Raw genomic sequence first — 288,358 nt, 5'->3', positions numbered from 1 at the left:
TTTAATTCTATAAATGCTTTCTTTTTGTCACTTATTGCGCCCCTTACAGCTCTATTTAGCCATAGTGCTTTCCTCCTATTTCTAGTATGTTTATTCCCATACTGTATATACTGTGCACAAGTCCTATTCAGAATGCTAATAAACATATCCCATTTTGCTCTGGTCACACTCAGCTCTTTCACACTTGCTAAGCAGAAGATTTAAAGAATTTTTTTTTTCTCAGCAGCAATCCACCCTGCTGTGCAATGCACTTGTTCATGGCATTGACCATGTGATCTCTAGGTGGAGACCAGTTCCTGGAAAATAGCCATAGAGGAAAGAATGGAGGTCTATGCCCTTTATTAATTCCCACTTTTATTTTTGATTCAATACCTAGTCTGGAGACTGCATTAGCAATGCTATGAAGAGGACTTCATGAAGGAATGTCACACCAGTCCTACTCCTAGAATTAGGTTATAGGGTGGCATATTGTAGTCTGTCCATTCCAGTATTCATTCCAGGTATACTAGCAGCTTAATGATACATTGATTTGGTGAAACTAGTGACATCAGTAACAATTAGGTTAGATTCACATCGCGGTAGGGCGATCCGTTTAACGGATCCATTTCTAAATGGCACTAATTATTATTATTTATTATTATTTATTTATTGTTATAGCGCCATTTATTCCATGGCGCTTTACAAGTGAGGAGGGGTATACATAATAAAAACAAGTACAATAATCTTGAACAATACAAGTCATAACTGGTACAGTAGGAGAGAGGACCCTGCCCGCGAAGGCTCACAATCTACAAGGGATGGGTGAGAATACAGTAGGTGAGGGTAGAGCTGGTCATGCAGCGGTTTGGTCGATCGGTGGTTACTGCAGGTTGTAGGCTTGTCGGAAGAGGTGATGCAATGTTACGATTCTGTTAACGTGTCCTGTTGTGGATTCTGTTTGTGGGCTCCCTCTGGTGGTTACTGCTGGTACTGGGTGACTTTGGTGGGTTGCGGCCTTTGGTTTCCACCTGTCCATCAGTGGCTGGGTGTTTCCTATTTTACCTGGCCTTTCTGTCATTGCCCTTGCCGGCTATCAATGTATTCAGATGTGCTCTGTTTGGTTCCTGCCTACCTGCTCCCAGATCTTTCAGGATAAGCTAAGTGCTGATTTTCAGTTGTTTGGTTTTTTGTCCAGCTTGCTTATTATGTCTCTATGCTAGCTGGTAGCTCTAGTGGACTGAGGTTCTCCCCAGGTGCCATGAGTTGGCACATGGGTTCTTGTAATCTCAGGATGGTTTTTTTGATTAGGGTTTTTTGCTGACCGCTCAGTCCCCTTTTGTATCGTTCTGCTTTCTAGTTTACAGCGGGCCTCAATTTGCTAAAACTATATATATCATCTCTATGTGTGTGCCTTCCTCTCATTTCACCGTCAATACATGTGGGGGGCAACTATATCTTTTGGGGTTCATTCCGCTGGAGGCAAGTGAGGTCTTTATTTTCTCTGCAGTGCTAGTTAGCTCTTAGGCTGGTGCGTGGCGTCTAGAACCAACGTAGGCACGCTTCCTGGCTATCTCTAGTTGTGTTTGTCAGGCGTAGGGCAGCGGTCAGCCCAGGTTCCATCACCCTAGAGCTCGTCCGTAATATATTTGTACTTTGCTTGTCCTGTGCTATCCCTAGCCATTGGGATTCATGACAGTATAGCCGGCCCACAAAGTGTTAATTGTTTGGGCTGAAGCAGGAGAAAGAGAAGTGTTTAAGGGACATTTTTTTTTTTTTTTTTCCCTTCAGAGTTTTGCTGCCTAGCCCTTAATTGCTGTCTAGCTGCTTCTTACCTCCTCTTAACCCTTGAATGGCTCTGATCTTAGCTGTTTAACATGGATGTCCAGAGTTTGGCTTCCAGCCTGAGTAATCTCGCGGCAAAAGTTCAAAACATACAGGATTTTGTTGTTCACACTCCCATGTCTGAACCTAGAATTCCTATTCCAGAGTTCTTTTCTGGAGATAGATCTACCTTCCTGAATTTCAGGAACAATTGTAAATTGTTTCTTTCTTTAAAATCTCGCTTCTCTGGAGACCCTACTCAACAGGTCAAGATTGTAATATCTTTCCTGCGGGGCGACCCTCAGAATTGGGCATTTGCATTGGCACCAGGGGATCCTGCATTGCTCAGTGTGGATGCGTTTTTTCTGGCATTGGGATTGCTCTATGAGGAACCTAACCTGGAGATTCAGGCTGAAAAGGCTTTATTAGCCCTCTCTCAGGGGCATGATGAAGCGGAGATATATTGTCAGAAGTTTCGGAAATGGTCGGTGCTTACTCAGTGGAATGAGTGCGCCCTGGCTGCAAACTTCAGAAATGGTCTTTCTGAGGCCATTAAGGATATTATGGTGGGGTTCCCTACGCCTACAGGTCTGAATGAGTCTATGGCTATGGCCATTCAGATTGATCGGCGTTTACGGGAGCGCAAACCCGTGCACCAGTTGGCGGTGTCTTCTGAACAGGCACCTGAGACTATGCAATGTGATAGAATTCAGTCCAGAAGTGAACGGCAAAATTATAGGCGGAAAAATGGATTGTGTTTCTATTGTGGTGATTCAGCTCATGTTATATCAGCATGCTCTAAACGCACAAAAAGGGTTGATAAATCTTTTGCCATTGGTACTCTGCAGCCTAAGTTCATTTTGTCTGTGACTCTGATTTTTTCACTGTCTTCCATTTCCGTCGATGCCTATGTGGATTCGGGCGCTGCCCTGAGTCTTATGGATTAGTCATTTGCTAAATGCTGCGGTTTTAGTCTGGAACCTCTGGAAGTTCCTATTCCTCTGAAGGGAATTGACTCTACACCATTGGCTATGAATAAACCGCAGTATTGGACACAAGTGACCATGCGCATGACTCCCGTTCATCAGGAGGTGATTCGCTTCCTTGTACTTTATAATTTACATGATGTACTAGTGCTTGGTCTGCCATGGTTACAAACTCATAATCCTGTCCTGGACTGGAAAACAATGTCTGTGTTAAGCTGGGGATGTCAGGGGGTTCATGATGATGCACCTCCGATTTCTATCGCTTCATCTACTCCTTCTGAGATCCCTGCGTTTTTGTCTGACTATAGGGATGTTTTTGAGGAGCCTAAGCTCAATTCGCTCCCTCCGCATAGAGATTGTGACTGTGCTATAGAATTGATTCCTGGCAGTAAGTTCCCTAAGGGTCGTTTATTTAATCTGTCACTGCCAGAGCATACTGCTATGCGGAATTATATTAAGGAGTCCTTGGAAAAGGGACATATTCGTCCATCTTTGTCCCCTCTGGGAGCAGGTTTTTTTTTTTGTGGCAAAAAAAGATGGTTCCCTGAGGCCTTGTATAGATTATCGCCTTCTGAATAAGATTACAGTCAAGTATCAGTATCCATTGCCATTATTGACTGATTTGTTTACTCGCATTAAGGGGGCTAGGTGGTTCACTAAGATAGATCTTCGCGGTGCGTATAATCTGGTGCGGATAAAACAGGGTGATGAGTGGAAAACCGCATTTAATACGCCTGAGGGCCATTTTGAGTATTTGGTAATGCCTTTTGGACTCTCCAATGCTCCGTCAGTCTTTCAGTCCTTTATGCACAATATTTTCCGTGAATATCTGGATAAGTTTATGATTGTGTATTTGGATGATATTTTGGTGTTTTCTGATGACTGGGAGTCTCATGTTCTACAGGTCAGGAAGGTGTTTCAGGTTCTGCGGGCCAATTCTCTGTTTGTGAAGGGCTCAAAGTGTCTCTTCGGAGTCCAGAAGATTTCTTTTTTGGGGTACATTTTTTCTCCTTCTACTATTGAGATGGATCCCGTCAAGGTTCAGGCGATTTGTGACTGGACACAACCTACATCTGTTAAGAGCCTTCAGAAGTTCTTGGGGTTTGCTAATTTTTATCGTCGGTTCATTGCTAATTTTTCCAGTATTGTTAAACCTTTGACTGATTTGACTAAAAAGGGTGCTGATGTTGCTGATTGGTCTCCTGCGGCCATGGAGGCCTTTCAGGAACTTAAGCGCCGGTTTTCTTCTGCTCCTGTGTTGTGTCAACCAGATGTTTCACTTCCTTTTCAGGTTGAGGTTGATGCTTCCGAGATTGGAGCGGGGGCGGTTTTGTCACAGAGAAGTTCTAATGGCTCGGTGATGAAGCCATGTGCTTTCTTCTCTAGAAAACTCTCGCCCGCCGAGCGCAATTATGATGTGGGTAATCGGGAGCTTTTGGCCATGAAGTGGGCATTTGAGGAGTGGCGTCATTGGCTTGAGGGTGCTAAACATCGTGTGGTGGTCTTGACTGATCACAAGAATCTCATTTACCTTGAGTCTGCCAGGCGTTTGAATCCTAGACAGGCTCGTTGGTCGTTGTTTTTTTTCTCGTTTCAATTTCGTGGTTTCATACCTGCCAGGTTCAAAGAATGTGAAGGCAGATGCTCTTTCCAGGAGTTTTGTGCCTGACTCTCCTGGAGACTCTGGGCCTACTGGTATCCTTAGGGATGGGGTAATATTGTCCGCCGTATCCCCAGACTTGCGACGTGCATTGCAGGAGTTTCAGGTGGATAAACCGGATCGTTGTCCACCAGAAAGACTGTTTGTTCCGGATGATTGGACCAGTAGAGTAATCTCCGAGGTCCATTCTTCTGTGTTGGCTGGTCATCCTGGAATATTTGGTACTAGAGACTTGGTGGCCAGGTCTTTTTGGTGGCCTTCCTTGTCTAGGGATGTGCGTACCTTTGTGCAGTCTTGTGAAGTGTGTGCTCGAGCTAAGCCTTGCTGTTCTCGGGCCAGTGGGTTGTTGTTATCCTTGCCCATCCCGAAGAGGCCTTGGACGCACATTTCCATGGATTTTATTTCTGATCTCCCGGTTTCACAGAAAATGTCCGTTATCTGGGTTGTGTGTGACCGCTTTTCTAAGATGGTTCATTTGGTGCCCTTGCCTAAGTTGCCTTCCTCCTCTGAGTTGGTCCCTTTGTTTTTTCAGAACGTGGTTCGTTTGCATGGGATTCCGGAGAATATCGTTTCTGACAGGGGATCCCAGTTTGTGTCTAGATTTTGGCGGACGTTTTGTGCCAAGATGGGCATTGATTTGTCTTTCTCGTCTGCATTCCATCCTCAGACGAATGGCCAGACGGAGCGAACTAATCAGACCTTGGAAACTTATTTGAGGTGTTTTGTTTCTGCTGATCAAGATGACTGGGTTGCTTTTTTGCCACTGGCCGAATTTGCTCTTAATAATCGGGCTAGTTCGGCCACGTTGGTCTCTCCTTTTTTTTGTAATTCGGGGTTTCATCCTCGTTTTTCCTCTGGTCAGGTGGAGCCTTCGGATTGTCCTGGAGTGGATGTGGTGGTGGACAGGCTACATCAGATTTGGAATCAGGTGGTGGACAATTTGAAGTTATCTCAGGAGAAGACTCAGCAGTTTGCTAATCGCCGTCGCCGCGTGGGTCCCCGACTTCTTGTTGGGGATTTGGTGTGGTTGTCTTCTCGTTTTGTCCCTATGAAGGTCTCTTCTCCTAAGTTCAAGCCTTGGTTCATCGGTCCTTATAGGATCTCGGAGATTCTTAACCCTGTATCTTTTCGTTTGGATCTCCCAGCATCGTTTGCTATTCATAATGTGTTCCATCGGTCGTTGTTGCGGAGGTATGAGGTGCCTGTTGTTCCTTCGGTTGAGCCTCCTGCTCCGGTGCTGGTGGAGGGAGAATTGGAGTATGTTGTTGAGAAGATCTTGGATTCTCGTGTTTCCAGACGCAAACTCCAGTATTTCGTTAAGTGGAAGGGTTATGGTCAGGAGGATAATTCCTGGGTGGTTGCCTCCGATGTTCATGCGACTGATTTGGTCCGCGCCTTCTATAGAGCTCACCCTGATCGCCCTGGGGGTTCTCGTGAGGGTTCGGTGACCCCTCCTCAAGGGGGGGGTACTGTTGTGGATTCTGTTTGTGGGCTCCCTCTGGTGGTTACTGCTGGTACTGGGTGACTTTGGTGGGTTGCGGCCTTTGGTTTCCACCTGTCCATCAGTGGCTGGGTGTTTCCTATTTTACCTGGCCTTTCTGTCATTGCCCTTGCCGGCTATCAATGTATTCAGATGTGCTCTGTTTGGTTCCTGCCTACCTGCTCCCAGATCTTTCAGGATAAGCTAAGTGCTGATTTTCAGTTGTTTGGTTTTTTGTCCAGCTTGTTTATTATGTCTCTATGCTAGCTGGTAGCTCTAGTGGACTGAGGTTCTCCCCAGGTGTCATGAGTTGGCACATGGGTTCTTGTAATCTCAGGATGGTTTTTTTGATTAGGGTTTTTTGCTGACCGCTCAGTCCCCTTTTGTATCGTTCTGCTTTCTAGTTTACAGCGGGCCTCAATTTGCTAAAACTATATATATCATCTCTATGTGTGTGCCTTCCTCTCATTTCACCGTCAATACATGTGGGGGGCAACTATATCTTTTGGGGTTCATTCCGCTGGAGGCAAGTGAGGTCTTTATTTTCTCTGCAGTGCTAGTTAGCTCTTAGGCTGGTGCGTGGCGTCTAGAACCAACGTAGGCACGCTCCCTGGCTATCTCTAGTTGCGTTTGTCAGGCGTAGGGCAGCGGTCAGCCCAGGTTCCATCACCCTAGAGCTCGTCCGTAATATATTTGTACTTTGCTTGTCCTGTGCTATCCCTAGCCATTGGGATTCATGACAGTGTCCATAGACTTTCATTAGTGTAACGGATCCTAACACATGTCAAAATCGTCATGCATTAGCGATAGTCCCTTATTTTGTGACGCACCTTCGAACGCGGACTTCCACATTTTTGAGACCGTTATGACGAACGCACAGCGAATGGAAGCGTTCACTGTGCATAGAACTCTATTACTAATGCAGGCCAATGCAATGCAACCATGTGTTAATGTATGCATTATCGCAATCACAAAAATACAGGCAATTTGGGGGTCATCGTTAGCGCATCCATTTAACGGATTGCACTAACTCGATGTGAACCTAGCCTTACTCTTAAGCAACCCTGCCAGCTGTTTTTTTTACCCAACAGTACTAGGATGTGAGCTGCTTGTGCTAATGTTAATAGCATGCATGGAGTTAACATACAACCATGGCTTGCATCATCTCCAGACTTGTGTCCCATCATGCACATCTAGGAGATCATTGTTCAGCAATTGCAAATCGAGCTACCAACAGTGGACGTTTCTGATTTGCATTCCCAAGTGAATTCAGTGTGGCAGAATAGTCCCAAGACAACCATTAATAAGTTCATTAACAGCATGGTGAGGCATGTAAGCTCAAGTTTTGAAAATGTTGTTTCCATTTTTTTATCATTTGCATATCAATAACATGCCTATCCACCTTTTATGGTGATGAGGATTGTGTATGTATAGTACTATCTAAAAGTTATAGGCAGGTGTGGAAAAATGAAGTACTGTGTGAAAGATTTAGGCAGACATGGAAAAAAGCAGCTCTGTGCAAAAGTCTTAGGTGTGGGAAAAAATGTTGCAAATTAAGAATGCTTCAAAAATAGAAATGTTAATAGTTAATTTCTATCAATTAACAAAATGGCTGTAAAGGCACAGATGATTGGCCTCGGAGAGACCAAAACATCCAACACCACGGAGACACCATCACGTGTTTCTCAACGCAGTGATCCAGAACACTGCCCCCATCCCTTATGGGAAATATGCAAATGCATGTAGAATAGCTGCGGAGACACCATCACGTGTTTCTCAACGCAAGCAGTGAATAGCCAGGCCTTTCCCCGGGAAGGAACAACCATGGGAAGGGCAGCATCCAATAAAGGAAAACATCCAATACAGGAAAACCACCTATGCCAAGCATGGTATCCATCCACAGACAGCTGTTTCAGGGTTTTTGCCCCTCATCAGTGTGGAGTAGGAATCTGGCTATTAGGAGCAGTGCCTAGTTAAAAGGCTGAAAAGGCACAGATGATTGGCCTCGGGGAGACCAAAACATCCAAAACCACGGAGACACCATCACGTGTTTCTCAACGAAGTGATCCAGAACACTGCCCCATCCCTTATGAGAAATATGCAAATGCATGTAGAATAGCTGCGGAGACACCATCACGTGTTTCTCAATGCAAGCAAGATCTAAATCAAATCAATATTTGATGTGACCACACAAAACAGCATCAATTCTTTAGGGCATATGTACTGACAGATTTTTAAGCAACTCAGCTGGAAAGGCGTTCCAAATATTTTGAAGAATTTTCAATGGACTTTCTGTGGATGTAGGCTTGAATAAATCCTTATGTCTCTCCCTGTTACCCTAATGTAAGGATGTCACATTATTTCTTTGTACCAGAATGCAGTAAATTACTGTCTGTCATCCAATCTAAAGCTGTGGCATACTGAGCTGTCAGTATAGATGGACAGCTCAGTTGCTCAGTTGGATGACATGGCATGCTGAGCTATCAGTGTCTTGATTGACAGTTTAGCTATTCAATCAGAGTTTGGGTATTGCTTGAGCTTTATCCATGAGTCTCCTGTTGAGATAATTACCTGGCTATTTAGCCAGCTATCTGCCCTAGACTAGTGCCAATTGTTGCTTCTTGCTCATTGGTAAATGTTTGCCTTATGGTCTATGCTCCATGCTCTGATTTACTGTTGCCTGACCTTGGACCTCATTCTAACCATCCATTTGCTTTGACCCTTTGTTAAATCCATTGTCTTCTTGGTATTTAGACACCTGGACCATTACCTGACTATTCATTTGTCTCATCCCTCTGTCTGTGACGTACCCTCCTGACTTCTGACCTCGGACCTTTTGATTACCCAGTCTCTCGGTTTGTCCGTCATTAGTGACTAGTGTCACACCTGGACAGACTGGGTAATGTTGAGATCAGGGCTCTGTAGGAGTCAAATATATTAGGATTCCTTATTCTTCTGAATACAGTGCTTAATGACTTACACTGTATGTTGACCATCTTTGTCCTGCTACTGAATAAATTAGGAAATTTGGAGCCAATCCGAAGTGCTTTCACACTCCCGGAGAACTTAAGCCTCATTTGCTTATGAATGAAAACTGCAATTTTTCTTTAAGGGCTCAAGAGATTGCATAAATGTATGGATGGCATCATCATACAGAGAACAACAAGACTATATAAAAAGTTTGAGGTCAGGGTGGAGCATTCCTTTTAAACCTCTTACAATACATTTTCAAATGTTAACAATAATGGTTTTCTTTTTGTTTGAATAAATGGAAGAAGTCTGGTATAGGGTCTGAAATTATTGCTGGGGATCTTAATAAATTTAGTCATACATTGATTTGTAGCTACACCACTTACAAAGATCACTCATTATTTCCAATCTCACATTGCCTGAATATAACCTTAAAAAGGACTTTACCAGTTGAGTAAGGAAATTAGCATTATATTTTGTGTCAAAATAGTATTCATTAGCTTTTACATATGTCAGACCCCTACAAAAGGTAGTTAAGCTTATCAACTCCTATGGGACCTTCCACCTATAAAAATATATGATATCTTCACATAAAAATATAACATAATTTAGTAAGAAATATATAGCTCTAGCATTATAAACATGTGCAAAAGTATAGTCATTCTGCTATTTTTATATAGTTTAGAAAAAATTGTTTATTTCCTATATTGCTGAAAAAAATTGAAAAAAATAAAACTTTCAATCTGATTTGTTCCTAATAATCATATTATCACAATAAAACATACATTTTAAAAAGTCAAATGTATCAGCAATGTGGGATTTGCGATACAGATAAAGGCTTCAGCTTAGCTTCCAAATATCTGATTGAAAATTTTAATCAAAAGGCTTTTCAAATGAAAAAATAGTGTTCGGACAAGAATGGGAAGTTAAAAAGAATATGTCATGGGAAACAGCCTTCTCATAGTTCTACAGCGGGCTACTCAATAACCCATACATTTTAATAATGATCCCATATATTTACTGCTTGTTGGACAATATCTGCGACAAAGGTACAAGTTCTAGTTTTTGCCCTATTATTCCCACAACCCTTCTTCAACAAAACATTTTTTTTTCATTATTATAGCTACGTAACCATACTAAGGCTATGTTCACACGCTGCGGGTTTTGCTGCGGACCCGCAGCTGTTTTGCAGCTGCGGGTCCGCATCCTTTTTCCATGTAGGTTACAGTACAATGTAACCTAATGGAAAACAAAACCCGCTGTGCCGACGATCCTTTTTTTCTGTGGAAAATCCGCGTGGATTTTTTGCAGAAAAAAAGAAGGACCATGTCACTTCTTGGTGCAGAATCGCAGCGATTCTGCACCCATAGAAATGCATTGAACCGCTAACTTCCCGCATGGGGCTGTGCCCACGTTGTGGGAAGTTAAGCGGATAATGTGCGGGTGGTACCCGGGGTGGAGGAGAGGAGACTCTCCTCCAGGCCCTGGGAACCATATTTGGGTGTAAAAAAAAAGAATTAAAATAAAAAATCATGCTATACTCACCTCTCTGCGCTGCCCGTGGCGTCCGGTCTCAGTTGCTGTGCCGAACAGGACCTGTGGTGATGTCGCGGTCACATGACCGTGATGACGCCGCGGTCACATGACCGTGACGTCACAAAGGTCCTTGTTGGCACAGCCGCTTGCAGCGCCGGGGAGATTGCGACGTCAGAGGGTGAGTATAGCCAATTTTTATTATTTTTTACATTACTATTGATGCTGCATATTGCTGCATATGCAGCATCAATAGTACAGCAGTAATCCCGCAGCGGAAACCGCGGAACAAACCGCGATAAATCTGCAGGGATAACCGCAGCGGTTTTGCCCTGCAGATTTTCAATTCCGCTGCGGGATTAACCCGCAGAGGAACCCGCAGCGTGTGAACGTGGCCTAAGGCTTAATTTTTGGGACACAAGCTTTAGTTGAAGTTTTAGGTTTAGTTGAAATATACCATTCTCTTTGACATATAATATACTGAAAAACAAGAAAATTATTTCAAAGAGGGTGAAATAATGAAGAAAAATCCCTCCATGGTGTTTTGGGCTTTATTTTTGTGGTATCCATTGTGAGGTAAAATGACTCAAAAACGTGATTCTTCAGGTCAGTTCAATTATGGCGATAACAATTTTGTTTTATATATATATATTTTAGTAACTAAAAATTATGATTTTTATAAAAATAATTGATAAATTATTCTGTATAGCCATTTTCTGAGACATAATATTTGATATCTTATCATTAGTGGAACTGTATGAGGTGCATGTTAAGTAGGGATGAGCCAATGTGCTTGGTGACACTACGATATAGCTCGAGTATCTTGGTGCTCGTATGTGCTCAGCCCTTGGTGAGCATTAGCTGGTGCTTGATTTCAAATTCAAATCCCCTACCCGCATGTTTGGCACCTGTTAGACAGCCAATGAGTATGCGGGGAATCTGTGCAAGTCACTTTAATTCTGTAGCCATCTTGGTATTGGTATTACTGTGATTGGCTGGTCATGTGACATCATCAGGCATTATAAAAAAGGACAGCCGCTGCCAGGTTTGACACACTGATGCCATTGCACATTTCTGTGACAGTTCATATTAACCCCTTAAGCCCGTATGACGTACTATACCGTCGAGGTGGGGTGGGCCTTAATTCCCGGTGACGGGATAGTACGTCATACGCGATCGGCCGCGCTCACGGGGGGAGCGCGGCCGATCGCGGCCGGGTGTCGGCTGCATATCGCAGCTGACATCCGGCACTATGTGCCAGGAGCGGTCACGGACCGCCCCCGGCACATTAACCCCCGGCACACCGCGATCAAACATGATCGCGGTGTACCGGCGGTACAGGGAAGCATCGCGCAGGGAGGGGGCTCCCTGCGTGCTTCCCTGAGACGATCGGTACAAGGTGATGTACTCACCTCGTACCGAACGTCTTCTCCCTGCAGGCCCCGGATCCAAAATGGCCGAGGGGCTGTATCCGGGTCCTGCAGGGAGCACTTCCGGGTCGGAGCAGGCTGCAGATTAAAGCTGCAGCCTGCTCCGATGAAAGTATGATCACGGATCTGATAGAGTGCTGTGCACACTATCAGATCTGCGATCTGTCATGTCCCCCCCTGGGACAAAGTAAAAAAGTAAAAAAAAAAATGTCCACATGTGTAAAAAAAAAAATAATAATTCCTAAATAAATAATAATAAAAAAAAAAATATTATTCCCATAAATACATTTCTTTATCTAAAAAAACCAAACAAAAACAATAAAAGTACACATATTTAGTATTGCCGCGTCCGTAACGACCCAACCTATAAAACTGGCCCACTAGTTAACCCCTTCAGTAAACACCGTAAGGAAAAAAAAAAAAAAACGAGGCAAAAAACAACGCTTTATTACCATACCACCGAACAAAAAGTGGAATAACACGCGATCAAAAAGACGGATATAAATAACCATGTTACCGCTGAAAACGTCATCTTGTCCCGCAAAAAACGAGCCGCCATACAGCATCATCAGCAAAAAAATAAAAAAGTTATAGTCCTCAGAATAAAGCGATGCCAAAATAATTATTTTTTCTATAAAATAGTTTTTATCGTATAAAAGCGTCAAAACATAAAAAAATGATATAAATGAGGTATCACTGTAATCGTACTGACTCGACGAATAAAACTGCTTTATCAATTTTACCAAGCGCAGAACGGTATAAACGCCTCTCCCAAAAGAAATTCATGAATAGCTGGTTTTTGGTTATTCTGCCTCACAAAAATCGGAATAAAAAGTGATAAAAAATGGTCACGTGTCCGAAAATGTTACCAATAAAAACGTCAACTCGTCCCGCAAAAAACAAGACCTCACATGACTCTGTGGACCAAAATGTGGAAAAATTATAGGTCTCAAAATGTGGAGACGCCAAAACTTTTTTGCTATAAAAAGCATCTTTTAGTCTGGTTTCACACTTGCGTTTTTATCTGCATGCGTTTTTTAAAAAAACCGCATGTGTGAAAAAATGCATGTAAACGCGGTAAAACGCATGCGTTTTTATAGAAAAACACAAGAAAACAAGAAAAAAACAAAAAACCCTAACCCTACCCCTAACCCTACCCCTAACCTGAAATACGTGGCACTGAAATACGTGGCACTGAAATATACGTTTATATACGTATATACGTATATAAGTGCCACGATATTTCAGTGGCCACGTATTTAAGTGCCACGTATTTAAGTGCCACGTATTTAAGTGCCACGTATTTAAGTGCCACATATTTAAGTGCCACGTATTTACGTGCCACGTATTTACGTGCCACGTATTTTTCAGTGCCTGAAATACGTGGCACTGAAATATCGTGGCACTGAAATATCGTGGCACTGAAATATCGTGGCACTGAAATATCGTGGCACTGAAGTATTTACGTGCCACGTATTTTTCAGTGCCTGAAATACGTGGCACTGAAATACGTGGCACTGAAATACGTGGCACTGAAATATCGTGGCACTTAAATACGTGGCACTTAAATACGTGGCACTTAAATGCGTGGCACTTAAATACGTGGCTCTTAAATACGTGGCACTTATATACGTGGCACTTATATACGTGGCACTTATGACTGTCAGAAAATGTTCAGTAAACGGTTAGGGGTGAGGTTAGGGGTAGGGTTTCAGGTAGAATTGGGGAGTTTCCACTGTTCAGGCACATCAGGGGCTCTCCAAACGCGACATGGCGTCCAATCTCAATTCCAGCCAATTCTGCGTTGAAAAAGTAAAACAGTGCTCTTTCCCTTCCGAGCTCTCCCGTGCGCCCAAACAGGGGTTTACCCCAACATATGGGGTATCAGCGTACTAGGGACAAATTGAACAACAACTTCTGGGGTCCAAGTTCTCTTGTTATCCTTGGGAAAATAAAAATTTGGGGGGCTAAAAATAATTTTTGTGGGAAAAAAAATATGTTTTATTTTCACGGCTCTGCGTTGTAAACTGTAGTGAAACACTTGGGGGTTCAAAGTTCTCACAACACATCTAGATAAGTTCCTTGGGAGGTCTAGTTTCCAATATGGGGTCACTTGTGGGGGGTTTGTACTGTTTGGGTACATCAGGGGCTCTGCAAATGCAACGTGACGCCTGCAGACCAATCCATTTAAGTCTGCATTCCAAATGGCGCTCCTTCCCTTCCGAGCTCTGTCATGCGCCCAAACAGTGGTTCCCCCCCCCATACGGGGTATCAGCGTACTCAGGACAAATTGGACAACAACTTTTAGGGTCCAATTTATCCTGATACCCTTGTGAAAATACAAAACTGGGGGCTAAATTTCATTTTTGTGAAAAAAAAAAAAATTATTTTCACGGCTCTGCGTTATAAACTGTAGTGAAACACTTGGGGGTTCAAAGTTCTCACAACACATCTAGATAAGTTCCTTGGGGGGTCTAGTTTCCAATATGGGGTCACTTGTGGGGGGTTTGTACTGTTTGGGTACATCAGGGGCTCTGCAAATGCAACGTGACGCCTGCAGACCAATCCATTTAAGTCTGCATTCCAAATGGCGCTCCTTCCCTTCCGAGCTCTGTCATGCGCCCAAACAGTGGTCCCCCCCCACAAATGGGGTATCAGCGTACTCCAGACAAATTGGACAACAACTTTTGGGGTCCAATTTATCCTGATACCCTTGTGAAAATACAAAACTGGGGGCTAAAAAATCATTTTTGTGAAAAAAAAAAAAAAAAATTATTTTCACGGCTCTGCGTTATAAACTGTAGTGAAACACTTGGGGGTTCAAAGCTCTCAAAACACATCTAGATAAGTTCCTTAGGGGGTCTACTTTCCAAAATGGTGTCACTTGTGGGGGGGTTTAATGTTTAGGCACATCAGGGGCTCTCCAAACGCAACATGGCATCCCATCTTAATTCCAGTCAATTTTGCATTGAAAAGTAAAATAGCGCTTCTTCCCTTCTGAGCTCTGCTATGCGCCCAAACAATGGTTTACACCCACATATGGGGTATCGTCGTACTCAGGACAAATTGCACAACAACTTTTGTGGTCAAATTTCTTCTCTTACCCTTGGGGAAATAAAAAAATGGGGGTGAAAAGATCATTTTTGTGAAAAAATATGATTTTTTATTTTTACGGCTCTGCATTATAAACTTCTGTGAAGCACTTGTTGGGTCAAAGTGCTCAACACACATCTAGATAAGTTCCTTAAGGGGTCTACTTTCCAAAATGGTGTCACTCGTGGGGGGTTTCAATGTTTAGGCACATTAGGGGCTCTCCAAACGCAACATGGCGTCCCATCTCAATTCCAGTCAATTTTGCATTGAAAAGTCAAATGGCGCTCCTTCCCTTCTGAGCTCTGCCCTGCGCCCAAACAATGGTTTACACCCACATATGAGGTATCAGTGTACTCAGGACAAATTGCACAACAATTTTTGGGGTCCAATTTCTTCTCTCACCCTTGGGAAAATAAAAAATTGGGGGTGAAAAGATCATTTTTGTGAAAAAATATTATTTTTTATTTTTACGGCTCTGCATTATAAACTTCTGTAAAGCACTTGTTGGGTCAAAGTGCTCACCACACATCTAGATAAGTTCCTTAGGGGGTCTACTTTCCAAAATGGTGTCACTTGTTAGGGGTTTCAATGTTTAGGCACATCAGGGGCTCTCCAAATGCAACATGGCGTCCCATCTCAATTCCAGTCAATTTTGCATTGAAAAGTCAAATGGCGCTCCTTTGCTTCCAAGCTCTGCCATGCGCCCAAACTGTGGTTTACCCCCACATATGGGGTATCAGCGTACTCAGGACAAATTGTTCAACAACTTTTGGGGTCTATTTTTTCCTGTTACCCTTGGTAAAATAAAACAAATTGGAGCTGAAATAAATTTTGTGTGAAAAAAAGTTAAATGTTCATTTTTATTTAAACATTCCAAAAATTCCTGTGAAACACCTGAAGGGTTAATAAACTTCTTGAAAGTGGTTTTGAGTACCTTGAGGGGTGCAGTTTTTAGAATGGTGTCACACTTGGGTATTTTCTATCATATAGACCAGTCAAAATGACTTCAAATGAGATGTGGTCCCTAAAAAAAAATGGTGTTGTAAAAATGAGAAATTGCTGGTCAACTTTTAACACTTATAACTCCGTCACAAAAAAAAATTTTGGTTCCAAAATTGTGCTGATGTAAAGTAGACATGTGGAAAATGTTATTTATTAAGTGTTTTGTGTGACATATGTCTGTGATTTAAGGGCATAAAAATTCAAAGTTGGAAAATTGCGAAATTTTCCAAATTTTTGCCAAATATTCGTTTTTTTCACAAATAAACGCAAGTTATATCGAAGAAATTTTACCACTACCATGAAGTACAATATGTCACGAGAAAACAAAGTCAGAATCGCCAAGATCCGTTGAAGCGTTCCAGAGTTATAACCTCATAAAGGGACAGTGGTCAGAATTGTAAAAATTGGCCTGGTCATTAACGTGCAAACCACCCTCGGGGCTTAAGGGGTTAAAAGGAGAGTGCTTCTGTGCATGCACAGTTTAACAAATGAGTCCTGTAGTGTTGAATCTGGTGCTGAAGCTGAACCATCATAGTTAAAGTCCTTGTAAGGGCTAATTTTGTGCTTTACGGCTTGCATTAGACACATTCTGAATTTAGCCTAGGGAGGGAGGGAGAGTTGCAGAAGCAGGGAGAGTGGTGGACTACAGTATCTAAGCAGGGATTAGGGCTTGCAGTCTGTTGTCAAAGTAGCTTAATCCACTGATTTGGATAGTGGTAACGTCAGCGACCGCTGTCCTCACCAGCCAGAACACATTGAAAAAGGAATATAATCACTCATGCAGTGTGTAGCAGTGAGCTGTCATGAGAAAGTTCACCCGAGTTCAAACCTGATGAACCACGGTGATTTCACTTTCGACACCACTCGCTGTGTGAGAAAGCTATCACAAAGAGCTGTGCTGTAATTATGGTCACTGAGGTTTATTAGCTTTGAACTCTGGTGAACTTTTTCACTGCATTTCAATGCTAGACACTGCAGGAGTGATTATGCTGTGGACAAGGTGAGCCAACTGATGTGGAGAGCAATCACTGATGTGACAACTGTTCAAATCTTCAGGATCTTCATGTGACAGCATGGATTATATTCACATTGGATAGGTGAGGGATATGGTTGTTTATTATTTTTCTTTTTTTTCAAGGGTCATGGGTATCAGTGGATTAAGCATAAAGGTGAGTATTACGGTCTAAATTATCTAAATATGGGGTTACTAATGGGGCGTCATACAGAAGACTCTAAATTACTAACCCATGGGCTTAATGTCAGCAACTATAAAACACCTGTTATCAATCCCATAAATAATACCCCACTTGCCACCGGACCAGAGCAAGTGGGAAAAGCCAGGCAAAGTGCCCGAATTGGTGCCTTTTCTGGGGAGGCTGGGGGCAGCCATTTTAAGACTGGGGGGCCAATAAACATGGCCCCTTGCCATGCTGTTTGCATTAGCTTGTCTGGTTGTCAAAAGTGGGATGGACCCTGGGACATTTTTTTAAATTATTTATTTTAATAAATAAAAAAAATGGTAAGGGATTCCTTTATTCTTAATAACCAGCCATGATAAAGCTGACAGGTGAGGGTTGCAGCCCACTTTTGTCAGCTTTTCCTGCATTGGTTAATAAAAATTAAAGATACCTCATGTCATTTAAAAAATCTATTTATAGCAGAGATGCCAGGTGATGAATACTCACATCAACAGCACTTGCTCTTGCTGTTATCAGTGACAATGAGTACCAGCAATAAACAAGCAACCAAAAATCCCTTATAAACAGACAAACACTCTCAAGTAAATCAGAAAACCAACATCAGGATACCGAGTGCAAAACAGGTCTTATAAAACATGACATTTTATTTAAAAATTAAAAAAAAAAAAAAAATGAAGTATGCACCATGTTCCAAATTATTATGCAAAGGATATTTTTCTTGGATTTTCCCAAATGGTCGGTGCAAATGACAGTCAGTCTAATAAAAGTCATCACAAGTTAGAGTATACATCAAATTTTATTAAAGAAACCTCCCAATGATAACAGTATAATCTCCAAAATGAGTACAAACTCAAAATGTACTGTTCCAAATTATTAGGCACAGTAGAATTTCTAAACATTTGATATGTTTTAAAGATCTGAAAATGCTCATTTGTGGAATTTGCAGCAATAGGAGGTCACATTCACTGAAAAAAAGCTATTTAGCTCCAAAACATCCTAACAGGCCAAGTTACATATTAACATAGGACCCCTTCTTTGATATCACCTTCACAATTCTTGCATTCATTGAACTTGTGAGTTTTTGGAGAGTTTCTGCTTGTATTTCTTTGCATGAAGTCAGAATAGCCTCCCAGAGCTGCTGTTTTGATGTGAACTGCCTCCCACCCTCATAGATCTTTTGCTTGATGATGCTCCAAAGGTTCTCTATAGGGTTATGGTCAGGGGGAGATGGTGGCCACACCATGAGTGTATCTCTTTTTATGCCCATAGCATGACTCAGAGGTATTCTTTGCTGCATGAGATGGTACATTGTCAAGCATGAAGATGATTTTGCTCTGGAAGGCACGTTTCTGCTTATTATACCATGGAAGAAAGTTGTCAGTCAGAAACTACATATTTTTTTGGCAGAGGTCATTTTCATACCTTCAGAAACCTTAAAGGGCCCTACCAGCTGTTTCCCCATGATTCCGGCCCAAAACATGACTCCTCCACCTCCTTGCTGACATCGCATCCTTGTTGGGACATTGTGGCCATCCATCAACCATCCACTACATTCATCTGGATCATCCAGGGTTACTCGACACTCATCAGTAAACAAGACTGTTTGAAAATTAGTCTTCATATATGTCTGGGTCCACTGCAAATGTGTCTGCTTGTGAACACTGTTTTGGGGTTGACCGAATAGTAGGTTTTTGAACCAAAGAAAGCCTTTTAAGGATCATACACCTTGAGGTTTGAGGGACTCCAGAGGCACCAGCAACTTCAAATATCTGTTTGCTGGTTTGTAATGGCTTTTCAGCAGCTGATCTCTTAATCTGATGAAGTTGCCTGGCAAAAACCTTCCTCATTATGCCTTTATCAGCATGAACACATCTGTGCTCAGATTCAGCCACAAATCTCTTAACAGTACGATGATCATGCTTAAGTTTTTCGGGAAATATCTAATGTTTCCATCCCTTGACCAAGGCATTGCACTATTTGATGCTTTTTGGCAGCAGAGAGATCCTTTTACTTTCCCATGTTACTTGAAAACTGTGGCTTGCTTAATAATGTGGAACATCATTTTTAAGTAGTTTTCCTTTAATTAGAATCACCTGGAAAACTAATTATCACATGTGTTTAAGATTGATTTCAGTGATCCATTGAGCCCTTAGATGCAATACCATCCATGAGTTTATTTGAAAAACAAAACAATTAAATCTTTGTGACACTTAAATCCAATTTGCATAATAATTTGGAACACAGTGTATATAATCAGATATAAACTCACTACTTTCGGTCTAACATGACTGACAGCCGAAACGAAGAGATCCAGGATGAGATTAAAAATAAGGCTTTATTATGGAACAGAAAATAATATCCAGTGCCATGGTGCACAAGCACCTTAATGAGAAATGGGAGGCCAAGCAGTATATATTGCTAAAAGCATATAGTGCAAAGTAGTAAATACAGAATCGCCCATTAATCCAGTACTAATCCACTTCAGCTGCCTAAGCATGCATGCTGACCCAGCGTCCCACCTCACCCCAATGCGCGTTTCGCAACAGGCTTCTTCCGGGGGCGCGTGGGGGTGAGGTGGGACGCTGGGTCAGCTGCAGGTAGATATTGCACTGTTTTCTAGTTTGATATATACTTGTAATTATTACACTATATGGATGCTTAGGCAGCTGAAGTGGATTAGTACAGGATTAATGTGTGATTCTGTATTTACTACTTTGCACTATATGCTTTTAGCAATATATACTGCTTGGCCTCCCATTTCTCGTTAAGGTGCTTGTGCACTATGGCACTGGATATTATTTTCTGTTCCATAATAAAGCCTTATTTTTAATCTCATCCTGGATCTCTTCGTTTCGGCTGTCAGTCATGTTAGACCGAAAGTAGTGAGTATGTATTAGGAAGTGCCAGCTTTAGGATATGGACATTGGTGGTTAAAATAATCAGATATAAGTAAGATGCATACCGAGTATTCCTCCTTTTCTCTGAGTGGATCTGATTGCAGGTCCTGCATGTATGCTCCTTCACTCTGCATGTGCCGACCATGTGGTTGTGTTTGGCACACACCCCTTTCTCTCTCATTGGTCCTGATTTGAAAGTCCTTTAACCTTTCATTTGCAGAGGATACACACCTCCTTTTCTCTGATTGGATCTGATTGCAGGTCATGTAGCTTTGCTCCTTCACTTTAAGGGTATGTGCACACGTTGCGGATTTCTTGCAGAAATTTCCTGAAGAAAACCGGAAATTTTCTGCAAGAAATCCGCATTTTTTTTTTGCGTTTTTTTTCCGTTTTTTTCGCGTTTTTTTAGCATTCTGCAAGCGTAATTAGCTTGCAGAATGCTAAAGTTTTCCAAGCGATCTGTAGCATCGCTTGGAAAACTGACTGACAAGTTGGTCACACTTGTCAAACAATACTGTTTGACAAGTGTGACCAAATTTTACTATAGATGCAGCTTATGCAGCATCTATAGTAAAAGATAGAATGTTTAAAAATAATTAAAAAAATAAAAAATGGTTATACTCACCCAGACATCTCATCAGCGGCGTCCGTTCGTCTTCCTATAGCTGGTCTGTGCGCACAGGACCTTCCGTGACGTCACGGTCACGTGAGCGGTCACATGACCGCTCACGACCAATCACAGGACAGTGACGTCATCGGCAAGGTCCTTCGCCGCACATCAGCTACAGGAACCGAAGCGACAGCATGCAGTGGAGGCGGGAAGACATCGAGGGTGAGTATATCGCTATTTTTTATTTTAATTCTTATTTTTTTATTTATTTTTTGACCACTTATATGGTGCCCAGTGCGTGGAGGAGAGTCTCCTCTCCTCCACCCTGGGTACCAACCGCACATAATCTGCTTACTTCTCGCATGGTGTGCACAGCCCCGTGCGGGAAGTAAGCAGATCAATGGACCCCTAGGTGTGCGGAATCCCCTGCAATTCCGCATTTTAATGAACATGTTGCTTTTTTTTCCGCGATGCGATTTTTTCGCTGAAAAAAAGGCTACATTTGCACAAAAAATGCGGAATACACTTAAAATAATGGGAGGCATATGTAAGTGTTTTTTTCGCGTTTTTATCACGTTTTTATAGCGAGAAAACGCGAAAAAAACGCGAAAAATACTTAACGTGTGCACATGGCCTAAGATCCTTAAGCTCTTTTTGCTATTTGCTTTCTGCTCTGATTGGTTAGTGCTTTTCCTTCATCTCAGTTACACAAGAACCAATTCGCCTGTCTAGTAATAGATCTTTACAATGATATCATTGGCTTTCATCAAAACTGGCTTTTCAGCCCTCATTGGCTATTTCTTGATGATTCTCCCTATTAAAATCAACACCATGCTTGTAGTTTAATCATGCCCCCTGACAAAGCCTTGGGCAAAACATCCATTGGGGCTGGTGGGCCAGCACATATGTACTTTACCCCTCCATATCTACATACCAGCTTGATGTAAGTACTTTACTTGATCTTTTTCTTTGCGAAAATGGATTTCGCAATAGTCATAGCAATTGTCCTTGGCTAGGGGTATATTTTTAGGCCTAGCTATTCATAAATTGTCATAAATATTTGTGTTTGTAAACAATTTTTTGGGTATGCATGTACTGGCGTCACCCTTTTTTAGGAATAATCTATTTGCATCTTACTTATATCAGATTATATATTTTTCATTTTTAAGAAAATATTGAAATAAAATTTGATGTTTTATGAGACCTGTTGTTAGGGGTCGAGTTCCCTCCTCTGCACAGGGGAATCTCAGTCCATCTCCGCTGCGGTCTCCCATTCTTCTCCTGCTGCAATGGAGCCTGCTCAGCGGAGGCGTCGGTCCCAGCATCTCGCTCAGTCTGACTCTATGCTAAGAGTAACTGATGCCTTTCCTGCTTCTACCATTGAAGTCGGTGCTGGGCAGCGGCGAGCAGACGCTTCTGGGTCTAAGCTGCTTTGCTCGTTCTGAGCATGCCAAGAGTAAGATCTCTCAGTGGAGATCAAGGGTCACATGATCTGATACTGCAGCTAAGGTCATTGGCTCCTTCAGGAAGGTCCTGTAGGTGCTCACGCTCTGGTGTAGCTTCTCATTGGTCCTTCTAGGAAGGTCCTGTACGTGCTGCAGCTATTTAAGGTTCGCATGACCGCACGGCCATGCGCTAGTATTGTTCTTTGTTAAGTGCTTTGCGCCAATGTGGTCACGAGAGTATGTGTTCAGGGACCCGGCTGAAATAAGCCCCTAGAATGCTGGCACCTCCGGCGAGGAGTTTGTGTTTGAATGTGTTCAGGGACCCGGCTGAAATAAGTCCCTAGAATGCTAGAACTTTCGGCGAGGAGTTTTATGTGCATGCGTGACCACTGACTGCTCTCTGTGTGGGCAGTTAGCCTGTGCCTCTGTGAAGCCTAACAGGGCACAGTGCTTTTCTTTCACGACTACTCGGTGAAGTAACTGAGTTAGTCCATACCGCCATATCGTGCCGCCGTTGCTAGCAGCAGGTACTCCTGCACCAATATCAATAAAAACAACTCTATTTGTTCGGTGCGTTCCGCTAGCCGTAACATAATACTAGCGCCAGGGTCTGGCTAGTAAATGGCGGACATTCAGCAAACTTTGCGATATGTCCAGCAGCTGGAGGGTAGGTTGGCGGCTCTCGAGAGCTTAACCCCAGCTGTGGATGTTACCGCAGTTGCTGTACAGGCTGCTAGCGTGGCTGCAGCTACCTTGTCCACTGCCACCCCTGTTCCGACATTATCTCGCCTCCCGCTGCCAGAAAAATTTTCTGGAGACAGCAAATCTTGTAGGGGTTTCGTGAGTCAGTGCTCTATTCATCTCGAGCTCCTGGCTGCACATTTCCCTACTGAGCGGGCTAAGGTGGGATTTATTCTGTCTCTCTTGTTGGACAGGGCGTTGGAGTGGGCTACGCCGCTGTGGGAGCGTGGCGATCATGTGGTGCAGAGTGCTCCACAGTTCCTGAGCACTCTGAAACAGGTCTTTTTAGGACCTCAAGTCACCCATGACACGGCGCTCCAACTGCTGGCATTAACTCAGGGTGAGTCCATGGTCAGCCATTTTGCCATCCGATTTCGGACTCTGGCTTCTGAGCTGGAGTGGTCGGATAAAGCCCTTATCCCCATATTTTGGAGGGGCCTGGCTGATCACGTTAAGGACGCTCTGGCCACTAGGGAGATTCCTGCCACACTGGAGGAGTTAATATCGGTCTCTACTTGAATTAACCTCCGTTTTAACAAGCAGAGGTTAGAGCGAGCCCAGTGTAGGCAGAGGTTTCGGCTGGCTCCCACCTTCGCCAAACCTCTGGAATCTCCGGTCCTGGTTCCTGAGTCACATGAGGCCATGGAAGTGTCATGAGCGGGATCTAAGTCCTGGACTGCTCGTGCACTCCAGGTTTGTCATGTTTGCCAGCAGTCAGGATATCTTGCCACCAGATGTTCTCAGCGGTCGAGGAAACGTCAGCGTCCAGTGGTAGTAGGTGGAGGTACACTAGACACGGCGACGTTTGCCTCCAAATTGTCCTTTAAGAGGACAATTATTATTGGCTCATCCTGCCACTCGGTAGAGCTCTGCATGGATTCTGGGGTGGAGGGCAATTTTATGTCTTCTGCCTTCGCCCAAAAAACGCAATACCCCTGGTTATGCTTGCTCAACCAGTGACGGTACGAGTGGTGAATGGGTTGACACTGCCCTCACAGATAACACACCAGACCATCCCTTTTACTCTGTCCATGTTGTCATCCCATCAGGAGATTATATCTCTGCTCGTCATTCCTGAGGGAATTGATGAAGTCCTGTTGGGGATACCTTGGTTACGGTACCACTCTCCTCATATCGAGTGGTCCTCAGGCAGAATTTTGGGATGGGGTGAATCTTGTGGGGGTAGGTGTCAGAGGGAGTGGGTTCAGGTTGCTACTACAGAGGTACCCGCAGATCTATCCTCTGTCCCCAAGCAGTATTGGTCTTATGCGGACGTGTTCTCCAAAAAGGCAGTGGAGACCCTTCTGCCCCATCGCTCCTATGACTGTCCAATTGATCTCTTGCCTGGTGCTGAGCCTCCTCGGGGTCGAGTTTATCCATTATCTCTCCCGGAGACGGAGGCAATGTCTCAGTACATTCAAGAGAATCTGGCAAGAGGTTTCATCAGGAAGTCAGTGTCACCTGCTGGGGCTGGGTTCTTCTTTGTGCAGAAGAAGAATGGGGAACTGCGTCCATGCATAGACTACAGGGGTCTTAACGCCATCACCGTTAAGAATAAGTACCCTTTACCCTTGATATCTGAGCTCTTCGATAGGCTTCGGGGAGCAAGGGTGCTTACTAAACTAGATCTGCGGGGTGCTTACAACCTTATTCGCATCCGTGAGGGGACGAATGGAAGATGGCTTTTAACACCAGGGATGGGCACTATGAATATCTGGTGATGCCCTTCGGGCTCTGCAATGCCCCAGCCATTTTCCAAGACTTTGTGAACGACATCTTCCGGGATATGCTCACCACCTCGGTCGTAGTCTATCTGGATGATATTCTCATCTACTCTCCAGATATTGACTCCCACCAGAGAGATGTTTGCAAAGCCTTCGACCTCCTACGGGCAAACTTCCTCTATGCCAAGTTGGAGAAGTGTGTGTTTGAGCAGGAGTCCTTACCTTTCCTGGGCTATATCATTTCTGCCCAGGGATTGGCCATGGATCCTGCCAAACTACAGGCTGTGATGGACTGGCAGGAACCCCATTCTCTTAAAGCGGTGCAGCTCTTTATGGGGTTCATAAATTATTATCATCAGTTTATTCCGCACTTCTTGACTTTGGTAGCTCCCTTGGTTGCCCTCACCAAGAAGGGAGCAAATCCCAAATTCTGGTCTGTGGAGGTCTCAAAGGACTTTAACTCCATAAAGTCTCACTTCGCTAGTGCTCCCATCCTACATCGCCCCGATGTAGATAGGCCATTTATGAAGGAGGTGGATGCCTCATCTGTTGGTGCTGGAGAAGTCCTCTTCCAAAAGGATGCTCAAGGTCGGAAGCATCCTTGCTTCTTCTTTTCTAAAACCTTCTCACCAGCAGAGAGGAATTATTCCATCGGGGACAGGGAGTTGCTAGCCATGAAGTTGGCATTCTCGGAGTGGAGACATCTCTTGGAGGGAGCTCGTTTTCCCTTTCAAGTCTACACAGATCACAAAAATTTGGTGTACCTGCAGACAGCCCAGCGGTTAAATTCTTGCCAGGCCAGATGGTCCTTGTTCTTCTCCCGGTTTCATTTCACCCTCCATTTCCTTTCTGGGGAGAAGAACATTCGTGCCGACGCTCTCTCTCGCTCCGTTGTGTCATCTGTGGAGGAGGAAGAGGAGCCTCGGCTTATTGTCCCCACCGAGAGCCTGAGAACTGTGGCCCCGGTTTCGCTAGAGTTTGTGCCTCCGGGCAAGACTTTTGTAGCGTCCGGTTTGCGACTGGAGGTTCTCTCTTGGGCACACTCGTCCAGGGTGGGTGGACATTTTGGTTCCAAAAGGACATCTGAGTTACTGGCGAGGACATACTGGTGGCCGCATATGGCTCGTGATGTCGCAGACTATGTTCGGGCATGTGTCTCCTGCGCCAAAAATAAGTCTCTTCGACAACGGCCAGCTGGGTTATTATATCCTCTGCAGGTGGCAGATAGGCCCTGGTAGATGGTCGGGATGGACTTTGTGGTGGGTTTGCCTAAGTCTCGTGGCTGTAACGGCATTTGGGTTATCACCGATCATTTTTCTAAAATGGTGCACTTGGTGCCGCTTCCACGACTACCTTCTGCACGGGCCTTGGCAGCGTTGTTTATTAAACACATCTTCCGCCTACACGGTATGCCAGACAATATTGTCAGTGACCGGGGTCCCCAGTTTGCGTCACGGTTCTGGAGAGAGCTTTGTCATCTTCTCAGTAGGGTTGAGCGAAACGGATCGTTCATTTTCATAAGTTGCCGACTTTTGGCAAAGTCGGCGTCTCATGAAACCGACCCGATCCGATGTGTGGGGTCGGCCATGCGGTACGCGACTTTCGCTCCAAAGTCGCGTTTCAATGACGCTAAAAGCGCCATTTCTCAGCCAATGAAGGTGGATGCAGAGTGTGGGCAGCGTGATGACATAGATCTCAGTCCCCACCATCTTAGAGAAGGGCATTGCAGTGATTGGCTTGCTTTCTGCCGCGTCACAGGGGCTATAAAAAGGCGTTCCCGCCGACCGCCATCTTACTGCTGCTGATCTGAGCGTAGGGAGAGGTTGCTGCCGCTTCTTCAGAAGCAGGGATAGTGATAGGCAGGGTACATAAAGCCACAAACCGCTTGTGCTGTAGCGATTTCCACTGTCCAACACCACCTTTTGTTTGCAGGGACAGTGGAAGCTACATTTTTTTTCCTCAGCGCTGTAGCTCATTGGGCTGCCCTAGAAGGCTCCCTGATAGCTGCGTTGCTGTGTGTGTACGCCGCTGTGCAAACCAACTGCTTTTTTCAAAGCACAAATCCTGTTGTTCCTTCCTTTCTGCACAGCTATCTTGTGTGTTTGTCCCCACTTTTGTGTGCAGCAGTCCTTTTTATAGCTGCCTGCCATACTTTCCTGAGATTACTGCAGGGAGATAAAGATTGGCAAGTCTGCCTCTGTGCCAGTCCTGTGTGTGGCATCTGTCTCTCATTGTGTGCCACCGAAAACCACTGTGTAATACTTGGCCATTTATTTTTTGGGGGTAAATTCTCCCTGTAAAAAAAAAAATAATTAGTGGGAGATAAAGATTGGCAAGTCTGCCTCTGTGCCAGTCCTGTGTGTGGCATCTGTCTCTCATTGTGTGCCACCGAAAACCACTGTGTACTACTTGGCCATTTATTTTTTTGGGGTAAATTCTCCCTGTAAAAAAAAAAATAATTAGTGGGAGATAAAGATTGGCAAGTCTGCCTCTGTGCCAGTCCTGTGTGTGGCATCTGTTTCTCATTGTGTGCCACCGAAAACCACTGTGTAATACTTGGCCATTTTTGGGGGGGGGTAAATCCTCCCTGTAAAAAAAAAATAATTAGTGGGAGATAAAGATTGGCAAGTCTGCCTCTGTGCCAGTCCTTTGTGTGGCATCTGTCTCTCATTGTGTGCCACCGAAAACCACTGTGTAATACTTGGCCATGTATTTTTTTGGGTAAATTCTCCCTGAAAAAAAAAATAATTAGTGGGAGATAAAGATTGGCAAGTCTGCCTCTGTGCCAGTCCTGTGTGTGGCATCTGTCTCTCATTGTGTGCCACCGAAAACCACTGTGTAATACTTGGCCATTTAATTTTTTGGGATAAATTCTCCCTTTTAAAAAAAAAAATAATTAGTGGGAGATAAAGATTGGCAAGTCTGCCTCTGTGCCAGTCCTGTGTGTGGCATCTGTCTCTCATTGTGTGCCACCGAAAACCACTGTGTAATACTTGGCCATTTATTTTTTTTGGGTAAATTCTCCCTGCAAAAAAAATAATAATTAGTGGGAGATAAAGATTGGCAAGTCTGCCTCTGTGCCAGTCCTGTGTGTGGCATCTGTCTCTCATTGTGTGCCACCGAAAACCACTGTGTAATACTTGGCCATTTTTTTGGGGGGGTAAATCCTCCCTGTAAAAAAAAAATAATTAGTGGGAGATAAAGATTGGCAAGTCTGCCTCTGTGCCAGTCCTGTGTGTGGCATCTGTCTCTCATTGTGTGCCACCGAAAACCACTGTGTAATACTTGGCCATGTATTTTTTTGGGTAAATTCTCCCTGAAAAAAAAAATAATTAGTGGGAGATAAAGATTGGTAAGTCTGCCTCTGTGCCAGTCCTGTGTGTGGCATCTGTCTCTCATTGTGTGCCACCGAAAACCACTGTGTAATACTTGGCCATTTAATTTTTTGGGATAAATTCTCCCTTTTAAAAAAAAAATAATTAGTGGGAGATAAAGATTGGCAAGTCTGCCTCTGTGCCAGTCCTGTGTGTGGCATCTGTCTCTCATTGTGTGCCACCGAAAACCACTGTGTAATACTTGGCCATTTATTTTTTTTGGGTAAATTCTCCCTGCAAAAAAAATAATAATTAGTGGGAGATAAAGATTGGCAAGTCTGCCTCTGTGCCAGTCCTGTGTGTGGCATCTGTCTCTCATTGTGTGCCACCGAAAACCACTGTGTAATACTTGGCCATTTATTTTTTTGGGTAAATTCTCCCTGAAAAAAAAATTATAATTAGTGGGAGATAAAGATTGGCAAGTCTGCCTCTGTGCCAGTCCTGTGTGTGGCATCTGTCTCTCATTGTGTGCCACCGAAAACCACTGTGTAATACTTGGCCATTTATTTTTTTTGGGTAAATTCTCCCTGTAAAAAAATAAATAATTAGTGGGAGATAAAGATTGGCAAGTCTGCCTCTGTGCCAGTCCTGTGTGTGGCATCTGTCTGTCATTGTGTGCCACCGAAAATCACTGTGTAATACTGGGCCTTTTTTTTTTTTCTAAATTCTCGCTTTAAAAAAAAAATAATAATTAGTGGGAGATAAAGATTGGCAAGTCTGCCTCTGTGCCAGTCCTGTGTGTGGCATCTGTCTCTCATTGTGTGCCACCGAAAACCACTGTGTAATACTTGGCCATTTATATTTTGGGGGTAAATTCTCCCTGTAAAAAAAAAAATAATTAGTGGGAGATAAATATTGGCAAGTCTGCCTCTGTGCCAGTCCTGTGTGTGGCATCTGTCTCTGATTGTGTGCCACCGAAAACCACTGTGTAATACTTGGCCATTTATTTTTTTGGGGTAAATTCTCCCTGTAAAAAAAAAAAAAATTAGTGGGAGATAAAGATTGGCAAGTCTGCCTCTGTGCCAGTCCTGTGTGTGGCATCTGTCTCTCATTGTGTGCCACAGAAAACCTAGTGTGTAATATTGTTTTTTTTTGTTTTTTTTTAATTCTCCCAGAAAAATAAAATAGCGGGAGATTAAGATTGGCATTTCTGCTTAGTGCTGGTCCTGTGTGTGCCATCTGTCTCAAATTATTGGGGCACAGAAAACCTAGAGTGTAACATTGGGCCTGATTTTCCTTTCAGTGTCAGGCACCTATAAAGGTATATATAAATCCTACAGATGTTTGAGTTCACCTTATAAGTTGTTTTACTGTAACCAATACCGTTACTTTGGTTACGTTTTGCAAACAATGAGGAAATCTAGTGGAAGAGGTCGTGGCCGTGGGCGGTCATTGTCAGCTGGTAATGATGGTAGTGGTGGTGGAGCATCAGGTGGTCGTGGTGAAAGCTGTACAGCACCTAAGTCTTGAGTTGTTGAGCCAGGTTCGTTGTCTGGCTACACAAGGCCTCGAACGCTCTCTTTTCTGGGAGTAGGAAAACCACTTTTGAAGCCGGAGCAGGAGGAACAAGTATTGGCTTTCATTGCTGACTCTGCCTCTAGCTCTTTCGCCTCCTCCTCAGAAAGTGCCAAATGTCAGAGCAGTGCATCGTCAGTGGATGCTCCCGGTCAGGAACAAGTCGCTTCCTTGTGTCCTTCACCCAGAACAACAGAGAAGGATGCGTCAGTCGACACAACAGGTTACTCCATGGAGCTCTTTACACATACCGTTCCTGGGTTACACAGTGGAACAGTTAACAGGCCATGCCCATTAGAAGTTGAATAGGACATGGAGTGCACAGATGCACAGCCACAGCTAGATTACTATGCTGTTCCTTTGACTCAGACCAGAACATTGCCCTCGCAGTGTACTGAGGCAGAATCAAACCCAGCGGAGACTATGGTGCGCCGTCACGAACGCTATACCACCGGCTTACACGGTGACACAGACGAAGTTGCACACGACATAGAAGAGGAGGTCATAGATGACCCAGTTGTTGACCCCGATTGGCAGCCATTGGGGGAACAGGGTGCAGGCGGCAGTAGTTCTGAAGCGGAGGAGGAGGAGCCGCAGCAGGCATCAACATCACAACAGGTTCCATCTGCCGGGCCCGTATCTGGCCAAAAACGCATGGCAAAACCAAAACCAGTTGGAGGACAGCGTGGCCATCCGGTTAAAGAAGCTCAGTCTGCAATGCCTGAAAAGGTATCCGATAGTAGAAAGAGTGCAGTCTGGCATTTTTTTAAACAACATCCAAATGATCAGCGCAAAGTCAGCTGTCAAAAATGTTCAACTACCTTAAGCAGAGGTCAGAATCTTAAAATTCTAAATACAAGTTGCATGCATAGACATTTATCCACCATGCATTTGCAAGCCTGGACTAACTACCAAACGTCCCTAAAGGTTGCAGCACCCTCGGCCAATGAAGCTAGTCAGCAACGCTACATCCCTTCCCTCCCTGTAAGCCCACCATTTCCCGCGCCACCTGCAGTATCTGTGCAGCTTTCGTCGCCAGGCCAAAGCAGTCAGGGAATCACCAGGTTAGTAGTAGGAAACACTGCATGTAGGGCACCGGCAAGAATACCATCTCCAACCCTCTCTCAGTCACCCATGTCCACCGGCACCACCGCTAGTTCCACGATCTCCAGCTCTCCAGTCCAGCTCACCCTACATGAGACTCTTGTTAGGAAAAGGAAGTACTCATCCTCGCATCCGCGTACACAGGTTTTGAACGCGCACATTGCTAGACTAATCTCATTAGAGATGATGCCCTACCGGTTAGTTGAAAGCGAAGCTTTCAAAGCGCTGATGGACTATGCTGTACCACGCTACGAGCTACCCAGTCGGCACTTCTTTTCTAGAAAAGCCATCCCAGCCCTCCAACAGCAAGTTAAAGACCGCATCGTCCATGCACTCAGGCAGTCTGTGACTACAAAGGTGCACCTGACAACAGATGCATGGACCAGTAGGCATGGCCAGGGACGTTACGTGTCCATCACGGCACACTGGGTGAATGTGGTGGATGCAGGGTCCACAGGGGACAGCAATATTGGGACAGTTCTGCCTAGCCCACGGTCAAGGAAAGAGTTGGCTGTAGGCGTTCTCCCCCCCTCCTCCTCTTCCTCCTCCTCCTGCAGAAGTGAGAGCTCGTCCACAGACCGCAGTCGCACATCCACTCCATCCGCAGATGCCACTGTTGCACACCAGGTGTGCCATTATGGGACAGCTAGTGGCAAGCGTCAGCAGGCTGTATTGGCAATGAAGTGTTTGGGCGACAACAGACACACCGCGGAAGTTCTGTCCGAGTTCTTGCAGAAAGAAACTCAGTCATGGCTGGGCACTGTACATCTTGAGGCAGGCAAGGTAGTGAGTGATAACGGAAGGAATTTCATGGCTGCCATAGCCCTTTCCCAACTGAAACACATTCCTTGCCTGGCTCACACCTTAAACCTGGTGGTGCAGTGCTTCCTGAAAAGTTATCCGGGGTTACCCAACCTGCTCCTCAAAGTGCGCAGACTTTGCTCGCATATCCGCCATTCGCCCGTACACTCCAGCCGTATGCAAAACTATCAGCATTCTTTGAACCTTCCTCAGCATCGCCTAATCATCGACGTTGCAACAAGGTGGAACTCCACACTGCACATGCTTCAGAGAGTGTGCGAACAGAGGCGTGCTGTTATGTATTTGTGGGAGGATACACGGGCAGGCAGTTGGATGGCAGACATGGAGTTGTCAGGTGTGCAGTGGTCGAAGCTACAAGACCTGTGTCAAGTCCTTCAGTGTTTTGAGGAATGCACATGGCTGGTTAGTGCAGACAATGCCATAATAAGCATGAGCATCCCCCTAATGCGTCTGCTGATGCAAAGTTTGACGCACATAAAGGAGCAGGCGTCTGCAGCCGAGGAAGAGGAAAGCCTTGATGACAGTCAGCCATTGTCTGGTCAGGGCCGTGTAGAGGACGCGGTAGCGGGCGAAGAGGAGGAGGAGGAGGACGAGGAGGATGATGGGGATGAGTACTTTTTTAATGAGGAAGCTTCTCCTGGGCCAACAGAAATTAGTGGCATTGCAAGGCCGGGTTCTGTTTTTTTAAGGGAGACAAGTGACGTAGATTTGCCTGTAACTGCCCCTCAAACCAGCACAACCGCAGATTTGACAACTGGAACTTTGGCCCACATGGCGGATTATGCCTTACGTATCCTCAAAAGGGACCCACGCATTATTAAAATGATGAGCGATGACGATTACTGGTTGGCCTGCATCCTTGACCCTCGCTATAAAGGCAAATTGCAAAATATTATGCCACATGAGAACCTCGAACAAATATTAGCAACCAAACAAGCTACTCTTGTAGACCGTTTGATTCAGGCATTCCCAGCACACAGCGCCGGTGATGGTTCTCACACAAGCTGCAGGAAGCTACAGGGCAGAGGAGTTACAGGTGCACAGATCAGAAGTGGCGTTGGACAGAGGGGTTTTCTGACCAGGTTGTGGAGTGATTTCGCAATGACCGCAGACAGGACAGGTACTGCAGCATCTATTCAAAGTGACAGGAGACAACATTTGTCCAGTATGGTTACTAACTATTTTTCATCCCTTATCAATGTTCTCCCTCAACCATCATTCCCATTTGATTACTGGGCATCCAAATTAGACACCTGGCCTGAATTGGCAGAATATGCATTGCAGGAGCTTGCTTGCCCAGCAGCTATTGTGCTATCAGAAAGAGTATTCAGTGCTGCTGGTTCAATATTAACCGAAAAAAGGACTCGTCTGGCTACCCAAAATGTGGATGATCTCACCTTCATTAAAATGAACCACTCCTGGATTTCAAATTATTTTGCCCCACCTTTCCCGGCTGACACCTAGCTTTCCTATAAAAAGGTCTTGCTTGTGGACTGGTCTTACTGAGTGTTCCAATCTCTTAATTTGCAGCAGCTGTTTGTCCAGCATACGACATGTTTACACCTCCCTCAATGGGAAAATTCCCCCCACGGGGCCGTGGTCTCGCCACTTGGCGCAAGCACCCGTTACAGTGCTGTTTGTCTGAAGAGGTGGGTGTGCCCGCTTTTGGTCGACGGCAATGCCACTGGGTCCCTCATAGTACAATGAAGTGTCTCTGGCGGTGGTGGTGCGCACCCAATGTCAGACACACCGTTGTAACATGAGGGGCCCTGGGACGGTACCGCCGGCCATAAGAGAGTTCCCCCCCAGCTCAAACTGTGCTCTACCACGTGCAAAATTATCTCGCAAAGCTCCACCGATGTTTAGTCTATGCGCTGACATCATTCAATGCCTGGCACTGACAATACCAATTTGTTGACATCTATGATGCTAGTTAAAGTAGTCTGGGTCAGTGTCCTATATTGACACCAGTAAATACTTACTGCCAAATTACTTTGTCAGAAACTCAGCAGATGAGCCCACCCCTGTACCTAAGTATGCCACACTTTTTTTGTTGTTGTTTTGCGAGACATTAACATCTATTTATTTTTTGTGAGTATTAACTGTGTCAGACACTCCTTGCAATCCTCCTCCACTCACCACAATGCTGCCTGTGTATCCATGTAACCGATTTAAAACTGCCTTGAGCCTATTTTTATTTATTTTAGGCCTTCATTAGCCTGTCTGCGGTCCCTCCTTGCAATACTCCTCCACTGACCACAATGCTGCCTGTGTATCCATGTAACCGATTTAAAACTGCCTTGAGCCTATTTTTTGTTATTTTAGGCCTTCGTTAGCCTGTCTGCGGTCCCTCCTTGCAATACTCCTCCACTGACCACAATGCTGCCTGTGTATCCATGTAACCGATTTAAAACTGCCTTGAGCCTATTTTTTGTTATTTTAGGCCTTCATTAGCCTGTCTGCGGGCCTTCATTAGCCTGTCTGCATTCCCTCCTTGTAATACTCCTCCACTGACCACAATGCTGCCTGTGTATCCATGTAACTGATTTAAAACTGCCTTGAGCCTATTTTTTGTTATTTTAGGCCTTCATTAGCCTCATTAGCCTGTCTGCGGGCCTTCATTAGCCTGTCTGCAGTCCCTCCTTGCAAAACTCCTCCACTGACCCCAATGCTGCCTGTGTATCCATGTAACCTATTTAAAACTGCCTTGAGCCTATTTTTTGTTATTTTAGGCCTTCATTAGCCTGTCTGCGGGCCTTCATTAGCCTGGCTGCGGTCCCTCTGGCAATACTCCTCCACTGACCACAATGCTGCCTGTGTATCCATGTAACCAATTTAAAACTGCCTTGAGCCTATTTTTTGTTATTTTAGGCCGTCATTAGCCTGTCTGCGGTCCCTCCTTGCAATACTCCTCCACTGACCACAATGCTGCCTGTGTATCCATGTAACCGATTTAAAACTGCCTTGAGCCTATTTTTATTTATTTTAGGCCTTCATTAGCCTGTCTGCGGTCCCTCCTTGCAATACTCCTCCACTGACCACAATACTGCCTGTGTATCCATGTAACCGATTTAAAACTGCCTTGAGCCTATTTTTTGTTATTTTAGGCCTTCGTTAGCCTGTCTGCGGTCCCTCCTTGCAATACTCCTCCACTGACCACAATGCTGCCTGTGTATCCATGTAACCTGTTTAAAACTGCCTTGAGCCTATTTTTTGTTATTTTAGGCCTTCATTAGCCTGTCTGCGGGCCTTCATTAGCCTGTCTGCGGTCCCTCCTTGCAATACTCCTCCACTGACCACAATGCTGCCTGTGTATCCATGTAACCGACTTAAAACTGCCTTGAGCCTATTTTTTGTTATTTTAGGCCTTCATTAGCCTGTCTGCGGGCCTTCCTTAGCCTGTCTGCGGTCCCTCCTTGCAATACTCCTCCACTGACCACAATGCTGCCTGTGTATCCATGTAACCGATTTAAAACTGCCTTGAGCCTATTTTTTGTTATTTTAGGACTTCGTTAGCCTGTCTGCGGTCCCTCCTTGCAATACTCCTCCACTGACCCCAATGCTGCCTGTGTATCCATGTAACCGATTTAAAACTGCCTTGAGCCTATTTTTTGTTATTTTAGGCCTTCGTTAGCCTGTCTGCGGTCCCTCCTTGCAATACTCCTCCACTGACCACAATGCTGCCTGTGTATCCATGTAACCGATTTAAAACTGCCTTGAGCCTATTTTTATTTATTTTAGGCCTTCATTAGCCTATCTGCGGTCCCTCCTTGCAATACTCCTCCACTGACCACAATGCTGCCTGTGTATCCATGTAACCGATTTAAAACTGCCTTGAGCCTATTTTTATTTATTTTAGGCCTTCATTAGCCTGTCTGCGGGCCTTCATTAGCCTGTCTGCAGTCCCTCCTTGCAATACTCCTCCACTGACCACAATGCTGCCTGTGTATCCATGTAACCTATTTAAAACTGCCTTGAGCCTATTTTTTGTTATTTTAGGCCTTCATTAGCCTGTCTGCAGGCCTTCATTAGCCTGTCTGCAGTCCCTCCTTGCAATACTCCTCCACTGACCACAATGCTGCCTGTGTATCCATGTAACCAATTTAAAACTGCCTTGGGCCTATTTTTTGTTATTTTAGGCCTTCGTTAGCCTGTCTGCGGGCCTTCCTTAGCCTGTCTGCGGTCCCTCCTTGCAATACTCCTCCACTGACCACAATGCTGCCTGTGTATCCATGTAACCGATTTAAAACTGCCTTGAGCCTTTTTTTATTTATTTTAGGCCTTCATTAGCCTGTCTGCGGGCCTTCATTAGCCTGTCTGCAGTCCCTCCTTGCAATACTCCTCCACTGACCACAATGCTGCCTGTGTATCCATGTAACCTATTTAAAACTGCCTTGAGCCTATTTTTTGTTATTTTAGGCCTTCATTAGCCTGTCTGCGGGCCTTCATTAGCCTGTCTGCGGTCCCTCCTTGCAATACTCCTCCACTGACCACAATGCTGCCTGTGTATCCATGTAACCGACTTAAAACTGCCTTGAGCCTATTTTTTGTTATTTTAGGCCTTCATTAGCCTGTCTGCGGGCCTTCCTTAGCCTGTCTGCGGTCCCTCCTTGCAATACTCCTCCACTGACCACAATGCTGCCTTTGTATCCATGTAACCGATTTAAAACTGCCTTGGGCCTATTTTTTGTTATTTTAGGCCTTCGTTAGCCTGTCTGCGGGCCTTCCTTAGCCTGTCTGCGGTCCCTCCTTGCAATACTCCTCCACTGACCACAATGCTGCCTGTGTATCCATGTAACCGATTTAAAACTGCCTTGGGCCTATTTTTTGTTATTTTAGGCCTTCGTTAGCCTGTCTGCGGGCCTTCCTTAGCCTGTCTGCGGTCCCTCCTTGCAATACTCCTCCACTGACCACAATGCTGCCTGTGTATCCATGTAACCGATTTAAAACTGCCTTGAGCCTATTTTTATTTATTTTAGGCCTTCATTAGCCTGTCTGCGGGCCTTCATTAGCCTGTCTGCAGTCCCTCCTTGCAATACTCCTCCACTGACCACAATGCTGCCTGTGTATCCATGTAACCTATTTAAAACTGCCTTGAGCCTATTTTTTGTTATTTTAGGCCTTCATTAGCCTGTCTGCGGGCCTTCATTAGCCTGTCTGCGGTCCCTCCTTGCAATACTCCTCCACTGACCACAATGCTGCCTGTGTATCCATGTAACCGACTTAAAACTGCCTTGAGCCTATTTTTTGTTATTTTAGGCCTTCATTAGCCTGTCTGCGGGCCTTCCTTAGCCTGTCTGCGGTCCCTCCTTGCAATACTCCTCCACTGACCACAATGCTGCCTGTGTATCCATGTAACCGATTTAAAACTGCCTTGAGCCTATTTTTATTTATTTTAGGCCTTCATTAGCCTGTCTGCGGTCCCTCCTTGCAATACTCCTCCACTGACCACAATGCTGCCTGTGTATCCATGTAACCGATTTAAAACTGCCTTGAGCCTATTTTTTGTTATTTTAGGACTTTGTTAGCCTGTCTGCGGTCCCTCCTTGCAATACTCCTCCACTGACCCCAATGCTGCCTGTGTATCCATGTAACCGATTTAAAACTGCCTTGAGCCTATTTTTTGTTATTTTAGGCCTTCGTTAGCCTGTCTGCGGTCCCTCCTTGCAATACTCCTCCACTGACCACAATGCTGCCTGTGTATCCATGTAACCGATTTAAAACTGCCTCGAGCCTATTTTTATTTATTTTAGGCCTTCATTAGCCTATCTGCGGTCCCTCCTTGCAATACTCCTCCACTGACCACAATGCTGCCTGTGTATCCATGTAACCGATTTAAAACTGCCTTGAGCCTATTTTTATTTATTTTAGGCCTTCATTAGCCTGTCTGCGGGCCTTCATTAGCCTGTCTGCAGTCCCTCCTTGCAATACTCCTCCACTGACCACAATGCTGCCTGTGTATCCATGTAACCTATTTAAAACTGCCTTGAGCCTATTTTTTGTTATTTTAGGCCTTCATTAGCCTGTCTGCAGGCCTTCATTAGCCTGTCTGCAGTCCCTCCTTGCAATACTCCTCCACTGACCACAATGCTGCCTGTGTATCCATGTAACCGATTTAAAACTGCCTTGAGCCTATTTTTATTTATTTTAGGCCTTCATTAGCCTGTCTGCGGTCCATCCTTGCAATACTCCTCCACTGACCACAATGCTGCCTGTGTATCCATGTAACCGATTTAAAACTGCCTTGAGCCTATTTTTATTTATTTTAGGCCTTCATTAGCCTGTCTGCGGTCCCTCCTTGCAATACTCCTCCACTGACCACAATACTGCCTGTGTATCCATGTAACCGATTTAAAACTGCCTTGAGCCAATTTTTTGTTATTTTAGGCCTTCGTTAGCCTGTCTGCGGTCCCTCCTTGCAATACTCCTCCACTGACCACAATGCTGCCTGTGTATCCATGTAACCGATTTAAAACTGCCTTGAGCCTATTTTTATTTATTTTAGGCCTTCATTAGCCTGTCTGCGGTCCATCCTTGCAATACTCCTCCACTGACCACAATGCTGCCTGTGTATCCATGTAACCGATTTAAAACTGCCTTGAGCCTATTTTTATTTATTTTAGGCCTTCATTAGCCTGTCTGCGGTCCCTCCTTGCAATACTCCTCCACTGACCACAATACTGCCTGTGTATCCATGTAACCGATTTAAAACTGCCTTGAGCCTATTTTTTGTTATTTTAGGCCTTCGTTAGCCTGTCTGCGGTCCCTCCTTGCAATACTCCTCCACTGACCACAATGCTGCCTGTGTATCCATGTAACCTGTTTAAAACTGCCTTGAGCCTATTTTTTGTTATTTTAGGCCTTCATTAGCCTGTCTGCGGGCCTTCATTAGCCTGTCTGCGGTCCCTCCTTGCAATACTCCTCCACTGACCACAATGCTGCCTGTGTATCCATGTAACCGACTTAAAACTGCCTTGAGCCTATTTTTTGTTATTTTAGGCCTTCATTAGCCTGTCTGCGGGCCTTCCTTAGCCTGTCTGCGGTCCCTCCTTGCAATACTCCTCCACTGACCACAATGCTGCCTGTGTATCCATGTAACCGATTTAAAACTGCCTTGAGCCTATTTTTTGTTATTTTAGGACTTCGTTAGCCTGTCTGCGGTCCCTCCTTGCAATACTCCTCCACTGACCCCAATGCTGCCTGTGTATCCATGTAACCGATTTAAAACTGCCTTGAGCCTATTTTTTGTTATTTTAGGCCTTCGTTAGCCTGTCTGCGGTCCCTCCTTGCAATACTCCTCCACTGACCACAATGCTGCCTGTTTATCCATGTAACCGATTTAAAACTGCCTTGAGCCTATTTTTATTTATTTTAGGCCTTCATTAGCCTATCTGCGGTCCCTCCTTGCAATACTCCTCCACTGACCACAATGCTGCCTGTGTATCCATGTAACCGATTTAAAACTGCCTTGAGCCTATTTTTATTTATTTTAGGCCTTCATTAGCCTGTCTGCGGGCCTTCATTAGCCTGTCTGCAGTCCCTCCTTGCAATACTCCTCCACTGACCACAATGCTGCCTGTGTATCCATGTAACCTATTTAAAACTGCCTTGAGCCTATTTTTTGTTATTTTAGGCCTTCATTAGCCTGTCTGCAGGCCTTCATTAGCCTGTCTGCAGTCCCTCCTTGCAATACTCCTCCACTGACCACAATGCTGCCTGTGTATCCATGTAACCAATTTAAAACTGCCTTGGGCCTATTTTTTGTTATTTTAGGCCTTCGTTAGCCTGTCTGCGGGCCTTCCTTAGCCTGTCTGCGGTCCCTCCTTGCAATACTCCTCCACTGACCACAATGCTGCCTGTGTATCCATGTAACCGATTTAAAACTGCCTTGAGCCTATTTTTATTTATTTTAGGCCTTCATTAGCCTGTCTGCGGGCCTTCATTAGCCTGTCTGCAGTCCCTCCTTGCAATACTCCTCCACTGACCACAATGCTGCCTGTGTATCCATGTAACCTATTTAAAACTGCCTTGAGCCTATTTTTTGTTATTTTAGGCCTTCATTAGCCTGTCTGCGGGCCTTCATTAGCCTGTCTGCGGTCCCTCCTTGCAATACTCCTCCACTGACCACAATGCTGCCTGTGTATCCATGTAACCGACTTAAAACTGCCTTGAGCCTATTTTTTGTTATTTTAGGCCTTCATTAGCCTGTCTGCGGGCCTTCCTTAGCCTGTCTGCGGTCCCTCCTTGCAATACTCCTCCACTGACCACAATGCTGCCTGTGTATCCATGTAACCGATTTAAAACTGCCTTGGGCCTATTTTTTGTTATTTTAGGCCTTCGTTAGCCTGTCTGCGGGCCTTCCTTAGCCTGTCTGCGGTCCCTCCTTGCAATACTCCTCCACTGACCACAATGCTGCCTGTGTATCCATGTAACCGATTTAAAACTGCCTTGGGCCTATTTTTTGTTATTTTAGGCCTTCGTTAGCCTGTCTGCGGGCCTTCCTTAGCCTGTCTGCGGTCCCTCCTTGCAATACTCCTCCACTGACCACAATGCTGCCTGTGTATCCATGTAACCGATTTAAAACTGCCTTGAGCCTATTTTTATTTATTTTAGGCCTTCATTAGCCTGTCTGCGGGCCTTCATTAGCCTGTCTGCAGTCCCTCCTTGCAATACTCCTCCACTGACCACAATGCTGCCTGTGTATCCATGTAACCTATTTAAAACTGCCTTGAGCCTATTTTTTGTTATTTTAGGCCTTCATTAGCCTGTCTGCGGGCCTTCATTAGCCTGTCTGCGGTCCCTCCTTGCAATACTCCTCCACTGACCACAATGCTGCCTGTGTATCCATGTAACCGACTTAAAACTGCCTTGAGCCTATTTTTTGTTATTTTAGGCCTTCATTAGCCTGTCTGCGGGCCTTCCTTAGCCTGTCTGCGGTCCCTCCTTGCAACACTCCTCCACTGACCACAATGCTGCCTGTGTATCCATGTAACCGATTTAAAACTGCCTTGAGCCTATTTTTATTTATTTTAGGCCTTCATTAGCCTGTCTGCGGTCCCTCCTTGCAATACTCCTCCACTGACCACAATGCTGCCTGTGTATCCATGTAACCGATTTAAAACTGCCTTGAGCCTATTTTTTGTTATTTTAGGACTTCGTTAGCCTGTCTGCGGTCCCTCCTTGCAATACTCCTCCACTGACCCCAATGCTGCCTGTGTATCCATGTAACCGATTTAAAACTGCCTTGAGCCTATTTTTTGTTATTTTAGGCCTTCGTTAGCCTGTCTGCAGTCCCTCCTTGCAATACTCCTCCACTGACCACAATGCTGCCTGTGTATCCATGTAACCGATTTAAAACTGCCTTGAGCCTATTTTTATTTATTTTAGGCCTTCATTAGCCTATCTGCGGTCCCTCCTTGCAATACTCCTCCACTGACCACAATGCTGCCTGTGTATCCATGTAACCGATTTAAAACTGCCTTGAGCCTATTTTTATTTATTTTAGGCCTTCATTAGCCTGTCTGCGGGCCTTCATTAGCCTGTCTGCAGTCCCTCCTTGCAATACTCCTCCACTGACCACAATGCTGCCTGTGTATCCATGTAACCTATTTAAAACTGCCTTGAGCCTATTTTTTGTTATTTTAGGCGTTCGTTAGCCTGTCTGCAGGCCTTCATTAGCCTGTCTGCAGTCCCTCCTTGCAATACTCCTCCACTGACCACAATGCTGCCTGTGTATCCATGTAACCGATTTAAAACTGCCTTGGGCCTATTTTTTATTATTTTAGGCCTTCGTTAGCCTGTCTGCGGTCCCTCCTTGCAATACTACTCCACTGACCACAATGCTGCCTGTGTATCCATGTAACCGATTTAAAACTGCCTTGAGCCTATTTTTTGTTATTTTAGGCCTTCATTAGCCTGTCTGCGGGCCTTCATTAGCCTGTCTGCGGTCCCTCCTTGCAATACTCCTCCACTGACCACAATGCTGCCTGTGTATCCATGTAACCGATCTAAAACTGCCTTGAGCCTATTTTTATTTATTTTAGGCCTTCATTAGCCTGTCTGCGGGCCTTCATTAGCCTGTCTGCAGTCCCTCCTTGCAATACTCCTCCACTGACCACAATGCTGCCTGTGTATCCATGTAACCTATTTAAAACTGCCTTGAGCCTATTTTTTGTTATTTTAGGCCTTCATTAGCCTGTCTGCGGGCCTTCATTAGCCTGTCTGCGGTCCCTCCTTGCAATACTCCTCCACTAACCACAATGCTGCCTGTGTATCCATGTAACCGATTTAAAACTGCCTTGAGCCTATTTTTTGTTATTTTAGGCCTTCATTAGCCTGTCTGCGGGCCTTCATTAGCCTGTCTGCGGTCCCTCCTTGCAATACTCCTCCACTGACCACAATGCTGCCTGTGTATCCATGTAACCGATTTAAAACTGCCTTGAGCCTATTTTTTGTTATTTTAGGCCTTCGTTAGCCTGTCTGCGGTCCCTCCTTGCAATACTCCTCCATTGACCACAATGCTGCCTGTGTATCCATGTAACCGATTTAAAACTGCCTTGAGCCTATTTTTATTTATTTTAGGCCTTCATTAGCCTATCTGCGGTCCCTCCTTGCAATACTCCCCCACTGACCACAATGCTGCCTGTGTATCCATGTAACCGATTTAAAACTGCCTTGAGCCTATTTTTATTTATTTTAGGCCTTCATTAGCCTGTCTGTGGGCCTTCATTAGCCTGTCTGCAGTCCCTCCTTGCAATACTCCTCCACTGACCACAATGCTGCCTGTGTATCCATGTAACCTATTTAAAACTGCCTTGAGCCTATTTTTTGTTATTTTAGGCCTTCATTAGCCTGTCTGCGGGCCTTCATTAGCCTGTCTGCAGACCCTCCTTGCAATACTCCTCCACTGACCACAATGCTGCCTGTGTATCCATGTAACCGATTTAAAACTGCCTTGAGCCTATTTTTTGTTATTTTAGGCCTTCGTTAGCCTGTCTGCGGTCCCTCCTTGCAATACTACTCCACTGACCACAATGCTGCCTCTGTATCCATGTAACCGATTTAAAACTGCCTTGAGCCTATTTTTTGTTATTTTAGGCCTTCATTAGCCTGTCTGCGGGCCTTCATTAGCCTGTCTGCAGTCCCTCCTTGCAATACTCCTCCACTGACCACAATGCTGCCTTTGTATCCATGTAACCTATTTAAAACTGCCTTGAGCCTATTTTTTGTTATTTTAGGCCTTCATTAGCCTGTCTGCGGTCCCTCCTTGCAATACTCCTCCACTGACCACAATGCTGCCTGTGTATCCATGTAACCGATTTAAAACTGCCTTGAGCCTATTTTTATTTATTTTAGGCCTTCATTAGCCTGTCTGCGGGCCTTCATTAGCCTGTCTGCGGTCCCTCCTTGCAATACTCCTCCACTAACCACAATGCTGCCTGTGTATCCATGTAACCGATTTAAAACTGCCTTGAGCCTATTTTTTGTTATTTTAGGCCTTCATTAGCCTGTCTGCGGGCCTTCATTAGCCTGTCTGCGGTCCCTCCTTGCAATACTCTTCCACTGACCACAATGCTGCCTGTGTATCCATGTAACCGATTTAAAACTGCCTTGAGCCTATTTTTATTTATTTTAGGCCTTCATTAGCCTGTCTGCGGTCCCTCCTTGCAATACTCCTCCACTGACCACAATGCTGCCTGTGTATCCATGTAACCGATTTAAAACTGCCTTGAGCATATTTTTTGTTATTTTAGGCCTTCATTAGCCTGTCTGCGGGCCTTCATTAGCCTGTCTGCGGTACCTTCTTGCAATACTCCTCCACTGACCACAATGCTGCCTGTGTATCCATGTAACCGATTTAAAACTGCCTTGAGCCTATTTTTTGTTATTTTAGGCCTTCATTAGCCTGTCTGCGGGTCTTCATTAGCCTGTCTGCAGTCCCTCCTTGCAATACTCCTCCACTGACCACAATGCTGCCTGTGTATCCATGTAACCTATTTAAAACTGCCATGAGCCTATTTTTTTGTTATTTTAGGCCTTCGTTAGCCTGTCTGCGGTCCCTCCTTGCAATCCTCCTCCGCTGACCACACCAATGCTGCCCGTGTACCCCTGGAACCTATTTAAAAGTTCATAGAGCCTATTTATATATTTTATTTAATATTATTAAAGCCATGATGGACTACGCTGTACCACGCTACAAGCTAACCAGTCGACACTTCTTTTGCGAGAAAAGCCATCCCAACCCTCCACCAGCATGTAAAAGACTGCGTTGTCCATGCACTCTGGCAATCTGTGAGTACAAAGGTGCACCTGACAACAGCCGCATGGACCTGTAGGCATGGCCACGGAAGGTTACGTGTCCATTACGGCGCAATGGGTTAATGTGGTGGATGCATGGTCCACAGGGGACAGCCTACTAAGTCTGTCTGCAGTCCTTAATTCAAATTGTCCTCCACTGTCAAAATCTGAGCTTCAACCTTCTGGCTCTCCTTAAGTGCTTTTTTTAAAAAAAATTGGTGTTTGGGGCCTAATACCTCTGTTTGCCGCTCCCTGTTGTTTGTCCTCAACTGTATAAAGCTGAGCTTCAACCTTCTGGCTTTCGGCCTATAGTATCAGATATTAAACAGCATTTGGCCTTCAACTTTGGTTGCGGCCTACTAACGGTGTCTGCCGCTCCCTGGTGTTTGTCCTCAACTGTATAAAGCTGAGCTTCAACCTTCTGGCTCTCATTAAGTGTTTTTTTTAAAAAAAAAATTGGTGTTTGGGGCCTAATACCTCTGTTTGCCGCTCACTGGTGTTCTCCTCAACTGAATAAATCTGAGCTTCAACCTTCTGGCTCTCATTTATTTTTATTTTTTTTAAAAATTGGTGTTTGGGGCCTAATACCTCTGTTTGCCGCTCCCTGTTGTTTGTCCTCAACTTTATAAAGCTGAGCTTCAACCTTCTGGTTTTCGGCCTATAGTATCAGATATTAAACAGCATTTGGCCTTCAACTTTGGTGGCGGCCTACTAACGGTTTCTGCCGCTCCCTGGTGTTTGTCCTCAACTGTATAAAGCTGAGCTTCAACCTTCTGGCTCTCATTAAGTGCTGTTTTTTAAAAAATTGGTGGTCAGGGCCTACTAACGGTGTCTGCCGCTCCCTGGTGTTTGTCCTCAACTGTATAAAGCTGAGCTTCAACCTTCTGGCTCTCATTAAGTGCTGTTTTTTTAAAAATTGGTGGTCAGGGCCTACTAACGGTGTCTGACGCTCCCTGGTGTTTGTCCTCAACTGTATAAAGCTGAGCTTCAACCTTATGGCTCTCATTAAGTGCTGTTTTTAAAAAAATTGGTGGTTAGGGCCTACTAACGGTGTCTGGCGCTCCCTAGTGTTTGTCCTCAACTGTATAAAGCTGAGCTTCAACCTTCTGGCTCTCATTAAGTGCTGTTTTTAAAAAATTGGTGGTTAGGGCCTACTAACGGTGTCTGCCGCTCCCTGGTGTTGTCCTCCTCCTGAGTGTTCTCCTCCTCCTTGGTGTTCTCCTCCAGGTTGCCTTGTCTGAGCTTAAACCTTCTGGCTCTCATTAAGTGCTTTTTTAACAAAAAATTGGTGGTTAGGGCCTACTAACAGTGTCTGCCGCTCCATGGTGTTGTCCTCCACTGTATAAAGCTGAGCTTCAGTCTTTAGGCTTTTGGCCTATAGTAGCAGATATTAAACTGCATTTGGCCTACTAGTGTGGTTGGGCCCTTAAAACAGTGTCTGCTGCTCCTGGGTTTGCTACTCCACTGAACAAAGCAATGCCGCCTGTTTAGTCCTGTTACCAATTTTGAACTGCATTTAGCCTACTTAATTCTTTGGCCCTATATCTGTGTTTCCTCCTCATCCTGCCCATTGCCCAGCCACTGCTAGATGAGTCTGCTGGTACATTGACCTAGACCACTACATTCCCCTTGCACTCTACACAGCCAGAATCTGACCCTGCTGAAAGTAAGGTTCCCCTTACCGCATGTTATACCACCTTACACAGGGACAAAGAGGAAGGTGCAGATGAAAGTGCAGGTTCCTTCATCAGGTGGGGGGGCATACTGGTTGGCGACGTCACTGGCACAGGGCCCCTCAGAGTACGCAAAAGTGTTGTGGGCCCCCCCTGCTTGCTTAGGATCACAGCACTTGCAAACTTGACATACTTACCTCTCACTGCTCCACCGCCGTGACGTAGTCCACGTTTCCTGGGCCCACTAAAACCTTGAACCAGCCCTACCCCCCACAACTTTTGCCAAATGTCCCTTAATTTCCAATGCCCAACTATTATTATAAATTTAATTAAGATTGACAAGCTTCAGAAACAAGAATGGATGTTTTTGGCATTAAAATGTGCACTGTAGGTGTTTTCCTGGCCTCCACTCACTGTCGACTATGCTTCCCCATTGACTTGCATTGGGTTTCGTGTTTCGGTCGATCCCTGAATTTTAGCGATAATCGGCCGACTGCACTCGACTCGACTCTGGACAAAGTCGGGTTTCGCAAAACCCGACTCGATCTTAAAAAAATGAAAGTCGCTTAACCCTACTTCTCAGTATTGAGTTAAATCTCTCTTCTACTTATCATCCCGAGACGAATGGGTTGGTAGAGAGGGCCAACCAGACCTTGGTCACATATCTGCGACATTTTGTCTCAGCCAGGCAGGATGACTGGGCATCCTTGCTATCATGGGCAGAGTTTGCACTGAACAACGCTGTAGCCGACTCCACTGGACAGACGCCATTCCTCCTTAATTATGGTCAGCATCCGTGGGTACCTGTGCCCATGCCCGTGTCTTCTGCCGACTCCAGGGTGGCAGACTGGGCTGTGGAGGCATTGGACATTTGGGACCACACTCAGGATGCCATTTGGGCCTCCAAGGAGATAATGAGGTCTTCCACCGATGCACATCGGCGCCCCGCTCTGACCTTTGCTCCTGGCGATTTAGTGTGGCTCTCCGCCCGTAACATCTGGCTGCGTGTTGAGTCCACTAAGTTTGCTCCTCGCTACTTGGGTCCCTTCAAGGTCCTCGAACAGGTTAATCCTGTGGTCTACCATCTAGCTCTTCCTCCACGCCTAGGTATAACCGACAACTTTCATGTGTCCCTCCTTAAGCCAGTATACATGTCCCGGTTTTCTGAGTCATCTGCTGGGACATCGGGTTCTTCTACGGACGATTACGAGGTGAACGCTATTTTGGGGTTCAAGGTGGTTTGTGGCAAAACATTTTATTTGGTGGACTGGAAGGGTTACGGTCCTGAGGATAGGTCCTGGGAGCCTGCTGAGCGCATTCGGGCTCAGCAGCTCATTGCTGCCTTCGAGCGTAGCGAGGCCCAAGGAGGGGGGGCCATGTTACGGGTCGAGTTCCCTCCTCTGCACAGGGGGAATCTCAGTCCATCTCCGCTGTGGTCTCCCATTCTCCTCCTGCCGCAGTGGAGCCTGCTCAGTGGAGATGTCGGTCCCAGCGTCTCGCTCAGTCTGACTCTGTGCTAAGAGTTACTGCTCCCTTTTCTGCTTCTGCCATTGAAGTCGGTGCTGGGCAGCGGCGAGCAGACGCTTCTGGGTCTAAGTCCTGCTTTGCTCGTTCTGAGCATGCCCAGAGTAAGATCTCTCAGTGGAGATCAAGGGTCACATGATCTGATACTGCAGCTAAGGTCATTGGCTCCTTCAGGAAGGTCCTGTAGGTGCTCACGCTCTGGTGTAGCTTCTCATTGGTCCTTCTAGGAAGGTCCTGTACGTGCTGCAGCTATTTAAGGTTCGCATGACCGCACGGCCATGAGCTAGTATTGTTCTTTGTTAAGTGCTTTGCGCCAGTGTGGTCACGAGAGTATGTGTTCAGGGACCCGGCTGAAATAAGCCCCTAGAATGCTGGCACCTCCGGCGAGGAGTTTTGTGTGCATGCGTGACCACTGACTGCTCTCTGTGTGGGCAGTTAGCCTGTGCCTCTGTGAAGCCTAACAAGGCACAATGCTTTTCTTTCATGACTACTCGGTGAAGTAACTGAGTTACTCCATACCGCCATATCGTGCCGCCGTTGCTAGCAGCAAGTACTCCTGCACGGTGGACCCCGGGCTCCGAACGCACCAATATCAATAAAAACATCTCTATTTATTCGGTGTGTTCCGCTAGCCGTAACACCTGTTTTGCACTCTGTGTTCTCATGTTAGTTTTCTGTTATCAGTGACAGCAGGCATAGGCTGATGGAAGTAATACTCTCTCATCATGCATCTCCGGAGACTGGAGGTAACCAGTTACAGCTGCTGACTGATGCTGTCATCTGATGGTGCGGGAACCACTGCTCTCTGATTCGTGCCTATCAGAGCATGTGTTTGCCACATTGGTATGCAGATGACAGCATGGCAAACAATGGATCTTCAAACCACCCATTCATCTGAATAGGGTTTGAGTGTGGGTTTGGTTACCGTTCTGGTACCCCAACCAAACATTTTTTAGATGTTCAGCCAAACCCGCTGGAACCAAACTTACACGGGTTCGCCATGAGTAACCATGAAATCCGAAGATTACAAAAAGGTTTTCAGTCACAATGTAGTGCCTAGTGACAGAAAGCTTGATTTGAGTCCAAGGTCAAGGGTCTTTCAGCAGGACTATGAACCCAAACATACTACAACAATAACCCTGAAATGGAAAGAAAGTTCTGAAGTGGTTAGAAATGAGTCTGGGTCTAAATCCTATTGAACACCGGTGGAGACATCTTGAAATTGCTGTTGGGAGAAGGCACCCTATAAAAATGAGGGATCAGTAGGAGTTTGTAATACAGGAGTGGTCCAAAATTCTAGTTGAGTGGTGTTAGAAGATTTTTGATGGTTATAGATGATGCTGTAAAATGTAATGTAAAAAAACATGGGAAATGTCATTTACAAACATACTGGGGTGCCTATGAGCAGCAAAATGGCACCCCAATAAGACTTTTTCATAGCTAAACTGTAAAATAACTTTTTAGCACCGTGTTCCATGAAACCCTTGGCCTATTTTAGTTAACCCCTTAAGCCCCAAGGGTGGTTTGCACGTTACTGACAGGGCCAATTTTTACAATTCTGATCACTGTCCCTTTATGAGGTTATAACTCTGGAACGCTTCAACAGATCTTGGCGATTCTGAGATAGTTTTCTCGCAAAATATTGTACTTCATGATAGTGGTAAAATTCCTTTGATATAACTTGCATTTATTTGTGTAAAAAATGGAAATTTGGCGAAAATTTGGAAAATTTTGCAATTTTCAAACTTTGAATGTTTGTGCCCTTAAAACAGAGAAATATGTCACACAATATAGTTAATAAGTGACATTTTCCACAAGTCTACTTTCCATCAGAACAATTTTGGAAACAAATTTTTTTTTTGTTAGGGAGTTATAAGTGTTAAAATTTGACCAGCGAATTCTCATTTTTACAACAAAATTTACAAAACCATTTTTTTTAGGGACCACCTCACATTCGAAGTCACATTAAGGAGTCTATATAGCAAAAAATACCCAAAAGTGACACCATTCTAAACCCCTCAAGCTTATCAAAACCACATTCAAGAAGTTTATTAACCCTTCAGGTGCTTCACAGGAGCAGAAGCAATGTGGAAGGAAAAAATTAAAAAAATATATTTTTAGTCACGAAAATGAACTTTTAGCAACAATTTTTTTATTTTCCTAAAGGTAAAAGGAGAAATTGGACTGCGAAAGTTGTTGTCCAATTTGTCCTGAGTACGCTGATTCCCTGTATGTGAGGAAGAACCACTGTTTGGGCGCACAGCAGGGCTCGGAAGGAAAGGAGTGCTGTTTGATTTTTATTCAACCTAAAATTGGCTGGAATTGCAATCGGATCCCATGTCGTTTGACGAGCCCCAGATGTGCCTAAACAGTAGAAACCCCCCACAAGTGACCCCATTTTGGAAACCAGACCCCCTAAGGAACTTATCTTGATGTATGATGAGCACTTTGAACCCCCTGGGGCTTCACAGAAGTTTATAACGCCCGGGCATGAAACTAAAAAATCATATTTTTTCCCACAAACATGATAGTTTAGTCCCCAATTTTTTATTTTCCCAAAGGTAACAGGAGAAATTAGACCACGAAAATTGTTGTCCAATTTGTCCTGAGTACGCTGATGCCCCATATGTGGGGGGGAACCACTGTTTGGGCGCACAGCAGGGCTTGGGAGGGAAGGAGCGCCATTTGATTTTTTCAACCTAAGATTGGCTGAAATTGTGACCGGACGCCATGTTGTGTTTGATGAGCCCCTGATGTGCCTAAACAGTGGAAACCCCCCACAAGTGACCCCATTTTGGAAACTAGACCCCCGCTTAGGAACTTATCTAGATGTGTGATGAGCTCTTATAACGCCCGGGCGTGAAAATAAAAAATCATATTTTTCCCACAAACATGAATGTTTAGTCCCCAATTTTGTATTTTCCCAAAGGTAACAGGAGAAATTGAACTGCGAAAGTTGCTGTCCAATTTGTCCTGAGTACGCTGATACCCTATATGTGGGGGGAACCACTGTTTGGGCGCACAGCAGGGCATGGAAGGGAAGGAGCGCCGTTTGATTTTTTTCAACCTAAAATTGGCTGAAATTGCGATCGGACGCCATGTTGTGTTTAATGAGCCCCTGATGTGCCTAAACAGTGGAAATCCCCCACAAGTAACCCCATTTTGGAAACTAGACCCACCTGAGGAACTTATTTAGATGTGTAATTAACTGTTATTACGCCCGGGCGTGAAAATAAAAAATCATATTTTTTCCCACAAACATGATTGTTTAGTCCCCAATTTTTTATTTTCCCAAAGGCAACAGGAGAAATTGGACAGCGAATATTGTTGTCCAATTTGTCCTGAGTACGCTGATACCCCATATGTGGCAGGGAACCACTGTTTGGGTGCACGGCAGGGCTTGGAAGTGAAGGAGCGCCGTTTGATTTTTTTCAACCTAAAATTGGCTGGAATTGTGATCGGATGCCATGTTGTGTTTGACGAGCCCCTGATGTGCCTAAACAGTGGAAACCCCCCACAAGTAACCCCATTTTGGAAACTAGACCCCCTAAGGAATTTATCTAGATGTGTGATGAGAACTTTGAACTCCCAGGGGCTTCACAGAAGTTAAAAACTTCACAGAAGTTAAAAACACCCGGGCATGAAAATAAAAAAATCATATTTTTTCCACAAACATGATAGTTTAGTCCCCATTTTGTTATTTTTGCAAATGAACCAGGAGAAATTGGACCACCAAAGTTGTTGTACAATTTGTCCTGAGTACGCTGATACTCCATATGTTGGGAGAAACCACTATTTGGGCGCACGGCTGGGCTTGGAAGGGAAGGAGCGCCGTTCGATTTTTTTCAACCTAAAATTGGCTGGAATTGCGATCGGATGCCATGTTGTGTTTGACGAGCCCCTGATGTGCCTAAACAGTGGAAACACCCCACAAGTGACCCCATTTTGGAAACTAGACCCCCCCTTAGGAACTTATCTAGATGTGTGATGAGCTCTTATAACGCCCGGGCGTGAAAATAAAAAATCATATTTTTCCCACAAACATGATTGTTTAGTCCCCAATTTTTTATTTTCTCAAAGGTAACAGGAGAAATTGGATCACCAAATTTGTTGTCCAATTTGTCTTGAGTATGCTGATACCCCATATGTGGCAGGGAACCACTGTTTGGGTGCACGGCAGGGCTTGGAAGTGAAGGAGCGCCGTTTGATTTTTTTCAACCTAAAATTGGCTGGAATTGTGATCGGATGCCATGTTGTGTTTGACGAACCCCTGATGTGCCTAAACATTGGAAACCCCCCACAAGTGACTCCTTTTGGAAACTAGACCCCCCTAAGGAACTTATCTAAATGTGTCATGAGCACTTTGAACCCCCAGGGGCTTCACAGAAGTTTATAATGCCCAGGCGTGAAAATAAAAAATCATTTTTCCCATAAACATGATCGTTTAGTCCCAAATTTTTTATTTTCACAAAAGTAACAGGAGAAATTGGACAGCGAACGTTGTTGTACAATTTGTCCTGAGTACGCTGATACCCCATATGTGGGGGGGAACCACTGTTTGGGCTCATGGCAGGGCTCAGAATTGAAGGAGCGCCGTTTGATTTTTTCAACCTAAAATTGGCAGGAATTGCGATCGGACGCCATGTTGCGTTTGACGAGCCCCTGATGTGCCTAAACAGTGGAAACCCCCCACAAGTGACCCCATTTTGGAAACTAGACCCCCTAAGGAACGTTTCTAGATGTGTTGTGAGATCTTTGAACCCCCAAGTATTTCACTAAAGTTTATATTGCCCGGGTGTGAAAATAAAAAATCCTATTTTTTGCCCACAAAATGATATTTTAGTCCCCAATTTTTTTATTTTCCCAAGGGTAACAGGAAAAATTGGACCTCAAGTGTTATTGTCCAATTTGTCCTGAGTACGCTTGTACCCCATATGTGGGAAAAAACTGTTTGGGCACACGTTGGGGCTCGAAAGGGAAGTACTGACGTTTTGGAATGCAGACTTTGATGGAATCGTCTGTGGGCTTCATGTTCCATTTGCAGAGCCCCTGATGTGCCTAAAGAGGAAAAAACCCACAAGTGGCAACATTTTGGCAAGTAGACCCCCAAAGAACTTACATAGATGTGCCTCCTTTGGAATTAATCTGTTTCCTGTAAAGTAAATTAGTAGTGCATGGAGGTGTGGTACAATTTTTATGCCATCCTTCATACACAGGCCAGGTTTTTCGGGGCAGGTGTCGCATTGATAGATGGTGTCCTTGTGTATTCCTCTTTTTAGCACACTCAGCACCTTTTTTGCGGCTTACTTTTTTCCAGTTGGTGGGACCACCCCAGGAAAATGCTGACCTGGTACGATATGTGCACCTTCAGTTCTAGAAGTACTGGGGCCCGCTCCTTCCCTCGTGCCAAACATCAGGGCCTTAACCACTACCTCCTGGAACTGAAGGTACAACGTATCGGAGTTGCGTGCACATTGAGACAGCAGGAAAGCATTGAACACTAACATTTGTACAATGTGCACAGACAGCTTTTTGTACCACACCCTGGCCTTTCTCAAAGCACTGTACGGTTGGAGGAGTTGATCAGAGAGATCAACGCCCCCATGTTTTTGTTGTACACCACTGCACAGGTTGGTTTGCTTACCTCTGTAGAGGTCCCCCGGACAGTGCTGAGGGCACTGCTATCACCGTGTATGGTGGTCAATAAAAGGACATCCCTTTTGTCCTTGTACTTGACCACCAGCAGGTGGTTGCTACATTGGGCTTTGCTCTCACCTTTTCTGAAAATCTGCCCAAGAACCGTCTTCGGGAGGCCTCTATGACTTTTGCGGACAGTACCACAGGCTGCGGTGCCTCGCGCAGAGAGATTTGTAGAGTAGGATGCTGGTGTAAAAGTTATCGGTATAGAGGTGATAACCTTTATCCAGCAGTGGGTGCACCAAATCCCACACAATTTTCCCACTCACTCCCAGGATGGAAGGAAACTCAGGCGGTTCAATCCTGCTGTTCTTCCCTTCGTACACTCTAAGGCCGGCGTCACACTAGTGAGCTTTACGGACATATGAGCACAGAAAATATGTCCAGAAAATACGCATTGCACACGGCCCAATGATTCTCTATGGGGCAGCTCCTATCTGCCATATATTACGCATCCGTAATATACGGTATGTTACGGGCATAGAAAATCGCAGCATGCTGCGTTTGTCAGCGTATTGCGCAAAAAATCCGCCAATGAAAGTCTATGGGGGTGAGAAAATTATGGATTACACACGGACCATGCGTGTGACTTGCGAGAAATACACAGCGGTGTTCTATAGAAAATCACACTGACAGGTTAGAATAGAATAGGTAGAATAAATGTGTACACATAGAATAGGTATATATATATATATATATATATATATATATATATATACACACACTCACCGGCCACTTTATTAGGTACACCATGCTAGTAACGGGTTGGACCCCCTTTTGCCTTCAGAACTGCCTCAATTCTTCGTGGCATAGATTCAACAAGGTGCTGGAAGCATTCCTCAGAGATTTTGGTCCATATTGACATGATGGCATCACACAGTTGCCGCAGATTTGTCGGCTGCACATCCCAAAGATGCTCCATACAAGGCAGGATGGATCCATGCTTTCATGTTGTTTACGCCAAATTCTGACCCTACCATCCGAATGTCGCAGCAGAAATCGAGACTCATCAGACCAAGCAACGTTTTTCCAATCTTCTACTGTCCAATTTCGATGAGCTTGTACAAATTGTAGCCTCAGTTTCCTGTTCTTAGCTGAAAGGAGTGGTACCCGGTGTGGTCTTCTGCTGCTGTAGCCCATCTGCCTCAAAGTTCGACGCACTGTGCGTTCAGAGATGCTCTTAGGCCTACCTTGGTTGTAACGGGTGGCGATTTGAGTCACTGTTGCCTTTCTATCAGCTCGAACCAGTCTGCCCATTCTCATCTGACCTCTGGCATCAACAAGGCATTTCCGCCCACAGAACTGCCGCTCACTGGATTTTTTTTCTTTTTCGGACCATTCTCTGTAAACCCTAGAGATGGTTGTGCGTGAAAATCCCAGTAGATCAGCAGTTTCTGAAATACTCAGACCAGCCCTTCTGGCACCAACAACCATGCCACGTTCAAAGGCACTCAAATCACCTTTCTTCCCCATACTGATGCTCGGTTTGAACTGCAGGAGATTGTCTTGACCATGTTTACATGCCTAAATGCACTGAGTTGCCGCCATGTGATTGGCTGATTAGAAATTAAGTGTTAACAAGAAGTTGGACAGGTGTACCTAATAAAGTGGCCGGTGAGTGTATATGTCAGTGAGAAACATTATTTAATTCAGCGCTAGATAGCAGAAAAGCCAGTAATTCAATTGCCGGCTTTTCCTATCTCCTTCACAAACCCGACAGGATATGAGACATAGTTTACATACAGTAAACCATCTCATATCCCTTCTTTTATTACATATTCCTCTTTACTAATGTCAGAAGTGTCTCTGTGTAAAATTTGGGGGCTCTAGCTATTAAATTAAAGGGTTAAATCCCGGAAAAAATTGGCGTGGGCTCCCGCGCAATTTTCTCTGCCAGAGTGGGAAAGCCAGTGACTGAGGGCAGATATTAATAGCCTAGAGAGGGACCATGGTTATAGGACCCCCTGGCTAAAAACATCTGCCCTCAGCCACCCCAGAAAAGGCACATCTGTAAGATGTGCCTATTCTGGCACTTAGCCTCTCTCTTCCCACTCCCGTGTAGCGGTGGGATATGGGGTAATGAAAGGTTAATGTCACCTTGCTATTGTAAGGTGACATTAAGCCAGGTTAATAATGGAGAGGCGTCAATTATGACACCTATCCATTATTAATCCAATAGTACGAAATGGTTAATGAAACACTCACACATTGTTAAAAAGTATTTAAATGAAATAAAGACACATGGTGTTTTACTATTTTATTATACTCTTAATCCACCTGAAGACCCTTGTCACCTGAAATAAAGTTAAAAAAACAAACAACAATATCCCATACCTTCCGTCGTTCAGTCTTGTCCCACGCTGTAAATCTATCTGAAGGGGTTAAATCATTTTACACCCAGAAGCTCTGCTAATGCAGCTGTGCTCCTTACTGTAAAACTTGGTGAATGAATGGAATGCAGGGGAATGTACAATAGTTACCTCGAGTCGCGGTGATGCACCCTCTGCTGGATGAACTCATATGAACTCGAGCATGAGAAAATATTCTGAAAAGTTCCCAGGCTTGAGTTCATATGAGTTCATCCAGCAGAGGGCGCAGCACCGTGACTCGAGGTAACTACAGTACATTCCCCTGCATTCCATTCATTCACCAAGTTTTACAGTCAGGAGCACAGCTGCATTAGCAGAGCTCCTGGGTGTAAAATGATTTAACCCCTTCAGATGGATTTACAGCGTGGGACAAGACTGAACGATGGAAGGTATGGGATATTGTTGTTTGCTTTTTTAACTTTATTTCAGGTGACAAGGGTCTTCAGGTGGATTAAGAGTATAATAAAATATTAAAACACCATGAGTCTTTATTTCATTAAAATACTTTTTAATAATGTGTGTGTGTTTTATTAACTATTTCGTACTATTGGATTAATAATGGATAGGTGTCATAATTGATGCCTCTCCATTATTAACCTGGCTTAATGTCACCTTACAATAGCAAGGTGACATTAACCCTTCATTACCCCATATCCCACCGCTACACGGGAGTGGGAAGAGAGAGGCTAGGTGCCAGAATAGGCACATCTTACAGATGTGCCTTTTCTGGGGTGGCTGGGGGCAGATGTTTTTAGCCAGGGGGGTCCTATAACCATGGTCCCTCTCTAGGCTATTAATATCTGCCCTCAGTCACTGGCTTTCCCACTCTGGCGGAGAAAATTGCGCGGGAGCCCACGCCAATTTTTTTCTGGGATTTAACCCTTTATTTTAATAGCTAGAGACCCCAAATTGTACACAGAGACACTTCATACATTAGTAAAGAGGAATATGCAATAAAAGAAGGGATATGAGATGGTTTACTGTATGTAAACCATGTCTCATATCCTGTCGGGCTTGTGAAGGAGATAGGAAAAGCCGGCAATTGAATTACCTGCTTTTCTGCTATCTAGCGCTGAATTATATACAGTGCCTACAAGTAGTATTCAACCCCCTGCAGATTTAGCAGGTTTACACATTTGGAATTAACTTGGCATTGTGACATTTGGACTGTAGATCAGTCTGGAAGTGTGAAATGCACTGCAGCAAAAAAGAATGTTATTTCTTTGTTTATTTTTTTTTTAAATTGTGAAAAGTTTTTTCAGAGGGTCATTTATTATTCAACCCCTCAACCCACCAGAATTCTGTTTGGTTCCCCTAAAGTATTAAGAAGTAGTTCAGGCACAAAGAACAATGAGCTTCACATGTTTGGATTAATTATCTCTTTTTCCAGCCTTTTCTGACTATTTAAGACCCTCCCCAAACTTGTGAACAGCACTCAAACATGGTCAACATGGGAAAGACAAAGGAGCATTCCAAGGCCATCAGAGACAAGATCGTGGAGGGTCACAAGGCTGGCAAGGGGTACAAAACCCTTTCCAAGGAGTTGGGCCTACCTGTCTCCACTGTTGGGAGCATCATCCGGAAGTGGAAGGCTTATGGAACTACTGTTAGCCTTCCACGGCCTGGACAGCCTTTGAAAGTTTCCTCCCGTGCCGAGGCCAGGCTTGTCCGAAGAGTCAAGGCTAACCCAAGGACAACAAGGAAGGAGCTCCGGGAAGATCTCATGGCAGTGGGGACATTGGTTTCAGTCAATACCATAAGTAACGTACTCCACCGCAATGGTCTCCGTTCCAGACGAGCCCGTAAGGTACCTTTACTTTCAAAGCGTCATGTCAAGGCTCGTCTACAGTTTGCTCATGATCACTTGGAGGACTCTGAGACTGACTGGTTCAAGGTTCTCTGGTCTGATGAGACCAAGATCGAGATCTTTGGTGCCAACCACACACGTGACGTTTGGAGACTGGTTGGCACTGCATACGACCCCAAGAATAGCATCCCTACAGTCAAGCATGGTGGTGGCAGCATCATGCTGTGGGGCTGTTTCTCAGCCAAGGGGCCTGGCCATCTGGTCCGCATCCATGGGAAGATGGATAGCACGGCCTACCTGGAGATTTTGGCCAAGAACCTCCGCTCCTCCATCAAGGATCTTAAGATGGGTCGTCATTTCATCTTCCAACAAGACAACAACCCAAAGCACACAGCCAAGAAAACCAAGGCCTGGTTCAAGAGGCAAAAAATCAAGGTGTTGCAGTGGCCTAGTCAGTCTCCTGACCTTAACCCAATTGAAAACTTGTGGAAGGAGCTCAAGAATAAAGTCCACATGAGACACCCAAAGAACCTAGATAGAGAAGAACCTAGGAGAAGATCTGCATGGAGGAGTGGGCCAAGATAACTCCAGAGACCTGTGCCGGCCTGATCAGGTCTTATAAAAGACGATTATTAGCTGTAATTGCAAACAAAGGTTATTCCACAAAATATTAAACCTAGGGGTTGAATAATAATTGACCCACACTTTTATGTTTAAAATTTATAAAAATTTAACTGAGCAACAAAACTTTTTGGTTTGTAAGATTTATGCATCTGCTAATAAATCCTGCTCTTGTTTGAAGTTTGAAGGCTCTAACTTATTTGCATCTTATTAAACCTGCTAAATCTGCAGGGGGTTGAATACTACTTGTAGGCACTGTATATATATATATATATATATATATATATATATATATATATATATATATATATATATGTGTGTGTCTCACTGACACACATATATATATATATATATATATATATATATATATATATATATATATAGACTGTATATATGTTTTTAGGAATATTTGAGCCGATGGATCCATGATATGTCCATTTTGCAAGCCTGCGAGAAAAAATCGCCGTACGGAAGCCATACGGATAAATTTGTGGTTAAAAAATTGCATCCTCGCATTGAATACAGAACAGTGTTTTGGGACAATTACTGCTTATTACGGTCGTAAAAAACGGACCGTTTTTTCATACGCCTAGTGTGACGCCGGCCTAAAGCTGTAGGTGTACCCTGAGGTACTCTCACACAGCTTGTAGAGTTTGATTCCGTACCTGGCCCTCTTGCTGGGCAGGTATTGACGGAATCTGAGCCGCCCCTTAAAATGAATTAAGGACTCATCCACGCAGATGTCCCTTTGAGGCACGTACACTTCAGCAAACTTTTTGTTGAAGTGTTCGATGACCGGCCGAACTTTGAACAGATGGTTAAAGTTGGGGTCATCTCGTGTGGGACACCGTGCATTATCGTTGTAATGCAGGAACTTATGGATGGCCTCAAAAAGCGTCCGGGTCATGACCAAGACTGGAGTGTTATATAAAATATCAACACTCCAATATTGCCGAAGTTCAGGCTTCTTCAGGATCCCCATATGAAGGACCAGGCCCCCAAACTGCATCATTTCAACTGCATCTACAGGAGACCAGTTAGAAAATGATGTACCGGGGTTTTGCTCCAAAAATTGCTGAGCATACAAATTAGTTTGCTCCACCATGAGGTTAATGAAAGCCTCTGAGAAAAAGACTTTGAAAAAGTCTAGTTCTGTGAGGCCGGTGGTGTCAAACTTGATTCCTGATTCTGCCACAAAATCAGGAATCAGTGGCTCATAATTTTTTTGGGGCGAGGTCCATACGGGGTTCGAAGATGGGCTCGCTGGTTCATCTTCAGGAGTCAGCACTACTTCATCTTCATCTTCATGAACAGTGGGCACTGCTTCTGTCCAGCAAAGTCTGCGTTGCGGTTCCGCAGGACCTGAGGAGGAAGATGAGGAGGAGGAAGAGGATGAAGAATCTGAAGATTAAAGGAATGTGGGATCCTCGCCCTCGCTATCAGTGTCAGAGGCAAGGAAATAATATGCCTCCTCCGCTGAATAGCGCTGCTGGGACGAATGGGACGAGCGGGACATTTTTTTTTTTTTGAGTATGGTGCTTGGGTGTACTTTATTGGTAACTGTGTACGTGTGGGGGGATCATGTTTGGTGTAAACTATTCTGAATAGAAAAAGCTAAAGGAAAAAAAAGCAAATAGGGAGAAAAAAATAGCTGTGAAAGGAAAAAACAGCAGGCCCTAGCTCTCATAAGTGAACCGCGTCACATATCAAAGTTCGGCGGCTGCTGGTCGTGCGCACAGGGATGTGGAGGGAAAAAAAAAGCAACAAAAGGAGCGGGTTTAGACGTGGTGGCTGGGTGCGCGGACGGGGATGTGGAAAAAATAAGAAAATGAAAAGCATGGGTTTAGACTCGGCAGCTGAGTGCGAGGACGGGGATGTGGAAAAAAAAAGAAACGAAAGGCACGGGTTTAGACATGGCGGCTGGGTGCGCACACGGGGATGTGGAAAAAAATGAAAGAAACAAAAGGCACGGGTTTAGATGCGGCAGCTGGGTGCGAGGACGGAGATGTGGAAAAATAAATAAACAAAAGGCATGGGTTTAGACGCGGCAGCTGGGTGCGCACGGGGATGTGGAAAAAAAAAGAAACGAAAGGCACAGGTTTAGACACGGCAACTGGGTGCGCACGGGGATGTGGGAAAGAAAAGTGAGCACGAGTGATGATCAGTGAACTCCGTCACCAATCAATGCTCGGCGGCGCTAAGGGGGGTGAAAAAGAAAAGCGAGCACGAGTGTTGATCGGTGAACTGCGTCACTAATCAACGCTCGGCGGCTGCTAAATTTGGGCATGGAGGTGGCGAAAAGTGGGGGTGGAGGAGGAAAGGGAAGGGGGGATGGGGGGTGAAGAGAGATCGGGCCGGGATCGGGGATGAACTCTTACATTTGTAGTCTAACTTCTTTCTTCTGACTTCTTCTTTCTTTTTTTTTTTTTTCTTCAGCAAGAAATGTCGTGTCACAGGCTACTGTGGCACCACAAGTCTCAGCACAGGAGGGGATCTGTCAGCGTGACCGCACTGCAGGAATCCGCAACAAGTGTGCGGATTTCTGCAGAGCAGTCAGACAGGTCAGGGAGAGGTGAGACAGGTCACAGAGCGGTCATACCACTGCTGTGGCCTGTTATTGGTGGGATCAACGATTACATCGATCCCACCAATCAGATGAGGCCCTGGTGATGCTGGTGTTGCTAGGCACCAGCCCATGATTGGCGCTCACAGCTCTGATCATAGGCAGGTCACCAGCAGGTGACCGGCAGGTGACTGGTAGGTCACCGGCCGGTCACCATCAGGGCACAGCACGGTCATACCGCTGCTGTGGCATGTGATGACATCGATCACGCCAATCAGTACTGCAGACTCTGGGGTAGGATCGGTGCTATTACAGCACCGATGCAGGAAGTTACAGGCAGGGCACAGCACGGTAACACCGCCGCTGCACCCTGCAATTGGCGTGATCGATGTGATTGTTGATCGCGCCAATCTGAGGGATTTTAGCCCATGCCTGGCATTGCCAGGCACCGGCCCTACGATCGAGTACATCAGTATGTAGTATCAGTATTGAATCAATGATTGGCTGAAGCAATGAGAAAGGCTGTGATTGGCTGTTCAGAATTGAACAGCCAATCACAGCGATTGGGATGGCAGGGGGGCGGCGCCATACCTCAGGATGCCGAGGCCATGTTCCGTAAGGTAAGTTGGTGTTGGAATTTTAATGCGATCACCGCGACTTAAGGTGTTTCGCGGTGTTTCATTAAAAGGCATGACATACTATCCCGTCGGTGGTCATGGGGGCCCATCCCACCACGACGGGATAGTACGTCATATGGGATTAAGGGGTTAATAATCTAGACTGAGTCTGAACAAGAACGTCTAAAATTCCATGACAAATTCAATAAATTTCCACCATAAACTTAATATTGGACCACTCAAAAATGGAAATCAAATTTCTAGAAATCACCACAAAAATTAAAAATGGTTCAATCCGGACATTTGTGTATCTGAAATCAATTGATGATCCCACATACCTCTCATGGGACATGTTGCATCCGAAACACATTAAAAAATTCATTGTCTATATCAAGGTCATATCTGTTCCAGCCTAACAGACAGGGATGAATACTTAACCCCTCTTAAGAAGACATTTTTAAACCAAGGTTACCACCCTACCTCCAGTGATGATCAGATGATTAGAGCTGTTAAGGATATGGAATCATATTTAGTTAAGAAGATATACAAAATACATATATACATAAATGCACAGATGCTATACCTGAATCATGAACACTCGCATACAAAATGGACGCTTCTTAGTATATATACATACTAGACTGTGGCCCGATTCTAATGCATCGGGTATTCTAGAATATGCATGTCCCCGTAGTATATGGACAATGATGATTCCAGAATTCACAGCAGACTGTGCCCGTCGCTGATTGGTCGAGGCAACCTTTATGACATCATCGTTTCCATGGCAACCATTATGACATCTATGTCGATACTGTGCCCGTCGCTGATTGGTTGAGGCCTGGCGGCCTCGACCAATCAGAGACGCGAGATTTCCATTATGACATCATCGTCACCATGCTGTGCCCATCGCTGATTGGTCGAGGCCTGCCGGCCTCGACCAATCAGAGACGCGGGATTTCTACGTCGATACTGTGCCCGTCGCTGATTGGTCGAGGCCCAGGCGGCCTCGACCAATCAGCGAATGAATAAACGGGACAGACAGACGGAAAAACCCTTAGACAATTATATATATAGATACTGTGTATATATATATATATATATATATATATATATATATATATATATATATATTGAAGTAGAATTCTGATGTGGATCTTAGAACTATGACTGCTAACATATTATGGCTCAGTAACTTTTGGTGTATTGTTCGCTATGCTTGCTAATATCTTGACCTGTGGTAAATGTTGACATAACCAGCCTCAGACGATGAAGAACAAAAGAAGAATGTTCTTGTGTCTGGGAGTTAATGCTCCTATATTGGTCCTTTATCTGGGAGTGGGTAATATCGCCATGAGGTAATGCATTGGTAAGCACCTCGCTTTTTCTCAATAAAAAAACCTGTATTCCCTGTAATAAACAGAAATCATTTTAGACACGAACACGCTGTCTGGTATATTTCTTCATTCATGATTCACATATAATTTGGCCGCAGACAATTAAGACGGGTCTCACCCTAGTGGGACAACCTCAACAGTTAGCGCCCAATGTGGGGCCAGGACAAACTGCGGGCCTTGACAGAAGCATGTAAAATGTCTGCCCAATGCAAAGCTACAATATACTATGACTCACGCTATGCTCATGGTGTATGTCATGACTATGGACCAATCTGGAAGGAAAGAGACTTCATCACGGCAAACGGAACGCCAGTCAGATACCACAAGGCCATACAAGAGCTGATGGAGTCCTTATTGATGCCAGAGAAAGTTGCAGTGGTAAAGGTAAAGGCACACACTGGAGGAACATCAAAGGAGGCAGTAGGCAACCGATTCGCCGATGTAACAGCAAAAGAAGCAGCAATGCTGCCACTTGACACAAAACATATCATCTGTACTCTCTCATGGATCTGGACACAGAGGAAAAGGAACAATCCTGGGAGAGGTTGCTCTCCACACTCAAGAAGCAGGCACCCAAGGAGGACAAGGACCAATGGACCCAAGATGGAGCCACACGGGATGCAAGACATTTAATGAGGAAGAAAGGAAGACCCTGCCTCCCAAAGGTCCTCTACCCTATGGCGGCCAGATGGGCCCATGGCACAACCCACTAGTCCAAGATCAAAGTTCACAATCTCATCCGCCAGTATTACTATGCACCAGGCTTCTCCACGGTAGCCGCAAATTTCACAAAGGTATATCTTGTCTGTGCCGCTGCAATCCAGGAAAAACAGAGAGGATAACTCGAAAATGCACACCCGGACCCCTATACCCATTTCAGCACATACAGATAGACCACATACAGATGCCGCACTCGGGGGGGGTTGAATATGTTCTGGTGGTGATAGACATATTCTCAGGGTGGCCAGAGGCATTCCCAGTGAGAAATCAGTCAGCAAAAACCGCGGCCAAGAAATTTCTCTCTGAGATAGTGTGCAGGTATGGGCTCCCAGAGAACATAGAAAGTGACCAAGGGCCAGCATTCACAGCCAAACTCATAAAGGAGATATGGGAAGCCTTGGGGACTGAGTTTGCACTGCACACTCCATATCACCCGCAGAGCAGCAGTAAGGTTGAGAGGTTAATTGGAACATTAAAGAGTTAAATGCTCAAAGAAGCACAAGAGACAGGGAAGCCATGGCATGAGAGTCTTCCTTTTGCACTATATAGTGTCAGACACACACCAGCTGGTCCAGCCAAACTTAGAGACCAGTAGTGGCTGCCCTTCTTCATCCATCTAATACTTATCCCTTACATAGCCCCAGGGGTGGCTAGTACTCAGAGGGCAGTCACTCATGAGGGTCTAGTAACTTTTTGGTACAATGTCTCCACCCCAAGGGTAACATATCAATTTGATTATTGCCTCATAGTAGAATGCCCAGGCCCTATGGCATAGTTTGACATCTGGCTAGGTACACAATTCATCTGTGTCACCACTGCTGAAACGGGGGAAGGTTCGAACTGTGAGGATTGGTCACTTGTTGGGTGGCACACTGGTGAAAGTGACTGGGGATATCAACCGGTCCAGGCCCTGCAATGAAGGGACAAATGGGGAGCCAGCCTATTAGCTCGTATGACCCTGACCAAAGCCCTGTTCAAAGGCTGGAGGGGTTTTCAAGGATCAATGCTCCCCATCCCTGCCACCCATTGCCACAAGGAGGGATGTACAGTTTTGTACCTCACCATTGATAACCCCTCAAAGAATGATCAAGGGCTATATGTACTCGGCTCAAGTACCAAACTCGGGAGATTGGAAGAAGGTGCTGGCATCACTGCATGGCCTCCCATCCCCCACCTGCATTACACTCAAACTCACTTACTTCTCTGGGCCATTTTGTGACTTCTCTCTACTGCCAGCTCCTTGCTGTGTGCCTCATGTCTGCTGCTTGCTCTGTGCATGCTCTGTCTGTGTGCATGGGGGGTGGTGCCGGCCACTCCTGTATTTTATTGAGACTGTGCACCTTGCTAAGGTGTCCCTGGCCAATTGCCATGAGGCTTCCTGTATTTAAGACACCCCCACCCATTGGCCTGTGCAACTTACTTCCTCAGTCAGTTCTTAGCTGCTGAGGTGCCAGGCCCTGTCTCTGTGACTCTTGTGTCCACCACCCAGGGGGGCATTATACCCTGGTCTGTGTCCTGTTAGCCACCCAGTGGGGCTTAGTACCCTGGCCTGTGTCCTTGTATAGCCACCCAGTGGTCTAGTCCTGTTCCTGTGTTCGTTTATATCCCTGTCTTGGTTTGCTTTCTCCTGTGCGTACTCTGTGTCTTGCTTTGCTCTGCTTCCAGCTCTGCTCTCTGCGACCTTGCTTTGCTCCTTGCTCTGCACTCTGTGGCATTGCTCTGCTTTCAGCTCTGCACTCTGTGTCTTGCTTTGTTCTGCTTTTGGCTCTGCTCTCTGCGACCTTGCTTCACTCCTTGCTCTGCATTCTGTGACCTTGCTCTGCACTATGTGGTTTTTGCACTCAGCTCTGCACTCTGACTTTGCTCTGCTCTCAGCTCTGCACTCTGTGGCTTTGCTCTTGGCTCTGCTCTCTGTAGCTTTGCTCTGCACTCTGACTTTGCTCTGCTCTCAGCCCTTCCCTCTGTGGCTTTGCTCTGTGGCTCCGCTCCTTGCCGTTCTACTTTGTTCCACTTCTTGTGGTTCTTCCCTGCTCTGCCTCCTGCGTTTCTGCACTTGGCTCTGCCTCCTGCGTCTCTGCTCTTGGCTCCGCCTTCTGCTCTTGGCTCTGCCTCCTACATGTCCACACGTGACTCTGCCTCCTTTGTGTCTGCACTTGGCTCCGCCTCCTCCTTTTCTGCACTTGGCTCCGCCTCCTGCTCTTGGCTCTGCCTCCTGCATTTCTGTTCTTGGCTGTAGCTCCTGTGCTTCTGCTTTGCATCCGCTCTTGCGGTCTTTCTCTACCTATTCATAAGTCATCCTGTCTGAACAGGTTCTTACCTGTTTTACATACCTGCCTGCACACCGGTCCCTACAGGTTCCTCCAGTGTACCAGCCTTGTCTACCTGTCCTGCCCTGAGATCCAGCCGTGCCCGCCTGCCAGAGAGCCAGCCATGTCCGCCTGCCTGCCAGTGACTCTGTTGTACCCGTCTGTCTGCCTGTGTCCCAGCCGTGCCCGCCTGTCTGCCAGAGTGAAAGCTGTGCCTGCTTGCTTATGTTCTGTGTCCTCCAGTGGAATCAGCAGCCACAGCCAGACACCACCCTGGAGTGGTACCTGGTAGCTTCCTGCTGCACAAGTCTGACCTCACTATGAGAGGCTCCAGCGAATACCAAGGAAGCTACCTAGTTACGCCCCTTCCAGGATAGTCTGGTCTGTGGTCCAGTGGGGCCACACCCCCGCACTCCCATGCCAACGAGTCGGGGCGCGAGCATGACAGAAGGTGACAGAATGGGTAAATTTTGGTTAAGGAATATTGATTCAAGCCCATTGCAGACACACAAGCTATAGATAACCCAGTACCAGAAGCCAAATTCCTATTAGATTTTACTTATGAGGATAAGCTCACAATAGAGACAGGATTCTCTGACTCTAATGTTTGGTTTGAATGGGTAAAGTACACTGCCACTAATGCAAACTGCTCCACATGCATAGCCTGTACCACTGCCTGACCTCATTTAGGCACAGTACCCTTCCCGATAGATCCAAGGGTAGATGAGGAGTTATTCACATGCGCCCTGTCACTGTACAAAGACAACCATGCGGGTAGTTCACAAAAATGACAAACTGTATCTCACTTATACCCACCTTACAGAATCAAGAAACCAACTGGTCACGGGATCACCCCCTACCCAGGGAACTACACTTGTTTTGTAGTTAGATGGCCCCGGAAGGCATGTTGGTAAGTTGCCATCTAACTACTGTAACTATGTCATTCAGGTCCAGGAAGGAAGCCCATACAATGATTCCTTGCTGGTAGGTCAAATCTACCAGTTGCCTGACGTGTATTGGCTATGTGGGGACCTGAAAATTAGGCCCAGATTGCACATCCCTTGGAAAGGACAGTGCACTATCGTAAAACCCTTCATGCCCTTTCATATATTTGATCTGCCCAGTTGGGATCAGGTCCTCCAACAAGGCCAACTACCCCAGAGGATAAAGAGAGAACTACATGGTTCCTTCGACCCTCATATCTATATAGACACCCTCGGGATTCCACAGGGAGTACCTAATGAATTCAAAGCCAGAAATGAGGTAGCAGCTGGATTTGAATCAATTATTCCCATGATTGGGATAATAAAAAATGTAAAATGGATAAACTACATATACTATAATCAACAGAAGTTTGCTAACTGCACTAGAACTTCTGTAAAGGGACTTGCTGAGCAACTAGGCTCTACATCCATTATGGCTTTCCAAAACAGGATGGCCCTAGACATGATCCTGGCAGAAAAAGGTGGAGTCTGTAAAATGATAGGTACCAGCTGTTGCACTTATATAGCTAACATCACCGCTCCAGATGGAAGCATATCTAGAGCACTAAAAGGCCTTACTGATCTGTCTGAGGAACTAGCCCAAAACTCAGGGGTTGAAGATACCTGGGCCACCTGGCTTGGGTGGTTGGATGAGTGGAAAGGAACACTCACAAAATTTGGAATAGCTATTCTATGCATTCTAATTGTATTAGCCTTAATTTTATGCTGCATAATTCCTTGCCTTAAGAAGATGACGATGGACACCATGACCACAGCAAAAGCTGTACATGCTGATGTCAATGACCTACTTGGTGATACCTTTGAAGAAATACCATATCCACCTCCCTCGCCAGAATATGCTGGACTGAAGCACATCGTACCCTTCCAACGCTAACATTTTATGATTTTATGATATTCAAAAATTATAGTTAGTCCAAAGGTGGGCAACTAGATTATTACAATGGGCGAAGATGTCTCATATGAGGAGAGGTTGTAAAAGTTGGGCTTGTTTAGCTTAGAAAAAGACGACTCAGATGGGGTCTTATTTACATGTATAAATACATGTGTGTTCAGTACAAAGTACTGACACATGACTTATTCCTTCCAAGGACCATACTTAAGACAACGGGGGAACTCAATGCGAGTGGAAGAAAGGTGATTCTTACAACTAAATAGGAAAGGGTTCTTTACAGTTAGAGCACTCAGAATCTGAAATGCCCTACAACAAGAATTTGGAAATATAGGCACTATAACCGCTTTTAAAAAAAGGGGCTGGATGATTTATTCAATACACATAACATTGCGAGTTATAGTTAATTTAGAGAGAAAATGCACAATTGGTGGAGAAAGGATGAACTAGGTTTTTTGTTCAACCTATATAACTATGGAAACACTAAAAACTGCAACTAATCCTGCCAGGTTCTGTACAGAGTAGAGATTCTGACCCTGCAGCCCCTATTAGTTCCTGTGTGAGCTTAGAAAGCCCTAACGACAGACTAGATGATGGCATCTTGGACCTATACTGCCTGAAGAGCCATCAAGCACTTAACTTGCCTCCTAAAGAATCAGAGGCAGAGCAGAGAGCAAATTACCTATGGAAGGGAAGTGTGCTCAAATGGAAAGAGATCACAGAGTGAATAAAACAAATCAAGAAATACAAAATAAAGGATTAAAGGGTAACTATCACCAGGTTTGCCCCATATGACTAAAGGCAAACACCTTTTAGCCCTGACAAACAGCATTCAAATATGCTGTATATCTGCCACAATCCGTCCTGCAAGACAAGAAAAAGACCTTTTATAATACTTACCGTCGGGGCAGTCCGGTCCGATGGGTGTCCCTGTCTTGGTCTGGTGCTGTATATCAGGGCTGAAAGGTACTGGCCTTACTTTCTCAAAAACCGGCCTCATACTTCCTAAAGATAAAAATTGGTGCAGGGTAAAGACCAAAAACAGCAGAGAGATAAACCCTAACTGGTCTTTGCTAACTGGTACTTCACCAGTGTGGCTGGGCATCCGAATGAGACTATCACCAGCTGGAAATACCAGCAGGGGGAAAGTGTATAAAGATGATAGGGCATAAATAGGAGTAAATGAAAATACCTGTTACTCTAAAAGATTAAAGGAAGGATAACAGAAATGCAAGGAGAAAAGTTGTATCTGCTGTGACTCGGCAGTCAGAGAAGCCAACCACAAAGCACAAGCTCCAGAGTTCGAATCCAGACCCCTGACAATATATTGATGAACTGAAACACATTTGCCGGAGAAAGTGGTCCACAATTACTCCATAACATTTTTCAAGTCTTATGGCATTTTCACAGATCTGAGTCAAACTGATCATTCTCAGAGAACCAGTCCAACAGTCGGGTCATCCGTCCTGAGCTAACTGCTATTTCAGGTTGGGAAGCCAGGCAATCAGGTTCTTCAAAGGCAAGAACAGTCTGTGTTTCATGTATTTATGAAAGAAAACATTGATGTTTATAATTATAATGAAGATAACAATCAGACTACAACTGTTGTTTTCATCTAAATCTTGGACAGTAATAGTATATCTCCCCAAAACAGTTTTGTTGACAATAGATACACTAGCAAAGGGTGCTAGTAGTGAAACTTGATTTGCATGCCCAAGTGTATCCAGAGTGGTAGAACATTTCACAGACGAACATTAATAACTTCATTGATTGCATGCCAAGGTGTGTGAGTGCACATATTTCTGCACATGATGCCCATACATAATAATGAATAAATCAAGATGTTTTGAAAATGTTTCCATTTTTTCATAATTTGCATATTTTTAACATATCAGTTGATCTTGTAATTTCCAACATTTCTTTTCTAGTGGTGCAATTTTATTACTTATGTCATAGTTTCTCTATTGCAGACCTAGCAGTTCTCTGACTGCTGAGCCCTATTTAACCCCACCCACACCATTGATTGTAAGGTTCCTATGTACACTGGCAGAAAGCTGCTAATCAGTGATGACGGTGAGGTTACCCAGAGCAGGAGGACTTCATGGGTAGAGATAATTTGCCCTCTAGCAATAATCTCTTGCTTATAAACATAAGATATTAACACTGATTTTATTGAAATTACAACAATCAGCCTAGAAAGTTACACATCATGATTCATTCAAATAAAATATCAAAAATCTTCTAACAGATTCCCTTTATAACAGAATATGACAGACAAATAAATGTAAACAAAAATCTTGATTTATTTCTGACACTGACACATATGTTAAATAAAACAATTGCAAACTAAAATGTTACCTTGATTCTAATAATTTACATTTCTGCTTAAAAAGCAGATTAGTTGCTTTATAGACGTGTTTCTGTTTTAAGTAAATAAAGCTTAAAATATAGTTATTTCAAAATTCCCGAAATTTTCATTTGGGTTGCTTAACCCCTTCATGACCCAGCCTATTTTGGCCTTAATGACCTTGCCGTTTTTTGCAATTCTGACCAGTGTCCCTTTATGAGGTAATAACTCAGGAACGCTTCAACGGATCCTAGCGATTCTGAGATTGTTTTTTCGTGACATATTGGGCTTCATGTTAGTGGTAAATTTAGGTCGATAATTTCTGAGTTTATTTGTGAAAAAAATGGAAATTTGGCAAAAATTTTGAAAATTTCGCAATTTTCACATTTTGAATTTTTATTCTGTTAAACCAGAGAGTTATGTGACACAAAATAGTTAATAAATAACGTTTCCCACATGTCTACTTTACATCAGCACAATTTTGGAAACAATTTTTTTTTTTGCTAGGAAGTTATAAGGGTTAAAATTTGACCAGTGATTTCTCATTTTTACAACAAAATTTACAAAACCATTTTTTTTAGGGACCACCTCACATTTGAAGTCAGTTTGAGGGTTCTATATGGCTGAAAATACCCAAAAGTGACACCATTCTAAAAACTGCACCCCTCAAGGTGCTCAAAACCACATTCAAGAAGTTTATTAACCCTTCGGGTGTTTCACAGCAGCAGAAGCAACATGGAAGGAAAAAATGAACATTTAACTTTTTAGTCACAAAAATGATCTTTTAGCGAAATTTTTTTTATTTTCCCAAGGGTAAAAGGAGAAACTGGACCACGAACGTTGTTGTCCAAATTGTCCTGAGTACGCTGATACCTCATATGTGGGGGTAAACCACTGTTTGGGTGCACGGCAGGGCTCGGAAGGGAAGGAGCACCATTTGACTTTTTGAATGGAAAATTAGCTCCAATCGTTAGCGGACACCATGTCACGTTTGGAGAGCCCCCTGTGTGCCTAAACATTGGAGCTCCCCCACAAGTGACCCCATTTTGGAAACTAGACCCCCCAAGGAACTTATCTAGAAGCATAGTGAGCACTTTAAACCCCCAGGTGCTTCACAAATTGATCCGTAAAAATGAAACAGTACTTTTTTTTCACAAAAAAATTATTTTAGCCTCAATTTTTTCATTTTCACATGGGCAACAGGATAAAATGGATCCTAAAATTTGTTGGACAATTTCTCCTGAGTACACCGATACCTCACATGTGGGGGTAAACCACTGTTTGGGCACATGGTAAGGCTCGGAAGGGAAGGAGCGCCATTTGACTTTTTGAATGAAAAATTATCTCCATCGCTAGCAGACACCATGTCACGTTTGGAGAGCCCCTGTGTGCCTAAACATTGGAGCGCTCCCACAAGTGACCCCATTTTGGAAACTAGACCCCCAAAGGAACTTATCTAGATGCATAGTGAGCACTTATAACCCCCAGGTGCTTCACAGAAGTTTATAACGCAGAGCCGTGAAAATAAAAAATAATTTTTCTTTCCTCAAAAATGATTTTTAGCCCAGAATTTTTTATTTTCCCAAGGGTAATAGGAGAAATTCGACCCCAAATGTTGTTGTCCAGTTTGTCCTGAGTACGATGATACCCCATATGTGGGGGTAAACCACTGTTTGGGCGCACGGCAGGGCTCGGAAGGGAAGGCACGCCATTTGGCTTTTTGAATGGAAAATTAGCTCCAATCATTAGCGGACACCATGTCGCGTTTGGAGAGCCCCTGTGTGCCTAAACATTGGAGCTCCCGCACAAGTGACCCCATTTTGGAAACTAGACCTCCCAAGGAACTAATCTAGATGTGTGGTGAGCACTTTGAACCCCCAAGTGCTTCGCAGAAGTTTATAACGCAGAGCCGTGAAAAAAAAAATAATTTTTCTTTTCTCAAAAATGATTTTTTAGCCCACAATTTTTTATTTTCCCAAAGGTAACAGGAGAAATTGGACCCCAAAAGTTGTTGTCCAGTTTCTCCTGAGTACGCTGATACCCCATATGTGGGGGTAAACCACTGTTTTGGCACACGTCGGGGTTCGGAAGGGAAGTAGTGACGTTTTGAAATGCAGACTTTGATGGAATGCTCTGCGGGCGTCAGGTTGCGTTTGCAGAGCCCCTGATGTGCCTAAACAGTAGGAACTCCCCACAAGTGACTCCATTTTGGAAACTAGACCCCCAAGGGAACTTATCTAGATGTGTGGTGAGCACTTTGAACCCCCAAGTGCTTCACAGAAGTTTATAACGCAGAGCCGTGAAAATAATAAATGTGTTTCCTTTCCTCAAAAATATTTTTTTAGCCCAGAATTTTTTATTTTTGCAAGGGTAACAGGAGAAATTGGACCCCAAAAGTTGTTGTCCAGTTTCTCCTGAGTACGCTGATACCCCATATGTGGGGGTAAACCACTGTTTGGGCACATGCCGGGGCTCGGAAGGGAAGTAGTGACGTTTTGGAATGCAGACTTTGATGGAATGGTCTGCGGGCATCATGTTACGTTTGCAGAGCCCCTGATATGCCTAAACAGTAGAAACCCCCCACAAGTGACCCCATTTTGGAAACTAGACCCCCAAGGAACTTATCTAAATGTGTGGTGAGCACGTTCAACCCCCAAATGCTTCACAGAAGTTTACAACGCAGAGCCGTGAAAATAAAAAATCATTTTTCTTTCCTCAAAAAAGATGTTTTAGCAAGCAATTTTTTATTTTCTCAAGGGTAACAGGAGAAATTGGACCCCAATATTTGTTGCCCAGTTTGTTGTGAGTACGCTGATACCCCATATGTGGGGGTAAACCACTGTTTGGGCACACGTCAGGGCTCGGAAGGGAAGTAGTGACATTTGAAATGCAGACTTTGATGGAATGGTCTGCGGGCGTCACATTGCATTTGCAGAGCCCCTGATGTGCCTAAACAGTAGAAACACCCCACAAGTGACCCCATTTTGGAAACTAGACCCCCCAAGGAACTTATCTAGATGTGTGATGAGCACGTTCAACCCCAAAGTGCTTCACAGAAGTTTACAACGCAGAGCCGTGAAAATAAAAAATCATTTTTCTTTCCTCAAAAAAGATGTTTTAGCAAGCAATTTTTTATTTTCACAAGGGTGACAGGAGAAATTGGGCCCCAATGTTTGTTGCCCAGTTTGTTGTGAGTACAGTGATACCCCATATGTGGGGGTAAACCACTGTTTGGGCGCACGTCAGGGCTCGGAAGGGAAGTAGTGACATTTGAAATGCAGACTTTGATGGAATGGTCTGCGGGCGTCACGTTGCATTTGCAGAGCCCCTGATGTGCCTAAACAGTAGAAACACCCCACAAGTGACCCCATTTTGGAAACTAGACCCCCGAAGGAACTTATCTAGATGTGTGGTGAGCACTTTCAACCCCCAAGTGCTTCACAGAAGTTTATAACGCAGAGCCATGAAAATAAAAAATAATTGTTCTTTCCTCAAAAATTATGTCTTAGCAAGTAATTTTTTATTTTTGCAAGGGTAACAGGAGAAATTGGACCCCAACAGTTGTTGCCCAGTTTGTCCTGAGTACGCTGGTACCCCAAATGTGGGGGTAAACCACTGTTTGGGCGCATGTCGGGGCTTGGAAGGGAGGGAGCACCATTTGACTTTTTGAATGCAAGATTGGCTGGAATCAATGGTGGCGCCATGTTGCGTTTGCAGAGCCCCTGATGTGCCTAAACAGTGGAAACCCCTCAATTCTAACTTCAACACTAACCCCAACACACCCCTAATCCTAATCCCAACTGTAGCCATAACCCTAATCCCAACCCTAACCCCAACACACCCGTAACCCTAATTCCAACCCTAATCCTAACCCTAATCCCAACCCTAACCACAACTGTAACCCCAACACACCCCTAACCCTATCTGTAACCCTAACCACAAGCCTATTCTTAACCCTATTTCCAACCCTAGCCCTAATTCCAACCCTAACCCTAAGGGTATGTGCCCACGTTGCGGATTCGTGTAAGATTTTTCCGCACGATTTTTGAAAAATCTGCAGGTAAAAGGCACTGCGTTTTACCTGCGGATTTACAGCAGATTTCCAGTGTTTTTTTGTGCGGATTTCACCTGCGGATTCCTATTGAGGAACAGGTGTAAAACGCTGCGGAATCCGCACAAAGAATTGACATGCTGCGGAAAATACAACGCAGCGTTTCTGCACGGAATTTTCCGCACCATGGGCACAGCGGATTTGGTTTTCCATATGTGTACATGGTACTGTAAACCTGATGGAAAACTGCTACGAATTCACAGCAGCCAATCCGCTGCGGATCCGCGGCCAATCCGCTACGGATCCGCGGCAAATCCGCTGCGGATCCGCGGCCAATCCGCTGCGGATCCGCGGCCAATCCGCTGCGGATCCGCGGCCAATCCGCTGCGGATCCGCGGCCAATCCGCTGCGGATCCGCGGCCAATCCGCTGCGGATCCGCAGCCAAATCCGCACATGCCATAACCCTAACCCTACCCCTAACCCTAACCCTACCCGTAACCCTAACCCTAGTTCTAACCCTAACCCTAGTGGAAAAAGAAAAAAAAAATAAATAAATATTTTCTTTATTTTATTATTGTCCCTACCTATGGGGTGATAAAGGGGGGGGGTTTATTTATTATTTTTTTTATTTTGATCGCTGTGATAGAACCTGTCACAGCGATCAAAATGTACTTTTAACGAATCTGCCGACTGGCAGATTCGGTGGGCGCACTGAGCATGCGCCCGCCATTTTGGAAGATGGCGGCGCCCAGCGAGGAGGCGGACGGACACCGGGAGCCTCGGTGAGTATAAGGGGGGGGAGATCGGGGCACGGGGGGGGCGTCGGAGCACAGGGGGGGGCACAGCAGCACGGGGGGAGCGGGCAGGAGCACGGGGCAGCGGAGCACAGCACCGAGGGGACCGGACCCCATAACGGTGCGGTGGGGGGGCGATCGGTGGGGTGGGGGGGTTACATTAGTGTTTCCAGCCATGGCTGATGATATTGCAGCATCGGCCATGGCTGGATTGTAATATTTCACCAGTTTTTCAGGTGAAATATTACAAATCGCTCTGATTGGCAGTTTCACTTTCAACAGCCAATCAGAGCGATCGTAGCCACGGGGGGGTGAAGCCACCCCCCCTGGGCTGAAGCACCACTCCCCCTGTCTCTGCAGATCGGGTGAAATCGGAGTTAACCCCTTCACCCGATCTGCAGGGACGCGATCATTCCATGACGCCACATAGGCTTCATGGGTCGGATTGGCACGGGTTTTCATGACGCCTATGTGGCGTCATGGGTCGGGAAGGGGTTAATAACAATTTTCAGGGATTTTGAGATAGTGCAGATTTCAGTTGATTTCCACCCTTTTTCTTAAAAAAAAAAATCAGTGTCAAAAAGGTGTATTGCAGAAACTTAATTAGAGATGTTATTCTGGACTTTCATTTTTTGCTATAAGGCTAAGAACTTACAGGCTAACCATCTGCCTTTTCTACCAAGTGAAGATCTCTGCCGAATCAGAGTGGTCATGGACATCTAAATATGAGTCAAGCTAATTTTTTCATGGGTTTGGGAAGTTCGAAAAAACAACTATAAAACTTTCTTATGCTCTATACAGAACTACGTCTTCTAATTTATAGGATTTGTTTAAACTGTTCAATGTAAGTATTTAATAAATGATAGTCCATGCTGATTATTCCTATAGTTTTGCAAACTTGTTTTGAACATATGCAAGTAAGTAAGTAAAAAGATTACTTTGATAAGGTTTCCATAGCTACATTTCATCTTGCCCTTCTTCTCCAGTCATCTCTAAAAGCTGCTGAGAATTGATCTTTCTACTCGTCGTTCCTCTTATAGTAATGTCATTTGTGTGGTAAACTACCCATCTGATAAATGTTGAAGAGCTGCAAAGCAGTATGATAGGTGAGAAATGAAAAAGCAGTAAAACCCAAAGTAAAAGGTCAGTAATCTTTAAACTGAACTTTCTTGTTTTTGATATAATTTAGCTTTCCAAATGCCACATATTTCTTAAGATATCATTTTCTCACTGAAAAATCCAAGCAAGAAACAAGTCTGGAACTGAGAAACTTATTTTCGTAAGTAAACTTTTAGATATTACTTTAGCAATTTTTTTTAGCACAATCAATGCTATGCTGTTTAGGAACCGTGATCCAAAATTGAATGTTCTAATATATAATGAATTTTGAAAATAAATCATGTTTGAAAAGATATTACAAAAAGAGTAATGTAGTGGAAAAGCAGACTTTTATTGTTTTGAATGGGGTGTGACTTAACATTATTAGTGGGTGTTGTCATGTGATCCAAAAGAAGAAAATGTCCAGCTTCACCGAATCCGTGAAAAAAAGTTTTCTTTATTCACAAACTTGGACATGGAGGATACAAACTTCAGCACAAACCATATGGGTAAGAATCTCAACGCGTTTCTGGAGACTAAGCGCTTGGACACAGCGGGTCCCTGCTCCCGAAGTTTGGCTTATGCATCACGGGTGAGCTGGTTTACATTCCTTCTTTCAAAGTTGTCATGTGATGCACAGTATCTACAGGATAGCATGTTGGCATCATTATAACCCACCAATGAATTGTATTGACTGGCTCAACATTTCCAATAGCTCCAACAGACTCTCCAAAGCTGACTACTCAGATACCAGATACTCAGATAACACAGTGAGACAATATCTGACATAGGCTTACGTCCTCTGCGAGCAGACATTGTAAAACATGCTGCAGATCCCGCTCAACAAAGCAACCATACTTTTATTTTAATCTATGACTTTATAAGAATAATAATAATTTTATTTCTATAGCACCAGCACTGGTAGCGTAGTAAACTGAGAAGAGATGGTAGTGGACCGTGGAGCTCTTTGTGGGTAAGAGTGATAAGTTTATGATGAACTCTGTAGCAGATAGACAACCAGTGCAACAGGGTAGAGGCATTAGTGTAGCTGTTTCTAAAGGAATATGATCTTGGCTGCTGCATTCAGGATGGATTAGAGAGTGGAAAGTTTACTTAGAGGGAGACCAATTAGTAGAGAGTTTTAATAGTCCAGACGAGAATGAATAACAGCAATATTAAGAGTTCTTGTAGAGTCAAACGTAAGAAAAAGTTTACTTACTTGAGATGTTTTGAGGTGTAGATGGCATGAGCAAGCAAGTGATCGGATATGAAGAGTAAAGGAAAGATCTGAGTGAATTATGACCTCAAAACAGCGGGCATGTTGCTTGCAAATACTGACTTAATAATGTCCATTTGATCTCAAATAAAGGTAACAATTAATAAACAGTTTAGCAATACACAGCACTGACAGACTATTTTGTCTCTTTAACTTTTGATAATTGTCCAAAATGTATTCCTTTTTGTTGCTTTGTATCACTAAGTGTTGAAGAAAATCACCCTGTCTTTTGAGTATTAAGAATTTCTCTCTTTGCTAAATGAAGAAGCTGCAGTTTTTTCATAAGCTGTCAAAAATTATCCCTGCACTGTTTTGAATGTGAAGAAGTTATTACTTCTTAACTAAGATTGAAAAATGATTTTTTTTTGTGGTCCTCAATAGTGTTGAGCGATACCATCTGATACTTGAAAGTATCGGTATCGGATAGTATCGGCCGATACCCGAAAAGTATCGGATATCGCCGATACCGATACCCGATACCAATACAAGTCAATGGGACACCAAGTATCGGACGGTATCCCTGATGGTTCCCAGGGTCTGAAGGAGAGGAAACTCCCCTTCAGGCCCTGGGATCCATATTAATGTGTAAAATAAAGAATAAAAAAAAAAAATATTGATATACTCACCCTTTGACGCACCCTGGTTGTAACCACCAGCCTCCGTTCATATAGTCCATGAGCCAAGAACCAAATTTGACGATATCGGTACCAAGCGGAGTGACTAATTCTCTTTGGTATTTTTAGGTAGATGCATGTCTGTAGTTTATTTTTTGATATGATAGCCCTTACATATACGTAGCTTATTAACCCCTTCAGCCCTAGGCCTATTTGTACCCAAGTGCCTAAGCCAATCTGACCTGTGCCACTTCATGGGCTAATAACTTTGGAACGCTTTCACCTATCCAAGCCATTCTGAGATTGTTTTCTCATGACATATTGTACTTCACGTCAGTGCTAAATGGGAGTCAATATATTTTACCTTTCTATATAAAAAAATGCTAAATATTCGGAAATTTTGGAAAAATCGGCAATTTTTTAACTTTGAAATTCTCTGCTTTTTACAAAAATACTGATACCCCCCATAATAGTTATTAATTTACACTCCCCACATGTTTACTTCATATTGGCATCATTTTGAAAATGAAACCTTATTGTTTTACGACGTAATAGGGCTTATAGTTTTATGCGCAATTTTTCACATTTACAGCAAAACCCACTTTTCAAAGGACCAAGTCACTTCTGAAGTCACTTTAAGGGGCTTACATAACAGAAACCACCCATAAATTACCCCATTTTGCAAACTACACCCCTCAAGCTGTTCAAAACTCATTTTTAAAAACTGTTAACCCTTTAGGTGTTCCACAGGAATTTTAGCAGAATGAAGGCGAAATTTCAAAATTTCATTTTTTTTCCAGATATTACATTGTAATCCAATTTTACCTGCAACCTAGCAAGGGTTAACGGCAAACCCAAACTTGGTTACCCTAATTCTGCAGTTTATAGAAACACCCCACATGTACTCGTAAACTAAAGTATGGGCACACAGCACAGCTCAACACGGAAGGAGCGCTATGTGGTTTTTGGGTGGCGGATTCACTGGAAGAAATCTAGGGGGCCATGTCACATTTGAAGGCTGCCTGAGGTACCCCCACAGTGGAAACCCCAAAAAGTGACCCTATTTTGGAAACTACACCCCCAAGGAATCTTTTAGGGGGTATAGTGACCACTTTGACCCAACCAGTGTTTCACAGTAGTTGGAAACACTTGGTTGAGAAAATGGAAAAAGTGCATTTTTTACATGAAGGTGTCATTTTAGGCTCATTTTTTTATTTTTAAGAGGTGTACCAGCAAAAAATGCACCCCACTATTTGTTCACCAATCTCTCCCGAACACAACAACACCCGATATGTTGTCGTACACTGCAGTATTGGGGAACGGCAGGCCTCGGAAGGGAAGGAGCGCCAAATGACTTTTGGAGTGCAAATTTTACTGGAAGAAATCTAGGGGGCTATGTCACATTTGAAGACACCCTGAGGTGCCCCAACACACGCACACACACTGACACATACACGTTCTGTGTACACCAAAGCACGTACTGCTATCCTTTGCAGTTAAGTCTTTGACCGGCAATACAGAACTGATTCGAACTCTGAATCGTCTTGGCCACTGTGTGTCATATTCAATGGCTGAGGAGATCGATACAGCCCTTTGTATCCAGAAGTTGGAATGTTCAAAGGATGACATCCCAATGCCAGCAAGTATCTACCCAGGTGTGTTCACAACCCTGGCCTGGGATAACATTGACAGACTTGAGGAGACACTAAGTGGAGCAGGTACATCTCATAGAGTCAATGGCATTGCTGTTCAGTCCAATGTTGCATGCTCTGTGACAAAGAAAGTCCTGCCAGATGTAACCAAGTCGAAGAAAAGAAGCATAACTCTGACAGAATTAATGCTACCGATATACAATGTTGGGCAGCGGGGAGAGCCACCCAGGATTGAGACTTCGAATGTTAACACTACCAAGGAGGTCCAGGATTCAAAAACCAAAAACCATATCTGGCTTCTGGCTAGAATGTCAGACCATGAGGATCAGACCACCAGCAGTTGGACTGGGTTCAACATAAAAATCCGCAGCGACATTGTAGTGGCCCAGGACACTGTAAGCTACCTGCCCACTATCAATGCTCCTGCAACAGCCATGTCCACTGTGAATGAAGTCTTGGAGCAAACACATGCCATCATGCAGACCCTGAAGCTTAACAGAATTGTGTGTGTGTTTGATCAAGCACTCTATGCCAAAGCTGCCGAGGTTATCTGGAAACAGGAGAAGTTCAAGAACATTATAATTAGAATGGGTGTCTTCCACACAATCTGTAATCTCCTCTCTATCATAGGGAACAGATTTCAGGATGCAGGCCTTAGAGATCTGTGTGTTGAATCCGGTGTAATCGCTGAAGGATCAGTGTCTGGAGTGATGGACGGCCGGAGGTACAACAGAGCAGTGAGACTACACAAGCTGGTCTATGAAGCACTTATGAGGCTTGCATGGAAAAACTTCCTTCCATGGCTAGAAGAAAACCATGCAAGGGACCTTCACCATCTGGATGAAACACTGAAGAACATCACAAACTTTCGCATCAGTGTGTCGCAGGGATCCTTCGAAAAGCTCTTGGATAATGAATCTTGCACACTTACCCTGAAGCTCTTTCAAGTTTATCTTGAGACCCTCAGAAATGAACAACTCTCAGCATTCTGGATGTCATACTTGGACATGGTCGAGACCATGCTGGCCCTGGTTCGAGCTTCAAGAGAAGGCAACTGGATGCTTCACCTAGGAGCAATCCGACAGATGATACCATGGTGTTTTGCCTATGACAAGGTCAACTATGCCCGATACCTAACCTATTACTATGCCACAATGTCTCGGCTGCCCATAGAACACCCAGAGGTCCATGAATACTTCATGCAAGGTGGCTTTTCGGTCCAGATCGGTAGCAAGAATCCTTTTGGACGAATTCCTGTGGACCAGACCATTGAAGAGACAATCAACAAAGACACCCAGACACCAGGGGGCACAAAAGGCTTCAGCCTCAAAGTTGGAGCTGTTTCCAGGTTCTACCTGACATCAGAGTACCGCAGTATGTACTTGAGGCAGCTGAGGGCCCTGGTAGGCCAACAATATACTGACTTCAGCCATTCAGACCTACAGGTGTCTAGGATTAGAAGAGATGAAGCCGATGTCCAATCTTTCGTTCAACTGCTGGAGACAGGTTGGGTGAACCCCTTCAACAAAGAGCATAATGGTGAACTTATCAGTTTGTCAACAGCGACTGTAGCACCACCAGATGTAGCCAAAGACCTTCAAGGGGCATACAGTATAGGAGAGGATGCATATCAAACATTCAAGGATGAGCGTTTGGGTACCGATAAGCCAACTACATTGTTTCATGACAAGATGACGAAGAACAAACTTAAAACGTTCTCTAACATCCAAATGAAGACACGCAGACAAGGTCTTGGCAAGGAGGTAATTTTGAAGGCTGACAGAAACCTATTTGGCCAGATGATACTTGTAGCTGAGAACAGAAAGCTACAAATGAGTGATGTCTTGACTCATCCCCTGGGTCCATTGCCATGGGCACTTGCCAATGGTGATGGGTCTATCCGCAAGACCAACAAGGCTGCCCTCGCAAGGGAGTTGGAGAGGAATGCTCGTCCTGCAGAAGTGATCCCCGAGCCCTCTGCAACCATCATTGATGGGATGAGCCTGGTTCAGAAACTGAAGGGAAACAATGCAACATTTGGCCAGCTAGCAGGCACAGCAATGAGTCGCGCTATCCATGAGGGTGCTAAGAGCAAGCGCATTGATATTGTCTTTGACGTCTACAAGGAGACATCCATCAAAGATACAGAAAGAGTCAACAGATATGAAGGCACAGGGATCCATTTCAAGAACATTCAACATGGGCACAACATCCAGCAGTGGAAAAAGCTTCTAAGTAGTTCCTCCAACAAGGCAAGTCTCATAAAGTTTCTGGTAGAAGAATGGAAGGCGAAACACCACAGGGAGAAGCTTGAGGAGAAGGAGCTGTATGTCACATGTGAGCAGCTCTGCTTTAAGATCACCAAAGAACAGTGGGAAGAGGCTGCTGACCTTAAGTCAAATCAAGAAGAAGCAGACACACGCCTCCTTCTCCATGCTCTTCATGCAGCAGAATCTGGTTACAAGTCGGTCATCATCACTTCGGAGGATACTGATGTCATGGTCCTGTGTCCGAACTTTTTGAGAAGTTACAGGAAATCACCTGCCACATGTACCTGCCAACTACCCAAACAACTGAGGTAAACAGGCTCCGTTATCAGCTGTTCTGTGCCAGACGTGGAGTGGTAGAGTCAAGTCAACTCCCTCCTTGCCAGGACTGCCTTTTCATGCATGCACTGCGTGCAAACTACCAGGCTGCGATCTGGAGGAGAAGTCTGCAGAGCCAGCCATGGGTTGCAAACCCAACAGACTGCGGTTGGATGATAGATAACGACGGAAAGCTTGTTGTCAAGTGGATGCAAGGGGCACCAGCACCAGAAGCTATTATACAGCTACTGTCCTGCAAGTGTGTGCGGTCATGTGAACTTCCTCAGTGTACTTGCCTCAGCAATGGCCTGAAGTGCACAGACATGTGCAGATTACAGACATGCCAGAACAAGGGTACTGAAGACGAGCCAGTAGAACAACAGTCAGATTCAGAGTCCGATGTTGAAGATATTATGGAGTAACATATATATATATATATATATATATATATATATATATATATATATATATATATATATGCACATGACATGTTCAGTGTGTATTTACATAACTTGGATTAAATTTTGTTACAAATACTACATCTAGTCACTCCGGGTGGTACCGATATCGTCATATTTGGTTCTTGGCTCATGCTAAAATTCCTGTGGAACACCTAAAGGGTTAACAGTTTTTAAAAATGAGTTTTGAACAGCTTGAGGGGTGTAGTTTGCAAAATGGGGTAATTTATGGGTGGTTTCTGTTATGTAAGCCCCTTAAAGTGACTTCAGAAGTGACTTGGTCCTTTGAAAAGTGGGTTTTGCTGTAAATGTGAAAAATTGCGCATAAAACTATAAGCCCTATTACGTCGTAAAACAATAAGGTTTCATTTTCAAAATGATGCCAATATGAAGTAAACATGTGGGGAGTGTAAATTAATAACTATTATGGGGGGTATCAGTATTTTTGTAAAAAGCAGAGAATTTCAAAGTTAAAAAATTGCCGATTTTTCCAAAATTTCCGAATATTTAGCATTTTTTTATATAGAAAGGTAAAATATATTGACTCCCATTTAGCACTGACGTGAAGTACAATATGTCACGAGAAAACAATCTCAGAATGGCTTGGATAGGTGAAAGCGTTCCAAAGTTATTAGCCCATGAAGTGGCACAGGTCAGATTGGCTTAGGCACTTGGGTACAAATAGGCCTAGGGCTGAAGGGGTTAATAAGCTACGTATATGTAAGGGCTATCATATCAAAAAATAAACTACAGACATGCATCTACCTAAAAATACCAAAGAAAATTAGTCACTCCGGGTGGTACCGATATCTGGCCCGGCTCATGGACTAATAAGAATGAGCGCTTGAAAGTCCTTAGATGACGTTGCGGCCTGTGATTGGTCGTGGAGTGGCACGTGACCTCAATGAGGTCTCCGCTGCTCACTGATGCTGCACTCGCAGCAGCTCATTCATCAGTGGTTCACAGCCTGGATAGTCACATCTTGGCACCATCCAGGTTGAAAACTATTAATCCCCTGACATGGATTAGGCATGGGACAGATCGATGGACAGGTGAGAGATATGGTTGTTTTTTTATTTTTGTTCTATTACAAAAGACAAGGGATTCAATGGAATGTGCATTAGGTGAGTATGACTGTGCTTGTTATTTTTAAATAAAAATGGAAAAGTGTGTTATATTTTTATTTCAAATAAAAGACTTTATACCCTGGTGTGTCTTTATTTAAATATAACTGTAGGATCAGTAATGAATAAGAATCTTAGAGATGCCTCTTCTTTACTAACCTGTGGGCTTGATGGTAACTGAACAATATAAAGGTGACATCAACCACGCAAATATGAACCCCACTTGCCACCACTACCTTGCAAGTGGGAAGAGCCAGGCAAAGTGCCAGAATTGATGCATCTAATTGATGTGCCATCTCTGGGAGGCTGCAGGATGCTATTTTTTGGCTGGGGGGGTCAATATCTATGGCACCTTACCAGCCTGCAAATACCAACCCCCAGCTCTCTACTTTAGCAAGGCTGGTTGCTAAAAATGAGGAGGAACCCCTAACCATTTTTTTAAACTATTTATTTAAATAATTTTAAAAAAGCAGGGGACCCCCCTATTCTTGATAACCAGCCTTGCTATCTCTGACAGCTGAGGGTTGCAGGGGGACCAATGCCATTTTTTAATTAATTTATTTATAGTGCAAGATACAGGTGATGAATACTCCTGTCAGCCAACGCCTGCTCTCACTGTTATTAGTGGCAGCAGATGTAGGCTGAAGGGAGTAATAGTCCCATCAGCTGCTGCATGCTGTTGCTGTTATCACTTGAATATAATGCTCATCATGATGCGAGTTGTCTTCAGCATCTGGCACCGAGGAACAGTAACTGTAACTCTGCTTCTCAGGCGCTGGTATGTGTCACACCGTTGACATCCCTGTGTGTCATCCATGTGCACTTGTGCAAGATGTTTTTTGGCCTGTGCTGCTGTTAAAAAATGAACATGTCAGCGTATTTTGCCTGCAGACACATGGACACTTGAATGGGTCTACATGTGTAAGTGTCTCTGGTATGTGTGAAAACTGGCACTCACCACACATACCAGACACACTAACATCTGAAAGAGGCCTAGGAGTGCAAATCCAAGATTGAAGTGACATACAGTGAAATGTTTTAGCTTTTTTTGTCTCATTATCATCACCACTCAGTGTATGACTGTAAATTAATACATCTGTAATATACTGCAGAAACAACACCTTAATAACTGTTTTTTTAGTGCCATCATTCAAGGGTGATATTATGCTACTCATTAGAGATTTTGCAACTAAATCTAATTTCTGAATTCATGTCTTTTATCTGTTTATAAATTAAATTGTTATCTATGTATTTTGAGATGTGCCATTTTTTTTTTAAAAAGAGGAAATTTATTCATTATGAAGCTTAAATTAGTGTTTATCTACCAATGTATGTGCATTATTTAAAATACTTTTTGAGCCATTGCTCCAATTGTCTAATAATAGAATGCAATATAATAGAACATATGTCACTGATTGCATAGATGAGTTGCAGGTTCTTAGTACTGGGATATCATTATACTTAGAAATTTTGGACCCATAATATTTTGTAAAAGCATATGACGTTTTTATAATTTCTTTATTTCTTGAGATAAGTCTGCATAATCCTCAAACTTGAACCTGCTAAAAGTGTGTGCATTGCTTAAAATTCATTTAGAGTCATCTCTATTATTCAAATAGTCTAATGTTAGATGCAGAAACATCCCCCTGAGTAGACTGGCCAGTTGTAGGTGTTTGCTTGCCCCATCCTAATTCTTTATCATGCTGCTCTGGCACAGGTGTGTCCAGAATTTTATACCAATGGACAGTGAAGAAAACTTAATTATATTTTTACAATAAAAATTTAGTTTTAGCCCAGGATCATAGATTATCACATAGGAAAATTATTCATATTCCTATTCCAATATATGACAGCAATTCAGACTGGAACGTATCGCTCCTAGACACTCTGACTACCAAATATTTAATCAGCACAGCATAGCCAGCCACTAATTATAAAACTTAACATTTAATATGTATACCTAAAATAACACTTGTTTAAAAACATATATAAATTTAGTGCTCATGGTTAACAGTGCACATAGAAAAATGGCACGATCTCACCCAGTTGTCGCCTCTCGATCTGCTGAGGATTGTTGTGATCTCACAATCTGTGAGATTTTTTTCTCTGGGGAGTTAAGAGAAACATGGGGGGGGGAGGATACCACTAGGGTCTAATTTCCCTGTCGTGCCCAGTGCAGAATACTCCCGCACTTACAAGGGCAGTACCCAAGTTTGAGCCTGTTATCATGATGCCCTTGACACATATATAGCCACCCTGGAAAGTGTATCTCCCTTCTTCCCACGCGTTTCCTCCCCTGTTCAGGGGGTTCATCAGGGGAAGTTGTCCAGGTTCAAGTTAAAGGGGTTATTCTGCAGTGGCAGACATAACCTCAGTCAGTGTTCCGTTTCTCAATGTGAGGGTAAATCAGTCTCTCCATTTTTAGTCATAGTTGCCAGTTATATAGAGGAGTGGGCGGAGCCTTAGTTCGGCGTCTGTCATCACTTCCTGGATCTCCCAGTAACGGTTTACCTAATTGCATTTAGGGCCGGCGGCCGGGGCCACTTTTTAATATATTATGGACACCATCTGTTACTGTAGTCCGAACTGCGCACGCTCATCACTCACTTTTTAACCTTTTAACCTGATCATCGTCGTCGCAGGACGGCCATCAGGTTCCAGCTCCTTTGGTCACATGATTTCATGTCACATGGTTTCAGGTCCTGGTTGGCAACAGATTCCTGTTACCAACCACGTGTGTGCCTCTTACTCTAGGTCCTGCCCGACAGATAGCGCTCGCCATCATGTGCGCGTGCGCTTACAGTCCAGCACTCGATCAGTCATTGCGCATGCATCCGTCCTCTATTATGTCTAGCGGCTTTCTGGACGCCTCCTTAAAAGGAGCTAGAGTTCCTGCTGATGCTTTTCGCCCACAGACAGTGTACGTCTGTGTTCTGCATCAGACTTATCATTTACTCAAATGCATGCAGCAGCCATGAGAATCTAGATAGTCAGTCGGCCATCCTTGTATGCCACCATTAGATTGCAGTGTTACAATTGTACGCCATATAAAATCACCTCCAGGGATGAAGAGGTAAATTAGTTCTTTCTGTACCCACCCATTCTACGATGCAGCAGCCATTATGATTTCAATAGTCAGTCGGCCATTTTTATATATCACCATTGGGTTACAATATTATAATTATATACCATATTAAATCACCTCCAGGAGTGAAGAGGTCATTTTTTCTTTCTGTACCCACTCACTCCGCGGTACACACATACTTGACTTACTGTTGGGCAATGTTATCCACTCACATATGCCCACCGTTGTTCTCAGTGTAATCAAATGCCCCCTAATTCTGTAGATACAGCCAGGGCTCGAGTTCAAAGGTATTGGTTTAACCTCTCTAGGGGTTGTCTTCCCTGACCAGGTTTTATATCTCTCCCAAAAGATCCGGACCCTTGTGTTTAAGACACTTAGAGATAGAAGGGGTAGGGAGAACTATAAAAAGCAGCTATAGTTAAGCTGTTCATTAAGGCCTAGGGGATATTGGGTATCCAGCCGGTATATCCATCGGCATTCCCTTTGTAGAACCTTTTTGTCATAATTGCCACCTCTAATGGGTGCTTTGACCTGATCGATACCCATGAATTTTAAAACTCCACTATTTCCTCCATGGCAGCTATTTACATGTTTTGCCAATGGTGTATCTCTGTCATTGCGAATGTCCCCTAGGTGCTCTCCCACCCTCCGCCTCAGTTCCCTAGTTGTTTTTCCCACGTAGGATTTACCACATATACATGAAGCCTTGTAAATGACCCCTGTTGTTTTACAATTGATGAAATGTTTAATAAAGAATTTTTCTCGGGTTATGTCATTAAAAAACTCTTTTCCTATTTGTATCAACGCACAAACAACACACCGCCCGCATTTATAGCATCCCTTAGGTTTTTCGGGTAGCCATGTTCCCCCTACCTCTGGTTTGTCTAGATGACTGTGTACCAGTCTGTCTCTAAGGGATCTGCTTTTTTATATGTAATTTGAGGTGTCCCCCCAATTACTTTAGCCAGATCCTGGTCCATCAGGAGGACATTCCAATGCCTATTGAGGACATCTCGTACATTTGACGCACCATTGTTAAATGTGGTGACTAAACGAATAATTCCTTGATTCTCTTCGTTTATAATCTTGTTTTTAAGTAAGTCCTCTCTAGGCCTAGATTGTGCAAACTGGAATGATTCCCTGAGGACCCTATCTGGATACCCCCTCTTTTGGAATCTCTCTCTCAGATCATTTGCCCAGTATCTGAAATCCTTCTTCTCTGAGCAATTGCGTTTCATTCTCAAATATTGTCCTTTAGGTATTCCTTTTTTCTGTGCAGTTGGATGGTGGCTATCCCACCTCAACAAAGAATTTGTTGCGGTGGGTTTACGAAAAATAGAGGTGGTTAATACCCCTTTTTCCGTTTCTTTGCCAATATATATATCCAAAAAAGGTAGTCTATGTGTCTCAATGACCGAGGTAAACCGAAGGCCGATTTCATTTATGTTTAAAACACCCACAAATGATTCAAACATGTCCTTCGTGCCACTCCACAAGATAAAAACATCATCAATGAACCTTACCCATAGATCTATAAACCTGGTGAACTCATTCAATACCTCTGAGAAGACTATTGTATCTTCCCACCAGCCCAGGAACAAATTTGCGTAACTTGGCGCTGCTGGATTGCCCATTGCAGTGCCCCTGAGCTGGTGGTAGGTTCTTCTATCAAAGGTAAAGAAATTGTTTCTAAGAGAGAATTCCAAAAGTTCTATGACAAACCGGTTATGATTCTCAAATTGGCACCCTCTTGAACCAAGGAAGTGCTTCACCCCTTGTATTCCATGTTCATGAGGGATGGAGGAGTATAATGTCTCCACATCAATACTCGCCAACATTGTTCCTTCCTCAATGGGTATTCCCTCCAATTTCTGGAGGAGGTCAGTTGTATCCCGGATATATGAGGGCAGTGTGCTAAAAAATGGTTTCAGGATGTGATCAACATATGTTCCCACATTATTACAGATACTCCCTATACCTGATACAATTGGCCTTCCTCTTAGGGGGGTGCAGCCTTTATGTACTTTCGGAAGACTATAAAAAGTGGCCATAACCGGGTATTGAGGAAGAAGAAAAGAGAATTCATCGTGCGTAATCAATTGACTGGTTTTTGCTCTCAGTAGTATTTCTGTGAGTGTATTGATACAGGTTTCTGTTGGATTATCTCTGATTACCTTATATGTTAAGGAATCACGAAGCAGGGAAAGGCACATGTCCTTGTATTGATCCACATCCATGATGACAATATTTCCCCCTTTGTCTGAGGGTTTTATTATTATGGAGGGGTCTCTTTCCAGATCACATAATGCCTCCATCTGATCTTTTGATAGGTTATGCGGTGCATGTGCCTTCCCTAACCTCCTAATATCCTTTGTGACCAGATTGAGGAAAACATCTATCACTGATACATCTCCTCCACCTGGTGGCATTTTTGTACTTGAATTTTTTAGAGGAGTAAACGGACCCAGACCCACTGATGCCGGTATCGTTTCATCTAGGTTGGCTAGACACTGTACATCAGATAGTATATCCAAAGGGATGTTATATTCCCGACATGTTTTTAGATCCTTATCTTTGAAGAATTTGTGCCATCTTAGTTTCCTCACAAAGAGATTAACATCCTTGATGATGTCAAAGCTTACCATGTCGGTTGTGGGCACAAAAGATAGCCCTTTGCTTAGGACCGACATTTCTATATCTGTAACTGGTCTTTTTGACAGATTAATAATTTGTAGATCTAATCCTTGTGCCCTAGGTTGTTCCTGTTCCTTAGGGGGTAAACCCGGTCTAAAAATCCCCTCTCGGTGATGAGGCCGTATATCGCCCCAAGGATCCCCTTTGTCTGCTTCTCTGACGCCCTCTGCTATTTTTCTGTCTGGCGTCAGTATCAGAATACTCGGTATCAGTGGATGAGATGTCCGTCTCTCTCTCTCGTTCCTGTCTACCCCCCAGATATTGGTAGACTTTATTGTCTTTAAAGTCCTGTAAATCTCTGCAGAACTGATTGTGTTTCCTCTCTTTTAGATGGTACTGGAATTTTTCTATTGTGTTCTGTAGAGCTGTTTCTTTCACACTGAAGTCACTCTCCGATTTAAATTTTTTTGTTATATCTATTTGTTCTTTCAGTTTTTCATTTAGAACCTCAAAATTACACTTTTCTTCACTCACAAGAATCTGCATTAATCTTAGAGAGCTAGCTGTTGCCTCTTTTTCCCATTTACTCATCAATAGTGTTGAGCGATACCGTCCGATACTTGAAAGTATCGGTATCGGAAAGTATCGGCCGATACCGGCAAAGTATCGGATCCAATCCGATACCGATACCCGATACCAATACAAGTCAATGGGACTCAAGTATCGGACGGTATTCCTGATGGTTCCCAGGGTCTGAAGGAGAGGAAACTCTCCTTCAGACCCTGGGAACCATATTAATGTGTAAAATAAAGAATAAAAATAAAAAATATCGCTATACTCACCTGTCCGACGCAGCCTGGACCTCAGCGAGGGAACCGGCAGCGTTGTTTGTTTAAAATTTGCGCTTTTACTTGGTTACGTGAAGTCCCGGCTTGTGATTGGTCAGGGCGGCCATGTTGCCGGGACGCGGACCAATCACAGCAAGCCGTGACGAAATTACGTCACGGCTTGCTGTGATTGGTCCGCGTCCCGGCAACATGGCCGCCATTAACCAATCACAAGCCGTGACGTCACGGGAGGCTGGACACGCGCGCTTTTTAAAATGGGCGCGTGTCCAGCCTCCCGTGACGTCCCGGCTTGTGATTGGTTGCGCCGCGGTCAACCAATCACAAGCCGGGAGGCTGGACACGCGCGCATTTTAAAATTTTAAAATGCGCGCGTGTCCAGCCTCCCGGCTTGTGATTGGTTGATCGCGGCGCAACCAATCACAAGCCGGGACGTCACGGGAGGCTGGACACGCGCCCATTTTAAAATGCGCGCGTGTCCAGCCTCTCGTGACGTCACGGCTTGTGATTGGTTGCGTCTCCCATGTGACTGCGACGCAACCAATCACAAAGCCGGGACGTAATTTTAAAATCCTTAAGGACCTGAAATTACGTCACGGCTTGCTGTGATTGGTTGCGTCGCCCATGTGACTGCGACGCAACCAATCACAACGCCGGAACGTAATTTTAAAATCCTAAAGGACCTGAAATTACGTCACGGCTTGCTGTGATTGGTTGCGTCCCGGTCACATGGGCGGCACGCAACCAATCACAAGCCGGGACTCACGTAAAGGAAAGAAAAGCGCGAATTTTAAACAAAGAACGCTGCCGCTTCCCTCGGTAAGGTGCAGGCTGCGTCGGAGAGGTGAGTATAGCAATATTTTTTATTTTAATTCTCTCTTTTACACATTTTTACATTAATGTTGTTTCGATACCGATACCCGATATCACAAAAATATCGGATCTCGGTATCGGAATTCCGATACAGCAAGTATCGGCCGATACCCGATACTTGCAGTATCGGAATGCTCAACACTACTCATCAATTGCGGGGACCTACAGCGTTGTGCTGGCAAGAGATTTATACGTAGGCCTCTCGGTACTATATTGTTTTTTATGTAGTTGTCCAAACTTTGTATCTCCCACCATGAAGAGATCTGCTCTTTATAGACCCTGGTAAGGTCATTAAAGGCCGCTGCATATGTGGGGGTGTACTTTTTTTGACAAAAAGCTTTTTCAGAAAAGACGTCCTTGGCTTCATTTAGCCAAGCTTCTGTGTCCGGACAAGAGGATAAAAAACCGGCCATAACAACCAAAAAACAGTATATATATGACAGCAATTCAGACTGGAACGTATCGCTCCTAGACACTCTGACTACCAAATATTTAATCAGCACAGCATAGCCAGCCACTAATTATAAAACTTAACATTTAATATGTATACCTAAAATAACACTTGTTTAAAAACATATATAAATTTAGTGCTCATGGTTAACAGTGCACATAGAAAAATGGCACGATCTCACCCAGTTGTCGCCTCTCGATCTGCTGAGGATTGTTGTGTTCTCACAATCTGTGAGATTTTTTTCTCTGGGGAGTTAAGAGAAACATGGGGGGGGGAGGATACCACTAGGGTCTAATTTCCCTGTCGTGCCCAGTGCAGAATACTCCCGCCCTTACAAGGGCAGTACCCAAGTTTGAGCCTGTTATCGTGATGCCCTTGACACATATATAGCCACCCTGGAAAGTGTATCTGGTAAGAAGGGAGAAATGTCATCTGATTCAACATCAGAGATACTTAGTTATTTGACTATATAACCCCCTTTATTCCAAATTGGGTTATTTTAGCTTTGTGTTTAGGGTCATTGTCTTGTTGGAAGTTGTTCAAACCTTTGGCCAATTCTGAGATCCTGAGCACTCTGGAAGAGGTTTTCATCCAGGATATCTCTGTACTTGGCTGCATCCATGTTTTTTTCAATAACATCCAGTCCTGTGCCTGCAGCTGAAAAACACCCCCATAGCATAATGCTGCCACCACCAAGTTTCACTGTTGGAAATGTATTGGGCAGGTGATGAACAGTGCCTGTTTTTCTCCACATAAACTGCTTAAAATTATCACCAAAAAGGTCTATAGTCATCTCATCAAACCAGAGAATCTTATTATTCATAGTCTGGGAGTCCTTCATGAGTTTTTTGGCAAACACTATGCAGGCTTTCACATGTCTTGCACTGAGAAGAGGCTTCCGTCAGGCCACTCTGCCATACTGCTGCAGTCATAGTTGACTTTGTGGAACTTTCTCCCATCTACCTACTGCATCTCTGGAGCTCAGCCACAGTGATCTTGGGGTTCCTCTTTGCCTCTGTCACCAAGGTTCTTCTCCCACGATTGCTCAGTTTGGCTGGATGGCCAGGTCAAGGAAGATTTCTGGTGGCCCCAAACATCTTCCATTTAAGGATTATGGAGGTCACTGTGCTCTTGGGAACCTGGAGTACTGCATAAATTATGTTGTAACCTGCCTTGCCAAAATCCTGTCTTTGAGGTCCTTGACCAGTTCCTTTGACCTCATGATTCTCATTTGGTCTGACATGCACTGTGAGCTGTGAGGTCTTATACAGACAGGTGCTTGCTTTTCCAAATCAAGTCCTATCAGTTTAATTAAACAAAACTGGCCTCCAATGAAGGAGTAGAACCATCTCAAGGAGGATCACAAGAAAATTGACAGCATGTGACTTAAATATGAGTGCCCGAGCAAAGGGTCTGCATACTTATGACCATGTGATATTTCAGTTTTTATTTTTCATTAAATTTGCAAAAATTTCTAGATTTCAGTTTTTGTCAGTCAAGATGGGGTGCAGAGTGTACATTAATAATAAAAAATGAACTTTTTGAATTTACCAAATGGCTGCAATTAAACAAAGAGTGAACAATTTAAAGGTGTCTGAATACTTTCTGCACCCACTGTATAGTGATGGTCCAGAGGATTTGGACAAACATCTAAAAAAAAACTTTGATTCGGGTACCAAAATGGTACCCAGAATGGTACCCAAACCTGTACACTATTCAGGTGAATGAGATCCCTGAAAATCCATTGTTTGCCATGCTGTCATTTGCATGACAGTGTGAGAAGCAGGGGCTCTGATCGCAATAGGATCTTTACCACTTATAAGAAAGCTGTGGTTCCCACACTGTCATCTGATCAGCAGTAAAAAGTTTACCTCTTGTCACGGGTATCTGCTGGTTAGAGATAACTACTTCCATCAGCCTATGCCTGCTGTCACTGAAAACAGCTAGAGTAGGCACCTCTGATGCGAGTATTCATTAGCCAGTATCTGTGATATAAATAAATAATAATACAAAAATGTCATGCAGTCTCTTCTATTTTTGGTTGCCAGTGCAGGCAATACTGACAGCTTTATCAAGAATAGAGAAATTTCTCCTTCAACAGTACTGTAAGTGATGTCACCCGGGTTCAGCTATAAACTCTGAAGAAGTTTCTCATGAGAGCTCAGTGCTGGACACTGACAGGAACTATTATACTCCTGTCAGTGTGTGACAGCTGGCAGAGATAGCGATCGCATTATTGATGTGAAACGCTACCCTGATCATCTGGATTTTCATGGGACAGTATGGGTTAGCTTAAAGGGAACCTGTCACCTGAATTTGGCGGGACCAGTTTTGGGTCATATGGGTGGGGTTTTTGGGTGTTTGATTCCCCCTTTCCTTACCCGCTGGCTGCATGCTGGCCGCAATATTGGATTGAAGTTCATTCTCTGTCCTCCGGAGTACATGCCTGCGAATCAAACACCCAAAAATCCCACCCATATGACCCAAAACTGGTCCCGCCAAATTCAGGTGACAGGTTCCCTTTAACATTGGACAGGTGAGTGATTTTTTTTTGTTACTTTTCTTTTTTACATGGACATGGGCATCATTGGATTAGATTTAAGGAGAGTATTTTTGTTTATTGCTTTCTGCTTTTTTACAAGGGACAAGGACTTCAATGGAATAGGTGTAAGGTGAGTATAGCTATGTTTTTTGTTTTAAAATAAATGTGTAAAACAATGCGTTGATTTTTTTTCAAATAAATTATTTTATTCTGGCTGTGTGTTTATTTCCAAACTTACTATGGGGTGAGTAATAGGGGCGTTTTACAGAATCCTCTCCATTACTGACCCCTGGGTTTGATGTCACCTGACAAACAAAAGTTACATCAACCTCAGAAATATTAACCACTGAAAAACTTTTGCCTGAGTGGGGATGATGAAATGTACTCCTGTTGTTGTGGTGTTCACCTCTTGGTCCCAATGTCGGCACAAACCAATAGTTTCTGATGAGAATCTATGGAAGTTATGGAGATGAAGGTGAAATTCTCTGCAAGAGGTTACCCGGATTCCATTTTTCAGGAGACAGAACATATATCTAATCAGACCATATCTACCAAGAAGAATACTCGCATCCCCTTTGTTCACCCATTCCACCCATTTGCATACAATCTACATAAAAACATCCGCCGCCATTGGCATCTCCTTACCACAGCTCACCCCTACATACCAGAGTTTCGGGAACCCTTCCTTCCATGCTTTAGGAGAGCCCGCAATCTCAGAAAGTATGTGCCGACATTGGGACCGAAAGGCGAACACCACAACAACGTTTTTTACAACAACCTCGGTCCGGTACATTCCCATGCCTACACTGTATCTAATGTAGTAACGTACAAAAGGGAGTACATTTCATCATCTCCACTCGGGCAAAATTTTTTCTTTTAAGGACTATTTCACATGTGAGTCTTCATATGTGGTCTACCTCATAAAATGCCCTTGCGGCATGCTATACATCGGGGAGACAACGCAGGCCATACGGGATCGCATATCTAAACACAAATTGACCATCAGGTGCAAAGATATGCTTTTACCAATCCTTCACCATTTCATCACCAAAGGTCACAACATTTCCCAGCTAAAATACAAAGTCATTGAACAGATACGGGCCCCTAGACAAGGAGGTAACAGACTGGCCACATTGAAACGCCGTGAGGCGTACTGAATCCACACCCTCGATACTCTAAGCCCCATGGGATTGAACAGGGATTATGATTTACTCTCGTTTATGTAAACTACAGATGTATAAATTCATACTAACTAACATTATATTGAATAATATCTGTCTGTAACCAACACACATATGTGTGTACAGGGTATAGGAAGTCTACATTATAATTCTGTAATTAGGGATGATGTATATGGAATGAGAACTACATTATTATCCGAGGGTTATTTCTTTCAGCATAGTCATTATAGAATTAATATGACTCTGTGTTAATTGCATGTGTTTCTAATACATTTATCCATTTTTTTAGAGCCACCTATAATGAGGATCTTGTGATCACACATACAACTTAAATGGATCCTGCACCTCTGGTCTTTATCCCACCCACTGTCTAGCCACTTGCTCCCCTCTCTTTGTGCACCATTTGAGATTGTAAACAATACGGCCATATGCACCGCACCTCTGAGACTCCATTACCATGATTACCATGATTACAGGGGCACCACCTCCTGTGATCTCACCATTGGAACGCTACAAGCCCATTCACTGGAACGCAAGACGCACTTCTGGAACGTCACTTCCGGTCTGGCGAACAGAGAGGGTTACCGCACTATTTCACATGCGGCTGCATGCACTAGGTCACATACTTCTCACCTGACCGACAAGTGGTGGATTCCACGTCATTAACAGGACCCACAGCAAGCCACGGTAATAGCTCCCGGATCCATGCCTATGGACAGGGGATCACTTTATACCAATATCTTGGGGATAATATTCAATCTTGATTTTTCAGCCACTTACGATCTTCCATTCCTTACCATCAGTCCAAAAGGTAATACTTACCTAAAAACCACCTAAGATATTCTTATCTCATTAGTGAGCAGATCCCACACTCACCGGTCTCCTTGTAATGGCACAGAACAGGTGCTGTATGGCACACTGTGACCAAGGAGCAGTATTCCCGCCTCTAACTTTAAGTACGGTATGCTACCCTCTTTATTTCACTCACAAATATGTTACTAAAGAATATTTGGTGGTTCCTATCGCAAATATGAGACATTCACTCATAACATGTGACCAAATATTTTTCTATTTCTTTGTATATACTTTTTTTCATTTTCCCTGTTTATTTCTGTTCTTCCTTTTTGAATTGGACAGTCTTGTCTGTACACCATGGTAATCTGTGAATCATGTTATTTTATTTTATTTTTTATTTTCTACAATATTGTTTTTATCATTGTAGCAACTGAGGAAGGTCTCTCAGACCGAAACATTTTTGTACTACAATAAAAATACGGAGTTGTTCACACTTAAGTTTAGTGCCAGGTTCTTTTTGTATTACACATGGTGTGGGAAGCTACCTGTGCACCCTTAAAGTAGTGCTCATGTCTGTTTCTTCTTTCTATAAATACTCGGAGGTCACCCGAGCATGCTTGGGATAACCCGAGCAACGAGTACAGTCGCTGATCACTATTAAAGAGAACCTGTCAGCAGGATTGTGTACAGTAAAATACACACAGTATCAGGCTGGCACCGTTATACTGAGTACAATGACACTTGGTTGATGAAATCCGTCTTTTGGTTGTTGTTTAATCTTTAATTTCAGTTTTGAGCTAATGGTATGCTCGTGCCCCTGGGTGGCCTGTGGTTGGGTGCTCTGATTAGGTATTCATAATGCAAACTGCTGACAGATCACTGATCCCCAAGGGACCTGCACCCTAGTTTGTTTAATGAATATCTGTACATACTGAAGAAAAAAAAAGAGATAGCCGAGAGCTGCTACTGCACAGGCGCAGGTGGCGCCATCTTGGAGGAGGACATTCTTTTTTCTTCTCCTTTAATATGGCACCTCTGCAGCAGCAGCTATGAGATCAAGTCTATATACATTGATGGCTGCTACTGTGCAGATGCGGCGGGTACCATTTTTAAATTTACATTAATCACAGTTATTATTAGGACAGTAAACATGCAATTATGCTTCAGCGCATTTGCCATGGCTGGCACCTGCCTGCAGAAGTTTTTTTTATTCTTCAGTGACCTGTCAGCAGCCTGCATTATGAATACCTAATCAGAGCACCACATGAAGCCCCCCTACAGGATGCCTATTAACATTAATTTAAAACTGAAAATAAAGATTAAACAACAATCTCAAGATGGATTTCATCAACCAAGGTATCATTATTATTAGTATAGCGGCGCCGACCTGACAAACTGTAGAGGTTACTGTGCACAATCCTACTGACAGGTTCCCTTTAAAATCTATGTAATGTAATAATACATGTTAGCTAAAAAAACATTCACGCAACAATAGCGTTAATTGTACTTTTCAGTAGCTATATTTCCTCAGTATTTTCATTCTCATTACAATATTGATCTGTTTTCTGAAAATAAGCAATGGCAATTTTCATTGAGTATGGAATTTCAGAGAAAGTACAAAAACCATTTCAATTAATTCTCTAATTAAATTTTGACTTTTTTGTTCTAACCAGAGTGATTCAGCAGCTGTCCCAGTTTATTGTTTTTTCTCCTCACAGATAGTTATGTACAATTTGGAAGTAATATCTAAAATGCATTGGAATCATTCGTTATTGACTGTACAATTTTGCCTACTTCATTCAAGGATAACAACACTCTTTTTTCTCTCTAGTCGACTTGCCATTTGAACATTCTATGTTTTTTTTCTGAATACTACTCCACTTAATTAAAAAATACAACAAAAAACAAAAAAAAATCAACAAACTAATCCATGTGATATTATTTTGGGTAATAATCAAATGGTTGTAAAAAATATTTATTTTCATGCACATTGATACCAAATTCATAATAATTTTTTATCAATACTTGTATATGGAATGTAGAATAAGCAGCATTAAAGGGAATCTTCAACATGATTTTACCCCCTAATAATTTACAGTACACTGAAAAAGTATTCATGCTCATATACCTTTTCCACATTTTTTATGTTACACCCACAAACTTAAATTTTTTTTATTTGGATTTTATGTAATATACCAACACAAAAAGGCAAATATTTGTAAATGAAGCAATACATGTTTTCTAATTATTTAAAAAATATAAATGTGAAAATTGTGATGTGCATTTATATTCACACCTTTGAGTCATTACTTTCACGGCAATTACTGCTGCAAGTGTTCTGGGGAATGTCTCTATCAGCTTTGCACATCCAGAAGCTTAAAATGTTGCCCATTCATTTTTAAAAACTAGCTCAAGCTTCGTGAGATTGGATGGAAAGCCTCTGCGAACAGCAATTTTCTAGTCTTGGCACAGATTCTTTATGGGAAATAGGTCTGAAATTTGATTGGGCCTTTGTCTAATCCAGGGGTAAGGAACCTCAGGCCTGCGGGACATTTATGGCCCTAAATAACCTTTCTACAGCTATGCAATTCTTGGGCCGGCATTTGTGTTTGACTTCTACCAGTTTTATTTTTGCCTTGCTCTATGAGCACAGGCGTGCAACATTCTCCACTGAATGCTGAGGTGCATGCAGTGAAAGATTATGTCCTGTCACCAGTGCCAGAGTCAGGACGTACTCTGTGGGAGAAGTTAGAGCACCATTTGTACTGCCCTCGAAGGACAGTATAAATATCCAAAAGGCCCTTGGCAGAAAAAGGGTTCCTGAACCCTTATCTAATCCATTCCATTGCAGCTCTGGCATTATGTCTAGGGTTGTTGTACTGCTGCAAGTTGAACCTATGCCCAAGTCTCAACATTTGCAGTATCTAATAAGTTTTCCTCTAAGATTGACCTGTATTTACTAGACATGAGTGAGAACTAAAATGCTCGGGTACTCATTGCTGTAACCGAGTATTTCCTAATGCACGAATGCTCGTTTTGATTAGCCAGCACAATGGGAGTTAATGGGGAACCAAGCATTTTTCTGGCAGACTATACACATTCTGTACAAATTGTCTTGTCATTGGTACTCCTAGACTCATGTAGGCTATGCACTGTTGAAGATTATATACCAAGGAAATGCATTCCTGACCACAGAATAGTCTATGGGTCAGCAATATAATACCGATAAAGGTATGTGCAAACGTTGAGTAAAATTTCTGCACTATTTCTGCATTTCTGCATCTCTTGGCAGAAAAAAATGCAGTTGCAAAAGCGTGGATTTTTAGCGTGTTTTTGACTCATTTTGGGTACTTTTTTGCAGTGCGTTCTTGGTTGATTTCAGTGAAGTCAATTGGGCAAAGTGCAGGGCAAAAACCTACAGAGAATTTAAATGCTGCAGATTATTTTATGCACCAAATCTGCAAGTCAAAAATGCTTAACGTGTTCATGAAGCTTTAAATTTCTCATTCACTTTGCTGTCATCAGATTTTGTGACAAATCCACAAAGAAAAAACATGACAAACATGCACAATATCTGCAAAATGCACACCCTGCCTAAAATTTTGAACAATATTTTGAGGCTTATATAGCAACAAAATGTACCTAAGAAGATGAAATCCTCTAGGAATGAGCAATATAATGCGGATAAATTTTGATCAAGTCTTTTGAAGCTTATACTGTATACAATGGAATATACCCAAAAAGATGTAATACCATAAAGATGAGCTAAATAACACTGATAAGATTTTGATCAAGTTTTTGAGGGTGAAATACCAACAAAATGTACTCCAGACCACGGAATAGTCTATGGATGAGAAATATAATACTAATGAGGGTATGTGCACATGTTGAGTACAATTTCTACACCATTTCTGAATGTCTTAGTGTCATAGAATTATTCTGATATTCTATGGAGACCGGTGACGTGGATCAGAGTGAAGACAAAAACACGGTATATCAAGAGTCAATAGGGTATATTGTAAGAAAACAGGCTTCAGTTAACAGGTGGAAAGCAAACAGAGGCTCTAAGAATCAAGCAGCAGACATATGCAGACTCAGGAATATAAGGGTGTTGTCAGTGCAGACTGATGATGAGAGTTCAAGCATGGGAATGCAGGATCCAGAGGTCCAGAGCCCAGACTGGGCTCGTAGCGGAGAGCAGGCTGCAGTGGAGGTGGGTGCACAGTAGATCCGGAGAAGTAGAGTCTTTCAGATGGGGGGCAGACCGGTAGTAAATGGGGTATCCCGATGAACAGAAGAGACAGGCAAGATACAAGTCCTTTTAGCTTGGAGGCAGGTGAAGTATGAGATACACAAGCAAGGAATAGTGTGCAGAGTCCCTTCATGCAGCAGACAGGAAACAAGGAATATCAGACAGGAAACAAGACGGCCCCCGTGAAGCCACTAACTCCATCTTAGATAAGGGCAAGATCTGGTAGAACTAAGGGCAAGACCAGGCAAAACAGGTACACAATTCAGATCCTTACACTTAGCAGGAAAAATGCAGCTGTAAAAATGTGCGTTTTTGCAGCATTTTTGATTGACTTGAGGCAAGATTAATGGTTAAAAACATAGGGCTTAATGCACAGAGTTGACATACTGCAGATTATTTTCTGCAACAAATCTGAAAGTCAAAAATACTCAACAAGTGCATGACACTTTCGGTTTTTCATTCACTTTTCTGGCATCAGGTTTTGCATCAGGTTTTGTCACAAAAGCGTTCCAACAAATTGCTATAAAAACGTACCAAATGTGCAACATGTGCCCATAGCCTAACATTTTGAAAACATTTTTGAGGGTTATGTACCAACAAAATGTACCCAATGGATGAGCAATATAATACCGATACATTTTTAAACAAGTTTTATGGTTCTACACCAAGGAAATGCACTCCAGACCATAGAATAGTTTATGGATGAGCAATATAATAACAAAAAAATGTTAAACAAGTTGTTTGAGGGTTATATACAAGTAAAATGTACTCCAGAAAATGACATAGTCTATTAATGAGCATTATAATAACCATACAATTTATGTATCAACAACACGTACCCAAGAAGATGTAATATCCTATGGACAAGTAATATAATAATAAGTTATAAGTATTATAATACATTTTCAACAAGTCTGGGAGAACCGCACAAATTGCAGAGCCAAATGTGGTTTATCCACACTGCTGGTAGGCTATGAAGATCAAATATGATAAAGGATTTTTCATTCCAGATTTTTCAGTCAATGCATTTCAAAGTTATTCCAGACTTCTTCTTCAGAACAGAAACCATTATATAGTGTCTGTGTTATGAGGAAAAAGTCTGGAATGAATTTGAAATGTGTTAACTGAAAAACTTTAAATAAAAAATCCATTATTATACTTTGAAGAGATGGGTTAGGGTTGGGTTGAAGAATGTGGTGTGGTTTGGGATGAAGCGGGGAGGGATCGGGTAAAGTGCATAGGTGGTGAGATCTGATTTCGAGAGTAGGGCAGAAAGTTGGTCTTCTATAATGGTGGAAAAGCTATTTTTGGTGGAGGAGGGCTGAGTAGTTAGGAGGAGGGACTCTGGGGGTTGTAAGCCAAAAGCTTTCTCTTCTGTATGAAGAATGAGGCAAAGTCTTCAGCTGAGTTAAGTGGAGAGGGATGAGGTGCTGGGGATGGAGGAGAGAATTGAAGGTGTTGAATAGCTATTTAGGGTTGTTAGACAGGGAGGATATGAGACAAGATTTGTTTTGCTGAATAAGATGAAGTACTCATTGGAGTGTGATCTTTTCCATCTCTGCTCAGCAACCCTGGAAACCCGCCTCAGTTCTTTGGTCAGGTTGGTGTGCCAAGGTTGTCTGTTGATTTTGCGAGCTTTGGTATGTGTGAGAGGGGCGACCGATTCAAGAGCTGCAGATATTGTGTTGTTATATAAAGTGGCAGCAGCATCTGCATTTTGAAGAGAACTTATATCTTTAAGATGGAGAAGAGATTCAGAGAGTGAGTGTAGATCGAGGTGTTTGAGATTTCTATGAGGGTGTTCAAGTTTGTGGTGTGGGGATTGTGGACCTGGAAAGGAAAGAGAAGGGAATGTGAGTACGTTGTTGTCAGAAAGAGGTAGAGGTAAGTTAGGTTAGATAGGGAGCAGAGGTGAGTGAATATGAGGTCCATTGTGTGGCTATTTTTGTTAGTGGCTACAGAAGACCATTGAACGAGGCCGAAGGAGGAAGTGACAGATAGAAGTTTAGTGACAGCTGAGGATGTGTCAATGGATATGCTGAAGTCACCCATGATGATAGTGGGGTGACAAGCAAAACAAGTTGTCATTTTTTATTCGGTATTATATTGCTCATCCATACAGTATTACATGTTCTTGGGAACATTTCTGTGGTATATATAACAATACAAAAAAGCAGTGGTTTGTGAAAAACTACAGTGGGTTAAGATTTTTGAAAAACACTTGGCCTGATACTGTTCACAAAATATTTTTCATAAAATTGAATATTGCCATATACACTGTAGAACCTGCTTTGTGTGAAATTTTGTTGGTTTGAAATGAAAATGAAAATTGACCTTCTACAGGTGTACACTTAATACTTTAAGGAGGCAATCAAGTTGTTGCCATTAAAGGTGTATAGATGACCCTGCTTATAATTTTTGGAAGGCTTTGCACTCTGAATAACTTTTAGAAGAGTAGGAGTACTACAACTATACTTTGCTCACAATATTTGAATAAGGCACTAATGTTTGTGCTTTGAAGGGTGTATGGATGACCCTGCTTGTAATTTTGGAAGGCTTTGCACTTAGTGCATAGCCTTTATGAGTCTAGGAGTATTTTAAACAGAGGGCTGCTATTTTTAAGCTGGGGGGGCAATATCCATGGCTTCTTACCAGATGGTGCACCACCACATTATGGGTGTCAGGTCCGAGCATTCTTACATGAAAAGTTTCCTGGAAAGTGGATTGGTCATCGTGGGCTAGTTGAATGGCCACCAGAGTCTCCCGATCTGACCCCCTTAGACTTTTATCTTTGAGGTGATCTGAACGCAATTGTCTATGCTGTGAAGATACAAGATGTGCAGCATCTGAAACAACGGATACTGGAAGCTGTGCTAGCATTTCTTCTGCGGTATTGCTATCAGTGTGTCAAGAGTGGGAGAAGAGGGTTGCATTTACAATCAAACACAATGGGCAGCACTTTGAGCACATTTTATAAGTGATCATAATCATGTAAATAACTCATGAAAGAATAAAGTTACGTTAAAACCAAGGACACCATTGTTTTTCTTGTAAAATTCTCAATAAGCTTGATGTGTCACATGACCCTTTTCCCAATGAAAAAAATAAAGTTGGATCCAAAATGGCCGACTTCAAAATGGCCGCCATCGTCACAACCCATCTTGAAAAGTTTCCCCCTCCCATATACTAAAGTGCCAGAAACAGGAAGTTGATATCACTAACCATTCCCATTTTATTTAGGTGTATCCATATAAATGGCCCACCCTGTATTATGAATAAAATGTGTTCATTGGTCAGGCTGCTTGTCAAGCATGACAAGGAGCAAAAATAGCTGGAAAATGAGACCCACTCCACCCTTGGAAAAACACTGTACTCTGGTATAACACGCATTAGGGACACATGTCCCTCTTGCAGACATAATGATTAACATGATTAAAAATAATGCAACACATACATGGGTTAACATACTCAGTGCACTCCTGTGGAACAATACACCTGCACAGCTTAACACTACATGTGTTAGGTGTCGAGTTCCCGCAGCTGCACAGGGGGAATCTCGAACCATGTCCTCTGTGGTCTCCCAATCTTACCCAGCCTCAGAGTAGCATGCTCAGCAGATTCATCGGTCCCAGTGTCTTGCTCAAGCTGATGCTGAGCATCTGGTTACTGCTACTGTCCCAGGTTCAGATATTGTAACCAGCATTAATCAGCGGCGAGCAGACGCTCCAGGGATGAAACCCTGCTTTTTGTCAACTGAGCATGCACATGGGACGACCTCTCATTGGAGGTCGGGGGTCACATGCTCAGGTCCTGAAGCGGTTCTGATTGGACCACTGGGAAGATCCCGGAAGGATGCAGCTATAAAAGGTTTGCATGGCCGCTCGTGTGTATGTGTTTATGCAATCTGATGAAAGCTCGTTAATGATCCCTTTCCCTAGCATTGTTGACTGAGTGTGGGTGATTGGAGCTAACTAGCGCCAGATTGTGCCATCCAGCGCAAGGCACGACAGTACTGTGTCTACAGCAGCATCCGTCAGAGTGGCAATGTGTGCAAATAGTGCGCTTTCCTGACCCAAGCTTAGGGTGGTTAGTGGCATCCGCCAGAGTGGTTCTGTATGCACATAATGTGGTAAATCTTTAGATAGTTTTTCCCTGGCACCGCAGTTGCGGCTTCGAATGCTAGTGGGTCTACAGGGACTCTAACTCCATTTCATGTCCTTGGGGCAGAGTCCTGGGACCAACACACGAGCATTCACTCTGCGGTATTGCAGCCCTGTGATGCAACAGGGTTCACCTCCTACATACCAAGTGAAGTTAACCTTCATGTGTTTACGTTATACCGCCATATACTGTCCATCATTACTAAGCAGCAGGTGTCATCTCTTCACAGTGTACCCCGTGATGCAAACACACCTTATATCCTCTTTAATATTATTTGGTGCATTCTGCCAGCCCTAACATTATACTAGTGCCAGAGTCTGGTTAGTAATGGCGAGCGAACAGCGACTGCAGCGGTACATCCAGCAGCTGGAGGGCAGGTTGGCAGCTCTCGAGTGCACAACCTCAGCCGTGGATGTTACCGCCGTAGCTGTTCAGGCTGCTGGCATGGCTGCAGCTAGTTTGTCCACTGCCACCCCTGATCTGACCTTATCCCGCCTCCCACTGCCTGATAGGTTTTCTGGTGATAGCAAGTCATGTAGGGGATGTGTGAGCCAGTGTGCTATACATTTTGAGCTCCTGTCTGCACGCTTCACCTCAGAGCGAAGGTGGTATCATGTGGTGCAGAGTGCTCCGCGGTTCCTGAGCACTCTGAAACAGGTCTTTTTGAGACATCTAGTCACCCATGATACGGCGCTCAAACTACTGGCACTGACAAAGGGCTCTTCCATGGTCAGCCATTTTGTTGTCCACTTCTGGACTTTAGCTGAGCTGGAATGGCCAGACAAAGTCCTTATGCCTGTCTTTTGGAGGGGACTGGCTGACCATGTGAAGGACGCTTTGGCCACGAGGGAGATACCCACCACACTGGAAGAGCCATTATCGGTGTCAACTCACATTGACCTTCCTTTTAATGAGCGAAGGTTGGAGTGAGCCCAGTGTAGGCAGAGGTTTTGGATGGCTCCCACCTTCGCCAAACCTCTGGAATCTCTGGTCCAGGCGTCCGAACCACATGAGGCCATGGAAGGGTCAGGAGTGGGATCTAAGTCCCAGACCGGTCGTGCACTCAAGGTCTGTCATGTCTGCCAGCAATCAGGAAATTTTTCCTCCAGATGTCCTCAGCAGTTGGAAAAAAGCCCCCGTTTAGTTACCGTATGAGGTGGTTCAGCAGACACAAATGGCGTTTTCCTCCAAACTGTCCTTCAATGGGATAATTACCATTGGCCCATCCACTCATATGGTAGAGCATTGCACGGATTCCAGGGCGGAGGGCAATTTTATGTATTTTGCCTTTGCCCAATGGCACGCAATTCCTATGGTGATGCTCGCCAAACCACTGAAAGTATGAGTGGTAAATGGGTCAACACTGCCCTCACAGATAACTCATCAGACCATCCCATTTACTTTATCCATATCTCCATCCCATCAGGAGATCATCTCCTTGCTAGTCATTCCTGAGGGAACTGATGAGGTCCTCTTAGGGATACCATGGCTAGAGTGGTCCTCAGGAAGAATTCTGGGATGGAGTGAATCCTGTGAGGGTAGATGTCAGAGGGAGTGTGTTCAGGTTGCTACTACAGAGTTACCCGCAGATCTTTCCTTTCTCACCAAACACTATTGGCCCTAAGCAGATGTGTTCTCCAAGAAGGCTGCGGAGACCCTTCTGCCTCACTGCCCCCATGACTGCCCTATTGACCTCTTGCCTGGTGCTGAGCCTCCCCAGGGTCGAGTCTATCCACTATCTCTCCCAGAGACAGAGGCAATGACTCAGTACATCCAGGACTTTGACTACAGGACTTTGCAATAAAAAAACAGGCTGCAGAAACGTGACCTGATTTGCAAAGTCAGACTTTTGATTTCAACACTGCATTTGTTCCATTGTTTGTATGAGCAGTGCAAAATGGTGACAAGCTACATCATGCAGCAGTCAAACTGGAGCTTGAGTTACATTGAGATCTCACATGGACATCTAATGAGGGATACATGTTTCATACTAAAGCCCCTTAAAAAGCAAAATATATGTCAATACAGACAATAGGGGAACATGTGCAATCAACAACATAATTCTAAGATTTATACTGTAAAAAACACGAGTATGAAAGAGGGGATAGATTTTCACCTGTTCAGCAGCGCCCTCTTTGGATTGTGGACCATTAAGTTCCATGTCACATGCTACAGGAATAGGAGGAAGAGTGGCCATGCCATCCAAAGTTTGCAATAGGTTTATGAAAATGAAACAATGAGGTCCTCAATTATGCTGGCAAACTTCCAAGCTGTATGCTGCAATGCTTATGGGAGAAAGGCAAATTGGTAACATATCATTTTCAGGTAGCAAATTAATTAGTGCTGTATAACCACGCTTTTAGACCCTTGCGATAAATAGAAAATTAGGAAATTTTTTACAGATTCTGAAAGGGATTCCAAATGGACTTAATATCAAAATAAGTGCTATTATCTGTTCTGCAAAGCTTTTGCTGAGTTAAATGGAACCTGTCAACCCAAAATTTGAGAATGAGCTGCAGATGGGAGGCGCCGAACCCGGACTGTGACACCCATTAGTCCCGAACTGAACCGGGACCGCCCCTGGGTGAGTATAATTTACTCGTTTTTCTTATCTTTCAGGGTACATTGGGGGCTTATCTACAGCATTACAGAATGCTGTAGATTATTATTATTATTTATTTATTATTATTTATTTATATAGCACCATTAATTCCATGGTGCTGTACATGAGAAAGGGGTTACATACAGGGTTATAGATATCGTTTACAGTAAACAGGTTTACAGTGACACACTGGTACAGAGGGGAGAGGACCCTGTCCTTGCAGACTTACATTCTATGGGATAGTGGGGAAGAGACAAAAGGTAGGGGTAGATAAGCCCCTGATGCCGGAGGCCACAGCTCATACTTGAATTTTGGGGTGACAGGTTCCCTTTAATGCCTCACTATGTATTTTTACATTTGCTGACAGATTTCAGAGTAGAACAGGGTCCTGACTGTTACATCTACCCGAGGAAAGCTATATAAATGAAATAAACAGCAAAAAAGGGGAATCACACTCCTGTGTGTACAAAATACAAAAACTAAAACGAAACTAAAAAAAAATGGGCTGGAGCAAATGTTTGCATAAATGCAATGCATAGTTGGGCATTCACATGGTGGCCATTTAACAAACAACACCTGACATGAAAATGAAGTAAGCAAATATCCTGTATTAAGTAAATACATTAATATTAATAGTCAATAACATAGGGTACTTAGTTAACACTGTTTTAATTTTTTTTAAAAAAGCATGAAAGTCATCCCACCGCTACAAGTTATACCCCAATCAGGATAGTACCTAACTCTTGCTGTTCACTTCAATGTGTCAGCAGATATAAAAATAGATAAGGACAAAGCAGGATCGGGTTCCAGCTGCTTAGACACTTGCTTATGGAAAGCTACATAAACAAAATTAACAGCCCAAAATGGGGAACCATGGCTGTTTGTACAAAGTACAAAAAACTAAAACAAAACAAACAAAAAAAAAACCTGAGCATATGTTGGTATAAATGAAATGGTCATTTAACAAACAAAACCTATGGGAGTTAGGTACCGTTCTGATTTAAGTACATTTTTACGGTGGCATGATTTTTATACTTTTATGCTTTTTTCATCAAAACAGTGTTAAGTAAGGTATTTGCATGTACTATTACAATTCATTAATTTACTTACTTCAGGACATTTGCTAATTTTGTTTTTTTCTTAGGTTCCGTTTGAGAAATGGCCACATTGTGAATGCACACCTATTGTATAAATGGCACTTATTCCATCTTATGCTCCAGCTAAATATTTTATGATTTTGCTACAGTAAATTTGACATGACAGATAAAATGTTTTACCTGTCATTGTGACAACCTAGTGCATTGCAGCAAACACATCAGCAGAACTGCCAGGTATAGTTGTACATACACTGTGTCCCTTTCCATGCACAACCACTACACCCTGATCTATGATCCCGTGGACTTCTTGGCCAACAAATTAGACAAGTGTCAAAAAATGATTGAATTTGTTCTGGACGTATTGTCATTTAAAGCTTCTACTGTCATGATAGAGAAGATGTTCAGAGCAGCCGGTATGTTTGTTACATCTAAGTTAACCAGTTTATCTGCTAAAAGAGTGGAAAACCTAACATCTGGCAAACTGCATTAGACATGGATCAATGCAGACTTTCATGCTCCCACAACTGATGCCAATCAGCGTCAATCTACCATACCATCTATCTGCCTTATTAACTTCACATTGACTATTTGTACTCCATTCTATTGCCACCAGTGCCGATAGACCACACTCATCCATCCATCTATGTCTTGTGCATAGTATTTAATACTTTAGTAATGCTGCTACCAGGGCTAAAGCATCTCCTTGCCTGACCCTTTCAACTTTATATCATGCCGCCCTGGCACAATAGCTACACAACTACAAGAGCCCCATTTTTCCTGGCTGATCACTGTGTTTCTGAGTGCAATACTGTACTGCTGCTGAGGTTTCTTCTTGCCTACTTCATCCTATCTCTGTACTGTGCCACTCTTGGAAGAGCTACATCCCAGCCATGCCAGCCACACATCTCTGGACTGTGGGGGGTTTTTAGTGCTAAACTGCACTGCTGCTGGAAATGTACTCTCTTTTGGGTAAACAAACCTAAAACCACTCAGAAAAAGCATTTGGATACTTTTTTTTAAAATAATTTTTGGAAAGTCTTGGTGACAGCAAGCCATATATTCTTTGCTTAACCCTGCTGTTCTGTTAGGTCAAAAATGACCGTTTTTGAAATTCTATAATGTTATAAAAATTCAGCGTGTGATTCTGAGACTTGAGGCTCCCTGACTTTTCGTCATTAGGGGGGTACTCTCTGTGGGAATTTTTTTTTTTTTTAATTTTTGTTTACTTTATTTGGTACAATTTTTTTTACACTTGTACTGTTCGGTCAAAAATGACCGATAGGCCTTTATTCAGCTCTCCAGACAATTTTTGACAAAAATAAAGGTGCTATCACCTCATTTTGAACTATATATTGCATCTACTACTATTTATCAATGTATCTGACTACTTTTGGTCAGAACAGATTTACACATACCAACATTTTCAAGTTGCGATACAGCCGACGGATTCGCTTCCAGTATAGCTATGCGCAATTTATTTCACTGGTTTTTATTTACCCTGCTGTTCATATAGATCTAGTTCCATTCAGTTGTCAACATTTCATATTGTAAATCATGATTTTCTGATTTTCCATGTGTTTGCTGGTTGTACAGTATTACACTGTACATAAATGTTAATTTATTTGATTCAAAAAATAAGTTTTTGATTTAATTTTTCATCTGATTATTGAAAACCATGTTCACATACAGTAAAACAATGCAACAGGTAATCAAATAACACTTGAATTAGGTACAAATCACAACTTTGTTAGGTCCGGTCAAAAATGACCGGGAACAGTATAAGTGTATAAAAAACAACGTTTTTTGCCATTTTATAGAGAAAAAAGCTTTTTTTTTTTTTTTTTTTGCCTTTGAAAAAAGTATATCTACATAATGTTTGATATTATTACTTATAGTTAACATTTAGATCAAGATTTTTTTTTTATCTGCAAAAATAATCAATTTTTACAAAAATCGAAAAAATACCATGTTCCCTTTTGGATATAAAAAAAATATAAAACAAGATTTGTATTTATTTTTTTTTCTGGTATTTGAACAACCATCTTCACAAGCAATATAATAGTGCAAAAACTGTTTAAAAAAACCACTTAGATTAGCTAAAAATGATTATTTTATAAGGACGGTCAAAAATGACCGGGAACAGTACAAGTGTATGTGAAATCTAAACAGAACAGCAGGGTTAAAAACTATACTCTCGTTTTACCTCCAGAAAAAAGGGGACGATTTTTGGAAGGCTCGATAGAAAGCTTTTCAAGATGCCTAATCATTTTGTTATAAGCAAGCAAGTTGTGAACCTCCAAAAAAAAGGATCATGTTTATATTCTAGTTGAAAAACCATACCTTATTCATGTTTGAAACAGTACACTTGTTTTGTCTCCCTAATGAAAGGGATCATTTTAATGAAAAAGCGATCAATTCTTAATTTAACACAGTGATAATTTCTGTATTAAACTGTGAGAAAATGTCTTCGTCTGTATCACTGCCTGTGCATTTGCAACAGCAAGCCAGTCATCTGCCCAAAAAGGATATTTTTTGGACTATTTATACTATTTAAGCAGCCTACAAATCCTGTAGTTGCTGTGTGCTTTTATATAAGCTGCTTGTTACCACTTCTTGTCATCAGCCAGTTAGGTTGAAGTAACTTGGGCATTAAAAAGGTTGTATTTGCATTGCCAAGCTCCGAACTATTTCCTGGAACTGCAATGGGAAAAAAAACATGAAAACATGAATACAGTTTAATGGTGACTGGTGACATTACATGGTGGCGTCCATGTAACTTATGCATTTGGAGCTTTATCTAGCATCTACGTAAAATTAGGACAAAAAAAATCTCATTACCCTCACTCAACTATAATATCGTTTTGGCAAAGTGAAGTTTACATTTTGCACATTAAAAAATCATGTTTTTTTGCTTATGGATTTTCTTGGACTTCATCTTCAGCAAGAGTTTTCTTTCAGGGATTGATTCAAAACTGTATAAACTCCTCATGATTCTGCTGTCTGATCATTAATCATCTTTAGCTGAATGGAAGGGAATATGTCACCAAGTTTTTGCTACCTCATCTGAGAACAGCAAATGTAGGAAAAGAGACAACGATTCAAATGATGAGCCACTTAGTTTACTTGGTGACGCAGTTGTGACACAGAGCTTTTATGTGTAATCTGAAGAAGCGCTAAGAAAGCTGCCTGTGTCCGCATCATGCTCTGTATGTACATAGGCTATTGACACTGAGCTGTTAATCAGAAGAGGGGAAGTAGTCAGTCAAGCAGGCACGTAATATCTAGTCCAGGCAGTGGTAGCCTCTTGGTGATAAAACCCTATTTGAATGTAAACAAAAACAGCGCATAGCCAAAAAAGTGACCCTGTGAAATCTGACTTTCAGCCTCGATCTCCTGCTGGCTGCAGATTACATTTCAAAGCCTACTGACGGATTCCCTTTAAACAATTATCTATCATACTGAAGAAGCTCACTTCTTCTTATCCTATCACCACTCTGTTGTCATTTTCCAGATCTCCCTGCTGCTATTTTTTTTAAATAAGTGCAGCTTGCCCATAGCCTACATCTGAGAGAATTGTAAGTATAGGATAAATTTCTTTGACGTTATTTTTAGGTGTTTTTTGTGTATGGGGCATTTTTTTCTATCTTTATTTGAGTCAATGTGCAAATACTAAGCATTTTTTGTCTTAAAACATGTCAAAAATTGCTATCTTTTTTTTCAATTCAGAAAGAAAGCATGGAAAGTGAACTATATACCTGTTTCCATTTAACTGATTTGATAGCTCTTTAACAAATTTTTGTGTGTTGATTTTGTTGAGAAATATCCCACTATCGTCCAAATCAACCTTTGAGTTTTTGAGAATGGCGCCATTTCAGAGAAGACAATAAATATGTTTAAAAACTTTGTATATGACATATCTCCTAATGGCATAACAAATATACATTCAACAGTACGTAGAAAGACAGACAGAAAGATAGATAAATGAAAAATGATTAATATGGAATTGCTACAAAACATAAAAATGCTCTTGCAACCACATTATCAATGGACTGTCACAGTTTTTAAAGCATCTACATTTTAGGTTATTTTTGTGTGAGCTGAAAGAAACTAATTTACTTTTGTTCTTTGTCAGTGAATTATTGCTAAGAAGAGATAAAATTGGGTCAAAAATTCAACTTAATGTATTAAACATAATGCAAAATATATAATTCACATGCATAAGTGTATGTCAATGTCAATAGTATAAAAAAACAATCTTAATATATGCAATGACCTGAGAAAAAGCAACTGAAACATATGCATTTAACAACATGAAAGTCAGGCATGTGTTCTATGAGCTTCATGTTTTGGAACACAACCAATAACAAGTCCCCTCAAGTTACAAAATTTCATTTAAACTGTGAAATATTTAGCCTTCCTGAAGGGTAAATTGACGAGATAAACTTAGGTCAGACTGACATAATGTGCTATAGCTGATTCAGAATCATTTTCATTCCTTTAGAGATTTGCATTCATTACAATTGCAGAATGGTTAAAGATTACAATTTGAATCTCTTTTAGTGACATGTATTTGATAGCATTTAGAGTTTGCGATTTAATGGTTTTTGGAAGCTTAATTTGAATTAAACTAAGTATCTTAAGTCTCTAATTGAATAACTTAAATATTCTAAGCCTATATGAATAAGTAGGGAGATTAACGCAACAATGAAGGTAAACCATTTCCCAGTGAATAAATAATGTGTGTGTGTGTCCGACTGTGTATTGTAAGAGTGATTATGCATGTCCGCGTATGCATCTGTGTATGCGTGTGTGTGCATGTCCACGTGTGGGTCTATGTGTGTGCATGTCTGAGTGTGTTTGAGTGTTTCTTTCCAAATAGTTAAACCAGCAATACTTTGACTAAAAAGAATATTACAAATTTTATAAATAAACTAAATACATTAACCCCTTAGTGACAGAGCCAATTTGGTACTTAATGATCGAGCCAATTTTTACAATTCTGACCAGTGTCACTTTATGAGGTTATAACTCTGGAACGCTTTAACGGATCCCGCTGATTCTGAGAATGTTTTTTCGTGACATATTGCACTTCATGTTAGTTGTAACATTTCTTCAATATTACTTGCGATTATTTATGAAAAATAAAAAAAACGCACCGGCCGCACATCTCGGCACATGAGCGCGGCCGGCCAGCAGATCCCAGCACAGCCCCGCCCACCCCCAGCACAGCCCCGCCCGACCCCAGCACAGCCCCGCCTGCAGCACAGCCCCGCAGGCAGCCCACAGCCCCGCCCACAGCCCAGTCACTCTTGAGTGACTGCTGACTGTGCGGCTGGAACACGCCTGTTGCTGACGTCATGTCAATTTCCAGAGTCTGGAAATTGACGTGACGTCGGCGAAAATTAGCGGCGGCTGCAGCCTGGGGGTCACATGACCCAGACTCAGCCATCGCCATAGCGCCGCTCACCGGCAAAAACGGCAACAGAAGGTATTTATAAAATTCATTAGGGGCCTCGGGGGATACATTGGAGGGTTAACTGAAAGTAGTGGACAACCCCTTTAATAGAAGTGAAAGCCTCGGAAACCTCTGCAGACCACAATTTGGGATTTGCTCCCTTCTTGGTGAGGGCTACCAAGGGAGCTACCAAAGTTGAGAAGTGGGGAACGAACTGGCGATAGTAATTAATGAACCCCATAAAGCACTGCACCACTTTAAGAGAATGGGGTTCTTTCCAGTCCATCACAGCCTGTAGTTTGGCAGGATCCATAGCCAATCCCTGGGCGGAGATGATATAGCCCAGGTAAAGGTAAAGACTCCTGCTCAAACATACACTTCTCCAACTTTGCATAGAGGGAATTTGCCTGTAAGAGGTCAAAGACTCTGCCAACATCTCTCCAGTGGGAGTCAATATCTGGAGAGAAGATGAGAATATCATCCAGATAGACTGCGACCGAGGTGGAGAGCATATCCCGGAAGATATTGTTAGCAAAGTCTTGTAAAATGGCTGCGGTATTACAGAGCCCAAAGGGCATCACTAGATATTCATAGTGCCCATCCCTGGTATTAAAAGCCATCTTCCATTCGTCCCCCTCGCGGATGCAAATCAGGTTCTAAACATCCCACAGATCTAATTTGGTAAATACCTTTGCTCCCCATAGCCTATCAAAGAGCTCAGAAATCAGGGGCAATGGGTACTAATTCTTAATGGTGATGGTGTTAAGACCCCTGTAATCTATGCATGGACGTTATTCTCTGTTCTTCTTCTGCACAAAGAAGAACCCCGCCCCTGCAGGTGACACTGACTTCCTAATGAACCCTCTTGCCAAATTCTCCTGGATGTATTGGGACATAGCCTCCGTTTCCAGGAGAGCGAGGTGATAGACCCATCCCCGAGGAGGGTCTGCTCCATGCATGAGATCAATAGGACAGTCATAAGGGGTGAGGCAGAAGGGTCTCCGCAGCCTTTTTGGTTAACACATCTGCATAGGACCAATAGCACTTGGGAAGGGAAGAAAGATCTGCTGGTATCTCTGTAGTGGTAAACTGACCGCACTCCCTCATACATCTACCCTTACATGATTCACTCCAACCCAATATCCTCCCAGAAGTCCACTCTATGTGGGGTGTGGAAACGGAGCCAGGGTATTCCCAGCAGAATCTCATCCATTCCCTCGGGAAGGACAAGAAGGTAAATAATCTCCTGATGGGAAGGGGACATGGATAATGTGAAAGGGATAGTCTGATGTGTGATTTGTAAAGGCAGTGTTAACCCATTCACTACTCGAACAGTCACCGGTTTGGCGAGCATCGCCAGAGGTATTGCGTGGTGGTGAGCAAAGGCAGAGGACGTGAAATTCCCCTCTGTTCCTGAGTCCACACAAAGCCCGACTGTTAGAGTGGATGAGCCTAAAGTGATTGTTCCTTTAAAACGACAGCTTGGAGGAAAATGCTGCTGTGTCTAGTGAACCACTTCCAATGGTTACTAGACGCGATCGTTCTCCCAACCACTGTGGATATTTATTAGGATAATGTCCTAACTGTTGGCAAATATTACAAACCACGGGTACTCGAGCAGCCCGGGACTTAGGTCCCGCTCGAGAAACCTCCATGGCTTCATGGGAGTCGGACGCCTAATCGGAAGATTCTAGAGGTCTGGCAAAGGTGGGAGCCAGCCAGAACCTCTGCCTACACTGGGTTCACTCTAACTTCCGCTTGTTAAAACGGAGGTCGATGCGGGTAGATACTGTAATGAGCTCCTCCAGTGTGGCGGGAATCTCCCTGGTGGCCAAGGCATCCTTCACATGGTCTGCCAGTCCTTTCCAGAACACCGGAATAAGGACTTTATCCGGCCACTCCAGCTCTGAGGCCAGAGTCGTGAACTGGCTGACCATGGACGAACCCTGTGTTATTGCCAACAAGTTGGAGCGCCGTATCGTAGGTGACACGAGGTCATAGAAAAACCTGTTTCAGAGAGTCCAGGAAGAGAGAAGCACTCTGCACCGCACGATCATTGCGCTCCCACAGCGGCGTTGCCCACTCCAATGCCCTGCCCGACAAAAGGGATAAGATAAAACCCACTTTCACCCATTCCGTAGGAAAACGTGCAGCCAGAAGCTCTAGATGTATGGAGCACTGACTCACAAATCCCCAACATTCCTTACTGTCACTGGCAAACTTGTCTGGAAGTGGGAGATGGGATAAAGTCAGAGCAGGAGTGGCAGAGGACAAACTGGCTGCAGCCACACTAGCAGCCTGAACAGCGACTGCGGCAACATCCACAGCTGAGGTTGTGCTTTCTAGAGCTGTCAACCTACCCTCCAGCTGCTGGATGTACCACTGTAGACACTGATCGTCCTCCATTTACTAGCCAGTCCCTGGCAATAGTATTCTTTTAGGGCTAGCGGAATGCACCGAGTAAATATAGATGATGTTATTGGTGTGTTCGCAGCTCAGGGTTCACCATGCAGGAGGTACCTGCTGCTAGTAAATGGCACTATATGGTGGTATACGCGAACTCTGTTACCTCACAGAGTCACTGATATAGAAAAGGACTGTGTCCTGTTAAGCTCACAGGAGCACATGGATAACTGCAGAGCAGATAGCAGTCAGTGGTCACACAGTCAGTAAAGCACACAACCAATTCCTCACCGGAGGAGCCAGTATTCTAGTGGCTTATTTCAGCCGGGCCCTGAATACATGCAACCAAACTCCTGACCGGAGGTGCCGGTATTCTAATGGATTTTACAGCCGACCCTGACCACAGGCATACATGACCACACTGGCGCAAAGCACATACTTGGATTCATACTAGCGCATGGCCGTGCGGTCATGCGAACCTTTTATAGCTGCAACAACTACAGGACCTTCCCAGAATTCCCAGAAGGATCAATGGGAAGCTGCCACAGAACTTGAGCAACTTCAGGACCTTCCTAGAGGACCAATGGGAATTGCTGCTTTACCTGAGCATGTGACCCTTGATCTCCAATGAGAGATCTTACCCTGGGCATGCTCAGAAGGGGAAAAGCAGGACTTTGTCCCAAAGACATCTGCTCGCCGCTGACCAGTACTGGCTACAATGGCAGAAGCTGGAAGGGCAGCAGTAACCCTTTGCACAGTGTCAGACTGAGCGAGAGGCTGGGACCCACACCTCCGCTGAGCAGGCTCCACCGTGGCAGGAGAATAATGGGAGACTGCAGCGGAGATGGCTCGAGATTCCCCCTGTGCAGAGGCAGGAACTCAACCCCCAACACTACCCTCTGTTCAAAATTTCTTAGGCGATTCAGATTGGTAACATTCATAATCAAAAAGGAATTCGGAAAAAATATTTTTAGCGAATGGAGAGGCAATTAATTAATATTAAATTTTCCATTTTACAAAAAGAAAATTGATGCCCTTTTTGGGCAATTACTCCCTTTTGGGATACCACCTCCTATTGGGACTCCACCCCTTTTTTGGCAATCATTCCTGTTTGGGTTTTCCGCCCCATTTTTTGGGATGCTACCCTTTAGGGACACCACCCCTTCCCTGGGGTACACCCAACAGTACCAGTTCACACAGTGCAGAGAAAAAAAACACGTCTCTTTGGGTCGCCCTTTAAGAGTCTGCATGGAAAGAAGAAAAAAAAATGTTGGTTTTTTTTTCAACACTTCACCAGCTCCTGCTGGCAATCACAAGCCGCTGCTGCTGAACCTCTCGCTGCCACTGCAGCCACACTCCAGAACGCTCTGTACGGTTCCACCGCAGACTTCGTGGACCCGCCGATCCACAGCAAGATGCTTGTCACCTTCGTAACCCCGCTGAGTTACAGCAAGATGCTTGTCACCTTTGTAACCCCACCGAGTTACAGGCATTACTGCACAAACATTTTATCTCACTGATCCCGATCAGTATCACACGGTTGTCAGACCGTCGACTCCTCTGGCTTAGCCAGCACTGCACATGTGCTTCTTAGGGAACCGTTTTGCCCGCATTTGAAACCACAATTGTAGCATAGCGCCTACTACGTGTCTTGGGGGTATGGGATTAACACACTCAGGCACGGATTTCTTATAAAACAGAGTCTTTAGGTTTATTTCTCACAACATAAACCACATCCTCAGGAACTTAGTAACAGTTTGAACACCGTCTGGACGTATTCATCTTCACCACAGTTCGTATCTAACCCTGGTCAGCATTACACACGGTTTTCAGACCGTTACCCGTTGGCAACCTTCACGGGTTCCTGGACACCTCTTGGCCTCAGAGGTGCCCCATACACAATGTCTCTCTCTTCTAACCCCGGTTAGCATAACATGGATCCCTTTCCGTTACCTGTTGGTGCCGCACAGGTTTCTCAGATACCTCTCCCCCACAGAGGTATTCTTCAGACGTTTCTTATTTCTTACTCTGACCCCGGTCAGTACAACACGGATCTCCGTCCGTCCCACACACTTGCATGTGCTAGGTCCAGAGCCCTGCCATGTACTCTTCAGGAATCCTATTCTCCAGGACTTCCAACACAGGCTTCCAGGACCTTCCGGCATGGACCATTCAGGTACACACTCCAAGACCATGTGACCATCCCTCAGTCACATTATACAGTACTAACCACTCTCACAGGTGGGAGTGTGGATGTGTGGCTAGTTTGTCCCTCTCATCTCACACAACTAGCCTAGTAAGTCTCCCTTACAACTATACAAACTCTTGAGGGACTACAGGTCCCAGAACAACAACATTGCATCAGACTTACCATGCAGACTCCCTCTACGACACATATTGGCCATTCACAACACTGCCAGTCACTGTTTCACCACGATTATAATGACAAATATGCCTCCATGCATATCTCAAGGAGCACACACAGTGCTCCCTAGCTGCCACAGGGGTCACTACACCACAATATACAGTGGGGCAAAAAAGTATTTAGTCAGTCAGCAATAGTGCAAGTTCCACCACTTAAAAAGATGAGAGGCGTCTGTAATTTACATCATAGGTAGACCTCAACTATGGGAGACAAACTGAGAAAAAAAAATCCAGAAAATCACATTGTCTGTTTTTTTATCATTTTATTTGCATTTTATGGTGGAAAATAAGTATTTGGTCAGAAACAAACAATCAAGATTTCTGGCTCTCACAGACCTGTAACTTCTTCTTTAAGAGTCTCCTCTTTCCTCCACTCATTACCTGTAGTAATGGCACCTGTTTAAACTTGTTATCAGTATAAAAAGACACCTGTGCACACCCTCAAACAGTCTGACTCCAAACTCCACTATGGTGAAGACCAAAGAGCTGTCAAAGGACACCAGAAACAAAATTGTAGCCCTGCACCAGGCTGGGAAGACTGAATCTGCAATAGCCAACCAGCTTGGAGAGACGAAATCAACAGTGGGAGCAATAATTAGAAAATGGAAGACATTCAAGACCACTGATAATCTCCCTCGATCTCGGGCTCCACGCAAAATCCCACCCCGTGGGGTCAGAATGATCACAAGAACGGTGAGCAAAAATCCCAGAACCACGCGGGGGGACCTAGTGAATGAACTGCAGAGAGCTGGGACCAATGTAACAAGGCCTACCATAAGTAACACACTACGCCACCATGGACTCAGATCCTGCAGTGCCAGACGTGTCCCACTGCTTAAGCCAGTACATGTCCGGGCCCATCTGAAGTTTGCTAGAGAGCATTTGGATGATCCAGAGGAGTTTTGGGAGAATGTTCTATGGTCTGATGAAACCAAACTGGAACTGTTTGGTAGAAACACAACTTGTCGTGTTTGGAGGAAAAAGAATACTGAGTTGCATCCATCAAACACCATACCTACTGTAAAGCATGGTGGTGGAAACATCATGCTTTGGGGCTGTTTCTCTGCAAAAGGGCCAGGACGACTGATCCGGGTACATGAAAGAATGAATGGGGCCATGTATCGTGAGATTTTGAGTGCAAACCTCCTTCCATCAGCAAGGGCATTGAAGATGAAATGTGGCTGGGTCTTTCAACATGACAATGATCCAAAGCACACCGCCAGGGCAACGAAGGAGTGGCTTCGTAAGAAGCATTTCAAGGTCCTGGAGTGGCCTAGCCAGTCTCCAGATCTCAACCCTATAGAAAACCTTTGGAGGGAGTTGAAAGTCCGTGTTGCCAAGCGAAAAGCCAAAAACATCACTGCTCTAGAGGAGATCTGCATGGAGGAATGGGCCAAAATACCAACAACAGTGTGTGGCAACCTTGTGAAGACTTACAGAAAACGTTTGACCTCTGTCATTGCCAACAAAGGATATATTACAAAGTATTGAGATGAATTTTGTTTCTGACCAAATACTTATTTTCCACCATAATATGCAAATAAAATGATAAAAAAACAGACAATGTGATTTTCTGGATTTTTTTTTCTCAGTTTGTCTCCCATAGTTGAGGTCTACCTATGATGTAAATTACAGACGTCTCTCATCTTTCTAAGTGGTGGAACTTGCACTATTGCTGACTGACTAAATACTTTTTTGCCCCACTGTATATATATATATATATATATATATATATATATATATATATATACTGCTCAAAGAAATAAAGGGAACACTAAAATACCACATCATAGATATCACTGAATGAAATATTTCTGTTGCAAATCTTTATTCATTGCATAGTGTAATGTGTTGAGAACAGTAAAACATAAAAATGGTCAATGTAAATCAAAATGAATATCCCATGGAGGTCTGGATTTGGAATGAAAAAGTAGACATGTGCACAGCCGTAAAGAGGTGCCAGAGTAGGTTCCCACACTGTAATATATAGCAAAAACTAGGCACTCAACTTAACATAATGCAGGTGATTTAGCCCCTTTCTGACCTCGGACGGGATTGTACGTCCGAGGTCAGATCCCCCTCTTTGATGCAGGGCTCCGGCGGTGAGCCCGCATAAAAGCCAGGACATGTCAGCTGTTTTGAACACCTGACATGTGCCCGCAATTGCGGTGAGTGAAATTGCGATTCACCTGCCGCTATTAACTAGTTAAATGCCGCTGTCAAACGCAGACAGCTGCATTTAACCGGCGCTTCCGGACGGGCGGCCGAAAATGAGCGCATTGCTGACTCTGTAACATGATCAGGGGTCAGCGATGCTTCTGTATAGTAACCATAGAGGTCCTTGAGACCTCTATGGTTACTGATCTCCAGTAGCTGTGAGCGCCCCCCTGTGGTCGGCGCTCATAGCACACCTGCATTTCTGCTGCATAGCAGCGATCTGATGATCGCTGCTATGCAGCAGAGGCGATCAAGTTGTGCCAGCTTCTAGCCTCCTATGGAGACTATTGAAGCATGGCAAAAGTTAAAAAAAAAGTTAAAAAAATGTGAAAAAAAAATATATAAAAGTTTAAATCACCCCCCTTTCGCCCCATTCAAAATAAATCAATAAAAAAAAAAAAATCTACACATATTTGGTATCGCTGCGTTCACAATCACCCAATCTATCAATAGAAAAAAGCATTAACCTGACCGCTAAACAGCTTAGCGAGAAAAAAATTTGAAACGTCAGAATTACAGTTTTTTGGTCGCCGCGACATTGCATTAAAATGAAATAACAGGCAATAAAAAGAATGTATCTGCTCAGAAGCAGAATCATTAAAAACGCCAGCTAGGCACGCAAAAAATAAGCCCTCAACCGATCCCAGATCATGAAAAATGGAGACGCTACGGGTATCGGAAAATGGTGCAATTTTTTTTTTTTTGTTAGCAAAGTTTGGAATTTTTTTTCGCCACTTAGATAAAAAATAACCTAGACATGTTAGATGTCTATGAACTCGTAATGACCTGGAGAATCCTAATGGTAGGTCAGTTTTAGCATGTAGTGAACCTAGCAAAAAAGCCAAACAAAAGACAAGTGTGGGACTGCACTTTTTTTTGCAATTTCCCCCACTTGGAATTTTTTTCCCATTTTCTAGTACACGACATGCTAAAACCAATGATGTCATTCAAAAGTACAACTTGTTTCGCAAAAAATAAGCCCTCACCTGGCCATATTGACGGAAAAATAAAAAAGTTATGGCTCTGGAAAGGAGGGGAGCGAAAAACGAACACGGAAAAATGGAAAATCCCAAGGTTATGAAGGGGTTAATGGTGTCCACAAAATAACAGAAAAAATTCAGTCCTATATCCGGACCTTCATCAGTCACAGTTGATAAATGTGAGGGAGCAAGTGGACCCACAGAATTGCTGATTGCAGAATGAGATCACACTTGTGTGTGAGCGCTGCCTGTATGTGGGCAGTATAGCCCCAAATGAAGCGATGTACCTTAAAATATCAGGACATAAGTGTCGTGCCTGTGTGGGGTGCGGAATCCTTTGCTAGTCCATGTGGTGCTAGTCCAGCAATTCTGTGGGTCCACTCGCTCCCTCACATTTATCAACTGTGACTGATGAAGGTCCGGATGTAGGACCGAAACGTTTCTGTTATTTTGTGGACATCATTAAATCACCTGTATTAAGTTAAGTTGAGTGGAATTGGAATGATACTCAAAATCAAAGTGAAAAATCAAATTACAGACTGATCCAACTTCAGTGGAAATGCCTCAAGGCAAGGAAATGATGTTCAGTTGTGTGTCTTGCCTCCATGTGCCTGTATGACCTCCCTACAATGCCTGGGCATGCTCCTGGTGAGGAGGCAGATGGTCTCCTGAGGGATTTCCTCCCAGACTGGGACTAAAGCATCCGCCAACTCCTGGACAGTCTGTGGTGCAACATGACATTGTTGGATGGTGCAAGACATGATGTCCCAAATGTGTTCAATCGGATTCAGGTCTGAGGAATGGGCAGGCCAGTCCATAGCTTCAATGTCTTCATCTTGCAGGAACCGCACCAGCATATGGTCTCACAAGGGGTCTGAGGATCTCATCTCGATATCTTATGGCAGTTAGGCTACCTCTGGCAACCACATGGAGGGCTGTGCGGCCCTCCAAAGAAATGCCACCCCACACCATAACTGACCCACTGCCAAACCGGTCATGCTGAAGGATGTTGCAGGCAGCAGATCGCTCTCCACGGTGTCTCCAGATTCTATCACGTCTGTAACATGTGCTCAGTGTGAACCTCCTTTCATCTGTGAAGAGCTCAGGGTGCCAGTGGTGAATTTGCCAATCCCAGTGTTCTGTGGCAAATAGCAGTAATCCTGCACAGTGTGGGGCTGTGAGCACAACCCCCATCTGTAGACGTCGGGCACTCAGATCATCCTCATGGAGTCAGTTTCTAACTATTTGTGCAGAGACATGCACATTTGTGGCCTGCTGGAGGTCATTTTGCAGGGCTCTAGCAGTGCTGCTCCTGTTCCTCCTTGCCCAAAGGCTGAGGTATCGGTTGTTAGGGCTAGCGGAACGCACCAAGTATAGGAAGGAAACAACAAGGTGCATTCGCAGCCCGGGGTCCACCATGCAGAGATATCTGCTGCAAAGTAATTGACGGCACTATATGGTGGTATAAGCGAACTCTGTTAACTTCAAAGAATCGCCAAGATATGAAAACGCTGTGCACTGCTAACCTCACAGAGGATCACAGCTACCTAACTGAGCAAAGCAAAGAGTGGTCATGCAGTCAGCACAGCACACAAACAACTCCTCACTGGAGGTGCCAGTATTCTAGGAGCTTATTTCAGCCGGGCCCTGAATCCAAGCATACAAAACTCCTCACCGGAGGTGCCGGTATTCTAGGGGCTTATTTCAGCCAACCCTAACCATATGCCGACATGACCACCAAGTAGCAAAATTCATAACACAGGTTGATACTAGCGCATGGCCATGCGGCCATGCAAACCTTTTATAGCTGCCGCAGACAAGGACCTTCTTAGTGGTCCAATGGGAGCTTCTACAGGGCCTGAGCGTGTGACCCCCGACCTCCAATGAGAGGTCCTCCCGTGAGCATGCTCAGTGTGTGCCAAGCAGGACTTAGTCCCAGAAAAGCCTGCTCGCCGCTGACCAGTGCAGGCTACAACAGCAGAGCCTGGAAAGGCAGCAGTAACCCTTTGCACAGTATCAGACTGAGTGAGACGCTGGGACTGACGTCTCCGCTGAGCAGGCTCCACTGCTGCGGATGTAAAATGGGAGACCGCAGCAGACATGGTTCGAGATTCCCCCTGTGCAGCGGCGGGAACTTGACTCCTAACAGCGGTCATGCTGCTGCGTTGTTGCTCTCCTACGGCCCCCTACATGTCTCCTGTTTGAAGTTTGATTTACTTGGAGTTATATTCTGTTGTGTTAAGTTTTCCTTTATTGTTTTAGCTGTGTATATGTATGTATACAATATGTTTCAAATTATTATGCAAATAACATTATTCTCGGATTTTCCTAAATGGTCGGTGCAAATGACAGTCAGTCTAATAAAGTCATCACCCGTTAGAGTATACATCAAATTTTATTGAAGAAACCTCACAATGATAACAGTATAATCTCCAAAATGAATGCAAACTCAAAATGCACTTTTCCAAATTATTAGGCACAGCAGAATTTCTAAACATTTGATATGCTTTAAAGAACTGAAAATGCTCATTTGTTGAATTTGCAGCATTAGGAGGTCACATTCACTGAACAAAAAAGCTATTTAACTCCAAAACATCCTAACAGGCCAAGTTACATGTTCACATAGGAACCCTTCTTTGATATCACCTTCACAATTCTTAAATCCATTGAACTTGTGAGTTTTGGGAGATTTTCTGCTTGTATATCTGTGCATGAAGTCAGAATTGCCTCCCATAGCTGCTGTTTTGATGTGAACTGCCTCCCACACTCATAGATCTTTTGCTTGATGATACTCCAAAGGTTCTCTACAGGGTTGAGGTCAGGGGAAGATGGTGGCCACACCATGAGTTTATCTCCTTTTATGCCCATAGCAGCCAATGACTCAGAGGTATTCTTTGCAGCATGAGATGGTGCATTGTCATGTATGAAGATGATTTTGCTCCTGAAGGCATGTTTCTGCTTTTTATACCATGGAAGAAAGTTGTCAGTAAGAAACGCTATATGCTTTGCAGAGGTCATTTTCACACCTTCAGGAACCTTAAAAGGCCCTACCAGCTGTTTATCCATGATTCCGGCCCAAAACATGACTCATCCACCTCCTTGCTGATGTCGCAGCCTTGTTGGGACATGGTGGCCATCCACCAACCATCCACTACTCCATCCATCTGGACCTTCCAGGGTTGCTCGACACTCATCAGTAAACAAGACTGTTTGGAAATTAGACTTCATGTATGTCTGGGCCAGCTTCAATCGTTTCTGCTTGTGAACACTGTTTAGGGGTGGCCGAACAGTAGGTTTATGCACCACAGAAAGCCTTTGAAGGATCCTACACCTTGAGGTTCGAGGGACTCCAAAGGCACCAGCAGCTTCAAATATCTGTTTGCTGGTTTGTAATGCCTTTTTAGCAGCTGCTCTCTTAATCCGATGAACTTGCATGGCAGAAATCTTCCTCATTATGCCTTTATCAGCAAGAACACGTCTGTGCTCAGATTCAGCTACAATTCTCTTAACAGTACGATGATCACGTTTAAGTTTTCAGGAAATATCTAATGTTTTCATCTCTTGACCAAGGCATTGCACTATTTGATGCTTTTCAGCAGCAGAGAGATGCTTTTTCTTTCCCATGTTACTTGAAACCTGTGGCCTGCTTAATAATGTAGAACATCTTTTTTAAGTAGTTTTCCTTTAATTAGAATCACCTGGAAAACTAATTATCACATGTGTTTAAGATTGATTTCAGTGATCCATTGAGCCCTGAGACACAATACCATCCATGAGTTTATTTGAAAAACAAAACAATTAAATCTTTATGACACTTAAATCCAATTTTCACAATAATTTGGAACACAGTGTTTATGCATACAGGGTGGGCCATTTATATGGATACACCTAAATGTAATGGGAATGGTTGGTGACCTAGATCAACGTGCTGAATTTGCAGAATGGGCAGAAACAAAGATTGGAACAATACTCTCAGTTTACGTAGAACATTATGTTCAGTGATGAGGAAAACTTTTTTGGGTGGGTCATTTATATACAGTAGATACTCCTAAATAAAATGGGAATGGTGACAGTTTTCTTGCGTAGGGTGTCTTGCATTGAAATCTGCTGCAATGACCTGGGTACTGCGTTCACCAGACATCAACACAATTTCTATCGGCTCCTCACCTGCTAACCTCTGCGACATGTCATTGGCAGTAAGCAAAGAGAAACTTTGTAAATAACTCATGAAAGAAAAAGTTAGGTTAAAACCAAGCACACCATTGTTTTTCTTGTGAAATTCTCAATAAGTTTGATGTGTAACATGACCCTCTTCCCATTGAAATAAATAAAGTTGGATCCAAAATGACCGACGTCAAAATGGACACAATGGTCACCACCCATCTTGAAAAGTTTCCCCTCCCATAAACTAATGTTCCACAAACAGGAAGTTGATGTCATCAACCATTCACATTTTATTTAGATGTATCCATATACATGGCCCACCCTGTATATATACTGTATGTTCCTCAACTCAGACTTGGAATTTAATAATTCTAAACCCATGATTAAATGGGAAACATACTTTAACCTCATAATTACATATAAATGTAATATAAATGATAAAATTTATGAGAACTATTTAAAAACACTTTCATGACAGCATTCTACTACTGTTAGGCTTAAGAAAGCATTTTCAGATCATTCTGAGATTGGACTGATTGTGGACAGCGAGGCAACAGGATTCATATATTCTGGGCCTGCCCAAAGTTAAAACCTCTCTGGAAAGTGATAAATGTATTATTGAAAAAGATAGGGAAAGACAAAATCTCCATCTCTCCTCAACTTTACCTTCTTTCTTTTGAAGCAGATTAGCTTTCTAGAGAAAGTAGATACACAGTAGGTAGGTAAATAATTATATTTTTGTAGCTACAAAAATGCTCATTGCAGCCAAATGGAAAACACGTTATGCCGTTATGCCTATGATAGATGATATTATTGACAAAATCTCTGTTCACGACAAATTTGAATTAGCATTTGCTCTGAAAAAATAACCCTCTTTCCAAATGTGAAGTCCAATGGTCTTCATAGAATCTTTCTTTTCTTTCAAATGTTGACTACCATATTCTTGATAAAACTTATGAATGAAAAAAGAAAAAATGCGGCAGCACTCACCAGGTGACGGGTGGTTCAATCCTTTATTGAAGACAAGAAATCCACAACATCATATTCACGGCTTGGGGGAGTGCAGACGAAGGGGAGGTGAGCAGGGATCGACAACAGCCGTTTCGCGCTGTACCAGCGCTTCTACAGGTCTAACACGTTGGGAAATGACGCCGGCAGAAGTAGGTGAGTCACAAATGGACCCTCCCACCGCAACCACACGCCTCTAACCCAAAGTGCAAGGTACACCATGTGTAACACATACAAAATTAGAAAACTAAATAAATTACACCATATACCACAATACATTGTTATGGTTCTCAATGGCAAGAGAACATAGCCCAGCATACATAGGAACTAGCTCTTGGAAGGATGGAAACTTAAACTGACCATGAACTAAACCTGCCGCACAACTAACAGTAGCCGGGTAGCGTAGCCTGCGTTTTATCCCTAGACGCCCAGCGCCGGCCGGAGGACTAACTAATCCTGGCAGAGGAAAATATAGGCCTGGCTCACCTCTAGAGAAATTTCCCCGAAAGGCAGACAGAGGCCCCCACATATATTGGCGGTGATTTAAGATGAAAATGACAAACGTAGTATGAAAATAGGTTTAGCAAAATCGAGGTCCGCTTACTAGATAGCTGGAAGACAGAAAGGGTACTTTCATGGTCAGCTGAAAACCCTATCAATACACCATCCTGAAATTACTTTAAGACTCTAGTATTAACTCATAACATCAGAGTGGCAATTTCAGATCACAAGAGCTTTCCAGACACAGAAACGAAACTGCAGCTGTGAACTGGAACAAAATGCAAAAAACAAACAAGGACAAAAGTCCGACTTAGCTGGAAGTTGTCTGGTAGCAGGAACATGCACAGAAAGGCTTCTGATTACAATGATGACCGGCATGGAAGTGACAGAGGAGCAAGGTTAAATAGCGACTCCCACATCCTGATGGGAACAGGTGAACAGAGGGGATGATGCACACAAGTTCAATTCCACCAGTGGCCACCGGGGGAGCCCAAAATCCAATTTCACAACAGTACCCCCCCCCCCTCAAGGAGGGGGCACCGAACCCTCACCAGAACCACCAGGGCGATCAGGATGAGCCCTATGAAAGGCACGGACCAGATCGGAGGCATGAACATCAGAGGCAGTCACCCAAGAATTATCCTCCTGACCGTATCCCTTCCATTTGACCAGATACTGGAGTTTCCGTCTGGAAACACGGGAGTCCAAGATTTTTTCCACAACGTACTCCAACTCGCCCTCAACCAACACCGGAGCAGGAGGCTCAACGGAAGGCACAACCGGTACCTCATACCTGCGCAACAATGACCGATGAAAAACATTATGAATAGAAAAAGATGCAGGGAGGTCCAAACGGAAGGACACAGGGTTAAGAATCTCCAATATCTTGTACGGGCCGATGAACCGAGGCTTAAACTTAGGAGAAGAAACCCTCATAGGGACAAAACGAGAAGACAACCACACCAAGTCCCCGACACAAAGCCGAGGACCAACCCGACGCCGGCGGTTGGCAAAAAGCTGAGTCTTCTCCTGGGACAACTTCAAATTGTCCACCACCTGCCCCCAAATCTGATGCAACCTCTCCACCACAGCATCCACTCCAGGACAATCCGAAGATTCCACCTGACCGGAGGAAAATCGAGGATGAAACCCCGAATTACAGAAAAAAGGAGACACCAAGGTCGCAGAGCTGGCCCGATTATTGAGGGCAAACTCCGCTAAAGGCAAAAAAGCAACCCAATCATCCTGATCTGCAGACACAAAACACCTCAAATATGTCTCCAAAGTCTGATTCGTCCGCTCGGTCTGGCCATTAGTCTGAGGATGGAAAGCAGACGAGAAAGACAAATCTATGCCCATCCTAGCACAGAATGCCCGCCAAAATCTAGACACGAATTGGGTTCCTCTGTCAGAAACGATATTCTCCGGAATACCATGCAAACGAACCACATTTTGAAAAAACAGAGGAACCAACTCGGAAGAAGAAGGCAACTTAGGCAGGGGAACCAAATGGACCATCTTAGAGAAACGGTCACACACCACCCAGATGACAGACATCTTCTGAGAAACAGGAAGATCCGAAATAAAATCCATCGAGATGTGCGTCCAAGGCCTCTTCGGGATAGGCAAGGGCAACAACAATCCACTAGCCCGAGAACAACAAGGCTTGGCCCGAGCACAAACGTCACAAGACTGCACAAAGCCTCGTACATCTCGTGACAGGGAAGGCCACCAGAAGGACCTTGCCACCAAATCCCTGGTACCAAAGATTCCAGGATGACCTGCCAACGCAGAAGAATGAACCTCAGAAATGACTTTACTGGTCCAATCATCAGGAACAAACAGTCTACCAGGTGGGCAACGATCAGGTCTATCCGCCTGAAAATCCTGCAAGGCCCGCCGCAGGTCTGGAGAAACGGCAGACAATATCACTCCATCCTTAAGGATACCTGTAGGTTCAGAATTATCAGGGGAGTCAGGCTCAAAACTCCTAGAAAGGGCATCCGCCTTAACATTCTTAGAACCCGGTAGGTATGACACCACAAAATTAAACCGAGAGAAAAACAACGACCAGCGCGCCTGTCTAGGATTCAGGCGTCTGGCGGACTCAAGATAAATTAAATTTTTGTGGTCGGTCAATACCACCACCTGATGTCTAGCCCCCTCAAGCCAATGACGCCACTCCTCAAAAGCCCACTTCATGGCCAAAAGCTCCCGATTCCCAATATCATAATTCCGCTCGGCGGGCGAAAATTTACGAGAAAAAAAAGCACAAGGTTTCATCACGGAGCAGTCGGAACTTCTTTGCGACAAAACCGCCCCAGCTCCGATTTCAGAAGCGTCGACCTCAACCTGAAAAGGAAGAGCAACATCAGGCTGACGCAACACAGGGGCGGAAGAAAAGCGGCGCTTAAGCTCCCGAAAGGCCTCCACAGCAGCAGGGGACCAATCAGCAACATCAGCACCCTTCTTAGTCAAATCAGTCAATGGTTTAACAACATCAGAAAAACCAGCAATAAATCGACGATAAAAGTTAGCAAAGCCCAAAAATTTCTGAAGACTCTTAAGAGAAGAGGGTTGCGTCCAATCACAAATAGCCCGAACCTTGACAGGATCCATCTCGATGGAAGAGGGGGAAAAAATGTATCCCAAGAAGGAAATCTTTTGAACCCCAAAAACGCACTTAGAACCCTTCACACACAAGGAATTAGACCGCAAAACCTGAAAAACCCTCCTGACCTGCTGGACATGAGAGTCCCAGTCATCCGAAAAAATCAGAATATCATCCAGATACACGATCATAAATTTATCCAAATAATCACGGAAAATGTCATGCATAAAGGACTGAAAGACTGAAGGGGCATTTGAAAGGCCAAAAGGCATCACCAAATACTCAAAGTGGCCCTCGGGCGTATTAAATGCGGTTTTCCACTCATCCCCCTGCTTAATTCGCACCAAATTATACGCCCCATGGAGATCTATCTTAGAGAACCACTTGGCCCCCTTTATGCGAGCAAACAAATCAGTCAGCAGTGGCAACGGATATTGATATTTAACCGTGATTTTATTCAAAAGCCGATAATCAATACACGGCCTCAAAGAGCCATCTTTCTTAGACACAAAGAAAAAACCGGCTCCTAAGGGAGATGACGAAGGACGAATATGTCCCTTTTCCAAGGACTCCTTTATATATTCTCGCATAGCAGCATGTTCAGGCACAGACAGATTAAATAAACGACCCTTAGGGTATTTACTACCCGGAATCAAATCTATGGCACAATCGCACTCCCGGTGCGGAGGTAATGAACCAAGCTTAGGTTCTTCAAAAACGTCACGATAGTCAGACAAGAATTCAGGAATCTCAGAGGGAATAGATGACGAAATGGAAACCAAAGGTACGTCCCCATGCATCCCCTTACATCCCCAGCTTAACACAGACATAGCGTTCCAGTCGAGGACTGGGTTATGAGATTGCAGCCATGGCAATCCAAGCACCAACACATCATGTAGATTATACAGCGCAAGAAAGCGAATAATCTCCTGATGATCCGGATTAATTCGCATAGTTACTTGTGTCCAGTATTGTGGTTTATTACTAGCCAATGGGGTGGAGTCAATCCCCTTCAGAGGTATAGGAGTTTCAAGAGGCTCTAAATCATACCCACAGCGTTTGGCAAAGGACCAATCCATAAGACTCAAAGCGGCGCCAGAGTCGACATAGGCATCCGCGGTAATAGATGATAAAGAACAAATCAGGGTCACAGATAGAATAAACTTAGACTGAAAAGTGCCAATTGAAACTGACTTATCAAGCTTCTTAGTACGCTTAGAGCATGCTGATATAACATGAGTTGAATCACCACAATAAAAGCACAACCCATTTTTTCGTCTAAAATTCTGCCGTTCGCTTCTGGACAGAATTCTATCACATTGCATATTCTCTGGCGTCTTCTCAGTAGACACCGCCAAATGGTGCACAGGTTTGCGCTCCCGCAGACGTCTATCGATCTGGATAGCCATTGTCATGGACTCATTCAGACCCGCAGGCACAGGGAACCCCACCATAACATCCTTAACGGCATCAGAGAGACCCTCTCTGAAATTCGCCGCCAGGGCGCACTCATTCCACTGAGTAAGCACAGACCATTTACGGAATTTTTGGCAGTATATTTCAACTTCATCTTGCCCCTGAGATAGGGACATCAAGGCTTTTTCCGCCTGAAGCTCTAAATGAGGTTCCTCATAAAGCAACCCCAAGGCCAGAAAAAACGCATCCACATTGAGCAACGCAGGATCCCCTGGAGCCAATGCAAAAGCCCAATCTTGAGGGTCGCCCCGGAGCAAGGAAATCACAATCCTGACCTGCTGAGCAGGATCTCCAGCAGAGCGAGATTTCAGGGACAAAAACAACTTGCAATTATTTTTGAAATTTTGAAAGCAAGATCTATTCCCCGAGAAAAATTCAGGCAAAGGAATTCTAGGTTCAGATATAGGAACATGAACAACAAAATCTTGTAAATTTTGAACTTTCGTGGTGAGATTATTCAAACCTGCAGCTAAACTCTGAATATCCATTTTAAACAGGTGAACACAGAGCCATTCCAAGATTAGAAGGAGAGAGAGAGAGGAAGGCTGCAATATAGGCAGACTTGCAAGTGATTCAATTGAAAGCACACTCAGAACTGAAGGAAAAAAAAAAAAATTTCAGCAGACTTCTTTTTTCTCTCCTTTCTCTGCCAATTAATTTAACCCTTTGCGGGCCGGTCAAACTGTTATGGTTCTCAATGGCAAGAGAACATAGCCCAGCATACATAGGAACTAGCTCTTGGAAGGATGGAAACTTAAACTGACCATGAACTAAACCTGCCGCACAACTAACAGTAGCCGGGTAGCGTAGCCTGCGTTTTATCCCTAGACGCCCAGCGCCGGCCGGAGGACTAACTAATCCTGGCAGAGGAAAATATAGTCCTGGCTCACCTCTAGAGAAATTTCCCCGAAAGGCAGACAGAGGCCCCCACATATATTGGCGGTGATTTAAGATGAAAATGACAAACGTAGTATGAAAATAGGTTTAGCAAAATCGAGGTCCGCTTACTAGATAGCAGGAAGACAGAAAGGGTACTTTCATGGTCAGCTGAAAACCCTATCAATACACCATCCTGAAATTACTTTAAGACTCTAGTGTTAACTCATAACATCAGAGTGGCAATTTCAGATCACAAGAGCTTTCCAGACACAGAAACGAAACTGCAGCTGTGAACTGGAACAAAATGCAAAAAACAAACAAGGACAAAAGTCCGACTTAGCTGGAAGTTGTCTGGTAGCAGGAACATGCACAGAAAGGCTTCTGATTACAATGATGACCGGCATGGAAGTGACAGAGGAGCAAGGTTAAATAGCGACTCCCACATCCTGATGGGAACAGGTGAACAGAGGGGATGATGCACACAAGTTCAATTCCACCAGTGGCCACCGGGGGAGCCCAAAATCCAATTTCACAACAATACATATATTAAAAACAATGAATGCACTGTACAATACATATGAATCAAAACAAGGACCAACTATAAACAGTCCTTACTCTCAAACTAGTTAGTATAACGCAGTCTAAAAGATGGATCAAAGATAACTCTCTGAAAATACAGATAATCTCCTGGAAGACAAAAGCCAAACGAAATATTTAGGGAAATTAATTACAAGAGAACGCATCTGCCTATCCAGACAAAAAGAAGAAAGAGGCAAAAAAGATCATCATAAAAACACGGACATATCTGTTCTCTTATTAAATCCAGCAGGACCTGCTGCCCGTGTCCGCAAAATCCACCGCGCTTCTTGCCTCAGTAGAAGTCTATGTAAGTCCCCTCCTTGTGCAGGTAGTGTCACCCTCTCTATCCCTGCGAAAGTGAGCACATCAGACCTGCCATCATGCGTGTCTCTGATGTGATTAATAAGTCTGGATACCCCTTTGCCTGTGTGGATGGACCTCAGATGTTCCCTGAAGCGTACAAACAGCTGACGTTTGGTTTTCCCCACATAGAATCTCTTGCACGGACAGAAAACGACATAAACGACACACTCTGTCCTGCAAGAGATAAACTGCTGAACTGTGTGCCCCACAGGACCTATATTTAGAACTCGCCCAGTTATGTGACTGTTACAGAAATTACAATGGCCGCAACGAAAGTTGCCTTTTGGGGGCGACTGTTCTAACCAATTTGTCTGCAAATCAGATGTCCGATTACGGACCAAGATATCCCTGATGCGTGTGCTCCGGCTGTTTGAAATTAAGGGACCCCCAGCAGCCCTCCCTGAGAGATCTTTATCTCGTTCCAGAATATGCCAGTGTCTCCGGATAGAAGCTCTTATTGCTTGATCTAATGGGCCATATCTAAAACAAAAACTAAACCGTGGTTCATTGGATTTTTTTGGTTGTGGACCCTCCTGCACACGATTCCTTGCAGCTTGCAACAAAGCATCGGGATAACCTCTCTCCCGTAACTTTGGCATAACTCCCCAGACTGTTGTTCAAAACCCTCCTGTGTGCTATTTATTCTCCGTGTACAGAGTAGCTGACTATAGGGTAGGGCACGTTTTGTGTCTACAGGATGGAAACTATTATAATGTAGAACAGCATTGGTGGCGGTTGGTTTTCGATAGATGGATGTGCAAATGTCCCCATCCTGAATGGTAACAGACACATCCAAAAACTCTAAGGTTTCTCTCCCAAATACGGAGGTAAAGCGCATCCCCATATTATTAGTGACATTAAGATAGACCACAAAGCTGCCAAACTCCTCCTCAGTTCCGTCCCACACCAGGAAGACATCATCCACATATCTCAAGAAAAATCTGATATGCTTCAAAAAAACATTCCTTTCGGAATATACAAAATCTTCCTCAAAGACCGCCAAATATAAATTGGCGAAAGTGCATGCGACCGGGGTTCCCATGGCAATCCCAGTGGTCTGGAGATACCAGATGTCTGAAAAAGTAAACGCATTGTGGGTGAGGATGAATGTTAACCCCTCACACACAAAGTCGGTGAAGGCGCCGCTCCTGTCAGTCGTGTTGAGAACACGCCTGATGGTGTCGACCCCCAACTGCTGTGGAATACTGGTGTAGAGATTAACAACATCAATGGACGCCATGGAGAACCCCGGTCGCCAAACAAAATCATGAATATGATCCAAAAATGAATAAGTGTCCCTGGTGTAGGACGGCCCTACCCTATAGTCAGCTACTCCGTACACGGAGAATAAATAGCACACAGGAGGGTTTTGAACAACAGTCTGGGGAGTTATGCCAAAGATTACGGGAGAGAGGTTATCCCGATGCTTTGTTGCAAGCTGCAAGGAATGGTGTGCAGGAGGGTCCACAACCAAACAAATCCAATGAACCACGGTTTAATTTTTGTTTTAGATATGGCCCATTAGATCAAGCAATAAGAGCTTCTATCCGGAGACACTGGCATATTCTGGAACGAGATAAAGATCTCTCAGGGAGGGCTGCTGGGGGTCCCTTAATTTCAAACCGACGGAGCACACGCATCAGGGATATCTTGGTCCATAATCGGACATCTGATTTGCGGATAAATTGGTTAGAACATTCGCCCCCAAAAGGCAACTTTCGTTGCAGCCATTGTAATTTCTGTAACAGTCACATAACTGGGCGAGTTCTAAATATAGGTCCTGTGGGGCACACAGTTCAGCAGTTTATCTCTTGCAGGACAGAGTATGTCGTTTATGTCGTTTTCTGTCCGTGCAAGAGATTCTATGTGGGGAAAACCAAACGTCAGTTGTTTGTACGCTTCAGGGAACATCTGAGGTCCATCCACACAGGCAAAGGGGTACCCAGACTTATTAATCACATCAGAGACACACATGATGGCAGGTCTGATGTGCTCACTTTCGCAGGGATAGAGAGGGTGACACTACCTGCACAAGGAGGGGACTTACATAGACTTCTACTGAGGCAAGAAGCGCGGTGGATTTTGCAGACACGGGCAGCAGGTCCTGCTGGATTTAATGAGAGAACATACACTCACCGGCCACTTTATTAGGTACACCATGCTAGTAACGGGTTGGACCCCCTTTTGCCTTCAGAACTGCCTCAATTCTTCGTGGCATAGATTCAACAAGGTGCTGGAAGCATTCCTCAGAGATTTTGGTCCATATTGACATGATGGCATCACACAGTTGCCGCAGATTTGTCGGCTGCACATCCCAAAGATGCTCCATACAAGGCAGGATGGATCCATGCTTTCATGTTGTTTACGCCAAATTCTGACCCTACCATCCTAATGTCGCAGCAGAAATCGAGACTCATCAGACCAAGCAACGTTTTTCCAATCTTCTACTGTCCAATTTCGATGAGCTTGTACAAATTGTAGCCTCAGTTTCCTGTTCTTAGCTGAAAGGAGTGGTACCCGGTGTGGTCTTCTGCTGCTGTAGCCCATCTGCCTCAAAGTTCGACGCACTGTGCGTTCAGAGATGCTCTTAGGCCTACCTTGGTTGTAACGGGTGGCGATTTGAGTCACTGTTGCCTTTCTATCAGCTCGAACCAGTCTGCCCATTCTCCTCTGACCTCTGGCATCAACAAGGCATTTCCGCCCACAGAACTGCCGCTCACTGGATTTTTTTTCTTTTTCGGACCATTCTCTGTAAACCCTAGAGATGGTTGTGCGTGAAAATCCCAGTAGATCAGCAGTTTCTGAAATACTCAGACCAGCCCTTCTGGCACCAACAACCATGCCACGTTCAAAGGCACTCAAATCACCTTTCTTTCCCATACTGATGCTCGGTTTGAACTGCAGGAGATTGTCTTGACCATGTCTACATGCCTAAATGCACTGAGTTGCCGCCATGTGATTGGCTGATTAGAAATTAAGTGTTAACAAGAAGTTGGACAGGTGTACCTAATAAAGTGGCCGGTGAGTGTATATATCCGTGTTTTTATGATGATCTTTTTTGCCTCTTTCTTCTTTTTGTCTGGATAGGCAGATGCGTTCTCTTGTAATTAATTTCCCTAAATATTTCGTTTGTTTTTTGTCTTCCAGGAGATTATCTGTATTTTCAGAGAGTTATCTTTGATCCATCTTTTAGACTGCGTTATACTAACTAGTTTGAGAGTAAGGACTGTTTATAGTTGGTCCTTGTTTTGATTCATATGTATTGTACAGGGCATTCATTGTTTTTAACATATGTATTGTGGTATATGGTCTAATTTATTCAGTTTTCTAATTTTGTATGTGTTACACATGGTGTACCTTGCACTTTGGGTTAAAGGCGTGTGGGTGCGGTGGGAGGGTCCATTTGTGACTCACCTACTTCTGCCGGCGTCATTTCCCAACGTGTTAGACCTGTAGAAGCGCTGGTACAGCGCAAAACGGCTGTTGTCGATCCCTGCTCACCTCCCCTTCGTCTGCACTCCCCCGAGCCGTGAATATGATGTTGTGGATTTCTTGTCTTCAATAAAGGATTGAACCACCCGTCACCTGGTGAGTGCTGCCGCATTTTTTCTTTTTTCATTCATGTTGGACTGTCTTTTTTCATGCGAGCACCTCCAGTGACCTACGTTGAACTTCACTTAAACACACCCACATTTGTCTGGATGTCGGCGCTCTAAGTCCAGAGGCTGTGCAGCGCTATTTTTTTCTGGTCTTTTGATTCTTGATAAAACTTAGTTGCTAGCCAGTATGATAATTTTTTTGATGAATGCACGTTCCAAACTTTCTTTTAGAGTTATGTTTTATTCTATATTTTCAGATTAATCTTTTCCGTTTTTCCATTTCTTTTCCAGTTTACTTTTATTCCTCCCTTCTTTTCCTTGTTATTTCCTTTCCCTTTTACTTCCTCCTTTATTATCTCTCTCCCTTTTTTCCTTCCTCTTTAATCCTGACTTTTTCCTTTTTTTCCTTCCTCCTTACATAGATGGGGTAACAATTTACATTATCATTAACGTTAAAGGGAACCTGTCACCCCGGTTTTTCACTCGGAGATAAAAATACCGCTACATAGGGCATGAGCTGTGCTTTACAAAAGTGTTTTTTTTCTACCCTGATTCCCCACCTAAGCTGCCGAAATTACTTACCAAAGTCGCCGTTTTCGCTTGTCAATCATGCTGGTCTGGTCATATGGGCGTGGTGACAAAGCTGTTTCTTCCCCCAGATCTTGCTTAGGTTTCCGTTGGTGGCGTAGTGGTTTGCGACTGCGCAGGTGATGAGAAACAGCGTGATCTGCGCTATATCCCTGGTGATCGGTGGGGGCGGCCATCTTCCTGTGGCCGCGCATGCACAGTTGGAGCGCTCTGCTGCCCGGGGCTTCAGGAAAATGGCCGCGGGATGCCGCGCGTGCACAGATGGAGATCGCGGCGGCCATTTTCCTGAAGCCGAGATGCGAACTCTGCTTCAGGAAAATGGCCGCCGCGATCTCCATCTGCGCACGTGCGGCATCCTGCGGCCATTTTCCTGAAGCCCCGGGCAGCAGAGCGCTCAATCTGCGCACGCGCGGCCACAGGAAGATGGCCGCCCCCACGATCACCAGGGGAATAGCGCAGATCGCGCTATTTTCCCTCCCCTGTGCAGTGGATTCTGGACTTGGGCATGCGCAAACCACTACGCCACCAACGGAAAACTAAGCAAGATCTGGGGGAAGACACCACGCCCATCTGACCAGACCAGCCTGATTGACAGGCGAAAACGGCTACTTTGGTAACGTATTTTGGCAGCATAGGTGGGGAATCGGGGTCCACAAAATACACTATTGTAATGCACAGCTCAGGCCCTATTTAACAGTATTTTTTATCTCATACGGAAAAAACGGGGTGACAGGTTCCCTTTAATCTGTATTGCTCATTATATATGTTTATTATTTCTTCCTCTTTCCCCCTGTTATATGTTAAAAATCCTCACAATAAAACTATTTTAATAAAAGAACAAAGCATAAGGGATCTCAAATGTATTATTTGGATATTTGTAGTGTTTTGGTTGTATACCATAGGTATACTTTAAGTCATGTAGAACATGTTCTGGAAATGGTATAATGAAGCTCATAATCTTAGCCTAAGATAAAGTAAGATTGCACCCTTTTGCTGTACTGAACCCGCAATCTCTGCACAGAGTTTCCATTCCTTTATAATTTTAAGTCATTAATCTACTTTTTATTGCAATGTTTACCACCCCTTTATTTAATGCATGAATAAGTTAAAATATTATCATCATGCTATTTTCATATGTAATTGTAATTATATTAAAATAAAACTATGCTTCTGAGAAGATTTCAGGATGAAAAATACTCACAAATTTGATCTCATTTGAGGATTTTGTGTCAATGTAAACAAGAAATTTTTCAAATTGTTGTTTTGTATTATTTTATATTATATCTTTATTTTCTGCTTAGAATTACAGCTCTCTCTATGTTTGCATGTATTCAATTACATGTTAAATGTATAAAATATAAGGATATTTATTTTGGTATCAATTCAAGTGTATTATATAAAAATAAATATATATTTCAATATATATATTTAAAATATTCTATGAAATAAGAATTTGCATGGGCAGTTTTGTTCATATAACAGTACATACATTTTTTCCTATTGGAAGAATGCACAGCTGAATTGCCTTCAGATATTTAAGGTTTCTGCATTGTTGTTCTCTGTGTACATCACTTGATTATTGCTCTTTTTTTCTGGCACATACAATCTGTCAAAACAGTGGGAAACAATTGCTAGGAGCACTGACCCACATAGAAATGACTGTGAATTTCTGATCTCTTTTGACCAGTCAATCAGCAATGAATAGTACAGTAAAAAATAAAAAGTTTCACCTGATTTGTCCTTAAAGAAATCTATTGTCTTATAAAATCTGTGCTCCCAGTGGCCTATTGTTCAAGTTACAGGCGTCCTTGCAAAATCGTTCATTGAAATAAGTGGTTTATTTACAGCTTTATTTCTTGGAAAATCTTTCGTAATCATCTAATTTCAAAAAGAAATAACAAATGTGAAAACTATTTCATCAATACGTCTTTAGTCAGAAAATTACATCATACTAAACAAATGTAAAATGTGAATACTTCCTTATCAGCTGTTGAAAAAAAATGTATTTTATTTTCAGCAGCATTAGTAACAGATAGTTGAAGGGGATATCCGGAACCTTAGAGAAAAACAAAAATGTATCTAAGCACTTACAGGCAGGTAAATTGCAGTTACTTGCCTGTTGTGTCCGGCGTTATTCTTCTCTGGCACAGAGCGGTCACATACCGCTCCTGCCAGGGATTCAGAAACCTCTGCTGACATCATGTTTACAGTGCGGAGGTTTCTTTTCCACTCCACTCTGTAGATGGGGCAGGACTTCCGAAGTCATTCTGCTTGACCCCCGAATTCCCGTTACCTAACTGGGGGAGGCAGCTGTCAATCAGAATGATGTCTGAAATCATACCCCGTTGCATCAGCAGAGGCCTCTGAATCACTGGCTAGAGCTGTCTGGGGCTGCTCTGTGCTGGGGAAGAACAGAACTGTGCACAAAAGGCAGTTATGTTGCAATTATAATAATAATAATAATAATATTTTTTATTTATATAGCGCCAACATATTCCGCAGCGCTTTACAACTTATAGAGGGGACTTGTACAGACAATAGACATTACAGCATAACAGAAATCACAGTTCAAAACAGATACCAGGAGGAATGAGGGCCCTGCTCACAAGCTTACAACCTATGAGGAAAAGGGGAGACACGAGAGGTGGATGGCAACAATTGCTTTAGTTATTTGGACCAGCCATAGTGTAAGGCTTGGGTGTTCATGTAAAGCTGCATGAACCAGTTAACAGCCTAAGTATGTAGCAGTACAGACACAGAGTGCTATTAACTGCATAAAGTGTATGAGAACATGATGCGAGGAACCTGATTATGTTTTTTTAATAGGCCACACAGGGATAGTTAGGTTAATGCGTTGAGGCGGTAGGCCAGTCTGAACAAATGCATTTTAGGGCATGCTTAAAACTGTGGGGATTGGGGATTAATCGTATTAACCTGGGTAGTGCATTCCAAAGAATCGGCGCAGCACGTGTAAAGTCTTGGAGACGAGAATGAGAGGGTTCTGATTATTGAGGATGCTAACCTGAGGTCATTAGCGGAGTGGAGGGCACGGGTAGGGTGGTAGACTGAGACCAGAGAGGAGATGTAGGGTGGTGCTGAGCCATGGAGTGCTTTGTGGATGAGGGTAGTAGTTTTGTACTGGATTCTGGAGTGGATGGGTAGCCAGTGTAATGACTGGCACAAGGTAGAGGCATCGGTGTTATTGTTGGTGAGGAATATGATCCTGGCAGCAGCATTCAGGACAGATTGGAGCGGGGAGAGTTTGGTAAGAGGGAGGCCGATTAGTAGAGAGTTACAATAGTCCAGACGAGAATGAATATGTGAGACAGTAAGAGTTTTTGCAGAGTCGAAAGTAAGAAAAGGGCGAATTCTAGAAATGTTTTTGAGATGCAGATAAGAAGAGCGAGCCAATGATCGGATGTGGGGGGTGAATGAAGGCTCGGAATCAAGGATGACCCCAAGGCAGCGGGCATGTTGCTTTGGAGTAATGGTGGAACTGCACACGAAGATGGCAATGTCAGGCATAGGTAGGTTAGTAGAGGGAGAGAACACGAGGAGTTCAGTTTTTGACAGATTCAGTTTCAGATAGAGGGAGGACATGATGTTAGAGACAGCGGTAAGACAATCACTGGTGTTTTCTAAGAAGGTCGGCGTGAAAGCAGGAGAAGAGGTGTTTAATTGGGTGTCGTCAGCATAGAGATGGTACTGGAAACCAAATCTACTGATTGTTTGTCCAATAGGGGCAGTATACAAAGAGAAGAGGAGGGGGTCTAGGACTGATCCTTGAGGAACCCCAACAGTAAGGGGAAGGTGAGAGGAGGAACCAGCAAAACATACAGTGAAGGATCGGTCAGAGAGATATGAGGAGAACCAGGAGAGATCGGTGTCCTTGAGGCCGATGGAGCGGAGCAAAGTGAGGAGGAGCTGATGATCCACAGTGTCGAATGCTGCGGAGAGATCCAAGAGAATTAGCATGGAGTAGTGACCATTAGATTTAGCTGTTAGTAGGTCATTAGAGACTTTAGTGAGGGCAGTTTCAGTAGAGTGTAAAGAGCGGAAGCCAGATTGAAGAGGGTTGAGAAGAGTGTTATTTGAGAGATAGCGGGTAAGACGGGAGTGGACCAGGCATTCGAGGAGTTTAGAGATGAAGGGAAGATTAGAGACAGGTCTATAATTAGTGACACAATTTTGGTCGAGGGAGGGTTTTTTAAGTAATGGATGTATGATCGCATGCTTAAATGAGGAGGGAAAAATACCAGAAGTGAGGGAAAGGTTGAATATTTTTGTTAGGTGAGAGGTGACAGCCGGGGAAAGGGACTGGAGGAGATGTGACAGAATGGGGTCACTGGTGCAAGTGGTCGGGCGAGAAGATGCAAGGAGCCTGCTTACTTCTTCTTCTGTAACTGGTTCAAAGTCAGAGAGTGAACTAGATGCAGTGGGGGAGGGAGGACAGTGCATGGTGTGAAGAGATTGGGAGATGATTTCCTGTCGAATGTGGTCAATTTTTTCTTTGAAGTAATTGGCCAGATCGTCAGCGCGGAGATCTGTGGTTGGGGCCTGCTCTCTTGGGTTGAGTAGGGTCTGGAAAATGTCAAAGAGATGTTTAGGGTTATTTGACAGAGAGGTGATGAGGGTGTTGAAATAGGTTTGTTTGGAGAGGTGAAGGGCAGAGTTGTATGTTTTTAGCATGAACTTATAATGGATGAAATCTTCGGGTAGATTAGATTTTCTCCAAAGACGTTCGGCGCACCTGGAGCACCACTGCAGGAAACGTGTTTGCAGCGTGTGCCACGGTTGTTGCCGTCTGTGTCGAGTTGTTCTATATATAGGAGGTGCAGCTTCATCCAATTACCTGCCTTTTAGTGCTAAGACACATTTCTGTTTTTCCATAAAGTCCCAGATATGCCCTTTAAGATAAATTATGTTTTCAATATAAAGAATTTGTCATTATTTATACATTTAATATTATGAGAGCAGACTTGCAAATCATACAAAGATGATGCAGAAAAGAGAACAAATTAAGGGTGAATAAATAGTGCTACAGTAGCTTCATGTGAGTGCGTTTTATGGATCATTCTCACAATAGCAATTTTAAGATTTCTTCAGAGGTGTTTAATGGGATTTAGAATCAATCAAACTCATTGCTGACCACTTCAGAACCCTCCAGCACTTTGTTTCCATCTATTTGTAGGGAATTCTTGAAGTGTATTTGGGGGTCATTTTCCCTGACCTAGGATTCAAACCCAGTTTTCTGACACTGTGCACTATATTGCGACCGAAGATCTTTGTTCTGGACAAATCAAGATGGACTGCCTGCATATTAAAGTGTCTAATCAGGGCCAGGACATCGGGTAGACAAGTTTAGTCACTTCCCTAGGATGCTACCTTTAACCTCACTTGGGAGGGGTGCAATTTTAAAAAATAAAATCAATAACAGGGTTGAACCTGTGGCTGTAGGCATTTAGCGTAGTTACATCCAAGTCACAGGCACACAGGTGAACAGTGTCAGCTAGTCACTACACCTCTCACTGCTCTCTTTGCTTGTGTCCTGTCCCTCATTGTCTACCAGCATTCAATTGTATTTGCATCTTTAGGATGTGAATAAAATTGAAGATATAAGCATAAGAGAGAAAGGAGGAGCATCTGTGTGATAAGTGGCTGTGGGGGACATCATGCTATATGGGGAGATTTGGAGGACATCATAATATATAAAGGGATGAGGTTGGAATTATACTTCATGGGGGCTGTGGGGCCATCAAACTGTCAAAGTGGCTGTGGAAGACATTAAACTGTGTATAGCTGGATGTGGAGGACAGCATACTGTATGGGTAGCTACGGGGGACAATATACTGTATGGGATCTTTAGGAGCCATCATTCTTTATTGGAGGGTTGTGGGTCCATCATATTGTATGGGGAACTATGAGGGGCATTATTCTGTGTATAAAAGGTTGCAGGGGACATCAAATTACATATGTGGATAGATGTGGGGGTATTTTACTGTGTATTAAAAGCTATGGTGATCACACTGACCATACTTTATTGAGGGGTATGGGAGATATTATACTGTGTATTGGGAGCTGTTGGGGCCATGCAACTGTATGTGAGGCAGTGGGGCCATCATATATGGAATATAGTATAGGGGCAGTGGGTGACGTTTTACTGTATGATGACCTGTGATGACCATACTGTGTAAGATCTATGGGAGACATTACTGTTGGGCTGTGGGAGAAATCATGCTATATGGGCAGCTGTTAATATCATCATACTGTATGGGGAGGTGTTGAGGCCATCATCCTAAATGGGCAGCTGTGGGGCCAATCAGACTGTATGAAGGGCTGTGGGAAACATAATACTGTTTTTAGAAGATTGTATGGGACTGTATGGGAGGGGATCATGGGTAGATATTATACTGTGTATAGCAGGCTGTGGAGGACTTCATACTATATGGTTCTTCTGGGAGACATCATACTGTATGGGGGCCGTAGAGTAATAGTAGCATATGAGAAAATATTATCATTATTATTATTATTTATTTATATAGCACCATTAATTCCATGGTGCTGTACAGGAGAAGGGGTTACATACAAATTACAGTAAACAAACTAACAATGACAGACTGGTACAGAAAGAAGAGGACCCTGCACTTGCGGGCTTACATTCTACAGTACATTCTACAATATGTGTATATGTATCAACCTAATAGTCACGCTAGAATGGTACAGTGGATCAAGGTATGAATTATATAAATAGATCCTAAGATCCAATACCTGTGTCCATAATGAAGAGTATGTAAGGTCTGTATCCACACCTCCACCTCTACAGTTTCGACAGGAGGTAGGCAAGTACTATGATGAGCCATGTTTTATAGTGTGTTTTATAAATATGCCTGATAATGCCGACAGCTGTGCTGCTATGTCCTTGCAATGTTGCTGCACAATAGAGAGGGCGGCGCTCAGGGTGCAGATCACCTGATCACATGACCCAGTCTACTGACTGAACCTGGAACATCGGCAACGCATCGTCCTCCCTTGCACCGAGCAGCAGCACATAACACGTTATCCACATTAGGATTGATCTTGAAGGAGATAAATAGCTGTAATTGTTTATATATTTGTCATATGAACAGAGCGAAGATGTATACGATAACAATACTAAAAGATTACATAATAATAATGAAACTCATGTATTTGGAAGTCGCCTTGCTACACTCATCAGGAGAGCTTTAAACTAGAACAGTGTGGGAAGGGAAGCAAAAAGACAGAAAAAGCCATACACCTGACAAATACTATCGATAACTTTGATAATAGAAGTGGAAAGGAAGAACAAAGACAAAAAAAATCTAAATGATAAAAATATTGGTGAAAGAGAAACCAATCGCAAACTAAAATGTTTCTATGCAAATGCACAAAGCATGGGCAACAAACAAGGAGAATTTAAACTACTAACGCAGGAGAAGAAATGTGATGTCATAGGAATCACTGAAACTTGGTGAGACGATGCACATGATTGGAAAACAAGGCTAGAAGGATACAGCTTGTTTGCAAGAAGCAGACTTAATAAACGAGGAGGAGGTGTCGCATTGTATGTCAGAAAAGCGTATATCTGAAGCTTCAGAGACTGGGAGTTCTGTGGAAACTGTTTGGGTAAGAATACAAGGAGAGAACAACGGAAAATACTCTATTTCTAGGTATTTACTACAGGCCGCCTGTGCAAGCTGAAGATATGGATGAACTCTTTATGCATCAAATGGCCAAGTTCTCCAAAAAATATGACATAGTGGTAATGGGAGGTTTTAACTATCCAGACAATTGTTGAGAATCTCAGGCAAAATTAACATGTCAACCAAATTCGTATCCTCTCTTGCTGACAACTTTATCTTCCAAAAGGTAGGGAAAAAACAAGGGGATTTGCTACCTTGGATCTAATCCTTGTAAATGGAGGAAATGGTTGAGGAGGTAAGAGTGGCTGGGACCCTAGAAGGTAGCGACCATGCTATTTTAGAATTTTGGATAACTAGAAGAAGAAGACCTGTGAAGCCTCAGACTTCAAGGTTAGGTTTCAGAATGGCTAATTTTAAGGGACTCAGAAAGAGAACAGGATTAATCCAATGGCTGGATATTCTTAAAAACAAAAATGTCCAGGAAGGATGGGAAATTTTGAAAATTGAGATTCTCAAAGCACAATTGTTAACAATTCCAAAAGGAGGGAAGAATAGGAAGCATTTAAGGAAACCAGGATGGATGAACACAGAGCTTAAACACAGCTAAAAGGGAAGAAATAAATGTTTATCAAATAGATTAAGGGAGGCATATCTAAAGAAGATTATAATGCAGTCTGCAGAACCTGGGGAGCAGTAATCAGATTAGCTAAAGCTGACTATTAATTAAAGCTTGCAAGAGACATGTCTTGTGATCTGAAATTGCCACTCTGATGTTATGAGTTAATACTAGAGTCTTAAAGTAATTTCAGGATGGCGTTTTGATAGGGTTTTCAGCTGACCATGAAAGTGCGCTTTCTGTCTTCCTACTATCTAGTAAGCGGACCTCAATTTTGCTAAACCTATTTTCATACTACGTTTGTCATTTCATCTAAAATCACCGCCAATATATGTGGGGGCCTCTGTCTGCCTATCGGGGAAATTTCTCTAGAGGTGAGCCAGGACTATATTTTCCTCTGCCAGGATTAGTTAGTCCTCCGGCCGGCGCTGGGCGTCTAGGGATAAAAAACGTAGGCAACGCTACCCGGCTACTGTTAGTTGTGCGGCAGGTTTAGTTCATGGTCAGTTTAGTTTCCATCCTTCCAAGAGCTAGTTCTATGTTTGCTGGGCTATGTTCTCTTGCCATTGAGAACCATAACAGTTTGACCGGCCCCAAAAGGGTTAAATTAATTGACAGAGAAAGGAGAGAAAAGAGAAGTCTGCTGAAGATTTTTTTTTTTTTTTTTTTTCCCTTCAGTTCTGAGTGTGCTTGTAATTGAATCTCTTGCAAGTCTGCCTATATTGCAGCCTTTCTCTCTCTCTCTCCTTCTAATCCTGGAATGGCTCTGTGTTCACCTGTTTAAAATGGATATTCAGAGTTTAGCTGCAGGTTTGAATAATCTCACCACGAAAGTTCAAAATTTACAAGATTTTGTTGTTCATGTTCCTATATCTGAACCTAGAATTCCTTTGCCTGAATTTTTCTCGGGGAATAGATCTTGCTTTCAAAATTTCAAAAATAATTGCAAGTTGTTTTTGTCCCTGAAATCTCGCTCTGCTGGAGATCCTGCTCAGCAGGTCAGGATTGTGATTTCCTTGCTCCGGGGCGACCCTCAGGATTGGGCTTTTGCATTGGCTCCAGGGGATCCTGCGTTGCTCAATGTGGATGCGTTTTTTCTGGCCTTGGGGTTGCTTTATGAGGAACCTCAGTTAGAGCTTCAGGCGGAAAAGGCCTTGATGTCCCTATCTCAGGGGCAAGATGAAGCTGAAATATACTGCCAGAAATTCCGTAAATGGGCTGTGCTTACTCAGTGGAATGAGTGCGCCCTGGCGGCGAATTTCAGAGAGGGTCTCTCTGATGCCATTAAGGATGTTATGGTGGGGTTCCCTGTGCCTGCGGGTCTGAATGAGTCCATGACAATGGCTATCCAGATCGATAGGCGTCTGCGGGAGCGCAAACCTGTGCACCATTTGGCGGTGTCTACTGAGAAGACGCCAGAGAATATGCAATGTGATAGAATTCTGTCCAGAAGTGAACGGCAGAATTTTAGACGAAAAAATGGGTTGTGCTTCTATTGCGGTGATTCAACTCATGTTATATCAGCATGCTCTAAGCGTACTAAGAAGCTTGATAAGTCTGTTTCAATTGGCACTTTACAGTCTAAGTTTATTCTATCTGTGACCCTGATTTGTTCTTTATCATCTATTACCGCGGATGCCTATGTCGACTCTGGCGCCGCTTTGAGTCTTATGGATTGGTCCTTTGCCAAACGCTGTGGGTATGATTTGGAGCCTCTTGAAACTTCTATACCCCTGAAGGGGATTGACTCCACCCCATTGGCTAGTAATAAACCACAATACTGGACACAAGTAACTATGCGGATTAATCCGGATCATCAGGAGATTATTCGCTTTCTTGTGCTGTATAACCTACATGATGTGTTGGTGCTTGGATTGCCATGGCTGCAATCTCATAACCCAGTCCTTGACTGGAAAGCTATGTCTGTGTTAAGCTGGGGATGTAAGGGGACGCATGGGGACGTACCTGTGGTTTCCATTTCATCATCTATTCCCTCTGAGATTCCTGAATTCTTGACTGAATTTCGTGACGTTTTTGAAGAACCTAAGCTTGGTTCATTACCTCCGCACCGGGAGTGCGATTGTGCCATAGATTTGATTCCGGGTAGTAAATACCCTAAGGGTCGTTTATTTAATCTGTCTGTGCCTGAACATGCTGCTATGCGAGAATATATTAAGGAGTCCTTGGAAAAGGGACATATTCGTCCTTCGTCATCTCCCTTAGGAGCCGGTTTTTTCTTTGTGGCTAAGAAAGATGGCTCTTTGAGGCCGTGTATTGATTATCGGCTTTTGAATAAAATCACGGTTAAATATCAATATCCGTTGCCACTGCTGACCGATTTGTTTGCTCGCATAAAGGGGGCCAAGTGGTTCTCTAAGATAGATCTCCGTGGGGCGTATAATTTGGTGCGAATTAAGCAGGGGGATGAGTGGAAGACCGCATTTAATACGCCCGAGGGCCACTTTGAGTATTTGGTGATGCCTTTTGGTCTTTCAAATGCCCCTTCAGTCTTTCAGTCCTTTATGCATGACATTTTCCGTGATTATTTGGATAAATTTATGATTGTGTATCTGGATGATATTTTGATTTTTTCGGATGACTGGGACTCTCATGTCCAGCAGGTCAGGAGGGTTTTTCAGGTTTTGCGGTCTAATTCCTTGTGTGTGAAGGGTTCTAAGTGCGTTTTTGGGGTTCAAAAGATTTCCTTTTTGGGATATATTTTTTCCCCCTCTTCCATCGAGATGGATCCTGTCAAGGTTCAGGCTATTTGTGATTGGACGCAACCCTCTTCTCTTAAGAGTCTTCAGAAATTTTTGGGCTTTGCTAACTTTTATCGTCGATTTATTGCTGGTTTTTCTGATGTTGTTAAACCATTGACTGATTTGACTAAGAAGGGTGCTGATGTTGCTGATTGGTCCCCTGCTGCTGTGGAGGCCTTTCGGGAGCTTAAGCGCCGCTTTTCTTCCGCCCCTGTGTTGCGTCAGCCTGATGTTGCTCTTCCTTTTCAGGTTGAGGTCGACGCTTCTGAAATCGGAGCTGGGGCGGTTTTGTCGCAGAGAAGTTCCGATTGTTCCGTGATGAGACCTTGTGCCTTTTTCTCGCGTAAATTTTCGCCCGCCGAGCGGAATTATGATGTTGGGAATCGGGAGCTTTTGGCCATGAAGTGGGCTTTTGAGGAGTGGCGTCATTGGCTTGAGGGGGCTAGACATCAGGTGGTGGTATTGACTGACCACAAAAATCTAATTTATCTTGAGTCCGCCAGACGCCTGAATCCTAGACAGGCGCGCTGGTCGTTGTTTTTCTCTCGGTTTAATTTTGTGGTGTCCTACCTGCCGGGTTCTAAGAATGTTAAGGCGGATGCCCTTTCTAGGAGTTTTGAGCCTGACTCCCCTGGTAACTCTGAACCTACAGGTATCCTTAAGGATGGAGTGATATTGTCTGCCGTTTCTCCAGACCTGCGGCGGGCCTTGCAGGAGTTTCAGGCGGATAGACCTGATTGTTGCCCACCTGGTAGACTGTTTGTTCCTGATGATTGGACCAGTAAAGTCATTTCTGAGGTTCATTCTTCTGCGTTGACAGGTCATCCTGGAATCTTTGGTACCAGGGATTTGGTGGCAAGGTCCTTCTGGTGGCCTTCCCTGTCTCGAGATGTGCGAGGCTTTGTGCAGTCTTGTAACGTTTGTGCTCGGGCCAAGCCTTGTTGTTCTCAGGCTAGTGGATTGTTGTTGCCCTTGCCTATCCCGAAGAGGCCCTGGACGCACATCTCGATGGATTTTATTTCGGATCTTCCTGTTTCTCAGAAGATGTCTGTCATCTGGGTGGTGTGTGACCGTTTCTCTAAGATGGTCCATTTGGTTCCCCTGCCTAAGTTGCCTTCTTCTTCCGAGTTGGTTCCTCTGTTTTTTCAAAATGTGGTCCGTTTGCATGGTATTCCGGAGAATATCGTTTCTGACAGAGGAACCCAATTCGTGTCTAGATTTTGGCGAGCATTCTGTGCTAGGATGGGCATAGATTTGTCTTTTTCGTCTGCTTTCCATCCTCAGACTAATGGCCAGACCGAGCGGACGAATCAGACCTTGGAGACATATTTTTTTTTTTTTTGTCTGCAGATCAGGATGATTGGGTTGCTTTTTTGCCTTTAGCGGAGTTTGCCCTCAATAATCGGGCCAGCTCTGCCACCTTGGTGTCTCCTTTTTTCTGTAATTCGGGGTTTCATCCTCGATTTTCTTCTGGTCAGGTGGAATCTTCGGATTGTCCTGGAGTGGATGCTGTGGTGGAGAGGTTGCATCAGATTTGGGGGCAGGTAGTGGACAATTTGAAGTTGTCCCAGGAGAAGACTCAGCTTTTTGCCAACCGCCGGCGTCGGGTTGGTCCTCGGCTTTGTGTTGGGGACTTGGTGTGGTTGTCTTCTCGTTTTGTCCCTATGAGGGTTTCTTCTCCTAAGTTTAAGCCTCGGTTCATCGGCCCGTACAAGATATTGGAGATTCTTAACCCTGTGTCCTTCCGTTTGGACCTCCCTGCATCTTTTTCTATTCATAATGTTTTTCATCGGTCATTATTGCGCAGGTATGAGGTACCGGTTGTGCCTTCCGTTGAGCCTCCTGCTCCGGTGTTGGTTGAGGGCGAGTTGGAGTACGTTGTGGAAAAAATCTTGGACTCCCGTGTTTCCAGACGGAAACTCCAGTATCTGGTCAAATGGAAGGGATACGGTCAGGAGGATAATTCTTGGGTGACTGCCTCTGATGTTCATGCCTCCGATCTGGTCCGTGCCTTTCATAGGGCTCATCCTGATCGCCCTGGTGGTTCTGGTGAGGGTTCGGTGCCCCCTCCTTGAGGGGGGGGTACTGTTGTGAAATTGGATTTTGGGCTCCCCCGGTGGCCACTGGTGGAATTGAACTGGTGTGCATCATCCCCTCTGTTCACCTGTTTCCATCAGGATGTGGGAGTCGCTATTTAGCCTTGCTCCTCTGTCACTTCCATGCCGGTCAACATTGTAATCAGAAGCCTTTCTGTGCATGTTCCTGCTGCTAGACAACTCCCAGCTAAGTTGGACTTTAGTCCTCGTTTGTTTTTGCATTTTGTTCCAGTTCACAGCTGTAGTTTCGTTTCTGTGTCTGGAAAGCTCTTGTGATCTGAAATTGCCACTCTGATGTTATGAGTTAATACTAGAGTCTTAAAGTAATTTCAGGATGGCGTTTTGATAGGGTTTTCAGCTGACCATGAAAGTGCGCTTTCTGTCTTCCTACTATCTAGTAAGCGGACCTCAATTTTGCTAAACCTATTTTCATACTACGTTTGTCATTTCATCTAAAATCACCGCCAATATATGTGGGGGCCTCTGTCTGCCTATCGGGGAAATTTCTCTAGAGGTGAGCCAGGACTATATTTTCCTCTGCCAGGATTAGTTAGTCCTCCGGCCGGCGCTGGGCGTCTAGGGATAAAAAACGTAGGCAACGCTACCCGGCTACTGTTAGTTGTGCGGCAGGTTTAGTTCATGGTCAGTTTAGTTTCCATCCTTCCAAGAGCTAGTTCTATGTTTGCTGGGCTATGTTCTCTTGCCATTGAGAACCATAACAGACATGAAAAGCAATAAAAAAGGATTCTGGGGATATGTCAAAAGTAGAAGAAAGGTGGGCATGGCCTGAACCTTGTACAGGGAGGATGTGTGTTGGAACAGCTCCTGCTTTCAGGCTACCTAAATCTTGGATTGAGTGCCTTAGGAAAGAACACCGATTTCATAATAGTCACCGGAGCATTGGAGGAGGGTGCCGAGACATCTATATCAACTTTGGGACCAGTGGCTGTCGGGTAAATGGCAAAGAAAGGATTCGGCTGTGGGCCTGGGTGCCACCTTGCTGCGTGCACTGTTCATCCCGTCGCTTCGAACCGAGGTGTGCGGTGGTACTATTCACCTACCAGCATATGGAAGGAGAAAACGGACTTACCCACTCCTGGCGTTGTTTATCAGAAGGTGCCATTTCTGTGTCACGTGGGAAAGCAAGTGAGAGGCGCAGCCCCTGAGCGCTAGTTGGGGTTCAGGAAGGGACGCTGAGGAGAGGCTCGGCGAGTCCCTGTGCCAGAGGAGGCTATACTGCGAAGCCGAGAAGTGGCTTTGGGGAATCCCGGGATGGAGGTTTACTTGGGAGACCGGAGTGTGTTTGTGCTCTTCCCCCACACCTCTTCCCCCTCGCCATTTAATTCTATAGTAAACAGCAGGAGACTCCTCAGAGGAAACTGCATAAACTGGCTATATATCTATATCCTTCTCCTCAGCTGAATTAACCCCTCAATGCCACATTCTCTGGACTTTGACTTTTCATAAGAGGTGAAGGTACATTCATACTCAATCCTGAACATTAATCTTTATTCAACTATTCATATTAGTTGTTGCTACAGACAGCTTATTGGTAATGTTCTCTTTAACTCAAGCTGAGAAACTGCAATGAAACCTCCAGTGGTAAGCATGTGGATCTAAACTCTACTCTGGAGCACAGGTGGTGATCCTTACAGTGAGCGCTATATTCAGATATAATGGTCAAACCTCATAAGGAGCGCAAAAAACTTTTACTACTTTCTTCCATCAGGATAAGCAAAATGAAATGGAAAAGTTCCTGAAACGAAAATCCTTGACAACTTGAACTCTCACTCTAATACTGCCACAGATGACCATATTGAGGACTCTGATTCTAGTGATGAAGCTTCAGGGAGTGATACTCCCCAATTGGAATCTGGAGGGATGTCAAAATCCTTTCTTAAAAAGCACTAGTCCAAGCAATGAAACCATTGATAGCTGAAGTCTCTGGCATGAGGGCAGATATCCAGCAAATTGGCAACAGGGTGGAGTCTTTGGAGGCTACTCAGTCTTCCATAATAAATCATTCAAATATCATTAAAGAACATCTCGAATTTCATAGATCCCAATTGAACACAGCATCTCTTACCATAGAGGACCAAGAAAACCGGAGCTGCATAAAAAATATCAGAATCAAAGGCATACTGGAAAGTGTCTCCAATGAAATACTTGAAAAAACAACTAAAGAGATATTTGCATTATTATTACCGCAAGAGAGATGTGATCAAATGGTAATTGAAAGGGTACACCGATCGCTTCGTCCCAAACCAAAACCTACAGACCCCCCAAGAGATGTGATTTGTTGTTTACTGAACTATCTCGACACTTCAGCAGTTTTGAGTGCCTCTAGAGACAACAAAAATATATCCTCTGAAGGATCAGCAATCCAATTACACCAAGACTTAGCTCCGTCAACCCTTGCGAAACACAGAGTTATGAAGCCCCTACTAGATGCACTCCGTGCAAATAAAATATTGTACAAATGGCTATTACCATTCTGATTGGCAATACGTGGCGGAGGAAAACAAACAACTGTCCGTCATCCAGATAACCTTGCCAAAATTTGGGAGATCTTCAATGTTGAAGCGGTAGAGGTACCCTCTTGGCTACCCATAGACATGACTCTAAACATTCCCGCCAAGCTTCAATCTCTGATGGGACAAGGAGAATGGTCTCCAATAAAGAGATATTTTTCACCGAAAGAAGGAAAATCTGGAGCAAAGAAGAAACCACTTCCTTGAAGTTCTAATATGTCAAGACATCTATCTATTTTTCATAAGACTTCAGGCCGCGCTTGTTAAGTGTGGTCTGAACAGGTCAAGGTTTTGTGACTGGCAAGAAATTAGAACTCTTTCTTTCCAATAATTTTGAAACTTTAAGCTTCAAAGATGGTTGACACAGACAGATATATATTTTATACTTTATACAGATATAAATACTGTATGTATATATATATATATATATATATATATATATATATATATATATATATGCTTTTTTTTCCTCTCTCCACCCAACTACTTTGGATTATCACTTGTGCGCTTGTGATGGACTGTCCTATCTGCTTTAGGAGGATGTTATGAGCCCCTACCTCCGCTGCAGATGGGAATTATTATGTTAATATTTCTTTTTCAGCCTCCCCTTTTGTTATGGTTATGTTACTGGTTTGGTGCACGCGTGATGACACCTCTTATGTCTTACGTTTAGGTCATGATTGGATGTGATGTTAAGTCAGCCAAAATAGTAGTGGCTTCATACAATGTCAAGGGCATTCGCTCGTCGAGTAAACAAGGGCAGTTGTTGAGGTTTTTACATTCCAAAAATTCTAGCATTGTATTTTTTCAGGAGACTCACTTTAACCCCTTCATGACCCAGCCTATTTTGGCCTTAATGACCTTGCCGTTTTTTTGCAATTCTGACCAGTATCCCTTTATGAGGTAATAACTCAGGAACGCTTCAACGGATCCTAGCGATTCTGAGATTGTTTTGTCGTGACATATTGGGCTTCATGTTAGTGGTAAATTTAGGTCGATCATTTCTGAGTTTATTTGTGAAAAAATCGGAAATTTGGCGAAAATGTTGAAAATTTTGCAATTTTCACAATTTGAATTTTTATTCTGTTAAACCAGAGAGTTATGTGACACAAAATAGTTAATAAATAACATTTCCCACATGTCTACTTTACATGAGCACAATTTTGGAAACAATTTTTTTTTTTGCTAGGAAGTTATAAGGGTTAAAATTTGACAAGTGATTTCTCATTTTTACAACAAAATTTACAAAACCCTTTTTTTTTAGGGACCACCTCACATTTGAAGTCAGTTTGAGGGTTCTATATGGCTGAAAATACCCAAAAGTGACACCATTCTAAAAACTGCACCCCTCAAGGTGCTCAAAACCACATTCAAGAAGTTTATTAACCCTTCAGGTGTTTCACAGCAGCAGAAGCAACATGGAAGTAAAAAATGAACATTTAACTTTTTAGTCACAAAAATGATATTTTAGCAACAATTTTTTTATTTTTCCAAGGGTAAAAGGAGAAACTGGACCACGAGCGTTGTCCAATTTGTCCTGAGTACGCTGATACCTCATGTGTGGGGGTAAACCACTGTTTGGGCGCACGGCAGGGCTCGGAGGGGAAGGAGCGCCATTTGACTTTTTGAATGAAAAATTGGCTCCACTCTTTAGCGGACACCATGTCGTGTTTGGAGAGCCCCCTTGTGCCTAAACATTGGAGCTCCCCCACAAGTGACCCCATTTTGGAAACTAGACCCCCCAAGGAACTTATCTAGAAGCATAGTGAGCACTTTAAACCCCCAGGTGCTTCACAAATTGATCCGTAAAAATGAAACAGTACTTTTTTTTCACAAAAAAATTATTTTAGCCTCAATTTTTTCATTTTCACATGGGCAACAGAATAAAATGGATCCTAAAATTTGTTGGACAATTTCTCCTGAGTACACCGATACCTCACATATGGGGGTAAACCACTGTTTGGGCGCATGGTAAGGCTCGGAAGGGAAAGAGCGCCATTTGACTTTTTGAATGAAAAATTATCTCCATCGCTAGCGGACACCATGTCACGTTTGGAGAGCCCCTGTGTGCCTAAACATTGGAGCTCCCCCACAAGTGACCCCATTTTGGAAACTAGACCCCCCAAGGAACTTATCTAGATGCATAGTGAGCACTTATAACCCCCAGGTGCTTCACAGAAGTTTATAACGCAGAGCCGTGAAAATAAAAAATAATTTTTCTTTCCTCAAAAATGATTTTTAGCCCCAAATTTTTTATTTTCCCAAGGGAAATAGGAGAAATTGGACCCCAAATGTTGTTGTCCAGTTTGTCCTGAGTACGATGATACCCCATATGTGGGGGTAAACCACTGTTTGGGCGCACGGCAGGGCTCGGAAGGGAAGGCATGCCATTTGGCTTTTTGAATGGAAAATTAGCTCCAATCATTAGCGGACACCATGTCGCGTTTGAAGAGCCCCTGTGTGCCTAAACATTGGAGCTCCCACACATATGACCCCATTTTGGAAACTAGACCTCCCAAGAAACTAATCTAGATGTGTGGTGAGCACTTTGAACCCCAAAGTGCTTCACAGAAGTTTATAACGCAGAGCCATGAAAATAAAAAATAATTTTTCTTTTCTCAAAAATGATTTTTTAGCCCACAATTTTTTATTTTCCCAATGGTATCAGGAGAAATTGGACCCCAAAAGTTGTTGTCCAGTTTCTCCTGAGTACGCTAATACCCCATATGTGGGGGTAAACCACTGTTTGGGCACATGCCAGGGCTCGGAAGGGAAGTAGTGACGTTTTGGAATGCAGACTTAGATGGAATGGTCTGCGGGCATCATGTTATGTTTGCAGAGCCCCTGATGTGCCTAAACAGTAGAAACCCCCCACAAGTGACCCCATTTTGGAAACTAGACCCTCCAAGGAACTTATCTAGATGTGTGGTGAGCACGTTCAACCCCCAAGAGCTTCACAGAAGTTTACAACGCAGAGCCGTGAAAATAAAAAAATCATTTTTCTTTCCTCAAAACATATGTTTTAGCAAGCAATTTTTTATTTTCCCAAGGGTAACAGGAGAAATTTGACCCCAAAAGTTGTTGTGCAGTTTCTCCTTAGTACGCTGATACCCCATATGTGGGGGTAAACCACTGTTTGGGCGCACGTCAGGGCTCGGAAGGGAAGTAGTGACATTTGAAATGCAGACTTTGATGGAATGGTCTGCGGGCGTCATGTTGCATTTGCAGAGCCCCTGATGTACCTAAACAGTAGAAACCCCCACACGTGACCCCATTTTGGAAACTAGACCCCCCAAGGAACTTATCTAGATGTGTGGTGAGCACTTTCAACCCCCAAGTGTTTCACAGAAGTTTATAACGCAGAGCCGTGAAAATAAAAAATAATTGTTCTTTCCTCAAAAATTATGTTTTAGCAAGTAATTTTTTATTTTTGAAAGGGTAACAGGAGAAATTGGACCCCAATAGTTGTTGCCCAGTTTGTCCTGAGTACACTGGTACCCCATATGTGGGGGTAAACCACTGTTTGGGCGCACGTCGGGGCTTGGAAGGGAGGGAGCACCATTTGACTTTTTGAACGCAAGATTGGCTGGAATCAATGGTGGCGCCATGTTACGTTTGTAGATCCCTGATGTGCCTAAACAGTGGAAACCCCTCAATTCTAACTTCAACGCTAACCCCAACACACCCCTAACCCTAATCCCAACTGTAGCCATAACCCTAATCACAACCCTAACCCCAACACACCCCTAACCACAACCCTAACCCCAACACAGCCGTAACCCTAATCCCAACCCTAACCCTAATCCTAACCCTAATCCCAACCCTAACCCTAATCCCAACCCTAACCAAAACCGTAACCCCAAAACACCCGTAACCCTATCCGTAACCCTAACCACAAGCCTAATCTTAACCCTATTTCCAACCCTAGCCCTAATTCCAACCCTAACTCTAATTCCAACCCTAACCCTAAGGCTATGTGCCCACATTGCGGATTAGTGTGAGATTTTTCCGCACAATTTTTGAAAAATCTGCAGGTAAAAGGCACTGCGTTTTACCTGCGGATTTACAGCGGATTTCCAGTGTTTTTTTGTGTGGATTTCACCTGCGGATTCCTATTGAGGAACAGGTGTAAAACGCTGCGGAATTCGCACAAAGAATTGACATGCTGCGGAAAATACAACGCAGCGTTTCCGCACGGAATTTTCCGCACCATGGGCACAGCGGATTTGGTTTTCCATAGGTTTACATGGTACTGTAAACCTCATGGAAAACTGCTACGATTTCGCAGCGGCCAATCCGCTGCAGATCTGCAGCCAATCCGCTGCGGATCCGCAGCCTAATCCGCACTGTGTGCACATGCCCTAACTCTAACCCTAACCCTACCCCTAACCCTGCCCCTAACCCTAACCCTACCCCTAACCCTAACCCTAGTTCTAACCCTAACCCTAGTGGAAAAATAAAAAAAAATTTTTTATTTATTATAGAACCTATCACAGCGATCAAAATGTACTTGTAATGAATCTGCCGGCCGGCAGATTCGGCGGGCGCACTGCGCATGCGCCCGCCATTTTGGAAGATGGCGGCGCCCATGGAGAAGACGGACGGGCACCGGGAGCCTCGGTAAGTATAAGGGGGGGAGATCGGGGCACCGGGGGCGTCGGAGCACAGGGGGTGGCATAGGAGCACGGGGGGAGCGGACAGGAGGACGGGGGAGCGGAACACAGGACGGAGGGGACTACTGGACAGATCGGTGGCTTGGGGGGGTGATCGGTGGGGTGGGGGGGCGATTGGTGGGGTGGGGGGGCTCACATCAGGGTTTCCAGCCATGGCCGATGATATTGCAGCATCGGCCATGGCTGGATTGTAATATTTCACCAGTTTTTTAGGTGAAATATTACAAATCGCTCTGATTGGCAGTTTCACTTTCAACAGCCAATCAGAGCGATCGTAGCCACGGGGGGGTGAAGCCACCCCCCCTGGGCTGAAGTACCACTCCCCCTGTCCCTGCAGATCGGGTGAAATTGGAGTTAACCCTTTCACCCGATCTGCAGGGACGCGATCATTCCATGACGCCACATAGGCGTCATGGGTCGGATTGGCACGGGTTTTCATGATGCCTACGTGGCGTCATGGGTCGGGAAGGGGTTAAGAAAGGTAGAGTTCCCGATGTGACAAGGACACGCTTTCCAATTTGGCATCATAGTACAGGTACCACAGCTTCAAGAGGAGTGAGTATAGCAATTAAAAAAAATGTTCCCTTCACCTTAAAAGACACTTTATCCGACCCTGATGGGAGATACATTATGGTTAAGGGCCAGTTAGCCAACACAAAAGTTACCTTTTGTAATCTTTATGCACCGAACAATAATCAAATTGGCTGGCTCTGCAAAGCTTTGAATACTCTTCGATTGTTCAAGGAAGGTCTTCTTATAGTGGGAAGAGATTTTAATGTCTCATTTAAACCGGCGATAGATACTTCATCAGGTAAATCCTCTATCTCGCAAAAAGCTTTAAGAAAATTACATCTTAATCTACAATCTTTAAATTTAATTGATCCATGGAGAACACTCTACCCCTCGTCTAAAGATTATACCTTATTCTCCTCTCCCCACAACAATTATCATAGAATAGATTATCTTTTAACCCAAGCAACACACTTACAACTCGCAAAATCTGCAAAAATAGATGTTATTTCTCTCAGATCATGCCCCCGATTTTTCTAGAAATAAATATCTCATCTCTGCCTCTACCTTCTTATACCTGGACAATGAATGAGACGCTACTAGATTCCAAGCAGAAAAAAATCAGAAAGAACTTATAACACTTAGACAAGCTCTGAGGGACCTCCTGAATGTCCAATCAGCTAAGATCTATATGAGAAGTCAGCAGAGATTTTATCTTCATGGCAATAGAGGCAGTAAACACATGACTTCTCTTCTGAAAAAACGCAGTGGACAAACTTTCATTACACAATTAAAAGCTTTAGATGGATCAACTATATCCGAGACTGCTGATATTGCCAGGGAGTTTAAAATTTCTACTAATACCTTTATAACCTAGAAACACCAGAAGACATACGGGACCCTACAGTGGCTATAGATCCAATTGATAATTTCCTTTCTCCCTTAAAACTCCCTACATTACCTATGGAAGATTTTGCATCATCGACGCTCCCTGTTACCCCTAAAGAAGTATTAGATGTTCTCTCGACTATCCCCAATGAGAAACCCCGGGCCCTGATGGTCTCCCAATCATCTATTATAAAAAACTAATTAAACCGCTGTTGCCTCATCTGGTTGCTTTATTTAAATCTTATTTTGAAGGCCAATCTCTACCGAAACAAGCCCTGGAAGCTTTTCTTACAATTCTGCCAAAGGAAGGGAAGGATCCCAATTTTTGCGCAAGTTACAGGCTGATATCCTTGCTTAACTCAGATACGAAACTATGGGCAAAAATTTTAGAGACCAGATTGGGTAACATCCTTCCTAAATTAGTTCATACAGACCAGGCAGGATTTGTGCAAGGATGAGAGGGCAAGGACAACTCGGCAAAAATTATCCAATCCATAATGTACTCTAGGAATCGGAATATCCCTTTAACTCTCCTATATACAGATGCTGAGAAAGCTTTCGATAGGGTGAGATGGAGATATATGGAGAAGGTATTGTTTAAATTTGGTTTCCCTCCACAGTTTATCTCAGCAATTTTTTCTATTTACTCTTTCCCTACGGCCAGGGTCAGGGTTAATGGAACTCTGTCAGATAACTTCAAGATTAGTAACGGTACTAGACAGGGGTGCCCAGTGTCCTCATCCCTGTTTATATTAATCATTGAGACGCTGATTCAAAGAGTTACCCAAGATGAATATATTGAGGGACTAAAAATAGTAAAACTGGAATTAAAAACGTTAGCCTTCGCGGATGATTTACTTTTCATTATTACTAATCCTTTCAAAGCATTCCCTATTATTCTTAATATACTTAATCATTTCAGTTTGCTATCTAATTTTAAAATTAACAATACAAAATCAGAGGCTCTCAACATAACCTTATCTAACACTCAGCTAACTAAACTCTGTAAACTGACCCCTTTCTTTTTGTGCACAACCTCTATAAAGTACTTGGGAATCCAATTATTACCCTTTATTAAAGAAAATAGAAACGTTGATGAAGTCCTATGACTTACCCACTTTATCCTGGGTGGGATGTATTAATGTATTCAAAGCATATTTGATGCCAATTATTTTGTATTGTATGAACATGATCCCAATCCATCTCCCCCTTACCTTTTTAAAAAACTTGAAATCTCTGATATCTAGATTTATATGGAGACTAGTGTTGAGCGATACCATCCGATACTTGAAAGTATCGGTATCGGATAGTATCGGCCGATACCCGAAAAGTATCGGATATCGCCGATACCGATACCAATACAAGTCAATGGGACACCAAGTATCGGAAGGTATCCTGATGGTTCCCAGGGTCTGAAGGAGAGGAAACTCTCCTTCAGGCCCTGAGATCCATATTAATGTGTAAAATAAAGAATTAAAATAAAAAATATTGATATACTCACCTCTCCGGAGGCCCCTGCACCTTACCGCTGTTAACCGGCAGCCTTCTTTGCTTAAAATGAGCACGTTTAGGGCCTTCCATGACGTCACGGCTTCTGATTGGTCGCGTGCCGCTCATGTGACCGCCACGCGACCAATCACAAGAATTAGGAATTTAGGACCTGAGAATGACGTCGCGGCTTGTGATTGGTCGCGTGGCGGTCACATGAGCGGCACGCGACCAATCAGAAGCCGTGACATCGTGGAAGGCCCTAAACGTGCTCATTTTAAGCAAAGAAGGCTGCCGGTTAACAGCGGTAAGGTGCAGGGGCCACCGGAGAGGTGAGTATATCAATATTTTTTATTTTAATTCTTTATTTTACACATTAATATGGATCCGATACCGATTCCCGATACCACAAAAGTATCGGAATTCGGTATCGGAATTCCGATACTTGCGGTATCGGAATGCTCAACACTAATGGAGACATAAAACAGCCAGGTTGCCCTACAAGCTAGTCTCGTATCCAAATCTTCAGGGGGGTTAGGAGTTCCCGAGCCATAAATTTATTATAAAGCAATTCATTTAAATAGATGGTTAAAAATTGTGTTTGGATATAAAAAGGGCATACAGGATAATATAGATTTCATTTTATTAGGTACTAGGGAAGTACCATTTTTGTGGTTCCGTTCGAAACCTCCTGACTCACTTAGATTGGATGAAATTACCCTGACTACCCTACGAGTTAGATGCTTGCTACTCAATGACCTTTCATCCGAGTCATTTCCGTCTACATTGACTCCTATTGCAGCAATACCACACCTGGTTGATTCTACTTTTAATGACCCATGTAACCTGTGGTCCATGCTACCTAAAGAATCCTTAATCAACATTTATGATAATAAAATCTTCCAGGATGATGTTTGGCCTGGAAATGCTCTGGCCCACCCAAAAAATTTCCTTCAAGAGCAACATGTTAAGTGAATTCTCTTGCAATTCAGACAACACTATCCATTTAGATCTAACTGGTCCTGGTTAGACCTTATGTTGAAAATGACATCTCCAAGAAGAAAAACCATATCACGTCAATACTCCCACCTTATTGCTCCTTCTCAAAATTGTAAACCTTTTTTTATTTATTCTTGGGAATCCGAATTACATGTTACATTTTCAGATGATCAGATTGCTAAAATATTGCTCTATGCGCGAGGTTTCTCACGCTGTATTTTACTTCAAGAGAATTCATATAAAATTCTAACTAGATGGCATATGACACGTCAAACTCCATCACATACAGTAGGTCTATCAGATTCGGATTTATGCTGGAGGTGTCATAATTAGTGTTGAGCGATACCTTCCGATATCAAAAAGAATCGGTATCGAATTGGATCGGCCGATATTAAAAAAATATCGGATATCGCTGATACCGATACCCGATACCGATGCAAGTCAATGGGACCAAAATATCGGAATTAAAATAAACCCTTTCTTTCCTTGTAGGTTCAGTGTACATGAAGGAAAACAACTAAGAATAATGTAGGATGTATTGGGGAGGTGGCGGAGACATTAAAGGGATAGAGGTTTAGCCCATTCAAATAGAATAGCAGGAATTTTAATTTTTTTTTTAAGACGTTCGGAGTGACAAAGATATTAACTATGTTAAGATTTTTTATATTTCATCAGATATTGATGTTTCACTACTTCCATGCCCTTCACCTTCTGTTTTACTTCTCCGACACTTTCTTCTTCATCATCCTCAGCAGCAGCATCTTTGACATCAACTTCTTCTTCACCTTATTCATCTTCTCCTTCACCTTCTTCCTATTATTTTTTTTGTTACATTCTTCATATTCTTTTTATTAAACTATTATTCTTCTTCATATTGTACTTCTTCATCATATTCTTATTTGCGACAGGCATTCCTGTAGTGGTTATCTATAAAAGTTTGAAGATTACACCTTCCGGTCTGCCTATCACAAAAGAGTTACAACAGGATTTGTCCGCGTTCAGTTAGGCCTGCAGCAGCAGGCTTTATCCAGGGGCACCACGAGGAGGAACGGACTCACCCCCATGCACTGCTTAGTCTTCTTCTGCTTATAAATTAGATAATATCTTTTGCTCTGATGTTTAGTCTTATGCTTAATTTTCTTCTGCTCTTTGTTCTGCAGCTTCTTGTTCTTCTGCTTCTCAGTCTTCCGGGTCGTCGTCTCCAGGGTCGTCGTCTCAGGGGTAGTCATCTCTGGTGTCGTTGTCATCTTAGGGGTGGTCTTCAGGGCCGTCGTCTTTAGAGTCTTGAACTTGGAAATGTTGCAGAAGGTACACGAAGGCTGAGAAAATGTCGAGAACCAGCTGATGGAACTGGAACCCGGATGGCTACACAAAGGTCCAAGAGCCAATTGAACTACCGAGAACCAGCTGACGTTACTGGAACCCGGTTACTAAGCAGGAGGTACCCATGCCAGAAAACACTACCAAGGACCACCTGACGTTGGTTGAACTCGGATACCCAGAAGGAGGCACCTAAGCCAAAGGCTCTGCCCGGAACCAGCTGACAGCACTGGAACCAGGATGGGGAGCAGAAGGTACAAGAACAAAAGGCATTGCCGAGAACCAGCTGATGGTACTGGAACCCGGATGGGTAGCCGAAGGTACAAGAGCCAATGGAACTACCGAGGACCAGCTGATGTTACTGGAACCCGGTTACTAAGCAGGAGGTACCCATGCCAGAAAGCACTACCATGGACCACCTGACGTTGGTGGGACTCGGATACCCAGAAGGAGGCACCTAAGCCAAAGGCTCTGCCCAGAACCATCTGACGGTACTGGAACCAGGGGTCCTATTCAAGATTGTCTTCCTAGAGCCCCAACTACCTGTGTTGGAGCCCAGGGTCAGCATGGGGAGCAGAGTGTAGGCTGAAGCCTGCACTGGAGGCAGTTTAATATCTTTTGTGCCTGCATGGCGTTTGCAGGACACGTTGCCGGCAACATAGCAGGGGAACAGCTGGCGTTGCTGAACCCCACTGACACAGTGGCGAGGGGAGTGTTTTTCTCTTTGTAGCCAGCACTTCCGAGCACCAACTGGTGGTGTTAGCACCCAGGGACAGCAGGAGGAGCAGAGTGTAGGCCGAAGCCTGCACTGAAGGCAGCTTATTGTCTGTTGTGTCTGCATGGCATTTGCAGGACACGTTGCCAGCTACACAGCAGGGGAACAGCTGGCGTTACTGAACCCTACTGACACAATGGTGAGGTGAGTGTTTTTCTCTGTGTAGCCAGCACTTCTGAGCATCAACTTGCGATGTTAGAGCCCAGGGACAGCAGGAGGAGCAGAGTGTAGGCCGAAGCCTGCACTGGAGGCAGCTTATAGTCTGTTGTGTCTGCGTGGTGTTTGCAGGACATGTTGCTGGCTACACAGCAGGGGAACAGCTGGCATTACTGAACCCCACTGACCCAGTGGCGAGTGTTTTTCACTGTGCAGCCAGCACTTCTGAGCACCAACTGGTGGTGTTAGAGCCCAGGAACAGCAGGAGGAGCAGAGTGTAGGCCGAAGCGTGCACTGGAAGCAGTTTAGTATCTGTTGTGTCTGCGTTGCATTTGCAGGACACGTTGCCGGCTACACATCAGGGGAACAGCTGGCGTTGCTGAACCCCACTTTCACAATGGCGAGGTGAGTGTTTTTCTCTGTGTAGCCAGCACTTCCGAGCATCAACTGGCGATGTTAGAGCCCAGGGACAGCAGGAGGAGCAGAGTGTAGGCCGAAGCCTGCACTGGAGGCAGCTTATTGTCTGTTGTGTCTGCGTGGTGTTTGCAGGACACGTTGCCAGCTACACAGCAGGGGAACAGTTGGCGTTACTGAACCCCACTGACACAGTGGCGAGTGTTTTTCTCTGTGCAGCCAGCACTTCCGAGCACCAACTGGTGGTGTTAGAGCCCAGGAACAGCAGGAGGAGCAGAGTGTAGGCCGAAGCCTGCACTGGAGGCAGCTTATTGTCTGTTGTGTCTGCGTGGTGTTTGCAGGACACGTTGCCGGCTACACAGCAGGGGAACAGCTGATGTTACTGAGCCCCACTGATACAGTGTTGAGTGTTTTTCTCTGTGCAGCCAGCACTTCTGAGCACCAAATGGCAGTGTTAGAGCCCAGGGACAGCAGGAGGAGCAGAGTGTAGGCCGAAGCCTGCACTGGAGGCAGCTTATTGTCTGTTGTGTCTGCGTGGCATTTGCAGTATACATTGCCGGCTACACAGCAGGGGAACAGCTGGCAACACTGAACCCCACTGACACAGTGGGGGTGTTTTTCTCTGTGCAGCCAGCACTTCCGAGCACCAACTGGTGGTGTTAGAGCCCAGGGACAGCATGAGGAGCTAAGTGTAGGCCGAGGCCTAATCGGAGCAAGTTGAAAGGGAACCTTTAACCCCCCAGGCGTTTGTAGCTGAAAGAGCCACCTTGTGCAGCAAAAATGCTGCAAAAGGAAAAGGTGGATCTTTTAATTATGCTCCTTGCAAACGCAGAACTAGACACTTATAAAATGTGTCCCCTGATACCGTGAAACCGTCCCGGAGGTGGGACTTTCCTTTGTAATGGGATGCAGCACAGCCGTCATTCCTACCTCCTTGGCACCCGGCGCCGCCTCCTCTGCGTTGTTTGAATCTGTTCCGTAGCCTGCGCTGTTGTGTTCAACCTTGGCCATGCGCAGTTAGCGCTGCCCGTCTTCTGACATCATTTGTTGTCAGGCTGGCTGCGCCTGTGTGGCCGCGCTGCCCGAGATCCCACCTCGCAGTGTCGTTTAATGTAATCACACTGCGGGCCTGGGATCCATGAGTGTCATGGTTCCCAATGGCAGGGAAACATCAGAACACAAAAATAACGGACGAGCTCTGGGTGATGGAATCTTGAGCTGACCGTGAGCTAAATCTACCACACAACTAATAGTAGCCAGGGAGCATACCTACCACTTCCTAGATGCCACGCGCCAGCTGGAGGACTAACTACGCCTGGTAGGGGAAGGAACAGACCTGGCTTACCACTAGGGAAATACCCCAAAAGATGATAGCAGCCCCCCACATGTAATAACGGTGAGTTAAGAGGAAAAGACATACACAGTATGAAAGTAGATTTAGCAAAGAGAGGTCCACTTACTAGATAGCAGAAGGATACCAAAGAGGACTTCACGGTCAACTGAAAACCCTTTCAAAAAACCATCCTGAAATTACTTTAAGACTCCTGCGTCAACTCATGACACAGGAGTGGCAATTTCAGCCCGCAAGAGCTTCCAGCTACAGAGAATAACAAAAACTGCAAACTGGACAAAAGATACAAAACAAAAGGACAAAGTCCACTTAGCTGATCAGCAGACTAGTAGCAGGAACATGCAACCGAAGGCTCTGGTTACAATGATAACCGGCAAGGAAATGACTGGAGAGCAAGGCTAAATAGGAAACTCCCAAACACTGATGGAAGCAGGTGAACAGAAACAGCAAAGTGCAAACAAGTCACCAGTACCACCAGCAACCACCAGGGGAGCCCAAAAAGCAGATACACAACAGTACCCTCCCCTTAAGGAGGGGGCACCGAACCCTCACAAGAACCGCCAGGGCGATCTGGATGAGCCCTATGAAAGGCACAAACCAAATCCGAGGCATGAACATCAGAGGCAGTTACCCAAGAATTATCTTCCTGACCATAGCCCTTCCATTTAACCAGATATTGAAGTCTCCGTCTGGAAATACGGGAGTCCAAGATCTTCTCTACCACGTACTCCAATTCACCCTCCACCAGCACAGGAGCAGGAGGTTCAGTGGAAGGAACCACCGGTACCTCATATCTCCGCAACAACGACCGATGGAACACATTATGGATAGCGAAAGATGCCGGGAGGTCCAAACGAAAGGAAACAGGGTTAAGAATCTCCAAAATCCTATAAGGACCGATGAAGCGAGGCTTAAATTTAGGAGAAGAAACCCTCATAGGGACAAAACGGGAAGACAACCACACCAAGTCCCCAACACGAAGGTGAGGACCAACACGACGACGGCGGTTAGCAAACTGCTGAGTCCTCTCCTGGGACAATTCCAAATTATCCACCACTTGTCCCCAAATCCGATGCAACCGATCCACTACCGCATCCACTCCAGGACAATCCGAAGATTCAACCTGACCAGATGAAAAACGCGGATGAAACCCTGAATTGCAAAAGAAAGGAGAAACCAAAGTGGCAGAACTAGCCCGATTATTAAGAGCAAACTCTGCCAACGGCAGAAAGGCAACCCAATCATCCTGATCCGCAGACACAAAACACCTCAAATAAGTCTCCAAAGTTTGATTAGTTCGCTCCGTCTGGCCATTGGTCTGAGGATGGAATGCAGACGAAAAAGACAAATCAATGCCCAACCTGGCACAGACTGCCCGCCAAAATCTAGACACGAACTGGGTACCCCTGTCAGAAACGATGTTTTCCGGAATACCATGCAAGCGAACCACATTTTGAAAAAACAGAGGGACCAACTCAGATGAGGAAGGCAACTTAGGCAATGGCACCAAATGAACCATTTTAGAAAAACGGTCACACACCACCCAGATGACAGACATCTTCTGAGAAACAGGGAGATCCGAGATAAAGTCCATAGAGATGTGAGTCCAAGGCCTCTTCGGAATAGGCAAGGGCAACAATAACCCACTAGCCCTAGAACAACAAGGCTTGTCCCAAGCACACACATCGCAAGACTGCACAAAAACACGCACATCTCGAGACAGAGAAGGCCACCAGAAGGATCTAGCCACCAAATCTCTGGTGCCAAAAATTCCCGGATGACCTGCCAGAGTAGAAGAATGAACTTCCGAGATGACTCTACTGGTCCAATCGTCAGGAACAAACAGTCTACCAGACGGACAACGATCAGGTCTATCCGCCTGAAATTCTTGCAAAGCGCGTCGCAGATCTGGGGAGACAGCAGACAAAACTATCCCATCCTTAAGGACACCAGCAGGTTCAGAATTCCCAGGAGAGTCAGGCTCAAAACTCCTAGAAAGAGCGTCTGCCTTCACATTCCTAGAACCCGGTAAGTACGAGACCACAAAATTAAACCGAGAAAAGAACAACGACCAACGTGCCTGTCTAGGATTCAGGCGCCTGGCAGACTCTAAATAAATAAGATTCTTGTGATCAGTCAAAACTACCACCTGATGTCTGGCACCCTCAAGCCAATGACGCCACTCCTCAAATGCCCACTTCATGGCCAAAAGCTCCCGATTACCAACATCATAGTTTCGCTCGGCGGCCGAAAATTTTCGAGAAAAGAACGCACAAGGTCTCATCACTGAGCAGTCGGAACTTTTCTGCGACAAAACCGCCCCCGCTCCGATCTCGGAAGCATCGACCTCAACCTGAAAGGGAAGAGAAACATCAGGCTGGCGCAACACAGGGGCAGACAAAAAGCGGCGCTTAAGCTCCCGAAAGGCCTCCACAGCAGCAGGGGACCAATCGGCAACATCAGCACCCTTTTTAGTCAAATCCGTCAGAGGTTTAGCAACGCCAGAAAAACCAGCTATAAATCGACGATAAAAATTAGCAAAGCCCAAGAATTTCTGAAGACTCTTCAGAGACTAGGCTGCGTCCAGTCATAAATAGCCCGAACCTTGACAGGGTCCATCTCAATAGAAGAAGGGGAAAAAATGTACCCCAAAAAGGAAATTTTTTGAACCCCAAAAACACACTTTGAACCCTTTACACACAAAGAATTATCTCGCAAAACCTGAAAAACGCTCCTGACCTGCTGAACATGAGACTCCCAGTCATCAGAAAAAATCAAAATATCATCCAAATACACAATCATAAATTTATCCAAATATTCACGGAAAATATCATGCATTAAGGACTGAAAGACCGAAGGTGCATTAGAAAGGCCGAAAGGCATTACTAAATACTCAAAATGGCCCTCAGGCGTATTAAATGCGGTCTTCCACTCATCCCCCTGCTTAATTCGCACCAAATTATACGCCCCACGAAGATCAATCTTAGAGAACCACTTAGCCCCCCTTATGCGAGCAAACAAATCAGTCAGCAAAGGCAACGGATACTGATATTTGACTGTAATTTTATTCAGGAGTCGATAATCAATACAAGGCCTCAGAGAGCCATCCTTTTTAGAGACAAAGAAAAAACCGGCTCCTAAAGGTGATGACGAAGGACGAATGTGTCCCTTTTCCAGGGACTCCTTAATATACTCGCGCATAGCAGCATGTTCAGGTACAGATAGGTTAAACAAACGACCCTTTGGAAATTTACTGCCAGGAATCAGATCTATGGCGCAATCACAATCCCTGTGGGGAGGGAGTGAACCAATTTTAGGCTCTTCAAAAATATCACGAAAATCAGACAAAAATGCCGGAATCTCAGAGGGAATAGATGACGAAATGGACACCAAAGGTATGTCCCCATGAACCCCCCGACATCCCCAGCTTAACACAGACATAGCTTTCCAGTCAAGGACTGGGTTATGAGATTGTAACCATGGTAATCCAAGCACCAAAACATCATGTAAATTGTACAACACAAGGAAGCGAATCACCTCCTGATGGTCTGGAGTCATACGCATAGTCACTTGCTTCCAGAACTGTGGTTTATTACAAGCCAAAGGTGTAGAATCAATACCCTTCAGAGGTATAGGGACTTCCAGAGGCTCTAAATCAAACCCACAGCGCCTGGCAAAGGACCAGTCCATAAGACTCAGAGCGGCGCCAGAGTCCACATAGGCATCCACAGTAACAACTGATAATGAACAAATCAAGGTTACAGACAAAATAAATTTGGACTGCAAAGTGCCAATTGAAATAGACTTGTCAACCTTCCTAGTACGCTTGGAGCATGCTGATATAACATGAGCAGAATCACCACAATAGAAGCATAACCCATGTCTACGCCTATAATTCTGCCGCTCGCTTCTGGACGTAATTCTGTCACATTGCATTTTCTCTGGCGTCTCATCAGAAGATACCACCAAATGGTGCACGGGTTTGCGCTCCCGCAAACGCCGATCAATCTGAATAGCCATTGTCATGGACTCATTCAGACCTGTAGGCGCAGGGAACCCGACCATAACATCCTTAACGGCATCAGAAAGGCCCTCTCTGAAATTTGCCGCTAGGGCGCACTCATTCCACTGAGTAAGCACAGACCATTTACGAAATTTTTGGCAGTATATCTCAGCTTCATCTTGCCCTTGAGATAGGGCTATCAAAGCTTTTTCAGCTTGAATCTCCAAATTAGGTTCCTCATAAAGCAACCCTAAAGCCAGGAAAAACGCATCCACATTGAGCAACGCAGGATCCCCTGGTGCCAATGAAAATGCCCAATTTTGAGGGTCACCTCGCAGCAAAGAAATTACAATCTTAACCTGCTGGACAGGATCTCCTGAGGAGTGAGGTTTGAGAGAAAGGAATAATTTACAATTATATTTGAAATTCAGAAACCGAGATTTATCTCCGGAAAACACCTCTGGTGTAGGGATTTTAGGTTCAGAAATAGGAGCATGAATAACAAAATCTTGTAAATTTTGAACCTTCGTAGCAAGATTATTTAAACCTGCAGCCAAACTCTGAGGATCCATCTTTAAACAGGTGAGCTCAGAGCCATTCAAGGATTATGAGGAGAGAAAGGCAAAGTCTGCAATTAGAGCTGAAATACAACTGATCCAACTATGGAGCAAGCCTAGGGGAAAAAAAAAAAAAAATTACAGCCTTCTTTTTTATCTCCTTTCTTCTGCCAATAAGTTTAACACGGGCCGGTCATACTGTCATGGTTCCCAATGGCAGTGAAACATCAGAACACAAAAATAACGGACGAGCTCTGGGTGATGGAATCTTGAGCTGACCGTGAGCTAAATCTACCACACAACTAATAGTAGCCAGGGAGCATACCTACGACTTCCTAGATGCCACGCGCCAGCCGGAGGACTAACTACGCCTGGTAGGGGAAGGAACAGACCTGGCTTACCTCTAGGGAAATACCCCAAAAGATGATAGCAGCCCCCCACATGTAATAACGGTGAGTTAAGAGGAAAAGACATACACAGTATGAAAGTAGATTTAGCAAAGAGAGGTCCACTTACTAGATAGCAGAAGGATACCAAAGAGGACTTCACGGTCAACTGAAAACCCTTTCAAAAAACCATCCTGAAATTACTTTAAGACTCCTGCGTCAACTCATGACACAGGAGTGGCAATTTCAGCCCGCAAGAGCTTCCAGCTACAGAGAATAACAAAAACTGCAAACTGGACAAAAGATACAAAACAAAAGGACAAAGTCCACTTAGCTGATCAGCAGACTAGTAGCAGGAACATGCAACCGAAGGCTCTGGTTACAATGATAACCGGCAAGGAAATGACTGGAGAGCAAGGCTAAATAGGAAACTCCCAAACACTGATGGAAGCAGGTGAACAGAAACAGCAAAGTGCAAACAAGTCACCAGTACCACCAGCAACCACCAGGGGAGCCCAAAAAGCAGATACACAACACATGAGCATGCGCAGTACATATCTTCGCCTCTCACTCCCCTCCTTCCAGCTTCTTCAGACTGTGCGGCGTCACGGTTGTGGCATGATTTTAGGGATCAGCTGATGGCGCACAGTCTGAAGAAGGCAGAGGGAGATGAGTGAGAGTCTGAGGTGAAGATATGCACTGCGCATGCCCATGGATCCCAGGCCTGCAGTGTGATTAAATCAGAAGAGACTGCGAGTCGGGATCTCGGGCAGCGCGCCCACACAGGCGCAGGCAGCCTGACAACATATGATGTCAGAAGACTGGCAGTGCTAAATGCGCATGGCCAACATTGAACAAAACAGCGCAGGCTATGGGACAGAATCAAACAACGCTGAGGAGGCGGCGCACGGCGCCAAGGGGGTAGGAATGACAGCTGTGCTGCATCCCATTCCGAAGGAAAGTTCCACCTCCGGGATGGTTTCACGGTGTGAGGGGACACATTTCACAAGTGTTAGGTTCAGCGTATGCAAGTAGCACAACGAAAAGTGGCACCATTCCCTTGTGCAGCATTACTGCTGCACAAGGTGGCTCTTTCAGTAACAAACTCCTGGGGGGGACAGGTTCCCTTAAATTTCAGTTGTGGTGTCAGCGTGGCATTCGCAAGACACATTGCCGCAACACAGCAGGGGAGCAGCTGATGTTACTGAACCCCAATAACAGAGGAGCAACTGTTGCCTGTGCAGACAGCACTTCCGGACAGCAACTGGCAGTGTTGGAGCCCAGGGACAGCAGGAGGAGCAGGCTAGAATTATTGCCACAACACAGCAGGGGACCAGCTGGCGTTACTGAACCCCAATAACAGAGGAGCAACTGTTGACTGTGCAGACAGCACTTTCGGACAACAACTGGCAGTGTTGGAGCCCAGGGACAGCAGAAAGAGCAGGCTAGAGTTATTGCCGCTACACAGCAGGGGAGCAGCTGGCATTACTGAACCCCAATGTGCTGCCCATCTTCTGACATCATTTGTTGTCAGGCTGGCTGTACCTGTGCGGCAGCGCTGCACGAGATCCCACCTCGCAGGGTCGTCTAATGTAATCACACTGCAATCCATGGGCATGTGCAGTGCATATCTTCACCTCTCAATTCCCTCCTTCCGGCTTTTTCAGACTGTGCGGCATCATGGCTGTGGCATGCTATTAGGGATCATCTGACAGCGCACAGTCTGAAGAAGGCGGAGGGAGATGAGTGAGAGCCTGAGGTGAAGATATGCACTGCACATGCCCTTGGATCCCAGGCCCGCAGTGTGATTAAATCAGAAGAGACTGCGAGGCGGGATCTCGGGCAGCGAGGCAGCACAGGCGCAGGCAGCCTGACAACAAATATGTCAGAATATGGGCAGCGCTAACTGCGCATGGCCAAGGGATAACATAACAGCGCAGGCTACGGAACAGATTCAAACAACGCAGAGGAGGCGGCGCCGGGTGCCAAGGAGGTAGGAATGATGGCTGTGCAGCGTCCCATTACAAAGGAAAGTCCCACCTCCAGGACGGTCTCAAGGTGTGAGGGGACACATTTCATAAGTGTCTAGTTCTGCGTTTGCAAGGAACATAATTAAAAGAGCCACCTTTTCCTTTGGCAGCATTAGTGCTATACAAGATGGCTCTTTCAGCTTCAAACGCCTGGGGGGGTTAAAGGTTCCCTTTCAACTTGCTCCAATTAGGCCTCGGCTTACACTCCGCTCCTCCTTGATTCCCTGGGCTCTAACACCGCCAGTTGGTGCTCAGAAGTGCTGGCTGCACAGAGAAAAACACTCGCCACTGTGTCAGTGGGGTTCAGTAACATCAGCTGTTCCCCTGCTGTGTAGCCGGCAATGTGTCCTGCAAATGCCACGCAGACACAACAGACAATAAGCTGCCTCCAGTGCAGGCTTCGGCCTACACTCTGCTCCTCCTTGATTCCCTGGGATCTAACACTGGAAGTTGGTGCGCGGAAGTGCTGGCTGCACAGAGAAAAAAACTCGCCACTGTGTCAGTGGGGTTCAGTAACGTCAGCTGTTCCCCTACTTTGTAGCCGGCAACTTGTCCTGCAAACGACACGCAGACACAACAGACAATAAGCTGCCTCCAGTGCAGGCTTTGGCCTACACTCTGCTCCTCCTGCTGTCCCTGGACTCTAACACCACCAGTTGGTGCTCGGAAGTGCTGGCTGCACAGAGAAAAACACTCGCCACTGTGTCAGTGGGGTTCAGTAACATCAGCTGTTTCCCTGCTTTGTAGCCGGCAACATGTCCTGCAAACGCCAAACAGACACAACAGACAATAAGCTGCCTCCAGTGCAGACTTCGGCCTAAAATCTGCTCCTCTGCTCCTCCTGCTGACCCTGGGCTCTAGCACCGCCAGTTGGTGCCCGGAAGTGCTGGCTGCGTAGAGAAAAACACTCGCCACTGTGTCAGTGGGGTTTAGTAATGACAGCTGTTCCCCTGCTGTGTAGCCAGCATTGTGTCCTGCAAACGCCACGCAGACACAACAGATACTAAGCTGCCTCCAGTGCAGGCTTCGGCCTACACTCTGCTCCTCTGCTCCTCCTGCTGACCCTGGGCTCTAGCACCGCCAGTTGGTGCCTAGAAGTGCTGGCTGCACAGAGAAAAACACCCCCCACTCTGTCAGTGGGGTTCAGTAACGCCAGCTGTTCCCCTGCTGTGTAGCCGGCAACATGTCCTGCAAACGGCATGCAGACACAACAGACAATAAGCTGCCTCTAGTGCAGGCTTCGGCCTAAAATCTGCTCCTCCTTGATTCCCTGGGCTCTAACACTGCCACTTGGTGCTCGGAAGTGCTGGCTGCACAGAGAAAAACACTCGCCACTGTGTCAGTGGGGTTCAGTAACGTCAGCGGTTCCCCTGCTGTGTAGCAGGCAGCTTGTCCTGCAAACGCCACGCAGACACAACAGACAATAAGCTGCCTCCAGTGCAGGCTTTGGCCAACACTCTGCTCCTCCTGCTGTCCCTGGGCTCTAACACCGCCAGTTGGTGCTCGGAAGTGCTGGCTGCACAGAGAAAAACACTCGCCACTGTGTTAGTGGGGTTCACTAACGTCAGCTGTTCCCCTGCTGTGTAGCTGGCAATGTGTCCTGCAAACGTCACGCAGACACAACAGACAATAAGCTGCCTCCAGTGCAGGCTTCAGCCTACACTCTGCTCCTCCTTGATTCCCTGGGCTCTAACAACGCTAGTTGGTGCCCGGAAGTGCTGGCTGCACAGAGAAAAACACTTGTTACAGTGTCAGTGGGGTTCAGTAATGCCAGCTGTTCCCCTGCTTTGTAGCCGGCATTGTGTCCTGCAAACGCCACGCAGACACAACAGATACTAATCTGCCTCCAGTGCAGGCTTTGGCCTACACTCTGCTCCTCTGCTCCTCCTGCTGACCCTGGGCTCTAGCACCACCAGTTGGTGCCCGGAACTGATGGCTGCACAGAGAAAAAAAAAACCCACTGTGTCAGTGGGGTTCTGTAACGCCAGCTGTTCCCCTGCTGTGTAGACGGCAACGTGTCCTGCAAACGCCACGCAGACACAACAGATAATAAGCTGTCTCCAGTGCAGGCTTCCGCCTACACTCTGCTCCTCTGCTCCTCCTTGTTTCCCTGGGCTCTAACACCGCCAGTTGGTGCACGGAAGTGCTGGCTTCACAGAGAAAAACACTCTCCTTGCCACTGTGTCAGTTGGGTTCAGCAATGCCAGCTGTTCCCCTGCTGTGTAGCCAGCAATGTGTACTGCAAACGCCACGTAGTCACAACAGACACTAAGCAGCCTCCAGTGCAGGCTTCGGCCTACACTCTGCTGCTCTGCACCTCCTGCTGACCCTGGGCTCTAACACCGCCAGTTGGTGCCCGGAAGTGCTGGCTGCACAGAGAAAAACACCCGCCACTGTGTCAGTGGGGTTCAGTAACGCCGGCTGTTCCCCTGCTGTGTAGCCGGCAACGTGTCCTTCAAATGCCACATAGACACAACAGACAATAAGCTGCCTCCAGGGCAGGCTTCGGCCTACACTCTGCTCCTCTGCTCCTCCTGCTGACCCTGGGCTCTAACACCGCCAGTTGGTGCTCGGAAGTGCTGGCTACACAGAGAAAAACACTCGCCTCGCCACTGTGTCAGTGGTGTTCAGCATCGCCAGCTGTTCCCCTGCTGTGTAGCCAGCAACGTGTCCTGCAAACGCCACGCAGACACGACAGACAATAAGCTGCCTCCAGTGCAGGCTTCGGCCTACACTCTGCTCCTCCTGCTGTCCCTGGGCTCTAACACTGCCAGTTGGTGCTTGGAAGTGCTGGCTGCACAGAGAAAAACACTCGCCACTGTGTCAGTGGGATTCAGTAACGTCAGCTGTTCCCCTGCTGTGTAGCCGGCAACGTGTCCTGCAAACGCCACGCAGACACAACAGACAATAAGCTGCCTCCAGTGCAGGCTTCAGCCTACACACTGCTCCTCTGCTCCTCCTTGATTCCCTGGGCTCTAACACCACCAGTTGGTGTCCGGAAGTGCTGGCTGCACAGAGAAAAACACTCGAAACTGTGTCAGTGGGGTTCAGTAATGCCAGCTGTTCCCCTGCTGTTTAGCCGGTATTGTGTCTTGCAAACGCCACACAGACACAACAGATACTAAGCTGCCTCCAGTGCAGGATTCGGCCTACACTCTGCTCCTCTGCTCCTCCTGCTGACCCTGGGCTCTAGCACCGCCAGATGGTGTCCGGAAGTGCTGGCTGCACAGGGAAAAACACCCCCCACTGTGTCAGTGGGGTTCAGTAATGCCAGCTGTTCCCCTGCTGTGTATCTGGCAATGTGTCCTGCAAACGCCACACAGACACAACAGACAATAAGATGCCTCCAGTGCAGGCTTCGGCCCACACTCTGCTCCTCTGCTCCTCCTTGATTCCCTGGGCTCTAACACCGCCAGTTGGTGGTCGGAAGTGCTAGCTACAGAGAGAAAAACACTCTCCTCGCCACTGTGTCAGTGGGGTTCAGCAACGCCAGCTGTTCCCCTGCTGTCTAGCCAGCAATGTGTCCTGCAAATGCCAAGCAGACACAACAGACACTAAGTTGCCTCCAGTGCAGGCTTCGGCCTACACTCTGCTCCTCTGCTCCTCCTGCTGACCCTGGGCTCTAACACCGCCAGTTGGTGCCCGGAAGTGCTGGCTGCACAGAGAAAAACACCCGCCACTGTGTCAGTGGGGATCAGTAACGCCAGCTGTTCCCCTGCTGTGTAGCCGGCAACGTGTCCTGCAAACGCCACACAGACACAACAGACAATAAGCTGCCTCCAGTGCAGGCTTCAGCCTACTCTCTGCTCCTCTGCTCCTCCTGCTGACACTGGGCTCTAACACCGCCAGTTGGTGCTCGGAAGTGCTGGCTACACAGAGAAAAACACTCGCCACTGTGTCATTGGGGATCAGTAACGCCAGCTGTTCCCCTGCTCTGTAGCCGGCAACATGTCCTGCAAATGCCACGCAGACACAACAGACAATAAGCTGCCTCCAGTGCAGGCTTCGGCCTACACTCTGCTCCTCTGCTCCTCCTGCTGACCCTGGGCTCTAACACCGCCAGTTGGTGCTCGGAAGTGCTGGCTACACAGAGAAAAACACTCGCCTCACCACTGTGTCAGTGGAGTTCAGCAACGCCACCTGTTCCCCTGCTGTATAGCTGGCAATATGTCCTGCAAATGCCACGCAGATACAACAGACACTAAGCTGCCTCAAGTGCAGGCTTCGGCCTACACTCTGCTCCTCCTGCTGTCCCTTGGCTCTAACACCACCAGTTGGTGCTAGGAAGTGCTGGCTGCACAGAGAAAATCACCTGCCACTGTGTCAGTGGGGTTCAATAGCGCCAGCTGTTCCCCTGCTGTTTAGCCGGCAACGTGTCCTGCAAACACCACGCAGACACAACAGACAATAAGATGCCTCCAGCGCAGGCTTCAGCCTACACTCTGCTCCTCTGCTCCTCCTTGATTCCCTGGGATCTAACACCACCAGTTGGTGCCCGGAAGTGCTGGCTGCACAGAGAAAAACACTCACCACTGTGTCAGTGGGGTTCAGTAACGCCAGCTGTTCCCCTGCTGTGTAGCCAGCAACGTGTCCTGCAAATGCCACGCAGACACAACAGACAATAAGATGCCTCCAGTGCAGGCTTTGGCCTACACTCTGCTCCTCCTGCTGTCCCTGGGCTCTAACACTGCCAGTTGGTGCTCGAAAGTGCTGGCTGCACAGAGAAAAACACCCGCCACTGTGTCAGTGGGGTTCAGTAACGCCAGCTGTTCCCGTGCTGTGTAGCTGGCAACGTATCCTGCAAACACCACGCAGACACAACAGACACTAAGCTGCCTCCAGTGCAGGCTTCGTCCTACACTCTGCTCCTCTACTCCTCCTTGATTCCCTGGGCTCTAACAACGCCAGTTGGTGCTCGAAAGTGCTGACTGCATAGAGAAAAACACCCACCACTGTGTCAGTGGGGTTCAGTAATGCCAGCTGTTCCCCTGCTGTGTAGCTGGAAACTTGTCCTGCAAATGCCACGCAGACACAGCAGACAATAAGCTGCTTCCAGTGCAGGCTTTGGCCTACACTCTGCTCCTCCTGCTGTCCCTGGGCTCTAACACCGCCAGTTGGTGCTAGGAAGTGCTGGCTGCACAGAGAAAATCACCTGCCACTGTGTCAGTGGGGTTCAGTAGCGCCAGCTGTTCCCCTGCTGTGTAGCCGGCAACGTGTCCTGCAAACACCACACAGACACAACAGACAATAAGCTGCCTCCAGCGCAGGCTTCGTCCTACACTCTGCTCCTCTGCTCCTCCTTGATTCCCTGGGCTCTAACAATGCCAGTTGGTGCTCGAAAGTGCTGGCTGCATAGAGAAAAACACCCTCCACTGTGTCAGTGGGGTTCTGTAACGCCAGCTGTTCCCCTGCTGTGTAGCTGGAAACTTGTCCTGCAAATGCCACGCAGACACAGCAGACAATAAGCTGCCTCCAGTGCAGGCTTTGGCCTACACTCTGCTACCCCTGCTGACCTTTGGCTCCAACACCACTAGTTGGGGCTCTAGGAAGACAATCTTGAATAGGTCCCCCTGGTTCCAGTACCGTCAGATGGTTCTGGGCAGAGCCTTTGGCTTAGGTGCCTCCTTCTGGGTATCCGAGTTCCACCAATGTCAGGTGGTCCTTGGAAGTGCTTTCTGGCACGGGTACCTCCTGCTTAGTAATCGGGTTCCAGTAACGTCAGCTGGTCCTCGGTAGTTCTATTGGCTCTTGTACCTTTGGCTACCCATCCGGGTTCCAGTACCATCAGCTGGTTCTCAGCAGTGTCTTTTGCTCTTGTACCTTCTGTTCCCCATCCTGGTTCCAGTACCGTCAGCTGGTTCTGGGCAGAGCCTTTGGCTTAGGTACCTCCTTCTGGGTATCCGAGTTCCACCAACGTCAGGTGGTCCTTGGTAGTGTTTTCAGGCACGGGTACCTCCTGCTTAGTAACCGGGTTCCAGTAACGTCAGCTGGTCCTCGGTAGTTCCATTGGCTCTTGTACCTTCAGCTACCCATCCGGGTTCCAGTACTGTCAGCTGGTTCTCGGCAGTGTCTTTTGCTCTTGTACCTTCTGCTCCCCATCCTGGTTCCAGTACCGTCAGCTGGTTCTGGGCAGAGCCTTTAGCTTAGGTGCTTCCTTCTGGGTATCCGAGTTCCACCAACGTCAGGTGGTCCTTGGTAGTGCTTTCTGGCACGGGTACCTCCTTCTTAGTAACCGGGTTCCAGTAACGTCAGCTGGTCTTCGGTAGTTCCATTGGCTCTTGGACCTTCGAATAGCCATCCGAGTTCCAGTTCCATCAGCTGGTTATCGGCATTTTCTCAGCCTTCTTGTACCTTCTGCTACATTTCCAAGTTCAAGACCTCAAAGACGACGACCCGGAAGACCGAGAAACAGAAGAACAAGAGGCTGCAGAACAAAGAGCAGAAGAACATTAAGCAGAAGACTAAACATCAGAGCAAAAGATATTATCTAAATTATAAGCAGAAGAAGACTAAGCAGTGTACGGGGGTGAGTCCGTTCCTCCTCGTGGTGCCCCTGGGAAAAGCCTGCTGCAGGCCTAACTGAACGCGGACAAATCCTGTTGTAACTCTTTTGTGACAGGCCGAATGGAAGGTGTAATCTTCAAACTGTTATAGATAACAACTACAGGAATGCCTGTCACAAACAAGAATATGATGAAGAAGAAGAATATGAAGAAGAATAATAGTTTAATAAAAAGAATATGAAGAATGTAACAAAAAAAAATAATAGGTAGAAGATGAAGAAGAAGATGATTAAGGTGAAGAAGTTGATGTCAGACATGCTGCTGCTGAGGATGATGAAGAAGAAAGTGTCAGAGAAGTAAAAAAGAAGGTGAAGGGCATGGGAGTAGTGAAACATCAATATCTGACAAAATAAAAAAAATCTTAACATAGTCAATATCTTTGTAACTCCGAACGTCTTAAAAAAAAATTAAAATTCCTGCTATTCTATTTGATTGGGCTAAACCTCTATGCCTTTAATGTCTCCGCCACCTTCCCCAATACATCCTACATTATTCTTAGTTGTTTTCCTTCATGTAGAATGAACCTACAAGGAAAGAAAGGGTTTATTTTAATTCCGATATTTTGGTCCCATTGACTTGCATTGGTATCGGGTATCGGTATCGGCGATAACCGATATTTTTTTAATATCGGCCAATCCAATCCGATACCGATACTTTCCAATATCGGAAGGTATCACTCAACACTACTCACTAGTAATCAAGGATAAGATCACACTATGTTATATCAAATATCATCTGACAAGTCAATATTACAGGCTTACATAAAAAAAATCTGTTTTCTTGACTAGCCAAAAAGAAATGCTTTAATTCATAAGTCAACATACAGATAACAGCCTGTTCTTTCTTGCTTGTTAAAAATAGTCAATAGGTTAATTAAGATACAATGCTCTGTGTCCACACAGAGTAATTCTAATAATGACAAACTTTTTTAAATATTGGGGTCAGTGTTCCACGCTGCAGGTGCATTCAGAGTGGGGAGTTTTTGTAGGTTGGGAACAGATGGAGACTTTGCTGGAAGTGTGAGAAGTTAAATGTGTTTTTGATGTAATCTGTGCATATGAGTTGGAGAAGTTGTCATATCGGTCTGGGCCTGATAGAAAATACGGGAAAAGTGAATGACAGGAATCAGAAATGTCAGGTGTAAGCAACTATAAATAACTATACAGTAATCACTTGTACTTTCTGAGGGACTGGTGATATTGCTCTTTTTAGCAGTTTTTTTTCTTTCTTTTTTTTATTTTGTAGCAGCTTAATGTGGTAGAAGGTATATGGTGTTGTCATTGGTATTTGTATAGAGAGTTTTGCTATGTAGAGGTAATGGTCAAATTATATTATGTATTCACTGTGTAGTGGTCATGATGGTGGAAATTGTGTTGCTGTATTATTTTAGTCTTTTGTAGTAGTAATTTTGATAATATTGGTCTTAGCATTATGTTTTTTTTGTTAGCATCAGTGGTTTACTGTAATTACAGGTGCTTCTCACAAAATTAGAATATCATCAAAAAGTTAATTTATTACATTTCTTCAATACAAAAAGTGAAACTCATGTATTGTATAAAGTTATTACAAATAGTGATCTATTTCAAGTGTTTATTTATATTAATGTTGATGATTATGGCTTACAGCCAATGAAAAGCCAAAAGTCATGATCTCTGTAAATTACAATACTTCATAACACCAGCTTGAAAAATAATTTTACAATCCGAAATGTTTGCCTACTGAAATGTACGTTCAGTAAATGCACTCAATAATTGGTCAGGGCTACTTTTGCATCAAATACTGCATCAATGTGGCATGGCATAGAGGTGATCAGCCTGTGGCACTGCTGAGGTGTTATGGAAGCCGAGGTTGCTTTGATAGCAGCCTTAATCTCATCTGCATTGTTGGGTCTGGTGTCTTTCATTTTCCTCTTGACAATACTCCGTAGATTCTTAATGGGGTTAAGGTTAAGCTAGTTTGCTGGCCAATGAAGCACAGTGATACTGTTGCTTTTAAACCATGCATTTGGTACTTTTGGCAGTGTGGACAGGTGCCAAGTCCTGCTGGAGAATTAAATTTATATCTCCAAAAAGCTTGAAGGCAGTCGGAAGCATGAAGTGCTCTAAAATTTCTGGTAGATGGCTGCACTGACTTTGGTCTTGATATAACACAGTAGACCTGCACCAGCAGATGACATGGCTTCCCAAACCATTACTGATTCTGTAAACTTCACACCAGATCTCAAGCAGCTTGGATTGTGAGCTTCTACACTTTTCCTCCAGACTCTGGGACCTTGATTTCCACTAGGGTTGAGCGAAATGGGTCGGCCATTTTCAGAAGTCGCCAACTTTTGGCAAAGTCGGGTTTCATGAAACCCGACCCGACCCCTGTGTGGGGTCGGCCATGAGGTCGGCAATCTTCTGAATCTGGTATCGGAATTCCGATACCGAGTTCCGATATGTTTGCGATATCGGGAATCGGTATCGGAATCCATATTTAAGTGTTAAATAAAGAATCAAAATAAAAAATATTGATATACTCACCCTCGGACGCACCCTGGTACTAACCGGCAGCCTTCCTTCCTAAGAATGAGCGCGTGAATGACCTGCGGTGACGTCGCGGCTTGTGATTGGTCGCGAGCGGTCACATGGGCGGTCACGCGACCAATCACAAGCCGCAACGTCATCTAAGGTCCTTCACGTGCTCATTCTTAGGAAGGAAGGCTGCCGGAAAGAAGCAGGGTGCGTCCGAGGGTGAGTATATACCTAATAGGAATATACTCACCCTCGGACACGCCCTGCTTCAGCAAAGCGTGATTTAAATCCTGTGCCAATGTCGCTGATTGGTTGCGCCGGCTGGGCGCGACCAATCAGGGAAGCGGGATTTAAGTCCCGCGACAATGTCGCTGATTGGTCGCGCTGGCTGGGCGTGACCAATCAAGGAAGCGGGATTTAAATCCCGTGCCAATGTTGCTGATTGGTCGCACCGGCTGGGTGCGAGCGATCAGGGAAGCGGGATTTAAATCCCGCACCAATGTCACTGATTGGTCGCACCGGCTGGGTGTGAGCAATCAGGGAAGTGGGGTTTAAATCCCGTGGCAATGTCGCTGATTGGTCGTGCAGGCTGGGCGCGACCAATCAGCAAAGCGTGATTTAAATCCCGTGCCAATGCCGCTGATTGGTCGCGATGGCTGGGTGCGAACAATCAGGGAAGCGGGATTTAAATCCCGTGGCAATGTCGCTGATTGGTCGCGCCGGCTGGGCACGACCAATCAGCAAACCGTGATTTAAATCCCGCGCCAATGTCGCTGATTGGTCATGTCGGCTGGGCGCAAGCAAGCAGGGAAGCGGGATTTAAATCAGCGAAGCGTGATTTAAATCCCGCGGCAATGTCGCTGATTGGTAGCGCCGGCTGGGCGCGACCAATCAGCAAAGCGTGATTTAAATCCCGTGCCAATGCCGCTGATTGGTCACGATGGCTGGGTACGAGCAATCAGGGAAGTGGGATTTAAATCCCATGGCAATGTCGCTGATTGGTCGCGCCGGCTGGGCTCGACCAATCAGCGAAGCATGATTTAAATCCCGCGGCAATGTCACTGATTGGTCTCGCCAGCTGGGCGCGACCAATCAGCGAAGCACGATTTAAATCCTACACCAATGCCGCTGATTGGTCATGCCGGCTGGGCGCAACCAATCAGCGAAGCGGGCCGCTGGCTGCGACCAATCAGCGTTATTGACGCGCAATTTAACCCCCACTCACAGTGAGACGTAGTTCACTGAAGCTTACTGAATAAGTTCTGTCAGGTCAGTCACAGTGCCACATAGTTCAGTCAAATTTAATGAACATTTTCTGTCACTGACAGAAAATGTTAATTAAACTTGACTGAGCTACGTGGCACTATGAAGTTCAGTCACGTTAAATTAACATTTTCTGTCAGTAATAGTGCCACGTAGTTCAGTCTCGTTTATTGAGCACTTTCTGTCAGTCATAGTGCCACATAGTTCAGTCACAATTAATGAACATTTTCATTCGGTCATAGTGCTAAGTGTTTCAGTCACGTTTAATGAACACTTTCTGTCAGTCATAGTGCCACGCAGTTCAGTCACATTAAATTAACATTTTCTGCCAGTCATAGTGCCACGTACTTCAGTCACGTTTAATGAACACTTTCTGTCAGTCATAGTGTCACGTAGTTCAGTCACGTTTAATTAACATTTTCTGTCAGTCATAGTGCCACATAGTTCGGTCACGTTTAATGAACATTTTCTGTCAGTCATAGTGCCACGTCGTTCAGTCACATTTAATGAACATTTTCTGTCAGTCATAATGACACGTATTTCAGTCACGTTTAATGAACACTTTCTGTCAGTCACAGTGCCATGTAGATCACCGACATTGGCGCGGGATTTAAACACAGCACACGACCAATCAGCGAAGTGGTGTTTAAATTCCACTCCAATTCGTGGCCGGACTGTGCCTGTCGCTGATTGGTGTGGGATTTAAACATTGTTTCAGTGATTGATTGTGGCCGGCCGTGATTAATCAGCGATAGGTGTAGTCCAGCCGCGAATTGGTGCAGAATTTGAACCATGCTTCAGGCCGGACTGCGCCTGTCTCTGATTGGTCACGGCATGCCGGCGGTGACCAATCAGCGAAGCGTGGTTCAAATCCTGCGCCAATTCACGGCGGGAGGTGAGACAGGCCCAGTCCAACCGAGAATTGGTGTGGGATTTGAATCATGCTTCACTAATTGCTCGCGCCCAGCCGGCACGACCAATCAGCGATATTGGAGCGCAATTTAACCCCCACTCACAGCGAGACGTAGTTCACTCACATTTACTGAATAAGTTCTGTCAGATCAGTCACAGTGCCATGTAGTTCAGTCAAATTAAGTGAACACTTTCTGTCAGTCACAATGTGACATATTTCAGTCACGTTTAATGAACATTTTCTGTCAGTCACAGTGCCATGTAGTTCAGTCATGTTTAATTATGATTTTATGTCAGTTACAGTGCCATGTAGTTCAGTCACATTTAATGAACACTTTCTGTCAGTCACAGCGCGCTGAACAGATACTTCTTTACTGTATGCTATCATGATTTACGCTTTCTGTCTTAGAATGGGTCGTAAGTGAAAATACGCCAATGAGGATGACAGAAAAGCAGCAGCAGCAAGGCAATAACAAAGTCGAGAGCAACAGACACTTCAACAAACTGCCGCTAGACAAGCCCAGGATGTGGAATCTCACAGACAATGTCGGGAACAGGCGACATCACAAAAAACTGCTGCCAGACAAGCCGAGGATGTGGAATCTCACAGACAACATCAGGAACAGGAGACATCACAACAAGCTGCTGCCAGACAAGCCCAGGATGTGGAATGTCACAGACAACGTTGGGAACAGGAGACATCACCACAAACTGCCACCAGACAAGCCCAGGATGCAAAATCTCACAGACAACATCGCCAACAGGAGACACCACAACAAACTGTTGTACGACAGGAACAACATGATCGCCAAATTCATAAAAAACGAATGCTCTACCACCTAAGGCAAGCCCAGGACAATATTCAACAACTTGCACATTACATAACAGACAATGAAAGTACAATTATTAAACACTACTGTGGGAATATGAATGCAGTATGTTCTAAATGCGACTCTCAGAATTTAATTGATGAAAAACCGTCTGACAATCAGTTTACTCAATGCTGCCAAAAAGGAAAAGTTATGCTACCGAGACCTCACTACTCTGAGATCTGTTTGAGCAGTTGATGAAAGGAACGCATCAACACAGTAGAAATTTTATGGAAAATATCACAAGCATCAACAGTTCTCATGCGTTTGCTTCATTTGGTGCCAACATTGCACCGCCCCCTGGATTCAAGCCATATTGTTTTAAAATTCACTGCCAGATCTACCACCGCACTGAAACACTGCACCCAGAAATAGGACAAACACCAAAATTTGCACAATTATACATCATTGATACATATGAGGCTACAGAACAAAGGATGAACCTGAAAGAAAATGAAAAGTGTGATGCTGAACTGATGACCCAAATTGCGGAACATTTACAAAAAATAAGCCCATTTGCTGCTGCATATCGCATGCTAAAAGATGTCGAAGCTGAGGAGGAACAGATGGCTATACAAAATGGTACTGAAATGCCATGTATTGTCATGACCATAAACAAGAACGTAAACAGGATCCCTGACTTTACAACAAACCACGTGTAAGTGAGGTCACAGTTGTTTTTCAAAATGATGATGGAGAGCCTCCTTTTTAAAGGGATATATTAGTCCATCTTAAGCCAGACCAAAACAATCGTTTGGTTCCTAAGACACAAAGAATTAGCATTTTGCACAGCAACCTTGATGCTCTTCTGTATCCGCTATTCTTTCCAAGAGGTGATCAAGGATGGCATGAAAATCTAAACCATCAAGGAACTTCAAGAAGAATTACACAGCTGCAATACTACAGTTTTCTTCTGTCTGTCCGAAGTTACTTCAATCCTATTTTAAACGGTGGGAAACTGACACAACAGTACTTGACACATATTTTAAAAATGAAGCTAATCGTCTAAATTTCATAAGAATGAACCAAAATCAACTTAAAGTTGAAGACTACTGCACTCTTCAAGAACATTTGCAAAAACAGACAATTGAAAAAGGAATTCCAATTGGAAATACAGTAATTCTCCGTCGTCGTTTGAAGGTAGCCCCCGTAACAACAGCGTTATCAAGATGCAATGGCAATAGTAACAAAGTATGGAAGACCTGACATTTTTGTGACAATGACCTGTAATCCTAAATGGCCGGAAATTACCGAAAATCTAGAACCCTGGCAAAAAGTTGAACAGGGACCGGACATAGTCGCACGCGTATTTCGACTGAAACTCAGCAGCCTTTTGAAAGACATAAAAAATGGGCTTTTTGGAACAGTCGTAGCAATGGTACACGTCATAGAGCTTCAGAAACGAGGTCTCCCACATGCGCATATACTAATTTTCTTAGACTCAGATTTCAAGTTTCGTACGGAGGAAGAAATTGACAACATAGTGTGGGCTGACATTCCTAACCAAGAAAAGTATCCTGAACTGTATAATATTGTAGTCTCTCATATGGTTCATGGCCCATGTGGTGTAGCAAATCCAAAAAGTCCATGCATGGAAAATGGAAAGTGTACAAAAGGGTTTCCAAAGGAGTTGAAACAGCACACTATTAAAGACTTGGATGGCTACCCATCCTACCGGCGACAACACATTGATAACATTGTTTGCAACAAAAAAATTATAAACAACTCATGGATAGGCCCATACAACCCGTACTTATCAAAACGCTACAACTGTCACATTAACGTAGAAATCTGTGCTTCAATAAAAAGTGTAAAATATCTTTTCAAGTACATCTACAAGGGGCATGACAAAGCTAACATAGGAATACAACAGAAAACAGTCAATCACAATGAATCATCAACTTTTGTTGACTCAAGATTGCTCCAGAAGCTGCTTGGAGGATATTTGCGTTTCCAATGCATTCACAGTCCCTTGCCATTATACGTTTAGCTATTCATTTACCAAATCAACAGCAGCTTTATTTCTTTGAAGATGCTGAAGTCCAAGATGTCTCAAAAACTTTAAGCACGGCGTCAACATTAATGGAATGGTTTTTGCTGAACCAACGTGATGAAAACGCAAGGCAGTATTTGTACCGAGGGATTCCAGAGCATTACGTTTGGAATAAAACTTGGAATCCAAGACAATGAGGAGTTAGCAGAATAATTGGATGCATGTATACTGTTAGTGTCAAGGATCAAGAAAGATTTCCTTCGGCGGTTACTACTGCATGTCAAAGGAGCTACAAGTTATCATGATTTGAAAACAGTTAACGGAATATTGCAGGATACATTTAAAGCTGCAGCTTTGGCTTTAGGACTTCTATTGGATGATACTGTGTGGAGACTTACTTTAGAAGACGCAGTTGCCCTACATATGCCTAAGCTACTTTGTGAATTGTTTGCCTACATCTGTGTATTTGGACTACCTACAAATCCGGCTCAACTTTGGACAAATTTTAAAGAAGATCTAATCGAGGATTACTGCTTACATTTTCACAACAGAAATGGAAATTGTCAAAATTGTGAATCTTATGACATGCAAGATGTCCAAAATGTCTTACTACTGCATGGAAAAATGTTTTCAGACTTTAATTTGCCACAGCCTGCAATTCAAGTTCCACAAGTTCCACAAGTTCCAGAGTATGACGAAGCTTACAAATTATTGTTGGCAACAGACAAAAGAAACTCCTTAAATGAACAACAACGGATTGCATATGACACTATTGTGAGCGCTATAGAAAACCAAGCAGATTCAAGGCCAAAATGTTTCCTTATTGACGGTCCAGGAGGGAGTGGTAAAACATACCTCTATGAAGTTTTAGTGCATCACATTAGAGGGTTGGGAAAAATCGTATTGCCATCGGCTACAACAGGTATTGCAGCAAACCTTTTACGAGGAGGTCGCACTATCCATTCACTCCTTTGATGAGTCCAAATTTGAGATCATTGGTTCCAACCACCATGTCTTTGTGCGACGCAGAAAAGGTGAACGGATGGACTCTACATGCCTGGTTCCCACTGTGAATCATGGAGGAGGAGGTGTGATGGTGTGGAGGTGCTTTGCTGGTGACACTGTTGGGGATTTATTCAAAATTGAAGGCATACTGAACCAGCATGGCTACCACAGCATCTTGCAGTGGCATGCTATTCCATCCAGTTTGTGTTTAGTTAGACCATCATTTATTTTTCAACAGGACAATGACCCCAAACACACCTCCAGGCTGTGTAAGGGCTGTTTGACCAAGAAGGTGAGTGATGGGGTGCTACGCCAGATGACCTGGCCTCCACGGTCACCAGACCTGAAGCAATCGAGATGGTTTGGGGTGAGCTGGACCGCACAGTGAAGTCAAAAGGGCCAACAAGTGCTAAGCATCTCTGGGGACTCCTTTAAGATTGTTGGCAGACAATTCCCGGTGACTACCTCTTGAAGCTCATCAAGAGAATGCCAAGAATGTGCAAAGCAGTCATCAAAGCAAAAGGTGGCTACTTTGAAGAACCTAGAATATTAGACATATTTTCAGTTGTTTCACACTTTTTTAGTTAAGTATATAATTCCACATGTGTTAATTCATAGTTTTGATGCCTCCAGTGTGAATTTACAATTTTCAGTCATGAAAATACAGAAAAATCTTTAAATGAGAAGGTGTGTCCAAACTTTTGCTCTGTACTGTATATATATATATATATATATATATATATATATATATATATATATATATATATATATATACAGTGGGGCAAAAAAGTATTTAGTCAGTCAGCAATAGTGCAAGTTCCACCACTTAAAAAGATGAGAGGCGTCTGTAATTTACATCATAGGTAGACCTCAACTATGGGAGACAAACTGAGAAAAAAAAATCCAGAAAATCACATTGTCTGTTTTTTTATCATTTTATTTGCATATTATGGTGGAAAATAAGTATTTGGTCAGAAACAAAATTTCATCTCAATACTTTGTAATATATCCTTTGTTGGCAATGACAGAGGTCAAACGTTTTCTGTAAGTCTTCACAAGGTTGCCACACACTGTTGTTGGTATGCTGGCCCATTCATCCATGCAGATCTCCTCTAGAGCAGTGATGTTTTTGGCTTTTCGCTTGGCAACACAGACTTTCAACTCCCTCCAAAGGTTTTCTATAGGGTTGAGATCTGGAGACTGGCTAGGCCACTCCAGGACCTTGAAATGCTTCTTACGAAGCCACTCCTTCGTTGCCCTGGCGGTGTGCTTTGGATCATTGTCATGTTGAAAGACCCAGCCACGTTTCATCTTCAATGCCCTTGCTGATGGAAGGAGGTTTGCACTCAAAATCTCATGATACATGGCCCCATTCATTCTTTCATGTACCCGGATCAGTCGTCCTGGCCCCTTTGCAGAGAAACAGCCCCAAAGCATGATGTTTCCACCACCATGCTTTACAGTAGGTATGGTGTTTGATGGATGCAACTCCGTATTCTTTTTCCTCCAAACACGACAAGTTGTGTTTCTACCAAACAGTTCCAGTTTGGTTTCATCAGACCATAGGACATTCTCCCAAAACTCCTCTGGATCATCCAAATGCTCTCTAGCAAACTTCAGACGGGCCCGGACATGTACTGGCTTAAGCAGTGGGACACGTCTGGCACTGCAGGATCTGAGTCCATGGTGGCGTAGTGTGTTACTTATGGTAGGCCTTGTTACATTGGTCCCAGCTCTCTGCAGTTCATTCACTAGGTCCCCCCGCGTGGTTCTGGGATTTTTGCTCACCGTTCTTGTGATCATTCTGACCCCACGGGGTGAGATTTTGCGTGGAGCCCCAGATCGAGGGAGATTATCAGTGGTCTTGAATGTCTTCCATTTTCTAATTATTGCTCCCACTGTTGATTTCTTCACTCCAAGCTGGTTGGCTATTGCAGATTCAGTCTTCCCAGCCTGGTGCAGGGCTACAATTTTGTTTCTGGTGTCCTTTGACAGCTCTTTGGTCTTCACCATAGTGGAGTTTGGAGTCAGACTGTTTGAGGGTGTGCACAGGTGTCTTTTTATACTGATAACAAGTTTAAACAGGTGCCATTACTACAGGTAATGAGTGGAGGAAAGAGGAGACTCTTAAAGAAGAAGTTAAAGGTCTGTGAGAGCCAGAAATCTTGATTGTTTGTTTCTGACCAAATACTTATTTTCCACCATAATATGCAAATAAAATGATAAAAAAAACAGACAATGTGATTTTCTGGATTTTGTTTTCTCAGTTTGTCTCCCATAGTTGAGGTCTACCTATGATGTAAATTACAGACGCCTCTCATCTTTTTAAGTGGTGGAACTTGCACTATTGCTGACTGACTAAATACTTTTTTGCCCCACTGTATATGTGTGTGTGTGTGTGTGTGTGTGTTGTGTGTTTTGATGAAGAGTAAACATTAAAGTTCATGGGTTATAATACTTCACACTATGTTTTATCTTTTTTTCATACAAACCCAGATAGATATCTTAAGTCTTGACTGCTTAAAACTTGAAAGATCATCTGGTTGAGTATTGAACACTGAACCATGCAAAACACCTTGATATTAAATGAGGAACACAAGACATTTTCAAGCACTCACATGTGAAGTTTTTCAATATGCAACAAGTGTTAGCGATCTTTACTGAGAATCCTGAAATAGTTTTCAGTGCAATATATCTAAATAAAAAAATCATGGTAACAATAAAAATAATAAAAACTATATTTATTATAACTTAATCCATCTTATATCCAATATTTTACATATATTTTTGCCATATCCCATAATCTGCAATGTGCCCAATGTGTTATATGTATATACCATTGTAAACTTCCTAATTAACTTTGATGAGTGACTGAATTTTTATCTTGTCCAATAAAAGATAGGTCTGGTGCCATTCAGGATCCAGTTCATAATGCCGTTTCCACTAGCCCATTTTAATCTGCGCTCTATTTGATATTTTTTCCATGTAGAAGAATCAATACACTATTGAGTATAACAGTAAGTAATAAGCTCCTTTGAGACAAAAAAAATCCTTCAACTGCAAATTACATGTAGTTGCAATATGTTTTTCAGTTTCTATTGCACTCAAGTAATGTGTTTATATTTTGCTGATTGCATCACACCAGGTGGAAAGCTGTTTCTGAATAAAGCACATTTAATGTTCAAGAACGCTCTCTATATTCAAAATTAAATTCACTAAGAAATAGCAACCACAAAGATTAGCCATGTATTAAAAATATCTTGTGCTTTATTAGTTATCACATTTTTATTAAAATGTTTGTTTACAATTTCATAAAGTAAGGATTTAGTACACATATTTAGATTAGATTAAATCCATTTCAATTTATCTTTTATGTACCTATATCAAGTATTTCACAGAAGTGCTATTTAAACTAAAATAATGAATCCTCTAAATCACAACAGGAATATTTTACTAAACAGCAAAATTCATGGAATCACTGTGCAGAGAGGTAGTCATTAAAGACACTTTTTGCATAACTTTGGTACAAGGTAATTATTGAGTTTTGTGTAGAGTTAAAGGTACTGCTCTATGCATCCACTGTTTAAGTTATTTAAGAAAAATAAAATAAAATAAGCTCATATATCTTTCTGGCAATAACTCATTGTTGGATATAATGTTCATCAATGTGTGCTGGAATAACAGTACAAATGAAAGTAAAAACCCTCAAAGCTACGATTTTGCAAGGTCGGCACTCTAGTCAGAAACTCAATTGTAATAAAATATTAAAGTTTATTGAATAAATCCAAAAGAAATATGTACCGCTATATATATATCATTCCAGTCAAAGGTTTGGACGTACGTCTTCATTAGAGATGAGCAAATATGTTTGAAAAACGATCGCCAAACATAAATTCGGCATGAATATTGCTCATTCGGATCCGTGATCAGAAACATGAGCAAGTTTTTATAAAATCGGAAAAAATCGGTAACATTCAGAAAAAGTGAGGGAAAATATTTTTGTGTTGCCACTTAAGTATTTTGAGCACTTTGGCTATGATAGTGATGGTGTATGATGAGCATGGAGTACATGTTTGATGAGGGGAAGGGGTAGGGAGAGCTTAGAGGAGCGGCGTGTTTGTAAATTTTTATTTATTTATTTATTTTATTTTTTCTAACTTTGTGTGCACATTGCGGCTAGCCAATCAGAGCACAGGAAACATCCAAAATGGTCAGACACAATGGCTGGTGTCATTGGCTGCTAAAATCACATGTTTGTCTCTATGTAAAGAGCAGACATCTTGTTTTAGCTCCAGTTTGACAATATAACAGCGCAGAGAAGCTGCTCCTGATGCTGGTCATAGGTGCTGACAGATTGTGTCAGTTAGCTATGTGGTCAGATAGTTTAGATTGCCAGTGTCCTGTGTGGCTGTGAAATATGTCTTCAAGAAGATGTTTTTGTGCCATTACTGAGTGCCACAGACAAAGACGGCAGGGCACATTTCATAGAAGTGTGTTGTGCACTGCTTTTATTGTGCTCAATGCACGATTGGACTTATACTAAATCATATCTTTTCAGTTGCTCAATGTGATGTAGCAAGTCACATGTCACCTTGTCATTTAGTGGGAGTGACATTGTTCTGTGATTTGATCTGTTTACCAGTAAAAATAATTGGCAGTTGCTAAGATGATTCAGCATGCCATATTTCACCTTGTCATTTAGTGGTAGTGAAATTAAGCCGTCTGCAGAGCTCATGCAGATTAAAAAAAATTGATTCTGTTGCTAAACGTGATACAGCCTGCCATATTCCACTTTGTCATTTTGTGGTGGCGACATTTTTCTGTGTGCAGAGCCGTGGCACAGTAAAAAAAAAATTGGGGCAGTTGCTAATGTGATTCAGCATGCCACATATCACCTTGTCATTTATTGGCGGTGAAAGTCAGCTGTCAAAAGAGCACATGCAGATTTAAAAAAATAAAAAAATTCTGTTACAAACATAATTTGGAACGCCATGTATTAACTTGTCATTTACTGACGGTAAAATTCAGCTGTCTACAGAGCTCATGCAGATTACAAAAGCATTTTTTTATTTCACAAATGTGATACAAAATGCTATATCCCAATTTGTCATTTAGTGGCAGTGAAATTTAGCTGTCTGCAGAGCTCATGCAGATTAAAAATAAAATATATACAGTACAGCCAAAAAGTTTGGAAACATCTTCTCATTTAAAGATTCTTCTGTATTTTCATGACTAGGAAAATTGTACATTCACACTGAAGGCATCAAAACTATGAATTAACACATGTGGAATTATATACTTAACTAAAAAGTGTGAAACAACTGAAATTATGTCTTATATTCTAGGTTCTTCAAAGTAGCCACCTTTTGCTTTGATGACTGCTTTGCAAACTCTTGTCATTCTCTTGATGAAGTTCAAGAGGTTGTCACCGGGAATGGTTTTCAATTAACAGGTGTGCCCTGTCAGGTTTAATAAGTGGGATTTCTTGCCTTATAAATGGGGTTGGGACCATCAGATGTGTTGTGGATACACAGCTGATAGTCCTACTGAATAGACTGTTAGAATTGGTATTATGGCAAGAAAAAAAGCATCTAAGTAAAAAAAAAAGGAGTGGCCATCATTACTTTAAGAAAAGAAGGTCAGTCAGTCAGAAAAATTGGACAAACTTAGAAAATGTCCTTAAGTGCAGTGGCAAAAACCATCAAGTGCTACAAAGAAACTGGCTCACATGAGGACTGCCCCAGGAAAGGAAGATGAAGAGTCACCTCTGCTTCTGAGGATAAGTTTATCCAAGTCACCAGCCTGAGAAATCGCAGGTTAACAGCAGCTCAGATTATAGACCATGTCAATGCCACACAGAGTTCTAGCGGCAGACACATCTCTACAGCAACTGTTAAGAGGAGACTTTGTGCAGCAGGCCTTCATGGTAAAATCGCTGCTAGGAACCACTGCTAAGGACAGGCAACAAGCAGAAGAGACTTGTTTGGGCTAAATAACACAAGGAATGGACATTAGATCAGTGGAAGTCTGTGCTTTGGTCTGATGAGTCCAAATTTGAGATCTTTGCTTCCAACGACCGTGTCTTGGTGCGGCGCAGAAAAGGTGAATGGATGGACACTACATGCCTGGTTCCCACCATGAAGCATGGAGAAGGTGGTGTGGGGGTTCTTTGCTGGTGACACTGTTGGGTATTTATTTAAAATTGAAGGCATACTGAACCAGCATGGCTACCACGGCATCTTGCAGCGGCATGCTATTCCATCCAGTTTGCGTTTAGTTGGACCATCATTTATTTTTCAACAAAACAATCACCCCAAACACACCTCCAGGCTGTGTAAGGGTTATTTGACCAAGAAAGAGAGTGATAGGGTGCTACGCCAGATGACCACCAGACCTGAACCCAATCAAGATGGTTTGGGCTGAGCTGGACCGCAGAGTGAAGACAAAAGGGCCAACAAGTGCTAAGCATCTCTGGGAAGTCCTTCAAGATTGTTGGAAGACCATTCCCGGTGACTACCTCTTGAAGCTCAACAAGAGAATGCAAAGCAGTAATCAAAGCAAAAGGTGGCTACTTTGAAGAACCTAGAATATAAGACATAATTTCAGTGGTTTCACACTTTTTTGTTAAGTATATAATTCCACATGTGTTAATTCATAGTTTTGATGCCTTCAGTGTGAATGTACAATTTTCATAGTCATGAAATTCAAAGAAAAATCTTTAAATGAGAAGGTGTGTCCAAACTTTTGGTCTGTACTGTATATTTATATATACTGTATATATATATATATATATATATATATATATATATATATGTATATATTATAAATGTAATACAGCACATCATATCCTACTTTGTCATTTTGTGGTTAGTGAAATTCAGCTGTCTGCAGAGCTCATTCAGATTAAAAAATATATATGTTACATACGTAATGCAGCACATCATATCCCACCTTGTCATTTAGTGGAGATAATATTTAGCTGTCTGCACAGCTCATGCAAATTAAAAAAAATTATATTACAAATGTGATAGAGCATGCAATATCTCACCTGGTCATTTACTGGTGGTAAAATTCAGCTGCCTGCAAAGCGTATGCAATTAAAAAAAAAAATTCTGTCACAAATGTGATATAGCACACTATACAGAATCTCACCTTGTCATTTAGTGGCGATAAAATTAAGTTGTCTGCAGAGCTCATGCACATTAAAAAAAGTTTTCTGTTACAAACATGATTCAGCACGCCACATATCACCTTGTCATTTAGTGGTGGTGAAATTCAGTTCTCTGCAGAGTTCATGCAGATTAAAAAAAGTTATCTCTTATAAATTTGATACAGTATGCCACATCCCACCTTGTCATTTAGTGGCGGTAAAATTCTGCTGCCTGTAGAGATCATGCACATTAATATTAAAACTTTTTCTGTTACAAACATGATACAGCACGCCATATCCCGCTTTGTCATTTCGTAGAGCTAAAATTTAGCTATCTGCAATATCTACAATATTTGCTGATTAAGTACTCAAATATTTGCCGAACATAACTGAACGGCATTCATGTCAATGGGAGGCAAATACAAACTCATGCATAATACCTTATAACGGCTCTCAAATGCTTCCAAAACACATCAAATGAGGGACGGACACCAGGAAAGTGACCTCAATTCACCCACAGTATAAATTTACAGCTTTCAATTGAACGTGAAAATAAAACAAGGTGGGTGAGGGATCAGTGTAGGCCTCCTGTGGTGGGATACCTGATACCACATTCAACAGCTCAACCTGCTTTCACACTCAGCCACATTCATGTGGCGCAAATATCATATAAATTTTGTAGTATACTAGTGTCAGAAAAATCTAATAATAGTAACACAGGAAGTTGATTCCAATGATGTGGAGGCCTGACAGTTTTGGAGGCCTATTGCTACAGGCAACACACATGAAGGAGACCCAACCAGGAGTCTACACATTTACAAAGATTAGTGGCAGACACCAACAAAGTGACATCAATTGCAGTAGAGTAGAATTAATATAGAGGGGACTGACACCACTTCCACTACAGCCAACCCAGCAGATGGAGACTGTAAAGGGCAAGGTGGTGGAACCACTGTTCCATATCCCTCTAAAGCATGGAAAAGGTGTAACTAGGTGGCCTATAAAATCCCTACTGAGAGAAGTGGCAGGAGGTGAAAACTGCAAACCAAGGAGGGACAAAAATGTGGCACCAGGTGCTACTCCATGGCTGACCTACAGGAGGTGGCAGCTGACCCACTACACTGGGTAAGTTGCTACGGCCCAAAGAATAGATGAAAAATGCAGGCAAGCACTGTAGGGACCCTGAATCCATGGGTGCAGATGGTACTGGCTGAGAAACAGAAAAGCACTGGCAGTTATGGGCTGGACTGGGTGTTAGACAGATTGGCATGGGCAGGTGCGATCTGGATCAACGGATGGACAGAATAGCACAGCCAGGTATGAGCAGGCAGGGACAGACAGGTAAGACCAGACCAGTACAGTAGAGAAAAGCAGTCAGGTGGACCTGGGGAATCTCACAACTTGCAAACATGCAAGGAAAACTAACAACATAGCTCAGACACCTTCATATTGGAGGATAAGCCTTATATAGAAGGTGTTTGCCCAGCTATAGGCTGGGAATAACCTTAGATTGATGCGGGTGGTCCCTTTAACAGGAATGGAGAGCACACATGCGCCCTCTAAGCATAGTTCCCAGTCCTACAACTGAACCTTGGTGGACACCAACACATAGAGAGTAAGATGAGGAGGTGGTGTATGAGTGGGAGACATTGAATGTCCTGTTTGTTAGGTATGAGGAGATCCAACAAAGGGCCAAGTCTGTAATGTCAACAGATCAAAAAATCTGTAGTAAGAGGGAATGGTCCACTGTGTCAAAGGTAGATGCCAGGTCCAGGAGAAGGAGAATGACAAACTTGTGTCATTTTTATTTGGCAGCTTGGTCATTGGTGACTTTAGTCAGGGCAGTTTCAGTGGAATGATGTGGTCTGAAGCCAGATTGTAAATGGTCAAAGTGGGAGTAAGAGGAGAGGTGGGAACACAGTTCAACATGGACATGTTGTTCCAGTAATTTAGAGACATAGGGAAGAAATGTTATGGGGCAATAGTTAGACACAGAGGATGAGTCAAGGGTGGACTTTTTGGGGATAGATGTGATCGAGGTATGTTTCAATCAGGATGGAAGACGAACATTGTTAGTGAGAGGTTGAAGAGGTGGTTTAGGCTTGTGATTAGAGTTGAGCGACTTCTACTTTTTTCGGATTGAGTTGGGTTTCGCGAAACCCGACTTTGTCAAAAGTCAGGTCGGGTGAAATTGGCCGAATATTGTGAGAAGTCGGGGGTCGACTGAAACACGAAACCCAATGCAAGTCAATGGGGAATCAAAGTCGGCAGTGAGTGGAGGACAGGAAAACACCTACAGTGCCCAATTTAATGACAAAAAAATCAATTATTTTTACTTAAGCTTGTCAATCTTAATTTACTTTATAATAATAGTTAGGCATTGAAAACTGGGGGTCATTTGGCTAAAGTTGTGGGGGGGTAGGGCTGGCTCAAGATTTTCGTGGGCCCAGGAAATGCGGAATACGTCACGGCGGTGGAGCAGGGAGAGGTAAGTATTTCAACTTTGCAAGTGCTGTGATCCTGAGCAAGCAGGGGGGGCCCACTCATTGGCACTGGCACAGGGCCCCTCATAGTACAGCGGTGTGTTTGACAGTGTGTGGCGCCTCCCACTGGCAGAGACACTTTTGCATACTATGAGGGGCCCTGTGCCAGTAACGTCGCCAACGAGTATGCCCCCCACCTGATGAAGGAACCTGCACTTTCATCTGCACCTTCCTCTTTGTCCCCGTGTAAGGTGGTATAGTATGCGGGATCAGCAGGGTCAGATTCTGGCTGTATAGAGTGCAAGGGGAATATAGTGGTCTGGGTCAATGTACCAGCAGACTCATCTAGCAGTGGCTGGGCAATAGGCAGGATGAGGAGGAAACACAGATATAGGCCTAAATAATAAAGTAGGCTAAATGCAGTTCAAAATTGGTAACAGGACTAAACAGGCGGCATTGCTTTGTTCAGTGGAGGAAAACTGTAATGAGTGGCAGACACAGTTAGTAGGCCCAAATTATAAAGTAGGCTAAATGCAGTTCAAATGTGGTAACAGGACTAAACAGGCAGCATTGCTTTGTTCAGTGGAGGAAAACTGTAATGAGTGGCAGACACAGTTAGTAGGCCCAAATAATAAAGTGGGCTAAATGCAGTTCAAAATTGGTAACAGGACTAAACAGGCAGCATTGCTTTGTTTGGTGGAGGAAAACTGTAATGAATGACAGACACAGTTAGTAGGCCCAAATAATAAAGTGGGCTAAATGTCTGCCAAAAAATTGTTCATAAATAAACAGGCAACATTGCTTTGCTCAGTGTCAGAAAATTGTAATGAGTAGCAGACTAAGTTAGTAGGTCCAAATAATAAAGTGGGCTAAATGTCTGCCAAAAAATTGCTCAGAAATAAACAGGTGGCATAGCTAGGTACAAGGGTGGGCTCCTCTGCTGAGTAGCAGACAGTGGTAGTAGGCGCAAAGTATTAACTGGTCTAAATGGAGGCCAGGGCCCCTGTATATTTTAACTATCATCTATCATTTCAACAAATTTGTATTGGCAGTGCCATTGAAGGATTTAACAGCACAGACTACACAGTGGTGGAGCAAGGAGAGGTAAGTATTGCAAGTGGTAGAGCACTATTCGAGCTGGGGGGGAACAGTCTCTCTTGGGCAGTGGTACTGGCACAGGGCCCCTCATATTATGACTGTGTGTCTGACGTTGGTTGTGCACCACCACCGTCAAAGACACTTCATTGTACTATGAAGGACCCTGTGCCAGTGCCGTCGCCCAAGAGTGGGCCCACCCACCTGTCCAGGCAAACGGCACTCGCACGGGTGCTTGCGCCAGGTGGTGACCACGGCCCTGTGGGGGGAGTCAGCCCATTTAGGGAGGTATAAAAATGGCCTATGGTGGACATTCAGCAGCTGCAAATGGAGGAATTGGAGAAGTCAGTTAGAGGAGGCCAAAAGCAAGACATTTTTCAGGCAAGCTACGTGTTAGCAGGGGAAGGTGGGGCCAAATAAGCCAAATAATTTGAAATCCATGATTTATTCATTTTAATGAAGGTTAGATAATCAACATTTTGGGTAGCCAGACGTGTCCTTTCTTTGGTCAGTATTGAACCAGCAGCACTGAAGACTCTTTCTGATAGCACACTAGCAGCAGGGCAAGCGAGCTCCTGTAATGCATATTCTGCCAATTCAGGCCAGATGTCTATTTTAGATGCCCAGTAATCAAAGGGGAATGACCTGTCAGGGAGAACATTGATAAGGGAGGAAAAGTAGTTTGTAACCATACTGGACAAATGCTGTCTCCTGTCACTGAATCGATGCAGCAGTACCTGTCGTGTCAGCGGTCATTGCGAAATCACTCCACAACCTGGTCATAAAACCCCTCTGTCCAATGCCACTTCGGATTTGTGCACCTCTAACACCTCTGCCATGTTGCCCCCTACGACTCGTGTGAGAACCATCAACGCTGCTGTGTGCTAGGAATGCCTGAACCAAACGGTCTACAAGAGTTGCTTGTTTGGTAGCCAATATTTGCTCAAGGTTCTCATGTGGCATGATCTTTTGTAATTTTCCTTTATAGCATGGATCCAGGAGGCAGGCCAACCAGTAATTGTCATCGGTCATCATTTTGATAATGCGGGGGTCCCTTTTTAGGATACGCAAGGCATACTCAGCCATGTGGGCCAATGTTCCAGGTGTCAATTCACTGCTTGTGCTGGGTTGAGGAGCACTTTCTTGCAAATCAACATCACTTGTGTCCCGCAAAAACCCTGTACCTGACCTTACAACACCACCAGTTTCTATTGCCCCCTGAGAAGCATCCTCCTCCCATAAATATTCATCCCCATCATCCTCCTCCTCCTCTTCGTCTGCAACCTCATCCAGGAGAGTTTCCTGAGCAGACAATGGCTGACTGTCATCAAGGCTTCCCTCCTCCTCGGCTGCAGATGCCTGCTCCTTAATGTGCGTCAAACTTTGCATCAGCAGACGCATTAGTGGGATGCTCATGCTTATGATGGCTTCGTCTGCACTTTCCAGCCATGTGCATTCCTCAAGACACTGAAGGACTTGACAGAGGTCTTGTAGCTTCGACCACTGCACACCAGACAACTCCATGTCTGCCATCTAAGTGCCTGCCCGTGTATGTGTATCCTCCCACAAAATAATTACAGCGCGCCTCTGTTCTCACAGCCTCTGAACCATGTGCAGTGTGGAGTTCCACCTTGTTGCAACATCGATTATTAGGCGGTGCTGGGGAAGATTCAGCGATCGCTGATGGTTCTGCATACGGCTGGAGTGTACGGGCGACCGGCGGATGTGCAAGCAAAGTCTTTGCACCTTCAGGAGCAGGGCTAGTAACTCCGGATAATTTTTGAGGAAGCACTGCACCACCAGGTTCAAGGTGTGAGCCAGGCAAGGTATGTGTTTCAGTTCTAAAAGGGCTATGGCAGCCATAAAATTCCTTCCGTTATCACTGACTACCTTGCCTGCCTCAAGATTTACACTGCCCAGCAATGACTGAGTTTGTTGCTGCAAGTACTCGGCCAGTACTTCCGCGGTGTGTCTGTTGTCGCCCAAACACTTCATTTGTAACACAGCCTGCTCACGCTTACCACTAGCTGTTCAATAATGGGACACCTCGTGTGCAACACTGGCAGCTGTGGATGGAGTGGTCATGCGACTGTGCTCTGTGGAAGAGCTTTAGCTCCTGAAGGAGGAGGAGGAGGGGTGGCGAACGCCTACAGCCAACTGTTTTGTAGACCACGGGCTAGGCAGAACTGTCCCACCATGGCTGTCCCCTGTGGACCCTGCATCCACCACATTAACCCAGTGCGCCATGATGGACACGTAACATCCCTGGCCATACCTAGTGGTCCATGCATCTGTTGTGAAGTGCACCTTTCCACTTACTGATTGCCTCAGTGCATGGACAATGCGGTCTTTGACATGCTGGTGGAGGGCTGGGATGGCTTTTCTCACAAAGAAGTGCCGACTGGGTAGGTCATAGCGTGGTACTGCGTAGGCCATCAGGTCTTTGAAAGCTTTGCTTTCAAGCAACCGGTAGGGCATCAACTCTATCAAGATTAGTATAGCAATGTGGGCATTCAAACCCTGTGTACGCGGATGAGAGGATGAGTACTTTCTTTTCCTAACGAGAGTCTCTTGTAGGATTAGCTGGACTGGAGAGCTGCATATGTTGGAACTAGCGGGGGTGGTGGTGGACATGGCGGATTGATAGAGGGTTGGTGATGGTATTCTTGATGTTGGCCTACATACAGTGTTTCCTACCAATAACCTTGTGATTCCCGGACTGCTTTGGCCTTGCGACGATACCTCCACATTTGCTGCTGGTGGTGTCCTAACCGGTGGGCTTACTGTGAGGGAAGCAATGTAGTGTTGCTGACTATCTTCATTCTGAGCAGGTGCACCAACGGTATGGGACGTTTGGTAGCTAGTCCAGGCTTGCAAGTGCATGCTGGTTAAATGTCTAAGCATGCACGTTGTATTTAAATTTTTAAGATTCTTCCCTCTGCTAAAGGTCTTTGAGCATTTCTTTCAGATAACTTTTCACTGATCATTCGGATCTTGGTTAAAAAATTGCCACATTACACTCTTCCTACTATGGAATACCATTTCGGGCATTGCACGCTGTGCTACTTTCACCGGATGGCCACGCTGTCTTAAAACTGTTTTTGTTTTTGACAAATGTTTTTGGCCTGATATGGGCCTGCCAGATGACAGCTGTTGCGATGTAGATGGCTGCTGCGGATCATCCTCCTCCGCTTCTGAGCTACTGGCAGCGGCACCCTCTTCCCCCAATGGCTGCCAATCTGGGTCAACAACTGGGTCATCTATCACCTCCTCTTCAATGTCATGTGCACCTTCCTCTGTGTCACCATGTAAGGTGCTATAGCGTTCGGGACGGGGCACCGTAGTCTCATCAGGGACAGATTCTGGCTCAGTACACTTCGAGGGCAATGTAGTGATCTGAGTCAATGGAACAGGATAATAATCTAGCTTTGGCTGTGCATCAGTGCAATACATGTCCGATTCATCTTGTAATGGGCAGTTAACAATTTCCCTTTCTAACCCAGGCACGGTATGTGTAAAGAGCTCCATGGAGTAACCTGTAGTGTCGCCTGACGCATCCTTCACTTTTGGTTTGGGTGAAGGACACAAGGAAACGTCTTATTCCTGACCAGGAGCATCCACTGACGACTCGCTGCTTTCATATTTGGAACTTTCTGAAGAGGAGGCGAAAGAGCTAGAGGCTGAGTCAGCAAGGAAAGCCAAAACTTTTTCCTGCTGCTCCGGCTTTAAAAGCCGTTGTCCTACTCCCAGATAAGGGAGCCTTCGAGGCCTTGTGTAGCCAGACGATGACGCTGGCTCAACACCTCCAGCCTTAGGTGCTATTGTGCTTTTGCCACTACCACCAGATGCACCACCACCACCACCATCAGTACCAGCTGGCAACCACCGCCCATGGGCTCTTCCATCAGACTTCCTCATTTTTTTGGAAAATCTAGCCAAAATAACAACCGTTATATGGTACTGTAAAACAAGGTAGAAGGTGTATATAAACTTGTTGAGAATTTAAATCTCCCTTTTTTTGGGGGAGACTGAACCAAAACTCAGGCCCTGTGCATAAAACAACACAATGTAAGTGGCAGAAAGTGGCTGGCTGACATACGACAAGCTATCAGGACTGAAGTATATCCACTTTGTGAGAATTTCAATCTCACTTTTTTTTTTTGGAGACTGAACCAAAACTCAGGCCCAGTGTATAAAACAACACAATGTAAGAGGCAGAAAGTGGCTGGAAGATATATGAAAAAATACAAGGACTGTAGTACAATGTCAATCTCCCTATAATGATCTCAGAACAAGTATGGCAGCAATAAAAAGGACTGCTGCACACAAAAGTGTGGACAAATAAACAAGATAACTGTGAAGAAAGGAGCAACAGGATTTTGCTTTTAAAAAAGCAGTTGGTTTGCACAGCAGCGTGCAAACAGCAATACAGCTATCAGGGAGCCTTATAAGGCAGCCTAATAAGCTACAGAGCTGATGCACAAAAATATAGCCTCCACTGTCCCTGCAAAAAAAAAATGTGGTGTTGGACAGTGGAAATCGCTACAGCACAAGCAGTTTGGGGGTTAATCTTCCCTCCCTAACTATATCCCTTCTTCTGATGAAGCTGCAGCAACCACTCCCTATGCTAAGATCGGGAGAAGTAAGATGGCGGTCGGCATGCACGCCCCTTTATAGCCCCTGTGATGCTGCAGAAAGCAAGCCAATCACTGTCATGCCCTTCTCTAAGATGGTGCAGACCGAGACCTATGTCATCACGCTGCCCACACTCTGCGCCTCCTTCATTGGCTGAAAAATGGTGCTGAAAGGGTCATGAAACATGACTTTTGCACGCAGATCGCCGACCTCATGGCCGATCCCACACTAGGATCGGGTCGGGTTTCATGAAACCCGACTTTGCTGAAAGTCGGCAAATTTTGAATTTGTCCGTTCCGTTTCGCTCAACCCTACTTGTGATGAAGACTGTGGTAAAGTTTGGAATGAGGTGGCATGTTATCTAGTCAAGTTCACAGGTGGTGAGGCAAAGTCTTCAGCTGAGATGAGAGGAGAGGGAGGGAGAGCGAGCTGGTGGATGCAGGAGATAATTGAAAGTATTGACTAGCTGTTTAGGGTTGTGATATGAAGGATAAGAAGTCAGTTTGTTTTGCTGCAGTGAAAAATTGCACAGCATTTTTCCAACTTCTGTTGCTGGAGGGGCAACTCTACTCCCTTTATTTGGCAGCTGTATGGTGGTACACTCTGTATATGAGGGGGAGAAAGAACATGTGCTCCAATAGATGGCAAGCGCTACATCAAGTGGCCTCTGCTCCTCTTCCTCCACCTTAACATCACACACAGTACCAGAGTCAGACTGGCCCACAGGAGAACCGGAGGATTCTCCGGTGGGCCCAGGCACTGACACCTGCTGGCAGACAGGGCCGGCAGCTGCATAGGGCCCCCGCTGATCCAAGGGCCCCCAACCAGTGGCATGTTGCTAATGGCAGCACACCATGCAGCTGCCATGGGGTCCCTGTGTCAGGGGTGCCCGCCCGGTGCCCCAGCAGAGGAGCAGTGGGAGACAGGAGGCAGATGCCTGTCCCGAATGCTAAAGATAAATAAATATTCACTCTTCCCCATGTCCCCATGGGCATGGAGAGGGGTAAATATTAATTTCATTGTTAGCTGCAGGCTGCGGCTAACATATCACATGTAAAGCCAGTGCAGCTGCAACTGAAGTGGAGGTGGGCCCCTGCAGGCACCTAACACTGATGCCAATCTGGCCTGTTTTTCTGGCCCTGAGGCTCTGGGGGCCCCTGGCCAGATTGCCCTCATGTGCGGCTGGCAGGGAGCGATGCCTGCAGCTCCACTCTGCTTCCTGCCCAGCACTTCCTGTCTGATACAGCTGTGCAGCTGGATGACGTCAGCATTCAGTGCGTGGCTGTGCTGCAGATTAAGCTTCTGTCGGTGAAGATGCTGCTGAGGAACATGCAGAGAAGTGAGTGGTGCTGTGTGTGTGTCTCTGTGGGGGAACATTCAGAGAGGTGTGTGTGTATGCGGGGAATGTGCAGAGAGGTGTGTGTGTAGGTGGTGGATAGGGCAATGATGGGGGTAATGGAAATGATGAAGGGGTGGTGGGGGAGGAGGCATGATGGAGGTGGTGGGGAGAAAACAATGATAAAGGTGATGGAAAGGGCAATAATGTTGGTGGTGGGGGAGAAGGCAATGGTGGAGGAGATGGATAGGGCAATGATGGGAGGGGTGGGGGAGAAGGCAATGATGGAGGTGGAGGAAAGGGCAATGATTAGTGTGATGGGTGAGAAGTAGTGTTGAGCATTCCGATACCACAAGTATCGGGTATCGGCCGATACTTGCGGTATCGGAATTCCGATACCGAGTTCCGATACTTTTGTGGTATCGGGAATCGGTATCGGAACCATATTCATGTGTAAAATAAAGAATTAAAATAAAAAATATGAATATACTCACCTCTCTGGTGGCTCCTGGATCTTACTGCTGTAACCGGGAGCCTTTGTTCCTAACAATGAGCGCGTGAAGGGCCTTCGATGACGTTGCGGCTTCTGATTGGTCGCGTGACCGCTCATGTGACCGCTCACGCGACCAATCAGAAGCCGCGACGTCAGCCGTGACGTCATCGAAGGTCCTTCACGGGCTCATTCTTAGAAATGGAGGCTCCCGGTTACAGCGGTAAGGTCCAGGGGCCACCGGAGAGGTGAGTATATGGATATATATGGATATACTCACCTCTCCGGTGGCCCCTGGATCTTACCGCTGTAAGCGGGAGCCTCCGTTCCTAAGAATGAGCCCGTGAAGGACCTTCGATGACGTCGCGGCTGACGTCGCGGCTTCTGATTGGTCGCGTGAGCGGTCACATGAGCGGTCACGCGACCAATCAGAAGCCGCGACGTCATCGAAGGCCCTTCATGCGCTCATTCTTAGAAACAAAGGCTCCCGATTACAGCGGTAAGATCCAGGGGCCACCGGAGAGGTGAGTATATCCATATTTTTTATTTTAATTCTTTATTTTACACATGAATATGGATCCCAAGGCCTGAAGGAGAGTTTCCTCTCCTTCAGACCCTGGGAACCATTCTGATACTTTGCATCCCATTGACATGCATTGGTATCGGGTATCGGTATCGGCGATATCCGATATTTTTCGGGTATCGGCCGATACTATCCGATACCGATACTTTCAAGTATCGCTCAACACTAGTGAGAAGGCAATGATGGAGGTGGTGATGAGGACAACGATGGAGGTGGTAGAGAGGGTAATGAGGGGGGCTACATTATATTCTATGAAGGTTGCATTATATTCTATGAGGGGGCTACATTATATTCTATGAGGGGGCTCTCCCAACCCATGCTACATAATTAAGATGTGTACTACCATACATTATACCCTTATATTAGCTTGTTTTACAGCGCAATCAGTGGTCTTGTATTTATTTCTATGTAGCTACATAGTGGGCACCAATAATGATTTTCTCTGGTGGGCCCAAGGTGCTCCAGGCAAACGCTGCACAGTACAGTCCTCAGTGGTGGCACCTCAATTACCCTTTTTTGCCCCACATCCCAACTCTCCAAGCACCCAAGTGACTGTTGGGAACCACAGATGGTTAAGTTTGCATATCTCTTCACACATTGTATGGCATGGGCATAGGAAGTGCTTAACTGCCGTCCAGCCCACAACTGCCAGTGCCCATCTGTGTAACACCCGGTCCAATCCACTCCTGCCAGTGCCATCTGTGTAACACCAGGTTCAGCCTCCACCTGCCTGTGCTTTTCTGTTACTCAGCTGGTCCCATCTGCACTCCTGGTTCCAGTGTACCTACAGTGCCTGCCTGCATTCTTCATCCCTCCTTCAGGTCATATCAGCCTACCCTCTCTAAGGGGTCAGCTGCTACTTTTGTAGGTCAGCCATGGAGTAGCACCTGATGCCACCTCTATATCACTCCTTGTGTCGTGGTTTTCGCCTGCTGCTGCTTATCCGAGGTTGGATTTGGTAGGACACCTAGCAGTGCCCCTCCACACTTTCCAAGGGCTACAGCACAGTGGTTCCACAGCCTTGCCCATTACAGTCTCCATCTGCTGGGTTGGCTGTAGTGGAAGAGGTGTCGGTCCAAATTTTTCTAGTTCTACTCTGATGAAATTGATGCCACAATGGTAGTGTCTGCCACTAATTTTTGGAAATTTGTAGACTCCTGGTTGTGTCTCCTTCAAGTTTGTTGACTGTAGCAGTGGGCCTCCGAGAACGGAGGCCACCACCACCTTTGAGTCAACTACTCATGTTACAATCCTTACATTTTTCTGACAATAATTGTCTACGAAACTGATATTTATGCCATCTGAGTGTGGCTGAGCATAAAAGCAGGTTAAGCTGTTGCATTTGGTATCAGGGCTCCCAGGAGAGCAGGCCTACACCTATGTCTCACCCACCTTGCCTTAACTTGAAGTTCAATTCAAAGCAATAAATGCTGACCCAGACCCTGATACCTCATACATGGCTGATTGATGTCGTGTCATTCTAAAATTTGCACTGTGGGTGAATTGAGGCCACATTCCTATTTTCTGCCCCTAATTTGATGTGTTTTGGCAGCTTTTGGGCCCTTTTGAAGGTGTTGTGTATGCATTTGTTTTTGCCTCCCTTTGACTCCAATGGAGTACGGCTATGTTCAGAGAATATTCAACAAATAATTTGGTGAATATTGCAAATTCTGCGATCATAACCTGAACCGAATATAGAGATACTCGCTTATCGCTATTCTTCATGCACTGGTTTTTGTTATTCTAACTGTAATGTGTTCATTGTACATTCAGATTTCAGGCAGCAAAACTATAAAGCAGACAGTTTAAACCCTCTTGGCATTCTCTCATCAGGTATTTAATTAGTATGACTTTTCAAGTCTTATAGGAGTTTCCAAATGCACTGAAAACTTGTTGGATGCTTTATCTTCACTCTTCTTTTCAACTCATCTCAAACCATCTTCATTGGGTTGAGATTGAATTATTGTGGAGGTCATGCAATTTGGCAAAGCACTCCACCATCCTCCTTTTTGGTGATATAGCCCTGTGTGAAGATCTGAGGTTGTGGGTTGTAGCAAACACCTTGGAAAATTAACCATGCAACTATTTGTATCCCTACCTCCATGGTTTTACAACAACTCTGTGTAGATGGCCAAAATACATTGTCCCAGTCCACAAGATCTCCTTCCTGAGGCCGGTAGTCCAACTGTCCCCTTACCAGATGATACTTATTGTCTCCCTACTTTTGATTGTCCCACAAATTTTATATTTCCAGCCAGTATAGTCTGTAGTGAAGATCCAAACTCTTCCAGATCACAGGCAACACAACCAAAGCCCATGTACCCAGGAGAAACAGTCCTTAAGAAAGTTGCTGAAATCCGGACGACAGATCCCTCAATAGTAGCATGTGTCCAGTGCGGCTGGCAACCAATCTTCAAACTCCATAGGCAGGTGTACTGTAGAAACATTTGTTTACCATGGCAGGACATGTGATCACAGACAGGTGCATTCGCTTGTCCACAGCCAACATGGGCAAGCTCACGTTCTTTAAAATTAACCAAGAGTGGATCCCACATGACTTTTTGATACCTTTGGATGAATATAGAAGTACATCAGCCGCACCCACCCATTTCTATACTTCACCATAATTTGTTTGTTCTGTTTTCCATTCAAAATGTTTTGGGGCCTCCCCAAATTAAAATAAAAACAATGAGGCTATTTTGCAGAGTATCGCCACACAGGCTGTTTTGCAGAGTGCACACACAGCGACTTTTTGGAAGAGCACAGACACAGAACCTAACACTGTGACCTAATTGAATTGTGGCCTTTTCCTATGCTAATTAAAGCAAAATGGGGTTGCCATCAATGATCCGGCGGTGATACAGGTCAGGTCACGTGGTGTAATGGCCAATTACAACTATGCCAATATTTGGCATGGCTTTGATGGCTCTGGAAATGACAATGAACTAAAAGCTTGTTGATTGGCTGTGTTGTGCTGTGATGTAATTCAAGATTCTTCCTCAGTTTCAGGCTTTGGAATCTGACTAATAAGTGGGGATTGCAGCATGGGTGAGCGGAATTGCAATTAGCGAGCTCACTCGGTTTATGTGAATGCTGCCAGCATTTCCTGCAGACACAGCACAGCATTCCCATGCATACAGTGGGTATGGAAAGTATTCAGACCCCATTACATTTTTCAATCTTTGTTTCATTGCAGCCATTTGATAAATTCAAAAAAGTTAATTTTTTTTCTCACTAACCCCTTCCCGACCTGTGACACAGCTTATGCATCATGAAAGTCAGTGCCAATCCGACCTGTGATGCATATGCTGTGTCACTGAATGATTGCACTCCTGCAGGTCAGGTGAAAGGGTTAACTGAAATTTCACCCGACCTGCAGGAATAGGAGGAGTTGTACTTGAGCCCAGTGGGGTGGCTTTGCCCCCCCCCCCCCCGTGGCGACGATCTCTCTGAGTGCCTGTTGAAAGTGACTGTTTTTTTCACTTTCTGTCAGAGCAATTGTAACATTTCACCAATGAAACTTGGTGAAATATTACAATCCAGCTATGGCCGATGCTGCAATATCATCGGCCACAGTTGGAGACCCCGATCTGACCTCACCACTGTCTGACGATGGCGATCTGCTGCTGCCATTCTTTCCTCCCCTCTGTCCTGTCCTCCGCTACCCTCCTCTCCCTTCCATCCTCCCCTCTGTTCCCCCCATGGTCTGATCTCACCCCCCATACATACCGAGTCCCGGTATCCCTCCCAGTGTCTGTCTTCTCCATGGGCACCGCCATCTTCCAAAATATGTTCGCCTAAAAAAAAGTATATAACCTCCCTTTTATCATCCCCATAGGAAGGGAAAATGAAATAAAGAAAATATAATTATTTTTATTTTTCCACTAAGGTTAGGGTTGCAATTAGGGTTAGGGTTAGAATTAGGGTTAGGGTTTGAATTAGGCTTAGGGTTGCAATTAGGGTTAGGATTAGAATTGGGGTTAGGGTTACAATTAGGGTTAGGGTTGCAATTAGGGTTAGGGTTAGAATTAGGGTTAGGGTTAGAATTAGGGTTAGGGTTAGAATTAGTGGTAGGGTTGCAATTAGGGTTAGGGTTGCAATTAAAGTTAGGGTTGCAATTAGGGTTAGGGCTAGAATTAAGGTTAGGGTTAGAATTAGGGTTAGGGTTAGAATTAGGCACACGGTGCAGATTTGGCTGCGGATCAACAGTGGATTGGCCGCTCCAGATTCGTGGCAGTTTTCCATCATGTTTACAGTACCATGTAAACCTATGAAAAACCAAATCCGCTGTGCCCATGGTATGGAAAATAGCTTGCGGATACGCTGCGTTGTATTTTACGCAGCATGTCAATTCTTTGTGCGAATTCAGCAGCATTTTATACCTGTTCCTCAATAGGAATCCACAGGTGAAATCCACACAAAAAACACTGGAAATCAGCGGTAAATCCGCAGGTAAAACGCAGTGCATTTTACCTGTGGATTTTTCAAAAACGGTGTGGAAAAATGAGCACACAAATCCGCAATGTGGGCACATAACCTTAGGGTTAGGGTTGTAATTAGGGTTAAGATTAGGGTTAGGTGTGTGAAGTGGTTAGGGTTAGTCTTGTGGTTAGGGTTATGGTTATGGTTGGGATTAGGATTAGGAGTATGTTGGGGTTAGGGTTGTGGTTAGGGGTGTGTTGGGGTTAGGGTTGTGATTAGGGTTATGGTTGGAGTTGGGATTAGGGTTAGGGGTGTATTGGGGTTAGTGTTGGAGTTAGAATTGAGGGGTTTACACTGTTTAGGCACATCAGGGGTCTCCAAACGCGACATGGCGCCACCATTGATTCCAGCCAATCTTGCGTTCACAAAGTCAAATGGTGCTCCCTCCCTTCCGAGCCCCGACATGCACCCAAACAGTGGTTTACCCAAACATATGGGGCATAAGCATACCCAGGAAAAATTGCACAACAACTTTGGGGTCCAATTTCTCCTGTTACCCTTGTGAAAATATTTTTGAGGAAAGAAAAATGATTTTTTATTTTCATGGCTCTACGTTTTAAACTTCTATGAAGCACTTGGGGGTTCAAAGTGCTCACCACACATCTAGATAAGTTCCTTGGGGGGTCTAGTTTCCAAAATGGGGTCACTTGTGGGGTTTTTCTACTATTTAGGCACATCAGGGGCTCTGCAAACGTAACATGACACCCGCAGACCATTCCATAAAAGTCTGCATTCCAAAACATCACTAGTTCCCTCTTTGGGCGCCGACGTGTGCCCAAAGAGTGGTCCCCCCCATATATTGAGTATCAGCGTATTCAGGACAAACTGGACAACAATTTTTGAGGTCCAATTTCTCCTGTTACCCTTGTGAAAATAAAAAATTGCGGGCTAAAAAATAATTCCGAGCCTTGCCGTGTGCCCAAACAGTTGTTTACCCCCACATATGAGGTATCGGTGTACTCAGAAGAAATTGTCCAACAAATTTTAGGATCCATTTTATCCTGTTGCCGATGTGAAAATGAAAAAATTGAGACTAAAGTAATTTTTGGTGAAAAAAAAGTAATTTTTCATTTTTACGGATCAAGTTGTGAAGTCCCTTGGGGTTAAAAGTGCTCACTTTGCCTCTAGATAAGTTCATTTGGGGGTCTAGTTTCCAAAATGGGGATTCTTGTGGGGGAGCTCCAATCTTTGGGCACACAGGCGATCTCCAAACGCGACATGGTGTCCGCCAAATTTTCATTCAAAAAGTCAAATGGCGCTCCTTCCCTTCCGAGCCCTGTTGTGCACATAAACAGTGGTTTCCCCCCCACATATGGGGTATCAGCAGACTCAGGACAAATTGTACAACAACTTTCGGGGTCCAGTTTCTCCTCTTACCCTTGTTGCTAAAAGATCATTTTTGTGAATAAAAAGTTAAATGTTCATTTTTTCATTCCATGTTACTTCTACTGCTGTGAAACACCTGATGGGTTAATAAACTTCTTGAATGTGGTTTTGAGCACCTTGAGGGGTGCATTTTTTAGAATGGTGTCACTTTTGGGTATTTTCAGCCATACAGACCCCTCAAACTGACTTCAAATGTGAGGTGGTCCCTAAATAAAATGGTTTTGTAAATTTTGTTGTAAAAATTAGAAATGCTGGTCAAATTTTAACCCTTATAATGTCCTAGCAACCAGAAAAATTTGGTTCTAAAATTGTGCTAAAGTAAAGTAGACATATGGGAAATGTTATTTATTAACTATTTTGTGTCACATAACTCTCTGGTTTAACAGAATAAAAATTTACCACTAACATGAAGACCAAAATGTCATGAAAAAACACTCTCAGAATCGCTAGGATCTGTTGAAGCGATCCTGATTTATTACCTCATAAAGGGATACTGGTCAGAATTGCAAAAAATGGCCAGGTCATTAAGGTCAAAATGGGCTGGGTCATGAAGGGTTTAATGTACACTCTGCACACCATCTTAATTGAAAAAAACAGAGGTGTAGAAATGTTTGCTTATTTATTAACCCCTTCATGACCCAGCCTATTTTGGCCTTAATGACCTGGCCGTTTTTTGCAATTCTGACCAGTGTCCTTTTATGAGGTAATAACTCAGGAACGCTTCAACGGATCCTAGCGATTCTGAGACTGTTTTTTCGTGACATATTGGGCTTCATGCTAGTCATAAATTTAGGTCGATAATTTCTGAGTTTATTTGTGAAAAAAATGGAAATTTGGCGAAAATTTGGAAAATTTCGCAATTTTCACATTTTGAATTTTTATTCTGTTAAACCAGAGAGTTATGTGACACAAAATAGTTAATAAATAACATTTCCCACATGTCTACTTTACAACAGCACAATTTTGGAAACAAATTTTTTTTTGCTAGGAAGTTATAAGGGTTAAAATTTGACCAGTGATTTCTCATTTTTACAACAAAATTTACAAAACCATTTTTTTAGGGACCACCTCACATTTGAAGTCAGTTTGAGGGTTCTATATGGCTGAAAATACCCAAAAGTGACACCATTCTAAAAACTGCACCCCTCAAGGTGCTCAAAACCACATTCAAGAAGTTTATTAACCCTTCAGGTGTTTCACAGCAGCAGAAGCAACATGGAAGTAAAAAATGAACATTTAACTTTTTAGTCACAAAAATGATATTTTAGCAACAATTTTTTTATTTTCCCAAGGGTAAAAGGAGAAACTGGACCACGAACATTGTTGTGCAATTTGTCCTGAGTATGCTGATACCTTATATGTGGGGGTAAACCACTGATTGGGCGCACGGCAGGGCTCGGAAGGGAAGGAGCGCCATTTGACTTTTTGAATGAAAAATTGGCTCCAATCTTTAGCGGACCCCATGTCGCGTTTGGAGAGCCCCTGTGTGCCTAAACATTGGAGCTCCCCCACAAGTGACCCCATTTTGGAAACTAGACCCCCCAAGGAACTTATCTAGAAGCATAGTGAGCACTTTAAACCCCCAGGTGCTTCACAAATTGATCCGTAAGAATGAAAAAGTACTTTTTTCACACAAAATTTTTTTAGCCTCAATTTTTTCATTTTCACATGGGCAACAGGATAAAATGGATCCTAAAATTTGTTGGGCAATTTCTCGTGAGTACGCCGATACCTCATATGTGGGGGTAAACCACTGATTGGGTGCACGGCAAGACTCGGAAGGGAAGGCGCGCCATTTGACTTTTTGAATGGAAAATTAGCTCCAATCGTTAGCGGACACCATGTCGTGTTTGGAGAGCCCCTGTGTGCCTAAACATTGAAGCTCCCCTACAAGTGACCCCATTTTGGAAACTAGACACTCCAAGGAACTTATCTAGATGCATAGTGAGCACTTAAAACCCCCAGGTGCTTCACAGAAGTTTATAACGCAGAGCAATGAAAATAAAAAATAATTTTTCTTTTCTCAAAAATGATTTTTAGCCCACAATTTTTTATTTTCCCAAGGGTAACAGGAGAAATTGGACTGCAATAGTTGTTGTCCAGTTTCTCCTGAGTACGCTGATACCCCATATGTGGGGGTAAACCACTGTTTTGGCACACGTCGGGGTTCGGAAGGGAAGTAGTGACGTTTTGAAATGCAGACTTTGATGGAATGCTCTGCGGGCGTCACGTTGCATTTGCAGAGCCCCTGATGTGCCTAAACAGTAGGAACTCCCCACAAGTGACCCCATTTTGGAAACTAGACCCCCAAGGAAATTATCTAGATGTGTGGTGAGCACTTTCAACCCCCAAGTGCTTCACAGAAGTTTATAACGCAGAGTCGTGAAAATAAAAAATAATTGTTCTTTCCTCAAAAATGATGTTTTAGCAAGTAATTTTTTATTTTCGCAAGGGTAACAGGAGAAATTGGATGCCAATAGTTGTTGCCCAGTTTGTCCTGAGTATGCTGATACCCCATATGTGGGGGTAAACCACTGTTTGTGTGCACGTCGGGGCTTGGAAGGGAGGGAGCACCATTTGACTTTTTGAACGCAAGATTGGCTGGAATCAATGGTGGCGCCATGTTGCGTTTGGAGACCCCTGATGTGCCTAAACAGTGGAAACCCCTCAATTCTAACTTCAACACTAACCCCAACACACCCCTAACCCTAATCCCAACTGTAGTCATAACCCTAATCACAACCCTAACCCCAACACACCCCTAACCACAACCCTAACCCCAACACACCCGTTACCCTATCCGTAACCCTAACCACAAGCCTAATCTTAACCCTATTTCCAACCCTAGCCCTAATTCCAACCCTAACTCTAATTCCAACCCTAACCCTAAGGCTATGTGCCCACGTTGTGGATTCGTGTGAGATTTTTCCACATAATTTTTGAAAAATCCGCAGGTAAAAGGCACTGCGTTTTACCTGCGGATTTACAGCGGATTTCCAGTGTTTTTTTGTGCGGATTTCACCTGCGGATTCCTATTGAGGAACAGGTGTAAAACGCTGCGGAATCCACACAGAATTAACATGCTGCGGAAAATACAACACAGCGTTTCCGCACGGTATTTTCCGCACCATGGGCACAGCGGATTTGGTTTTCCATAGGTGTACATGGTACTGTAAACCTGATGGAAAACTGCTACGAATTCGCAGTGGCCAATCCGCTGCGGATCCGTGGCCACTCCGCTGCGGATCCGCGGCCAAATCCGCACTGTGTGCACATGCCCTAACCCTAACCCTAACCCTAACCCTACCTATAACCCTAACCCTACCCCTAACCCTAGTTCTAATCCTAGTTCTAACCCTAACCCTAGTGGAAAAAGAAAAAAAAATATTTTCTTTTTTTTATTATTGTCCCTACCTATGGAGGTGATAAAGTGGGGTGTCATTTACTATTTTTTTTATTTTGATTTGTGATAGGTTATATCTCAGTGATCAAAATATACCTGGAACAAATCTGCCGGCCGATTCGGCGGGCGCATTGCGCATGCGCCCGCCATTTTGGAAGATGGCGGCGCCCATGGAGAAGATGGACGGACACCGGGAGGCCCGGTAAGTATGAGGGGGGGATCTGAGCATGGGGGGTGGATCGGAGGACAGGGGGGTGGGATCGGAGCATGGGAGGGAGCAGGCAGGAGGACGGGGGAGCAGACAGGATGACGGAGAGGAGCGGAGCACCGGACGGAGGACCGGGGAGGAGATCGGTGGTGGTGGGAGGCGGTTACATAAGTGTTTCCAGCCATGGCCGATGATATTGCAGCATTGGCCATGGCTGGATTGTAATATTTCACCAGTTTTTTAGGTGAAATATTACAAATCGCTCTGATAGGCAGTTTCGCATTCAACAGCCAATCAGAGCAATCGTAGCCACGGGGGGGTCAAGCCACCCCCCCCTGGGCTGAAGTACCACTCCCCCTGTCCCTGCAGATCGGGTGAAATTGGAGTTAACCCTTTCACCCGATCTGCAGGGACGTGATCATTCCATGACGCCACATAGGCGTCATGGGTCGGATTGGCACCGACTTTCATGATGCCTACGTGGCGTCATGGGTCGGGAAGGGGTTAAGAAAAACTGAAACATCACATGATCATAAGTATTCAGACCCTTTGCTCAGTATTGAATGTTGCAACAAGTTTTTCACACCTAGATTTGGGGATCCTCTGCCATTCTTTCTTGCAGATCCTCTCCAGTCCCATCAGGTTGGATGGTGAATGTTGGTAGACAGCCATTTTCAGGTCTCTCCAGTGATGCTCAATTGGGTTTAGGTCAGTGCTCTGGCTGAGCCAGTTAAGAATGGTCACAGGCTTTTTCTGAAGCCACTCCTTTGTTATTTTAATTGTGTGCTTAGGGGTCATTGTATTTTTGGAAGGCGAACCTTCGGCCAAGTCTGAGGTTCAGAGCACTCTGGAAGAGGTTTTCATCCTCGACATCTTTGCACTTGGCCGCATTCATGTTTCCTTCATTTGCAACCAGTTGTCCTGTCCCTGCAGCTGAAAAATACCCCCATAGGATGATGCTGCCACCACCATGTTTCACTGTTGGGATTGTATTTGGCAGGTGATGAGCAGTGCCTGGTTTTCTTCACACATACTGCTTAGAATTATCACCAAAAAACATCTATCATCATCTCATCAGACCAGAGAATCTTATTTCTCATAGTCTGGGAGTCCTTCATGTGTTTTTTTAGCAAACTCTATGCAGGCTTTCATATGTCTGGCACTGTTGAGAGGCTTCCTTCAGGCCATGCAGCCATAAAGGCCTGACTGGTGGAAGGCTGCAGTGATAGTTGACTTTGTGGAACTTTCTCCCATCTCCCTACTGCATCTCTGGAGCTGAGCCACAGTGATCTTGGCATTCTTCTTTACCTCTCTAACCAAGGCTCTTCTCCCATGATTGCTCAGTTTTGCTGGACAGCCAGGTCTAGTAAGAATTTTGGTGGTCCCAAACGGTTTCCTTTTAAGGATTATGGAGGCCACTGTGCTCTTAGGAACCTTGAGTACTGCAAAAATTATTTTGTAACCTTGGCCAGATCTGCTCTTTGCCACAATTCTGTCTCTGAGCTCCTTGGCCAGTTCCTTTGACCTCATGATTCTCATTTGGTCTGCACTGTGAGCTGTGAGATCTTAGATAGTCAGATGTGAGCCATTAGAAATCAAGTCCTATCAGTTTAATTAAACACAGCCGGACTACAATGAAGGAGTAAACCATCTCAAGGAGGATCACAAGAAAATGGACATCATGTGACTTAAATATGAGTGTCTGAGCAAAGGGTCTAAATACTTATGAACATGTGATATTTCAGTTTTCCTTTTTTAATAAATTTTCAAAAATGTCAATATTTATGTTTTTTTCAGTCATAATTTGGTGCATAGTGTACATTAATGGGAAAAAATGAACTTTTTTGAATTTACCAAATGGCTGCAATGAAACAAAGAGCGAAACATTTAAAGGGGTCTGAATACTTTCCGTACCCACTCTAAGTGTACAGCAGGGTGTATGTACAGTACCTGTACACACACTGCTGAATACCTTGTGTAATGTACGAATATAGAAAAAAAAAGTTTTTCAGCTCACCATTAGGCTGCCATCACACTAGCAGTATTTGATCAGTATTTTACATCAGTATTTGTTAGCCAAAACCAGGAGTGGGTGATAAATGCATAAATGGTGCATATGTTTCTATTAAACTTTTCCTCTAATTGTTCCACTCCTGGTTTTGGCTTACAAATACTGATGTAAAATACTGACCAAATACTGCTAGTGTGACAGCAGCCTAAGATGAATTTCTCTGGCTTTGGGTGTGGACTCAAGGATGGTGCTCAGAAAAAGTGGCTGTGATAATCAAAAAAAAAGTTCCAGCAACAAACATCCAAAATCAGGTTATAGAGTGGAAGTTAAAAACTTCATTTTATTGCAATTCCTTTAAAAACATGCTGTTAAAATCGTGAGTGAGGGATTACGCGTTTCGAACAAAAGTGTTCTTAATCATAACCATGTCTGTGGTCAATACAAAAGCATAGCTAAATAGAAATGGAGGAAAAGGAATATGAGGTGAGCAATTAGTCATGTAAATGAGACAATTATGCTAATGACACACACACACACACACACACACACACAAAAAGCATAATGTCATAGATGCAAAAACATGAATTCAATAACAATACATAATATCCATTCTCTCATTCAGTCCAGAAGGAACTCTGGAATTAAACTTGAAAATTAATTGTGCTTCTTTGAAATGCTATACTTTGTCTCTATCACCGCCTCGATCACTGACAAGAACTTCCTCTAATGCATGAACATGAAAAAAGCCCAGACAACCTTTGTGGACAGAAGAAAAATTATAAGAAGCTCCTGATAAACTTCTTGTTGTGGTTTTGTGGCATCATATATATGTTCCGCTATTCCAGTCCTGAGAGATCGTGTAGTGCATCCGACATATAGAAGACTGCACTGTGCACTCGTAATAACATAAACCACATAAGTTGTACTGCAATTAATAAACATACGATTCTTGTGTATATAAGGAGCAGTTGTGGCTTTGATTTCATTTGAATTGTCCATCTATCGACATAAGCCACACTGGCGTTTACCGCATCTATATGAAACAGATAGGGATAACGAGTTGCGTTTTGTTTTGACTTTTTGCCTTACTGTGTGATCAGAAGGTGATGTCATGTTACCAATAGTAATTCCTCTCCTGGATACAAAATTTACACCTTTGTCTAACAGCTTTTTCAAGGTGTCATCAGCACGTAACACAGGAAGGTATTTATTAATCACATCAATTACTTGATGAAAATTGTTACTATATGTAGTTAAAAAGGTTAAATTATGCAGATTCCTGAGTGCAGGTTTTTTCAGCTGTAAGTATTCTGCTCTGCCTTTACTATCAGCCTTAATCCTTGCCTTTTCTAGCACACTGGTTGAATAGCCACGGTTTTTAAATCTGCGGTCAATAGCAGCCCACTTCTTCAAAAAATCTTCTTTATTAGTACAACATCTTTTGGCTCGAATATACTCTCCTGTTGGGACATTATTAACAAGATGCCTGGGATGGCAGCTGTTAGCATGCAGTGTCAAGTTCCCAGCAGTAGGTTTGCGGAATAAGGAGCACTCAATTTTGCCAGTTATAATTGAGCCTTTTAGGTTAATATCCAGATATGGAATCAACTTTTTTCATGTTGGAAAGTGAAAAAAAAAATTTAATCGGTTGTTATTGATGTTTTGGACAAAATCATAGACTGACTCATCAGAACCAGACCATATTATTAAACCATCATCTATATATCATATAACAATATTGAGAAGGTTGAAATGGATTTAGTTCTGTATAGATATAATTATCCTCCCACCAATTCATGAAAATAATAGCAACAGAAGTGGAAAATGTAGCTCACATGGAGAAGCTCTGCTGCTAAAGAAAAAAACTTGTTTGAGAATTTGAAGTAATTATTTTTCAGCAAAAACCAAGTAGCATCCGGTATGAAATCTTGCAAGCTTATGCTATACTTGAAATATTTCTCCATATAAATGCGTATCGCATAAAGAGCTAAAGTGTGTGGGATCGTAGAATATAATGCGTTTACATCACATGACAGCCAACTATTGTTGGTAGTCCATTCCAAAGTATTCATGATTTTAATACATGTTTAGAACCTGAACAAAACTGGGGGAACATCGTGTTAAAGGTTGAAGTCTCTCATCAATCCAAACACATAAATGTTCAGACAAAGAATCAATACTTGAAAAAATCAGTCGCATTGGAGGTGGAAATACCCCTTTAGGGCTGTCCCACACGTCCAGATAATTCCGGTACCGGAATAAATCGGTACCGGAGTTATCCGTGTCCGTGTGCCTGGGAACTCACGGAGGCCATACGTGCGGCACACGTGTGCCGCCCGTATGGCGAGTGGGTACCACACGGAGCGTGTGGTACCCACTCTGCATGGTGCTGAAGCTGCTGAAGCTGCGATTCATATCCTCTCTGCAGTAGCGTTTGCTGCAGAGAAAATATGAAGAATAGTGTTAAAAATAAAGATTTAGGTGTCCGCCGCCCCCCCACCCCCTGTGCGCCCCCCCGCTGGTCAGAAAATACTTACCCGGGTCCCCCGTCGGCTGACGCTCCTTCCTGGTCTGGCCGCAGCTTCTCCTGCATGCGGTCACGTGGGGCCGATCATTTACAGTCATGAATATGTGGCTCCACCTCCCATAGGGGCGGAGCCGACTATTCATGATTGTAAATGATCGGCCCCACGTGACCGCATACAGTAGGAGGCGCGGCCAGACCAGGAAGGAGCGAAGGACCCGGGTAAGTATTTTCTGACCAGCGGGGGGGCGCACAGGGGGTGGGGGGGCGTCGGACACATAGATCTTTATTTTTAACACTATTCTTCATATTTTCTCTATAGCAAACGCTGCTACAGGGAAGATATGAATACTGGCTTCAGCACCATGTGGGGGGGACAGCGCTTACTGTAGCGCTGTCTCCTGCACGCACACGGACCCCAGACGGAGAATGTCCGTGTGAGGTCCGTGTTTTACGCGGACCCATTGACTCTATTGGGTCCGTGTAATACGTGCGCTCCCACGAACACTGACATGTCTCCGTGTTTGGCACACGGAGACACGGTCCGCAAAAAATCAATGACATCTGAACAGATGCATTGATTTTTATGGGTCTACGTGTGTCAGTGTCTCCGGTACGTGAGGAAACTGTCACCTCACGTACCGGAGCCACTGACGTGTGAAACCGGCCTTATGTAGCTTAGGCAGGGCGTGAAAAAGCGGTACTCTTGGTTTGAGAGGGCTGAAAAATTCAACATGTTTCTGGTCCAAAATTCCCAGATGCTCTCCTTTAGGTAATATTATATTTAATTGGATCCGTACTGTGTTAGTTGGATCAGATGTTAGCGACTTGTATATAGCTGAATCGCTCAGCATTTCACAAACTTGCATTTCATACAATTTAGTGTCCATGATAACCACAGATGCGCCCTTATCTGAGTTTTTATAATGACACGGTCATTTGATTGTGGAGACTTTAAAGCACTTTTTTCTCTCTTACTGAAGTTTTCTTTCTTGATTTTGTTGGAGGCATCCAAGTTTTTAATTCTACTTCCACTAGTGCTTGATACTCATCCATACAATTGCTCCTGCTTTGTACTGGATAAAAAGGATGACCATGAATTTATAAAATTATGGGATGAAATTGTATCAGACTGTTCACTAAAATTAATTCAGCTTGTATTGAAATATGAACAGTCTAAGCTTCAGGAACTAGAAAAAAACATTAATGATGACATAACGAAAATTTAACAAAATAAATTCCAATGGGATTCAATTGATTATTCTGCAAATCATGTGTATGACTGGCAAATTCAAAAACACATTGATAAGTTTTCAAAACCCATTCTGAAAGGAGGATATCAAAAAATACAATTTGGGATAAAAATCCCACCAAGAGTTGTTTTTAGTTCCACGGAAATAGACTCTAGTGATCCATCTACTGACATTTCTGATGTAGAGGCAGCCACTACACTAAATAAACCAGGTTTTCTTGCAGGTGGTAACAAATCCCACAACAAAGAAAAAACAGCCTATAAAAAAAACAAGCGCTCAAGTCGCAAACACCACGGAAAAATTACACCATTATTTTACACAGAGGAGAACTTAATTCATCATCAGATTAAAAATGTTACTGTTGTTAACTTGTCTGCCACAATTATTTATGAAGATCAAACAAAAGTTCTTGGCAAATGACTTAATTTTGTACCTAGCTCACAGTTTGATATATTTTCTACTCTGATCTAAATAAGTTTGGCCGCAATATGACTATAAAGAAACATTTTTTTTGATCTAATAAAGGTCAAGAAACATCTGAGGTAACATCTTCTCACAGTTTCAATTCTTTTTTGCCTACTTTCAGTGAACAAATTTCACCCAGATATTTGTGAGACTTGTCCGATGCTGATCTTGCTATTTCATCGCTGCACAATGCTCATTTCAAGAAAAAAAATCTGAATCCTACTTTTTATCCAACACAAAGCAGGAGCAATTGTATAGATGATTTTCAAGCACTAGTGGAAGGCGAATTAAAAAACTTGGATGCCTCAACAAAATCAAGAAAGAAAACCTCAGTAAGAGATAAAAAGTGCTTTGAAGTCTCTGCAATCAAATGGCTGTGTCATTATACAAAAACTCAGATAAGGGCGGATCTGTGGTGATCATGATCGAAATGCAAGTTTGTGAAATGCTGAACGATTCAGCTATATACAAGTAGCTAACAACTGATCCAGCTAACACAGTATGGAGCCAATTAAATACAATATTACATGAAGAAGAGCATCTTCAGAATTTTGGACCAGAAACAAGTTGAATTTTTCAGCCCTCTCAAACCAAGAGTACCTCTTTTTCATGCACTGCCTAAGCTACATTAAGAGGTATTTCCACCCCCAATGCGACCGATTATTTCAAGTATTGATTCTTTGTCTGAACATTTATGCGTTTGGATTGATGAGAGACTTTAACCTTTAACACGATGTTTCCCCAGTTTTGTTCAGGATTCTAAACATGTATTAAATATGAATACTTTGGAATGGATGACCAATAATAGCTGGCTTACATGTGATGTAAACGCATTATATTCTACGATCTCATACACTTTACCTCTTTATGCAATACGCATTTATATGGAGAAATATTCCAAGTTCAGCATAAGCCTGCAAGACTTTATACTGGATGTTACATGGTTTTTGCAGAAAAATAATTACTTCAAATTTTCAAACAAGTTTTTTATTCAGCAGCTGGGCTGCTCCACGGGAGCGGTATTTTCCCCTTCTATTGCTATTATTTTTTATGAATTGGTGGGAGGATAATTATTTGCAAGTAGCAAATGGACTATATCTTAACTTTTACTATATTAGTTAAAAAACAAAAAACAAACAAAACAACGTGATACCAAAAACACCACAGTGAAAAAACGGGAAAGGAGAGGCTGCTGAGCCACCCCCAAAACACAAAAGGGATTTTAAAAAAGCTGATAACCATATGCCAGTCTAATTTTTTGGGAAAATGTAATTATTGCCTCTCAAAACCGGCCATACGCTAATGCTACAGTGTATGCTATATTTACATAACTGCATTATCAGCCTCTTGTAGTATTGTCTAGCTGTAGGGCTGTTTCTGACCCACTGACCACAGAGTAATCCGTCAAATGTTTAGACACTACAAATATATTTATAGTACAGCAATCATATCACTTCTGTAGATCAGAAAACACCTGCATATTTAAATCAATATTAATTTCAATCACAATTGTAAATAGCAGCATGCGAGGCCTAAAGATCAGAAGTAGGCACAAAGAAAATCATAATTTTCGGGTCTCATCACTTCATCATCAATATGAGAATCCCATGTGTAATACTTTAACATTAGGTTAACAAGGCATCCATTACATAGCCTAGGTATATGGTGCTTTAGTAATAATTATCTAACCCAAATTCAGTCTGATGTCTCATTAAAATGGTTGGATCTAGCCCGTTCATCTTCATTTAGGAAGGATTAACGGCCTCTCTTGTCAAATGGCGTCGCCCGATGCGTTTCGTCCTCTCATGGACTCATCAGGGGAGTGCAAGAGTACCTGTCTGGCTGCATTACATAGTACCCGCTTGTGTCCTACATATACCTTGTAGATCCGGGATGCGTGCGATGTGCAGCATCCTCAGAGTGTTGCGCATTTCCGGCCTACAAGCCTCACTTCCGGTCTGCGTGGTGCATCTAATGCGCATGCGCAATGCGTGAAACGCATAAACCATCGGCGGTGGCACGCAACTCTTAAAGAAACATAGCAATGCCTGGTTCTTTTACAAACATGAGAAAACATTAAGTATGATAAAAGGTGAGCCACAACAGATATGTATTCCGGAAGCATCAAACCTATTAGTCTGCATGGAGAAACCCATTAGTATGCTTTTTAGGGAAACGATCCCACGCAGCTACATTTAAAAAGAACAATTCATCTTTATGCAAATTATAGTACTGTTGTCCATTTGCTACTTACATTTCTTTCTTGGTGGACCATATCCTGCTATATTCAATTGAATACTGGTATGGCCGGTTTTCTAACGATTGGTTTAGACACCAACCAATGGATATCTGAGGCCAGAGATGTGTTTTCAGACAGAACCTTTGCCCCCAAAAAATACGCTCCCTCATTTAATGCTGCCTTTAAGGAACTAAACAAGGTTTATAAAGAACAAATATCTTCATGGTGGGAGGTACAAAGCCTGGATAACTATATAAAATCAGGTATTGTCCCCAGGCATCTTAGGATTACACTCTCACCAGGTTATCGATATAAAAGTCCAAGCTTACTAGCACGGTGGGAAAAAGAAGCCACTGATAGCTCAATAAGACTGATGAGACTTCTGCTGGATGAAGAAAAACAAAATCGTACTGTTCTAAATGAGTCCTTAAAAGAACAGATAGAAATAACTAAGACATTTTCTGCGGAACCTGATTTCTCAAAAAAAGAGGTACAATTGCAAAACTCTTTGGAGAGATTCCAATATCATTTAAAAGAGAAAAAACATAAACATTTCATAAGGGACATTCAAGAATTCAAAGAAAAAAAGCATACACTTTTACAACAACTAGGTACCAATGTAAAACTGAAATGGATATTTCATCCTCGGAAGCAGAGGTCTCAGACAGTGATACAAGACCTTATAGCCAGAGAGGCCGAGGCAGAGGAAGGGGCAATAGTCGGGGACGTGGAGGGAATAGGAGATCACCTACAAAGAACAGTTTTTTAGAACTCAGTTATCCCTTCAGAAGCCGCACAAACCCTCACAATCCAGTATAGATGCACAGGTCATCAATCTATCGTCTCGAATTCTGAATCAAGAAGAGGTCCAGTTGCTCAGTAGAAGTTTATCGTTTGTTCCCACATCCGATATGGACACATTTGAGGTTATTAAGGACTTAAATCTCTTTATTAGACAACTTAAATGGAAAAAAAATATTTGTAAGAGAGGATAAAAAACAGTGTGGGGAATTGGGCATACCAGATGATCTACTTGAAGATGTACAATTCTTATACCATCTAGGTGACATTGACCCTAACCGAGAAGGCAGAGGCCCGTTCACTGATTTAAAAAACAAAAGTTCAAAAATGTCCCCAGCAATGGGAGATTTGTGTTCTTTAGATATCTTCTTGAATTTGGTCACTGAGAACATAATAAAACTATCTGGGATGAAACATATAGGAGCTGGTTTAACTTGACAAAAAAATAAATGATCTGTCTTCATAATCTTGAAAATGATCACAATATTACAATAAAACCTTCAGACAAAGGAGGAAATGTGGTCATTGTGAATTCAGAAGACTATCGACTCCTGTGTATCTCCCTACTGGAAAGAGGAGTTGAATATCAGATTCTGAACACAAATCCCATTATGCAATTCTCCAAGGAATTAAAATCTATTGTTGAGCAAGGCTTTATAGGTGGAGTTTTAGGAAAAGAGGAGAGAGACTTCTTGATTCCTAAGCACCCATTTTTACCCACCTTCTACTGTCTCCCCAAAATCCACAAAGGCTCGAATCCTTTAAAGGGGAGACCGATCATGTCAGGGAATAACAGGCTCACTGAGAAATTAGGGATGTATATAGACAAAGTCCTTAAACCCTTTGTTGGGGCTTTAAACTCATTTGTGCGGGACACCACAGACCTCCTAGGTAGGGGGTATTTCTGGATTCAGACATGATGATAGGGAGTATAGATGTTGAAGCATTATATTCTTCTATCCCACATGAGAAGGGTTTAATGGCTGTGAAACATTATCTCAACACCAGAGGTACACAGTATGATAATTACAACAGGTTCATTTTGGAAAGCTTGGAATTGTCTCACAAAAAATGTTTTTATTTTTTACCACAAATTCTACCACCAGCTCAGAGGCACCGCGATGGGTAGCCCCTGTGCGTCCTCATATGCAAATCTGCTCCTGGGCTGGTGGGAGGAAACAATGGTCTTTGGAAACCCTACACTATATCTCGATGAGAAAGTAATTTTGTGGTTACGATACATCGACGACATTCTGGTAATTTGGAAGGGGGACACTGTGGATTTTGGCTCATTTGTTAATAGCCTCAATTGTAATAGGCCTCCATTTCACATACGAGGCAAGTCCCACAAAACTATCTTTTTTGGATATATGTATTGAGAAAGATCAGAGTGGTACAATTTTGACTAGAACTCACAGAAAAGACACAGCAACAAATTCTCTTTTGAGATGGGAAAGTAACCATCCAGTCCCACTCAAAAGCGGGATTCCAAAAGGCCAATATTTAAGAATGCGCAGAAATTGCTCGCATATCGATGCCTTTCGGGAACAAGCTGATGACTTACAAGTAAGTTTCTTAGAAATGGGATACCCAAAAGAAATTCTGAATAAGGCATATAAAGAGTCAATAAAGAAAGACCGGAATGAGTTATTGATTCCCAAACCTAAAAATGAAGAGGACACTACTGTCCGTTTCATTACAAAATACTCCTATGGAGCAAATGATATAAGAACTATCCTCCAAAAACATTGGTCGGTGCTAATGATGGACAGTGACATTAAATGACTTCTCCCTGTATCACCCCAGATAACCTACAGAAGGGGTAGATCCCTGGGGGACAGATTGGTTCACAGCCATTACCAATCAAGTCCAAAAAATAACTTTCTAACCAACCAGACCAAAGGTTGTTTCAAGTGTGGGAAATGTAAAGCTTGTGACTATTCTCCCTAGCAAATGTTTTTCCAGTACTGTAACTGGGACCACATACTCCATGGAGTATGTGGGAAAAACCAAGAGGGAATATCGCAGAAGGGTCTGTGAACATGTCCAAGACATTCTGAACAAAAGAGATACCCCAGTGGCTAACCACATGAATGTACATCATGGTGGTGATCACAAAAAAATCAAATTTTTGGAGATTGACAAAATCATTCCCCCAGCAAGGGGAGGTGACTGGGACAAACTGATACTTCAAAAAGAAAGCATGTGGATTTTCTGTTTGAGAACAACACAACCGAATGGTTTGAACGAACAACTAACTTACAGTTGTTTTCTTTAAAAACACAAGAGGGACTTCTACCATCGGCCCACTATACATGACCCCTCAAATTTTATACATGCACCCTTACCCTATTCTTTTTGCAAAATCGCAGGGCCACATAGGAATATGGTAATAGGGAGAGCCATCATTGAGTGGGGGCGCCATTTGCGCAAGATTTGTAGGGTGCCAACCTCCGCGTCAGGCAGGTAATCAGGAGTGTAGCCTGACAGTGCAGGATAATGTAGGTTTTCTATACATTGGCATATACCCCCCTCCCCCCACCTCCTCTCCTTAAGAATTAATTAAATAGCTACTTTTAAAATGTAATATGTAATAATATAGTAGTATACAATATATGCCCTTGGCATACAAGTTACATATAGGGTTCACATATATCCCCTTATATATATTTTTTCATCCTTTTTCTTTTTCCTTTTTGTATTGTAGGGCCTAATAGGGTGATCTAAATAGCGATAGCCGCCACTGAGTGGGGGCGCCAACTGTGCAGGATCCCTAGGGTGCCAACCTCCTCGTCAGGTAGGACACCAGGAGTATAGATCTACATTAGGAGTTATATAGGGTATTCCTGTGGTCTGTGGCGTCCCTCACAATATATAATTATTTAACACAAAAAGGTATACATTTTTGGGGCATGTTTTTTATACTATCTTTCTGGCCTCATTATTCCATGATCCATGTTGGTATTTATATATAAAAAATTTGGGGAAAATCCGGACCGTACTATTGTGGAGAAACAGAACAGTACTATAATTTGCATAAATATGAATTGTTCTGTTTAAATAAAGCTGCGTAAAATCGTTTCCCTAAAAAGCAGACTAATGGGTTTCTCCGTGCAGACTAATAGGTTTGATGCCTCCGGAACACATATCTGTTGTGGCTCACCTTTTATCATACTTAATGTTTCCTCATGATTATGTTTTGTAAAAGAACCAGGCATTGCTATGTTTCTTTAAGAGTTTGCGTGCCACCGCTGATGGTTTATGGGTTTCACGCATTGCGCCTGCACATTAGATGCACCACGCAGACCGGAAGTGAGGCTTGTAGGCCGGAAATGCGCTGCACTCCGAGGATGCTGCACATCGCACGCATCCCGGATCTACAAGGTATATGTAGGACACCAGCGGGTACTATGTAATGCAGCCAGACAGGTACTCTTGCACTCCCCTGATGTGTCTGTGAAAGGACGAAACGCGTCAGGAGATGCCATTTGACAAGAGAGGCTGTTAACCCTTCCTAAATGAAGATGAATGGGTTAAATCCAACCATTTTAATGAGACATCAGACTGAATTTGGGTTAGATAATCATTACTAAAGCACCATATACCTAGGATATGTAATGGATGCCTTGTTAACCTAATGTCAAAGTATTACACATGGGATTCTCATATTAACGATGAAGTGATGAGACCCGAAAATGATGATGATTTTCTTTGTGCCTACTTCTGATCTCTAGGTCTCGCATGCTGCTATTTACAATGGTGATTGAAATTAATATTGATTTAAATACGCAGGTGTTTTCTGATCTACAGAAGTGATATGATTGCTGTACTATAAATATATTTGTAGTATCTAAACATTTGACGGATTACTCTGTGGTAAGTGGGTCAGAAACAGCCCTATAGCTAGACAATACTACAAGAGGCTGATAATGCAGTTATGTAAATATAGCATACACTGTATTCTACCGTAGCATTAGCGTATGGCCGGTTTTGAGAGGCAATAATTACATTTGCCAAAAAAATTAGACTGGCATATGGTTATCAGCTTTTTTAAAATCCCCTTTGTGTTTTTGGGGGTGGCTCAGCAGCCTCTCCTTTCCCGTTTTTTCACTGTGGTGTTTTTGGTATCACGGTGTTTTGTTTGTTTTTTGGTTTTTAACTAATATAGTAAAAGTTAAGTTTTAGTCGATTGCTACTTACGTTTCTTTCTTGGTGGACAATATCCTGCTATATTCAAGAGGATAATTATTTCTATACAGAACTAAATCCATTTCAACCTTCTCTATATTGTTTTATGAGATATATAGATGATGGTTTAGTAATATGGTCTGGATCTGATGAGTCAGTCTATGATTTTGTCCAATACAGCAATAACAACCCATTTAATATTTTTTTCACTTTCCAGCATGAAAAAAGTAGATTACATATTTGGATATTAACCTAAAAGGCTCAATTATAACTGGTAAAATTGAGTGCACCTTATTCCGTAAACCTAATGTCGGGATCGCGATATTGCATGCTAACAGCTGCCATCCCAGGCTTGTTGTTAATAATGTCCCAACAGGAGAGTATATTCAAGCCAAAAGATGTTGTACTAATAAAGAAGATTTTTTGAAGTAGTGGGCTGCTCTTGACTGCAGATTTAACCCTAGAACGCATACCTGGGGCCTCGCAGGCCTGCCAGGTTACTTGTTTTCTATTTTCTGTAAAAGTACTTTAGTTAGAATTTTGAAAATCTAGGTATTCCTCAGGTATATAGTTGTTAGTAATTTCCAGTTATTCATATATTTTTATGTTACAGACATTTCGTTATAACAACCTTTTTTGGGGACTACCCCATATTCACGCACCTGGGGCCTTTTAGGCCTGTACTAGGTTTACATGTGATACTCAGTCTTTTTGTCTGTATTGTTGCTGGGGTAGAACTTTTATGACTCTGCTATTGCTGGGAAGAGTGTGGATTCTGCATGACGACATAAAAATAATGAAAATAATAAAAATAAAGGAAAAAAAAGAATACAAATATTACAATGGATAATTACTTTACCAATTTTGAAATGGCCAACTTTTTGCTTCAAAAGCAACTTACATTTGTTGGTACTATGAGGCCAAACAGCCGCGAAATTCCTCCAATCATGAAGCACAATGCACAGCGAACAATCTACGAGAGTGTATTCGGTTTCTGCAATCAAGCAACAATGGTGTCTTATAAAGCCAAGAAAGAAAAATCTGTGATATTACTGAGTACAATGCATCATGATGGAAGTATTGACACAAATGACAGGAAAAAGAAACCTGAAATCACACTGCATTATAATAAGACAAAAGGAGGTGTCGACAAGATGGACAAAATGATTGGAGAGTATTCGTGCAAAAGGCAGACTAAACGTTGGCCTGTTGCCCTTTTTTCCAATATCCTTGATGTGTCAGCCCTCAATAGCTACATTGATTATTGTTAAACTAATCCAGAATTCCATGCCAACAGGAAAGACAAGAGACGTCTATTTTTGACAGAACTTTGTTATGAACTTTTGATGCCTACTATGATGGAGAGAAGCAGCATGATATGCTTATCAAGGCACATTACGGAGGCAATGATCCGATGTGGAATACGCTTTCTGGAACATCCAGAGCAAAGAGAAAAAAAAAGAAAGCGCTGCTATATTTGTCCAGCAAAGAATGAAAGAAAATCGGAGCGTTTCTGTTCTACTTGCGGACAAAATGTATGCAAGGAACATTCAGCCAAAAAAATAATATGCGAGAATTGTTGGGGAATATGTAAAGTTACAAATAAATATTCCTGCACCAAGTTTGCTACAACCAAAAAATGTTTTCATAAAAACATTGCATATAGAATGCCTATATTTGGCGAGCCCGTTTACTTACTTTTTTGTTGTTTTATGCACATAATTATGTATTGAAATATACACATCTTAGGCTGTGTTCACAGTAGCTCTGGGGTTCGCCAGAAGGGGATCCATAATGGATCTGACCTCCTGGTAACTCCAGCTAAGGCTGCCGGAATGGCAGGATTCCGCCAGCCTTAGCTGGGGTCACCAGGAGGTCAGATCCATTACGGATCCCCTCCTGGCGGACCCCTGCGCTAGTTGGAATGCATCCTTACCTTGCAATTGTAAAATAAATTTTGAAAAGTATTTTTATTTGAGTTATTCCATGTTATTTGCACACAGGCCTAAAAGGCCCCAGGTGCGTGAATATGGGGTAGTCCCAAAAAACGGTTGTTATACCGAAATGCCTATAACATAAAAATATATGAACAACTGGAAATTACTAACAACTATATACCTGAGGAATACCTAGTGTTTCAAAATTCTAACTAAAGTAATTTTACAGAAAATAGAAAACAAGTAACCTGGCAGGCCTGCGAGGCCCCAGGTATGCGTCCGCCAGCCTTAGCTGGGGTCACCAGGAGGTCAGATCCATTACGGAATCCCGTCCTGGCGGACCCCTGCGCTAGTGGGAATCCATCCTTACTTTGCAATAAACTTTGAAAAGCATTTTTGTTTGAGTTATTCCATGATAATTGTAAACAGGCCTAAAAGGCCCCAGGTGCGTGAATGTGTAGATTTCTATGGGTATGCGTTCTAGGGTTAAAAACCGTAGCTATTTAACCAGTGTGCTAGAAAAGGCAAGGATTAAAGCTGAAAGTAAAAGCAGAGCAGAATACTTACAGCAGAAAAAACCTGCACTAAATAATCTGCCTAATTTAACCTTTTCAACTACATATAGTAATAATTTTCATCAAGTAATTGATGTGATTAACAAATACATTCCTGTGTTAGGTGCTGATGACACCTTGAAAAAGCTGTTGGAGAGGAATTACTATTGGTAACATGATATCACCTTCTGATCACACAGTAAGGCAAAAAGTAAAAACAAAACGAAACTGCTTTTCCCTTTCTGTTTCATATAGATGCGGTAAACGCCAGTGTGGCTTATGTCGATAGATGGACAATTCAAATTAAATCAAAGCCACAGCTGCTCCTTATATACACAAGAACCGCACGTTTATTAATTGCAGTACAACTTATGTGGTTTATGTTATTACGTGCTCACAGTGCAGTCTTCAATATGTCGGATGCACTACGCAATCTCTCAGGACTAGAATTGTGGAACATATATATGATGCCACAAATACCACAACAAGAAGTTTATCAGGAGCTTCTTATCATTTTTCATCTGTCCACAAAGGTTGTCTGGGCTTTTTTCATGTTTATGCATTAGAGGAAGTTCTTGTCAGTGATCGAGGCGGTGATAGAGACAAAGTATAGCATTTCAAAGAAGCGCAATTCATTTTCAAGTTTAATTCCAGAGTTCCTTCTGGACTGAATAAGAGAACGGATATTATGTATTTTTATTATTTAATTCATGTTTTTGGATCTATGACATTATGCATTTTTTTGTGTCATTAGCATAATTTTCTCATTTACATGACTAATTGCTCACCTCATTTCCTTTTCCAATTCTATTTAGCTGTGCTTTTGTACTGACCACAGACATGGTTATGATTAACCCCTTAGTGACAGAGCCAATTTGGTACTTAATGACCGAGCCAATTTTTACAATTCTGACCACTGTCACTTTATGAGGTTATAACTCAGGAATGCTTTAACAGATGCCGCTGATTCAGATACTGTTTTTTCATGACATATTGTACTTCATGTTAGTGGTAACATTTCTTCGATATTACTTGCGATTATTTATGAAAAAAATGGAAATATAGCGAAAATTTTTAAAATTTTGCAATTTTCAAACTTTGTATTTTTATGCCCTTAAATCAGAGAGATATGTCACAAAAATGGTTAATAAATAACATTTCTCACATGTCTACTTTACATCAGCACAGATTTGGAAATACATTTTTTTTGTTAGGGAGTTATAAGGGTTAAATTTGACCGGCAATTTCTCATTTTTACAACACCATTTTTTTTTAGAAACCACATCACATTTGAAGTCATTTTGAGGGGTCTATATGATAGAAAATAGTGTGACACCATTCTAAAATCTGCACCCCTCAAGGTGCTCAAAACCACATTCAAGAAGTTTATTAACCCTTTACATGCTTCACAGGAACTAAAACAATGTGGAAGAAAAAAATGAACATTTCACTTTTTTTTGCAAACATTTTATTTCAGAACCATTTTTTTTAGTTTTACAAATGTAAAAATAAAAACTTAACCATAAATTTTGTTGTGCAATTTCTCCTGAATACGCCTATACCCTATATGTGGGGGTAAACCACTGTTTAGGCACACCGCAGAGCTTGGAAGAGAAGGAGCGCCGTTTGACTTTTTCAATGCAGAATTAACTGGAATTGAGATAGGATGCCATGTCACGTTTAGAGAGCCCGTGATGTGCCTAAACAGTGGAAACAATCAACAAGTGACAACATTTTGGAAACTAGACCCCTTAAGGAACTTATCTAGATGTGTGGTGAGCACTTTTATCCCCCAAGTGCTTCACAGAAGTTTATAACGTAGAGCCGTGAAAATAAAAAATCACATTTGTTTACACAAAAATGATCTTTTCACTTTAATCCCCCAAGTGCTTTACAGAAATTTATAAAGTAGAGCCGTGAAAATAAAAATTCCTTTTTTTTTCCTCAAAAATGATTTTTTCAGCCTGCAATTTTTTATTTTCTCAAGGGTAACAGGAGAAAGTGGACCACAAAATCTGTTGACCAGTTTGTCCTGAGTATGCTGATACCCCATATGTGGGGGGGGCACTGTTTGGGCACCCATCGGGGATCGGAAGGGAAGGAGCACCGCTTGGAATGCAGACTTTGGTGGGATGGTCTGCGGGCGTCATGTTGCATTTGCAGAGCTCCTGATATACCTAAACAGTAGAAACCCCCAAAAGTGACCCCATTTTGGAAACTAGACCCCCGAAAGAGCTTATCTAGATGTGTGGTGAGCACTATGAACCCCCAACTGCTTCCCTGAAGGTTTATAATGTAGAGCCATGAAAATAAAAAAAATCATATTTTTTCAACAAAAATGATCTTTTCACCCCCAAGTTTTTATTTTCACAAGGGTAACAGGAGAAATTGGACCCCAAAATAACAGGAGAAATTGGACCCCACAATTTATTGTGCAATTTATGCTGAGTAGGATGATACTCCATATGTGGAGGAACCACTGTTTGGGCGCATGGCAGAGCTCAGAAGGGAAGGAGCGCCGTTTTGGAATGCAGACTTTGATAGAATGGTCTGCGGGCATTATGTTGCATTTGCAGAGCCCCTCATGTATCTAAACAGTAGAAACCCCCCACAAGTGACCACATTTTGGAAACTAGACCCCCCAAGGAACTTATCTAGATGTGTGGTGAGAATTTTGAAAGCCCAAGTGCTTCACAGAAGTTTATAATGCAGAGTCGAGATTTTTTAGCCCCCAAGTTTTTATTTTCCCAAGGGTAACAGGAGAAATTGGACCCCAATAGTTGTTGTCCAATTTATCCCGAGTATGCTGATGCCCCATATGTGGGGGTAAACCACTGTTTGGGCGCATGACAGAGCTCAGAAGGGAGGGAGCACCATTTGACTTTTTGAGTGCAAAATTGGCTTTCGTGTTTGGAGGCTCCCTGATGTACCTAAACAGTGGAAACCCCCCAATTCTAACTCCGACCCTAACCGCAACACACCCCTAACCCTAATCTTAACCCGATCCATAATCCTAATCAAAACCCTAATGATAATCACAACCCCAACCCCAAAACAACCCTAATCTCAACCCTAACCATAACCCTAATCAAAACCCTAAATCCAACACACCCCTAATCCTAATCTCAACCCTAACCTCAAACCTAATCCTAATCCCAATACACCCTTAACCCTAATCCCAACCCTAACCATAACCCTAATCCCAAACCTAATCCTAATCCCAAACGTAACCCTAATGACAACCCTAGCCCTAATACCAACTCTGATCCAAATCCTAACCCTAATCCTAACTCTAACCCTAACTTTAGCCACAACCCTAGCCCTAACTTTAGCCCCAACCCTAGCCCTAACTTTCACCCCATCCCTAACCCTAGCCCTAACCCTAACCCTAGACCTAACCCTAAATTTAGCCCCAACCCTAACCCTAACCCTAGCCCTAACTTTAGCCCCAACCCTAACCCTATCCCTAAACCTAGCCCAACCCAAACCCTAGCCCTAACTTTAGCTCCAAACCTAACCCTAGCCCTAACCCTAAGGCTACTTTCACACTTGCGTCGTGTGGCATCCGTCTCAATCCATCATTTTGGACAAAAAATGGATCCTGCAAATGTACCTGCAGGATGTGTTTTTTGCACATAGACTTGTATTGCCGATGAATCACGACGGATGGCCACACGTCGTGTCCGTCGTGCACTGGATCCGTTGTGTTTTGGCAGACCGTCATCACAAAAAACGTTCAATGTAATATTTTTTTGTACATCGCGTCCACCATTTCCGATCACGCATGCGTGGCTGTAACTCTACACCTTTCCCCAGGACATAGACTGGGCAGCGGATGCATTGAAAAACTGCATCCACTACCCACATTGTGCACAATTTTCACAACGTGCGTCGGTACGTCAGGCCGATGCATTGCGACGGCCCCATACCGACGCAAGTGTGAAAGAAGCCTAACCCTAGCCCTAACCCTAACCCTAAATTTAGCCTCAACCCTAACCCTAAATTTAGCCCCTTCTCCTCTAGCTGCCCGCCGGATGAAGAAGCCGGTGGGCAGGAAAGGATGCAGGAGGAGCCAGGGACACCGGTAAGAGTAACAGGGTCCCCGAATCTCCCTATTTCTCTGTCCTCTGATGTACGATCACATCAGAGGACAGAGAATGACACATCACTTTTTTTTGCGGCCGCCGATAAACAGTTAATTACCGGCGATCGCAAAACAGGGGTCGGTAAAAACCGACCCCGATAATGTTCTTTGGGGTCTTGGCTACCCCCGGCAGCCAAGACCCCAAAGATTTTCCGGGTGCCGGCTGGCAGGCGCACTCAGCATGCATCCGCCATTTTTGGCCGGAACAAGATGGCGGCGCCCATCGGGAGCCACGAGGAGCACCGGGGGAGCACCACCAAATCATGTTCTCTGGGGTCTCGGTTACCCCCGGCAACCAAGACCCCAGAGTAAATCCAACTCTGGGGGGTGCTGTTCACTTTTTCCACAGCGCCGTTAATTAACGGTGCTGTGGTTTAAGTACCCTTAACTGCCGCCATTAAAAGGCGTATCGGCGGTCGTTAAGGGGTTAAGAACACCTTTGTTTGAAACGCGTAATCCCTCACTCTCTATTTTAACAGCTTGTCTAATGTACAGTATATACACTCTGCCATACTCCTTCTATCCCTGTTCTCTCCCATCCATCCTTTGATACATCATCCATCATCCGTGTCAGTGATGGGGAGTAGGGTATATTCTTTATTGTCACAGCTTGTGTAATAGTGCTTTATGCATTACTTGTTTTCCCTGCAGTCTTCTGTACAGGAGGTTATGCCAAGACTGTTTGAAATGAGAAGAGGGAGTAATTAGATGGAGATAAAGAATTGTGCTCACTGCTGGCTTTCAGCCCAGCACAAGGAATGATTGGAAATGCAGTAAGAAGGAAGCAAATAATTCTGAATAGGAAGTGACAACAGAGCTGGTGCCAGGGCACAGGAAGCGAAGCAGAATGGCATAAAACATGAAACTTATGGAAATTTTTGGGGGCATTATCCTTAAGCAATTATGGCAAAACCAGTAACTGAATTTGGTTGGTAGGCAACCTATTTAATGTATTGGGCACTAAAATAGCATATTTGAAGTTTTCACTTTCTAAAATTCACTGTCTGCTAAGGTGTGCAGATGGGGTTCAAAGAAAGTAATATCATTGGAGTAACCATGTGGTGGCATGGTGATGCACAATGGAGGTGACATGCAGATAAAAGACACTTCAGAGTGAAATCTACCTTTTCTGAGGTCAGCTCTGAAGCATGTGGCCACATGTTATGCTGGTAGAGAACCCTAAACAGCACCTGAAAGTTTTTGCTGTGGTATACGTGCATGTGTGGACATCTCAGGTGTGGGAAACTTTTGTATGTTTCTTACAAATGAACCATTGGTAGTCTGCATGCTCCTCATGAGGAAACTATACTGTAGACATCCAGGCTCATGTGGGCAAGGAACTACAACTCTCAATCAGCACATGAAACAACATCACATGCTCATTTGGGAAAATTAAGCTAACTTGCAATCAGAGAAAGCCTCAAGCAGCTTTATTACCCTTGCACCTCACTTTCATCTTCTTATTGGCCAAGCTGCATCCTCAAGTTGTACCTGGTTGGTGTCATCAATACCTTCATCATCGATGACTAGCACTTGGTGTTTTCTGAATACTTCTCCTGCTTCTTCTCCATTGCAATATCAAATGCAATTATACATTTATGAATTTTTTCAAGGAAATGGGAATATGTTGGATAACAGGCATATCCTTAAGCAAATAAAGTGCTATACTTTTACATTCCTATTATAAAAGCAAAATGTGGGAATTTCTTTCTGGGTTCTGAAAGAGAGTCCAAATTGGTGTTCTCTATTCTACTTTTAGGATATGCTGTGTTACATGCTCAGTTAACAAGGAATCTAGTCACACAGTCTTCACTTGCCCTCCTTTGCCAGTGTTAGGACAAAAACAAGTAGCCAAGGCAGCAGTAATGACTGTAGCATAATTGATATAATGGACCAGATATTTTATCTGCTGTTGCACCAACCTGATGCACTTCAGCAGAGAAGCATCGACTACAGCCATGTTCAGTCTTCCTTTGACTGTCTCAATACCCTGAGCCATAAAATTATGGATTCCTGCATCAGCAAAGTACTGTTAGGAGGGTATCAAGCACAGCTAGTGACTAGTGTTGAGCATTCCGATACCGCAAGTATCGGGTATCGGCCGATACTTAGCGGTATCGGAATTCCAATACCGAGATCCAATACTTTTGTTGTATCAGGAATAGGTATCGGGATCGATATAATGTGTAAAATAAAGAATTAAAATAAAAAATATTGCTATACTCACCTCTCCGACGCAGCCTACACCTTACCGAGGAAACCGGCAGCCTTGTTTGCTTAAAATGCGCGCATTTACTGCCTTCTGTGACGTCACGGCTTCTGATTGGTCGCGTGCCGCCCATGTGACCGCGACGCGACCAATCACAACAAGCCGTGACGTAATTTTCAGGTCCTGAATGCCTAATTCTAGGCATTCAGGACCTGAAAATTACGTCACGGTTTGTGATTGGTCACGTGCCGCCCATGTGACGGGACGCGACCAAACACAAGCCGTGACGTAATTTTCAGGTCCTGAATGCCTAATTCTAGGCATTCAGGACCTGAAAATTACGTCACGGCTTGTTGTGATTGGTCGCATCGCGGTCACATGGGCGGCACGCGACCAATCAGAAGCCGTGACATCACGGAAGGCAGTAAACGCGTGCATTTTAAGCAAAGAAGGCTGCCGGTTTCCTCGGTAAGGTGTAGGCTGTGTCGGAGAGGTGAGTATAGCAATATTTTTTATTTTAATTCTTTATTTTACACATTAATATGGATCCCAGGGCCTGAAGGAGAGTTTCCTTTCCTTCAGACCCTGGGAACCATCAGGGATACCGTCCGATACTTGAGTCTCATTGACTTGTATTGGTATCGGGTATCGGTATTGGATTAGATCCGATACTTTGCCGGTATCGGCCGATACTTTCCGATACCGATACTTTCAAGTATCGGACGGTATCGCTCAACACTACTAGTGACATTGTGATGGCAATGCAAACCCAGTTGTCCTCCACAAGTGTGGAAAATCATATATTTTTAAAGTCATTTTTTTTGCTTCAAACCCTTTATAACCTTTGTCATATCCATACTGCCAGGTCAGTAGTTAGACGATTGCCACTGTGTGTCAGCTGGCTCTGACCACTGACACCCAGCACTCAGTGCCAAGAGTGGTGCCCGTACCACTCTCATCACTTTATCCACCTAAATGCTTTGATCCATTTAGGCAGAATTTAGTAGGCAGGCAGAAGGAGGGAGCAATGTCATTGCAGGGAACCGATCGTTGCCATCTCACTTGCAATGAAATCAGATGAATGCAATCCAACTAAAACAGCCAATGAACTCAGTTCACCTTACTGACGTCAGGGTGAAAGCCATGGGCAAATTTCTAATGGCACTAGTGCTGATGTCAGTTAGGTGAATTTAGTGCATTGGCTGTGAATTCTCAGGACCTTTCTGGTGGCACCGCAGGCATGAGAATGTCAGACAGGGTATAGGAGTTCATTGAGAGACACTGAGCAGCGGTAGCAGATGCTGTTCAGTGCCTCTGCTGCATGGCAGGCTGTATCATGTAACCATGAAGCCTGCCATCTAGATGCAGCAGTGCTAGACCAGTTGTGGGACAAATGGATTATTATCTTCTCAGCAAACAAGTGATGAATATTGATGTTTGTTATTTTAAATAACATTCACACAGACTCCTTTAATCATTATTTTAATTAAAGGACTTTATTCTGGGTGTGTGTGTGTTTATACAATATGACTATGGGGTAAGTAATGGGTGAATGTTATAGACGCCTTTCCATTACTAACCTCTGCGCTTGATATCACCTGACAATTCAAAGGTGACATCAACCCCCCAACTATTACCCCACTTGCCAACCCATCAGGGCAAGTGGTAAGAGCCAGGCTAAGTGCCAGAGTTGGTGCATCTTAGAGATACATCTTTTCTGGGGTGGATGAGAGCTGATGTTTTTAGGCTGAAGGGCCAATAATGAAATTTGGCAAAAATGTAGAACATTTTGCAAGTTTCAATTTTTTTCACAAATAAACAGAATTCATATAAAATAAATGCTACCACTTTCATGAAGTACAATATGTCACAAAACAACAGTCATAGAATTGTGGGATCTATTCAAGCATTCCACAGTTATTATCACATGAAATGACAATTGTCAGATTTGTAAAATTTGGCCTGGTCATGAAGGTGGAAACAAGGGTGTGGAGCAAAGGGGTTAAGGTTGGGTTGATTACTTTAAAGTTGGGGTGAATGTAATCACATTTTTACCATGATTTTTTAATGTAAAATTGGGATGATTGTGATCACATTATTGAAAAAAAATGATGGTACTTAAATGTTTTGAATGTGTGCATAAATAGTACTACGGGACAGTGGATGTTGCATCTATGGCCATACAACAATGTTTCTTAAAAACCTGTGTCATTGTCCTTATAAATGCTGCAATGTAGGAATCTAAATACAACATTATATTGGGATTCATATATACAACACACTGGGACATAAAACAGCAATATAAGCAGAAAACGGAGTAATACAATTTAAAGAGTTATAACAATTGCAATAAACACAGGATGTGTGACACGGCACATGTGGATGTACAGCATATATAACAAGTAAGCTGATTTATAGTTATGTAATAATTATGCACCATTCAAAATAATAAGTAAAAATTAGCATTTATGAAAAATGTTATAGGATGTTTATTCTAAAGCTTATATTTGATGAATATTAATTTTGTATTAATATATTCCATGAGGACCCTGTGGAATAAAACTCCTCTGGATTTAATTTTTGGTATATTTTTATAAATCTTTTTATTCTATTTTGTCTAGGCATGCTTATATTGCTAATTATAAATCTATGTCACATTAAGTCAACTTTGTAATACATACATAAGTAGATCAATAAATGCTATTAAACTAGAAGGTGGCTACACAAATGCCAGTGTTTGAGCTTTAATTAATCCAAGATATTGTTATAAACAGCTAAAGAATTATTCTGATCTTTGTATGGCCGAGATGGGATTCTTGGTCCCATCAACCAAAGGCAGTGATAAGAAAGCTTTGCTCTTTACGGAACTTATGTAGAAATGAATGGCAGTTATGGAAATAGAGTAGCACAGTGAATTATGCCGTCTCTGCAATAAACTTTGCTATGCTGCTTCCATAGCTCATATTAATTTCTAATTTCTAAGAATTAGGCCAACAGCGTAACAGAGGTGGACTTGTAATCCCTGTAGTGTTAATAACCCTGTCTGTGCTGTCTGGGATCTCAATGCACTCATTTCCATCATGACTCTGAAAGGCAAAGATGATACACAGAAAATGGAGGGAAAGACAGATGGCAAAATACATCATTATGATTACAGTATTTTATAATGCTGGCTCACTCACAGAGATTTCACCTGGGGTTTCCTTGTTTTTCAAGGAGTTCAATTGTCACCACTCATATATTGTCTCTATAGTAGTTATTCTCAAGTAGACATTGCCAGCAGGCTGCACTTTCAGTCCAAATACTTAATCAAATGGAGCCTGCTGAGCCCTCATTAGTGGCAGGTTCTTTAGGCATCTTATCAGCTTAGTGACATGAGACATAATTAAAGATGCCATCAAAGTATTAGCATTTTAATGATAAACCAACATACACTGACAAACTTGGTCTAAAAATACCAGGTATATATACATTTTCCAAATTGCATGACATGATTTACAATTCTCACACACATAAAGCAACTTGAGAAGGAGTAAATGACACACTAAATTAGCACCTCCCAATTATTATGTATTACAACAAAACATAACTATTTCCTATTAAAGACAGAGTATTATTTTGCTTTTATTCTTCTACTCTTTTTACAACAGCTAAAACTTTTTTTCATTGACATAGACATATGAGGGCTTGTTTTTTTGGACAAGTTGTAGATTCAAATGGCACTTTTCATTTTACCATTCACATTAATGGAAAATTATAAAACATGTCCAAATATGGTGAAATTGTAAACAAAATGAAGTTTTTTTTAGATATTGTTTACACAGAGTTCATTCTGTGATAACATTAATGCTGAATCTTCATCCAATGTCTATATGAATACAATAATACCAAACTTGCATAGATTTTTTTTTTTCATTTAAAGGGTGTTCTCAAAATGTCTCTTAAGCAGCTCAGAGCTATGCAGCCTCCTTACTTCCTGATGGTTTCTCCTAGAGTAGCATTCCAGTGGACAGCAGATCTGTAGTATTAGTAAAACTTAAACTTTAAAGTTCTTCTGCAACACAAAAAGCTATTAGTAGATTTTTCTGGAGTTTCCAATGCTAATTCTGCATGTAAAGATAGCATGGCATTTTGATAAGCACACACCTCCCACAGCAAGAGCCCAGTGCCAATAAGTGAAAATAACTTCTCTTGAAGCTCTGAAACCTGAAGGTGGGCGATATTTCAAAATGCATAACAGCAACTCCTCAGAAGCAGAGACAGAGGCATGAGATGAGTAGATAATTGAATTGTAGTTAATTGTTTACAAATCAATGATGTGGAGAGAGGTGGCTGGGAATTAAGGTACCGTCACATTAAGCGACGCTGCAGCGATAGCGACAGCGATGCCGATCGCTGCAGCGTCGCTGTTTGGTCGCTGGAGAGCTGTCACACAGACCGCTCTCCAGCGACCAACGATGCCGAGGTCCCCGGGTAACCAGGGTAAGCATCGGGTTGCTAAGCGCAGGGCCGCGCTTAGTAACCCGATGTTTACCCTGGTTACCAGCGTAAAAGTTAAAAAAACAAACAGCACATACTCACCAGCGCGTCCCCCAGCCTCTGCTTCCTGACACTGACTGAGCTCCGGCCCTAACAGCACAGCGGTGATGTCACCGCTGTGCTTTCACTTTCAGTTTAGGGCCGGCGCTCAGTCAGTGTCAGGAAGCAGAGGCTGGGGGACGCGCTGGTGAGTATGTGCTGTTTGTTTTTTTAACTTTTACGCTGGTAACCAGGGTAAACATCGGGTTACTAAGCGCGGCCCTGCGCTTAGTAACCCGATGTTTACCCTGGTTACCAGTGTAAAATATCGCTGGTATCCTTGCTTTTGCTGTCAAACACGGCGATACACGGCGACCTAGCGACCAAATAAAGTGCAGACCTTCTAGCAGCGACCAGCAATTTCACAGCGGGATCCAGATCGCTGCTGCGTGTCAAATACAGCGATATCGCTATCCAGGTCGCTGCAACGTCACGGATCGCTGGCGATATCGCCTAGTGTGACGGTACCTTTAGGAGTTAACCTCTCACCTGGCATGTAACTACTGTGCACTCTAAGCCAGGATCTGGGCAGGCCCAAGGGGTTGAACTGCATGTAAACTATGAAAAATCACAGTTGTCATCTCAGGAGAATGAAAACTGAAAGTATACACCTACAATCCTTATGTAAAGGTTTTGAGTGTAGCTGTACAGAAACTACAACCATGTCAGCTGTTTTGTGTCAGCTGACCTCAAGCATAGGGGTTAGTAAAGGAGAGGCATCTATAACAAACTAACCTCGTAGGTTTACATAAAAAAAGCACAGAGCAAAGTCCCTTATTTGAACAAATCATTCCCCAACCCTATTTTACCCATGTATTAATGTAAAATAAAAATCAAAGTTATATTCACCTGTCTGCTGATATTCCATAGTGCTGTTGTCCCATGACATTCACTATCTCCTACATCTGGTTGCATTGCTGAGCGGTGACATAAGTAATGCTACTGCTCAGCCCAGCAACCAGCTCACACTAAGCAGAGCCAGGGAACACTGCTGTGTGTGAACAGCTGTTACATAGTTACATAGTTATTGAGGTTGAAGGAAGACTTTAAGTCCATCTAGTTCAACCCATAGCCTAACTTAACATGCCCTAACATGTTGATCCAGAGGAAGGCAAAAAAAACCCATGTGGCAAGGAGTAACCACCATGGGGAAAAAAATTCCTTCCCGACTCCACATACGGCAATCAGACTAGTTCCCTGGATCAACGCCTTATCAAGGAATCTAGTGTATATACCCTGTAATATTATACTTTTCCAGAAAGGTATCCAGTCCCCTCTTAAATTTAATTAATGAATCACTCATTACAACATCATACGGCAGAGAGTTCCATAGTCTCACTGCTCTTACAGTAAAGAATCCGCGTCTGTTATTATGCTTAAACCTTCTTTCCTCCAGACGTAGAGGATGCCCCCTTGTCCCTGTCTCAGGTCTATGATTAAAAAGATCATCAGAAAGGTCTTTGTACTGTCCCCTCATATATTTATACATTAAAATAAGATCACCCCTTAGTCTTCGTTTTTCCAAACTAAATAGCCCCAAGTGTAATAACCTATCTTGGTATTGCAGACCCCCCAGTCCTCTAATAACCTTGGTCGCTCTTCTCTGCACCCGCTCTAGTTCAGCTATGTCTTTCTTATCCCCCGGAGACCAGAACTGTGCACAGTATTCTAAGTGTGGTCGAACTAGTGACTTGTATAGAGGTAAAATTATGTTCTCCTCATGAGCATCTATGCCTCTTTTAATACATCCCATTATTTTATTTGCCTTTGTAGCAGCTGCCTGACACTGGCCACTGAATATGAGTCTGTCATCCACCCATACACCCAGGTCTTTTTCATTGATGGTTTTGCCCAGAGTTTTAGAATTAAGCACATAGTTATACATCTTATTACTCCTACCCAAGTGCATGACCTTACATTTATCCCCATTAAAACTCATTTGCCATTTATCAGCCCAAGCTTCTAGTTTACATAAATCATCCTGTAATATAAAATTGTCCTCCCCTGTATTGATTACCCTACAGAGTTTAGTGTCATCGGCAAATATTGAAATTCTACTCTGAATGCCCCCTACAAGGTCATTAATAAATATGTTAAAAAGAAGAGGGCCCAATACTGACCCCTGTGGTACCCCACTGCTAACCGCGACCCAGTCCGAGTGTGCTCCATTAATAACCACCCTTTGTTTCCTATCCCTGAGCCAGCTCTCAACCCACTTACACATATTTTCCCCTATCCCCATTACTCTCATTTTATGTATCAACCTTTTGTGTGGCACCGTATCAAAAGCTTTGGAAAAGTCCATATACACTACGTCCACTGGGTTCCCTTGGTCCAGTCCGGAACTTACCTCTTCATAGAAGCTGATCAAATTAGTCTGACATGAGCGGTCCCTAGTAAACCCGTGCTGATACTGGGTCATGAGGTTATTCCTCTTCAGATACTCCAGTATAGCATCCCTTAGAATGCCCTCCAGGATTTTACCCACAGTAAAGGTTACTGCCAGTAATATGCAGCCGCGTTCTCATGCTCAAGTTCAGGGTCATCTGGCTGTCTCACTGATCAGTAACATTACTGATGCCACTTTTTAGTTACCTCTCCAAAGACGGAGGTAATGAAAGTAGTCCTTTTTGTGGGAACCAGTAGGGTGGCCACCTGTTAATCTGCACTGGTAATGACACTAGCAAATGGTCTGTTGTTGAGCAGTCAATGAATTATATGTTAGCTCACGTGTGCCAACCTGCCCAGAGGCAACAACAAGCTGTCCTTGGTGGTAGGTGTAGCGTCTGGGTCCTCACTATCCTCCCAGCCACTCGCCAATGATGCCCATGAGCTGCTCTGAGAGTCACCCTGCTGTGAACACCGTTGTTCCTCCTCCTCATCCTCCAAAATTGTAAAATAACTGGACACTTATGGGTACAAGAACCTACCCTGCAAGCCATTTCTGGACGACAGGCCTGATAATGTTGAAAATTGCCCTTGTTCCTTCTGCTCCTCTTCCTCTTGGGCCACTACCTCATGCATCATTGTCTGAAGTGCCGTTTCCAGCAGGCATACAAGTGATATAGTAACATGGATGATGGCAACATCAGTGCTAGCCATGTTGCAGGAATATTCAAAGCAGCGCAACACGGCACACACATCCTACATGGAGGTCCACTTGTGTGCTGCAGCTGAAACTCCTCAATTAGCTGCTTCTGCTCACACAGACTCTCCAGCATATGAAGGGCAGAGTTCCATCTTGTTAGTAGGTCACCTATGAGGCAGTGAGCAGGAAGACAGAAGTGGAGTTGCAGCACAGACAAGTGAGCAGCAGCAGGGTGAGACCACTGAAAGTGTGCACACAATTCCCGCACTTTCACCAGCAGATCAGAAAAATCTGGGTAATTTTTGAAAAAGCTCTGCACCACCAAATTCAGCACATGCATCTGGCAAGGGATGTGAATAAAACCAGCTAGGCTCAGAGTTGCTATCAGATTTAACCCTTTATCGCACACCACCATGCTGGGCTTGAGTTTCACCATTACCAGCCACTCATGTCTGTCAACATTCTCTGCCTGCATCTGCCAGTGTACATCTATACATCATCCGATCCAGCCACACCTACCAGAGTGCATCTGAACATCAGCTGATCCAGTCTGAATCCATGGTTCCAGTGTGCCTACAGCACCTGTCTGCATCTACTATACCTTGCTTTGGGCCTTCCCAGCCACCTGTCTCTAGGGGGACAGCTGCCATCTACCTGCGGTCTGTCTTGGTTTAGCACCTGGTCTGCCTCTTTTGTCTCTCCTCATATCATGGCATTGTCAGCCACTGTGTTTCCGAGATTGAAAAGATTTGAAATGTCCTGTCACCTGCATGCACCAGAGGTAGATGTTTCTTGCAACCACTCCACCATCAGCACCAGCAGCACGACAACCACGTCCCTTATTTGCTGCTCCCCTCACTATGCACTAGACTGTACGTGCACTGTACTCCATCTACAAAGCTTTAATAAGCGCAGCAAATACCGAAGGCTAGGACTTCCAGTTTGAAGTCCATGTTTGCGGTTGGGTGCTGCACACAAAGTGTCCGGAGCGGACTCAGATTATGAGAGTTCAAATTATTGCTGTTTGCTGTAATATATTTAGTGCTATGCATGTGGACTTTTCTTTATGTATATTGATTGAATAAATAAATAAATAAATAAATAAACAATTTAAAAACATGGTGTGGATCCCCCTTAGATTTACTAACCACCAGAGAGCTATTGTTATTATTATGGTAAAAGGCCAATATACATTATGCTTCCCAGGCTATTAAAATAAGCTCACAGCTGTCTACGTAGCCTTTACTGGTGCTTGACCTAGGGGGACACCAAAAAAATTATGTGGGTTTCCCCTATATGTCAAAACAACAAAGGCTAAACAGACAGCTGCAGGCTAATATTATTAGGCTGGGAAGGGGCCATGAATATTGTCCCACTCCCAGAATAAAAACAACAGCCCTCAGCCATCTCAGAAATGGCACAACCATTAAATGTGCTTAGCCTTGATCGTTCTCACTTGCACTGGTGTGTTGGCAAGTAGGATAATGCTTTTGGAGTTGATGTCAGCTGTTTTATCTCCTCTGACATCAAGTCCATGGATTACTAATGTGGAGGCATTTTTGAGACACCCCCATTACTAACCCAATAGTGAAAAGCAATAAAGACACACACAGCAAAAAGTCCTTTCATTGAAAAAAAACCCACTCCCTGACAGACCCCCTTTTTCCCATTTATTGACATAAAAATAAAAATAAAGAATAAAATGTATACTTGCCTGTCCATTAATAATTCATAATTCTCATGTCCCAAGATGATACCCAACTCAGCTACATGGCTGAGCTGTGACATTAGTAGTGTTACCACTCAGCAATACTGCCAGATTACACTGAGCTGAGCGTGAGAACATGGCTGCATTTGACCGATGGCAGCGTCATTAAGATTACTGTCGGTCTCACACTACTGTTTTCTCCTCAACCTTATCTCATTGTCTTCTGGCAGTCTTGCTGAGAGTCAATGTGCAGAGTAAAGGGGACAACACTTAGAATAAGGATGAATTCTGATCGCCACACAGTAAAAGAAAAAGGAAAAAAAAATCTCCCAGTGGACAAATAATTTTATAGCCCCGATCACAGTATTATGGACAGGAATATATTGGTATTTAAAGGTAACGATAATTCCAGAGAGAAAAAAAAGTCTGAGAGTACAAACTTTATAACAACCTATAACACATTTATAGAAGGAATGAATGTGTTGCATGGATTTAGGTATCTTTACATTTATTAAGAAATATGCTCCTCAGACTATTTGGGGGCATCCCAGACCTCAATCGGGGGACAATAAAACATTCACACTCCTTATCTATGAACTAACCAATATTTACTACCACAATGTTTTCTCCCTTTCCCATATTGATTGTTCTCTTCCATGTTCTTTGTCTTACTGCACCATTCTTGAGCACTGTTGTGTATAAATATGACTCTTCAGATTTTGTGTTAAAACAAACATGATGAGGAGCGTCATCTCAAAAGCTATTTGAAATTCATATTTCCAGTTAGAAATTAAAAGGTATCAGTTTCTGAAGACTCTGAATTTTGAATATTTTTCAATTGTGCTGTATTACATTATACTAGATTCCCAAATCCCGCCTGCACCTCTTACCTAGTCATATATAGTATATAAATAAATTGCTGATTAATATATGCTACTTTACTTGTTAGGATTGCTTTTGCTTTCTTTATTCCAACTGACTTATTAATTTATAACCCTGTAGTAGAAGATTTAAACAAATTGCAGAAAAAACAAACAAGAGCCCATACAGTAATCTGAAAAAAGAATGAATCAGATTTAATATAATTATTTGTAATTTTTTTTTACTAAACAAGGAAGGGCCAATATGGAAAGTGTGGATGTGACACAAACCAGCCAGTGGTAATATTTACAAAAATGGGTCTGTGATCTGCACTTCTATAACTTCATATGATATTATTTTTATTTTGACAGAAATATCTGAAACAAAAGTAATGTCAATTCTGGACAAAGAGATCATTTCGATTTAATTTAGATTTAGTCTTTCATTATCGTGCATGAATATAGCCTTAACTACTGAACACTGCCATGGCGCACAAAAAATTATGCCCAACACTGGCCAATGCCAGATTCACGACGTTCTTTGTTGGCGGAGTTACTGAGCTCTGCACTCCTGTCCCGCTCTTTCCTATGTTATGTATACTGGAGTCTCAGTGTATGCTGTGTGATGAATAAAGTGGGGTAACTATCACGGTCTTAGAGGGTTTGACCTGGCAAATGTTAGAGGGAGGCCTACCAGTGCCAATTTCACCAGGATGTATGTCCTTGGATACACATTCAGGTAAAATGCATTCTGGAGCAGAAAATTGCTGGGTCTCTGTGCTGCAATACATGCTGCCAGATAATCAGAAATCAGCAGCTGATGTCAGTTTGCCAGTGATGCGCAGCACATGACAGTGATGTCATATTTTGCCTGCAGGGTTTGACTGACCCACAGGAGAACAAGAGAATCCCCCTGTGGGCCCCTGAGTAATAGTGGGCAATTACCCTATTATTTGAGCAGTACTTGTCACAATATATTTAAATCACTATGTATAGACAAAGGTAGGAACTTATTCTTTAAACAATCTAACCAGTTCATTGTTTTATAAATTTGCGACTGAGGAAAATGTCACATTTGCATGTAGTTGTGAAGTAGGGCCTTGGAGATGGTTACTGGTGGGCCCTTAGCACCCCAGTCGGACACTGGCTGCCACTGTTGGCATGTCAAAGTAATCTGCTACCTACAGAAGAGAATGCTATGTGGTGTGGGAGTGGGGAAGGTCAAAATTGTTCCTTTTGAAACCTTTCTGACATCAGGCTTAATAGTATGCTGAGGTCGGACACCCTCCTTTTGATGTGGGCTCCGGCCCTGTGGTCAACGCTCATAGCAAATGAGTAATTATGCTGAATACAGGTTATCTGATCATCATGTAGTAGAGCTGATCGAGTTATGGCAGCTTCTAGTCTCCCATGGAGAATATTGAAGCATGCCAAAAGTAAAAAAAAGTTTTAAAAAATGTAAAAAAATATAAAAGTTCTAATCACCCCCCTTCATCTCATTCAAAATAAAACAAATAAAAAAATCAAACATGCACTTATTTGGGATCTCAATGTTCAGAATCACCGGATCTATCAATAAAAATAAAATATTAACCTGATCGTTAAACAGCGTAGCAAGAAAAAAGTCAAAACGCCAGAATTACGTTTAATTGGTTGCCACGACATTGCATTAAAATGCAATAAAGGGCGATCAAAAGATCGTAACTGCACCAAAATTATATAATTAAAAACAACAGCTTGGGCACTCAACCCAAGATCACGAAAAATAGAGACGCTACGAGTATCAGAACATGGCGCAATTTTTTTTTTAACAAAGATTGGAATTTTTTTCAGCACTTAGATAAAAGGTGAATCATAGTGGCAGGTCAGTTTTAGCATTTAGTGTACCTAATAAAAAAAAAACAAAAGAAAAAACAATGTCGGATTGCACTTTTTTTTGCTATTTCACCACACTAGGAATTTGTTTCCTGTTTTACAGTACAAGATATGGTAAAACCAATGGTGTCATTCAAACTTACAACTCATCCTACAAAAAATCAAGCCCTCACATGGCCAATTCGACCAAACAAATAAAAAAAGTGATGGCTCTGGGAAGAAGGGGAGCAAAAAATGAAAATGCAAAGCCAAAAATACCTCTGGTTATTAAGGGGTTAAAATGTGTTGGACTAGAATGGAAGGGCTCAGAATTGGGGACATTATACCAGAATAGGAGCATTATACCAGAATGATAGATATTATACTAGGCTGGGGGCCTTATACAAGGATGGAAGCATTATACGAGAATGGGAATATTATACCAGGATGAGGGCATTATACCAGAATGGGGACATTATATCAGGATGGGGAACATTATACCAGGATGCGGCCTAGCATGGACAACAATGTTACATCAAGGGGCCCAGGATGTTTGAGGGATATTATTTCTGTAATGGGATAGGGTTATAATATACATAACTGGAATAAACATTTAAGCAGTATTAATATGTCTAGTAAATAGAAAAAAAATGCAGCAGATATGATGTCTCTTATATAGCCACTGAATTAATTCATTTAATTATAGAACGGTATATATCTCACAAGACAAGATCTTCCAGACTTCAGTTACACCAGAAGACCTGAAAATTCACTCTTCCATCCATATTTCTTCATCAAGACTGAACAGATGATTTTAACTCCTTTTTTGGAGACATGTCACACTACGGTATGTGCCAAGCCAGTTTTTTAGCTGAGTCTCTGGAGCAGAAACTTAGCATAAACTCTTCTGCTTGGAAGCAGCTTACTACTTTACACATACAAGTAAAAAGCAAAAATGCTGGTGGCAAAGCTTTTATAAAAGATGACTGCAGAGACCCAAAGTACCGGGTAAGATGATTTTCTGACTGTGCATCATACAAATGAATTTGGAGAACCTTTGATTATTGTAATGTCAGATTGGTTTTGGACATTGGGTTCTTGACCACAAACCATGCAACCCTGGGCATTAGTATAGACACAGGAATGATGACTGATGGCACTTTTTGCTTACAGCAGGGGGCATTCTAATGTGACTCTCTCAGCTCAACCAGCAAGTCCTCATCTTACCATTACTAAGTTTGTTACTGTAAATTGAGCTATACTTTGTACTAAACGCCACCACTTTTTGTGGTGTCCTTTATAGCACATGGTTTTATCTGTCTTTTTGTATGGTCATTATTGTGTCAATAAAGTTTTTTTTTACATATATTTTAAAAAAACTCCATCTGTCCACCTTTTTGAGATACAATGTTTTTGGAGTAACATGTAATCAATTGCGTCACTTTTGGCACACTGTCTAAATATGAGTCTGGGTTTTGTTGTATTGATCTTCTGCTTGGAAACAGCTTACTACTTTATACATTCAAGTGAAAAGCAAAAATGCTGGTGGCAAAGCGTTTGTAAAGGATGACTGCAGAGACCCATAAAATGAATCTTCCGGAAAAACATCACCATCATTTTCTTTTGCACATCTCAGCCCCCAAATATTGCCTGTCTAAGCACTATTTACTAAGTGCCATTAGAACTGCTGTTGTTCTGGTGCACCTGGTTAATCTTGTGCAATGCAATGTCTCTCGGCGTTATCCTGCCAGCATTGCTCTGCTCTGTCTCCATCTTTGACATAGATTGTATTTTATTTTTATATTACACTCTATGCTCTTGTGTTCTAGCTGCACTTGTAATGTACTTTGCTTGGTGTATTTTATCTTCAACCATCACCATTAGTGTAACTGTCAGTGTGGCTTTACCGTATTGCTATCTAGTTTCTAGCAGAGTTCAACTCTCCTGCACTCCTTCATGATAAGAAACTGCAAATGCTGCTCTAGTGATTCATACAGCCTCTGTCATATGTATCAACACAGCTCCATTTGCAGATTTACATCATTAATCTGTCTGCAGTAGCTAAAAAAGACAATTAAGCTCTTTACTGCTTATTTATTACAAGCTCTGTTGAGGAAGTAGGGCTCTGTGCAGGAGTTAAATTTTGCTAGAAACTAGCCAAAAAAGTAGAAATACACAGGCAACTATTCTTATATTGATAGCAGAGAAAAAAATCAGGCAGGGTACTGTATAGAAGCAGAGAGTGAAACAATAATAAAGGCAATTCTACGGTAGAATAGCTTGATGATACTCAATATGGTGGTGCTAGCCAAACCGACATATGATTGGGAGGGATGGGTCTGCAGTAAAGATGAGCTCATAGATCCAAAGAGGATTGAGTTCCAGTAAAATTTCCTGAAATTCATGCTTTCACACGAATTTGAACACTTTTCTGTACAAGTTGCCTTCCAGTCCACTCTTTTCCGCTGTCTCGCGGCACATCTTCAATCTCTTAACTATAGGCCAGGACTTGCCTACAACAGATTACTGCATGTAATAAGGTTGCAACATTGTGACATAATGATGTGTGCTGCAATCTTGCAATGTGCAAATTTGAACCCCAAACAATCCGGTTATTACTAGTCTGCAACACTGAGGGCTGCTGGGAAATGTAGTTCTAACAATAGGACCACCCATTAAGCTATGTGAAGCTGGATGCCTAGAGACAGATAAAGATAAAAAAGGCACAGCAGTGCATTATGTAAACATTAAGTTGTGCTTAGTTTGTATATTAACCCTAGAATGCGTGACCATAGAAATCTACACTATTACGGACCTGGGGCCTTTGAGGCCTGTTTTCAAATAACATGGAATAACTCAAAAAAAAATTTTTTTCAAAGTTATTTGAAAGTAAGCATGCATTCCCACTAGCTCTGGGGTCCGCCTGGATGGGATTTCGTAATGGATCTGACCTCCTGGTGACCCCGGCTAAGGCTGGTAGAACGCGTACCTGGGGCCTCGCAGGCCTGTCAGGTTACTTTTTTAATATTTTCTGTAAAACTACTTTAGTTACAATTTTGAAACTCTAGGTATTCCTCAGCTATATAGTTGTTAGTAATTTCCAGTTGTTCGTATATTTTTATGTTATAGGCATTTCGTATAGCAACGCTTTTTTTGTGACTACCCCATATTCACGTACCTGGGGCCTTTTAGGCCTGTGTGCAAATAACATGGAATAACTCAAATAAAAATACTTTTAAAAGTTTATTTTAAATTTGCACAGTAAGGATGCATTCCTGTTATGACCCCAATGGCAGAGGGTCTCAGGAATAATTGCTAAGTCTGCAAACACAGAAAACCAGCTCATAGGGCAGTGGTAACTGGGCTGACCATATATCTAATCCTAGCACCACAAATACCAGCAGCCGGGGAACGTTCCTACGTAGATCCTAGACGTCTCGCGCCAGCCGGAGAACTACCTAACCCTAGAAGGGAAAAGAAAGACCTTTCTTGCCTCCAGAGAAAATACCCCAAAAGTTGGATAGAAGCCCCCAACAAATAATAACGGTGAGGTAAGAGGAAAAGACAAACATAAGAATGAGCTAGGTATTTAGCAAAGAGAGGCCCACTAGCTAATAGCAGAATATAGAAAGATAACTTATATGGTCAGCAAAAATCCTATCAAAAATATCCACACTGGAAATTCAAGAACCCCCGAACCGTCTAACGGCCCGGGGGGAGAACACCAGCCCCCTAGAGCTTCCAGCAAGGTCAGGAATCACATTTAGTACAAGCTGGACAAAAATGAGAGCAAGCAAATAACCCAAAAAACAAAGAAGCAGGACTTAGCTTAATTTTGCACGAACCAGGACCAGCAGATAGGAGCAAACAGAATGTGTCTGATTACAACGATGCCAGGCACTGGACTAAGGTTCCAGGAGGTTTATATAGCAACACCCCTGAACTAACGACCCAGCTGGGTGCAAACTGAGGGAAGAAAATCCCAGAGTAATATCACTAGTAACCACAAGAGGGAGCCAAAAAGTCTAATTCACAACAGTACCCCCCCTTAAGGAGGGGTCACCGAACCCTCACCAAGACCACCAGGGCGATCAGGATGAGCAGCGTGAAAGGCACAAACTAAATCGGCCGCATGCACATCAGAGGCAACCACCCAGGAATTATCCTCCTGACCATAGCCCTTCCACTTGACCAAATACTGAAGCCTCCGTCTGGAGAGACGAGAATCCAAGATCTTCTCCACCACGTACTCCAACTCGCCCTCAACCAACACCGGAGCAGGAGGCTCAGCAGAAGGAACCACAGGCACAACGTAGCGTCGTAACAAAGACCTATGGAACACGTTGTGAATGGCAAACGAAACCGGAAGATCCAAGCGAAAGGACACTGGATTAAGGATTTCCAATATCTTGTAAGGACCGATGAAGCGAGGCTTAAATTTAGGAGAGGAGACCTTCATAGGAACAAATCGAGAAGACAGCCACACCAAATCCCCAACACGAAGTCGGGGACCCACACCGCGGCGGCGGTTGGCAAAACGCTGAGCCTTCTCCTGTGACAATTTTAAGTTGTCCACCACATGATTCCAGATCAGCTGCAACCTATCCACCACAGAATCCACCCCAGGGCAGTCAGAAGGCTCCACATGTCCCGAGGAAAAACGAGGATGGAAACCAGAGTTGCAGAAAAATGGCGAAACCAAAGTGGCGGAACTAGCCCGATTATTAAGGGCAAACTCAGCCAACGGCAAGAAGGTCACCCAATCATCCTGATCTGCCGAAACAAAACACCTCAAGTAAGCCTCCAGAGTCTGATTAGTTCGCTCAGTTTGTCCATTAGTCTGAGGATGAAAGGCAGACGAGAACGACAAATCAATGCCCATCCTAGCACAAAAGGATCACCAGAACCTGGAAACAAACTGGGATCCTCTGTCAGACACAATATTCTCAGGAATGCCGTGTAAACGAACCACATTCTGAAGGAACACAGGAACCAGATCGGAAGAGGAAGGCAGCTTAGGCAAAGGCACCAAATGGACCATTTTTGAAAAGCGATCACATACCACCCAGATGACAGACATACCCCGAGACACCGGGAGATCAGAAATGAAATCCATGGAAATATGTGTCCAAGGCCTCTTCGGGACAGGCAAGGGCAAGAGCAACCCGCTGGCACGAGAACAGCAAGGCTTAGCTCGAGCACAAGTCCCACAGGACTGCACAAATGACCGTACATCCCGTGACAAGGAAGGCCACCAAAATGACCTAGCCACCAGATCTCTGGTGCCAAAAATTCCCGGATGACCTGCCAACACCGAGGAATGAACCTCGGAAATGACTCTGCTGGTCCACTTATCAGGATCAAACAGTCTGTCAGGTGGACAAGAGTCAGGTCTACCAGCCTGAAATCTCTGCAACACACGTCGCAAATCAGGAGAAATGGCTGACAAGATAACTCCCTCTTTAAGAATACCAACAGGTTCTGTGACTCCAGGAGAGTCAGGCACAAAGCTCCTTGAAAGAGCATCAGCTTTCACATTCTTTGAACCTGGTAAATACGAGACCACAAAGTCAAAACGGGAGAAAAACAATGACCAGCGGGCCTCTCTAGGATTCAGGCGTTTAGCAGACTCGAGATACATCAAATTTTTGTGATCAGTCAAGACCACCACACGATGCTTAGCACCCTCGAGCCAATGACGCCACTCCTCAAATGCCCACTTCATGGCCAGTAACTCCCGATTGCCAACATCATAATTCCGCTCAGCAGGCGAAAACTTCCTAGAGAAGAAAGCACATGGTCTCATTACCGAGCAACCAGGGCCTCTCTGTGACAAAACGGCCCCTGCCCCAATCTCAGAAGCATCCACCTCGACCTGATAGGGAAGTGAGACGTCAGGCTGGCACAAAACAGGCGCCGAAGTAAACCGGCGCTTCAACTCCTGGAACGCCTCCACGGCTGCAGGAGCCCAGTTAGCAACATCAGAACCTTTCTTGGTCATATCCGTCAAAGGTTTAACAATGCTAGAAAAATTAGCGATAAAACGACGGTAGAAGTTAGCAAAACCCAAGAACTTCTGAAGACTCTTAACTGACGTAGGTTGAGTCCACTCATGAATAGCTCGGACCTTGACTGGGTCCATCTCCACAGCAGAAGGGGAAAAAATAAACCCCAAAAAGGGAACCTTCTGTACTCCAAAGAGACACTTTGAGCCTTTAACAAACAAGGCATTCTCACGCAAAACCTGAAACACCATCCTGACCTGCTCCACATGTGAGTCCCAATCTTCAGAGAAAACCAGAATATCATCCAGATAAACAATCATAAATTTATCCAGATACTTCCGGAAAATATCATGCATAAAGGACTGAAACACTGAGGGAGCATTAGAAAGCCCAAAAGGCATCACCAAGTACTCAAAATGACCTTCGGGCGTATTAAATGCAGTCTTCCATTCATCACCTTGCTTTAAATCAGGTATTTGTTCAGACAACACCACCAGAGGATTAGCGGTTTTGCGCTCCCGCAAACGCCGGTCAATTTGAATAGCAACGCCATAGAATCATTCAGACTTGTAGGAATGGGGAAACCCACCATCACATTCTTAATGGCTTCAGAAAGGCCATTTCTGAAATTTGCGGCCAGAGCACACTCATTCCACTGAGTAAGCACGGACCATTTCCGAAATTTTTGGCAATACACTTCAGCTTCATCCTGACCCTGAGAAATAGCCAGCAAGGCTTTTTCTGCCTGAATGTCAAGATTGGGTTCCTCGTAAAGCGATCCGAGCGCCAGAAAAAACGCATCAATATTTGCCAATGCCGGATCTCCTGGCACTAGCGAGAAAGCCCAATCCTGAGGGTCGCCCCGCAAAAAAGAAATAACAATTTTAACTTGCTGAGCTGAATCTCCAGATGAACGGGGTCTCAGAGAAAGAAACAATTTACAATTATTCTTGAAATTCCTAAACCTAAATCGGTCTCCAGAAAACAATTCCGGAATAGATATTTTAGGTTCAGACATAGGACTACTGGTAACAAAATCTTGTATGCCCTGCACACGAGCTGCCAGCTGGTCTACACTTGTAATCAAGGTCTGGACATTCATGTCTGCAGCAAGCACAAGCCACTCAAAGGTAAAGGGGAGGAAGAGAGGAAAGAAAAAAAACAAAAACAAAACTCAGAATTTCCTTTCTTATTATCCCACTTCTGCAATGCATTAAACATTCAATGTTGGCCTGGCATACTATTATGACCCCAATGGCAGAGGGTCTCAGGAATAATTGCTAAGTCTGCAAACACAGAAAACCAGCTCATAGGGCAGTGGTAACTAGGCTGACCATATATCTAATCCTAGCACCACAAATACCAGCACCCGGGGAACGTTCCTACGTAGATCCTAGACGTCTCGCGCCAGCCGGAGAACTACCTAACCCTAGAAGGGAAAAGAAAGACCTTTCTTGCCTCCAGAGAAAATACCCCAAAAGTTGGATAGAAGCCCCCAACAAATAATAACGGTGAGGTAAGAGGAAAAGACAAACATAAGAATGAGCTAGGTATTTAGCAAAGAGAGGCCCACTAGCTAATAGCAGAATATAGAAAGATAACTTATATGGTCAGCAAAAATCCTATCAAAAATATCCACACTGGAAATTCAAGAACCCCCGAACCGTCTAACGGCCCGGGGGGAGAACACCAGCCCCCTAGAGCTTCCAGCAAGGTCAGGAATCACATTTAGTACAAGCTGGACAAAAATGAGAGCAAGCAAATAACCCAAAAAACAAAGAAGCAGGACTTAGCTTAATTTTGCACGAACCAGGACCAGCAGATAGGAGCAAACAGAATGTGTCTGATTACAACGATGCCAGGCACTGGACTAAGGTTCCAGGAGGTTTATATAGCAACACCCCTGAACTAACGACCCAGCTGGGTGCAAACTGAGGGAAGAAAATCCCAGAGTAATATCACTAGTAACCACAAGAGGGAGCCAAAAAGTCTAATTCACAACACATTCCCACTAGCGCTGGGGTCCACCAGGAGGGGATCCGTAATGGATCTGACCTCCTGGTGACCTCAGCTAAGGCTGGTGGAATCCCGGCATTCCATCAGCCTTAGCTGGAGTTACCAGGAGGTCAGATCCATTATGGATCCCATTCTGGTGAACCCCAGCGCTACTTGGAACATAGCCTAAGATGTGTATAATTCCCCAAAAAAATTATGTACATAAAACAACAAAAATGTAACTAAACGGGCACGCCCAATATATTCACTCAGTACAATTTTTTATGATGGATACATTTTTTCTTATAAAAAGTTTTTACATAAAGTCTGTAGCAAACTTGGTGCAGGAATATTTATTTTCCACTTTACATATTCCCCCGACAATTCTTGCATATTATTTTTTCTTCAGAATGTTACCTGCATACATTTTGTCCGCAAGTAGAACAGAAACGCTCCGATTTTCTTTCTTTCTTTGCTGGACAAATATAGCAGCGCTTTCTTTTTTTTTCTCTTTGCTCTGGCTGTTCCTGAAAGCATATTCCACATCGGATCATTGCCTCTGTAATTTGCCTTGATAAGCATTTTGTGCTGCTTCTCTCTAGCATAGTAGGCATCAAAAGTTCATAACAAAGTTCTGTCAAAAATATACGTCTATTGTCCTTCCTGTTGTCATGGAATTCTGGATTATTTTGACAATAAACAATATAGCTATTGAGGGATGACACATCAAGGATATTGGAAAAAAGGGCAACAGGCCAACGTTTAGTCTGCCTTTTACACGAATATTCAGTAATCATTTCGTCCATCTTGTCGACACCTCCTTTTGTCTTATTATAATGAAGTATAATTTCAGGTTTTTGTTTCCTGTCATTGGTGTCAATACTTTCATCGTGATGCATTGTGCTCAGTAATATCACAGATTTTTCTTTCTTGGCTTTATAGGACACCATTGTTGCCTCATTGCAGAAACCGAATACACTCTCGTAGATTGGTCGCTGTGCATTGTGCTTCATTATTGGTGGAATTTCGCGGCGGTTTGGTCTCCTTGTACCAACAAGTGTTAGTTATTTCTGAAGCAAAAAATTGGCCAGTTCTAAATTAGTAAAATAATTATCCATAGTGATATTTTTTCCAGAATGGAAAATTGGTAAAGCTAGTGTTTTCACTATGTTGGAACATAGATCTTTCTGGACTGGAGCGTCAGCTTCTTTTCCACAGTAAATCATGCCATTCATCCCATAATAAGTTGCTGAATCGCACATCCAGAAAACAACAGTACAGACAAAAAGACTGAGGAGTACATGTAAACCAAAGCAGGCCTCAAAGGCCCCAGGTACGTGAATCTGGGGTAGTCACAAAAAAAGCGTTGCTATACGAGATGCCTATAACATAAAAATATATGAACAACTGGATATTACTAACAACTATATACCTGAGGATTACCTTGAGTTTCAAAATTCTAACTAATGTAGTTTTACAGATAATAGAAAACAAGTAACCTAGCAGGCCTGCGAGGCCCCAGGTACGCGGTTCTAGGGTTAATAATAATTATACATTTACTGTGTTTTGTGAAAAATATCGTGATATTGTAAATAACACTTGTAGTGCAACGGTAGCACCTTTATGCAGTGAATAGGCAGTGACCCACAAAATTCAAACATAAAAAAGTCTCAAGTCTCTTTAATGTGTTATCTTCACAGCATTGAAATTCAAATTCAGAAAAGTACATCTCATTAGTGTTCAGTAGTGTTGAGCATTCCGATACCGCAAGTATCGGGTATCGGCCGATACTTGCGGGTATCGGAATTCCGATACCGAGATCCGATACTTTTGTGGTATCGGGTATTGGAATCGAAACAACATTAATGTGTAAAATAAAGAATTAAAATAAAAAATATTGCTATACTCACCTCTCCGACGCAGCCTGGACCTTACCGAGGGAACCGGCAGCGTTGTTTGCTTAAAATGCGTGCTTTTACTTCCTTCCGTGATGTCACGGCTTGTGATTGGTCACGTGCCGCCCATGTGGCCGCGACGCGACCAATCACAGCAAGCCATGACGTAATTTTCAGGTCCTCAATGCCTAATTCTAGGCATTCATGATTTTAAAATTACGTTCCGGCTTGTGATTGGTCGCGTCGCGGTCACATGGGCGACGCGACCAATCACAAGCCGTGACGTCACGGGAGGCAGGAGACGTGCGCATTTTTAAAATTACGTCACGGCTTGTGATTGGTTGCGTGCCGCCAATGTGACCGCGACGCGACCAATCACAGCAAGCCGTGACGTAATTTCAGGTCCTGATGCCTATTTCTGCATTCAGGACCTGAAATTACGTCACGGCTTGCTGTGATTGGTCGCGTCGCGGTCACATGGGCGGCACGCAACCAATCACAAGCCGTGACGTAATTTTAAAAATGCGCGCGTCTCCTGCCTCCCGTGACGTCACGGCTTGTGATTGGTCGCGTCGCCCATGTGACCGCGACGCGACCAATCACAAGCCGGAACGTAATTTTAAAATCATGAATGCCTAGAATTAGGCATTGAGGACCTGAAAATTACGTCACGGCTTGCTGTGATTGGTCGCGTCGCGGCCACATGGGCGGCACGCGACCAATCACAAGCCGTGACGTCACGGAAGGAAGTAAAAGCGCGCATTTTAAGCAAGCAACGCTGCCGGTTCCCTCGGTGAGGTCCAGGCTGCGTCAGAGGGTGAGTATAGCAATATTTTTTTATTTTAATTCTTTATTTTACACATTAATATGGATCCCAGGGCCTGAAGGAGAGTTTCCTCTCCTTCAGACCCTGGGAACCATCAGGATACCGTCCGATACTTGAGTCCCATTGACTTGTATTGGTATCGGGTATCGGTATCGGATTAGATCCGATACTTTGCCGGTATCGGCCGATACTTTCCGATACCGATACTTTCAAGTATCAGACGGTATCGCTCAACACTAGTGTTCAGTTCACACCAGTCCATAGCACTACATAATACATGACTTAAAATCACAGTCCCTAAACACGCCGGACTTCCCTGTGTCCAGTTTCCATGAGCGACTGCATGCCGCAACAAGGTCTCTTACACACAGCTTCACTTCATTAGTTTGCATGGTACATGGCTTTAAATCACAGTCCCTAAACAGGCAGGACTTCCCTGTGCCAAGTTTCTGTGGGTGATGGCACGCCGTATCAAAGTCTCTTATTCACAGCTTTTACTCACAACTTTACTCCACTGGTTTGTGGTCATTATACACGCTGGACCTCCTCTGACCAGTTCCTGTGGGTGACTGCAGCGCTGTGTTAGCTGTGGATGCCAGGCTTCTCAGCTCCCCTGGCTGTTTGGCTTTGCTCTGCCCTATGTCACCGCACACCGACAAAGCTCCACAGAACCTCTTGCTCTCCTTCAAACACCAGCTGGACACTGACTCTGACCCTGATACACCTGACTCTATACTACAAGGCTTTTAACATAGAAACTTGTGGTCTCAAGCCACATGGAAAACCTGGACCAGAAATGAAACGGACTGCACAGCTAACATACTACAGTCAGTTTCAAAACACACATTTCAGAGCAGATTTTCCCTACATCTGTCTTGGACACTAGCATGTCCAAGACTACACTTCTTTTTTTCATCAGTCTGCACTGCAGTCACCACTATGCTCATGACTGTCATGCACCCCTATGGACTTTATACACCTCCATGCACAACCTGGGGAGAAAACACAGCAACCCCTAATTGTGGCATCGGTCATTGCTTCACCATTGCAATCACAGCTACATTTGTGACTGCAATACATCACTACCCCTATTTGCCTATCCTGGGGAGCACAAACGGTGACCCCTACCTGTGACACAGGTCACTGCCTCACACCCTTTACAAATCCACTCTTCTATAGAAATGTTATCATCCAAGCAAGGCATGTGATACTATCCTATTTTTAGGAGGTATGCTTTGATAGAGACATTTAGAAAAGTAGCATGGAGCAGCAATTCAAAAAGACAGCATTTTAAATTTTGAAACTTAGCAGCTGCACCAGCATTCAAATCATTTGGATATGGATCTCCTCCATGGCCATCAAAGCACGGAATATACAGCCATCTAGCAAGCAGGGAAGAGATATCAACCACATGACCTGCTTCACAATGCTGCTGCCCAGAAAACAAAGCAAGCAGACTACAAGGACAGAAAGAAAAGCAGATATAGAGTCCTCTAAAACAGTGCAGTCTGAGTGGAATGAGAGCAGAGAAAGTAGACTCATACCAGTACTGTGAGGGCAAGAACTCAGAGCACCATATGCCCATGTGACTTCCTCTGAAAAAAAGAAAAGCTAAGTGTTTAAAGGGAAGCCATCATCACTATCGTCAGAAATTGACTGTTTAAATTAGTTTTTCATGTTACATTCATTTATCTTTTTAAAGCATCACACCAGCATGTTTTTTTTCCAGTGCTGGAGTTGCACTTTAAATGTAAGCCCCTCTGCCCCCAAGTCATATACTCTCCCTCCAGCATCTTCATTGTATTACAGTGCCATTCTGGTCCCATGACGCCATCTTGTAAGTGCGGCTTCTGATTAGCCAGAAGTCAGATGCTACATAGCAAACTCTCAATGTAGGTCTATGAGGGCCAGAACTAGGATATCATAGACTTTTATTGAAAAGTGACCTCCGCGCAGCTCCATGAAACACTGGAGTTACAGACAAGTCACTTTTCATCACAGCCCGATGGGAGCGATGCTGGAAAATGGTAAATGCAGCAACAGGTGAGTATGAGACAGGGTAAAGGAAATTACATTTAAAGCACCACTTCAGCTGTGCAATAAAAAAAAACCCTGGAGTGTGCTATAATTGGCATTTTTTTAATATTACAATCTATTAAATCTTTAGCTGAATAACAATAATCTTGCAATTTTGACAATGGTCGCTGGGGCTTTTTTTAATCTCTGATCATCAATACTTTCAGGAACAGTTTTCAGCAAGGTTCCATATCAGAGGCAGGAATACACCTTTGTACATAACTGATGTGAAATAACATTTTACATAATTTTAACCCCTTCAACCCCAAACCTATTTTCACCCCCCTGACCAGTCCAAATTTTTTAATTCTGAACAGAGTCAATTTATATAACAGAAAAAAATGGACCCCAAAATGTGTTGAGCAATTTGTCTTGAGTACACTGATACCACATGTGGGAGAAAACTATCGTTTTGACCCATGGCAGGGCTCAGAAAGGAATGAGCACCATTTAACTTTTTGAATGTAAAATTGGCTTCATTTATTTTTACACTGTTCCTCATGAGGTATAAGTGATTAGATTAATTCTGCGGCTCGATGCAATTTCAGAGATACCAGATTCATATTGTTTTTTATGTTTGGCTGCTATCACACACTAAAAGATGCTTTTTGTTGCAGAAACTTGCATCACCATATTTTGATAGCTATAAATTTTCCACATTGTTGTTGACAAAGTCATGTGAGGGTTTGTTTTTTGTGGGATGTGTTGACCTTTTTATATGTAATATTTTTGGGAACATGACATTCTTTGATAGTTTTCTATTCTGATTTTTGGGAGGCAGAATGAACAAAAAACATCAATTCACTTTTTTTTTTAATGCCGTTCTGCGTGTAGTAATATTTATAAGGCAGCTTTATTCTTCTTGTGAGTACAATTACAGTGATACCTCATTGATTCAATCTCCGAGCAGTCATAAACACTTGGAGGTCACCCGAGCAACGAGTATACTCGCTCATCACTAGTTTTTAGTAGTACCATTTTTATGTTGATTTCTTTTATATTTTGTTTTAGTCCTTTTCTTGTTGAGCAGAATGATGATAAAGTTAAGTTTTTTGCTTTGTTTTTTTTTATTTATTTTTTATCGTGTTCACTCAAGTGGTTAACTAGTGGCACAGTTTTATACATCTGGTTGTTCCGGTTGTGGCAATACCAAAAATGAGTACTTTAGTTTTATTTGACTTTTACACAAATAAATGCATTTTTTGGATATATATATATATATATTTTGTTCTTTATTTTGTGATTTTTTTTATACTTTTACAGTTTGTATTACTTTTGTTACCTTAATACATTGTCCCAGGATAGAACATCAACTGTATGATGACAAATTACTGATCTAATACTTTACAATGCTTATGCACTGCAGACCATTAGAACAGTGTCTCTTATGCAGGAAAGAGCCATGTCAGCTTGTGCTCTCGGCATGAGCTTACAGGCCACTTTCCCTGGGTAACACTGCGGCCATCTTGGGTCCTGAGGTCACTAAGGAGACCATCGACACAACGAGATTGCATCACGTTGTGCCAATGCTAGCACAAAGGGAGCTTCTTTGATGTCCCACAATATCCCTGTCACTATTGACAGCGGAATTGCAGGGGTTAAACGCCAACTATCAGAGCTACCAATGATTGTGGATGTCGCTGCAGAATGTCAGCTCTCAGCTGAAACCTTCACTTGATAGCGGAAACGCTCAGCATGAGTCCACGCGATCATTGTGCTGTATGTATGTGGCGGTCTGCAGGAACGCAGCTCCTGAAGAGCCATTTATATATGGCACAGGTTAAGAAGACGTTAAATTGTTGCCAATTTTTTTTTTCAAGTGCATAATAACAGATCTACTTATTATACAGTGGTGTTATCATCTACTTTTACTATGTATCTTAGTGTAAAATATGCTCCAGTTACTTTATTTTACTGCTAAATATAAGTTAACCTCAAAGCACATACATCAAGAAAATGGCTGAATTTGCATTTTCTATTTACACAACTTGACTTACCTCCATATAATTGGTGCTGAGGGCAATTGCAAAGCTGGAGACTGAAAAGCCTGCGAGCTGTTACTTTGGGGAGTTCTAGTGGCTACTCTTCCAAGTTATAATTCTGCTCATCCCTCAAAGAATCCTTAATGAATTGTCTACTTATATCTCTTTTCACGTTACTTACTAACTTAAGATAAGAGATAAATTATACAAATAGAGTGCTAGACTATTAAAATTACAACAAAGGAACATTAATTGGTATTGTCATATGTCTTTGCACATTTACATATCTTCTGTTATTTTTAAATACAGAGCAACAGTACATATACTTACTTGTCATGTTGAATTTGTTAAACAATACATTAAGTGTATTCATATTCATTAAACTTTAGTCAGGTATTGCTAAGGCTTTCACTTATGTAGTTTATGCACATATGTAATGTGATTTTAAGAAATATCATCTGTAAAAAATATTTAGATTTTGTGTATAAACAATGGATTTAGTAGAATTTTAAATGTAAAAGTAATCGATTTTAATTCTATTTATATTGAATTTTAATCTGTATTCAGGTATTTACTAAAATAAATATTAACTATTTAATGATGTACCAATTTTTGTTTTTGCTTTTCAACTTTGCCTCCCCTTCTACCTAGAGCCATAGTTTTTTTGTTTTTCTGATGACAAAGTCAATTAAGGGCTTGTTTTTTTGCGACACAGTTTTTGTTTTAATGACTGTATTTATTTTAGCATATAATGTACTGAAGCATGGGGAAAATTCCAAGTAAAAATAAATTGGTGTAAAAAATGCAGTTCTGTCATTGTTTTTGTTTGTTACGTTTTTATAACATACAGAGGGTACGGAAAGTATTCAGATCTCTTTAAATGTTTCACTCTTTGTTTAATTGCAGCCATTTGGTAAATTCAAAAAAGTTCATTTTTTTTGATGAATGTACACCCCATCTTGACTGAAAAAAATCAGAAATGTAGTTTTTTTTTCAATTAAAAAAAACAAAAACAAATATCACATGGTCATAAGTAGTCAGATACTTTGCTATGCAGAAGCACCCTTTTGAGCTAGTACAGCCATGAGTCTTCTTGGGTATGATGCAACTAGTTTTTCACACCTGGATTTGGGGATCCTCTTCCATTCTTCCTTGCAGATGCTCTCCAGTTCCATCAGGCTGGATGGTGAACGTTGGTGGACAGCCATTTTCAGGTCTCTCCAGAGATGCTCAATTGGATTTAGGTCAGTGCTATGGCTGAGCCAGTCAAGAATGGTCACAGAGTTTTTCTGAAGCCACTTCTTTGTTATTTGAGCTGTGTGCTTAGGGTCATTGTCTTGTTGGAAGGTGAATCTTTGGCCAATAATAAATAGATAAGGACACCGCGCTAACTAGATAGAGCAGTACATGGGTATAAAAAGTGAACGTCTAACTGGATGAGACGTACACCACAGTAGGAGTATAAACAATATAAGCAAACCAATAACCAATAATAGAAACAGAAAGAAAAACCAGAGCAAGTGCCTATTATAGCCGGGATTTCACATAAAGGTGCGTGGCAAATATAAATAGAGAAAGCACACTTACTGAATAATGGTATGGCTGCTTGTAAAGGTGCTAGCGTGTTCCCAGTAAAGGCTGTTGCCGTCCTGATGGGTATTGGAACAGAATCGCCAGCGGCCCAGATAACTAGTGGTGCAATGTCCAAAGTGGCAGCGTGGGGCAGCACAAACACCTGGTGGTATGGGGAGCGTCCTCCCTGGTGAGTGTATGCCCGCCGCGCACGTCAGGAGCGCCGCTGACCGGCACACGTGGGCCGGAAAAAAGCCGCTGCACGGAGCGGTGAAAGGAGGGGGCGTGGTTTGGGTGACGTCACCAAAACAAAAAACAAAGGACGGATGCCGCACAGGACCACAATTGCCTACGCGTTTCGAAGGTCTCCGGACCTTCTTCGTTAGGGCTGGAGGTGCTGGCGGTCTCTTACTCCCACGCTGCCACTTTGGACATTGCACCACTAGTTATCTGGGCCGCTGGCGATTCTGTTCCAATACCCATCAGGACGGCGACAGCCTTCACTGGGAACACGCTAGCACATTTACAAGCAGCCATACCATTATTCAGTAAGTGTGCTTTCTCTATTTATATTTGCCACGCACCTTTATGTGAAATCCCGGCTATAATAGGCACTTGCTCTGGTTTTTCTTTCTGTTTCTATTATTGATTATTGGTTTGCTTATATTGTTTATACTCCTACTGTGGTGTATGTCTCGTCCAGTTAGACGTTCACTTTTTATACCCATGTACTGCTCTATCTAGTAAAGGTACCGTCACATTAAGCGACGCTGCAGCGATAGCGACAACGATGCCGATCGCTGCAGCGTCGCTGTTTGATCGCTGGAGAGCTGTCATACAGACCGCTCTCCAGCGACCAACGATGCCGAGGTCCCCGGGTAACCAGGGTAAACATCGGGTTGCTAAGCGCAGGGCCGCGCTTAGTAACCCGATGTTTACCCTGGTTACCAGCGTAAAAGTAAAAAAAACAAACAGTACATACTCACCTGCGCGTCCCCCAGCTTCTGCTTCCTGACACTGACTGAGCTCCGGCCCTAACAGCACAGCGGTGACGTCACCGCTGTGCTTTCACTTTCACTTTTTAGGGCCGGCGCTCAGTCAGTGTCAGGAAGCAGACGCTGGGGGAGGTATGACGCTGGGTGAGTATGTACCGTTTGTTTTTTTTACTTTTACGCTGGTAACCAGGGTAAACATCGGGTTACTAAGCGCGGCCCTGCGCTTGGTAACCCGATGTTTACCCTGGTTACCAGTGTAAAACATCGCTGGTATCGTTGCTTTTGGTGTCAAACACAACGATACACGGCGATCGGACGACCAAATAAAGTTCTGGACTTTATTCAGCGACCAGCGACATCACAGCAGGATCCTGATCGCTGCTGCGTGTCAAACTAAACGATATCGCTAGCGAGGACGCTGCAACGTCACGGATCGCTAGCGATATCGTTTAGTGTGACGGTACCTTTAGCGCGGTGTCCTTATCTATTTATTATTCTCCTTTGTTATTTGACAGAGTCAGCACAGTAGCTGTCTAGGCACCTGCAGCTTTCTAGTTCATTCCCCTGGGAGCGCCGGTGTGTTTTTATTTCTTTGAATCTTTGGCCAAGTCGGAGGTCCAGAACACTCTGGTAGAGGTTTTCATCCAGGATATCTCTGTACTTTGCCAGATTCATGTTTCCTTTAATTGCAACCAGTTGTCCTGTCCCTGCAGCTGAAGAACACCCCCATAGCACTACCTTGTTTCACTGTTTGGATTGTATTGGGCAGGTGATGAGCAGTGCATGGTTTTCTCCTCAAATACTGCTTAGAATTGTCACCAAAAAGGTCTATCTTCATCTCATCAGACCAGAGATTCTTATTTATCATAGTCTGGGAGTCCTTCATGTGTTTTTAGCTAACTCTATGCAGGCTTTCATATGTCTTGCACTGAGAAGAGGCTTCCGTCGGGACACTCTGCCATAAAGGCCCAACTGGTGGAGGGCTGCAGTGATAGTTGACTTTGTGTAATTTTCTCCATCTCCCTATTGCATCTGTGGAGCTCAGTCACAGTTATCTTGGGGTTCTTCTTTACCTCTCTCACCAAGGCTCTTCTCCCACAATTGCTCAGTTTGGCTGGACGGCCAGGTCTAGGAAGACTTCTGGTGGTCCCAAACTTCCTTCCATTTAACGATTATGGGGGCCACTGTGCTCTTAGGAACCTTGAGTACTGCAGAAATTCTTTTGTAACCTTGGCCAGATTTGTGCATTGCCACAATTCTGTCTCTGAGCTCCTTGGCCAGTTCCTTTGACCACATAATTCTCACTAGGTCTGATATGCAGTGTGAGCTGTGAGGTCTTATATAGACATGTGTGTGCCTTTATAAATCAAGTCCTATCAGTTTAATTTAACACTGCTGGACTCTAATGAAGGAGCAGATTCATCTCAAGGAGGGAATGGACAGCATGTGACTTAAAAATGAGTGTCTGAGCAAAGGATCTGAATACTTATAACTAGCACTAAATGCTCGGGTGCTCATTGCTCAGGTCGAGCAAATTGGAATGCTCAGGTGCTCAACCCAAGCAATGAGTCAAACGTAAGTCTATAAGAAACTCTAGCATTTTTGCCACGGCCCCTCCGGGTGTCATTTTAGGGTCTAAAAACTGTGGAAATTGATGATAACAGTGCTCAAGTGACATGGGAACATCATAGAGAAGAACCCTGGAAGCATTTCTGACTCCCAGGTCACTGCTGTGAACAATGTTGTCAGTCTTACGCCGCTTTTACAGGAGCACAGTAAAACATGCAAAAACAAAACCAAAATGCATTGTCCTGGGAAATATGTTAAGGAGCATCCTTTACAGGATAATGATTGGTATATACGGCAAAATAAATAACCCCAAACAAAAATACTCCTCCACCACTTGGGCTTTGTTCACACGTAGCGTTTTTGATGTGTTTTTCAACTTAGCATTGCTTTCAACCAAGACAAATGCATTCACTGGGAAATGTCATTTTAACATTTTACCACCTTATCTAGCCACGTGGTGTGTGACACAAATGATACATCCTGTTTCATTTATGAAGGAGGGACTCTGAAAGTCACAAAGCCTAGTTTTATAGGGCCATCAGGAGGCCTTTACTATTCTTAAAGGTCCAGCAGATGGTCCTCACTATTCATCGAGAGCTATCAGCCGGTTATGCTTTGTTGTTAAACAGTGGGTCTCCTATACTGTTATTGCCTATGCATTGAATGCAAGGCCTGCCCTAAAATTGGACTCACCTGAATAATCTTTTGAACAGATGCCCTGGATGGCAACAAGAAGCTAAAGTTCCCTTTATTATGCATTTGATACTCCCTTACTGTTTGCCTATGCATTGAATGCAAGGCTTGCCCTGCCCCAAAGTTATCCTCACCCGGATAACCCTCTGAAAAGGTGTCCTGGATGGCCACATGAAACCATAGTCCCCATTATTACTCATTAGGTACTCCCATACTGTTTGCCTATGCAGTGAATTGCAGTGTTGAGGCTCAAGAACCTGCAGTGGAGAATTGCAGTGGTGAGCCTGAATAACCTGCAGTAGATAATTATGGTGTTGAGGCTGAAGACACGGCAGTGGAGCTTTGCAGTGTTGAGGCTGAACACCCAGCAGTGAAGCATTAAAGTGTTGTGGCTGAACACCCAGCAGTGGAGCATTTCAGTGATGAGCCTGAAGAACCTGCATTTGAGAATTGCATTGTTGAGACTGAAGAACCTGCAGTGGAGAATTTCATTGTTGAGGCTGAAGAAACTGCAGTGTAGAATTGCAGTGTGGATGCTCAAGAACCTGCATTGGTGAATTGCATTGTTGAGCCTAAAGAACCAGCAGTGGACAATTGCAGTGTTGAGGCTGAAGACACGGCAGTGGAGCTTTGCAGTGTTGAGCCAGAAAAACCTGCATTGGAGAATATCAGTGTTGAGGCTGAAGACTCGGCAGTAGAGAATTGCATTGTTGAAGATGACCAACTTCTATAGTTCCCATTATTAGGAAGTGGGTTTCCCATACTGTTTGCCTATGCAGTGAATGCAAGGCCTGCACCAACTTTGGATGCACCCCAATACCCTTTAGAAGAGACATGGAGGAGTGCCTCTTAAAAATCTGCTCCCATTACAAAGGAGCGGGTCTCCTAAGCTTGTAATGACCATGCAGTAAGTATATGGGCTGACAAACATTTCCCCTGGGGGGTATACATCAACACACTGTAGAAAAAATGTGTTTGCAAGCATCTTAAACACCCTTTAAAACAATAATGTGGGTGTTGCATCACAGACAACGCTCACCCTGGTGATCTAGTGGTGGTGGATGAAGAGGCATGGAGGAGGGCCTCCTAAAATCAGTGCCCATGACAAAGGAGGGGTCTCCTATACTTGTAATGACCATGCACTAAGTATATGGGCTGATAAACATAAACAAAAAAATTGGTTTACGGGCATAAAAAACACCCTTTACAACACTAATGTGGGTGTTGCATCATGCAGCATGCTCAGCATGGTGATCTAGTGGTGATGTGGATGATGAGGAGAAGGAGGAGGAGGACAACAGCAAATAGCCAAAATCAAGAAGCGTATACCCGTGTATGAGTGTGAAGTGGTGCATCAGAATAGACTTCCCAAAAAAACACACTGGATTTGAGTTTATGCTATGCTCCTATCATTCGGTGGTGTACAGAACACTGACCCAATCCAGCCCTTGTTCATTTTTATCAGCATGTCAGCATTTTCAGTAGACAGGCGGATGCACTTATCAGTTATTATTCCACCAGTGGCACTAAAAACCCATTGAAAAAACGCTAGTGGCTGGGCAGACCAGGACCTCCAAGGCGTAGAGAGCCAGTTCATGCCACGTGTCCAGCTTGGATACCCAATAATTACAAGGCACAGAGGAATCATGGAGGAAGTTGGTAAGGTGAGCAAGGTACTACCTCAGCATATTCCCAAACTTTGCACTCCTTGTGAGAGTACCCCATGCCTCAGGGCCAGTGCAATGGGAGGGTCTGAGAAAAGTCTCTCAGAATTTTGCTAGTGTTCCCTTGCCCCTGCTGGATTGGAGTTGTGTCTCTCTCACCTGCACTCCTTGTTTTTCCAACGAAGTGTGACCTCTGCTGACAGCTTTTTCTGATGGGAATTTTTGTAGTAATTCCACAACAAGGGCTCTCTGGTACTGCACCATTTTAGTACACCTGTCTGCCTCTGGAATAAGAGATAGAAAGTTCAACTTGTAGTGTGGGTTTAGAAATGTCACCAACCAGTAATGACTGTCACCTAAAATTTGGAGAATGCAATGGTCACGGGAAAGACAGTGTAACATAGACTCAGCCATGCGTGCCAGACTGCTAACAGGCAAGACTTCCGTGTCCTCACCAAGAGGGCGACTGACCATGCTCTCCTCCTCCTCCTCCCTGTCCTCAGGTCATCCAAGCTGAACTGACGGTATGACATTTGTACTTGTAGTACCGTCTATAGCACATGAAACTAGCTCCTGTTCTTCCTTCCTCCTCTTCTTCATTGTCACCCAATCCACGTTGGGATGTGATAAGGCTGGGCTGTGTAATCACCCTGTTTGGTTCCTTGCTCCATCTCATCATGCTATGCCTGCAATGCATCCTCTTTAATTTTGAGCAGAGAGTGTTTCAGAACACAGAGATGCGGGATGATGATGCTAATTATGGTATCATTACCACTCACCATCTTGGTGGAGCCCTCAAAGTTTTTTAGGATGGTACATATGTCTGACATCCATGTCCACTCCTGAGGTCTTATGTCTGAGTCTGAACTGAATACCGACGGCCTTGTTGATGCTGGTAGTCAACAACTGCCCTCTTCTGCTCACAAATCCTTTCGAACATATGCAGTGTAGAGTTCCAACACGTGGGGACATCGCACAACAGTCGGTGATCTGGAAGCTGCAAATACTGCTGAAGCATGGCAAGGGCAGCAGAAGTTCTGACTGACTTTCTAAACTGGGCGCACAGGCGGCGTACTTTCACAAGCAGATCTGGCAGCTATGAGTTGCTTTTGAGAAACTATTGAACAACGACGTTAAGCATATGGGCCAGGCACTGTACGTGTGTGAGCTCGGATCGCTTCAAAGCCACCACAAGGTTCTGGCCATTGTCACAAATGACCATGCCTGGCTGTAGGTTCAGCAGTGAAAGCCACAAATCTGCCTGCTCTTTCAGAGCTGTCCACAACTCTTCAGCATTGTGCAGTTTGTCACCTAAGCATACTAGCTTCAGCACAGCCTGTTACCACTTGACTGAGGCAGGGCTGCAGTGCTTCCAACTTGTTACTGATGTGGTTATTTCGGAGATGGAGGGTGAAGAGGAGGAGGAGAAGGAGGAGGTGCAGGAGCTGTAGACTGTGGGGGCAACCCTAATTGACTTAGGGCCCGCAATCCTAGGCATCAGGATGATGTGTTCCAACCCATGGTCCGACTGGGTCCCAGCTTCTACTATGTTAACCTAGTGTGTTGTCAGTGAGATGTACTGTCCTTGCCCACAAGCACTTGTCCACATGTCCATGGTTAGGTGGACTTTCCCAGTAACTGCATTGTTGGGGGCACGGCTAATGTTGCGGGACACATGCTTGTGTAATGTGTGGGATGGCACACCGGGAGAAATAGTGGTGGCTGGGGACCAAGTACCTTGGGACGGCTGCCATCAGGTGTGGGCTACACACACACACAAACATAGAATGACTTTGATTAGGGAGCATGGTAGGCCGCTCTGAACAAATGTGTTTTGAGGGCGCGCTTAAAACTATGCAAATTGTGGATGGTCCTAATATCTGGTGGTAGAGCATTCCAGAGGATTGGCACATCACAGGAGAAGTCATGGAGTCGGGAGTGGGAGAAACGGAATAGTGCAGAGGTTAGTCAAAAGTCGTTTGCAGAGCGCAGCGGTGGATAGGCCGATAGACAGAAATGAGAGCTTTGTGGAGAAATGTGGAGAGCTTTGTGGGTGAGAACAAGTACTTTGAATTGGATTCTATAATGAATGGGCAGCCAGTGTAATGACAGGTGAAGACCGGACACGTCTGAATACCGATTAGCTAGATGGACAACCCTGGCTGCTGCATTAAGGATAGACTGGAGAGCGGAATGTCGTGTGAGGGGGAGGCCAATTAAGAGAATTGAAGTAGTCCAGGTGGGAGTAGATCAGGGCGACAGTGAGGGTTTTTGTTGTTTCCATGGTGAGAGAAGGGCAGATTCTAAAGATGTTCTTTAGGTGTTAGCGGCAAGAGCAGGCAAGAGATTGTATATGGGATGTGAAGGAGAGATCGGAGTCAAACATAACACCCAGACAGCGTGCCTGCTGCTGGGATGTTATTATGGTGCGACCCACAGAGAGGGAAATGTCAGGTTTAGGGATGTTAGTAGATGGTGGGAGCAGAACAAGTTCAATTTTGGAGAGGATGAGTTTGAGATAGATGGCGGACATGATGTTGGAGACTGCAGACAGACAGTCACTGGCGTTCTGTAGTACATCAGTGGTAAAGTCAGGGGATGACGTGTATACTTGTGTGTCATCAGCATAAAGATGGTACTGAAAGCCAAATCTGCTGATGGCCTGTCCAATTGGGGCCATGTAGAGAGAGAAGAGAAGGGGGTCAAGGACTGAGCCCTGAGGTACCCCGATAGCAAGAGGAAGAGGAGATGAAGTAGAGCCAGCAAGCAAACACTGAATGAGAGATCAGAAAGGTAGGAAGACAACCAGGAGAGAGCAGTGTCCTTAATGTCTAGTGACTGGAGCCTAGAGAGTAGGAGAGGGTGGTCAACAGTGTTGAAAGCTGCAGAAAGGTCGAGAAGAATGAGCAGAGAGTGGCCACCATTATACTTTGCCGTCAGAAGGTCATTGGTCACTTTGATGAGTGCAGTTTCTGTTGAATGTAGGGGGTGGAAACTGGACTGTGAAGGGTCTAGGAGGAAATGAGTGGAGACATAACAGGTAAGGCGGGAGTAGACCAGGAGCTCCAAGAGTTTAGAGATGAAGGGGAGATTGGAGACTGATCTGTAGTTATTTGTGCAAGATGGATCGAGTGTGGGCTTCTTTAGTAATGGAGTAATGATAGAGTGTTTGAAGGAGGATGGGAAAATGCCAGAGGAGAGGGAGAGATTTAAGATTGTAGTTAGGTGAGTTGTGACGACTGGAGTAAGAGACACGAGGAGATGAGAGGGAATGGGGTCAGTAGTGCATGTAGTCAGACATGAAAAAGAGAGGAGCCTGGAGACTTCTTCTTCTGTGATGGGATTGAATGTGGAGAATGAGCCAGGGGAAATGCTGGGAGGGATGGGAGTCACTGCACTTGGTGGCTGGGAGTGGATTTCCTGACGGATATTGTCTATTTTCTCTATAAAGTGGGAGGCCATGTCATCAGCACAAATATCTGTGATAAGGGCTTGTGCTTTTGGGCTGAGGATGAAGTGAAAGGTTTCAAAAAGTTTCTTGGGGTTGTTGGGTAGTGAGGAGATCAGGGTGGTGAAGTAGGTCTGTTTGGCGAGGTGAAGGGCAGAGTTATAGGTTTTTAACATAAATTTGAAGTGGATGAAGTCTTCTGACGTGCAAGTTTTCCTCCATAAGTGTTCAGCACTCCTAGAGCATCGCTAGAGAAATCGAGTTTGCGATAGCCAGGGCTGTTTCACTCTTTTTGGAGGTTCTGAGGGTGAGGGGGCACTACTTGGTCCAGGGTGCTTCTAAGAGTGTCATTGTAGTTATGTACAGCCAGATCAGGACAGGAAAAAGAGGAGATTGGGGACAGTGATGAGTGTAGGGAGTCTGAAAGTGTATGAGGGTTAATGGCATGTAGATTTCTGACTGAATGCCAGGTAGGAGTGTGCTGGAGTGGGTGAGGATTAGTGAGCTTGAAGGAGAGAATGTTGTGGTCAGAGAGGGGAAGCGGTGAGTTATTTAGGTAGGAGATTGAACAGAGCCAGACAAAGACCAAGTCAAGGGTGTTACCATCCTTGTGTGTCTCAGAGGCTGAGAGCTGTGAGAGGATGAGAGAAGTGGTTAGTGATAGAAGCTGGGACGCAAATGTGGAAGTGGGGCTGTTGATGGGGATGTTGAAGTCTCCCTGGACAAGGGTTGGGAGTTCCGAGGACTTAAAGTGCGGCAACCATGTTGAGAAGTGGTCAAGCAACTGGGTGGGTGACCCTGGGGGCCGATATATGACCGCTACTCTGAGGGAGAGGGGACAAAAGAGCCTGATGGTGTGGACCTCAAAAGAAGGGAATGAGAGTGATGAAACTGGGGGGATGACCTCGAAAATGCATTCTGGGGACAGGAGTATGCCGACTCCACCACCAGGTCTGTTTGTGTGTCTCTGGGAATAGGAGAGTTGTAAGCCACCATGAGAAACGGCAGCAAGGGAAGACAGTGTCAGAGTCATGGATCCAGCTTTCAGTGAGGGCCAACAGATTTAGAGAGTTGTTCAGAAAGTAGTTGTGCAGGAAAGTAAGCTTGTTACATACGTACTGTGAATTACAAAGGGCACAATTGAAGGAGAGAGTTGAGAGAGTGCAAGTAATATTAAAAAGGTTAGTATGGTTTTGATATGAGGTAGGGTAACAGTTGAGGTTGGGGGATGGTGGATCGGGGTTGGGGGAAATGTCCCCCAAAATCAGTAGGAGTAGGAAGATCAAAAGCAAGAAGTTTTTGAAATTGTATTAAGATTTGTGTGCAGTGTGCTTGGGTAAGATGGACTGAGGTTTTTCAGGAAGGTAAGAAGGGCATGGGAGCTGTGCATGGAAGAGGGAAGTATAGAGGGGCTGATGTGTTTGAGTCGTGATGGAGGGGGGATGGGGAGGTGAACTTTTATGGCAAGGGAACATAGAAGGATAGAAATAAAGCACATGGATAGAAGGGAGAACAGAGTGTGGGTTACCTGACTCCTGCCCTGACTAACTGCCATGAAATAACTGCCCTTTAGCGTGATGCTTAGCTAATGCAATGGTTTGCCTAATGCGTGCGACCCCACACTTGCGTGAACCCCTAAGAATGAATCTAAATTTATAGGCCTCCAGTACAGGGAGAGGAGAGCGGGATTTTTGGAGCTGATTTTTTATAAATTAGTGGCAGCTGCTCAACACATCCTGGTGTGGAGAAGGTGATCAAAGACGCAGTTGTGATTACATCTCTATATTATAGCACCTCTCCTGAGATAAACATCTACAGAGATCCCCCCTGGAGCTTCAACAGTAAGTACTCGGAATCATGTAACTGATGAATTCTAGCAAAGGAGTTGAATGACATGATTACCATTCAGCCTGCTTGCTGAAATTGAATGGAGTAAAAATACATGCAAGGTAGTTCAGTCCAGAGGTTGAATGACATGATTACCATTCAGGCTGCTTGCTGACATTGAATGGAGACAAAAGACATGCAATGTAGTTCAGTTCACAGGTTGAATGATTTATACCCAAAAAAAGTATTCAAAAAGAAAAATATATAAATTTTATTTTATTGACAATCAAATCATGATTATACACAAATATGTAAAAAAATATATTTATGAATAGATCATAAAAAACCACAATGCACAAGAATTTTTATTAAAAAGAAATTAAAAACAATTAATGTCCAATGAACCAATTTTAATATGTTAAAAATTATATAAAAATAATATATATAAAACAATTATACATATATGGAAATCCATACATGTATAAATGTCAGAAAAGATGTGTCACACAGGGAACAGGGAGCAACAGACTATGTGGCAGTGAATAATTTACTATATTTTATCAAAGAACCATCACTTAAAAATTATATATATAAATATATATATATATATATATATATATATATATATATATATATATATATATATTTATATAAATAAATAAATAAAGTGAGAAGTGAATTAATTAAAGGAGTGAATAAATATCCAATTCAATTAGTGAAAAAATTTTTTGGCGCCAAACATAATTTTTATATCAAGTGATCAATACAAGTGCATGATGTGTGAATGAAAAGTGACCAACCAAACAATGATAATTAGAGGCAAAAAATAATAAAAAATGCCTCAACAGTGATCAAGTGATCAAAAAAGCAATGGTCCTGATGAATAGGAAAGAGTCATATAATACCAAAATGCTCACCAGTCTGGAGCTCACACCGTCCCCTGCACACACCACTCCAACGTACGTTTCGCTGCTGCTTCGTCAGCGAGTAATGTGGTAGGGGTACAGAGGAAGTATATATAGCGGGGAGACAGCTGTGAACAATATCAAACAGCGGCGCTATGTTACCTGACGCCGTCAGCCACATGACTAACAGGCAACCAGCCGAGAGGGGAGGCGGGCGCATGCGCAGAGCGGCGTGCAGCGCCGCTGCAGCCATCATTATACAGGGAAAGACTGAAGGCATGAAATGGGTAAAAAGGGCAAAGTGCATAAGTGATAATTTTTAATACCGATAGGCAAACAGACTAAATAATTAACACAATAATGGCCAATTAAACAATATAATGACAATATTAATATTATATAACAATCTGTATATATAATACTTAACATATAATATAAAATATAAGAGTATAATTTTAATGATAATATATAATAAATAATATATAATAAAATATACATGAAAAATATATAAAAAATATATAATATAAAAAATGAAAAAATGCTAATATAATACAGAAAAATATATATGGAAAATAAAATATAAAAAAATAAATCCATAAAAAAACATAATAAATTCATAATACACAGCCAAATAAATAATAATATATAAACAATAGCTAACCTGTTTGCCTGAATCATTCAAACCACATCCATATATGCAGACATGCCTACAATCAAATATGTTCATTAATTGATCAAAATATATATATATATATAAAAATAAATATCAATTACTAATAGTAGGATCTAATACTTACACACACATATGTGGAGAACATTAGTATAATATATAAGATCTCACAATCAAATAAAATAGTCTATTATAATTAGATCATAATTGCTCATACATACTAAAAAATATACGTTTTTATAAAAATTGGAGCAATGATAAGGAACCCCTACCAAAAAGAAATAAATATAAAAAAGAACAAAACAAAATATGAAAAAAAATAAAAAATAAAAATAAAAAAAATGATATATCAAGGGACAAAGGAATCCAAGGATAGACTACAAAAAACTTGAAAACCCCCACTGTTCATTAAGACTAGATTTGAGTGACTTTTACTTTTTTCGGTTCGAGTCGGGTTTCGCGAAACCCGACTTTGTCAAAAGTCAGGTCGGGTGAAATCGGCCGATTATTGCGAAAAGTCTGGGGCCAACTGAAACACGAAACCCAATGCAAGTCAATGGGGAATCAAAGTCGGCAGTGAGTGGAGGACAGGAAAACACCTACAGTGCCCATTTTAATGCCAAAAACATCAATTCTTATTACTTAAGCTTGTCACTCTTAATTTACTTTATAATAATAGTTAGTTAATTGAAAACTGGGGGGCATTTGGCTAAAGTTGTGGGGTGTAGGGCTGGCTCAAGATTTTCGTGGGCCCAGGAAACGCGGAATACGTCATGGCGGTGGAGCAGGGAGAGGTAAGTATTTCAACTTTGCAAGTGCTGTGATCCTGAGCAAGCAGAGGGGAGCACCCATTCGTAGGAAGGTACAGATGAAAGTGCAGGTTCCTTCATCAGATGGGGGGCATACTCCTTGGCGACGTCACTGGCACAGGGCCCCTCATAGTATGGCGGTGTGGTGTAGTTTGACGGCGGGTGGCACCTCCCACTGGCAGAGACACTTTTGCATACTATGAGGGGCCCTGTGCCAGTGACGTAGCCAAAGAGTATGCCCCCCACCTGATGAAGGAACCTTCACTTTCATCTGCACCTTCCTCTTTGTCCTGTGTAAGGTGGTATAGTATGCGGGAAGGGGAACCTGACTTTCAGCAGGGTCAGATTCTGGCTGTGTAGAGTGCAAGGGGATGTAGTGGTCTGGGTCAATGTACCAGCAGACTCATCTAGCAGTGGCTGGGCAATGGGCAGGATGAGGAGGAAACACAGTTAGTAGGCCCAAATAATAAAGTGGGCTAAATGCAGTTCAAATGTGGTAACAGGACTAAACAGGCGGCATTGCTTTGTTCAGTGGAGGAAAACTGTAATGAGTGGCAGACACAGTTAGAAGGCCCAAATAATAAAGTGGGCTAAATGCAGTTCAAATGTGGTAACAGGACTAAACAGGCAGCATTGCTTTGTTCAGTAGAGAAAAACTGTAATGAGTGGCAGACACAGTTAGTAGGCCCAAATAGTAAAGTGGGCTAAATGCAGTTCAAATGTGGTAACAGGACTAACAGGTGGCATTGCTTTGTTCAGTGGAGGAAAACTGTAATGAGTGGCAGACACAGTTAGTAGGCCCAAATAATAAAGTGGGCTAAATGCAGTTCAAATGTGGTAACAGGACTAAACAGGCAGCATTGATTTGTTCAGTGGAGGAAAGCTGTAATGAGTGGCAGACAGTTAGTAGGCCCAAATAATAAAGAGGGCTAAATGCAGTTCAAATGTGGTTACAGGACTAAACAGGCGGCATTGCTTTGTTCAGTAGAGAAGAACTGTAATAAGTGGCAGGCACAGTTAGTAGGCCCAAATAATAAAGTGGGCTAAATGCAGTTCAAATGTGTTAACAGGACTAAACAGGCAGCATTGCTTTGTTCAGTGGAGGAAAACTTTAATGAGTGGCAGACACAGTTAGTAGGCCCAAATAATAAAGTGGACTAAATGCAGTTCAAATGTGGTAACAGGACTGACAGGTGGCATTGCTTTGTTCAGTGGAGGAAAACTGTAATGAGTGGCAGACACAGTTAGTAGGCCCAAATAATAAAGTGGGCTAAATGCAATTCAAATGTTGTAATAGGCCTAAGCAGGCGGCATTGCTTTGTTCAGTGAAGGAAAACTGTAATGAGTGGCAGACACAGTTAGTAGGCCCAAATAATAAAGTGGGCTAAATGCAGTTCAAATATGGTAGCAGGACTAAACAGGCGGCATAGCTTTGCTCAGTGGAGGAAAACTGTAATGAGTGATAGACACAGTTAGTAGGCCCAAATAATAAAGTGGGCTAAATTTCTGCCAAAAAAATTGTTCATAAATAAACAGGTGGCATAGCTAGTTACAGGGGTGGGCTCCTCTGCTGAGTAGCAGACAGTGGTAGTAGGCGCTAAGTATTAACTGGTCTAAATGGAGGCCAGGACCCCTGTATATTTTAACTATCATCTATCATTTCAACAAATTTGTATTGGCAGTGCCATTGAAGGATTTAACGGCACAGAATACACAGTGGTGGAGCAGGGAGAGGTAGGTATTGCAAGTGGTAGAGCACTGATCGAGCTGGGGGGGAACACTCTCTCGTGGGCGTTGGTACTGGCACAGGGCCCCTCATATTACGACGGTGTGTCTGACGTTGGTTGTGCACCACCACCATCAGAGACACTTCTTTGTACTATGAGGGACCCTGTGCCAGTGCCGTCGCCCAAGAGTGGGCCCACCCACCAGTCCAGGCAAACAGTACTCGCACGGGTGCTTGTGCCAGGTGGTGACCACGGCCCTGTGGGGGGAGTCAGCCCATTTAGGGAGGTATAAAAATGGCCTATGGTGGACATTCAGCAGCTGCAAATGGAGGAATTGGAGAAGTCAGTAAGAGGAGGCCAAAAGCAAGACATTTTTCAGGCAAACTACATGTCAGCAGGGGAAGGTGGGGCAAAATAATTTAAAATCCATGATTGGTTCATTTTAATGAAGGTTAGATCATCAACATTTTGGGTAGCCAGACGTGTCCTTTTTTCGGTCAGTGTTGAACCAGCAGCACTGAAGAGTCTTTCAAATAGTACACTAGCAGCAGGGCAAGCGAGCTCCTGTAATGCATATTCTGCCAATTCAGGCCAGGTGTCTATTTTAGATGCCCAGTAATCAAAGGGGAATGACCTGTGAGGGAGAACATCGATAAGGGGGAAAAGTAGTTCGTAACCATACTGGACAAATGCTGTCTCCTGTCACTTTGAATCGATGCAGCAGTACCTGTCGTTTCGGTGGTCATTGCGAAATCACTCCACAACCTGGTCATAAAACCCCTCTGTCCAATGCCACTTCGGATTTGTGCACCTCTAACACCTCTGCCATGTTGCCCCCTATGGCTCGTGTGAGAACCATCACCACCGCTGTGAGCTGGGAATGCCTGAACCAAACGGTCTACAAGAGTTGCTTGTTTGGTAGCCAATATTTGCTCAAGGTTCTCATGTGGCATGATATTTTGTAATTTTCCTTTATATCGTGGATCCAGGAGGCAGGCCAACCAGTAATAGTCATCGGTAGTGTTGAGCGATACTTTCCGATATCGGAAAGTATCGGTATCGGAAAGTATCGGCCGATACCGTCACAGTATCGGAATCCAATCCGATACCGATACCCGATCCCAATGCAAGTCAATGGGACGAAAATATCGGAATTAAAATAAACCCTTTCTTTCCTTGTAGGTTAATTCTACATGAAGGAAAACAACTAAGAATAATGTAGGATGTATTGGGGGAGGTGGCGGAGACATTAAAGGCACAGGGGTTTATCCCAATCAAATAGAATAGCAGTATTTTTAATTTTTTTATGACGTTCGGCGTTAGAAAGAATTTGACTATGTTAATTTTTTATTTATTTTGTCAGATATTGATGTTTCACTACTTCCACGCCCTTCACCCTATTTTTTACTTCTCCCACACTTTCTTCTTCATTATCCTCATCATCAGCTTCTGTGACATCAACTTCTTCACCTTATTCATCTTCTTCTTTTCTACGTATATATATATATTTTTTTTTACATTGTTCATATTCTTTTTATTTAACTATTATCTTTTTTATATTCAACTTCTTCATCATATTCTTATTTGTGACAGGCATTCCCGTAGTTGTTATCTATAAAAGTTTGAAGATTACACCTTCCGTTCTGCCTGTCACAAAACAGTTACATTTGTCCGCGTTCAGTTTGGCCTGCAGCATCAGGCTTTATCCAGGGGCACCACGAGGAGGAACGGACTCACCCCCATACACTGCTTAGTCTTCTTCTGCTTATAATTTAGATAATATCTTTTGCTCTGATATTTAGTCTTATGCTTAATGTTCTTCTGCTCTTTGTTCTGCAGCCTCTTGTTCTTCTGCTTCTCGGTCTTCCAGGTTGTCGTCGTCATCTCCAGGGTCGTCATCTCCAGGGTCGTCGTCATCGGGGTCGTCGTCATCGGGGTCGTCGTCATCGGGGTCGTCTTCAGGGTCATCGTCTCCAGGGTCGTCGTCATCTCGGTGGTTGTCGTCTCTGGTGTCGTCATCATCTTAGGGGTGGTCTTCCGGGTCATCGTCTTTCGGGTCTTGAACTTGGAAATGTAGCAGAAGGTACAAGAAGGCTGAGAAAATGCCGAGAAACAGCTGATGGAACTGGAACTCGGATGGCTACCCGAAGGTCCAAGAGCCAATGGAACTACCGAGGACCAGCTGACGTTACTGGAACCCGGTTACTAAGCAGGAGGTACCCGTGCCTGAAAGCACTACCAAGGACCACCTGACGTTGGTGGAACTCGGATACCCAGAGGGAGGCACCTAAGCCAAAGGCTCTGCCCGGAACCAGCTGACGGTACTGGAACCAGGATGGGGAGCAGAAGGTACAAGAGCAAAAGACACTGCCGAGAACCAGCTGACGGTACTGGAACCCGGATGGGTAGCCGAAGGTCCAAGAGCCAATGGAACTACCGAGGACCAGCTGACGTTACTGGAACCCGGTTACTAAGCAGGAGGTACCCGTGCCTGAAAGCACTACCAAGGACCACCTGACGTTGGTGGAACTCGGATACCCAGAGGGAGGCACCTAAGCCAAAGGCTCTGCCCGGAACCAGCTGACGGTACTGGAACCAGGATGGGGAGCAGAAGGTACAAGAGCAAAAGACACTGCCGAGAACCAGCTGACGGTACTGGAACCCGGATGGGGACCTATTCAAGCTTGTCTTCCTAGGGCCCCAACTGGCGGTGTGTTAGAGCCCAGGGACAGCAGGAGGAGGAGCAGGGGGAGGGGAGTGTAGGCCGAAGCCTGCACAGGCGGCAGCTTTGGGTGTGTTGTGTCTGCGTGGCTTTTGCAGGACACGTTGCCGGCTACACAGCAGGGGAACAGCTGGCGGTGCTGGACCCCACTGACACATTGGCGAGGTGTTTGGCTCTGTGCAGCCAGCACTTCCGGACAGCAACTAGCGTTGTTGGAGCCCGGGATCTGCAGGTGGAGCAGAGTGTAGGCCGAAGCCTAATTGAACCGATTTCAAAAGTCACCTTTAACCCCCCCTCAGGGGTTACAAAGTAGAAGAGCCACAGCTTATGCAGCAGCAGTGCTGCGCAAGTCAAAGGTTGCTCTTGTAATTTTTCTCCTTGCACACGCTGAATGGAACACGTATAACATTTAGCCCTTTATACAGTCAAACTGTGTAATGGAGGCGAGAGTTCCCTTTGTAATGAGACGCAGCACAGGTGTCAAGAATCCCACCTTGGTGCTGGGTGCAGCCTCCCGAGCGTTGTTATTTGCTGTACAGGAGTCTGCGCTGTCGTGTTATCCCCTGGCCTAGCGCCGTTAGCGCTGCCCATCTTCTGGCATCATGTAATGTCGGCCGGTGCGGTTCGCGATGCCCATGAATCCCAGCCCCGCAGTGTCTTAACATTGTTAAAACACTGCGGGGCTGGGATTCAGGGCCTGGCGCAGCACATATGTTCGCCTCTCACACTCGGGTCCTTACACCCGCTTCAGACTGTGCGGCGTCATCTGATCCCTTATCGCATGCCACGGCCATGAAGCCGCACAGTCCGAAGAAGGCGGAAGGAGAGGAGGGACAGGCGAACTGATGCACTGATCCTGCCCATGAATCACACCCTCGCAGTCCCAATAAATAAGACACCGAGGGGCGTTGTGTGGGTCAGGGCGGCCGCAGAGGCGCAGCCAGCCAAACAATGATGCCAGAAGACGGGCAGCGCTACCAAGGGGGTTGCAGCGTGTCATTACAAAGGAAAGTCACACCACCGGGACGGTTAAATGGTCACACAGAGGACACATTTCAGACGTGTTTTCAGTTCCACATGTGCGAGGAGAATACGTTTCTGAGCCACCTTGCACACATGCAGCATTACCGCTGTACAAGGTGGCTGGATAACGTAAAAACGCCTGGGGGAGGGGGGACAGGTTCCCTTCAATTTCAGTTCTTGTGTCTGCGTGGCTTTTGCAGGACACGTTGCCGGCTGCACAGCAGGGGAACAGCTGGCGGTGCTGGACCCCACTGACACATTGGCTGGTGTTTTTCTCTGTGCAGCTAGCACATCTGGGCCCCAACTGGCGGTGTGTTAGAGCCCAGGGACAGCAGGAGGAGGAGCAGGAGGAGGAGGAGCAGGGGGAGGGGAGTGTAGGCCGAAGCCTGCACAGGCGGCAGCTTTGGGTGTGTTGTGTCTGCGTGGCTTTTGCAGGACACGTTGCCGGCTACACAGCAGGGGAACAGCTGGCGGTGCTGAACCCCACTGACACATTGGCTGGTGTTTTTCTCTGTGCAGCTAGCACATCTGGGCAAAAACTGGCGGTGTTAGAGCCCAGGGTCAGCAGGAGGAGCAGGGGGAGCGGAGTGTAGGCCGAAGCCTGCACTCGAGCAAGTTGAAAGGAAACCTTTAACCCCCCCCCCCCCAGGCGTTTGCAGCTGAAAGAGCCATTGTGTACAGCACTAATGCTGGAAAAGGTAAACTTAGCTCTTTTAATTATGGTCCTTGTACATGCGGAACCTAACATTTATGAAATGTGTCTCCTCACAGCGTTAAACCGTCCGGTAGGTGGAACTTTCCTTTGTCGTGTGACGCAGCACAGCCATCATTTTTACCCCCTTGGCGCCGTGCGCCGCCTCCTCAGCGTTGTTTGAATCTGTCCCGGAGCCTGCGCTGTTAGGTTAGCCCTTGGCCATGCACACATGTTGCGCTGCCCGTCTTCTGACCTCATTTGGTGTCAGGCTGGCTGCGCCTGTGCGGGTGCGCTGGCCGAGATCCCGCCTCGCAGTGTCGTCTAATGTAATCCCACCGCGGGCCTGTGATCCGTGCCCGTGCGCAGTGCATATCCTCTCCTCTCACTCCCCTCCCTACGGCTTTTTCAGACTGTGCGGTGTCACGGCCGTGGCATGCTATTAGGGACCAGCTGACATCGCACAGTCTGAAGAAGCCGTAGGGAGGGGAGTGAGAGGAGAGGATATGCACTGCGCATGGGCACGGATCACAGGCCCGCGGTGGGATTACATTAGACGACACTGCGAGGCGGGATCTCGGCCAGCGCACCCGCACAGGCGCAGCCAGCCTGACACCAAATGAGGTCAGAAGACGGGCAGCGCAACATGTGTGCATGGCCAAGGGCTAACCTAACAGCGCAGGCTCCGGGACAGATTCAAACAACGCTGAGGAGGGGGCGCACGGCGCCAAGGGGGTAAAAATGATGGCTGTGCTGCGTCACACGACAAAGGAAAGTTCCACCTACCGGACGGTTTAACGCTGTGTGGGGACACATTTCATAAGTGTTTGGTTCAGCATGTGCAAGGAGCATCACGAAAAGAGGCACTTTTTCCCTTTGCATCATTACTGCTGCACAAGGTGGCTCCTTCAGTAACAAATGCCTGGGGGGGGGGGGGTCAGGTTCCCTTACATTTAACTTGTTGTGCCTGCGTGGCGGTCGCAGTACACGTTGCCGTATACACAGCAGGGGAACAGCTGGCGGTGCTGAACCCCACTAACACATTGGCGAGGTGTTTGGCTCTGTGCGTACAGCACTTCTGGACGGCAACTAGCGGTGTTGGAGCCCAGGGACAGGTGGAGGAGGAGGAGGTTGGAGGAGGTTGGAGGGATTGCCACACACACAGCAGGGGAACAGCTGACGTTACTGAACCCCAATAACAGAGGAGGGACTGTTGACTGTGCGTACAGCACTTCTGGACGGCAACTGGCGGTGTTGGAGCCCAGGGACAGGTGAAGGAGGAGGAGGTTGGAGGAGGTTGGAGGAGGTAGGAGGGATTGCCACACACACAGCAGGGGAACAGCTGACGTTACTGAACCCCAATAACAGAGGTGGGACTGTTGACTGTGCGTACAGCACTTCTGGACGGCAACTGGCGGAGTTGGAGCCCAGGGACAGGTGGAGGAGGAGGAGGTTGGAGGAGGTAGGAGGGATTGCCACACACACAGCAGGGGAACAGCTGACGTTACTGAACCCCAATAACAGAGGAGGGACTGTTGACTGTGCGTACAGCACTTCTGGACGGCAACTGGCGGTGTTGGAGCCCAGGGACAGGTGGAGGAGGAGGAGGTTGGAGGAGGTTGGAGGAGGTAGGAGGGATTGCCACACACACAGCAGGGGAACAGCTGACGTTACTGAACCCCAATAACAGAGGAGGGACTGTTGACTGTGCGTACAGCACTTCTGGACGGCAACTGGCGGTGTTGGAGCCCAGGGACAGGTGGAGGAGGAGGAGGTTGGAGGAGGTAGGAGGGATTGCCACACACACAGCAGGGGAACAGCTGACGTTACTGAACCCCAATAACAGAGGAGGGACTGTTGACTGTGCGTACAGCACTTCTGGACGGCAACTGGCGGTGTTGGAGCCCAGGGACAGGTGGAGGAGGAGGAGGTTGGAGGAGGTTGGAGGAGGTAGGAGGGATTGCCACACACACAGCAGGGGAACAGCTGACGTTACTGAACCCCAATAACAGAGGAGGGACTGTTGACTGTGCGTACAGCACTTCTGGACGGCAACTGGCGGTGTTGGAGCCCAGGGACAGGTGGAGGAGGAGGAGGTTGGAGGAGGTAGGAGGGATTGCCACACACACAGCAGGGGAACAGCTGACGTTACTGAACCCCAATAACAGAGGAGGGACTGTTGACTGTGCGTACAGCACTTCTGGACGGCAACTGGCGGTGTTGGAGCCCAGGGACAGGTGGAGGAGGAGGAGGTTGGAGGAGGTTGGAGGAGGTAGGAGGGATTGCCACACACACAGCAGGGGAACAGCTGACGTTACTGAACCCCAATAACAGAGGAGGGACTGTTGACTGTGCGTACAGCACTTCTGGACGGCAACTGGCGGTGTTGGAGCCCAGGGACAGGTGGAGGAGGAGGAGGTTGGAGGAGGTAGGAGGGATTGCCACACACACAGCAGGGGAACAGCTGACGTTACTGAACCCCAATAACAGAGGAGGGACTGTTGACTGTGCGTACAGCACTTCTGGACGGCAACTGGCGGTGTTGGAGCCCAGGGACAGGTGGAGGAGGAGGAGGTTGGAGGAGGTTGGAGGAGGTAGGAGGGATTGCCACACACACAGCAGGGGAACAGCTGACGTTACTGAACCCCAATAACAGAGGAGGGACTGTTGACTGTGCGTACAGCACTTCTGGACGGCAACTGGCGGTGTTGGAGCCCAGGGACAGGTGGAGGAGGAGGAGGTTGGAGGAGGTAGGAGGGATTGCCACACACACAGCAGGGGAACAGCTGACGTTACTGAACCCCAATAACAGAGGAGGGACTGTTGACTGTGCGTACAGCACTTCTGGACGGCAACTGGCGGTGTTGGAGCCCAGGGACAGGTGGAGGAGGAGGAGGTTGGAGGAGGTAGGAGGGATTGCCACACACACAGCAGGGGAACAGCTGACGTTACTGAACCCCAATAACAGAGGAGGGACTGTTGACTGTGCGTACAGCACTTCTGGACGGCAACTGGCGGTGTTGGAGCCCAGGGACAGGTGGAGGAGGAGGAGGTTGGAGGAGGTTGGAGGAGGTAGGAGGGATTGCCACACACACAGCAGGGGAACAGCTGACGTTACTGAACCCCAATAACAGAGGAGGGACTGTTGACTGTGCGTACAGCACTTCTGGACGGCAACTGGCGGTGTTGGAGCCCAGGGACAGGTGGAGGAGTTGGAGGTTGGAGGAGGTAGGAGGGATTGCCACACACACAGCAGGGGAACAGCTGACGTTACTGAACCCCAATAACAGAGGAGGGACTGTTGACTGTGCGTACAGCACTTCTGGACGGCAACTGGCGGTGTTGGAGCCCAGGGACAGGTGGAGGAGGAGGAGGTTGGAGGAGGTTGGAGGAGGTAGGAGGGATTGCCACACACACAGCAGGGGAACAGCTGACGTTACTGAACCCCAATAACAGAGGAGGGACTGTTGACTGTGCGTACAGCACTTCTGGACGGCAACTGGCGGTGTTGGAGCCCAGGGACAGGTGGAGGAGGAGGAGGTTGGAGGAGGTAGGAGGGATTGCCACACACACAGCAGGGGAACAGCTGACGTTACTGAACCCCAATAACAGAGGAGGGACTGTTGACTGTGCGTACAGCACTTCTGGACGGCAACTGGCGGTGTTGGAGCCCAGGGACAGGTGGAGGAGGAGGAGGTTGGAGGAGGTTGGAGGAGGTAGGAGGGATTGCCACACACACAGCAGGGGAACAGCTGACGTTACTGAACCCCAATAACAGAGGAGGGACTGTTGACTGTGCGTACAGCACTTCTGGACGGCAACTGGCGGTGTTGGAGCCCAGGGACAGGTGGAGGAGGAGGAGGTTGGAGGAGGTAGGAGGGATTGCCACACACACAGCAGGGGAACAGCTGACGTTACTGAACCCCAATAACAGAGGAGGGACTGTTGACTGTGCGTACAGCACTTCTGGACGGCAACTGGCGGTGTTGGAGCCCAGGGACAGGTGGAGGAGGAGGAGGTTGGAGGAGGTAGGAGGGATTGCCACACACACAGCAGGGGAACAGCTGACGTTACTGAACCCCAATAACAGAGGAGGGACTGTTGACTGTGCGTACAGCACTTCTGGACGGCAACTGGCGGTGTTGGAGCCCAGGGACAGGTGGAGGAGGAGGAGGTTGGAGGAGGTTGGAGGAGGTAGGAGGGATTGCCACACACACAGCAGGGGAACAGCTGACGTTACTGAACCCCAATAACAGAGGAGGGACTGTTGACTGTGCGTACAGCACTTCTGGACGGCAACTGGCGGTGTTGGAGCCCAGGGACAGGTGGAGGAGGAGGAGGTTGGAGGAGGTAGGAGGGATTGCCACACACACAGCAGGGGAACAGCTGACGTTACTGAACCCCAATAACAGAGGAGGGACTGTTGACTGTGCGTACAGCACTTCTGGACGGCAACTGGCGGTGTTGGAGCCCAGGGACAGGTGGAGGAGGAGGAGGTTGGAGGAGGTTGGAGGAGGTAGGAGGGATTGCCACACACACAGCAGGGGAACAGCTGACGTTACTGAACCCCAATAACAGAGGAGGGACTGTTGACTGTGCGTACAGCACTTCTGGACGGCAACTGGCGGTGTTGGAGCC

The sequence above is a fragment of the Ranitomeya variabilis genome, chromosome 3 (genome assembly GCF_051348905.1).
Source record: "Ranitomeya variabilis isolate aRanVar5 chromosome 3, aRanVar5.hap1, whole genome shotgun sequence".
Taxonomy (NCBI): Eukaryota; Metazoa; Chordata; class Amphibia; order Anura; family Dendrobatidae; genus Ranitomeya; species Ranitomeya variabilis.
The sequence above is the reverse complement of the archived record's forward strand: the minus strand, read 5'-3'. Positions refer to the sequence as shown.